This window comes from Mastigoproctus giganteus, chromosome 10, assembly GCF_048544385.1.
Source record: "Mastigoproctus giganteus isolate SK-2022 chromosome 10, ASM4854438v1, whole genome shotgun sequence".
In the NCBI taxonomy this organism is placed as follows: Eukaryota; Metazoa; Arthropoda; class Arachnida; order Uropygi; family Thelyphonidae; genus Mastigoproctus; species Mastigoproctus giganteus.
The window spans coordinates 177,952,016-178,190,834 of NC_143584.1; the positions used below are offsets into that span (position 1 = coordinate 177,952,016).

Here is a 238,819-nt window from a genome sequence, read left to right on the forward strand (position 1 = left end):
GGCGCCTTAGTTGATGATGCTCTTAAAACCCCAGAACAACAACATCCTCTGGAAAAAGTGAAGACAGCGTTTTCCAGCGTTTTCATGGTATTGTGAGGGCCCAAATGCAGAATGCGAGGAATTCCAACCAACACATTACGACGCAAGGTCAGCCTAGTTAATAAAGGAAACTGTGATTGCACTTATTTCTGAATATATTGTCACTTTCTTACACACCCACCCACGCATGCTGGTAACAGGTTAACAGCTACGATCTCCTAAGGGAAATTTTCAAGTAACCTAGTAACAACCACACCTATTTAGAGAGAGAGAGAGGGGTTGTGTAACCCTCTCTGTCTGAAGGCAGGCAGGGACCTTGTGCAAAATAAACAAAGGTGGTCAAAGTTGCAAGTACTTAAAGCAATACTACATGACGAAGGGTGTCCCCAGGTTATATCGGCAGTACTGATGCCCGTAAGAATTGCAAAAACAGTGGCGTGGCATCTGAGAGGTGCCAATTTTCTTTTTAATTTCTGGAAAATGTTTTCTTGAATTCTGCTTTAATATTATCAATGCCATTGATTCCACTGAAAATTAAAAAAAAAAAAAAAGATGGCCCAGGCAAGATTCCCCTTGAAAGTATCTAACACCGAGTACAATAAGCCAGTGGTAGATTTTTATCGTGGAAAGCTGTGTTCATACAAACTTTCCTGATACCCCTCATCCAAGCAAATTCAAAACCGTACTGCCAAACAAAATCGCAAATGATTATCCAGTCCATTTTAAGCTGTAAGACAGAATTCAGGGCCGATTTAAACTTGTTCTGGCCCTAAGCTATAACATGTATGAAGCCCTTCTATCTTACTGTTCACCTGTGACAATATTAAAAAAGGATTTTTTTTAAATGGAGCGAGGCCCCTTGTAATGTGAGGCCCTAAGCCGTAGCTTGTTGGCTGATATGTAAATCCGGCCCCGACAGAATTGGACAATTATCTGTATGCATTCAACGCAAAGATATAAAAAATCGTCTGAATGCTTGCAAGTCTCTAATTTTTTTTAAAAAATTATTTAAAAGTTATTGCTAAACAGGAAAATCTTACAGCTTAAAGATTGTCAATATCTTGGGAAAAAATAATAAATATGAACTGAAATAAATATTTTTTTATTGGTTGCAAGTACACGACTACTTTTGCTCATCACGACTACTGAGCAGAAGCATTATAATATAGACAAGAATTACTGATTAACAGATATTAATAATTTTTCCCCAAGTAAGTATGCATATATTTAACAAATTCATAATTGAATTTTTTGTTTGTTGTTGTTGTTGTCGTCAGTGAAAGACGTCCTGTAATTTCATGTATCTTCTTTCTAGGTTCATTTTGGTTTACCGAATATTTTACTTTTATATTTTTCGATTACGTACAAATTTTATTCTCATAAATTTCAGCACTCAGAAGGAATGATCGGAAGTGTGTGAAAATCAGCAGGCGGACGTGTTGCACCGAGATACAGTGAGCGGAAAAAATAATGGAAACACCTGTGATAAGAGTTGCAGGTATGCACTAATATATTGGGCCACCTGCTTTTTACCTGCTTGTATTCTACGTGGAACAGATTCAAATAAATCTTGAACTGTCTTAAGAAGAATTCTTCATGGAGGAACTTTTCAAGTTGAAGCCCCTTGAGTAATGGAGGTGAAGATACTCTGCTTCTCACTCTCCTCCACAAATATGCCCACAGTGGCTCAATAACTTTCAAGTCTGGTGATTGTGCGGGCCGTGGAAGATGCTTAACCTCAGTTATATGCTCCTCAAACCAAAGTTGGACATAGTAAGGCTCTGTCTACTGGCGCATTATCATCTTGAAACATGGCATCGTTTGTAGAAAAAATTGTTTGCACCATGGGATGAACCTGGTCTGTCAGAACATCAAGGTAATAATTCGTCCATTTCAAGTTGATGATAGGACCTAAAGAGTACTAAGATATTTCGACTTGGAGCGTTATGGCCTTAGATGACAATGCGCCATAAACGAAAAAAAAAAAAAATCGGTCAACTACTGAATGCCGAGCACTCAGGATGAAGGCTTCGTAGTCACGAATGGTCGTTAGTGTAGTATTTCAAATAAAGAGCTTTATGGTAACTGAAAAAAAGTTTCTGGTAACCCGACTTGGCCTAAAACAAAGGAACTAACGAAAACGTTGTCTATTTGAGTCTTTCCAGTTGTTGTGAATGACAAGGGTGGGAGAAGCGACTCCGACTTCTTCCTGGAGAGGCGATTAAAGTTTTGGGGAGGAAGCGACTGGCAGGTGAGGACCGTGCAAGACTCCGCGCAAGTGCCTCCCCACCGCCGCCGCCTCAACACTGGCTCTCTGGTCTCCTGGGACAACTCCAGCTTTGAAAATTGTTAAAAAATACTTCTCGTCGCAAAATTTATGAATGACCTTTATAGAATTATTAACTAAGTATTTAGCAACCTTTTTGTCACCAAAAGGAGAGTTACTTAGTACAAAGAAGCGCGCTATCTAAGTGCAATAAAAAATTGTTTTTTTAATTTTAACACAAAAAGATTAGTTCAATTGGAATAGTTTTCCTATCGAATAACGCATAGCTAATGTGATTTTTAAATTTTTAGCTCCATTAGCGATGAAAATAGAGGGAAATCCTGTCTGGCGCCGCCATTTTTAATTTTAAAAATATTTTAAAATTATATTTTAAACATACTCGTTGAGCTCTTTCCAAAGGTGTATAATAAGCTATAGGTTGTCGACAACATCCCCAATTTAACCCCCCCATTTCTCAGACAAATTTTTGTCAACAACGATCAATATGGCGTTATGTTGGCCCACATGATGTACAAAACCATGCAAAATTTCAAGTCAATAGGTTGAGTGGTTCCAGAGATACGATGCTGTAACAGACGGACAACCGAGTGAAATTATAAGAGTCATTCGTTAGACTACTGACCCTAAAAACCAAGATATTGCTGGCGAAACCATCTTTGATCCTCCACCATGTTTGACACAAGGCAGTTAGGATGATGCACTTCCTTTGGTATTCGCCAAATGTAAAGTCTTCCTGATGTGAAAAGTGTGAACGATGATTCGTCTGAAAATATGACGTTTCCAATCATGAAGCGTCTAGTTTTTGTGCTCTTTACGCCACTGCATCCTGTTTTTAATTTTAGGGCCTGCCTCCCTAAAATCCACTCATGCACACCTTCTCGATGGTAAGCCCTGTTACGTCACTTAGGTGGCAACGAACGTGTAGAGTGGTTCTCTTCAAGACGCCTGGTCAGCGTGAAGAGGAAAAGACCAAACCCTCCAGCAATGAGAGCACAACAATACAAATGGCCCTCAGTCCCCAGCAGCTTTCACTCTCCCTCTTACGGCAGCGAGAGGATCAGAGTGGAAGCAGAGGGTGCTAAGAATCTCTGGGTACGACCAGGCTGCCATGCACGGAAATTGAACTTGGCCTGTTATAACGTACGATCACTCATCGGTGAAGACAGGATATTAGAGCTGGAAAAGGAATTAGAAAATGTGAATTGGAATATCATCGGTTTGGCTGAAACAAGAAGAAGAAATGAATCACTTATAAGTTTATCAAGTGGAAATCTGCTGCACACCAATGAAAACAGTGAAAGGAGTGAAGGTGGAGTTGGGTTTCTGGTCCATAAAGATTTTAAAAACAACATTTTGGAATTCAAACGTACATCACCAAGGGTGTCAAGACTAATACTCAAGATTTCTAAGAGGTACAAGCTAAAGATTATAATGATTTATGCACCAACATCGAGCCATGATGATGAAGAGGTTGAAGAAATGTACACTGAAATTGAGAGTCTTCTAGATGAGCAAAAAACCCACTACACTATTATTATGGGGGACTTCAATGCTAAGGTTGGAAAAAGGCAAAACAGCGCAGAAAGAGGAACTATAGGAAATTTTGGAATTGGTGAAAGAAATAAAAGAGGTGAAAGACTTGTGGAATTTGCAGAATCTCAAGGAATGTCAGTAATGAACACTTTTTTCAAGAAAAGGGTGAACAGAAAGTGGACATGGAAGAGTCCAAATGGATTAACAACTAATGAAATCGACTTCATCCTCACTAACAGAAGATATATTGTGACTGATGTTACCGTCCTGAATAAGGTAAATGTTGGAAGTGATCACACAATGGTAAGATGTACACTTGATATAGATGTAGGAAAGGAAAGGAAAAAACTGACTCGAGTAAATAATACAAAGGTCTTTGAGATAACAGAAGAGGAGAAAAAGCAGTATGTACTGGAACTTAAGAACAAGTATGAGCTTCTGCAGACTGCTGAGGACCAAGATATCGATGAGGAATATTGCAACTTTTTGAAAGTGATAAAGCCCAAGAAACCTATAGGGAAACAGAAATCCAAAGAAGAAAAAATTAGTCAAGAAACACTTGTCATGATGAACCAAAGACGACAAATGAAAAGCAAGAAAAACACTGACAGGGAGAAAATTGAGTATACTGAGTTATGCAAAGCCATTAGAAAGAGACTCAGAGAGGACATAAGAAGATTTAACACAAGAAAAGTAGAACAAGCATTAAGGGAAAACAAAGGATTTAAATCAGCAGCCATGAGCAGTAATACAGAAAGACAAATGATACTGAAACTGAAGAATAGCGATGGTGTACTTATAAACAGCAGAGAAGGCATAATTCAAATAGCAGAAGACTACTATAGAGAATTATACAAGGAGCAGGGGAATGATGCCAGCAGTGGGGAAGATGGATTGCAAAGTAGCAACACATACGACATACCCGATATTCTTCCTGATGAGGTAGAACATGCATTGAAGAAAATGAAGAATCGGAAAGCCCCGGGGGAAGATGAAGTTACTGTAGAGTTGTTAAAATTGGGAGGAAGAGACATAACACAAAAACTGGCAAGGCTCTTCACAAAGTGCATTAGAAAAGGTGCGATGCCTAAGCAGTGGAATAATGCAATCATACTTTTGCTGCATAAGAAAGGAGATAAATCAGAAATTGGAAATTATAGACCAATTAGCTTGTTATCCCACATCTACAAGTTGTTCACAAGGGTCATTACTAACAGATTAGAAAGAATACTTGATGAGAATCAACCGAAAGAGTAAGCTGTCTTTAGGACAGGATTCTCAACTATGGATCACCTTCACGTAATATCACAGCTAATGGAGAAAGCAAATGAATATAAAACACCATTATGCCTGGCATTTGTGGATTATGAAAAGGCATTTGACTCCATACAGTATAAGGCAATGTTTCGGGCACTGGAAAGACAAGGCATAGATACTCCATATATTATGATTTTGAAGAAAATATATGAGAGTGCTACATCCTTTATTAGACTAGACAAAGACAGTAGCAAATTTAAAATCGAGAAAGGAGTTCGACAAGGAGACACAATATCTCCGAAGCTGTTTACTGCTGCCCTTGAGGAAGCTTTCAGAAGATTAGACTGGTCGCAGAAAGGAGTCAATGTGAACGGAGAGTACCTAAACCATTTACGATTTGCAGATGACATTGTGGTCATAAGCCACGATCCCAAAGAATTAGAGGAAAATCTTAATCAGTTATGCACAGTTAGTAAGGATTTTGGACTAAAGATGAATATGGCTAAAACAAACGTAATGATGAACAAGTATGCCACAGAAAGGGAAATAATGATTGAAGGAGCAGTAATTGAAAAGGTGGAGTCATATACTTAACTGGGACAAGTTATTAGCTGTAATAATGATAAATGGCTGGAAGTCAAGAGAAGAATAAATTTTGGATGGATAGCATTCAGGAAGTATAGTCACATACTGAAGAGCAATATCCCAGTTTGTCTGAAACGTAAAATAATGAACCAATGTATACTCCCCACCATGACTTATGGAAGTGAAACTTGGGCACTCACCAAAAGAATGGAAGAGAACCTGAGAACTACACAGCGAAGAATGGAATGAATTATATTGGGAATCAGACTGTTAGATAAGAAGAGAAACACATGGATTAGGCAGCAAACTCAAGTAAAGGACATTCTTATGAAAACTAAAGAACTAAAATGGTCTTGGGCAGGACACATAGCTCGAAGACATGATGACAGATGGACTAAGAAAATAACAGAATGGTACCCAAGAGGAGCTAGAAGAAAACCTGGAAGACAAAGGCGGAGATGGATAGATGAAATTCATGAGTTTTTGAGTAGTAAATGGATGGCCAGTGCTCAAAACAGAAGGAACTGGAAAGTTGCTGGAGAGGCCTTCATCCTGCAGTGGATTGAAAATGGCTGATGATGATGATCCTGTTTTTAATATCACCATCAGTAAATACTGGCTTGCCAATAGCGGCTCTACCATAAATTTAAGCTTTATGAAGTTCTCACCAAATTTTTTTGCTAGAAAATGGATTGATGAGACTCACATTAAGTTCTGCAGTTATTTTGGAAGAAGCAGTTTTGTTTTCTGGTTACAATCCTTTTCAGTGTCCGGCAGTCAGCTTCAATTTTCTGACACAATTTTTATCACACTTAGTTTTTCCATAGTTAATGAATGCAAGCATCACTTTCGATACAGTTACCTCCATGTTGCTTACTGCGGGCACTCTTATGCCGTTAAACACAATCAAACCTCAGAGATCCTCAATAATAGAACCTAAAGAAACACCGATATCCGTGGAGAGATGTTGAGTGATGTTGTGAACATCAGCTTATCGCATCCAAAGAAGCCTTCCAAGCCTTGACCTCCTACGCTAAAGCTATTTTCAAACGCCGCACCGTCAATTGAAAAGCCTATATCAACCGTGAATGCAACTATTTTGATCACATAACGCCCACTCCACTTGTATTGCTGGAGCCCTTCCTGTGTGGGCGTTCCGTAATCTCCCTGCAACCACTATGGCTTTCTCTGCCTGTCATCTTTTTACTTTTCTGGGAAGCCTATCCCGCCATTCTTTAGGACTCCCACTTACTTTAGGTTCAATCTCCGCACGGGGGATGCTTTCTCTATTCTCAGTCTCCTCCCCTACCTTATCTGTTCTTCTCTACCCTATGTTTTATTCCTCTCATTAGACCCGGCCAGAGCAGAGCCAGCCTCATAACTGTCCCTCTACCGCGCTGGCCCAGCTCCTCTTGTTATTGGACGGATGCTGATATGTGCCCTCCATGGTGATCTCACCTCCAAGTAATTAAGAGGCCAGATGAACAGATCAACACATAACTGTACCCAACACTATCTGGCTTTGAAGTCTTGCAAAGCCTGATGAGTGTGAATTGTCCAATATTTCGATACAGTTTCTCTGGATACATTTAACAAATCAGCAGTTTTAGTAACCGATGTCCCTGCTAAACGAGTACCAACAATTTGACCTCTTTAGAATTCAGACAGGTCGGTTATTTTCTTCGTGTAACTTTTTATATCACCTCCTAATAAACATTAGCTTTTATCGTCTTTTCTCCACAATACAACCTGTAAAAAACAAAAAGTCATCAGCGCATGTTCATAAATATGTCACAAAGCTATTACAAATATTATTATTTTCATATCAAGTGTTTCCATTATTTTTTCCAACCCCTCTATATAAATGACTATTTAAAATATGGGACCAATCGAGTGGAATCTTCGGGTGATGGAAAAATGAACGTAGAGATCGTGGAGTTCAAAACAACGCGTGTGTGACGCAGTTATCAGTCTTCTGTCTCGTCGCAGTAACCGACTTCAGAGTGCGAGGAGATTTTAGAGGATTCAGACAAGGTACGTTCGATACCGATATCAGCAACTCAGTGACTTCGACAGAGGGAGGATCATCGGCTTTCGGGAGGCTAAATGGTCATTTCGTCGTATAGTGGGACGAGCGACTCATGACAATTCCACAGTGTGCAGATGTTGGCAACAGTGACTGCGGGAAAGCACGACTGCTCGTTGAATAGGCAGAAGAGCACGATGGAGGACTACAGAACGTAGAATTGTCTCAGCCGTCGACAGGTTTACACAGTGCATAGTGTTAGGGTCGGGCGCCACCTGTGATTTCCCACATCTGCGCCATATGTACACTGTGAAGAAATACAGAACACTGTAAATGCCAGAAAAAGTGTAGTGTGTTGAATGTGTAGTATTGTGTTGGGTGCTGTTGTGTGTCCTGGCATTTGGCCGCGGGATCCCTGATAGGACCCCACGTTGCCCGCACACACCACTAGGAGGTAGCCAGGCTGCCCATTATTCTCTGGCAAGTCTCCGTCAGGGTCGCCTGAGCTTCCTGAACGGAGACCAATTAAAAAAAATAATAAATAATAATTTAAGAAAAAAAAATTAAAATAGAAATAAATTAAATAATAAAATAAAAATAAAAATAAAAATATATTAAATAATAAAATAAAATCATAAAAAATGATAACAAAAAATAAAATAAAATAAAAAAATAATAATAAAAAAATAATAAATAATTAAATTAATAAAAATAAATAAAAAATAAGGTAGAGCGCGGCAGTACAGGGTGTACGGAAGAAGATGGGGGATGAAAGTAAGAGTAAGGGGATGTAGGTAAGGGCATTACCTAAAATGACAGTGGAGCGTATGCCCCACCAGGAGAAAAGGGGGGAGGGGATAACTACAGAAGGGTAGAAAAGCCACTCAGCGAGAGTGCTGAGTGTGACTTATATTTTGCGGTGGAGTGCTCAAGACCACTGGAGCCTACCCAACCATGTGGAAAGTTAGCAGGTAATCCTACCCTGGATGTTCCAGGGTTAGCAAGTCGATGCTGGTAAAACGGTCAAGTGCAGATTTTTTTATTTCAAGTTTGAGAAAGTCCCTTACAGGTTTGTATCCCTAGCTTAAGTTGGCTGTGGAGCCCTGCGTCTAGAAAAGAGGTTCTGTGCATACTCCTTTAATAATTTGTAGTACTGTTCATCAGAAATTAATAGGTGCTCCTGTCCTTGTGGTATGTGTTGGAGTCTGGTGTACAGTGTCCCTCGAAGATCATCATACATTGGACAGTTATAAAGAAGATGGTCCCAATCTTCAATTTCTCCACATGTACAGTAGGGGTTATTGATGATTCCCAAGGTAGTCAACTTATGATTTATAGGGCCGTGTCCAGTTATAACATATGTACAGTACAGGCCAGGAGAGAACCAAGGCGGCGACTTTGGATAAACTAGTTTGACATCCGGGATGAATTTCTTAGTTATTAGGCCCTTGTCCGTCTCCTCCCATACATAGTGTGCATAGTATGCATAGTGTTAGCATCAGGCGCCACCTGTGATTTCTCACATCTGCGCCATATGTACGCTGTGAAGAAATACAGAACTACTGTAAATGCCAGAAAAGTGTTGTCTGTTGTATATGACATATTGCGTTAGGTTCTGTTGGGTGTCCTGGCATTTGGCCGCGGGGCCCCTGGTGGGACCTCACGTTGCCCGCACACACCGCTAGGAGGTAGTCAGGCTGCTCTTTATTCTCTGGCTGGTCTCCGCCAGGGTCGTCTGAGCGTCCTGGACGAAGACCAAGTTAAAAAAAAAAAAAAAAAGAGAAGAGAAGGCCTGGGGAACAAGAGGAAGGGGGTCTGAATGTGAGGAACAAGCTAAAGTGGACAGATAGAGAAGGCAGTCCACCCGAGTAAGGAGAAATAGGGGATGGGTAGAGGGATCAAAAGTCACAGGGGCAGGTGCCACTGTGCGAGTGCCAAAGGCCAAGCACTCTCTGGGAGTCAGCTTTTCAAGTACATATTACACACACACATATTTTTTTATATGTGCGTGTGTATATATCTTTATATATACAAAATATATATATATTTTTTTTAGGTCCTAGCCGCTGAAATGTTAGGAAATTAGGCGGCAGGACCTGCCAGAGTAAAAATAGTCTACTAGGTTCCTGGTCTGCCTCCACGCGGCGTAAGTGGGGCCTCAGCAGGGGTCTAGCGGCTAAACGACCAGATGAACAACGGTACACGACATAACACAAATTCAATACCCACACACTTTTAAATCTCTGGCTTTCCCAGCAAAAATATGGCACACCCAAAATGTAAGCAACGCGGAGATGGGGGAAACCACTGGTGCCGCTAGACATCAACACACTTGTGACGTGTGAAGGCAATGATCCAACAGCCACTTTTGAATGCCATACCGCATGTCCTGCTGGTATTATGATGTGGAGAGCAATCAGTTTTGATAGTCGGTCCGTAAACGGCAAAGATATGGCCAAGATATATTATTTCCAAACATTTAGGTGGAATTAGGAAAGTGCATGAAACAACAAATTATGACTTTCCATTAATTTTAATGTATTAGGTACAACAAAATTTATTGAGGTAAATTGGATTATTGCTGAAATTGGAAAATGATCAGAGCTAAAACACGTTCTGTGGCATCAACTATGCAGTCCTTGGAGCCTGAGATAAGGTCAGGTCTACTCGTTTCTGATCGGGCTTTCATTGATAACATTTAGGCATGATGGGCAAACTTTTGTTAACAGATACTGTAAGACAGTAATCTAGTAATCAGATTTCTAGATAATTTTAAATCCTCACAGTATGTAGTAGAGGTGTGCATTCTGTTAATTATCTAGATCGAGAGACGTCGTTGATTATCGAGGCGTTATGTGCTGGTGAAATGTAGTCTCCTGGTTCTATTAAAGGGTGGATTATATTTAACTATAATAATGCTTCAATGGAACAAAGACTTACTGGAGCCAGTATGTACAAGAAGAAGATTGGCACTGATTGTTTATAAACAAGACTATTTCCCCCATACACTTGGAGGATAGCCCTGATCGAATGATAGTCCTTGATTTAACGGTATCCTCAAGTATAAAAGATTGCTTTTTAATTAAAGAACATCTAATATCCAACCGGCATGGCACAATTTTGAACTTGGTAGCAAGTCATGTTTGTAATATGTACAGTATATTACATTATATATTATAATTTTTAGATCTTAGTGTGCTTAAATTTATTTTTATTTTAATTTTTTCTTGAAAATATTAAAAACTTATTTTCCTAACTCTAACTTCAATTTGCAATTCTAGTATTAGTAAAAAGTCCTTGATCTAATAATACAACACCAGCTTGAGTCCATAATTAAAAAAAAAAAAAAATTACTAGAATGAATCCTTTTTACATCGTTTTTCCTTACTTCGTGGAGATGGCTCTTTTGTCTGACCTTCAAAGAGTACATTGTCCATCACTTTCTGTGTCGCCAATGATTATGAAAGTGTTCTGCCATTCATGAAAATTCCACAAATTTGTTCCGCAGGTTTTGGATTTAGTAGGCAACAAGGAACTAGTTGGCATTTACTGGGTCATGCCCATGAGCCCGTAGACTCATCAGTTGACCCATTTATGAGTGAAAGAACAGATGGTTTCTAAGAAGCATCTAGGTCTGAGAAGAATTTCATAATAAATGACCCCCTTCTTTCTTGTGCTGAGGGTCAAGATGACGTCACTCCAAGTCGTAAGAGGGATTACTTGAATTGTAAACGAAGTTTCGTAATTCTTATCATAACAGTAAAACCTGCATCACTAATGTTAAAATAAACGTTAAACGAAAATATATATTTTCTTTTAAATTAAAGACACCCTTCCTCCTCCTTCGAAATATAAAAGTATTCACGTTGACAATGCAGTATGATCCCGAGCAGGACGGGTGCAATTGTTAGATGCATAAATCAATCCGTTCTCAGCAATTACACGAAACTGGGTATAACTCAAACCCTGTTTGCAGTGGGTCTCAATAGATAACTAGCATTATCGAATGGATTTGAACTAGGAACCCAGTGATGAATTCGTTCTCAACATACTTTTAGGAAACAGGCTATATATAATCATGGTTTTTATGAGAAGCTAGTGATTTGTCAGTCTGGGCACGATTTCTTATTGAAGAAATCCGTGATTAACTCGGAAGTCGCCTAACAAAGAAAAACAGGGGGAAAAAAAGTTAATTGCAGGTCCTGTGTTCAGCTTGTACATCCATCTACGTGTCGCAGTACGTGACGCATCCTAATCGTACTCATTAACGGGACCTTGAGAGATGCATCTATCTGTGGTACCCTAATTACGCTTCTGAAGTGGTACTCATTGAAAATAAAGCCCTTAATTTTATTTAGACGACTCCGCGAATTCCCCAGAATTAGAAAAAAATGCATCCACAAAGCTTTGGTAGTTAATGAATTAATAACAGCACCCTTACCTTTATTAAGATACTCATTCCTTTTTTTCTCTTCCGCGAGTTCAATTTCCACCAACAAATCAGATAAGTCGTGTAATTTAATATTCTGCGTAACAGCGTAATTTCTCCTTTAATTCTTGCTCGAGCACGTTTTTCATCACAGCTTCGAACTTCCCTTTCCTTTGAAATTGCTCTGCTATGAACTCCGCTGTACGTTAACCTATTTTCTCTTTTTTGCGCAATGCCATCAGATTTGCCTGCCTCTAACTTTGATAACCTACTTATATAACGACATTTTGCTGCCCTGTGACGGAATAGTAAGAGAAAGACAAATATTGCCCAAGGGAGGAGATAAATAACAATACAGAAGTTAATACCTATTGTACATGTGTGTGGTAAGCAATTTGGGCTATCCAGCATTACTGACCAGACAAGTCTGTCAAAGGTGTGGTCATTTTCCTATTCATTGAGACTAACGAGCTATTGCAAAACAAAAAGTTTGTATAAAAAGAAAGTATTTTCCTTCCTTGTATAGCTTTTACTTTCTTAGTCATTTGATTCTACTCTAAATACGTATACTTGTGCGGATTATCTAAAACTTGTTAATTTTATTTATTTAAATAAATACACGAAATGAACAAAGTAAACATAAGAATTTTCTCTACGGTTCTAATTCTTGAGAAAAATTTAGCCATTTTTACAATTCTAATTTCTTATAGTTTTATTTTCTTTTATTACCAATTTTATTATAATGCTGAAAACATCTTTAACTGGAAAAAAATATAAAATAAAATGTCGACTTCTTTTATTATATATAGGTACACAACACTCCTTGGGAAATCCAGACCCAGGGAGAATACCTGAGAAGAATTCAATGGTTTTTAAATTCACCGGAAGAAGCCATAACACTGAGCAAACAAATATAGCTGGACTTAAAAATTAAGATGAATAAGTTATAAGAATTCTCAAGAATAAGGTCCAGCAATCTGGAAGTCTAACCGATGTGACTTAGCAAGCCCATTGCAAAAGAAATAGAAAACAGGGCCGTTATCAAGGTTCACAAAAACGATTAAACAAGAGTAAACACTCAAGAGAAGAAACTTAAATAAACACGAGTGCATAAAGCAATTCAGTGAAGAAATTAAAACACTCAACTTCAGGAAATCAAATTCGTAAGAAATTCATGGCACGCTGAGGAGTATTACCGATACTTATACTATGAACTAAGGGAAGTTAACAAACTCAGACGAATTTATAAGCGCGATCAACTTAAAAATTAATGACACTGTTTTGGTGGACAACCGATATAACTACAGGTTCCTAGTAGAAATAAAGACATTTCATTGCAAGACCCCCATAAACGCCTCAAGATGCATAGTAAATCTAGTTTAAGGAACTTTGACAAGAGATTACGCTGTCAATCAAGAAGCAACACAAGAGATATGTTGAATTTATATTTCGAAGTCTTGCTATGCAAAATTACATAAAACGATTCTGGAATCATGTGTTGTTGTTGTTGTTTTAAGAGGGGTTAGGAGCATCGGCACGCAACAAGGCCATATTGCTCCATGCGTACTGTCTGTAAATTGCGTGTGTTATGTGGTCGATTTTCTGTTTGCTGGACGAAAAACCCAAGGTTTCGGGAGAAAAAAACAGGCTGTCCTCGTCTGAGACCGACTAACTCAGCCACGTTGCAAAAAAGGTCTATAAAAATTCCTCACGTCATCGACGGGACTCGATGACGTGAGGAATTTTTATGGATCACACGATGACGTGAGGATTTACTCGAAGTGAGGTCTTTTCTAACCGGTGTTGGAAGGACAGTGACTCTACTAACTGTGCTACCTACGAGGGCGAATCATGTGAAACAAGCTGCACAAAATATACAGTACGCTATTATAATTCTTGATCCTTTGGCATAATTAAACTCGATTCTCGGGAAATGGCAGTTTGGCTTCTTTGAGTCTTTTGCTCTTAGCCATCTCACAGTGTAATTTGTAAACATCCAGGTGGCAAAAAACGATGTTATTAACCACGCGTGTATACAAGATTTTTCTTTAGGGCGCTGAACATCGGAGACGCTGCTTTTAACTAGAGAAACTTAACCGGATTTTTTTTCGTTTTGATCGAGACTTTTTGGGGACGGCTGCAGCCAGAATCTAACCCCTCCCCATGTGCGCCCCTGCTATTAACAATCCCATTATGAACACAGGTAACTTTAAATACACTCTTAACAAGCTGAAAAATAACTTTATTGGACCAAGTCTAAATATGTCAGAAAAAAGTACTTATCTCTCACGTGTTATTCTTCACATATTCGATCTCTCTATTCAAACTGTATGTACCCAGAGCATTTTAAGAAGGTAAATGCTATAAGAAAAACAAAGTGGAGGATTGCAGATCCAGGAATTTTTAATTTTTCTTGCAAAAAAGCGAGAAAAATTGAAAAGTGAAAAACATTTGACACCATAGTTTAAAAACAACGTCAGAAATTGTTGAAGATTATATTAAGTTTTTCTTCGAGCGAACAGGATCCATGAAGAGGTATGAAAAGGATGCATGTGAACAGATCATTAAAATAGGATTCACGAGTAAATAGGACCTAACAAAGTGTAATAGATCATATTCGCTTATGGCTTATGAATTACATCACAAGCCACAGGATGCATATAAACGTTACTATTTGCACGAGTAGATTCCTCAGATGGAGTCCCACAAGGATCTTAGTTCGATAATCACCTATTCATAATATATTTACAAATGACCTTGGCAAGGTTCGTATTGACCAGATGTGTAAGCCTGTATTTGCAGATGATATCAAAATATTGTCGGCTATCCAAACTTTTAATTGCATGATCTTGGAATCACCTTTAGATGCAATGGCAATCGAGAAACATGTTTAAAATCTTGTTAGACGGGTCTCAACCCCTGGCCTGGTGGACGTGAAGGGCAAAACTGCAATGTATCGAATTATATTACTATCATTATTATTACATTAAAGATTTCTAAATGTAATATTTATCAAAAAGAAGCCCTCATCAGTTTCACAACCCAAATTTCGGTGTTCTCTTTTTTTAAAACTATAATCCACACGACATATCTGAAAGGGGAGACAAAAAAAAGAAATAGCTTGGAATGGTTTGTTACAAATTATGTATCTCAAGGTTGTATATAACTGGCAGCAGTTAACTTATCGGTGTATCGTATCAGATCTCGTATCACACGCAGCCTCTACTAGATTTCATCTCTCCTTTAAAATGCAGAAATCGAGACAAGATCTAACCGAAAAAACTTATCAACAGGATATCAGCTAGTGTGAAGAGACTTGCATTTTATCTTTCTATGGATTAAACTTCCTGAGAGATCAAAACTTTATTAAATGGTCTGCACGTATCAGTATCGGATTCTAAGTGTAATTTATGATTTTCCACGCAAGCATTTCTCTCAATATTTTTTATTTTACTTTTTTTCAGACACAGTTGAGTTTTAAGTCAGTCATTGCACAACTTCATATACATCATCTATATATATCTGTAACAAATTGCTAACAAAAACCAAGTGAATTAGGAAATAAATTTATATACTTTTTTAATAGTAATATTAAAACTAATATATCTAAATACCCAATTTGTTATGAAGGACTGAAAAACCAACTACAGCCAGGTTTAATTAAGCATATTCACGAATAATTGAGCACATATCGAAAAGGTAAAAGATTTCACTGAACAAATGTCAGAAAAGATATCGCCTCAGTGAAAAACCCAACCTGCTACCTGAGTAGCAAGTTCAGTTTCCTAATATAAAAATTCTTTTTCACCAAGGCTTGCAAATTGTGATTTACATATTTTCTTACTCTACACTAAAACTGGAAAATGAGATATTGGGATAGACTCAATGGATAAAATAAAAATAACCTGTTTCGTCAACGTATAAAATATATTCAAACATTGCGCTGGTTTTCCAACTCGTGCTTAACGAAGATTAAAAATTAAAAGATTTAGATATAGGTTGGCGTAGACTAAATAAATTGTTAATGTGAAACTGTACCAAGAGGAGGACCAGGGATTTTTATAAAAGTATTGAGAGTGATATAAAAAACTGAATATCTTGGCTTATCAGGAAACCACAAAAGAGCAATGATTTATGGAAGCATAAAGTATTTTCAATGCACAGATAATTCAGTGAGCATGGCGAATAAAAGGAAGTTTTTTTACTTTCTAATTAACCTTAGCAATCCGCCCAATTTTATTAATTATATCCGACTCATTAGTAGCTATAAGGAAGTAGACGTTTTTTGGGTCTGCCAAAAAATAAAAATAAAAAATAAATATTCCAAACATTTAGCAGTGTAATTTAAATAACTCTGTTCGATATTAAAAACAAAAGCAATAAAATAACTACATAAGCAAAAATTTAAATCCAAAAATTTAGTAACTTACTCAAATCTATGCAAATGACAACAACGGATATCGAGTGAGATTTTTTTAGATAGGTGGCAGAAGGCAGTTTCATTGTGGTAGCTGTTATATTTGAAAAGAAGCCCAGCACTAATTGTTGCTGTGCGTAAATGGATTTTCCCTAGAAGAATGCACCTTTATTAGGAACATTACCCTGGATTCAGATTATTTTTGCAATGCCAAGAGGTATATTCAGTAATAAATATCTAAATAGGCCTTCTGCCGAGAAAGACAAAAGCAAAACATCAAGAACTGCAATCGCGCCATTTATAAATATATTATATATTACAGTCACACAAAAAAATACTGAAAAGGGATAATTCATGTATACAGGAGAAAAAAAAACTCTACTAACTTAAGCATATTGCTAAAATCTTTAATTAAATGCTATATTCCTTTTCAATAACATTTTGTTGTATTACGAACTGAGTTGCATTTTAATTTAATAACCCTTTCAATTAAAAAAAAGAAATATAAATATTTGTTTAATATTTCATTCTTCTATTGGAATCCAATTTTACACTGATCACGTATTCTACTAACTGGGAATTATTGAGATAACAATGCTGCACATCACTGAAAATGTTAAAAGCCATCACACTATGCTGAAAGAGATCTTTGAGTAAAAGGGAGTAATTCTTCTGTCATAATTCACTTCCCCAGTTTATTAAAATCACAGAAAAAACGTGCACAATTTCAAGTGAGAAATCCTGCCTAATCCGGTTTATTAAAATCACAGAAAAAACGTGCACAATTTCAAGTTTGTGTTCAATGCAAGTCAAACTACTGTTATAATGGTACAGTCTTCCGATGCTGTTGAAAAGCAATACATTATATCCTTGTCTACTTGGTTTTATTACAATCCATACTTCATACTATTTTTCCAAGAAAAAGGCTCCAGTTGATTCATTCCAAAGTTTTAATATCAATACAAAACAGAAACACACTGGCAGAAGCGGGGGAACTAGATTCTTACTCAAGAACATTTTTTCAATATATATATTTATGTAATTTTACTGTCCCGAGTTTTCGCTTGTAAAACGGTACCAGTGTTTCTGGATGCACCATTGGATACAAAAATTTCTTCTGAACAATCGGAGAAAATAAAAATGCAAATTATATTTTATTGCGCTGCATGACGATAGAGGGCACCAGCACCAACCGGTTTATCGAAGCAATAATATTGAAAGTTTATAGCTCAATTCAAGAAGCTTCCGTCTTCTGTGAGGTTATTCAGATGTATTCTACAATGGCACGTTGGTATTTTGCTAAAGTGAACAAAACAATCCAACTGTTCATATACAGTATATATGGACGGTCTATTTTCGATTTAAATTACAAACTAAGTTCTCTGTACATGCAATTACAATCAAAATCTCTCACACCTGGTGGGAAACAATGACAAAGATAACTTATTCGTCCTTATGTGTGGAGCAAGCAGGAATTCTGCGTCACTGATTAGCAGCATAATCGAAATGAGTCACATATTAATTCGAGTACTTTTGACACACGGTTTTACTAGAATTACGAATTGTGAAATGCAATTAAAAGAAATAATGTAGATATTGTTGAAGTGCTTGTCACGAAAGAAGTCACTAATCCCACTTTCTGTCTGGGTTAGGAACAAGCGGCTGTCAAACTGACTTCTTTCCAAAGAGTATCTTGAGGGAAAGTAAAGGCCGATTACCCTCATACAGGGCTACCCCATAATACTCCGTTGTACGTAACCTGGATCTACAGCTGCATGGCCTACTTCCAGAGTGGAATATAATATCAGTCCCACTTTACCTGCGAGGATAACGGAAGAAAAGTGCGAATAAAACAACTCGGTGGCGTTCGCATTTTCTCTCACAATCACGTGACTGAAAATCGTGAATCCGCGTTAATTATCCTAAAGGATTAACCGTCATCGATGACACACAGCATCAGCCAGCACAGCCACGAGGAGGGTGAGGTGCTCTACAGGTAGTTCCTAACCTCTACTCTCTAAGCTGTGACTGGCGCATTTCGCGCGTGACAGTGCGTGAGGTGTAACATCACGTTTCAAACGGAAGAGAAATCTGTTTTCACAAACAAGCGAGTGAACTTCTCAATAGGGTGTTCAAATACATTTTCAAGCCTAAAGAATACGGTGGGAAGAAATTCCCCCAAGTGAATCTCCCATAGCCATGACCGACCCCGAAGCTAAGACCTACCTGGGCGCTGTCGATTATGTATCCCTGGGGATCATGTTCTTCGTGTCGGCAGCTATTGGAGCATATTACGCGTGGAAAGGAAGGAAGTCGAATAGCATCAGCAATCTTTTAGTGGGAGGAAGGTCCCTGAATGTATTCGCGGTAGCTCTCTCCGTCATGGCCACCACACAGTCCGGTATCATCATGATGGGGGTGCCAACAGAGGTTTATCTGTACGACACCCAGTATTCGATGTTTTTCCTAGCTCTGTTCGCTGCCCTACCAGTGACCGCTTATCTGTATCTTCCGGTTTTCTATCGCCTTGGCATCACCAGCATCTACGAGGTAAGACCAATAAATGATTCACTTCATTGCGTGACATGCAGTAATATAATTTTCATTTAATGATCTGTAAATCGTGAAAAATAAAGAAGACTGCCAAACATGCATGCCTGTTCAGAATTAAGATCTATCGAAATATCTGAGATTTGCTTAACTGCCAAAGCTTATTTATTTTTATGTTTGTTTTTTTTTTTTTTTTGGTTATTTATTAACACTCGAAGTTGAGATAAGGCAGCTCACATGCTCAAAAGCACAGAGGGTGGTAAACTTGCCAGAATAAACTTTCTCGAGTGGTTGTGGATAAAAATTTCAAAGCAACGGTTAAGGTGAATGCGCTAAGATAATAATACAAAAGAAGTTAAAATGAAAGTTCTTTATATAAACTCGCTTTTAAAGGGAAGTTGTAATTATGGAGAAAATACTTCTGCAAGATTTTTTAAGTTTTTTTGGGGGGAACTACATTTTATTTAATAGGAAAATTAAAAATGTTGAAGGTTAAAGTTGAGTTTCATATTGACACAAAGAATAACAGACGGAAGTGTCTGTGCAACGTGTTTCTAAACTGTGTTCTAGGCAGATTTGCTTCTTGAAAAGAAATTAAAAAAAAACAGGAAAGTTCCATGTCTCTGCCTGAGACCGGCTAACTCAAACCAACCTTAAAAGCATCTCAGTCAGCCTCCCCACTTATCGACGGGATTCGATACTAGACGTTGCTTCTCAAACTTTTTGATCCCGCAACACCCTAAATCTGATTACAAAGTTTCAAGGCTCCCCGGACCCAATAACAGTAATTTCCGTTAGGGACCGATAGGGCAAATAATTATTTATTATACACTCAATTTTTATTAAATACTAATAAAACAAACAAATTTATTTTCTTTGATAAAAACGCAGTTACATAAAAAAAAAGAATAACTAAAATGAGCTTCAATTTTTTGCAGTCTTTCAGGATTAATAGTCACTGAAAGACACTCAGCTTTCAACGAATGCTATGTGCTTGTTTTTGATTATTCATCTCACCATACATACCAATTCCGGTGCACTTTAGTAAAGATATGTTGATGCAAAGGGAATTATGATATCTAAGGCAGCTTAACGACCGATGGGCATTCTTTTTGTCGCCATACACAAAAGTTTACAAGTTCTCATTCATTGAATTCACTTGGAGAAGAGATTTCCGTTTCAAGAAAAGCCTGATCTTTTTGATTCTCAACTTCTAGAGTTGACCTCTAGTCAGTGCCTCCTGCCTTAAAAACATTTTTCACCATAACGAAAGCTTATGTTGAAACACCCGAAGTTTCTAATTGAAGTTTAAATATTGATACCTTTCCTGAAGAGAAAGATTTACTTCATTTATTTTTTCGAAATTATCGACCGAATATGAAGAAAAACTGGACCTAATCATTAAATTAGGCAGATAGGTCCCGTCTTGCATTATGAAGAAATAGGAGAGGTTTATTAAGTTTTATCACTCTTTTCATAACCTTCTCACGAGAAACCCATCAATATTACAATAGAAGTTTCATAGATAGACACACTCTGCATAAAATACTAAAAGTGTCAAATCGTGAGCAGGATTTTTCTAATTTTGTAAATTGACTATAGAAAGAAAAAATTCTGTTTATACTCCGGGACGACCACATGGTCAGAGGATTTCACAAGACAGAGAGAATACAAGAAACAGCTCACGGGCTTGAAACAGATCACTCAAAGCACGTGTATTTACGCATCCTTTGACAGAACTATACTACATTCAACATTTCACTGAATTCCAACTAAAATTAAATTCAGATGGATTAAAAAACAATTTGAAAATCTAAATTTTTTTCTATATATGAACAGCTTACATGAAACCAGTAATGAAAATGGGGAAAGGCTAATAGACTTTGCAAGAGGGAAAGGCTTGAGCATTAGTAGCACAAATTTCCCACATAAGAATATCCACTAAGAAACTTGAATTTCACCTGACGGTTCACACGAAATCAGATAGATCACATCCTCATTGATACTAGTCATGCTACAGATGTAACGGATGTGAGGAGTTACAGGGGACAGATTGTGATTCAGACCATTTTATGGTAAGGTACCATCTGCGAAATAGGCTCTCAAAGATATATAGAGGGAAAGGAGGGATAACAAAGAAAAAATATCAACAAGATAAGCTTAAAGAAGATGAAGATACTAGAGAAAGATGTAGAATTAAAGTGGAGGAACAATTGCAGAAGCACCAACCACAGGAAGGTGAGCCCATCAATAAAAAAATTGGAAAATATTAAGGAAGCACTGAGTGTAGCAGCAGGAGAGGTACTTGGAATGGAACAAAAAAGAGTGAGAAATGACTGGTTCGACCAGGACTGTGAGAAGATCCTGGAAGAACGAAACCAAACTAGGAATAAAATGTTACAGAGAGGACTACAGAGTTAAAAGAGCTGAAACGAAGTCAGTATGTAGACAAAAGAAAAGAGAGTGGGAAAAGGGAAGAATAAAAAAAATACAAGGAGAATACGACAGAGGGCAGATTAGGAAATTCTATAAAGAAATAGGAAACATAAAAACAGGTTTCCAGCCGCGTCTTAACCTGTGCAGGAATATGAAAGGAGAAATAGTGGGGGGGGGGGGGGAAATAGCAAAGATCACAGAAGTTTGGAAAGAGCATTTTAATTCCTTACTGAATAAAGAACAGGCACGCCCAGAAGAAACTGAGAAACGAAAGAAGAAACAGATAATGTTGAAGGTATCCTCAGCCCAACAATAGAAGTACGGGATACAGTCCAAAGGGCTAAAAATAACAAAGCACCCGGAGAAGATAACATCCCAGCAGAACTCATAAAGGCAGGAGGCGAGAAACTGATCTAAAAATTACATCAGCTTATATCGGACATATGGGAAAGAGAAGAATTGCCAAATGACTGGAAGACAGCGGTAATCATCACAATCCACAAGAAGGGAGACAAACTAATTTGTAGGAATTACAGAGGAGTTTCCCTACTTAGTGCAACATATAAGATTTTATCCTCCGTTCTGACTAGAAGAATATCAAAACTAGCAGAAGGAATAGTTGGTGAATATGTGGGTTCCGTGCAGGGAGGCCAACTGTTGACCATATTTCCACCTTCACACAAATATAATATACATCTAAGAATATAATGTAGAATTGCACCATCTCTTTATTGATTTCAGCACGGCATATGATAGTGTGGAGCTATTGAACGATGGGAAGCCTGGGCATACCAAAAAAGCTTGTAAAGCTGACGAAGATCATGCTGGAAGGAAGCAAGTGCAAGGTTAATGTGCAAAGGAATCTCTCGAGTCCTTGGAAGTGAGGAGAGGGCTGAGACAAGGGGACCCTTTGTCGCCAGTCCTTTTTAACTTGTTATTGGAGAGGGTTATGAGGAAAGTATCGGCCATCACCACCTCCAATGGGATCATATATAACAGACTACCAGCACTTAGCCTATGCAGATGATGTAGTGATGACTGAAAGAAACCCACATATTCCCAGGACAGCTTTTGAAGAGTTGGAGAAAGAAGCAGAAAGGGTTGGGTTGCAGGTAAATGAAAATAAAACGAAGTTTATGATTACAGGTGGGAGGGAGAGACAAAGTACTGAACATATTTGGAAAACAGCAAAGCATAGTTTCAATAGATCAGAATCCTTCAAATATCTGGAAGTTATGATTCAACACGAAAGTAGTAATACCCCAGAAATTCAGGCTCGTCTTAATGCTGGTAAAAGATGCTATTGTTCCATGCAGAAACACTTTCGATCAAAACTGTTCTCTAGAACAACGAAATTAGTGTTATACAAAACAGCGGTACGACTTGTCATGACTTAGTGAAACATGGGTGCTTAAAGAGAATGACGAAAAATCATTAAATGTGTGAGAAAGGAAAATATTAAGGAATATCTTTGACTCCGTAAAAATCGAGGAAGAGTGGAAAATGAGGACAAACCAAGAGCTGCTATATGGAGAACCGGATATAGAAGGAGTGATAAAGAGCTCAAGACTTAAATAGGCAGGCCACGTGATAGGAAAGGAGGCAAACAGATGGCCAAGGAAAGCAATGCAAGGGCAACCGAGAGGAAGACCGAAAAGGAGGTGGATGACATAGAGCACGACCTACGGCAACTTAGGGTATTGGGTACGTTGAGGGTCTAACGGCTCCTGGGATTTCTCCCATCTCCGCGTACATTCTCTGTATCGAGTGACAGTGCCCTGTCAATGCCAGAGGTTTGATAGTGTGTGAGTCATGTAGAATGTAGTATGTTGTGCCCATTGTTCATCCGGCCTGTCAGTCGCCGGGCCCCCTAGTGGGGCCTGACGTTACCATACCCAGCGACGGGGCCGCCGGCCGGGTGTACCAATAAGACTAATTGTACTCTGGCAGGTCCTGCCACTTACTTTCCTGAGATTTCAGCGGCTAGGACCTAATAAAAAAATAAAATAAAATAAAAATTATTCGCCGTTTGCTTAATAATACAATTTGTTTAAACATAGAGTGGGGTTTTCGCTGAATGAGTTTCTCTAGAGGTCTAACGGTTCGGACAGTAATTTTGATGTATTAGATTTGGACCTGTGGGGTAATACGCTGTATAGGAAAAGTTTTGGGAGGGAAGGCAGAAGACTGGGGGGTAGAAGTAGAAGAAAGGAACTGATAGGGAAGGGAGAGTAGACAGCGAAAGCGCCGCCCCTCCTTCGCCTGGGAAAGGGGGAAAAAGCAGACTGTAACAGATGTCCAGCAACTTAGGATGAGACAATAGAGAACAATGGCCAGGGAAAGAGACAGCTGGAAGAAAATCATTGATGAGGTCAAGGTTCTACAAGAACCGTAGCGCCGTGGAATAAGTAAGTAATACAGTGAACATAATTTGCAGTTGGACATACGTTTCTCACTTCTGCCATGAATTTCGAAATCCCTCCCAGTCATGGCTGCAGCACCAGGTCAAAATGCACAGATGTATTTATGCATACATTTGTGCGTACACCTACGCATTTTGACCATTCCGAAAAGAACTCGCCAAAGTTTTAAAACATATCCATGCCTCAGAAAGAAGCTTATAGAAGAGTAAATCTTAATGAATTTGGAAGTCATACTGATATCTCACAAAAACCATCGGACATAGTTCGGATTGTCACTGGATTCTTCAAGCGCTGAATTCCGAAGTGTATTGCTCTATTTGGTGCGAGATATCATCTGACACTAGTTAATACTGTCCCCAATTAATGCGATCTACTCTCTTTTTAATCGTATCATTTGAAGCAGAGATCATCCTCAAAGACTAAATAATTTCATCCATCCCCTATGAATTTCATATATTTTTATTGCCGCTGGCACTGCAAGGTTGTCTTCTATTGTGTGAATTTTTTTAGTTTTCGGAATTGATAAAGCCACTTCGAAAGATGCTTTTAATAACTTATTAGCAAAGTGGGTGTGTTTTGTAAAAAAATGTGTTTGTCATTGTTGTTCCACTGCTTTCCATTCAAAGAACTGAAAGGGCTTAATCATTTTTTCCATCCCGAATCATTTTTCTCCGCCTCACAAAGTCGTTCATGAATTGGATCAAGCAAATTACCAATAAATGTATTTCTTGATTATTAAAAGATGAGGAAATAAAAGCATATTTTCGAGTTTTTTCATGTTGTATATTTGATACTGGTATGGCTTTTCTTTTCTTATCACCACTTAACAATGCTGATCCGAATAACGCTAGTGAAATTGAAACCAATATTATTAATCCGCCTGTCAATTCTTTTACATCTCGGCTATTCTCTTTTATTTTCGCACAACTACAACTACTATTTGTTCTTTGTTACAATCAATACACAGATGTTCATTTTTTGTGTTTTTGTTACATGCTTTTTTTAATTTTTTTTATTGGATTAATAATAAAAAAATTTCAAATATTCTTTCAACACAGGGATAACTATGGTGACAGAATAATTCACTGAGAACTCAATCATTAATCTTGGTTTGAAAGCAGTCGGCTTTAAAATTTTAGCATGGGCATTTTAAGAGCGTCCACTATTTCTCACTAAAAATGGGGTAAATAGGATAACAGGCATAGACACAAGTTGATAAATTTATGGCAGGCACACGCACCAACCCACACAAATCCTGAACTGCTGCTGTTCCTGGTTTGTCTACGCAAGCTCGTGAAAATAGCTTGTTGTTTGTTTGTTTGTTATTTGGTTTTTAGGAGCATTAGCAACTAAAGCCATATTGCTCCGGGGATATACGGTTGTCATTCCCTGACCTTTCGGCGCCCTCCGTATTTGGTGGTCACGGGCTCGAACCCTGGTCTAATGTGGAAATAGCAAAGCTTAATTGGCGCATTAAAATTTGCCATCATGAGCAGTTGCCTATGTGTAAATCCAGCCTGTCTGAAAGACATCGTTCATCTCAAAAATTATCAACGTTTATTCATATCAATTATAATGTATAGTATGTTATACCGCAGATGGCATACGCAAAATCCCACTCTAATAAATAAACTTACGTGGAAAGTTGTTCTAATATTTGGCGAGCTGGTTGGCGCCACCTTCTTGTGTGAACTTTAAGAATACAGTACAAGAAAACTCTTTATAAATTCGAAAAAACTTTTATTCTGCTGAGAAAAAATATATAATTAACTTTATACATTAAAAACGGAATGTGTATGTCTATTGCATTTACTGATAGAAGTTTCTGGTTTGAAGCCATCAATATCAGTGGCATATGAAGTGGTTTATAGAAAATGCTTGGTACGCCACTGAACTATACTCATCCGTGGACAATAGTGGACAGATGTTGCGCAATGGCTACTCCAAGGCATGCAAGTCATGTCGTTTAGTAAGCTGTAAGTTACCTTGGCCTACTAAGTGACCTTCCCACAAACCTACATGCTGACATAACCCTCGATACAGAGATCAACTTTGCAGCAAGCAAAGCTGTCATTGAGACTAAGGACTACACTAAGGGCACACTAGCCAGATGCTGACCGTATTATAACAGACTGCATACAAGCAGATAATTGTATGCACTCGCGTGTTTGAGTCTGAATGAAGTCAAAAATTTGCGGTCCGTTCTAACAAGTCCATGCTTGTAAGCTGTAAATAACTGCAGCTGCAACCTCCTCAATTCCTATATTGCCGAAAACTTGTATATAAGAAGTTATCGATGTCATTTATAGGCCCATGGGATCATATTCGATATCAATTTTTTTTCTCATAAAAATGTCCAAGTACATGTTGGAGAATCCTTTAAAAGAACTGTAATGCTCATCTTACAGTCATATTTTGTAAATACGTGAATAAAACTCATGGTTATAATTGCCTTCACATGAGGATCAATTTTACCACCAATAAAAGTCGATTATAATAGAAGATATAAAGAGAAAAAATTAATAATCAACAGAGATTTTTCTTATTCTTCAAAGAATTACGCAATTTTTTTCAATGTCAGCATAACTTCACACACATGTCACTATAAGATTTTACTGCTTCTCTCTCTCTTTATACTTGCATTCATGCAAGTGGAATAGAAGAGCATTACATTCATTTCATGATGACGGTTACTATCAGTCCCCATGGAATAATTAATATGGTGATATTAAATAAATAAATCTTTATTGTGAAGTAGAATTGCCACACTGTATTTATGTAAATATAATTTACACTAATTAATTTTACGTGTCCAAAAACATGTAAAACTTGGAATATTTAAAATTCCATTCACTACAGAGCAGCGTGTGTTTTGTGTGAGTACGTGGTATGTTTGAGTTGAACTGTGAATGGTAGAAAACTTTAAATGCGAACCATCGTAGTCAGCAGAGTTAATATAAATACCGCCTTGCCCACACTGGGCGGAAAATTTGAGTTCAAATTCCATCAATGACGCGAGGAATTTTATGGACCTTTTTTCACCACTTGGCTGAGTTAATCGGTCTCAAGAAAGAGTATCATGGTTTTTTCTCACGGAAATTGAGGTTTTTCGTTCAGAAAACAGGCAAATCGACCTCGGAACACACGCAATTTGCTGACATATTCCCCAGTAAGGCCCCAAGAAACCCCAACAACAACTTTAAATGCGGAGGACGTCAATCTGTATAAAAAGTTGCCCCATCTTGTAAATAAGCTTATTTTATTTTAATGCTGAAATATATTCTACAAGAAGAGTACAATTTTTTTTATATATATTATTGGGAACTTCCTGCATCACAGAGTCAAAATATGAATCCTATGAGAAGTACACTAGCAACATACGAGACGCCAATGTTTTGACCATGCAGTGGTAATTCAACTTTGGACATAAATTAACTGCATTTTTGGCTCGTGTTATGTGGGATTTTCCATTCATAGAATAAACAGAAGTGCTGTTCAAAGAATAAACAGCATTTATCGGACTCCATGCCATTAATTGGGCAATATCATGACGTGAGTGTCTCTTGTTATGTATTCTGCAAAGTTAATCACGATGTCGTTTTATGTATAATAGAACCAGTTACTTTGAACTCTTGAACCAATTCCTGAATGTCGCGTTTCGATGGATCATTAACACGAGAGCTCTGTTCATTAAATCATTTTTGAATATTTTTGAAAGTGCTGATTTTAAGTATGCCACAGAGCAAAAAAAATTCTTTGGTCAGTTATCAGTTGCAAATTGTTGTAAACAAGGAAGCATTAATAAATTACTAAATCCTCATTAATAATAGGAGATTCAATAATAATAACCTCTTAATTTAATAATTATATCATTGAAACTTATTCGTTATTCCATTCTGGAATAAATCAGAGAGGGTCTCGCTAAGGATCTCTGTACACGTATTCACAAATCCAAACAAAAATATTTTTTTTCTCGGGAGAATTTTCTTTTCCAGTCCAGACTCGCTTATGAAGCTTGCTGCAAAGGAAAGGTAATGTGGTACAAAGGAACAAAGCTGACTGGAATAAACGGAATAATATCAGAACTGGAATAATAACAAGAGCGATATGTGACAAAGGAGGTTGCGTTAGGTGTATGTCTGTGTGTGAGGAGACCATTGATTATATGCACTGTTTTTCCTTTCTCTGCATTGCCTGCATTCGGCAATGCAGAGAAGAGCAATATGGTAGTCAAAACCCCTGGCCTTCTGATTCTGAAGGGCTGGTTCAACAGTAGTTCTCATTTTTCTAGTTGTATAATAAACAGCATTTATTCTTACCGTGAAAAACTTCAGTCATGCAAATTACAGTCTGGAAACTACGAACCTTTTTTGAACAGAGTACAAGGCTGTCCTACATGGCCACAGTATCCTTGTCCACTACTGACTATGTGCTCTGCTGTCCCATTATGAAACTTGCCATTTTAACACAATCTGATTGCTGACTCAACAACATGCACCATCCGACGAAACTTCACACGACACTTCAGTTACGAACGTATATTTATTCAACGAAATGAACAGGGTGTAAACCCATTACTGCCCGTAACGAACGCTTGAAAGCATCGTGGAGAACTCTGTTCTAATTTCTGGTAGCAATTTCAACAATGTCCGGAATGGGTGATTACCCGTTGTATAAGGCAATGTTTAGGCCATACCTTGGGTGCTACATACAGGTCTGGAAGCCTCATTTTATGAAGGATGTGGAACTGTTAGAAAGGGTGCAGAGAAAGCAACGAGAATGCTGAAAGGAAGAAAAGGGAGATCTAAATGAAGTGTTTAAGGCTTTTAATGGATTGAGCAAACTAAATGCTAATGGCATTCTTTCTTTTACTCGGACTACACACAATGAGGAAACATAAATTCAAACTGAGGAAGGATGGTTGCAGGATATCTGTGTGGAAATTTGTCTTCAGCAACGTGTAGTTGACTGTTGGAATAAACTTCCATCAGATGTGGAAGTGGTTGTTTTAATAAATTCAAGGAAGAACTAGACAAACTATTATAGGGGATGGACAGGTGATAAGGGAAGTACCTTTTTTTCGCTCATGCTATATAAGGTGGTACCGTTGCATCGTTTGCCACTATTAATTTATATAGAATATCATAATTTCTTTTTTTATACTGCGAACAAAAGTTATTAATGAGAGAGTTTAGCATTAAAAAAATCTCCGCAAGCAGTTTCTAGTAGGTTTAATCTTACAACTAATTTATGTATCCAATCACTCAACTGAACTGAATAATTGCTAACGTAAAAATTTCCAAATTGATTCAGTCATAGTACCCCAGTTCACACAGCTTATTGTGCATTATGTATTACAAATGTGTGTTCACACGACATTTTGCATTTCGTGCAGGCTGGAATATTTTACAGGGAAATTCTTCGGGGAATTCCGTGACGGATCCGTTAACCACGCCCTTGATGACGAAGCTTTTAGGAATTCCTCCAACTGAACTAGAAACCTTAGACAGTATTTCGTAAGTGCATATTCCGTATAGGAACATGTGCCTACCAAATATGAAGAGAAGATAAATCAGGTGGTGTTCGGATTCAGTATACCGTTATTCTGTATTAATGGCATAAATTTTCTGTTTATACTCGGAACCATATAGGATCAGAGGAGTTTAGGTTGTCACAGACATTCTCTCAGATAGGCCAGACAGCTTGTCTGACTGTACTTGCTACCTGGGAGTCTAAAACGCTGATGGAACTGATATTCGGGTGACACTCAAGTCAAGTGGGCCCAATTTCGGCGAAGTCCGGACGGTCTGTAACAGCCAGATCCTCTGCTTGCACCTTCACGATGGTGGGACTGTTAGTAATCCTGGGTATAACCTCCATGCACAATCACACGGTGGGTGACCACCCAGGTGTGAACCAACGTAAGCAAGGGTCGAGGTGTGGCGCCCACACCACATGGAGGAATGCCCCCCCTCTGTGTTACCAGACAGTACTAGGTGGTAGATGACTCTCATCAACCGGTGAGGGTACAGCTCTAAAACGGTTTTCGCAGGCCGGCCGCTATTTAGTATACTGGACCGAACCTATTGGTAACTCTCTAGAAGGCTTTCGGATCAGCAAGTGTATAATCTTGCTACCTCTACTCTGCCAGATACAGACTGGGGGGAGTCCGAGTAGTGTGTATGCGCGAGGCATTGTCGAGGCCACGTTATGTCAAGGATCTGGGTATATTCTTACCATGTGTAAGCCATATCCAAAAATTTCATTACTTCATACAGCATGTCCCACCCACTTTTTCTTACTATTGAATACACCATGAATTGTCAAACTAATAGAGCAAGCTTATCTGCGAAAAGATCTAAACCTCCCAAGCACTTCCTAATTCATTTCACAAATATACGTGGTCTCAATTCTAATCTCAACGATGTCCATTTCCACTTGCAGTCTGCCAAACCCCATGTACTTTTTCTAACAGAATCTCAGTTATCGATTGATTCAACTACTGCTCATCTCAGTTGCCCAAATTATTCACTGTATGATTCCTTTCCCCTCAGAGGTGGTACTTGTGCATATGTCCATTCCGATATTCCCTGTCAGAGACTTGATAATTTGGAATCTCCTCTTTTCGATCTTCTCTGGCTTAAAATCTCTCTACATCATTGTGTCAAATTCATCTGTTGTCTCTATCGTTCTCCCAATTCCACTAATCACTTGGAGCTCTTTGACTTCCTCTCTTTTCAACTTGACTTTCTCCAGTCCAACTTTCCTAACAGTGAGGTAATTTTCCTTGGTGATTTTAATGTTCACAACTCCAGCTGGCTTCCGTTTTCTAGTCACACCAACCCAGCTGGTCCAGATGCTGAGGATTTTGCAATTACTAATGACTTTGCACAGATTGTTCATTTACCTACAAGAATACCGGACAATCCTAAACATACAGCCAACACACTTGATCTTTTTCTCACAAACAACCCTTCTAAGAACACAGTCGAAGTGATAGGTCCTTTAGGCACCTCAGATCACAACTTGGTGATTGCCTCTTCTCCAATGGAGCCTTTATCTCATGCCTTTTCCCAACCTTGTATTGTTTGGCATTACAAGAATGCAAAATGGGATGACCTGCGAGATTTCTTTTCTTCTTTTCCTTGGTCGGATTACTGTTTCAAAACTTCTGATGTCAACGTTTGTTCAGATCGTGTCAGTGAAATTATACTTGCAGGAATGGAATTCTTATTCCACACTCCACTTTAAAATTTCATTCTTTATCTAAACATTGGTTTTACAATAAATGTGCTAAGGCTGTGCAAGAGAAGAACGTTGCATATCGTAATTGGCTTGTTTCCAATTCTTCAGTTTCATTTTCTGTCTACACCAAAGCTCGCAACAATTGTAAAGCAGTTATTAATCAGTCCAAACTAGAGTATGAACAGGAGAAGAGTAGAAAACTTGCTTCTTGCCCTAATGGTAGCCGAGCATTCTGGTCTCTTGCCAAAGCTATTGGCCGCAACTTTTTCCCATCTCTGCTCCCACCTCCGTCAAAACCAGAAGGTTCTGTTGTCACTTCAGCCAAGGATAAAGCTGACCTGTTAGCATCCCATTTTTTCTTCCAACTCATGTATTAATGACCTTGGTAAAACTCCTCCCACCATTCCCAACATACTCCATTCAATGCGTCCTGTGGTCTTCCGTCAAAAGGATGTCAGAAGGGTTTTGACGAATCTTGATGCTTAGAAAGCTCCAGGTCCCGATGGTATTTCTCCACTTGTTGTCAAAACCTGTGCTCCTGAACTTACTTCTGTTCTTTGCCTCCTTTTTTCACTTTGTTATTCCAAAGGTGTTTTTCCTTCTGCTTGGAAATTTGCTCATATTCAGCCAATTCCAAAAAAGGGTGACAAATCCCTCCCATCCAATTATTGTCCCATTGCAATTCTTTTTACTCTTTCTAAAGTAATGGAGAAATCAATTAACCGCCAACTCTTGAACTACCTAGAAACCTTCCGTCTGATCAACGATCGCTAATATGGATTCCGTCAGTGTCGATCCACTGGTGATGTTCTGGCTTATGTTACCATTTATGGACTAATTCAGTGGAATCGTTCGGTGAAACACAAGCAGTTGCTCTTAACATATCAACGGCTTTCGATTGTGTTTGGTATAACGGTCTTCTAAACATGCTTCCATCTTATGGTTTACCAACTGTTTTTTGTAGTTGGTTATCCAGTTTTCTCTGATCGCTCACTGAGGGTGAGGGTAAATGGCTCTCTGTCTTCTAACTTCTCCACTAATGCCGGTGTCCCCCAAGGTTCAGTTCTTTTCCCCACTCTTTTCCTCTTGTATATTAATGACCTTCTTCCATTGACTGGAAATCCTATCCATAGTTTTGCTGATGATAGTACATTGCATTCCACTTTCCATTTTGAGAAACCTTGCCCTGCTCAATCAGCTTCAACTTCTCGAAAATCTGCTACCAATTCCTTAAATGCCGATCTCCAGGTAATTCTCCAGTGGGGCAAAGACAACTCAGTTGATTTCAATTCTTCTAAAACTCAGTCTTGTCTTATATCTCGCAAAAAAGGATTCTTCTGCTCATATGCTTACCTTTGGTGACACTCCGATTTCTAGGCAAAACGATATATCTCTTTTGGGATTACCCTGACTTCTAATCTCTCTTGGCACAAGCACATTACAAATATTGCTTCCTCTGCATCTAAAAAACTTGGTTTTATCTTTAGCTCCGGCGTTACTTTTCTTCCAAACAGCTGTTCACTCTGTACAAATCACATATCCGCCCTACCATGGAATTGATTAGACCGGGGTTCGAACCCGTCACCACCAAATACGGACGATGCGGAAAGGTCAGGGAATGACCGGAGCAATATGGCCTTAGGTGCTAATGCTCCTAAAAACGAAAATAACAAATAACAAAACTACCATGGAATATTGTTCCCACATGGTGCCCCAGATGTGGGAACCCAAATCTCTTGATTCCGTGGGAACCCAAATTTCTTGATTCCGTTCAGAAGAGGGCAAGTAGATTAATTAATGATTCATCTCTAAGAGAGTCTCTCCACTCGCAGTCTCATAGACGTACCGTTTCTGCTGCGTGCCTCTTCTACAGATACTTCCATGGGCACTGTTCTTCTGAATTGGCTTTTCTAATTCACGCTCTCTCTTTCAAAACAGTCCGAACACGTGCCGCCACCAGCCCACATCAATTTACTGTCCAACTTCAAACTCACAGAACCAACTTTTTATCTTCCTCGTTTATTCATTCAACTGCTGTTTTCTGGAACAACCTTCCTTCATACGTATTTCCTGAAAATTACAGTCTACAGAAGTTAAAGTCCAATGTCAACAAATATCTTCTTTCGTCTTCTCATCCTCCAACCCAAGCACGGTACTAAGTACTATAGGTTCTAACAGCTCTCGTGTTTGGGGTTTACGTAAAAAAAAAAAAAAAAAAAAAAAAAAAATACAAGATGGCGAATACAAGAACATCAGTGAATTTAGGAATCAAGAACGCAATTAACTCAAAGGCGTGTACTATTGTACTTTCACTTCAAGCTGTCAAAGATAGTTATTTTCTTTCATATTAGGAACATAATAGCTAACCATTCCTAGTCGTTTAACAATTCACTTTTAAGAATAATTATTCTATTTCTTATACAAAGATGCCGTATTTTATTTATTATATATATATTTTTTTTTCGTTTTCTTTCAGTATTTGGAGCTCAGGTTCAGTCGCCCGATTCGGACTCTTGGATGTACTCTGTTTCTATGTCACATGGTAAGTTATTATATTATACAAATATGCTTTTTCAAAATGTAACATCATAGTTATCACATGAAGCTATTTTAATTGAATAGTTATAGAACGCAAGTAAAAAGCAGCCATTGAGGACATTTAAAAAAATCATAATAGGCCTACTGTTCAAATTTCTTCTGCAATTTTAGTCCACTGTGTTTATTGATAATTTGCTGTGTACCAAAACGACATTCAGGTTTCCAAGCCTATTTTCCAAAAATGGAAAGAGGATATAGGTGCACCAAAATATGCGCGCGCTAGTGTGTGCTAGGGTGTGTGTAATTAATAACTTTCGCATTAACAGAGCGATTCAAATGAGAGTGTTTAAACTAAATGACTGGGATTCATATTACAAGCACCATATATTTAGTACTCAGGTGTTTACTGTTCGATCCAAAGCAAATTTACAATGCATATGAACTTTTGGGGAGAGTACGCAAAGGTATCCTGATGAGTGTATTTTTATTTCAATCCGATAGCTTAAAACCTTAACCTGCTTGAAATAGGTTCCATTATTCTCCATGTTTAAAGAACTGAAAAGCCAGGGAAAAATACAGGTTAATGTAATGGACCTTCCCCTGCACACCCTACTCGAAAGTTCTTGTTTGCGGCCTCAATTTACCAAATTTATGGAAAGAGACAATGAAATAAGAGAGCAGCTGATTAGCAGGCGCAGGCCCTTTTGTTGTAAACAAAATCAAGAACCTGGGTAGTTTCAATGACATGACAATACAAGAGCCGGTAGTGACTATGGCGTCGTACAAATATGACGCCATAGAATGGGCATCGTCGAGAGAAAACTCGATAATTCAAAGGAAAGGGTGACAGCTTGAATTTAAAAGGAGAGAAGAACTACAAAAGGCTGGGGCATTTCTTGGACTCAATTAATTGAAGGGAACTATTGTGCTGTGGAACACTTACGTACTATGAGATTTATCCTGGAAACCACAAAACCATTAATTCCAATGCAGAAGTACTGCAAAGGAAATATGACAAAACAGCTGGAGAGTTTGAGGTAAATAAAAAAGAATGGGTCAGCAATAAGCAATCGCAACGGGCTGTTTCGTATGGCAATCAGTAAGCATATGTGTGTAACAGAAACACTTTGGGGTTAGACAATCGAAATCCCTGGCAAAGAGAGCTAAGAATCGGAAACAAGGAGTTCTGCTTGTACGAGAATACAAAAAATAAATGGAGAATCAAATAGGAGATGGTAGAGAAGGAATCCTAAAAAATTCATACAATATGACAGAGGAGTTTAACAAGTGCTTCGCAACGATTTTTACAATTGAAAATGCGTTTTAACCAAGAGAAAACAGTGAAACGGAGTCATCATGTTCTGAATAAGTGATATAACGATCTCTGAGAAGAGTATGTCTGAAATATTACTGAGGCTGAGGGGAGTAAAATCGTCACGGATGAAGGTATACATCCAGCTATAGTAAAATAGGCGGCATACGAATGTATCAAACCGATAGTGACGTTAATGAGATCATGAATAGATCCCCCCCCCCCTAGAGTGGAAAAAGTGCTTATATTTCCCAAACCAAAAGGGAGGACCTAAAGAGGTTATGAGAGACTATAGACTAGTCAATTGTAATTATCTGTTGACTAAAATCATGGTGTCTATAGTTACCATACATTAAGGACACCATACAAGACCACTTCGATAAGAAGGGAATCATAAATGGATCATACCATGGGTTCGTTAAAGCAGGCCTTCTCTGACCAATCTGGTTAACTACTATGGCGAAATCACAAAAATAAACCGGATGCAAAAACATATTGGACCACTGAAGAGCAAAAATGAGTCTTATGAAGCGACCAGTCACGTTACGCAGCCTTGAGATCAGACAGTCGCGCTAGTGTAGAAAATTAGTAATGCACTTCATCTACAGCAGCATATTGCGCTCGCAATGAAGTTGGGAGGGGACGGAATCATGGTGAAAGGCTGCTTCTCGTGGTTCGCATTCGAACCGTTAGTTGTACCAAAAGCCATCAGTGCTGAACAGTACATCGACATCCTGAAGAATTCGATGGTGCGCACACATTCTGGCAACTCTATAGAAATGGATCCTCCAGATTTCAGCACAATACTGTTCCATCTAATATAGCGAGTACTGTAAACGAAGCCCAACAACTCAGCTGGTAGCATCAAACTCCAGCCCTGATTTTGATCGATCTTATTTGGGATAAACTGGTCGTTGAATCAGTACATTGCCAACATGCCCTTCTAGAGCCGGACTTACGACTGCAATGAAGCAGGAATAAATAGAAATTTATCCTACCGAAATTTCACGGAAATAGTTGAATATTCCAGGACTGATCCGTGCTGTCCTTCCTTGGGATTCTACTTTGACCTACACCCTGTTGATTAAAACTCTTGGAAGCTCTGACAGGAACTAGTGGGCCAGGAGGTACAAACCACACAAATTAGGGATTTTAGCCATCAGTTGCACTTTGTTGTTGTAGGGTTTTAGGCGCATCAGCGACTTAGACCATATTGCGTCGTATATATAATGTTTATAAATTGAGCGTGTGTTCTGTGGTCGATTTTCTGTTTTCTGGACGAAAAACCCGAATTTGCGGGAGAAACTTCAGTCCAGGAGTAAAAAATTGAGGTACCTTCGCCTGAGACCGACTAACTAAGCCAAGTAATGAAAAAGACCCATAAAAATTCCTCGTGCCATTGGCGGAATTCGAAATCACGTCTTTTCCATCCGTGTGATGACGACAGTGATTATACCAATTGTGCTGCCTACGAGGGCCCTTTGGCTGTCAGAGCAAAATACCTTTGAAGTTGCAATATTAGCAAGAAATCATGACTTCTGGCTTATGACGTTGATGAAACACATTTGAAGATCGTGGAGAGGAAGAATCTTCAAAAGCATATCGTGAATAGTCGAATAAGACTGCCTATATTTCTTATTTCGATTTTTAAGACCATATAATAATGGCTGAATTCGCAATGTTTTTAAACAACTTGTACTAAATAGGAATCAATAATATGGATATAACCATATGTGGCGCGTGTGTTTACAATATAAGTGAACACATTGCATGACATTTATATTTAAAAAGTATTTTACCATATCAAATGAAATGGTAATCAACTGAGATAAAATTAGTACCTGGTAGGTACTAATTTAACATGGACTTCAAAATTAAATGCAACTGTGTAAATATAAAAAGTACATTTCTATTTTGATTATAAAATTTACTTTTTACAATTAATTTTTAACATTTCATCTCGGTAAATTTTAGTAATTAATTTCAATGACTTTTATCTAACCTGGATCGTATTAATCTTCCCTGAGATACATTGTTCTCAGAGAGCCCACATAAAGTTACCGTAATCCAACAAGGGTATAGGATATCAGTCAGGAAATCTAGGTTAGATCTGATTTGTTTGTCACATCATCCTTGTGAGTATTATAGTGATAGTGGAATGAGGCCGGAATTAATCAACCAGCTGAGAAAGCTGAACTTCGCATTATCTATATCCGGGTAGTCTATTAGAATTAATGGCTCTATGAAGACAGTGGTTATCGTGGTACCATCTTTTTTGAGAGCCGATGTGATATTAAAAAAAAAAGGACACACTGTCGTGTAATCCATTTTTTTCTTAATATTACTTTCGTTTTTCTGCTATATCTGTTAATTCTATATGTTCACATACCTGTTTCGTTTACGAGATGAAAAATCCAAAATAAATACGTAATGAACTCTACACCCAGGTCTTCGATTGACAGAGCATTATAAGCGTTACTCTGGTCTGTAACAGGAATCATACTAGAATATACTACCCGTGTATACTTTGAAGTCCCGAACTATTCTTCCCTTTCTAGGAGGTTCCATACAAAAATAGTGCCAAGGTGGATAAAAATGATAGAACCAAATCTATGATAAATTTTAAGAACCGGAATTTTTATTGTTGTTGTTTGGTTTTTAGGAGCATTAGTAATTTATTTTATTTTATTTTTTTAATTTTTTTTTTTGCTTGGGTTCCAGTTTAGAATACTTACTGAACCCATTTTTTTTCTTTTTCTTTGCATTGTGTCATACCTCTTTCTTTGTCTCCCGGGACAGGTCTTTCGGGAGTAAATCCTTTCGTTTGCAACTTCATAACCTGCACCACGAGTGGTTTTCCTCCCTCTGGAATGGGCCCCCCAGAGGATCCTGGCCCACCTTCTGGCAACACCAGGTAGGTCAGGGTCTCGTGTGAGACGGCACATGTTTTACTGGGACTGGCCTACCTTCCTGTAGTGTTGTCAAGTACCCAGAATTATCTCTCCTGGTGACTGATGCTTCTGGGTAACCAAGTGGCCGGAACACAACAGAACATGCACACTTCTCACACAAACCTATACCAGTCACATTTTTGGCCTTTTAACAGTTCCTTCTGTTCTTCACAGTGACACGAGACGGGAATTGAACAGATGTTCCAGGTGTCGCCCTTTACATAAACACGTCCACACACTTATTAACCAGAATTACTTTGATCTTTCTTTGAATGTGTTTCACAGCGTTATCTGGAACTGATTATCTGGTTGATGGATTGCTTATATGTGATATTTCTTATGACTTTTTTTAAGATTTGGACTTTTTCATGATTCTGTCCCGATCGTAATTTCACGATTTGGACTGAAAATAATGAAAGTGATGATACCTGCTGATGATTTGTTGATTTATGAGGATGAGGAAGAATAGGTACAGGAGAAGGTGGATAGCTGGTTGGAGGGAAAAAAAAGAGATACAATTTAAAGTTTAGTGACGCTAAAAGTAACGCAATGAGAATGATAAAAAAAAGGAAATAGGCAGGATTCTGAGAACTATACAGGCCTAAGTGTGAATTGCACTCTAAGGTGCTTCACAGTTTAAATTACGAGAGGAGGTAAAAGATAAGATTAGCGAAGAACAAAGTAGATTTAGGTCAGGTCGCTCATGTGTAGACAATTTGTTTATTCTGCAGCAACTAGTGGAGAAAAGAAGAGCAAGGAATAAAGATACCTACTTTGCCTTCATCGATCTAGAAAAGGATTACGACTCTGTACGACTTGGAAAGTCTCTATCTAACCCAATCTATCCAACAAGGGGGCTGAGGCAAGGCTCTAGCTTATCGCCTTCATTGTTTAATGTTTTCTTAGAATGCGCCTTGCAAGAATGAAAAAATTGCTGTTGTGGACACTGGGAGTACCAATTAATGACAGATATTTGTGGAATCTCAATTTTGCCGATGATTAGGTCTTCACATCACAAGAAGCATATGATTTGGAATACATGTTAAGAAAATTACATCTTACTTATAACCAATAGGACCTCAATATCAGTTTCACAAAAAAAAAAAAAAAATTCTAAGCACAGCAGAGCATCTAGACGAATTGGGACTCACACAGTCTTATACATCTAAAACCTGTTGACTTCTTCAAGTATCTTGGCTGTATTAAAACTAAGGAAGAACTGGGGGAAAAGGAAGTTAGCACACGAATTCACCAAAGTAGGAAGATTCTTTGTGCCCTCAATGTTATCCGGTGGGACAACAAAAAAACATATCGGACAGTCGTTAGTGGAATCGGTACTTTGCTATGGATGTGAGGTATGTAAACTGAAATAGGGTGACAAAAATAAGCTTAGGACCTTAGAGATGGACTACCTTCGTCGAAGTGATAGAGTTTTCAAGCTTCAGAGGTTTAAGAACGAGGAAATTAGAAGGAGTTTGCACGGAGATGAAGACATTATAGAACGAATTAATAAAAAGGCTGAGATGGTTTGGACATCTTCTACGCATGAAGAGAGACGGCCTAAAATTGTAGGAGTGGATACCACAAGGGAAAAGAAGACGAGGGCGCCCTAAAAAATCATGGAAGGAAGGTGCAATATCAGCTATGAGAGAGAGAAAGTTAAAAGTTAAAGATGAAAGTTCAAGACCGGCGACTTTGGAAAATAAGAACGACAAGGCGACGATCTGTCCTATAAAGTCGAACATAGATAGAGAATGAGAAGGAAGAAGGAAGAGAGGGGATTAACATCTTTACTGAGGAAAAGAAGATAGAGGTGGATAGTTTCAGATATTTAGGGAACGTAACAGATAAAGAGGGAGAATTGATAAGGATATATGGAGAAGAGCAAACCGAGGAAGAATGCTTTATAACTTCAAAAGATCTAGTTTGAAGACTTTGAAGGAAGGAGGTACCTTAGAAGTGCAAGATAGTACTGTGTAGAGTTTATTATGTACCATTAATTATCAATGTATTGGAATCGTGGATAATGTGGGAGGATACTATCAGAATGCAAGCTATGGAAATAAAGTTTCGGAGAGGTGTGTGTGTGGAAAGACCAGGAGAGGTAGAGTAAGAAACACGGCCATTCAGGAGAAAGTGGGCGTAGAATGATTACAAGAAAAGATTGGGAGGAACAGGCTGAGATAGTTTTCATGTAAAGAGAATGGAGCATAACAGACTACCAAAGAGATGTTAGAAATGAAAATGGAGGGAGGGTAAATACTCTTCTTGCCATCTTTTCGGCCTTCCTCTTGGAAGGAAGCTGGAACGACAACGGATAAGTAAGCACATAATAAAAGTAAAAATAAACCCAGACAGAACATGCCAAGTCATCAACTATTTTCACAGTTGATGACTTGACATGTTTTAAAATTAAGAAATTACTAAGGAAACCAAACAACAGGAAGTGATAAACACACAAACATGGATGAAGAATAAGGGTCCCAGCTTTTCACTGACACACGCAACTTACGGACAAATTCCACGTAAGAAAATGAAGGCCAAATTAAACTGCCCTTCAACGATGCGACAAAAACGCCATTGCGTCAATGATAAAAAACTGACGCTACCATTTTTAAAAATCAGAGAAACTTTGACAGACAAATACACGTTTCGGCTTCTGCTTATCTTAGTAGTCGAATACTCACTAGGTGGCCGCTTCATTACGCATAGATACACCTACCTAATAGCGTACAGGTTTCCCCGTTTGGCCCTCAGAAAAAGTTATATTTCACTGGACAAAAATTCCAGAAAACATCAAACCAACTGATAAAATATCAGTTGCACCATAAGGCTAATACTAATACCGTACTACATAAAACAGACGTAAGATCGACAATGATTCAAAAAAGCTTTATTACTTATGTGTTCTTTTTTTCATCGAATCCGACTTTATTAATTCTTGGAGTATGAAAAAAACTAAATAGGTTAATGGCCAGAAAAATAAATCCGTTCATTCTTCGTTTTGCATCGGTGTAACGCCGTAAAAAATTTAAAAAAAGTGACCTGCTGTGAAAAGAGGCGCCCTACAGGAAGATTATCCCAAACTGTAATTTGGAGTACTCAGAGGAGAGCTATTATGAACCGTATAAGTTGAAAGATTGTTTATGAGAGAAGGATCAAGGAGGTTGATTGCCGTTGGGATGTGTGCCACATTACTGTTGGAACGCCATATCGAAATAAAACTGTTACTTCCACTGCAACCCTGGGGTTTTACTAATTTTCTCTAATGCAATGCTTCTTCTGAGTAAATATAAAAAGTTAAGGCTCCAGATGCGTTAAGCTATTTTTATAATTTTATTATGAGACCGAAACAAAATAATAATGATAATTTGAATAAGTATTTAACGCTTCTGTCGTAGCATATTACGTGAAAGTGAGATGTGCACACTTCGAAAATAACAGCAGTATAAACGAAATATAGTACAATGAAAGTCCACAACAAGAAGTGTAAAAAAAAATAATAAAAGTACTCTTGATAACGGGTTTTCATTATATATAAATTACATGTTAGATAAGTGCATTTCTTTATGCACTTCTATTTAAATTTTCAATAGACACCCTTTAACAAGAACATTGAATTTGGTGAGTTCTTTTCGCATTCATTCCAGAAATTGAATTAATTTTATTTTTCATTACAAAAGCATGACGTCATATAGCTTGATCCCTTTTGGTATCTGTTCTGTACCCTCGTTATTGAATCATATGGAATTCCTCGTGCGATGCTTATATGCATTTCCTTATCCGGGCCCTTCTGTAAACAGTGCATGGCACATACAAATACCTGCACGACCCGCTTCTCTTTCCACGAGATACCTAGGAGACTAGGAGTCCATATATTGTTCAGTGATTTCACATTACCTCCCACCTCTTCCTGCTTTACTTCTCGCTTCAGCGATTCTTGTGCATACACATCAATTTACTTTATCAAAAGGTTGAATATTTGGTAAATTATGGAACCCTTCTGCGAAATCTTGTAGGTGCTTTTTTTTTTTTTTTTACGTTTTGCAGTTTTTTGAGAGTACCACAAAAATGTATTGCTTTTTCCTCATAACACAAATTTCTATTATGAGGAAAATATTTCTAACATTTAATAGCATTTTTGTAAAACAAGATTTCAAAAATTGAGAAAGATAATTTTATCCTTCAATTATTAAAATACGACCGCAAAGATCAAAGTTCTTATTAAGCAGACGCAAAAATTAAATTAGCATGCATGTAGAAATTCCTTAAACTCAGTACGGGAAGTCTGAACTGTGGAACTTAGAAAATGATTAAGCCATAGAAGTAGAACTTCAAGATAATTTATACTGTGGATGAAGAATCAACAATAGCTAGGCAAACAACACCAGGAAAATGTCGTCATTCTATGAGAAGGTCAAACAGCGACCCAGTTTGTCTGAGCTGGTCCTCACCTTCAACTGATCAACACCTCTCTAGGTACGCAGAAGTAGGATGTTGTAACTAAAAACGTAACAACTCCATAAACATCCTAAGAGAACAAAAAATTCTTTGATGAGAACCAGTTTCTCAAAACCGCTTCTGGCTTAGTTTTTTTTTTTAATTATGACAGAAATAATGAAGTAATTACGAAAACTTTTTAAAAAAAATTCTAATAAAGGAATAATTGAATATTGTAATTTAAAAGCATGCACAGACTTTAATATTATATAAAAAAACTACATAGCAGTTTGCATTAACCACAATCGTAATAATGGTTTTGACCAAGATTTTCATGGTCCTTTGTTAAATTTTACACTTCAAATACATTGCTAGAATTGTGTAACCAAGCTCAAGAAAATGGGCCTTAGATATTATTAATACTTTGTTAAAAATTTACTTCACACGATTTTATTCAAAAAATGCAATTTCCACCGTACGATAAATAACTTATACATGGCTGCCAACTTTTGACTTTCAAAAAGATGGAGATCAGGTATTTTTAAGCTGGAGGAAAACAGGTTTTTGGACCAAAAACAAAAGGAAAATGGGACATTTTTTGGAATAAGCCGGAGATAAATTTTAAAGTCCACACTGCGCTAGAAATTAAGTGTTACTGACAAAGTTCACATTTTATATAAAAATACAGCCGTGGGCCTATTTACGTGGCATAGTACGCATTTAAACATTAGCTTACTTAACATTTTTCTGTCTGTGGATTTCTGTTTGATATTCTAATCGACATGAATTTGTTTGCTTCAGGAAAGATACGGCAGACTTTGCCCTCTCCAGAAATGTTGAGTCAAAGTTGCGTTCACAACAATGGCCCTGCTACCTAGACTTGGCTCTTATGAGCATTTCCACAACTTCACCAGAAAAAAGAACGGAACTTAGTTTCTGTTTTTCTAATCTGGATGAATATTCTCTCACAATCAGTACTGCTGTGAAGAACTGTTCAAATTCTACGTACGACTTTGGAGAATTTGTTATGCAGTATTTCAAGCTTCTTTGTGCACTGGTCAGTTTTCCAACCAAGGACCACTGTACATCAATTCTTTCTTCTTTAATAATTTCCAACTAGTAGGTTTTCACACTGTAACTGACAGAACTAATGATACAAAACATCTATTACATCAGCTATATTTTTATCTTTAAGACACAAAGAAGTATTAGAAACTTGTCAAAAATATTTTCGCATTTTCAAATTTTAAAATGCATTGCTAACTTCTCAAATCTGGGCTACCTCTGCATTTAAAAGAACATTTTTTCAATGGGAACTTATGCACTATGAAGCATTTCCTAACAGCATAAAACAACAGAATCACCTCTTGTTTCATACTCTCTCCTCGTACAACCTTGGCAGTAGAAATGCCCATGAAAAATGCCCATGTATTGAAGAGCTACGTTCAGATTTTCAAATGTTGGCATAACATTTAAAAGAAACAAGCAAACTTCTTTATTCAGGCCAGAAATAGAAAAGTGAACAGACTTCCTGCATTTCTCTTTTAGCATGCCTAGAATTATCGGCTTTCTTAGTCTGTTTAGGATTTATTTTACCAGAAGCAATTCAGAAGCTTATTTTCTTGATTTCATCAATTTTTCTTCTTTCAAAACTTTTGGATCAAGAACAAGATTTAAATATGAGTCAGTGCCACTCACTACCGATCGTCTCTAGTTTTCAATTTGGTAACTCTGAAAAGTGCTCAATGTTTTTCTCACCACTTCTAACCGCTTTTTTTAAAAGAGGTTAGAAGTTTAAAATCTTTCTTTATTTTTTTACTTCTGTGTCGTATATCACTTTGAAACTGTTTAAGCCTATCTTTCCTTTTTAGCACTTCTTTCTAGGTGGCAGTAAATTTCCACTCAGTATTCACCCACTTTCATAGGAAGGCATGCAAATCCCAACCTATTACGACCAAGTGCTCAATCTGCTCTTTTAATACCCTTGCTACTCCAAGTTTAGGCTTAACATAACAGGCACATTGGCAACACTAAACGCAAACAGTTCTTTTGAAGGAATCCAGATGTTTTCAGATTGGTCAGAAGAAGATGCCAATGTTGTACTCAGTAGAGTCACCATGAGGCTGCTTTCGATTTTGATTTTTTTTTATTACAAAAGGTCACGATAATGGGATACACTTTGATTATTGCCATCAGTAGCAATCGAATATAGCACATTTTTCAGACCCATCTACATCTTCTTTCTCTATCCGTGCAATTTCATTCACAATTCGCATGCATGATCAGCACAACTAGAGGAAGATTATGGTCTATGACAAAGATACAAATAAACGTTTAGCACATATCACATCATCACCATAAAATGAAACATCTATTTTTGTTTCTTTCTAATGCACACTGATGTTATACTTCTTTATTGCAAATATCTGATTGCATTGCATTTCCCGCCTCTCGAAATTTAAAAATCACATCTCCATATTGTACACAGTGCATGCTTGTCATTTTTATGATTTTACATAGATGGAAAATATTGCGTATATGTATTCAGAAAGTTTACATCGTATTTCTTTGGAACCTTACTGAAAATACATTGTTAATTATATTCAGACTACACAAGTATTTTTTTGCCATACTAGGGTAACTCAAAAACACCCCCATCCACCCACTCGTATTATGTCCATTCTCTGCTAGGTTTGCTTGTTTTCCTGAAAGAAAAATTCGAGTTTCCAAGAGAGAAAACCTTGATAGCTTCACCTGAGACCGATTAACTCAGCCACGGAGTGAAAACGTCCACAAAAATTCCTCGCGTCATTGACGGGATTGAAACCCGAGCCTTTACCACCTGATGTGGGTAGGACGGTGTTATAATCACTGTGCTATCAGCGAGGACACTACAAAAGTACTGTGAAATATTCGCATATAACAGAGAAAAATGTTATCCCGCGTTTCTATTTTCCAAAGGGACTACTACAGCACACAACCTGGGGGGGATAGAGCACAGTGGTATCGTTACCGTCCCCCCCCTTACCAGGTTTCGAACCAGGGCCCTTTGGTCCTGGTTCGAAACCCGACAATGACGTGAGGAACTTTTATGGCTTTTTTTTCACTCCGTGGCTGGGTTATTCAGTCTCAGGCGTAAATAGCAAGGTCCCCTGGAAACTCGAATTTTTCGTCCAGCAAAACATGCAAATTCTCCAGAGAACAGATGCAATTTACAGACACAATACACATGGGTAGATGAAATAATTTTAACGTAGTTTTATTATTTTTTGTGAAAAGAAAAAGAAGAATACTGAGTTTTTGCAAAAAATGACAGAGAAACTCTTTACTACAAATTATATTACGACGAGACGGGGAAGGGTTAAATGAGTAAAAAAGATGGATTCTCCTTCGTAAATTCGGAGAATTGGCAGCTATGCTTATGACACTACAAAAAATACAACTGATAAGAAGCATTTCTAATATTTTGTGCATGAGGCACAAAAATCTTTTAGACCAGTATTTGTTTATTGTATGAACTGACGTTGGCTTTCAGATGACCAATTCTCACCCCAAAGCATGCTTCGCTGTCGTCTATCACAAAAGATACTCTCTCAGAATGAAAGGTGAGAATCAGAATTTGGCGAATTCTATAAGCGAATCACCATTCATTCGGGTGCTCGAAAAGCCTTGCGTTTATCAAGTAGATGTTTAATGGTTGGGTCTTGCATCACTTTTATGAACCCAATCGCTCATTTGGCAGTTAGCCTACAGTGTGCGACGAGTGCTTTGCATTACACGCAGTGATGCAACGCTAACATTTTACATTTTCTTCCGGATGATTCTTCCAAGAAAGATTTGGGCGTATAAAAATGAAGTTTATAAGTCGTAAGAAGAGACTATAATCTGTGAAGAAATTACGGAACGAATTTCCTGGAAAAATGCAATAGCTAACAAAGGTCATTTTTGTTTTATAAGTAAATGCAACGTATACAGTATTGAGAATATATTAAAAGGAACTGAAATATTACTTACATAACAACAGTCTTTTTTTGAAAACTGGAATTTGTTTCATAATTCTGAAAGTTGGTATAAACAACGTTCCTTCAATATTTCTGAAACATTCCTTCAATACAATCAGCCATTAAAACTGGATAACATCATTCATTTCCCGAATAACACACAGAAGTAGGTCAATTATGCAGCACGCGGTCAATTTCTGTCTCATTCCACAAATGCTCTTTTAGGCTGTGATACTGACAGCGTTAGCTACAGAAGAAAGGATCCTAAACCCATTCCTGAACGATGCAAACCAGATGGCCGTGCATATTACATTGGTTAAAACAACTATTAACAGAGGAAAATGGAGTAAATTAAGATAGGATGCACATATCTATCGACGAGTTACTTATTTAAATCTGTCTCCCAATAACATATCCCACATAACAACGCTGCTCCATCGACCTGCTACGTTTCCTCTAAACATGATGGGTTCATAAAAGATGAGGAAATGGGATTTGTTAAACTAGAAGAAACTCTTCATTGCTCCAATGAACTGTTCCAGTTATCCTTGGCATACTGTAGACAATTGTATCACATGCACTCAGTTGTGGTGTGTGTGTGTAATAAAGTCTCTTGCTGCTCACCATCTGAACAATGCTGATACATTGTATATTGAGACAGCTTTTCAATGTTGTTTTAGTTTATGATTATACAGAGATGTTATTTTGGTGCATTTGACCTTCTCTTCTTTGGCCTTTTCTTTCCAATTCTGATAGTTCTCCAGTGCCTATGGGGTATCGACTGCCAGTTTCCAGCCATATATGTCGTATTGGCTGTTCTAAAATATAGGCAGTGACACTCATACCTTCACGGCCTACTTCCACTCGTGTTCAAAATCGAATTAACCTCTTTCAATTAAACATGCATCTTTTAAGATCGTATTATGAGAATCGATTTGTCCAGTTCGGAACATTGATTTTTCATTGGTAATGATCGAACGCAAATAACCAACTCTGGCCTAGAACTTACTGCAATTGGAGACTCGCCCTTCATTAATATCCTCATCAGCACAGTGGTTATAATCACCATTCTTCTACGCCGAATAGAAAAAGCCTGAGTTCGAATCCTCTTCAACGACGCAAGGAATTTCATGGGCTGTTTTCACAAAGTGGATGAGTTAGTCGGTCTCAGGCGAGGGCTGCATTGTTTTTTCTTCTGGAAACACGGGTTTTTCGTCCAGAATAACGGGCAATTTTCCCGTATCAGTCTAATATTCAATTTTAGAAAAAAAAAATGAGATCATAGCAAAGTAAAAGGAACAGAATAAGTTATATTTTCTATGCAATCTAAGATTCTGTAATATAAGAACTTATAAAGAAATTTGAGTTTGATAACAGTTCGCTGGTTTAATAAATAAAATAACACGTGTACGATTTAGAGCTAAAAAGCCTTAAATTCTGCACGCCCTAAATAAGAAAACGAAAATCTTTAAAGGTATATCTATTTCCCGTGAAAACATATTGCATCACGTATTGTTAGTAGTAATTTTATTGATTTTTGGATGATATTTTCCAGGTCTTGGACATATATTGTACTGTCTTGTGCCCCAGAATATGGACATCATATTCTAATACCATGGGCATATTATATTCTATCATCATGTATTGTTAGTAGTAATTTTATTGATTTTTGGATGATATTTTCCAGGTCTTGGACATATATTTGTACTGCCTTGGGCCCCAGAATATGGACATCATATTCTAATATAAACAAGACTGTCACAGTAAATAAATTGTCTAGAAAATACTGCACTATTTAAAAGTATGCAATATATGAGAAACAAAAGAGATTTTGGATGAAAACAACACGCGTGAAATACATTATTTATTTCAAAGAAGATCCCCATTACAACCGTGTATACGACCCCCTAAAAGAGCATTCAGGTACAAGAGCAAACTATTGTTCATTGATTCCCTAATAAAAAATTTGTCATTCAATAAAGAAAATCAACTGTACGTCAAGTGCAGCTGGTATCATGGCATTAAACACACTGTGTCATTTAAAGTAAGTGAATTAGCAGGCACAAACTTGTTTTTGGAACCTCTGTGTAGAAAATGTACTTTACAACTACGAGACATGAAAATATTTAAAGCACAATTTAAGCACTTCGTGCCAGCCATCCGTCTGTCGTCGTGACAGATCACTGACCGCATCATCGCACACTTGACCTTGGGATGAGCAGAAGGTCTTTGTTAAAACCAGTACATGTACTTCCAAACTGCTTTACATTTTACATAGCTGTACAAACAGACATGGCGTTGGGCAATTATATGGTTTCAATTCTACTATCATAGAATCTAAAACAGGGAAGGAAGTGAATTTCACTTGCTTGCAAATATTTGTTCAAAGCGCAATCCTGAAGATTCTGGAATTCCCTATATTTCTCAAGAGAAAGGTAAATTCTCAGTCACTAGAGAAAGTCTTTCACGTTACTTCTTCACCAATGAAATGTGACCTTAACCTCATAGTAATAAATAAAACTACAGAAGCAATTTACCAGATACAAGTTTACCACCACAAGGTTTATGGGAAACTCTTCATTGACGCCTCACTGTATTCTCAGTGACCAAAATTATGAGCGAAAAAGCAACAAACGCCCATGAAGCGTCAGTATATACGTATGACTGCATGTATTTTTCTGGAGAAAAAACCATGCAACTCTCGCCAGAGACCGACTAACTCAGCCATGTTATGAAAATGTCCACAAAAATTCCTCGCCTCATCGACGGGATTCGAACCCAGGACTTTTCCACCCAGTGTAGGAGGACACTATTATATCCACTGTGCTACATGCGAGAGGTGTGATTGAGAATTCATCTATTTTCACCTGCCTAATAACGTATTGTATTAATCACCAATCTGACACCATAATACTATATTTATAGCAGAATATTACAATCCTGCTATAAATACACGAGTATTTATACAGGTTATCCAATTAAAATGCAATGTCATTATACAGGTTATCCAATTAAAATGCAATCTAGTTTGCAATCTGTGGGGGTGGTTTTTCTTTATATTTTTCTTTTTATATATATTATCTGTCTCCTATTTAACTTTACAATATTTTAATTATAATTTTATCTATCCTTTTTGGTTAGTTCCCCTTTAAAATAAACTCCCCACTTGCGCACCTGACTAGTATCTACTCAGAAAATTTCAGGTTCGGGGAACTACTCTTGGTATATATATATACCTTTTATTCCCCTTCAGATAGGCTGGTATTCAGAACAACAAAAACTACACACATATTGGATAAAACAGTTTATTGTGCATATTTACAAAGATACATCAACACAAAAGAAATTTATTAAACACATAACCAAATAAATCTAATTTCACCTTCTTAGAACTGAATGTATATGAGCAAAGGTATATTTGCCTATTGGGTATAATCAAGTAGGGTTATCTCTTTTACATATATCATAATCAAATCTCCCCTCTTTTAAACTAACAAAATAATAATGTTTCTACTTCCTTACTCCTCAGTTCAATTTACTTTTAAAAGAATCTGTTAACATTCTCCTTTTATTACAAAACAATTCCTACTCCAAATTGATAAAGCTCCTATACTCTTAATTTCAGTATAAATCATTACTCTGATTTCTAACAGATTATAGCCTACAATCTTCTCTAATCTAGGTAATTACACCACTATCAAATTTCTACAATTAACTACTTGCACCTTTGAAGGTTACTAACATCCGTCTATCCTCTCTATTCCCTTCCAAAATTCATACTTAGTCATTCACTTATTTAACCAATTATTAACAGGTATCAAACACTTCAGAAATTTATATAATATATCTATTCCCTTCCAAAATTATTTATATATATATCTATTAACTTGCCCTGGCTAATGTCCTTCAGTTCATACCGTTCACAAACTTATTAATTACAACATAGTACTTCTTATACATATCTCACAGTGTTTAATCAAAAGTTCTGATAAATTGGTTATCGGGTGTCTATAGTCTTTGTGTGATGGTGAAAGTACTTAAGTAAACTAATCGCTTACTTAGATAACTTGGCAGACTTCACGGTACATCCTTCGTCCTTCACTAAGCGAGTAGTGGATCTTTTCAATCTGGGTCGCATCTCACAATCACTGGAGGAGTTCGACATAAGATATTGGATTCCTTCTTGGATCTCGGGTACTTTTATTTCTTAAGAATGAATTATTTTCATCAGGTCAGAGTAGCTGCTTCTTCCGGGCTCACCAAGGCTCCTACTTCAGCTCCACGAGGCTCCTTCTTTCGGGTTCACCAAGGCCCCTTATTTTCAGCTCTACAAGGCTGCTTCTTCCGACTCACCAAGGTTCCTTATTTCTCCCTCGCTATCTTACTTTACGTCCTTCCTCTAACTTCTCCATTTCGGCTCCCTTACTTTCTGCTAACTCCTAACAATAACTCATTTTAACTAACTCCTACAAAACTCAACTCTGTCTGTACTAACTCATTCTAACTAACTCAGACAAAAATCTCAACTTTGTGTCTATTAACTCATTTTCACTAACACCGACAAAATTCTCAACTTTGTGCCTACTAACTCATTTTTACTAACACCTACAAAAACTCAACTCTGCGTGTTGAGTTTTTGTAGGTGTTAGTAACATTTACTCACATTTACTAACATCGACAGAAATCTCAACTTTGTCTCTGACTAACTCATACATTGTATTTTACTACTAACAACAACAAAAATCTCAACTTTGTCCCTATTACTAACTCATTTACAAACACCGACAAATATCTCAACTTTGTGTTCCTGACTAACTCATATTCACAAACACCGACAAATATCTCAACTTTGTCTTACACTAAACCATTTTCACTAATACCAACAAAAAACTCAACTCTGTGTCTGACTAACTCATATTTTACTAACTCCGACAAAAATCTCAACTCTGTCCCTTTTACTAACTCATATTTACTAACACCTACAAAAACTCAACTCTGTGTGTCTCTCCAACCCCTTCACTCTCTTTTTGTTCCTACTCCTCCCACATCTTGCACATCTAATGGCTTGTGGACCTTGCCTTTATTTCTTACCCTTCACGAACCTATCTATTCGCCGAATAATAATATTTATAATTTATCTTACGCGATATAACTACTTTATTCAATTTGCGACAAGAATCTATTAGTTAAAATAAATTAATTTCCAAAGTTTTAATAAAGATTTTATTCTGTAAGATTTTGTATCTTACAAATCATCATCATATCATCATCAGCCATTTTCAATCCACTGCAGGGCGAAGGCCTCTCCAGCAACTTTCCAGTTCCTTCTGTTTTGAGCACTGGCCATCCATTTACTACCCACAAACTCATGAATTTCATCTATCCATCTCCGCCTTTGTCTTCCAGGTTTCCTTCTATCTCCTCTTGGAAACCATTCTGTTATTTTCTTAGTCCATCTGTCATCATGTCTTCGAGCTATGTGTCCTGCCCAAGACCATTTTAGTTCTTTAGTTTTGATAAGAATGTCCTTTACTTGAGTTTGCTGCCTAATCCATGTGTTCTCTTCTTATCTAACAGTCTGATTCCCAATATAATTCGTTCCATTCTTCGCTGTGTAGTTCTCAGCTTCTCTTCCATTCTTTTGGTGAGTGCCCAAGTTTCACTTCCATAAGTCATGGTGGGGAGTATACATTGGTTCATTATTTTACGTTTTCAAACAAACTAGGATATTGCTCCTCAGTATGTGACTATATTTCCTGAATGCTATCCATACAGAATTTATTCTTCTCTTGACTTCCAGCCATTTATCATTATTACAGATAATAACCTGTCCCAGATAAGCATATGACTCCACCTTTTCAATTACTGCTCCTTCAATCATTATTTCCCTTTCTGTGGCATACTTGTTCATCATTACGTTTGTTTTAGCCATATTCATCTTTAGTCCAAAATCCTTACTAACTGTGCATAACTGATTAAGATTTTCCTCTAATTCTTTGGGATCGTGGTTTATGACCACAGTGTCATCTGCAAATCGTAAATGGTTTAGGTACTCTCCGTTTACATTGACTCCTTTCTGCGACCAGTCTAATCTTCTGAAAGCTTCCTCAAGGGCAGCGGTAAACGGTTTCGGAGGTATTGTGTCTCCTTTCTCGATTTTAAATTTGCTACTGTCTTTGTCTAATCTAATAAAGGAGGTAGCACTCTCGTATATTTTCTTCAAAATCATAATATGTGGGGTTTCTATGCCTTGTCTTTCCAGTGCCCGATACATTGCCTTATGCTGTATGGAGTCAAATGCCTTTTCATAATCCACAAATGCCAGGCATAATGGTGTTTTATATTCATTTCCTTTCTCCATTAGCTGTGATATTACGTGAAGGTGATCCATAGTTGAGAATCCTGTCCTAAAGCCAGCTTGCTCTTTTGGTTGATTCTCATCACGTATTCTTTCTAATCTGTTAGTAATGACCCTTGTGAACAACTTGTAGATATGGAAGCTAATTGGTCTATAATTTCCAAATCTGATTTATCTCCTTTCTTATGCAGCAAAACTATGACTGCATTATTCCACTGCTTAGGCGTCACACCTTTTCTAATGCACTTTGTGAAGAGCCTTGCCAGTTTTTGTGTTATGTCTCTTCCTCCCAATTTTAAAAACTCTACAGTAACTTCATCTTCCCCCGGGGCTTTCTGATTCTTCATTTTCTTCAATGCATGTTCTGCTTCATCAGGAAGAATATCAGGTAAGTCGTATGTGTTGTTAATTTGCAATCCATCTTCCCCACTGCTGCCATCATTCCCTCGCTCCTTGTATAATTCTCTATAGTAGTCTTCTGCTATTTTAATTATGCCTTCTCTGCTATTTATAAGTACACCATCGCTATTCTTCAGTTTCACTATCATTTGTCTTTCTGTATTACTGCTCATGGCTGCTGATTTAAGTCCTTTGTTTTTCCTTAATTCTTGTTCTACTTTTCTTATGTTAAATCTTCTTATGTACTCTCTGAGTCTCTTTCTAATAGCTTTGCATAACTCAGTATACTCAATTTTCTCCTCGTCAGTGTTTATCTTGCTCTTCATTTTTCGCCTTCGGTTTCTTGACTAATTTTTTCTTCTTTGGATTTCTTTTTCCCTATAGGTTTCTTGGGCTTTATCACTTTCGGAAAGTTGTAATATTCCTCGTCGATATCTTTGTCCTGAGCAGTCTGCAGAAGCTCAAACTTGTTCTTAAGTTCCAGTACATACTGCTTTTTCTTCTCTTCTGTTATCTCAAAGACCTTTGTATTATTTACTCGAGTCAGTTTTTCCCTTCCTTTCCTGCATCTATATCAAGTGTACATCTTACCATTCTGTGATCATTTCCAACATTTATCTTATTCAGGACGGTAACATCATTCACAATATATTAGTATTAGTATTAGTATTAGTAACGGACGCATGGTGCAAGAAAGCCTATGGCTTATGCTGTACCAGCCAAAAAAAAAAATAATAATAATAAAAAAAATAATAAAAATAAAAAATCCGAACAAAACAATGATAAAAATAAATAAATAAATAAAATAAATAACTAAATAATAATAATTAATAAATAAAAAAAATAAAATAAAAAATAAATAAAAAGGAAATTAAACCTATCATCCTATGCGTTTCCCTTACCCGAAAGTACTATCCAGATGACCTTTGAATTTCCCCAAACTGTCGGCCTCTACCACCCATGAAGGCAATTTATTCCAGTAATTTATAACTCGCTGGCTAAAATAAAACTTCCTGCAGTCCAATCTAAACATTTCCCCCCGTAACTTGAATTTATGTCCCCTAGTTCTAGCATCATTTATAATCTTGAAAATTTTGTCCTCATTCATTTTATTGATGCCTCTCAGAGCCTTAAACACCTCAATCATATATCCTCTAAGGTGTCTAGTTTCCAAACTCCAACCCACATATTCGAAGTCTTTCTTCATAAGGACGCCCTTTTGCCGATCTCACCAGGCGAGTTCCCTTCTTTGCACCCTTTCAAGAAGCTCGATGTCTTTCTTTAGGTGCGGTCTCCATACTTGAACGCAGTATTCCAAGTGTGGTCTAACATAAGCCTTATATAAGGGGATTATCACGTCCCTATCTCTACTTGCAAAAGTTCGATAGATCATCGATAGGACACCATGGGCCTTCCTTGCAACCTGTTTACAATGCTCAGAGAATTTCAGGTCTGACCGTATCGTAACACCCAAGTCCCTTTCCTCCAGTACTGGGTTTAGTTGAACTCCACCAAGTGAATAAGTTTTTTTGGGATTACTGTTTGCCAGGTGTAATACCTTACACTTTGCTGGATTAAAGCACATCTGCCATTTTTCTGACCATTCCTGAAGCTATCTAGGTCTCTCTGAACAAGCTCAGCTTGACAGTGATCATTAACTACTCTACCAATTTTAACATCATCTGCAAATTTAGACATCACGCCCTCTATTCCTTCATCAATGTCGTTTATTAAAATTAAAAACAACAGTGGTCCTAATACTGATCCTTGGGGAATCCCACTTCTTGCATCAACCCAATATGAGGAATAGCCATTTATCACAACCCTCTGCCTCCTGCCCTGAAGCCATCCTTCTATCCATCTAAGGATTTTCCTAGTGATTCCAAACTGTTCCAGCTTATAAAGCAACCACTCATGTGGGACTGAGTCAAAAGCTTTGCTGAAATCTAAATAAACAATGTCGAAATTATTCCCTAAATCCAGCTCGTGAGTAACCCTTTCGAAATAGCGAACCAGATTTGTTAAACATGATTTTCCCTTTACAAAACCATGCTGAGTATCCTTGAGAATTTCAGTTCGATCCAAATGATCCTGAATTCCACCCTTGGTCATTGCCTCCATGATTTTCCCTACTACTGAAGTCAGACTGACAGGTCGATAATTTCCAACTTCACTTTTAGAGCCACCCTTATGTATGGGAGATACATTTGCACTTTTCCAATCTAAGGGAATCTCCCCAGAGTCTAGTGATGCTCGCATAATTAGCCTCAATGGTTCAATGCACTCGCTTGCCGCCTCTCTTAAGATTATAGGGTGTATTCCATCAACTCCAGGAGCCTTACTGGTCTGAAGGCTCGAAAGTTTTTTCATTAAATAATCTTGCGAAATTTCAATATCATTAATTACATATTTTTTAACTTCGCTCCCACAATTTCCCATTGCCACAAAAGGCTTTTCATTTGTAAATATCGATGCAAAATAACTGTTGAGTTCATCTGCAACGGCAGCTGTTGTATTTATTACTATCCCCTTTCCCTTACGTAAAGGTCCGATCTGGTTTGTCCTGCTCTTCTTGGCATTTATATATGTGAAGAATTCTTTATCCCCCCCTCTTTGCTCTGTTTGCTAGTGATTTCTCATAAACTGCCTTTGCCTGTCGAACCTTTTCTGTGGCTCTATTACACATCACCTTGTAGCTGTTATAGGCTTCAGTATTTTTTATTGCTCTGTAACCTTTCCATGCCACCTTTTTCTGCTCAAGTAATGCGGAAACTTCACTATTCATCCAACTTGGAACCCTTTTCGTGGAGTATTTTTTAATGGTATATACGCATTCAAGGCATCTGTGATTAATGTTTTAAAAGCGTACCACAGTTCAATGGTATTCATTCTCTGCGCGATATCTACCCAGTTAATAGAGGCCATGTAGTACCTTAAGGCATCGTAATTTCCTTTTCTGAAATTAAAACCCATTCCTTTGCCTTTTACTTCTGCTACCTCCCTCGTCATCATCCACCGTAGAACTCCGTGATCACTTCCTGCTACTGGTTCCTCTACTCTCAGCCCTGTTATGTCATCTGATTCATGTGTGATGATGAGGTCTAGGATATTCTTTTCTCTAGTAGTTTCCCTGACATGTTGATACAAATAACAGTCATCTAGTTGATTTAAAAATTTGTTCCCCATGTCGAGTTTCCTTCCCATTTACTCCAATCAATTAGAGGCAAATTGAAATCACCCATAATAAGGCATTGACGCTTACTTGCCCATTCCATTTGCATGTAGAGGCTTTTGTCATAATCTTCACAATCACCTGGTCTGTAGATTACTCCTACTCGCATTATACCTTTGTTTCCAACTATCTCACACCATACAGACTCTATACTAGCATGTGAAATGTCTGAATCCGGGAAAGCTATCGTCGCACTCAGGCTGCTTCTGATAAGAAGCATTACCCCACCACCCCTTCTATCTAACCTATCCTTCCTAAATACATTATACAAGCCGTACTGAAACTCATCATCTCCAATTTCCGGGTGGCACCACGTTCCTGTAAGCCCTATTATGTCCGCGTTACTTGTTTTAACCAGCAGTTCGAATTCGCTCATTTTATTGACGACACTTCTAACGTTACTGTATAAACAATTAAGATTTACTGTTCTTGTATATTTAACAACCCTAACACAACCCTTGAAGTTTTTTAGGCTCTCTTCCCTGATATTAGCTACCCGCTCACGTGAAACGTCTTTGACCCCAGAACATCTAGATAATACGTCAAGTTGGGGTAACAGATAAGAACTCTTAAGGTATGTGCAAGAGTTACATTGACCAATATTATCAGATAAACGCGTGTCAGTATTACCCACATCCCCCCCTAACTAGCAGTTTTACCTGAACCTTTAAGGTATCCTCAATAATACTGGCAAAAACTTTTGCACCACCTTTGTTTAAGTGTATCCCGTCTCTACAAAACGAATTCCTTCTACCTACAAGTGTGGGCCATGCTGATAGAAATTTGTCCCCACATGAATAATAATATTTTCTTTACCCCCTTTAAAATCTGACAATCTGTTGGTGACATCATCAATAGTTGCTCCCGGCAGACATACCCTGGTTCTGCTCCACCTATCTTTATTACAAAAAATATTCCCCGTTTCCCTGACAATGGAGTCTCCTAATAAAACAATGTCCTTTTTAACCAGAGTAGTTTGCACTTGGTTTTTCTGTTTTGAGGCTCGAATCGAGTGTGCATCACTTGGTAAATTGCTGGAGTTTTGAGTCCCTGACGAGCTCCCAGATGCATTATTTTCGAGGGCAAGCACTCGTTTTTTTCAGGGACTCAAATTGTTCCATCAGTGCACCAAATTGTAATTTAAGATCGGTACACTCCTTACATCGATCACAAAGAAAAGAATCCCCAGGTGAGATAGGATTAGTCACCAGGTCGACCTTGGAAAACATTCCACAGGTTCCACAACGGATTAAATCATGACTCACCCGTAAATCGCCATCTGCTATTTCCGTGTGAGTCACAATACCCTGTGACGTGTTTAAGGCAGATCTCGTAACTACCATTATAAAATTAAATAAATATCAATGAAAGTAACTTTAAAAAATTATATCTATAATATTATTAAAATCGAACAGTTACAGGAAAACCTATAACAAAATAATCCAACAATATCTAAATAAATCAAATATTTAAAAGCACTATCCAAAAGTAAACCACTTAACTGAGGAGCCCTGTCTAAGCGCGTCCGCTCACCTCGAATGCCCTTCTTTTGTTAGTGAGGGTGAAGTCGATTTCATTAGTTGTTCATCCATTTGGACTTCTCTTCATGGACTCTTCCATGTCCACTTTCTGTCCACCCTTTTCTTGAAAAAAATGTTCATTACTGACAATCCTTGAGATCTGCAAATTCCACAAGTCTTTCACCTCTTTCATTTCTTTCACCAATTCCAAAATTTCCTATAGTTCCCCTTTCTGCGCTGTTTTGTCTTTTTCCAACCTTAGCATTGAAGTCCCCCATAATAATAGTGTAGTGGGTTTTCTGCTCATCTAGAAGACTCTCAAATTCGGTGTACATTTCTTCAACCTCTTCATCATCATGGAGAGGTTGAAGAAATGTACACAAGCATGGTGGACATACAATACATACATACAGTTTGCAATACATTTCATTAAAAACTAATACAGAATTTAATTAGGGCTGTTCTCGAATGTGTTGAAAATATCCACCATGCTTGTGTACGCATGCAACTTGTCTGACCCTATGTAGTAGTCCAGGAGTATAAAAAGAAATTTTTTTTATTTATCTTCTTAGTGCGTTTGATGCAGCTCTACGATGCAATATAACGTTGTTCTCAAGAAAGCTACTACCCTCACAATGAAATTTCCTTCTGCCACCTGCCTGTAAATATCTCACTCCATATTCAATAAGTGTATTCTGCTTCCATAGTAACCCCGGTATATGTCGCTGAGATCGGTCCACTTCTTTATTCCACTTCTAATTCCCCATAAAACTTCCTCCGGTCATCATTTTCACGTCTTCAATTCTTATAGAAGAGTGTGGGAGGTGAAACCTTGGAGGTATGTCAGTTGCATTTTATCTGAGGCTAAGGAACTGTACCCGATGATCCAAATAGATAGGGCAAATTGCTAAAGATTAAACCAAAACACAAAAATAAAGGCGAGATCGTGACCTGCTTCTTAACTGGTTGTTTTTTTCTTGCAGATCATGTACATTCCGGTCGTCATCTATGCACCCGTTTTGGCCCTGGCAGAAGGTGAGTTGACAATAATCAAAAATACTTTTAATTCCAGTAATCACTTATTAAGTAATAACAAAGAAATAAATGAAAGGAAGACGGTATATGGTTTGTCATAATAATCAATAATAATTAAAGCAAGCTGAGTGATTATCATTTCACTGATAATCACTCAGCTGAAATAAGCTTGCTCATGCCATGATGTTAATTGAGTTAGATGCAAACCAAAAGATAGTCATGAAGTTTGTCGAGACGATAAGTTTCTTCCATGGAGTGATTTAAAGATTTGTAAATAGTGGAAATTACTTTGTCAATACAATGGCTTGCTACCCGTTTGAAAACGTGGGTTTCATTTTAATTGCTGACCAAAGCACTTCTAACGACTCTTTTACTTGGAGCTGAGTTAGCAACTCGCAGGCGAATGAGTAGATTTTTCTCCAAAATTTAATTCTGATTTTTATCCTGAAAGAAAGAAAATCCATGACGCAATTTAAAAACACCAGTACGTGTCTTTCTGGGAATGTGGCAGAGGAGTAGCCAGGGAATCAGTTGGTGGGGAACAGAAAATATCTGTATAGAACGGAATATCTAAACGAAATTGCAGAAATTCAAGCGTTTCGTCTTCTCAACATTCAATCCACACAGGTATTAAGTACTATAGGTTCTAATAGGTTCAGATCACCATAATTACAGCAATTACAATGTGTAATTACAGCAATTACGTAAGCATAAGCAAGCAAACATGTATGTTATTTAAAGTATACATGAAAGTGGTAATCCAAATTGTTCAATCTAGATCAAATTAAATTTGATCGATGAATCTTAAAGACCGCCCCCCTGCCTCTCACTTCCCAAATTTCGTCAAAATTGGCTCATTCAGAATGGCACTTTTTATGCACGTTCGAAGGACTAACAAAATGAAGCTGACAGGCACTGACACATTGTTAAATGTATCCAAATGGAAATTTTTGTTTTCCTCTCCCCATCCATTCTATAAAGAGCTGTCAATGATCAGTGAAATGGATTTAAGGTAGAATACCCTTCTAGGAAGAAAGGTAAAACTCTTTTGTAGAAGGAGGGGGAAGGGTTGATTAGATGATCTTTATAATGCAATAACATGGCAACTTTTTGAAGTCACATATAAATAGTCTTAAGAAGATCAGCAAGGAACTGAAGCGGTTGTTTCAATGGCCTTTAGCTTTTAAACATAAGACAAAAAATTCTGGTCAAGCCAATTTTAATTAAATGTCAATTTATAAAATAATTGACATGTTGGACAGACAACTTGTGTAATCGATACCCGCTAATATTCGTAAAATCGGACAAATGCTAACTTATTGTGATTTTCTCTTGTAAAGGATCTGTGTCCTCATTTTGAATTTAAATCAATGGTTTGAATTTAAACGAAATAAAAAAGGATATTAAGAAATATTATATTTTAAAAATTAGTCAGGAATTCTTTCTTACCTGAGATTTTTTCAGGAATAGCTGCATCCAGGTAAGATGTAATTAGAACAAATGGAAATACTATTGAAAGATCTGCCTAAAGATTGAGGAACGTTATAATGAGACAAATGAAAGAAAGTAAGCTTTGACCCTAAATCCATGCATGCCGAATAATTGAAAGTATAAAGGGAGATAAACACCCAAAGTTTGATAGGGGCTTTTCGCTTATACCATCTTCAAAGGGGTCCGATTTTACGAATATTAGCGGGTCTCGATTATACAAGTTGTTTGTCCAACATGTCTAGTATCAAGTTTCCAGACAATAGGATTCCCATAATGTTTTTTATGCAATGTCTTTATAAAATAATAATATGAAATTCCATAGTTACTCCTTACCCACGCTTTTTGTTCCTTATCCTTAAATTGATGGTAAATATAAATGAAATAAAGAAGTCTTTATAATAGTAAATTCAACGGTACGCAACAAAGAGTAAAAGAGAGAGAGAGAGAGAGAGAGAATGTGAGATGCTAAGTACAGTATATGCTTAACCAAGGCCAGCTGAAATCAAATAATTAGTTGTTACCTTTCAAAGAGAAAGGAGGTATCCAGAGCTGGCCAGCGTGCCGAGTATGAAGCACGTGAAGAAATAAATGTCATAAATTTTAATGTATTACACAATAATTGTGTTTTAATCAATCATTTACATCAATATATGCAGTGAATGGAAATCAGAATGAAAACGATACCGAAGAGCTATATGAATTGTCGCAACCAGATTTATTATTTGTAAATTTGAGCGTGTATTGTTATATTGATTCTGAAACATTGCTTCTCACAAGTAAGGGTTTACTAAATACGTTGCTTTCTTTATTTCAGTAACCGGGCTCAGCATTTATTTCTCGGTGCTGTCGGTGGGACTTATCTGTACCTTTTACACAAGTGTCGTAAGTATTACAACAGCCAGATTTATAATAAGTACACGAGGTACGATTCAAAAAGTTCCAATATATAGCATTTAAAAAAAAGAAAAAAAAAAGTTGCCACTTTCCAGGTATCGCATCCTCGAAGTAGTTAGTCCCTTTGAAATAGATATAATAAGCCTGATGATTCTACCACCTCTGGAAAGAATTTTGGGTGTGCCCGCCAGTTGAGAAAATTAAATAATGGAGGTCTTAAAAATACGAAAAGTAATCCCAGTTACGTTGCTCCTGGCCAGAGTTGCTCATTTAGGCTGGTATGAGCGGGTCCATTCGAATGTCTAAGTGGCTACTTAGCACTGGTTCAGGAAAGTCTGGGTTCGAATCCTGTCATAGGCTTCTTAAAGGCCTCTTAAGTTGTCGCTGAAAACAATCTAAAATGAAGGGAGTAGGTTTTTTTTTATTCAGTCCAGTTTTTTCAGCTAACACAAGCAAACAAGCAGCTAACAAGCAAATCAGCTAATGAATACACACAGCTTGTATAAATATAGTACACAGGCGCAATATATTCTAAGATTCTGATGCACAGTAAAAACAACAAAAAATATGAAGGACAAATTTATCGGGAGATTTTTTTTGGATTTTTTTTAACATCACTTATGCAATAAAAATTTGTTCCGTTGAGTCAAACAGCTAATCAGCATTTCTACAAAGTTCTACAATTAGTACTGGAAGATGCATTATGAAAAGATGAGCATAATCGACAGATAATAATCGATTCATTCGACTATGGTAAAATCGACAGATAATAATCGATTCATTCGACTATGGTAAAATCGATAAATAATAATCGATTCATTCGACTATGGTAAAATCGACAGATAATAATCGATTCATTCGACTATGGTAAAATCGACAGATAATAATCGATTCATTCGACTATGAGTTGCTTTTCCATAATCATTCAAATTATGAAAAGATGAGCATAATCGACAGATAATAATCGATTCATTCGACTATGGTAAAATCGACAGATAATAATCGATTCATTCGACTATGGTAAAATCGACAGATAATAATCGATTCATTCGACTATGGTAAAATCGACAGATAATAATCGATTCATTCGACTATGGTAAAATCGACAGATAATAATCGATTCATTCGACTATGGTAAAATCGACAGATAATAATCGATTCATTCGACTATGAGTTGCTTTTCCATAATCATTCAAATTATGGAAAAGCAACTCACTACTAATACCGTTCAGTTATACTCATATCATTTGAATGCTGAAACTTTATATTTGGATTTTTTAGGAAGGTTTGTCTATCCATCCCAAATTTCATTCAAATTAAACCAATACAGAAATTTGGAAAAAAAACTTTTCTGTAAAATGTCGAGTTGTCTAAAACAAAATCGAAGCACGTATCAAATGTTTGATTGTTACTCCACAGGAAATTTTCAGATTGATATCAGATTTCAGTACGTTTTGTTAGTGCCCGGAGAGGGATTTGGGATCAATTCCGATTCAACAGACCCCCCCCCCCCAACCGTACATAAACTTCTGTTAGCTTCTGATGTTCGAGTAATACCTGAGAGGAAAAAAGCGGATCGACATCGAATTTTCATTGTATGTTTCGTCGGTCTTTGGGAAGCTTTTAAAAACCAATTACGCTGTAAAGCAGATGCCACCTTAACACGTTGGACAATTTCCATGCTCCCTACGGTGTGGCAGATCTTCAGTACAGACTCATGTTTGTTTCAACACGATAACACTCTACCATATCGCTAGTGCCCTCGTGGGTAGCACAGTACGTAGAATCCAAGTATTTACGTCCGTTTACTGTTTAATGCTATTAAACAGTAAACGGAAGTAAACATGGGTTGCATTAGAAATAAAATTACGTTGTTGCCTCAACTAATCTCAAAGACGTTAAACGTTGAATTTATTTATGAGACAAATATTTTGTTATCGCCTTAATCGGCTCAGTTCTCTAAGGCTCTTAGAATAGAATGGGCAAAATGTCTGGCACAAAGACAAGTCCACATTTGGCCGACCTCCTAAATGTCCCAGATTATGTGCCGAGAAAGGTTGTACTTCAGGATTAACATTAGCAGCGTATCCTTGATATCATATCTTTCTAACTCCCTTATCAAAAGACCTTCCACGTGTAAATGATAAAAATAAAAATGAACTATTATGACCATGCTGCGAATAACTGCATCACTTTCGTAGATTGTGAGTTCGAGTCACGCTGTGATTTCCATTCTGCGTATTTCAAATAAAAGGTCATTCTGGGGGATGAGAGGTCATCAACAGAAGTCAAAAACATACTTGTTTACGAGTACTGTATAGTAATCCTGAATAATATTCTACTGATAAAGCTTACAAATGAAGATAAGGCCACTAATCTATCAACTGCAAGTTTTCTCCTTTATATACTAAATGATACCTGAAGGAATGAATCCAAAAACTAGTGAGTTCATCAACTGTCTCACATGCAAATCAATTCCAGGATTCTACAAACAATGGCGGCCAGTTTGTGGTATGCATGTCACTTTTCGCTTACCAAGACCAAGTAGTTTCTTATGACTTAACTACCATATTAATAGACAGTTACACCCCTTCCGCTCTAAGAGTGTAGTTGGGGTCAAATGTGGTATAATGTGTATGTTAGCAGAGAGAGAGATCAGTTCGAAAATGAGGCAGATTGTTAAACGTTTATCTCTTATAATCTTTAATCTATATTTACTATGCGCTTGATTGTTCTCATTTATACTCCGACACGACCACCAGGTCAGAGGAGTCTGAATCGTATTTAGCAGCCAGGGGGACTTGAACCACGGTCTACTCAAAGAGGGTGTACTACCGCACTTTCGCTCATGACCGCTCGGCTATGCCTAAATATAAGATTAGAATAGAATGGTATGCATTTGAGGGAGGGGAGGCAGAAATCCTGGAATGATTTAGATACGAGAAGCTAAAATTGGTTCAAGATGAAAGACTTCAGTATAATAATTCAAGCTGACACGAAATTTTCCATGGAGCGTGAACAGCCAGATAGGAAGGCACAAAAGTGTGCTGTCTATGATTTTTAGGCCACATGGTAGTAGGGAGAAAGAATTCATTATTCCTCTTTACAAAGCGATGGTTAGACCACAATTGGAATATTAAGGTCTGAAGACTGAGCCTAAAAAAGACACAGAACTTCTGGAGAGAATCAGAGAAGGGAGACCATATTGGTGACGACAACGGTTTAGGTGTGTACTGCAAAATTTCAAAACTAGACATCTAAGGGAAGGTCTAATTGACGTGTATAAGGCACTGAAAAGGTTGAATAAAATGAATGAGGAAGGTCTGTTCTTCCTCATTGACGAGAAACAAACCAGGGAACACAAATATAAAATCAAACAGAATAACAGAAGTTTGGATCTCGCGAAGTTTACCTATGGACAGCAGGTTATCAAACAATGTAATTAGTTTCCTCCCACCATGGCAGAGGCACTGCAAAGGTTTAAAGAAGAACTGAATGATAACCTTTTGAGAATGGTATGAAGAGTTCGTTTTATTTAAACTATTATTATTTTTTTTTTACTTATGTTTGGCTGATGCAGAAAATGTTCGCTTTATTGCATAATTTCGCCTTATTAATACTCAAACATGAATCGTTGAGGAGGCATCCATCCTGCAGTTGGTTGATAATGGCTGCAGTTTACCTTTTACCCATGCAGGCAACTTATTTCAGAAATCAACAACTTGCTGACTAAAAGAAAACACCCTACATTTGCCCAATTTGAATTTATGGCTTCTACTTGTAGTATTATTTATGACCTTGAAAATTTCACATTCGCCAATTTCACTGTCCCTTCTCAGAGCCTTATAGACTTCAGTCAAATCCAACCTGGGCCACTTAGTTTCCAAGCTCTAGGGTCTACCTAATCCAAGTCTTTCCTCATATGGATATCCCCCTTTGCCAATTCGCCAAATGCGTTGCCTGTCTTTGAGCCTTCTCAAGAAGCTGAATGATACTTTTTGGTTGTGGTCTCCATCTCACCATTGCGTTATACATGTATATATAGCTTCATTAATTCTCAATGACTCTCTAGGATATCCGTTCTAGATAGTCCTTACCAAAGACTATCCTAAGGATAGTCTTTGGCAAAAACTTTGCCAAACAACCGGTAACATTTAAGGGCACAAAAGGTGATACTGTTGTACACGTTGACACTAATGATATTAAGAGTAGGAAACTGGCAGAATTACTTAAGTACAGGTCACTGTTGAAAAAAAGCCGGGAATTAGGGTTGAATTTGAAAGTGTCTGCAATTCTGCCCAGACACGATAGGAGGGAGTATATGATAAGAACCTTGTCGATCAATTCGGCCCTGGAAAAACTGTGCAAGGCTCAAGGGGTAGAATTTTTTTCACCCTGGTCTGTACTTGTTAGCAGGAGAGACTGCTTCTACAGGGATCGGATACACTTAAATAGACGGGGCGCAAGAATATTTGCTGATGCAATCGAGGCAGTGTTAGGTGGGTCGGAAAACTGCTAGCTTGGGAGGATACAAGGATTAATAGATTAACAGTAGCCACTGGCAGAGGTGAAAGTGATTCTTGCACAGCTTCTATTGGAATGAGCAGCAGCCTGGAAAACAAGATGCAGGATATTTCAGAGACTGCTGGGAGTCATTGCGGTACAAGTAAACACATGGTTTGTGTTAGGGTAGCTAAGAATAGGAACAGATGCATGTATACTTGCATGTACACCAATGCTGGGAGTTTGGTAAATAAATTTGATGAATTTGAGGTATTGCTCAGAAAAACAAAGGCAGATATTGCTGGGATATCAGAAACGTGGTGTCACACAGATATAAGGAATGTAGAACTGGAATTTGGGGAGTACAATGTGTACAGAAAGGATAGACAGGATAGGGAAGGAGGAGAGGTTATGCTATTAATTAAGAAACACATAAAATCCAAGGAAGTGAAGCCAGTCGACATCGCTGGACAGTTCAGTGTCGAATCAGTTTGGTGTGACATTAGCATTGGGAGATCAAAATTGAGAGTAGGAATGTGTTATAGGCCTAATGACTCTGTGAGTATAATAGAGTGGGCCAGTAAATCACAGTCTTATAATAAGGGATTTTAATTTCCCAGATATTGACGGAAATTTATGGGTTGGTCACTCACACACTAACAAGGCTTTTGTGGGAGGCAACTAGAGGGAGTACTACTTGATCTGATTACTAATTGAGGGAGTACTACTTGATCTGATTATCAGCAGTGATTCTTCATGCATTAAGAATCTGCAGATAAATGAACCACTAGGTGGCAGTGATCACAGTGTGCTGAAGTGGGATTTACTCGAAGAGGTAACTACCATCAGGGGTAAAGCGAAGGTTTTTGCTTTCGTAAAGGTGACTACAGTGGTCTGATGCAGTATTTAAATTCTATACAGTGGGACCAACTGATGATGTTACCTACAGCAAATTCAAAATGGGAAGCATTCAAAGAATTTATCTTGGCAGCTACTAGGCTTTACATACTAACTAAGAAATATTGTTCAAGATTTAGGCCTAAATGGATGTCAGATGAACTGAGACATATGGCAGAGAAGAAAAATACATGGGATACATATAAATTAATGGGTGATATGGAAGCCTACGATAGATATAAGCTCGTCTGTAACGAAGTCACAAAGGAGATTAAGCAGGCAAAGGCAGATTATGAGAAATCCTTGGCAAAGGATGCAAAGAAAAACAACAAAGCGTTCTTTACCTATGTAATCTCTAGAAGGAAAGGGATGAATCAGATTGGTCCACTGGATATTGATGGTTCAACTGATGATGATCCTGCTCAGGTGGCTAACAAACTAAATGAGTATTTTGCATCTATATTCACCCATGAGGAGTTATTCAGGGAGGGGAATACCAGAGGTGAATTAAACTCTGGCAGTGAGCTAGATGATTTTTTAATAACTGAGAGGAAAGGGGTGGAGAAATTGTTGAAGATAAACATAAAAAAGGCACCCGGGGTGGATGGGATCTATCCAGTTATATTAAAGGAGGCAGAAAAGGAAGTAAGCAAACCCTTAGCCATAATTATGAGAGCTTCTTTGGACTCAGGGGAAGTACCCATAGACTGGAGATGTGCAAATGTGACTCCAATTCACAAAGAAGGATCAAAGGACGACACAAGTAATTATAGACCTCTTAGTTTAACTTCTGCTCCAGGGAAATTAATGGAGGCACTGGTTAAAGAAACACTGCTGGATCATCTAGACAAGATTTCAGTTATAGCTCGGACACAGCATGGTTTTGTTGAGGGGAAGTCTTGTCTGACCAAATTGATTGGTATTATGATGTGGTCACAAAAGAACTGGATGCAGGGAATAACTTTGATATCATATATTTGGATCTTAGAAAGGCTTTTGATACTGTTGCACATGGAAGACTGCTGCACAAATTGGAGCAGTGTGGCATTTGCGGCAAATTGCTGCTATGGATAAAGGGATGGTTGAGTGGGAGAAGACAGAGAGTGGTAATCAATGGCCTCTACTAATGCTAATATCTGCTGAAAGAGCAAATTATATATTGCTGTTGTAAGTTCTAATGTTTCTTATGTCAGTCGGTATGTGCTGTTGAATTTTGAACGCTGTAACAACAGCGTCTTCGTTCTTTCCTCGGGGAATTTGTCACTCTTTCCCATATCTTTGAAACCGTATTATCATAGGACTATTTGTACTGATTCAAATTCTTACGATTACTTGTATTGATAAAGAAAATATTTTCATAAACAAACGATAGAAACAGAATCTAGAAAAGTTGGGCAGAGGGCTGAGAAGTGGCAACTGAAGTTTAGCATTGACAAATGCAAAAGTACTACATATGGGTAGAAGAAACTCCCCAGAGAAACATACCAGCTGTGTGGTATTACACTCAGGGTGGTAAGACAATGAAAAAGACCTGGGGATAATTGTTCAGTCAGATATTAAGTTTTCTGAGCAGTGCAGAAAAGCTGTCAGAGCAGGTCATGGGGTCTTGTCAATGATATACAGGAATTTTTCCAGTAGGGATAAGGAGTTGATTATCCCTTTGTATAAGGCAATCGTCAGGCCACGCCTTGAGTACTGCATACAAGTCTGGAGGCCTTATTTTAGGCCTTATTTTAGGAAGGATGTAGAGTTGCTAGAACGAGTACAGAGAAGGGCAACAAGACTCGTGAGGGAAACAAAGGGTTGCTCTTACGAAGAAAGGCTTGTTTTGCAAATTACAGTGTCTGGAGACTAGGCACCTGCGAGGTGATCTGATTGAGGTGTATAAGGTCTTGAATGGTTTGAGCAGGCTTAATGCTGATGGGATTTTTCCTCTTTCTCAGATTACAAACCTGAGGGAACATAAATTTAAATTGCGGAAAGACAATTGCAGAATAGATGTGCGGAAATTTGTCTTTAGCCAGCGGGTATTTGATTGCTGGAACAAACTTCCATCTATCGTTGTGGAAGTTGATAGCTTAAATAAATTCAAGGAAGAACTGGACAAACTTTTAGAGCGAATGGATGTGTGAAATGGGATATATATATACAAATATATATATATATATATATATATATTTTTTTTTTTTTTTTTTTTTTTGGCTGATGCTGTATAAGCTTGCTTTCTTGCATCATATACTGAAGAACACCTCAAAATGAACAATCAAACGTTAATACAGTTGCTAATGCTTTGAAATAATTATAAAATTTGCCGTTCGCAATATACCCACAATAAAATCACTTCATTATTGGAACCATTTGTATTTGATTCGCCTGCATGCTAAGCAAGTTCTTCAACTACCGCAAAGCAATCTCGAACGTCGCCTGCCATGACATCAGTGTGACATCAACTTTACACCATCACAGAGTTAGCTAGGTCCCTATTGTCGCAAAATCCTTAGCACAGTGCTAAGTTTGATTATTTGCGCTTTTATGGAAATAATTTTATTAATCTAATTATAATTAATTTAATATTAATACAGTTAGGGAAGTGAATTTGTAACCATTTCTATTTTTCTGTTTCCCCAAAAGCTTTGTCTGATGATGGGTATCGGTAAGATACCCAAATCGTCATATTAATGTATTAATGTAAAGTAATAGAACAGCCTAATAAACTATAGTATTAATTTTCACGTAGTGTAAGTGTGGTTTAATATAATAATTTAATATTAGTTTTATTATTTAATTTTAATATATTTATTTTCTTATATATATACTATCTTATACAATTTGTATTGGACAAATCTGAATATTCGATACAGAAATAAATTATATTAATATACACTTAAGTTAGTTATAAACCAGTTATACAAATATATTAACAAAAAATCAGTAGCTCCGTAATACCACGTGAAAAAATCAAACCACCGTAATACCACGTGGTTCTGAAACTGCACTGCTGGAATACCTCAACTCCCTATCTAATTTCATCAAGTTTACCATAGAATCAGAGGTGAACGGTACGCTCCCGTTCCTGGACGTCGAAGTGCATCGCGTAGGCCCACATCTAGAGACCGCAGTATGCCGCAAACCCATGTGGTGCGGTCAATTCACTAACTACAGGTCTGGCCACGCACCAAGCCATCTCAATAGCACTGCCCGCACCCTATTCTCCAGGGCTTGGAGCCATTCCAGCACCGACACAATTAGGCGTAACGAGATCTCCCGTGTGAAGGCGGACCTAACCAAATTTGGTTATCCATCCCATGTACTAAGCAGATGCCTATTACAGGCAGAAGAACTCACATCCAACCCAAGACCACCGAACCAAGTCGGTATATCGTCCGCCTACATTCCCTATTATCCAGGCGTGTCAGGACGGATCTCGAAGGTCCTTAGAAGTTACAACATCAAATATGTGCAATTACCCTGCAGGAACCTACGTTCACTTGTCTCCAGCGTGAAGACCCCTGTCACACCTGTCTTACGCAGCAATGTGGTATATCGCATCACCTGTAGAGACTGTAACAGTTGCTACATAGGAGAAACATCAAGGCGTCTCCAGGATCGCCTCACGGAACACGACAGAGCAATCCGGCTTGCCGAAACTGACCAGTCCGCGGTCGCGGAACATTTCTGGGCCACCAACCACGATCTTGACCCCAAACGCGACTTTGAAATAGTAGACCACTCACGGCACTCTCGCCACCGCCTATGGCTAGAGTCACTCAACATAGTAAGCAATCCAAAGGCATTAAATCGCCAGAAAGGCATACGTCTACATCCCATCCTGGAGACAACCGTTTTATTGCTGGATGATCAGTGGCGTAGAAAGCAGCACACGTCCGCGCAACACAACAATGACGCATGATTAACGTGCCTCACTCAGCTCGTTGTATTGTATTTAAATTTGTATTTAATTTGTCAGTTGACAAAGAGACACGCGTCCCGAAAGCTGCTTATTTTTTGTTAATATATTTGTATAACTGGTTTATAACTAACTTAAGTGTATATTAAACTATGGACCCCAGTACTCCAGGCCCATTCGTTACTATAAATTATATTATTATTACCAACTCTTTGTACTTGATAAACTCCATAAAAGCTTTGAAAGCCCAGGAGGGTGTGAGAGAAATCCAAATAAATTATTTATATCAGCCTTTCTTTTTATAAATATCTACTTATTTCAATTTGTTACTTATTCAGTTGTGAAATCTATTTTGATGTCTTTTAATTTTAATTCTGTACAAATTATTCACGAAGAATTTTTGGATTATTTTAAATTACATTAGTTTTGTTTAATTAGACAGTTTACAATTTTAGCCGAGTAAATTCTCGGCTAAATTTGTAAACGAGACAGTGTCCCTCTGACATATATTCAGGATATCTTTTGATTTCTGTTAAGCGCATTAACAAACCACGAAATCCTTGTTCTCAGCCTGATGTCCTCAATTTAAGTTTCCCAATCTGAATATAATGCTCATGATCAGTTTTTTATATTATTTATCAGAGCAAATTTCCTTAATTTTACGGTCACTTACCACAGTAATGGTGTTTTATAGGAAACGCGATTCCAATTCTTTTCATGGTTTTAAGTTATACTGTGTAATCTGTGTAATTCAGTGTACTTGGACAGAGGTCAGCAACCTTTCAGGGTAATGCGCCAGCTTAAATCTGGTCTGGGGTCTCTGGTGCCAATGAAATCGGAGGAGGTGAGTAGGGAGGAAGCGAAATGCATTTAAGGGGATTTGAAATTAAATTGGAACACTCTCACACCTGTCTGTGTTTGTGAAAATGTCTTATAGGTATGATTAAATGAAAGCTCTACTTCCGCAGATTTCCGACTTCTATACCACACTATCCAGTTAATTTATTATGAACACCTGCCTAACATCTAGTGTGTCCTCATGAGCAGCAATTACAGCAGAAACACAAGGTACCTTGTTTTCCAGATGCTGTTGAATATATTTGGATCGAGTTTGATCCACTATGCCATGAATATGGCTTCAAGTTAAAGTAATGAGAGAAAGGATACGTGTATTCGACCTGCATGTTCTAAAATATCCCAAAGCTTTTTGGGATATTTCGCCTATTTCCCTCACCGTGTCGGTCCGCAGATAACTCCTTTATGAAATACTCGACCCCCAATTCATTGCTTTTTCAAGAAATTTTATGTGGATCTTTTAGAAAGGTAAGTCAAGCTCCTGCAGTTTTCATTAAAATCAGATTAATGGAAACTCAGCATTTTTTTCCATACAATTTCGAAATTTCGAGCACATTACTCGAGAGAGAAATGTCGGAACGACACAGAATTTTCAACTCGTGTTTTGTTAGACACTGGAGAAATTTTAGGCCCAGTTCTGACTCCATACCAACCGTAGTATCCCCCGCCTCCCAAAGGAATCTACATTACTGTTTATAAATAGCAAAAAGTTGATGTTCGAGCAATAGTGAAGAAGTCAAAAGTCGAATCGACACCAAATTTTCAGCATATGTTTTGCTGGTGGCTCGACAACTTCAGACTTCGTTCCTATTCCATAGCAGCCCAGCCCTCTCACCACTCCTCAGAAACATTGTGATAAAGTAGAAACAGCAGCTCCGATCCTTTTCAAAATTTGGAGACTTATTTAGAATATTCTTCTGAACTTTCATACCAAATTCATGTTGACAGTTGGTATTAGTAATGACTAATGGTATGCTGCGCTTTGTTTTACTCTGTATATAACGCTGTATGTAACTGCATATATAATGCATAAACCAATGGCTTTCTTACATCATTTGGCCATTCCTATGTCAATCACACAGACACAAAGATGCGATATGTGCATATATATATATATATATATATGTTTTTTTTTTTTTTGTTATGCATCCCCTGTTTTGGTTATCTGCGATTTCGTATGCGAAGTAAAGTCGGTATTTAAGAAAAATGGAAGTAAAAAAAAACGTAACAAAAGAAATCATTTTCAGGAGCACCACTGTTTATCATATGATGCCCAATCGCATTTAATCTGCAGATTTTGTCATTTTTAATTTTCAGACTTCAAAAGTTTAACCTTGTAACAAGTTTTTCCGATCTGTTTGAAAATAACGAGTAAATATCATTTGTAATATCTAGTATGCAGTGTTCACTTGAATTTACGGCATTTATCAACTTAAGCTCCTACTCGGCTATAAAAATATAAAATCTTTCTCACGTATTTCGGTAGAAATTAAGCTAAAACTTTTCTGTATAAACAGAGCGTTCTGTTATCCAAGAAAACCTCGTTACACTACACCATGGATAACTGAAACAATAATATTTTGAATATAATTCTGAAACAGTAGTTTGAACATATGATTATATTATATGAATGATTTGATTGATTGTTAACACTTGTGTAAGTTGATGCATTTTTATGGAATATTCCGATTTGGAAGGTCATTTGAAAGACTAACGCCAGTAGAAACAGGACACGCATGCCCTTTCCATATGTCTTTTCCTTTCAGAAACAAAAGAGCAACGCAAACAGCTCTCTCTCTCTCTCTCTCTCTCTCTCTCTCTTGGGTCAATTATAGAAAAATTCTGGGATGTTCTCTTTCCAAGAATGATCCCTCTAGCTTTACACCCTTCACTGAATTGGATACTTAAAGTGTGTCACCACTTCCTAGGTGGCTCATTAAGGTCCGACTGCCCGGCTCCGCTCACTAGCCAAGGGGGATGGGATGATGGAAGAATGGATCAATCTATCAGATAAAGTCTGCTTTTTATGGGTTAGTGGAATCGGTTAGCTCCAAGGCGTAGCGCGTTTGGGCTTGATGGATGGGTTAAAGACCAAGTGCACTTTGACATCGCCGCTATGCTGCCTCTCTCGCTGCTTCTTCTTCATCACTAAATTTGATATATATACATTTATTCATTTCAGAGTATTTCTCTACCACTTTACTTATCTACTTATATTTTATTAATAATATCTCTCCTCACTGCATATGATAAAATTTTCATCTTTCTCTTTCTCTCCTTATCTATACCACAGCATCAACAGGAGAAAGTTTTAGTTTTTTTTTTTTTTTTTTTTCCATCTCGTAGCCGGGGTACAGCAACCCTCGGCCTCGGGCAACGGTTCTTTGTTTCTCATCCAGAATTTCGAGTTCTTCATCCAACAAAACAAGCAAAAAACCATGGAATATAAGCTATTTACAGGCACAATATACTGATGCCATATTTCCTTTGCTGCCTTCGTTGCGCAGATAAAACAGAACCATATTCCAGGAGTAAACCCATATCCATCGTTACAATATGCGAAAGTTGTTAGCATATACAGTGCCACTACTTTTAACCAGTATTAAAGATAAAAATCCTGCGATCATGTATTTTCAATTATAAATATAAGTGCTGCGCCTGGGAAAATGACGAGCACTATTAGTTAGTGACCGAAAGTTAACGTATACAAGTATTAGACATTATACAAACACAACAACAACAACAAGTATTATACATACACGCATGCAGTCTACTAGATAGTTTGTTTTTTTTTTATTATTAAAACAGAACATAACCAGTAGTATTCTTTCTTGTAGCAGTTAGATTCAAATTCCATTAAGTTTTAAATGATATATTAAAACTTTACAATATGTTTTGCGTGAATTTTTAATCGCCATGTATTCGCCGAGTTAGAACAACTTAAAAGAATGACATTTGTTTATAGAATGTCCTAATACCTGGCAACTTAGCTTACTATTCACATCACAAATTAGCAAACTAGTATTAAATTATCTTTACTTTTTTTTTCCGAGTTTTGGACTTCGTGCCAAAAAAACAATAATATAAAAGCATTTCTTTTGGTTATCTGCGCAATACCCATCTAACCAGGATACGGTCTTCCCACTTACAACCTGTCGTGACTTATAAATGACATAAGTTAAGAGTAATTAGCAGGTAGTTATCTGAACCAGGAACCATGTAGTAAGACTGTTCCGTGAACATATGATTCTGATTTAACTCTTGAGCAACACCAAGTATTTCATGGTCTACCAGCAATAAATGCAGTCTCCACTCAATAAGCCGATTTTGCATAAACATTTCACATCATTCATTTATTTATATCAGTTTACATGTACATAGGCATCCCAGAATAGTAATATACAAGAAGAATCAACAGGACTGAATTTAGTTATAGATCATTCACAGTAAAAATCTCACGTTACAACTAGGTGTAACAGATCATATATTGTATTAAAAGACTAGAACAGACTAATTTTATTAAAAAGATATTATGATCACATACAGTAGATTTGTTGACAGAACAGGTTATGCCAGATGCATAACAGCAATATACTTGAATTAAGAAACCACGATGATCTCCTTTTAGCAAACTGCTTCGTTATTAAAATCAGTCACTTACTGAAAAATTAATAATTCCTAGTAATTTAAATACAAATTAACAACCGAACACTGTTAAGAAAGCTGCAAAGTAGAGAACCAAGTAAATAATTCGATAGCACTTTAGGTAGGCGTACCACCAGTTGAATACCATTCAGATAGGCTACAGTACTTGTGAGCCAAATATAAGGGGAAAGATAAAAAAAAACAAAAAAACTGATTAATCCCTCCCCTTATACACCAAATATATAAGGAAGGTCAATTCATGAAAAATATGCACACCCGATTAAAGCGCAAATTTAACAATTGTGGAAGAACCAAAATTACAACTTTTATTTATAAGTACAAATTTGTATTAGCCATATGGTGCAAGGAAGCGTAGGCTTTTGCTGCACCAGCGAAAAAAAAATAATAAATAAATAATATATATATATAAGTAAATAATAAAATTAAACAAAACGAACCTATTTAATTCCCACCTGACTCTAGCGTAGTTAAATATCCAGTTCACCTTTGAATCTCCCCAAGCAATCAGCCTCAACTACCCATTGAAGAAATTTATTCCAGTAATCAACAATTCGGTGGCTAAAAAAACTTCCTGCAACCCTGTCAAAACCTCTTTCTTCATAATTTGAATTTATGGCTCCTAATTCTGGAATCACTTATGACAGTGACAATTTTACCCCCATTTATATCACTTTCTCCCCTCAGTGCCTTGTACACTTCAATCAGGTCTCCTCCATGGTGCCTAGTTACCAAACTCTGCGGGCCACATATTCGAAGTCATTCCCCATATAGCCTTCCCTTTGCCGATCTCACAAAGCGCGCTGCCTCCTGGAACCCTCTATGTCTTTCTTTAGTTGCGGTCTCCATACTATGAACACAATATTCTAAGTGCAGTCTCACAGTTGCCTTATACAGTGGAATTATAACATTCCAATCTCTATAAGCAAATGTATCATAACTCATTGATAAGACATCGTGGGCCTTCTTCCAGTCTTCGTTGCTTGGAGAATGATAATAAATAAATAATAAATTTTCTGTTTATACTCCGGGACGACCAAACGGTCAGAGGAGTTCACAAGATATATAGAATACAAGAAATAGCACCGTATTCAGTAGTCACGGGCTTGAACTCCGGTCACTCAAGGCACGTGTACTTATGCACCAGCGCGCCTGACCACTAGGCTACGGCGGCCTAATGGTCCCTGTAATGACACTTGAGGGATCCCACTTCTTATGTTGGCTCAATCCAAAGATTAACCATTAATCACAACCCTCTGCCTCTTACCCTACAGCCGCCCAGCGATCCATCTAAGGATTTTTCCTGTAATTCCAACATATTCCACCTTAAAGAGTGTCCTCTCATCCGGTACTGAATCAAGCTCTGGCTTTGCTGAAATCCAAGTAAACAATGTCGAAATTACTTCCTACATCCAGCTCTTGAGTAGTTATTAAAACAGCTTATCAGGTTGGTTAAACATGATTTTCCATTTACAAAGCCATGCTGTGTTTCCTTCAGAATTCTATTTCTATCCAAATGGTTGCATACTGCACTCTACATCACTGATTCCATTATTTTCCCTATCACTGAAGTCATACTGACCAGTCCGTAATAACCCGCTTTACTCTCTGAACTGCCTTTATGCGTTGGCGATACACTGGCACTTCTCCAATACAAGGGAATTTTTTATGCGTCTAAAGATGCCTACATAATTAATCTTAATGGTTTAACGTTCTCTCTCTCTCTCTCTCTCTCTCTCTCTCTCTCTCTCTCTCTCTCTCTCTCTCTCTCTCTCTCTCTCTCTCTCTCTCTCTCTCTCTTGCAGCCTCCCTCAAAATAACTGGGTGTATGTCATCAAATCCAGGATCCTTATTCGCCATTAGTCTCCAAAATGTTTCTAATAAATCAAAAATTTCAATAGCGTTAATTCCATGCTTCCCAGCTTCACTCGCACAGTTTTCTCTCACTATGAAGCGCTTCTTCAATATCTATCGATGCAAAGTACCTGTTATATCGAAGTATATCTAAAGATTTAAATCTTTAGATATACTGTACTTCGATAATCGAAGATCTGCTTCGATTATCTAAAGATTTAAATCTTTAGATAATCGAATTAAATCTGCACAGAAGTATAATGTTCAAGAACCAATTTGCACGTTGTGCAGCTCAAAAACCTGGAATAGAACTCTACTCCTCTGCCTAAAATCGGCTGAGTCCTCACCGAAGAAGCCATTAAGAATTTCTCGTCTCTAACAGGATTCAAACACCCAGACAGACCGCTCTGAACGAGTGACGAAACCAATTGTACTGCCAGTGAGGACATATCACAACAAACGAAAACTAAGAACTGCTATATACTTTTTGCATATGGTGAATATACTTTTAAAGAAAAAGTATTTTTGCTATTTTCAACCTTGAGTAATGATTATAGTATGAAAAATACTGTAAAATATAATACGGTATACCATATTATTGGCTCTAAAAGAAACAGCATCGCTAATTTAAAATAGAAAAAATAAAAATAAAATAAATTCTGTTTATATTCCGGATGACTATTATTTATCCAATACTTTTAGAACTCAAAATGTAGGTTGGCTGGCCGTATTATTTCCAGAAATAATCATATGAAATGGGTAAAGAGTGACGGAATAGATACCTCTGGACAGCAAACAATAGAGAGAAAGACCAAAGAAAAAGATGGCGTGACGAAACAGTGTGGACTGCGGGAGTACAGTGGATGAGAGAAGCTATGTAGAGAAGGGGATGGAAGATTCTGGAGGAAACCGTCCAGCAGTGGGCTGAAATAGTTGATGGAGAAGAAGACTTCGGACGGCTACATATTGTCAGAATAATTTTGAAAATATACACTACAATAATACCATATTGCCGTATTTCGTGGCATGATGTGGATTCGAAAACGCAACGTGCGTAACTGTACGCGAACACTGTCCACTCCGCTATGGTTTTGTCATGTAAATCTACTCTTCTAGAAAACTTTATGCTTATGCCATTAATTGTATCAAAATGTTTGGTCGCATTGAGAAAAGCAAAAAAATTATTTACCAAACCAGTAAAATAAAGAGGAATGCTGCAAATATCAAACTGTGAAATGAACTGTTCCAAATGAGAAACTCTTCGAGCAATATCATTCATTTTACAATAGCAATTTATCAACCGTGTATTTCCTGTTGTTCTTCTACCTTTCGCCTTTACGCACATTGATCTGTATACTTCCTTATCCTTCCTTCTTCCCTCGTTCATTGGCTGTTGACAGTACAGCACTGTAATGTGACATCAGATTTCAGTATGTGAAACTTTCGAGGTCAGGGTTGGGCTACTGTGTATGGGGAAATTTCGCTTGTGGGCAATACCCACAAACATCCATTAATAATACTGACGTCTGACAAAAACAAAGGAATTGAATAATTGGTATTTGGATGTCATCACTGCTGGCAATGAATGGAGATCTCGTATATCGTAACCACACATTTCCTTTGCGTAACTTATTAATTTTTTTTTCCTTTTGCGCAACATTTCTCTATCTGCATAAAATATTAATATTCTTTTTTAAAAAATCTTCATTCTATCAAAAATCTATTCTATTCTATTTTGATAGAATAGTACACTATTCTATCAAAAATCACAGAACCTCTCTGATTGTAGAAAACTATGTATGAATACAAAATATGCAAATATTTAAATTTATAAATGACAATTGGTGGTTAAACCAGAATTCACGGATGATTAGCATATGGAGTTATTTTCCGGGAGGAATGATTGTTAAATGTCCTGTAGAGAAAAATATCTGTGTGATAGATACTACTACTCAGAAAGTTGATTATAGGCAATACGAAGAAACAAGTTCAGGGTTGGCATCGAATCCAAGAAAAGACCAGATAGACGTAAAATACGGACTACCTTGAGCCTGTCTGCAAAGGGCCACAGGCAAACCTGTAAGTATTTTTACGTAGAGAGCTGCATTCTATTAATTTTCACGGGAGGGCTTTCCTCGCAGCAGCACAGTTTATATAATCACCGTCCTCTTCACCCCCCTCCCCCCCAAAAAACCGGGTGGAAAAGACCTGGGTTTGGTTTGAATCCCGTCAATAACGCGAGGAATTTTCACAGGTTTTTTTTTTTTTTTTTTTTTTTTTTATAAAGTGACTGAATTATTCTGTCTTAGACGAAGGTGGAACGGTTTTTAATCCCAGAATGTTTTTTCATCCAGAACAAAGGCAAATTGACCACAGAACACGATATATACGGTGCAATATGGTCTCAGTCGCTAATGCGCCTAAAAAACCCTACTATAACAGCAATAAGTCTTTGATAAGAAACAAATACATGCAGTCGACTGGCACGGTACAGCAAGCAAGGCATCGAATCTGAACTGCTAATAAATACAAATCTAGGCGTGTGCAGCGATAAGTCACTCCACGCTCTTCCAGTCTGATGGACATATTTGGGTACGGAGAATGCCTCACGAACGCAAAAGTGCTCCAAGACGTAATTGCAAAAAGCGTTGTTGATGGGTTAAGTTCTTCAATATTAGCTATCTACGAGCATCTACTAGTACTGCCCGAGTGTAGCATCCCAACATCACACTTGGGAGGAAGAGGTGTCGTGATCAGTACACAGAACCACGGAACCATGAATGCTGCTTCCTACATTGATGTTCTGAGCAATTCCCAAAAATTAGTAGATCTTCCACACCACAAAACAGTCATTATCACTAAAGACGGGTCAATATGCTATTAACTTCTTTGAATAAATATTTTTTTTTATTCATAAACTACAAGTGTCCTTTGAATTTTGGTAAGATACCACAAACCCATTCCTTTCTAATTTGCTCTTCTTGGAGAAGCAATGTTATCAAATTATGCAAATTTCTTTTAATAAGAGATATCGCTGCTTATTTTATTCATGTGTTGACTTTTATTTAAGAAAGACAAGGTTTTAGTTCTTTAAGTCAATGATAATGAAATGAAGTTTATTTTCTTAATTTAAATTAAGATAATAACCTTTGGCTCATCTTTTTTTTTTTTTTTTTTTTCTAAAGTGGTGCTCCAAGACGTAATTGCAAAAAGCGTTGTTGATGGGTTAAGTTCTTCAATCTTCGCTATCTACGAGCATCTACTAATATTTGTGAACAGCATCTTGTAATATTACTTAAATGTAGTAAGGTGTTAGGCCCCCGCGGCTAGAATGTGGTTGTAATCGCTGTTCTGCTACACCACGTAAAATAAACTTCGACAGCAGAAACTTTTATGGACTTTTCCTGTACTGTGGCGAATTAATTAGGCTTGTGCGATTTTGTTCCTTACCTTCCGAAAACTCGAGTTTTACAATCCTCAAAACAGGAAAAGTGACCACAAAACAATTTACGATCATACAATGACAATTCGTGGCCAAAGCTGCCTTAAAGCAAATTCTGAGATAAAATATGCAAAGTTGGAAAATGCCGTATTGACTGAATAAGATTTTTCAGTGTTAAAATACGTGTATAAGAAGCTTTATCTAAAATCTGCCACAAAATAACCATCATTTATATGAATTTATATGCATTTCTTTTCTCCATGAAAATGTTGTGATGAATTATTTTTGCATATTTACCACAGATAAATATGCAAAAATAATTCATCACAAAATTTTAATTGTGGAATCAGAGCTTCCTGGCGGCGTGGGGAGGATGGTGATTATATCTACTTGCTATGCGGGGGTAACAAAGCAGAGCTAGTTCACGACAGAGGGAAGACTAATTGAAGGTGCATGGATCCAAATGAACGAAACCAAACAAAGTACGAGAAAACAAAAGCAGTTTTCACACTGGTTCAGTACCCGTAAAATTGCCCTTTCACTGAGTCTAGTTCTTCAAAGGAGTCCTATTTGAATCAAATTCTGTGGACAACAGATTGAGCAAGGACCTGATTACGATGGGGCCTTCCAAAAGTTAAAAACTGAAAGAAAAAGATGCATCCGCTCAGGTTTTGACTCCAAATAAAACTCACAACGTTTACATAAAAACAACAGCATTTAGTCGGTGATGCCCTATAAATTCCAATTTTCATAGAGATCAGTGCAGTAACAAGAACCTGTGGGTGAATTTGTATTTTGGTGGATCGATTTCAAGGGAGAAGCAGAAGGGCCACCTATCCCAATGCAGCAAAGTCGGAAGCATAACAATCTAGCCAAAAGTATAACTAGAGTCAACCTATCATTGGGGAAGGGACGCATATTTAATTTTTTTTTTCTTAGCGCAGAAAATCTATTTAGGGTGCTAATGGGAATCATCAGATATTTCATCTTGAAATTTTACAACTGAGAAAAAGACAAAACAAGCATTCCGATATACAGATATCACCTTTAATATCTCCCACTGTTTAAATTAATTGCTGTTTTTCAAAATAATTTCCAATAAATAACACCGTATATGGTTATAACCAACTTCATGATTCCAGGGTGGAATGAAAGCTGTAGTCTGGAGCGATGTGTTCCAGAGTATTGTGGTGTACGCCTCTCTTTTTGTTGTTGTCATCATGGGAACCAATGATGTAGGAGGTATCAGTGTTGTAGGTGAAAGGAGTACAGAAGGAAGACGCCTGAACTTTTTGAAGTAAGTGTACAGTTTCTTACTGTTTTCCTACTCTATTGAAATCTGTTTTCAAAGGGATTCAAGAATTACAGCTCGAGCAGTAGCAATTAAATTTATTTTTCAGCTTCGACCCTGATCCCACTGTGAGGCACACCTTCTGGACCTTAATGGTGGGAGGATTTATATTCTGGGTGGCTCAGTTTTCAGTTAACCAAGCCGTTGTGCAACGTTATGTTACTGTAGCATCGCTGAAGAAAGCAAGAAGGTAAGTGCAAAAAAATTTTAATACTTCAATCATTTAATCTTGACGCACTGAGCTTTTACCTAATAAAACTTATCACGTAAAAGTTTATACACATTTTTAAAGAATGAAATACCACTGTCTAATAATAACCAAACTTTGGATCAGTTATACGCATTCATAACACCAAATGAAAATAAAGCTCCTAACTGTTAAATGGCTATTTATTTTCATGGTAACGAGAAAGGTCTTTATAACCGACTATATTTTGAAAATGTTTTCTGATATATTTCGTACTGTTCTACCGAAGATACATATCAAAAATCAATACTTATTTCTTCAATTGGATCTGGAATTCATAACAGTTCTTTTAATCCAAGTTGCTTCGTACGAATTCACTAGAAAGTTTATTTAAATTTAAAAACTGTTAGTGCGAAATAAATTAAAAAAAAAAGGTTTCAGTGGTAACATTAGTGGCATATGATGCAAGAAAGCAAGCTTGTACAGCATCAGCCAAAAAAAAACACACACACTTCCCATTCAACCTAGTTTGTCGAGTTCTTGAATTTATTTAAGCTATCAACTTCCACAACGACAAGTGGAAGTTTGTTTCAGCAATCAACCACCCGCTGGCTAAAGGCAAATTTCCACCATCTATTCTGCAATTATCTTTCCCCAATTTCAATTTATGTCAATCAGATCACCTCGCAGGTGCCTAGTCTCCAGACGCTGCAATTTGCAGAACTTAAGCCTTTCTTGGTAAGAGCACTCCTTTATTCCCCTCACCAATCTCGTTGCCCTTCTCTGTACTCATTCTAGCAGCTCTACATCCTTCCTCATATGAAGCCTCCAAACCTGTATGCAGTACTCAAGGTGTGGCCTGACCATTACCTTATACAAAGAGATAACACCTCCTTATCGCTGGCACTTTTCTAGATAAATAATGTACAAAAACCATTGAAACAGTGGAAAATATATTAATGTTTGTCCCTACAAAAAGACACATGTATCGTGATTTTTATGACTTGCAATTTGAAGCAGAAATTATGCCACTAATTTTGTAGTAGAGGAATAAGCAGAACACATTTTAGTGACAGAAAATAACTGCCGTTTTCTTTGAGGAAAATGCAACAGAAAAATAATTCGAATTGTTTGTAGTTGCTGGCTAATTTACCAGAGGGTATCATCAAAAAGTTCGTACCCTGACCTGGATAAAACATCAGTAGGAAGATGCCGCTTTTAATATGTTATCTACATATTCAATAACTAACGTGTGAAATTTCATTCCCGTAGGTAATCGAACACCACAGGTGGAGCCCGGAATCTGAGGAAGGATGCTATGGTTGACAAAGTAGAATATCGAACAGTGATCAAGTTCCTGCATTTGCTGGGCAAGAAAGTTCAGGAAATTGATGAAGAAATGAAAGCTGTGTATGGGCAGAATTGTCCCTCCTATATGACACTGTAAAAAAGTGGAGTTCCAGTGTGGTCGTACAAGTGTCTTTGACGAGCAAAGAGAAGGAAGGCCATCAATATCCACAGACAGTGAAATGGTTGCAAAAGTTGAAAAGCTAGTGCTGAGTGACAGACGTGTGACAATTCATTTCATCGCAAATGCAGTGGGAATTAGTTATGGGTCTGCCCACACCCGGTATGGGGAGGACGATGATGATACCACTGAGCTACCGCGCAGACCATTTTACATGACCATCTGCACATGTCTAAGGTCTCCTCTGCACGATGGGTGCCAAGATTGCTGACGCCTTTGCAGAAGCAATGTCAAATGCAATGTTATCGCCAACTGTTGGATTTGTGTAATGCGGATGTTAAAAACTTTTTTGATCGGTTGGTAACACATGACGAATGCTGGATGTACCTGTATGATCCGGAGACTAAAGACATATCAAAGCAGTGGAAGCACACCTCCTCCCCACCTTCAAAAAGTCAAAGTCACTCACTCTGCGAAGAATGTGATGTTGTCCGTGTTTTGGGACACTAAAAAGGGATCCGCCGTAGCCTAGTGGTCAAGCGCGCGGGTGCATAAGTACACGTGCCTTGAGTGACCCGGGTTCAAGCCCGTGACTGCTGAATACGGTGCTGTTTCTTGTATTCTGTGTATCTTGTAAACTCTTCTGACCGTTTGGTCGTCCCGGAGTATAAACAGAAAATTTATTTATTTTATTATCGTGAGAGATTACCTACCTCGTGGTTCCACACTTACCGGAGAATACTACAGAAATCTTTTGAAAAAGATATGGGATGCTTTGAAGGTGAAAAGGCGTGGAATGTTAACTAAAGGAGTCAGTCTTCTGTCAGACAATGCATCAGCTCATACGGCCGTTGCTACCATCAACTTTGCTGCCAGTGCGGCTTCGAACTACTGTAGTACCCACCCTATTCTCCTGACCTAGCACGGTCAGAGTTCTTGTTTCGAGAAATGAAGAAACCATTGCGTGGACGCCGCTTTGATTCGTCTCAGGAAGTCATCAATGAAGTGGAATCGTGGTTTCAGGCAAAAAGTGAGGACTTCTGTGATCAAGGCATTAAACAACTGATCCATATACGAGAGGAATGTTTACTATACATGGAGGATACACAGAAAATGATTAAAGTTCCTGTGAAGTTTCATCTTTCTAGGGCTATTATTTCTAGGTAAGGATACGAACTTTTTAATACCACCTCGTGTATACAGGACCTACTGGATTGACTAACCTTGGTTAGAGTGCAGAAGATGGTTTTTAGCGAGGTCGGGCTTGTGTAGTATGTCGAAAGGTTGAAGGATTTAGCTACCCTAGAAATTCTATTTTTGAATGAACGGGATGGGATTATGGGAGTGTCTGCGTTTTGGGATTTTTCTGTTCTACTATAAATAGATTTTGGATGTCTATAATTTTTGGCAACAATAGATTTGGAATACCCGTTCCTCTTGGTTGTTTTGTTGAATGTACAATATTTTAGTTTTCTTAGAAAAAGGATCATTTACGAACTTTTAGGGATCTTGAGTACATAGGATTTAATTAGCCCAACTTTGATTCGTCTCAGGGTGAGTGACTTGAAATGCAGAATAATGGCTGTATTGGTAGGTTTTCTGTATGTAATTTCAGAGATGTTATGGTCTTTATTTGAAATTAAAATCTCTGATGGGAGTCTTCTGTTGGTTTCTTTCTCCATCTTGTTGTTATTATTGGGTTTTAGAATCATCGGAGAAAAAGCCATGTTGCTCCGTGTATATTGTCTGTACATTGCATGTGTTCTGGGGTCGATTTTCTATTTGCTGGACGAAAAACCAAAGTTTCAAGGAGAAAAAAACATCTTACCCTTGCCTGAGACCGACTAACTCAGCCAAGTTGTGAAAAAGACCATAAAAATTCCTCCTGTCACCGACGGGATTCGAACTCAGGTCTTTTCCACCCGGTGTGAGGAGGACGGCAATCTTACTAACTATGCAACTATGCTACCCAGGAGGGCCCTTCCATCTTGAAAGTTATCTGGAGTATTGCTTGTTGAGGTTATTGAAAAACAATTGCAAGAAGCTTTAGGTCGTTGTTCCAGAATGCTGAAACATTGTCCACGTATTTTTCCCAGAAATTTGGGATGGGAGTAATATTATCAAGGACCTGATCTTCCATGTTCTTCATAAAGATCTCTGGCAAAAGAGGATGCAAATGACCGACCACACTCAGGATATAGTTTTATGGATAAAGTCGTTCTGTAAGACGAAGTAGGCTTCTCCTACCAACAGATCAATCAGGTCAAAGCAGTCATTGATGTGGAGGTGGTCTGATGAAAATGAAAATCGAAATGAATCTGAATTTGTATCCGGAGATTGATAGCCGTAAACATTAATTTCATATCAATAGAAACAAGGTGATTTCCTGGTTGGAAAGCGATTTGGTCCAATTTTCAGAGAAGGTCATCTGTATTTTTGATAGTGTTTGTGTTGGGTAGCATTATGGCGGAAACCTGGCAGGCCAATTCGCTATTTTTACACTTGAATGAAGGCGTCTACTAATAATCTGCCAGGATGTATAATTATCTTTTGTGTATTTTGAAATTTGCGAAAATGTAAGGAGATTATGGATTGTTCGGATTGAGGAAGAATGGACAAATCCGAACTGGTTCTGCATGCCTTGCAATGTGTGGCAGCTTGGGAATTTAACAAAACATTAGCACTATCCACGGGTTCTAACACTAACAGGGTGATTAAAGAAATCAATGATCATTAACTGCCACAGAGACAGAGCCATTATCAAGAAAGACGATAACATCAGATAAGAGTGCCTCCACCATTTCAAGCACCAGTGTCAAACCTCGAACAGCACTTCGGCACTGGTAGCAATCCTTAAAATGCCCAAACGGAGAACATAACGATGATTCTTGCAGTTAAAAATGCTAGGTCTCATCTCAGCTCCAATAACTGGGACCATATGCCCCTCTCAGAACTGGCCCATCACTCTCTGCAGCAAGAACCAGGCTATAACAAGCAGACAGTTTGTTATATAAAATGCTAATCTCCTTTTTTTTACTGTATCTCCTCTGCAATACAGCGGATTACTGTGTCAGTCAGTGAAACTGTCGAATGTGTACATTAGGAGCACAACGCTAATGGGTTATATAACTGTTATACGCAATTGTGTTATTTGTAAGTATGTGTTTACTTGTTTCCTCTTACGTTTCTTCTCCTAAATTTAATGCTATGAGAAAAAAAATAGAAAACACTTATAGAAAACTTAAATAAATTTTTATTAATCTCCGATTTAATTATTCTCCACTATTTTATTATTATTATTATTAGCCATATGGTACAAGGAAGCCTGAGACTTTTGCTGCACCAGCCAAAAAAAAAATTCTGTGTTACCCTGAGAGAGAGAGAGAGAGAGAGAGAGAGAATCACCAAGAAAGAGAAGAATGATGATATCCAGCGCTCAGGACCCTGGATGTCCCAAGCTCACCAGAAGATGTGAGCCCCTGGGGATGCTTGCGAATACTCCCAAGCGGATGCATGCAGGTGTGAGATGTGACTCACATCCTTTCCTCCACAAAGTAGACTGTAATTCCTATTGTTAACCCCTGGCATCATTTCGTATGGGTATTACTGGTACAAAAAAGTGCAGCCATTATCAACCCACTGAAGGATGGAAGCCTCCTCAACAATTCATGCTGAGGGAAATGGACCATAATCTGCCACGCTGGTCCATTGCGAGTTGGCAGATCGACCGTATTCAGCAGTCAGGGGCTTGAACCCCGGTCTACTCAAAGAGCGTGTGCTACTGCATCGCGCCCCTGACCACTCGGCTACAGAGGCCTTCTGGATAAAGGTTTAATGATTATTCTATGGGCGGTCTGTTTTTCAGATTAAAAACCACAGTTTTCGGAAAGGAAAACCGTGACATTAATTATTTTTTTTTACAATATGTAAACAAGAAAATAAATGACTAAACTGCCATGATGAAAAAACACTTCGTTATTTTGCACGTTATGTCAAAAACCTATGTTTAACAAATCAAATTGGAATTTTTCGAAAAATTCAAGTAACAAAGAAATTAAGGTTTTTACTAAAATAATCAATAAAAACTGAATGGAAATCACTAAATGGAATTCTCTAAAAAGTCATTTCCCACGAATAACAGTAATATGTCGCATAAATTGATCTCTAGTCTTAATTGTCTCAGTCAATAAATTCCTCATAAGGCGACCACCATTTCTATAGATTACTGAACCACTCCAAATACTCGAAACAACTTTCTCTTCCAGCACTCTGTGGATCAACCTGCCAGCAATACTTCTACTCATTGCTGTCCTTCAAATGACTGGACTCATTGTGTTCTCCTACTACTACGGTTGTGATCCTCTTACCACCAATACCATCAAATCGCCTGAACAGGTAAGAGTTCTTACTAAGCGAAATACACCTGTCGTGCATAAAATAAAAAGAAATACTCATAATAATATGATCAGATAATACGTACTGCACCTACCATTTTGACCTCCATGGCTGTACTAAAAGTCACCTATATCAATTTAGAATGGCCTGAAATTGCCATTCCAAATGATGTCACAGTCTTAGTAATACTTATACCACGTTGAAAACAATAGCGTATAACAAAAAGTTGCTCTGTCTTCAATTATGCAACTCGCAAAATAGTACACACTTGCAACACATAACCTAAGGCAACGTTGCAACTACAATACATTTGAGAATATGTAACTGCGTCAACGTATTCTGAGACATACACTCTCCTTCATCTACCAGCAGTTTTCCAAAACTTGATCTAAAATTTGAAATAAAACATCGGCTAGCACAATAGTTACGACTACTGTCCTTCCACGCGAAGTGAAAAAGGCCTAGGTTTGAAGCTCAATAATACCGAAGGTACTTTATGAGCTTTTGATGTGAAACATCCTTGGGGTCACCTACAAAAATTTCAACAGAGTAAATGTGACTGGTCACGAAAAATATGTTGCGGAAGTGATTACGTCATCCGCGACTTCTACCAGAGGCGCTTCCCCTGCTCTCACCACTAGTCTGTGCCGAGCACTCACTAGTAGTGTGATTAGGACCCGTGACGCATTTTTCGTGACCGGTACGATATCTTGAGTTCTAGTGAATCGATTTACAAAATTCAAGCGTCATTCGTTTGAATGTCGTCGAACTGCAATAGAAATACACAATAAAACAAAAAAAAAAACGCGTATGTACCTTGTACGCACAAAATTTGTTTCATTTTATTTTATGTGAAAACATCCTTGGCTTGGAAGAGGTTAGCGAAATCCAAGCCAACAGCCTAATTACCCATTTTATTTTAGCCATTTGTTGAATAGTATGATTACAACAATACAAACAATACAAGTATTTGTCATATGACTGCAATAATACAAATATTTGTCAGCAGTTCATTTTTTCGTCTCGCATTTTCGTTACATTCCATTGCTAGGTGCCGCTATAGATGTTTTCACATCAATAATTTTCGAAAAGAAAACATTCGACGGCGCCGAAGTCAAGTGCAGAACGTTCTCGAGAGTATCAAGCAATAGTTAAAGCAGCAAAACCTAAGAAAATAAAAATAAAATAAAGGTCACAAGTATCAGGTACCTCAATCGACGCAGTTTTCCAGAGACATTTAGATACGTTGCAATCGCAAGTATGCGTCTTCTTAGTTATCATAAATCCATTGTAGATGCCCCTAAGGATGTTTCACATAAAACCATCAACCGCGCGTGCTCGGAACGTGCTCCTTCCTTCTTTTTTTAACACATTGTGGCCGGGTTACGCGGTGGCAATTGTTTTTTTTTTTTTTTTTTTTTTTTTTTTTCTCCTGGAAACGGGTTTTTCATTCCGCTAACAAACAAAGTAATCAGAGTATTGATGCTTCATGGGTTTAGCTACCCTAGCACAAATACTGAACAAACAGCAGCATAAAGAACTTGGTTGGGTTTTAGGTGCATCAGCAACTTAAGCCATGTTGCGTGGTGTATATTATGTCTGTAAATCGTGTGTGTTCTATAGTCGATTTGCCTCTTTACTGGACGAAAAAGCCTAATTTCCGGGCGAAAAAACCGTGCTGTCCTCGCCCGAGACCAACTCGGCCACGTTGTGAAAAAGACCTATAAAAATTCCTCATCATAGACAGGATTCCAACTCCGGTCTTTTCAGCACTGTATGAGTAAGACAGCGATTCTACCAACTCTGCTACCAACAAGGGCGCAAAGAACTTGTCAATCCTACTGTAATTAAAAATGAGTTTTAAAAGTCCTGAAATTCAATTACTTATTTTTCTATACATTTTACATTACCAAACTGTTATCAAAACTTTAATATAAAATTACCTATATAATTCAGTGGTTCTCAAAAGGAGAATCGCGATGTCCCAACCCAAAAGGCTTTGAAGAATATCCTGTGGAATAGGGGGCCAACGTACTGAAAAACATTGAAAATAAAGAAATATACTTGTGACCAGTCAGGAGATCGTAGAATGGTCGCAAATTCTGGTTCCTGTTCAATGGATCTCCCCCGAAATAAAAGATTGAGAAACAACGATATAATTAATAAATCTATTTGTAATTAATTTCCAATAAGTTTTAATATTGATTAAGAATTTAACGAAAATTAATTTTATCTCGCAAATTATATAAACGGACAAAAATAAAACTTGAGTAAACTCAAATAACTGTACAACTATCGATCTCATGAAAATTATCAATTACTACTCGAGTATAACCTAATGTGACTCCCTTTTCAAAATGGTTATTTGAAATATGTGAAAAGTAATTGCGTTTATTTTGCGCTTCTTTGTGATTAAAAAAACTTGGAAAACCTTTTAAAGCGTAAGATATTATTATATAAATGATCAATTTACAAACTGGCCATTTGTATTTCTAATTACTGAAAAAATATATTCAGCAAGTTATTATATGTGAAATTATGTTACGTTACATTTAATACTTTATAGATTATCAACTGTGCGTTATTTAATTAATACTCTTGCAGGTGTTTCCAAGGTTTGTATTGGAAACATTCAGATATCTTCCTGGTATGACAGGTCTCTTCATCGCTGGTATCTTCAGTGGATCTCTCAGGTAAGTGTTCAACATTAGAAACCTCTGAAAGATTATTACTTGATACTTTCAATTTTCTTGTTTTAACCTGATGATATAAAAAGTATCTAGATTAGACCTCATGAGACGAAAATTCCTATTCTCTACAGCCTATGCTAATGACAGGCAAGTTTATTTTAGGTCTGAAATTGGACTGCCTCGTGGGTTACTTATTCCGCTAACATGATTTCATTTCATTATAACGACACTTGGAAATCACTACCAATATTTGGGTTTGCAGCATCTTTCACCTCGTTATAACAACTTAAAAATTAATTTTCGAGTATTATTCAAAAGCTCTCTAATATCAGCGCTCCAAGTAAAACTTATTGAAAAAGAAGAAATTCTTTATTGTACTGTTTACTGCCGAACTAGAGTGTCATTTAGCAATTAGAAGGTACTGCGTATGTTATTTTACTTATTCTACGTTTACTTGATTTATTTATGGGTTTCGATTTAATAGCCTCTTTAAAATTAGTCCAAAATGCTCATAAAAGTAAACAGAATAAAAAGAAGTTAGGTTATCAAATGCGAATGGAGTCTGGAGGAAACTACGGTCTTGTCGAATCCAAAACTGCATTGGATTGTGAGAACCGAAGCAGGAGGTACAAAGAAACGTAGTGGAGATTGCAAAAGGGGCTCTTATATAACGTGGAAGAAGTTAATGTGGTTGGTTTACTCGAATAGTAAAGATTTTAAAAATGAAAACTCCTTGAACCTGAAAACAAGAACATAAGACAAGGCTGAAGAAATGCTAATGCTGTCTTCAAAAATTAATAACAACCAAGAACATATCAGAATCATTTGTACATTTAAAAGCTGCAATGGTCATTAACTCCTGCGTGACCCCGCCTTATCAGCTATGCTGATAAGGCGGGAGCATGCTAAAGAGTAGGAGTTAGAGGGACATAAAAATAGCAAACTAATTTACCAGACATCACAATGTGAACACAGAGGCGAAAATACCATACTGCCAGATCTGCCATAGCATGAAATCCCAAAAGATTTGGGCCTCGAATGGTTTTAACTAGTTGTTAAGGAGCACATGGGATCTGTCTGAGAATCTCGTGGGGGGGGGGGGGTTGTAGCTTCGCTATTTTTTTTTTTTTAAGACTTCAGCACCTTTGCCTACAACAGAAGAATCGTCACTGTCTGCAGTAGACTAAGATTAACAAAAACAAGAGAAATGTTCATTCTTTTTTATTCTGCAATTTTCCATTTCACCATGGTTGTAAACCTTATGAGGACAGGTCCACATTAAATAAACCAATCATCCGTAAACTTTTAATCTTCTCTTTTATTATTATTATTATGCTATTATATAGCCACATTATTGCCATTACATCATTTATGCAGAATTTGCTTCTTTTACTCTCATTATATTGCGCTCGCAAATGTTATGTTTAAAATTTACTAAATTTTTTTTCAAGAAACGCATCTATCATTATAACGCGAGAGTATATGGAAATTAACTATTCGCTTAACGACTTGTTTTCAAGGAAACTAACCATGTCGTTAAGCGAGTTATACATATACGCAAGTCGTTTATCTATTGTCCAAAAGATCGTATTGCCAAAGTCGCTCGACAGCAGGACTTCGATAGAGAAGCAATTGTGCGAAACTTTGCGCTTTTTACCTTCCAAAACCCACTGTAAAAATTATGATATACTTCGGTTAAGTTACGTGTGTGTTAAGCACCAAAGCAACTAAGGCTGAAAGGTGTCAGTATATATTGTGCGTAACTGCATGTATTCCTCGGTCGGTTTGCTGGACGAAAACCCCTCATTTTCGAGATAAAGAACAATTCAACCCACACCTGAGACTGGCTAACTGTGGTGTGGAAAAAAAAAGGACCACAAAAAATTCCTAGCGTCATTAATTGAATTCGAACCCATGGTTTTTCAGGGCGATGTGGGAGAATAGTGATTATAACCGTGCTACCGCGAGGACGATATATGTTGGAAGGGTAAATAATTTTATTTTTACTATATTGTATGTTCCATGTACTCTACGTTACTTTTCGCTAGAAAAAAAAAAGACTTCTACAGCACTTTTTCCCATAATTTTATGGCGGATTACTTGGTATGCCATGAAGGAATTTCCCAGGCAGCTTGATGAAATTTCTTTGAAGGGAAGAGGAAACGGACGGAGACAAAGTTAACTTGGAGATATGTGACTCAGGTATGCCGATCCTAGAGTTTAAGGGGGAGGGGAGGAGTCAGGTTCCGAAATAATTAATGTTGTAGAAAAATACAGCAAAGAACAGGTCTTGCCAGGACCGACCCCCCCCCCCCCCCGGTTGTGATTTGGAACCCTTTTCAGTCCGTTTCCAAATGCATTGCACCCTGCTGTCCCGCACCAAAGGACCAGACCTGGTTTTACTCCTAATAATTATTTTATCACTTTAAGTGTGAAATACGCTTTCACAAATATGTTGTTACATTATTTACAACCAAACCTCTCTGTGAGAGAATAATAATAAAAATTCTGTACCATGTACATAATGTGTTCTGCCGCTAGCATATTTAACGTGTTTTCCTTTTAAGAGTCATTGGCAGGCGTTTAAAACGTTTAATTTTCAGATATTAATAAAATTCATGGATAATAATATAACAATGTTTTTATTTTATTAATAATAATTACATATCGGTTACTGAAAGTATTGGTCTGTGATGACTAAAGTAGGATATATAATTTTTACATTGAAGAGTTCGCGACTAAATACACCATCTATAGTTGTTCCATTACGTGTAGTATTTATCGAAAGATCTGATGACATGTCCAAGTTGAAGAATGTTTTCATAAATGTGCAGAACTCTTTTCCAGCCTTAGAGTTTAATCGTAAAAAAAAAAAAAAAAAAAAACAAACTTGCATTCAATCTGAAAACACCAGTCGACTTGAAACCAGATGCGTTTTCGAATTAACGCATTGCCAGTTTCCGAAAGTTTTTTTGTATCTTAAAACCATAACATTTCTGTTTCTAAGTTCCTTAGCTTTCCAACGATATGCTACACGTCCACATTATCCCGTTTATTACGTGAGAAAATTTCTTTGATCGCATGTTCATATTTTCCATAATACTGCAATTTTCAGAGGTTTGAAAGTTTTTCCTCTAGTATAGAGCTAAGATGAAGCTCCGTGCAAAATTTCATTAAATTTGGTCCAGTAGAAAAGAAATTAAACTGGAATAAATTTTCGTAACGCATTTTGTATGACGGTTTTTCGTTACATAATTTTTGTAATAACGCCAGTAAAAACATTTTGAACGTCAAAATAATAATTTCAAATGGCTCTTTTTATTCCTCACTCCCGCATTTTTGGTTCCTTCTCAGGCCCCGGTGAGGTACAGGTAACTTCTTCGGCTGCCCTACCTTAGTTCCGCTACTGGATTACTCTACCTGCAACTTTTGTGAGACTATTATCACATATCATGTATGATTTGTATTATTGTCGCTAGATGGCGCTGAGGGGCTTCGCATGCATTGCCTTCTTGCAGTGCTGACGCTCTCCTTTTAATGAACCCGATGCGGTTGAGTCAATAGTTACAGCGAAGTTAAAAATGTAATTCTAAATATGAACAGCTTTCAAATTCGGGACTAAAGCTTCTGTGATATTCTCTACATATTCAGAGTGGGAATTATTAGGCAGAATCTAAAGAAGGTTGAGAAGTTCTTTCAACTAAAAAAAAGATTATTTTCTCTTGTTTTCTACAGCAGCAGTTTTCAACCGGAGTGTCGCTAAGGGTTGCTAATCAGGGAGCTTTTAAACACAGGTATAATCAGTGCACCGCATAAAAGGAGCCATCTTCACATTGCTGTATCTAAAGTAAAACAAAAGTGCTGCTCCACCGAGTCAGAACAGGATCGCTCAAGGTGGTGCAAGAGGCACACTGCATCCGATCCTGCGGTCTTAAACAAACAACAGCACAAGTTTTTAAACGTCAATATATACAAATGCCCTTATCCGTGAAGCATTTAAGCTTCGGAAATAACTGTAGCGTCTGAGTTTAAATTCTTATCTCCTTGTAAATATAAATTCTTATATTTTACGTTTTGAAAATCTAATGTTTAAGTTTATGGTTTTACCTGATGTTCTTATTCCTGTAATAACAATAAATATCGTTTTATTTTATTTATTTTATATAAAAATATTCTTTGAATAATAATCGCCAGCCCCGCACAAATTTGTGTGCATCTGACCTCGTGCAGTTATTTACACTCGGTTCTCGCGTAATCTGGAGTTAAAGCCTCCGACCATAATATGGCACAAAATTTTAGTACTATAATACAAAATTTGTACAGTATATTCCGGTTATACTCCCTCACGACCAGGGCTGGACCAAGGCGTTTCAGCGCTTCAGGCAGAAAGATTTTTCGGCGCCCCTTTACTAAGGATGTATATATATACAGTATTATTATTATTATTTTTTTTTTTCTTTTTTCATGATTTGTAAAATTTTGTGCCCCTTAAAGAATGGCACCCACGGCAAGGGCCCTGCTGGCGCGTGCCTTAATCCGGCACTGGTCACGACCACAAAAATCAGAGGAGTTTACTAGTCATTTGATAATTTGACAAGAATATCATTAATCGTGTTTTGTAATCACACGTATTCGAACAACCAACTTTAACCGGACCACTCGGCTATGTCAAGCCAAATAGATAATGCTTTAAAACATGCATTTGTTTTTTAAACAGATACTGAAATACCTCACAGGACATTTCAGTACCTGTAATACCTTCCGTGCCTTTCACAGCCTCCCGCGTTTAAAATATTGATCTTTTTTGTCCTACTGACATATAAAAATACCGTATTCTGAACGATCAGGTTGTGCCTTTTGTTGAACATTAGAGGGACACTCAGGAACGACGCTAGTTTGTGGCGCCTGAGGCAAAACCTTGTAAGCACCTAACTGATATCGTATCTTAACACCAGGTGTGTAAAGTGTCAAACGGCACCAGGGGTTTCCCCCATCTCCGCGTAGTATATACATTGTCACGTGAAACAGAACACTATTCAGGCCAGAGATTTAAAAGTGTATGGATTTTGTACATGTGTACTGTCGTGTACCGGTGTTCATCTGGTCATTTAGCCGCTGGACCCCTACTGAGGCCCAACGTTGCCCACACTCGGCCCCGTGGAGGCAGACCAGGTACACCAGTATTACAATTTACTCTGGCAGGCCCTGCCACCTAATTTCCTGAGATTTCAGTGGCTAGGGCCTATGTTAAAAAAAAAAAAAATGGGGTAGACGCTAGAGGTTTAGATAAGGCCGAGATAGGTTTTAAATGAAGGTTAGGTTAATTTTACACATTAAAGTTTAGCAGCTTGCAGTTGGGACATTCACGGTCGGTTGGTAAAGGTAGAGTGGGGAAAGGCTGAAGATTGGGGAGAACAGGTAGAAATATGGGAACGAAAGAGAAGGCGATCCCAGGAGTGTCAGTGGAGCAAGTCCCACCAGGGGAAGAAGGGGGAGGCAGGGGAGGGAATGAGACAGAGGCCCATCTCTTGAGATGGGGTTTTAAAAGTGAACTGGGAAAGGATGCCCAGTTCAGCACGCCAGGCGGCGTGCTGCAGCAGAGCTGCTGTGGTTGTGTCCAGTCGTTGCGTCGCACATGGGAGTCCCGTCCAGAGAGATCATTGTCTAGTAGGAGTCCGAATAGATGGTGACGGATCGTCTATCATTTGCGATGGATGTTCAATCGTGGGGACACCATGTATATGCAGGAGCGCATCTAGCATTTCGGTTTGCGGGTTTAACCAAGAGAAAATTACTAACAACTTAAGGCCTCGCAAATTTACCCGCGCCCTCACAGAAGAGCGTCTGCACTCTGCGGAAAAATTAAAAGAAAGCACTTAACAAAATAGTTTATTAATAATTCCTAAATTTAGACGTACAGTATTTTCAAAATTTTGAGTTGTACAACGGTTAGAGAGAAAGATTTGGGATAGAGAGAAAGTGGATATTTAATATTGAATGTTAAATGTAAAACATATTTTATTAACGGCGTGGTGCCTATTTTATACGGCACTTGTGGCAAGTGCCTCACTTGCACATCCCTGGAGACATCATTTCGAGGATTCGGTCTCGGGACTATTCCTACGGAACGTCGTCTTGGACAACTTCATCGTCTCGGACCTCGCAGAAGTGGACGCTCAGGCGTTTGCCGATGACCTCATTCTGTCTATGGCAAAACTGGAAGAATCTGCAAACCTGGCCTTGGAGATACTGCAGAACTGGGCAAAATAGAATCACCTGGGAATATCACCGGAAAAAAACCAACTCAGCCTTGCTGAGAGGGAACCTGGACCTACGACCACCTCCTCAAATTAAGATAAACCATTATCTTAAATAATGGTTCATCTTAAAACAGAATCATCTGGGAATATCACCGGAAAAAACCAACTCAGCCTTGCTGAAAGGGATCCTGGACCTACGACGACCTTCTCAAATTAAGATAAATCAGACGACGATCAAATTCTCCAAACAACTCAAGTATCTTGGGGTCATTCTAGACCACCTACAAATACATCCGAACTAAGATTAGGAAATATGCTGCCCTCGTTGCTAGGGTGGCTCGAAGGGACTGGGGCCTTGGCTAGCATATGCTACATATATTCTACAAAGCCGCATTCATACCCATAAACAATCATCACATATGCCTCTGCCATATGGTATCACAAGGCTACCACCACAACCGCCGTATCATTGACTCAAATCAAAGATCGATTATTCTACTATTTACTTCTCGCGCCTACAGCGAGAGAAGTAAATAGTAGAATAATCGATAACGGTGAGCACCAACGCTTTACAGGTCCTGACTGGGGTTCTCCCCCTTGACTGGAGATTGTGGGCAAAGGAATACTTTACCACTGGAAAAGGGCGCCTCAAGGACTTGTCTCGGACATACAACTGATCCAGCAAATAACCGTGTCGCTGAAAAGAAGTGGCTCTACGCTCACCTGCTGCAGGTGTGGCAAGACAGATGGACGAACTCCCACACAGAAGATTTGTTTGTTTGTTTGTTATTTGGTTTGTAGGAGCATTAGCAACTAAGGCCATATCGCTCCGGGAATATGCGGTGGTCATTCCCTTGATCTTTCCGCATCTTCTGTATTTGGTGGTGACGGGCTCGAACCCCGGTCTAATCAAAAAGCGTGTGCTACGCACTGCTGCTGCTCCTTCCCACCTGGCTACGGAGGCGCCCCACACAGGAGAGAAAACCAGAAAGTTTATACCTGACGTCGGCAGGGTCTACCTAAGTTCCCGACCTGGTTCTCACCTGGACGCCATGCGGGATACCTGCTCACCGGACATGGCGCACCGTGTTCTGCCCTGGCTTGGGGCTCCCCAAGTCAGGCTAGCAACCTCTCACCTACTCTCGTTTTTTTTTTTTTTTTTCCTAACAATTTATCCTGGACTAGGACTCCCCTGGGCCGGGAAAGTTCCCCTCCTCTTTCATCTTTCCCCTCTTCATCTTACTCTAGTTTTCTTTTCCTCCCTGGGAAACTCGTTCCCCAGGGAGGAGGGCGAGCAGATAGTAGGAGAAGCCTTGCCTTCCCGCGGCTAGGGACGAGTACCTGGAAGCGGAAGTCTAGGTGATCACTGCTTCCAGGTAGCCAAAAGGCCAATACACAACACACACACACACACACAAGCTCACAGACAAAATGTTTCTGTCCTATCATTTTCTCCCGTGCGGGATGAAAAACTTTCTCTCTGCTTCCTTTTCCCCTATCCCAGTTCAACAGGCACAGATGATTTTTTTTTTTTTTTATTATTATTATTACACGGCACACACTGGCCTTACCTTGACAGAGTCTGTATAAACTGAACAGAGCAATGAGGCATAGATGAACTTCTGTTCTAGGAGCCGCCCATACAAAAAAACACAAATACAAGGGACTAGACCGTAACTGGAACCAGCAAATTCCACCTGAACTGGCCATAGATCAGCAACCCTGACAATTACCGGCAACCCTCTGTGGCAAAGAATAAGAATAAGAAAACGAATGTGGCAAAGCACAAAGAATAAGGAAAAGACAGTTTTTTCTCTCTCTCCTCACTCCACTTGACATGGATCCCGAAATTGACACCTCTACTATCTGGACAGGACGTGACCAACAGTGAAAAACCACCGGACTTGACATTTATCAACACAAGACTTCACTGAACTGGATGTGACCTGGTCCCATAAGTGATATCCCAAATGGGAACACCAATACGACTGAACACCAACTGCAGCTTGCTGCTGGCCATCTTGGCTCTCAAACCATGCTCTCTTGCATGGTCCTATCTTTTCCCCTCCCCGCCGCTGTTCTCTTCGCCTGGTGGGGCATGGGCCTGCCCCACTGATTATCTGGGGTCGCCTTCTCTATCGTCCCCAGATTTCTGTCTTTTCCCCCAGCCTTCCGTCTCCTACCTAATACGCTAGCGTATACCCCTCATAAGTTGCAAAATTTAATAACAACTACATTTAATTGCGTTCACATTAACCTCGTTTGGCTTTTCTACTTAATTTTCTTAACCCCCACTGAGCGAAAATTTTTCTTTTCTTTTTTTTAAGGTCCTAGCCACTGAAATCTCAGGAGATCAGGTGGCAGGACCTGCCAGAGTAAATATCTAAATACTGGTGTACCTGGTCTGCCTCCATGAGGCATAGTGTGGGCAACATTGGGCCTCAGCAGGGGTCTAGCGGCTAAATGGCCAGAACAACAACAACTATACACAACGCTACACTTACAAAATCCATACATTTTTAAATCTCTGTGAACTCTTATAGTGAACTCTTACAGCCACAATGAAAACAACGCGGAGATGAGGGAAATCCCTGGTGCTGTTAGACACAAACATACTATACGCTCCAGGAGCACAACTTTCCGGTTCGCAGGGTCTCTACTGTTTTAAACTGGCACGAGGAACAAGAGGGAATGGAAGGGATTTAAATCTGCTGACTTGGCCGGCTAAGTCAACAGATTTAAATTATATAAAGTACATATGGAACTACCTTGAACAGAGAGTGAAAACACAGTAAGAGCAACCACGGGAACACGAATTAATTGTTTTCAGAACGGCCTAATACTGATAACAGCTGTTTTAAGGGATCTGGTCGAATAAGGGGGAAGAATACACATTATGCAAGTGAATAATTTTTTTTTTCGGGTGTCTGTATAAGTACTACGGTCCCAAAGTACTAAATCTAGCATTTAATTTTCCTGTTTAACTGCGATCAAAATGAGCATATCTCTGTTTACAGGTGATCAACTTGAACACGTACCATTCACATATAACAAGTTCATTCTGGAAGATGTTGTTTGAAAAGTTTATTTTGACTGCATTTTCTCCTATCTATCCCCCTAAGAATTGAGGCATTTGGGGCAAAAATAAATTAATTCAGTCATTCAAAGAGTAATATTAATTATCCTTAAAATTAATATTATTAATACAGTAGTATTAATTTCTGATATAATAACAATATTAATTTAATTAATACAGTACTATATAATATTTCGAAACGTATTTTGTTTTTTGATCAAAATTAATAATACTGTCAACAAAATTTTTTTTGGGGGTTCACATTTCCTTCATGTTCACTGCTTTCAATAAAGAATTTAAATATAGTGATGAAACACCCATACTTTAAAATAAAATATATATCACTTGGGAACATTTTCTTGGGGCAACGTGTGGCTATATATTTTAGATCACTAAAAATTATGAAGAAAGGATTTTGGATTTTTTTTTTTTTTTTTTTTTTTGGCTTCTGGAATTTCAAGAAATATCTAATGCTGAAAGATTATTAATAAGTAGTAATGTACCACTTTTAGGGCATTCAACTCGCATATTAACGGATGACACAAGGTCAAAGTGGAATTCAGTGCCTTTTGTTTGTTTTTCCTCTAGTACAATGTCGTCTGGGGTCAACTCTCTCGCGGCCGTTACCTTGGAAGATATCATCAAAACCTACATAAAAAAGGACATTAGTGAGAAGTGGGCTACCAGACTGATCACCATCATGGGTAATTAGACATTTTTGTTTATATTTAGGAAACATTTCGTTCTCTGCATGCGAATATTCAAGATAGTTTCTTAAGATAGTTTATTTCTTTAAAAAGGAATTTTTTTCCTAATAATTTGCTTGCATGCATAGATTCTTTAACAAGCACCTAAAAAAGTAGAGTATTTACAATTGTGTCTGTAGAAGAGAGCTACCCGAAATCAGCAAGCGTACTGATAGAATCCCATTTAATAATTTACGCAAGACAGATGGACAGACAGTAATTTGTACAGGCAGCTCAAAGTCATTCACGAGCTATCCTCTGATGAATTATGGATTCGAATCCTATCAAAGACAGAGGAATTTCTCAGTCTGGGTTTTTCAGTCCGCGAATGCAACTAGGCCCTTGAACACACACACAATGCTCAAAAACACAGTATAAAGTACAATATCTCCATAACGACTATAGTGGAGAGAAATTCAATAGGCAGTTAAAGGTCATTTGTAAGCTGCCCTCTTCTGTCTCTTATTCCGTGTACCTTTTACCCAGATAATTAGTGCTGCCAACTGCTTATTTCAGTGGGACGTTTCTTAGAAAGACTGGGTTTTTTTTAAGATAATGGGGTGGAATTGTAGCATAAATGCACCACGGACTAGCTCGTGAATGACTTTGAGCTGCCTATACAAATTTTCTCTTCCGCTATAGTCCGAGTAGTCGATATTCCAAAAAATTCCCAAGGACAAGTCCAAAATGAAAATTTACAGAGTACAGAAAGTACTCAAAGTGCAGTTTGCAGAGAAGTTTATATGTATAATAATACACGCCCAGTGGAGATTTATGTATAAGAATTTAGGGTGTCTCCGCAATTACAATCTAAGGCAATGTCAAGAGTGCTAGCTCTTAAAGTCTCAAAAGTACTCGATCCTCTACTGTGCACCCTTTTGACTAATCTATTATTTTTAAATAAATCCTTTCATAGCTCCCTTTAACAATACGAGAAGCGTTTGAAAAGTTCGTGGCCTGAGTATGAAGGAATCATTTAAGGAGTCTGGTAATATGTTACTTTTCAATATAGTCCCCTTTGGAGTCAATACACTTTTGCCACCAATGCTGCAATACATTGATTCCAACTGCGAAGTTCTCTTAGCTCTCCAGAAATGCATCCACTGTAGCAATAACGTCACTGCCGGTGAGAAAATGGATTACAGCCAGGTATTTTTTTTTCAAATTAGGAAATACGTAAACGTCCAATGGTTAGATCTGGTGAATATGGAAAATGGTTCAAGATTTCAAGGCTGCACTCATACAGTGCAGCCATGGAAAATGATGACCTATGAGCAGGCGCGTTGTCCTGTTGGAACAAGACCACTTTGCTAAGTTTTCCTCGGTGTTTGTCTTTGATGTTTTCATCCAAAAGCCTCATACGTTCTGCACATAATATGCCCCTATTACTCTCTAGCCTTTCCGAAGGTAATACGTACAGCCCAGGTTTATACATCACTTTCCTGATTACAGGCTATGGATCCATAAATCACAAACTTGCTTCTATGAACATCGTGGATGACCCTCGCCGTCTTTGTGATGAAAACGAAGACTGGGATCACCTATTCTATGTTTTCCCGCTCTATGAGGACCTGCGAACGTTGCTCATAACAATGATGCATGCCTTGCCGCGAGGAAACGAATATCCTCTGATCAATGAGGAAGACCAGTACCACGCTTTCTCTGCCTTCGCCCATGATCTTTTCACCAGAAGAAGATCACTGGTACAGCGTCCTGGAACCAATGCACACTGATCAACACTCTTTTCTATTATACTGAACATCTCCACCTCAAATTCGACTGTCTCAACCCGACTGTGAACATCTTCACCTAGATTACAGGCTATGGATCCATAGCCTGTAATCTAGGTGACCACTTCTACCTACTGGACTTGACACTCAGGTCGCTTGAATTGTTTCATCCGTGTCTATCTTGATACGTGACTGTCTTTCCACCCTCTCGAGGGCCCTCTTCTTCCACTTTTCGCTTAGGTGGGAGAAATCCCACCGAACCTGCGGAGGATGTTACATCCTTCGTCGTTCTACCTATACCTCCTTTCCTTCACTCTCTCCGATACATCCTGTACGCCATCTTTTTTTTTTTAAAGCTCAGATGACTTGGAGGAGACTAGCCAGAGAATTATGGGCAGCCTGGTGGTGTGTGCGGGCAACGTGGGGTCCCTCCAGGGGCCATGCGGCCAAAAGCCAACAGAACCCAACAATACTTCATTTACAACACAACAATTTCTGGCTTTCACGGTGATACTGTTTGTCTCCACAGAGTTCATATAGCGCAGATGTGGGAAACCACCGGAGGCGCCTTTCTCCTAACACTATGCACACTATCAACGCTCCAGCATCCGAAAAAACGGATCCCATCACCTTGCCGGCAAAAGGAATCGACTCGGCTTTCTTTGGTGGTGGAGAGAAGAGCTGTGTTTCCACTGTTTGGTCTGCTCCTTTGTCTCTAGCTGAAAATGATGGATCCACATCTCATTCATGGTCACAAATCTTGCAAGAAAATTTCCTGGCTCTACTTGAAAACGATGCAAATGTTCACTTGACAACGCTTGTGCATTTTTGATCTGCTGTCAACAACTTTGGGGCCCATCATGTTGACACCTTTTCATAGTGAGAATCTCTGTTATTATGTGACACACACGTTCGGATGAGGCTGGCAATGTACCAAAATGTCACTCGTCGATCACCCATACCAAATCATGCACACTATCAACTTCTGGAGCGATGGACATTCCAAGGATCATCCCCAGCGTGGGTCATCTTCCAGGCTCTCCCTCCCTCGTTGAAATTCTGCCGCCCACTTCTTAACCATGGAAGAGGGAGAGGCATCCTTCTCCAATGTTGAACCATATCCTTTGGCATTTGTTCTTTTTTTCCGGAATACTGGATTGCTGTACGGTGATTGATTCTGTCCATTAAATTTTTCTGTTTATACTCCGGCACGACAACTAAGTCAGTAGAGTTTACAATAAATCGTCAATACAAATATTTATATTTAGTAGTCACGGGCTTGAACGCCGGTCTACTCAAGGAACGGGTGCTATGCACTCTCGCTCCTGACCACTGGGCTACGTCAGTCCATCTTTTCTCACTCACACGATTTTCCGTTGACTTCAGGACTTCTAATTAAAAAAAAAAAAAAAAAAAACCACGTTATTGAAACTGCATAAAACGTGATGGGTTACTATTTTGAAGTGGTGTACATTAAGAAATTTTTTTAAGTTTAAATATCCCTCGTATCTTCAGAAAATCATTCTAGAACTCAAAAGACTGACAGGTTGCAACTCAAAGTGACGTTAGTACAACAAAAGCAAATTGAAGATGAGAAAAATGCTGTTATGAAGTTTTGATAAATTATGAAGCTGTGTTAGTAGAATCTAGTTATTCTTCACAAGAAATTATCGTGATAAATTTATCTGGACGCGCAGTTTGTTCTGAATAAAGGGTTGAGAAAGAATGCTGTCAATGAAAAATTTTACTTTAAACAGAACGAAAAACGGAGGGGAAGCAAAATGCTATTAAAGGATGCACTTTGCAGTTATTAACTTCTTTAATATTGTAAGTTTAACGAGATTTCACAAACAGCTAACGAACTGTAATGAGAAGCAGGGAGCATATTAAGGTACGTACTTTGGCTAAACTAGACAACACCGTATAAACTTTATTTTTGCGCACTACAGGTAATCGGGTCCAAAGTCAGGATCAAATCCAAAAAAATCAAATGCATGGGAGCAGTGTCAGCAGAAAATTATCTCCAAGTGTCTAGGATAAATAATTATGGCAACCAAAACTCATCTTCCACTTGCTGAAACTACACACGTGAGGGGACATAAATTCAAGTTGAGGAAGGATGGTTGCAGGAGCCAGCGGGCGGTTGATTGTTGGAACAGGCTTCCATCTGTTGTGAAAGCGAATAGGTTAATAAATTCAAGGGAGAACTAGACAAATTCTTGGAGGGGTACAGATGAGTGAACTGTATTTTTTTTATTTTTTTTTGGCTGATGCTATATAAGCTCGCTTTCTTTCATCATTTACCATTACTACTACTACTAATGACAACATTAAGAAAAACTGGAATTAACAAGCTTCGGCAACATTAAAATGAAAGGTCACATGACTATGGTGCAAAGTTTATTTAATAAAAATCACCATGATATTTAATACAATGATAATAGTCAGTGAGGTGACATTAAGAAACAGAAAACAATTTCTAGTATTAGTATTCAAATGATATTAGCATCTTTATGGGAGAAAATATCTGCTAAGTAAAAGGGCACCTTCTGAATAACTTAATCTGAAGGTACCTTTAAAATTTCTGTGTCCGATGCGATCTGAATCCAAACCGCTCCACACGAATGACAAAAGGTGAACCTACAATAGTTACGGTGGGTGATTTTTTTTTTTTTTTTTAATAAACCATTTATTGTATGTTAGATGTGCTACAGCATATCAATGTGACCCTCCACAGTTTACAAGGCTAGAGATCTTAAATACACATAGAAACTAATGATAACATGAAATATTCCTTACTTATCATGAATTGATATAAAGTACAATAGTGAATAAATAAATAAACATGGGCAAATACTTTTCTGGGCACTTATATATATATGTGTATTAATGAAAAAAAAAAATAGACGGTTTTGTAAGTTGTGTGGCAACATCCATATTTTGTAATTATTTTATAATTTGTGTGCTTATTTATCTCTTATTATACATATTTTTTGTCACATTCTATCCCCCCCTTTCGATCACTCTTCAGCTCCCTCATTTTTTTTTTTTTTTTTCACTTATTGTCCATGCTCTGCATAGGTTTAGCATTTGCTACCTTTCTTTGACTGCACTAGACTACTTCCTCTTTTTTCCATTTTTCTGCCTTCTTGTTTCCACTTTCATATTATTCTATTCAATATATATAATCATTTATTGCCATCAAATAAAGTAAGCCCCCCCCGTATAGCCAAACTAGACGGGTTTATATAATTTAAGTGATAATTATAAAATAGATGAATAGGAAAATACTTTAATTTTCTCATTTCGTATCAGTTAGATGCTTAGTTGGGATTTCTAGCTGCTGAATTCCTACTCAAGCCTAGTACTGTTTCAGCATTAGACATATACTCAGTAATCACTGAATTGTCACCACCCCATCCGTAAAGGACTATGCCGTATAGCTCGCAGAAAAATAACAATGGTTGCTTAACGTGGGGCATGTTCTGCTGCCAAGAACTAGGACTCCTGGTGCGTATGAACCAACATTTCAATGGTAAGTTCTATCGGCAGCTCTTGGAGGCCATGTGCACCCTGCCACGTTGCATTTTTTTCTCCAGACAGAAACGGGATCTTCCAAGACGATAATGCGCCCTACACACGTGATTCGAGGAACATAGTGAAGATATCACTCATCTTCATTGGCTTCAATCCAGTTGAATCCTGTCTGTGGGATATTTTGGAACGGAAAGTAAGGCACATGGATACGCAACCATCATCTATTCCGACACTGTGGAAATTCTCCAGGCAGCCTGACTGCAGGTCCCTAAGGACGTCTTCAGACACCTAGTGGAGTCGATGCTTAGGTGAATAGCGCCTGTTATCCGTGAGAAGAGTCCCAATACCGTATTAGCAAGGCGGTCGCAATTCAGTGATCATTGAGTGTAGTTCTAGTTATCACAATGAAACAAGTTCAGTAGGGCTATCAGAAATTGGAAATAACTGCCCTGGAATTTCAACAGGACAGATAAAATGCATATTTACTCACCAGAGCTGATATCACCGTTTCTAGAAGATTTTATACATTTATCATTAACTTGTACGCTCACCGTTAGAAGGAGGAATCTGTTAATCAAGGCTAACCATAAATTTCTATGCAAACGTAACAAATATGCCAGTGGGCGTATTCTAAGATATAAATCAGAATGTCCTTTCATCCTGACAATGAGAAAAATACCAAGTTAACTTTAGTGCTTTTAAATCTGTCAATAATACTATTTTCCTTTTTTTCTTATTAGATCATTTTGTCTTTCGCTTATGCACTCATCTTTGATGGCATAAAGATCTTTTGTAATCAGTACCTGTTTGAAAAATGACTAAGGCTTAATTCCCCTCACAGAAGGGAGAAAAATTCTCCGTAAAGGCGTTCACAATGCATACCTGATGGGTCTCAGACGGAAGTGCACGGTTTTTTCTTCTACGAAACTTGGGGTTTTTTTATTGCCACCATATACATAAAACCATTCTGGAATGCACACAATTTACAAGCACAATATACAGACGCAGCATAGTCTTAGATGCCTCGAGGCGTCCCATAAAAAAAAAAAAGGAAAAAATCTTTTCAATATAATCCTAATATTGCTGCTTTGTTTCCACTCATTTTTTTTCATCAATTTATTATCTTTAAAGCTAGCTCTTCTATTTATTTCTATTTTGAATTTCTTTATATTACAAGCACTTTTTTCACGTACTCTTCTTCCTCAAAACTTGAAATTAAATCCTCTGTTAATAGTCTTTTTGATATTAAAATTAAAACTTAAATCTAAGGATAGTTTTAGTGATCAGCTGTTGACAGCTGATGGTTTAAAAAAATCACCAGAAAATATTTCCTTCAATCTAAGGGAAACCTTCCACCACTAATTCCTACAGTTTAGTGGAATATAGCATTAGTGATTGGCAAACGTTAGTATAATTTAAAGGAAATACAAAGGGTACTAGGAAAGTTTTGCAATACAGCTTTGTTTATTTAATTTTTTCAAAGTAATTTCCTCTACATTCAATACACCTCTCCATCCTCCGAAACCAATCTTTAAACCAGTTCTGCCAAGTTTCACTAGGGAGTAAAGCACACTCGTTGTCCCAAGCCCGTAGAAGGTCCTCATCACTGGAAAACCGCCTCCCTTTTAGCTTCATTTTCACATGCGGGAACAGTGCAAAGTCGCAGGGAGCAAGGTCTGGACAGTAGGGAGGGTGCTCGAGATGTTTCAGTCCTGTCGTGGTCAAATATTCGGTGCAGGCTTTGGCGCGGTGAGCTTTAGCATTATCGTGATGGAGGTACCAGGTGTCCATTCTTGACTTTGGCCACAGGTTCTTCATAGATCCAATGACTTTAGGCAGGCATTGTTCAGTATACCACTTAGCTGTGACTGTCTTCTGCGTGTCCAAAACGACACGTTCCACAATTCCACTCGATTTGAAAAATACAGCTATCATTTTCTTCTTTACAGATCGGGATTTTCTGACAATTACGGGTGTGTCGTCATCATCAAAGACCCAAACTTTGTTTTGAGCCTTGGTCGGCAGATCGTAATAGTACAGCCAAGTCTCGTCACCTGTCACGATGTTGTTCACATACCGAGATTGTCCCTTATCAAACTTTTTTAACATCTCCCGGCACCAAGTCACACGTCGTGTCATCTGCTCTTCAGTCAGTTGATGCGGCACCCAGAGAGAACAAAGTTTCTTCACGTGCAAATGATCTGGCAGAATCGAACGAATTGCTGGTGCATTTAGGCCCAAAGTATCCTCTATCTGTTGGTAGGTCACTTGCCTGTTTTCGTCAAGCATTTTCCTCACAGCAGTAATGTTTTCCTCCGTAACTGACATTCGTGGCCTTCCCGGCCTCTCAGAATCCTCCAGAGTGAAATTTCCCCTTTGGAATTCTCTATACCACCTGAATATCATTGTACGATGTGGACAATCATCATCTAGTGCAAGAGTCATTTCTTCTAAGCACTGGTCTATGGTTAAACCACGCACGAAATTATACCGCAAAACTGTCCTTATCTCATTTCGTGACCACGATGCCATCGCAAGCACTTTACACTCTCACTACTAATGAATAACTGAGCCCATCGACTTGGCGCGGCGGCTACTATGCACATATGAACATGTCTCAACATGCAGCAACAAGCAGCTTCCTGTGATTCATTGTTGCGTCATATTGCAAAACTTTCCTAGTACCCTTTGTATTTTAATATTGGAAACTGGCCCATTTTTATAATAAGAAGTTTATTTTATGTTATTATAAAATCATTAATAGCTTTCCTTTTTTTAATATTTGTTTAGATTGTTATAGATATATAAAGTGAAACATAAGTTTATTTATTTTCCATTAATGAAAACTTCTTTTGACATGGAATGATTTAATCCAAAATTCTTCGCGCTTCAGATAAGACATCATATTTTCATTTCTGCTCCATCTGACAGTTCTTCCACTTGTTTCTACGAGTGGAAATTTTCAGATTATTTTTGGGGAAAAAAATACTTTTTTCAGCAATTTGTAATTTTGTTAACCGGTTTCTAATAAATGCTTTAAGAATTCCCCTTCTGTTATTTTATTTCTTTTCTTTCTCTATAGCTCTTGCATATGGAGTCATAACTGTAGCCCTTGTTTTCATTGCTAGAGAACTTGGAACCATTCTGCAAGTAAGTATTTCGTAGTGGTCTTCAAACAACTTAGGTCACCGATCCACAATAAGAAGTAACCGTGCCACTAATTATTAAAGTATACCGAGAACCACTGATAATTAATAAACTGATTTTTTTCGCTTAATTAATTTAATTTTAATCCTTTGAATTATAAGAGAAGCTAATACTGAAAATTAATTTGTGATAAAAACATAAATATGACAGAAAGGTGTTTTAAATAAACAATATAATCTTTATAATTACATATGATAGTGTAATTTATTTTTTGTCAGTTGAAGAAACAGTAAATGAGGATGTTAATCCCTCTTCATTTAAAACCTTCCCATTAAGGCATAATTAAAGGTTTATTTAGTAGATTGTTTAGAATTTATCTAAGGCTATGATGAGATACCAAAATATACAGCCTCTAAACTGCGTGTATTCTATGGTCAGCTCGACTATCTTGCTGGATGAAAATCCATGCAACCCTCTCTCGAAATATCAACTCGTACCGGCACGAAAAATAATACCCATTAAACTTCCTCTCGTCTCGTCGGGAATTATTTCATGGCTTCCTCGAGAAATGGAAATTGAATCCGGGTATGTTCTGCACAGTGGGAGAGCAAACAGCAATTCTGTCAACTGCGCTATGCCCGAGAACTATAGTTAAGTTAGCTACCTTATAGAAAAAATATTTTACGTACACATCACTAAACTTCTCATTGGGAAGCAATAGTTTTCTTTTTGATATTAATCCAGTTACTCAGAATAAAGCTCTTCTCTGTTGGTAATCTAATTTATTAGCAGTAATAAAAATTTCTGAGTGAATAATCTTTTGTGTTTGCTTACAGGTGGCTCAGAGTGTTCAGTCACTCCTCCTAGGTCCCCAGTTAGGTCTATTTTCATTAGGCCTCTTTTTTCCCTGGGCTACTAACGTGGTAAGTTCATATCTTGCAGTGTTCCACACAAAATTTAATGTCTTGATATTAAACAGGAATGGGGACTTTTTTTTTTTTTTTTTTTAGCTACAGCTATATCAGTGAAAAACGAACAAAGAGGCAAATTTTGGGAGCAGCAACGTATTATAAAGATTATTCAAAAAGAAGTAAACACAAGAAACACAACACAGCAGAAGATAATCGGTATCTTATTATTTTTTTTTTTTTTTTTAACAGATATTTATTTAAAGTATACCCAGTAAAATAAAATAAAATAAAATATTTCCAGAAGCTTTCGGAACTCGTGTCCCTTTCTCAACTGACAGAATTTTTAAATACATTACAAGCAAACTGTGGCACGTTACTCATTCGTCATTGTTGTAGCACGGACGTGTGCTGCCTTGCGCCAGTGATCATCCATCAATAAAACGGTTGTCTCCAGGATTGGATGTATACGCATGCCTTTCTGGCGATTTAATGCCTTAGGGTTGTTCATTATGTTTAGTGACTCTAGCCATAGGCGGTGGCGAAAGTGTCGCGCGTGGTCCACTATCTCAAAGTCGCGCTTGGGGTCAAGATCGTGGTTGGTAGCCCAAAAATGTTCTGCAAGCGCGGACTGGTCAGTTTCGGCAAGCCGGATTGCTCTGTCGTGTTCCGTGAGGCGATCCTGGAGACGTCTCGATGTCTCACCTACGTAGCAACTGTTACAGGCCCTACAGGTGATACGGTACACTACATTGCTGCGTAAGACAGGTGTGACAGGGGTCTTCACACTGGAGACAAGTGAACGTAGGTTCCTACCTGGTAATTGTACACATTTTATGTTGTAACTTCTCAGGATCTTCGAGATACGTCCTGACACTCCTGGATAGTACGGAATGTAGGCGGATGATATGCCGACTTGCTTCGGAGGTCTTGGGTTGGAAGTAAGCTCTTGTGCCTGTAACAAGCATCTGTTTAGTACATGGGATGGATAACCGCATCTGGTTAAGTCCGCCTTCACACGGGAGATCTCGTTACGTCTAATTGTGTCGGTGCTGGAATGGCTCCAGGCCCTGGAGAACAGGGTGCGGGCAGTGCTATTGAGATGGCTTGGAGCGTGGCCGGACCCGTAGTTGGTGAAATTTCGTTTGCCAGTTTTTTTTTTTTTTTTTACCAGGTAGGAACCTACGTTCACTTGTCTCCAGTGTGAAGACCCCTGTCACACCTGTCTTACGCAGCAATGTAGTGTACCGTATCACCTGTAGGGCCTGTAACAGTTGCTACGTAGGTGAGACATCGAGACGTCTCCAGGATCGCCTCACGGAACACGACAGAGCAATCCGGCTTGCCGAAACTGACCAGTCCGCGCTTGCAGAACATTTTTGGGCTACCAACCACGATCTTGACCCCAAGCGCGACTTTGAGATAGTGGACCACGCGCGACACTTTCGCCACCGCCTATGGCTAGAGTCACTAAACATAATGAACAACCCTAAGGCATTAAATCGCCAGAAAGGCATGCGTATACATCCAATCCTGGAGACAACCGTTTTATTGATGGATGATCACTGGCGCAAGGCAGCACACGTCCGTGCTACAACAATGACGAATGAGTAACGTGCCACAGTTTGCTTGTAATGTATTTAAAAATTCTGTCAGTTGAGAAAGGGACACGAGTTCCGAAAGCTTCTGGAAATATTTTATTTTATTTTATTTTACTGGGTATACTTTAAATAAATATCTGTTAAACTATGGACCCCAGTACTCCAGGCCCATTTGTCACTATTTTTTTTTTTTTTTTGTTTTTTTTTTGAGTTGCGGTTTTACATGCTCGAAGCTTCACGTTCTCGACCCTGAATTAGACTATAATAAAATTTCAGCACGATGAATTATGCCCAAATTTATTTCTTGGTCAGCACATTGTGTTCAATGTCAATTATGCTAAAAACAAACGAAATTTTCTTTAAGGCAGCCAAGAGATTTTCTATAAAACCATGCACAACATAAAATAACTCCATTTCTCCTATAGCAATATCAGCCATCATAGTTCAACTTGAGAACAATAATCCCGAGGTTTGGCCGAATATGTAGAGCTATGATAACACTGAAAAAAAAATAAGCTATATTCTCAATTCGCAGATAAATCCATATTAAAATACGTTTTAATGTGTATTTAAACTAAAACGAAAGATGGCGTCCTCCTAAAAGTTGCCTTAAGGAATCATAGATGAAAAACCGAAGTTTCAGGAAAAGGGGGGAGGGGAAGAACCAAGCAGTCCTCATCCGAGACTGACTAATTCTGTCAAAGTATGAGTAACTACGAATAAAAATACAAACGTAAAACGCCTTTTCTGTAGACAGGTGTCTTGTAGCCAGGAACAAGTAAATTCCAAAACTTTACATGAGATGTCCGGAGCTCTGTATTGGATTGGCGAGACGCAAGTCGTGTAATTCTCGCCGATTAAAGAAATATAGATATTTGTTTGAATGCTTCGTTGAAAATCAGCATCATGTTCAGATGAGTCTTCCGGCTGAAGTCTCTTTGACAAGTCCTCACCATGTGGAAGTGGAGCAACAGATACTCGGATACATACTATTTGTTTGATACACCGAAATTTTCGCCATCCAAAAGCAGCAGTCATCATGGTAGTTAACAGACTCTCCAAAATTTGAAGGTTGCAACAGGCATACACATACTTCCAATGTTGATCGGTAGTTAGGCAACAGAAGTGAAATGCTCATAAATGTCTGAGTGAAAACATCTGAATCCAAGAGGTAACAGATGTTTTGACAAGAACACCTCGCACATATATTTCAGAATATGCTTATGAGTAGGATAACATACTGCCATATAAATCTTATGCTCGGCTTAGTTTGGACTAATATAATACCCCCAGTCAGAACGCAACAATTTTAAAGAGAGCTTAAAAACCAGACTGACAGTCACAACAAAACCAAATTAACACATACTAAAATACACATTTGAAAATATGAGATATGTTTGAAAAAGTAAAGTAACGGATATTTTTTATGAACGATAATTAATCAGAGACCAATGAAGTGCACATAAATGAGAGCATATTAGTACACTACTTTTCAACAAGAATTGAAGTGAAAAGTGTTTGAATGTGATATTGGCTAACATAATTGCCCATATTACGTTCGAGCATCTATCCCACAATATCCCTGAATATTACTGGTAATATTCAGGGAAATTCCCATTCAACTAGGTCTCAATGCACACTTCAGCTTAATCGGCTCCCTGATAAATATTATTTCAAAGAACCAAAAAAAAAAAAAATTAAAGATAGAGTAGAATAGAATAGAATAGAATCTTTAATTGCAGCAATGATAGACATACAATTAGTCCCGTCACGGCATGGTGGTGCCAGGGGTTAACAAAACATATTTACAAAAGAGATACACATGAGAAAAAAAGATAAATCAGATTATTAACAAAGCACAGTTTTACATTTTCAGTTCGACGAGGATACCCTTCCTGTATTTTTTATTATTGACCGCTTCTTGGAGGTCCCCGTCGATGGCTTGCAGTGAGGGCAGCATTTGCTTTGGCAGGAATCTGTCGGTTAGTACTAGCCGGTTACGGTTTGCTAGCAGCTGTGCTGAAGACCGGAGATAAGGAGGAGGAATGCGCCAAGAGCAGTGATCCCAGAAGTTCGGCTCTGTAATTTTACCGGTGGCCATCTTGATGGTGAACAGCAGCCTTCTTTCTGCGATGTAGGACCGGAGCCTGCGTAGTTGAAGAGCTTCTGCTAACTGCGTTGATCTGAGAGCTGGGGGAAGGTGGAGTTTGCTGTTGGCCCATTTTAGAAGCCAGAATTCGGCAGAGAATATTCTTTTGATGTTGGATTCGGCGGCCGAGGCCCATATCTCTGAAGCATACAGTATTGTCGGGTAAAGGATTGATACGATGTATCTTTTTACCAGTTGTGGATCGGTGGTGTGGAGCAGCTGTTGTTTGGCGACCCAGCGTAGTGAGTTCAGCCTCGACTGTATGAGGTTTATGTGATCGTTGAAAGATAGTTTGGAGTCGAAGACGACCCCCAGATCTTTGTGTGTTTGAACACTTGGAACTGAGGAGCCGTTAAGCACAGGCTCCAACGTTATTGGGCTGCCCTTTAGAGAGTAAGTTATTTGTGCTGATTTTAGGGGGTTGATTTGGAGGTTGAAGGTATTGAGGTAGTCAGCCATGTCCTGCAGTTTGCTAGTGATTTGCTGAGTGATTTCGGCTGCCGAGTTGGATGGCGATATTTTAGTAAGGAGCTTGACATCGTCAGCATATGTGATCCAATTGCACTTATTGGTCACAAATGGCACCATGATTGCTGAGAAGAGAATGCCAGATAGTACCCCCCCCCCTTGAGGTACACCGGCAGTTATGTGGCGCGTGAAGGTCTTTGTTCCGATCTTTAGAACAAGGGTCCTCTTCGATAGGAGAGATTCTAGGAACCAGAGAACATCGCCGCGAAAATTGAAGTAGTTTTCTAAGAGACGTAGGAGATTAGGTATATAGATGGCATCAAAAGCGGAATGGATGTCAAGATATATAACTGACAATTCCTGTCTTTGTTCGAAGGCATCTAAGATGTGCAGAGTGGTTGTTACAAGGTTAGTTATAGTTGACCTTCCTGATATCCCATAGTGTATTTGCTGAGGACTGTCACGGAGAATTTGATGGGTGACAGACGGTAGCAATGCTTTCTCCAGAATTTTTAGCAATACAGAGGCGCAAGCAATGGGCCTATGTTGGCTTGGGAGCGTCGATTGTTGGTGCTTAGGAAGGGGCCAGACAGAGTACCTGTTCCACTGGGGTGGAAAGAAATGAACTTCGAGGCATCTGTTGTATAGGTTGAGGAGTGAGGCGATGATGAAGACACTTAAACATTTGATTATGAACTGGGGGATGCCATCGTCACCAGTGGTTGTTGTGAGAGGGAGAGTATTAATGGCCTGCATCAGTTGTTGCTTGGAAATTCGGATCGTAGCGAGACTATCAGTGAGATGAGAGCGGTTGAGGAGTGGCCGATTAGGTACAGCTGGAGGTTGATTAGAAAATCTGGCGACGTAGTTGAGCCAGTCAATTGGGTCGATGTTGCTGGAAGAACTAGCCTTTGTTTTGTAGAATGGTTTTCCCCTTTTTAGGGTTCTTTCGAGGTGCTTTTTAATTGAAGCTGATTTGTTTCTGTTGAATTCGGCCCTGGCTTTGGAGAATGAAATGCGGTCTTGGACATCGCCGGAAGCTTTCCACTTGGCGTGTAGTAATTGTTTGTAGTGGAAACTTTGGTTGAGCTGGGGAGTCCACTATGCTCTGGAGCGCGGAGTAATGGTGACTGTCTTGGTAGCGGTGTGAAGGGCTATGGTATTGATCCATTTGGTCATTAAATCGATTGCGAGGCTCAGTTCACATCCATCTAAGATGTTCCATGGGACTGTGGATGCGGCTTCAATGCAGAGTGCTGGATTCAGAAATTTTGGGGCGGTGACCTTTTTCACAGATTTGGTTTTGGGGGTATTGAAATATTTTTTGGGTAGAAGAGCTGTAAATATGATTGGTTGGTGGTCTGATTGAAACATGTCGGCTGTGGTTTCTTCGACTTGGCATGTTGCCGAGGAATAGACTATGTCCAGTAGGTTTCGGTCTCTCGTTGGCTGGTAGTTAACTTGGAATATTTGGATTGATTGGAGAGATTCTGTGAGACGACTTTTGAGGTGTTGGGTAGATGGCGGAAGATTGAAGTCCCCGCATACGATGTGAGTGGCTGCGGGGTGAAGATTATTTATTAACCAGTTAGTGGCTGCATCAATGGCCATCATAGTTGGCGTTGGAGGAAGGTACAGGGATGCGACGTCTATAGTGGTACCTTGATGTTCCAGAGTTATCATTAGAGGGACTGTGTGGAGGACAGAGAAGCACCTTTCATCCTTAACCTGAAAAAATTGTTCCACAGATCACTTCCTTCTAAAGTTACATTAGACTTCCATTTTTATACAAGTACTGTATATTACTGTATTTAAATTAACTATCAATATAAAAAAATTAAAACATTTAAATGTAATTAACTTAATCAAAAATAATCTGTAGCTTAATTTTAATATAGATTTTAAAATAAAAAACGTTCAGAATTTCCTGTATTTGTTTTTCTTTATATTTTACTACGGAACAGGGAGCTGGTGCAGGACTTTTACTGGGACTAGCCATCTCTCTGTGGGTAGGTATGGGGGCGTTTGTCCACAAGCCCTATATTCAACGTTCCCCTTTGAGTGTCGCCAACTGCCTCGATCTCTATTACAATATGACGCAGAACGGCATTCCGGAGATTACCCCAGTACAGCCCAATGTGTAAGAATCTTCTGAATAAATTTTATACTGACAAACCAAATGTACAAATTTATAGTATATATCTAAAGGTCCATGCAGAATGAATCTATAAAATCTTTCATTATTTATTTTTATTAATTATGATTTATTTTATATCATTTTAATATGCCGCCAGTCCGTTCCAAAGATTCAGTCTGGGTACAAATTTAGTTATATGCTATTGATTTATATACTGTGTATGTGCTTTTCAATGTTTATTTTATTGAGAGACATAAATGCTTAAATGACACACACACACACACACACACACACACACACACACACACACACACACACACACACACAATATGATATTAAATTATATTAATCTGATCATATTCTGGTATTTTATATGTAATTTTAATATCATATTGTGTGTGTGTGTGTGTGTGTGTGTGTGTGTGTGTGTGTGTGTGTGTGTGTGTGTGTGTGTGCGCGCGCGCACACATATACGCACTCAGTTGGCTTTGCATTAGTAACACTTACCTAATGCAGGCCTCCGTAGCCGAGTGGTCAGGGGCGGGAGTGCACTAGTACACGCTCTTTGAGTAGACCGGGGTTCAAGCCCCTGACTGCTAAATACTGTCGATCTGCCCCGCACTGGCCCAGCGTGGCAGATTATGGTCCATTTCCCTCAGCATTAATTGTTGAGGAGGCTTCCATCCTGCAGTGGGTTGATAATGGCTGCAGTTTACATTTTTTTTTTTTTTTTTTATCTAATGGCTCATGAGGTCAACTTTTGCCCTTAATACAGCCTGTACATATCTCGGTATGGAGTCCAAAAGGTTTTGCTGGGCCATGCATTGCACAATGTGTCCAGTAATGTTCGCACAGTCGGGTAGATGGTCCTGGCATCGAATGGCCCTTTGGTAGGTCCCAGACATGAAGAGTTGCATTGAGATCGGCAGAGTTGGGCGGCCATGGGAAGAGAGAATTCATTGTCATGTTCCTGAAGTCAGTTTAGCAACTTGCAAACCTTGTAGCATGGCGCATTGTCTTGTTGATAGACGCCAGATTTGTCTGGATACAATGCTTTTATGAAGGGGTGTGCTTGGTTTGCGATGATAAAAATTATAAATTCCCATCTGTGGATATGCATAACGGTATCAGAGAAAGCATAATGGTGATCGGAATCAACGGTGATTAGAGAACCGAAGCCTTGCCATCAAAACAGTCCTCAAACCATAACACCACCGCCTCCAGCCTGCTGAAACCCAACGGTGCATCAAGGTATCATGGCCTCACGTTGCTTTCTCCAAATGCGGATACACCCATCATGATGATAGCTTTGAAATTCATCTTGCCAGACAACAGATTTACATATGTCGGTGGTCGAGTGTTGGTGCTAACATGTCCACCGAAAGCACAGTTTCTTGTATCTCGCAGTGAGCATGGGTACCCAAACGGCCGTCGAAGGCCATAACCTATACAAACTAATGTCCAGCGCAAAGTCCATGTGGATATCGGTCTTACTATTCGCACGATGTACTGGGTGGTTAGCTGATCCACTCTGCTGCGTCGCTGCTCCTGTATTACGAGACGAGACACACAACGCTAAAACTAGACGTTGACTAGACGTGGCTCTCCCACGTGTGACCTTTGGCTGCTGTTGAGCCAGTCGCGGTAGACTCGTGATACTACTAAACGGGAGAACTTAACCATGTTGGCTGTCGTCCAGATACTGGAACCTGCACGTCTTACGCCCACAATCATTCAACGTTCGAAGTCAGAAAGATCTGGACGCTGACCCATTCTTCCTCACAGACACTCAAAAACTGTTCGCCACATATGCGAACTACAATGTTATATGAGTCGTTCCTAACTTTGGGTTTTCACTAGCTGGTAGTCCATTTCTACGTAAGAAGGTGTTTTAGATGTAAAGCCAATTCAATGTGTGTGTACACACACACACACACACGCGTATAAGAATAAATATAAGATAATGTAACAAAGAGCGGCTAGGTATTATACCCTCTATCAATATAAATGTGCCTTCATACTGTCCGAAAAAAAATTGCAATACTTACAGTATATGTATGTATACATTTTCACACACAAACACGTTATAATTTCATTTGAAATTCGTTCTAATGAAATCTGAATTCTAATGGAATATGAATTTCAAATAATTTCATTTAAAATTATTAAATTTCAAATTAAATGATCAAGTGCGTGCATGCGTGTGTGAAACCCATGAAAGAGCGGTAGCGACATTGAACTTACAGATAACGTTCTTTATTCTCTGGCGTTGCTTATTTTGTCACAAAAATATTAAATGATCACCATGTCGTCACAATACAGCTGAGTACGAAAAAAAGCATGGTCGAAACAGTGACTGCAGCCTGTTGGGTGGGAGTGATATTGGAAATGATGGAATGTTGCTTTTCGATTCTTCCAAAATATATGGATTATTGCTGTCCATTATTACCTTTGACGTGGCTTCACAAAAAGAAGCCTAATGGCAACAAAGCTGGCGAGCATGGCGGCCATATTCCTTCTGAAATTATAATCTCCAAAAAAAGAGGAACAGCTTGGTCACAGACGCAAGTGAAGTGTGATTTTTTTTTTTTTTTTTTTTTTTTGATGAAACAATGCTTTAACAATCTTCTCCGCAGTGGGGTGTCTCTGAAATTCATGGACTATGTCAATGTACGCCGAGACGTAATGGTTTCTGTGAAGAAGACTATCATTCCTGCTGCGGATCATTGCACACCACTCTCCAATCTTCACAGGGTACAGGAAGGTTTCATGTGCTGCATGGGGATTTTCTGTAGAAGAGATTACGCTAAGAGGTTACATACTCAGTCATATAAAACAAAGCTTCATCGGAGAAAAAAGTCTAATCTAACATCTGAGGGTCTTCATCCCCTTTATCTCAGTAACCATCAAAGGTAATGGCTTCGTTTACTGCAGTCTGGTGGCAAAGCTGCAGTATGACATCCTCTTTGCACGGAAACAGTTTTAATTTTCTCACTGACAACTGCATATGACATTCTGCTTTGTTGTCAAAAGCCTCCATAATGACTTACGTGGATTTGTTGCAAAGCTCTCCCTAACCTGTGGTAATTCAATCACAACAAATCACATTCCCAGTCTCACTGAACATTTTCACGAGCTTCAATATCGTATATTTGATGCTACCGTACGACATCAAAATTGAGTACAAAGAATCAGGTTGAATAATTCTAAACAACTATTTTGAGGTAATGAACACAAGCTGCTCTATGCTGAACGTCATGTACATATATGTACTGCTTGCACTGCGCATATACATTCGCAACACCATACATAGAATAAAGTTACTTGTAAATTTCTTATCTCTTGCACTATTTTACTCGAAGTTATTCACATTTTCCCGGGTTACCATTTAAATTGTCATCCTGTATAGCCTCGTATAATTAAGCTTAAAACTTTCGTTTGCATTTCTGTTGATTCATCGAACCATGTAATCACTGCAATCTTGGAACTGACTTTTCAAAATACGCTAGACGCATATTTCGAATTTATTTGCAACTTTGGAATTACGCCATTTCAACCCAAAACATCAATGCGGTCTCTTGAATGCATCAGAAAGTTTTAATTGCGAAAGATTTAATTTTAACTGTGAAAGAATTAAAAATAATAATTTTAATTCATTCATTCATTCATTAATTAAAATATTGAGAAATTTCTGTATAAAATTTAGTTTACATGACGCATCACCAATCCACAGGCGAACCTGACGTAGTTGATTGCGTTGTTGTTTCTCTATCGGAGAAGCGAACGCAATGTGCCCATTCATACGCCAGCCTGACGAAGCGGATGCAGACAGACAAATATCAATGAGAAGTCAGAAAAAAAAAAAAAAAAAACTTGCTACGTCTCTCACATGAATATCAGCTGTGCTATAATAAGTTCCAAGGCTATAAAACGGTAAAAAAAATACCTTGAAAATAACTAGAATACAAGGAAAAACACGCACAAAGAAGGGCTAGATTTCTTCAAGCAACTGTATGAAAAGTAGATTGCCTGATCAACTAAATTTATATACAAGGAGGCTGCCTAATGCCAACTATTACAATTTGGTTAAATCATAGAAGACAGCCACCAACTTTGGTTCAATATTCAGAATATACTGAATGGTGGAAATGCAGAAATAATCAAAGTCCAAGCAAACTACATTAAAGTTCAATGTAATATTTATCAAAGACAAGTTTGCTTTAAGAAAATTTATCGCTTAGCTAACCACTTTGTCCACATCTATAAGGTCAAATGATATGCCACAATAATCAGATAGTATCATATTTTCGTCTTCAAGCACTTAAAAAGAAGAGTAGAAAATACAAGGTCAAGGTAACGGCTTAGCCTTGAAAAACCACAACTTTGTTCTCAGCAACGGTAAGAGGGAGCCCAGGTGGAGGCTAAAAGGGTTGCTTATACAGGTTAGCTATACTGATCGATAAATCGATTTTTTTCTTCCGTACTCCCAACCACTACAGAATTCAGCACCAACTGACATCTTCGGCATGGTAGAATTAAACACCCGCCATATGGGGATGTGAGCAACGAAAATGATTACCAAAGTGGGAAATTACTATTTAACCATTCTTGAGATCAGATTTGTTCTTTGAGAACAAGTAATAAGATCTGAAGGCAATCGAGGTGTGCAGATTACCGTCATGGCTGAAAAACACTCAGGCCGGCAGCACGAAAACTTCAACGAAAGTGCCCACACTCAAACGTTACAGATTACTTGCACGTGCATGCTCTTGAGCCTGTCGCCGTTATATTGTTTCAGGGTTTATGACATTACGAAACTTGAATTTATTATTAGTTTGAGCATCTATGGCCGGCTTAACACAGCGGTTTCCAAACTTCTGTCACTCGAGTAGCACCTGGAGTTAAAAAGATGCTACATTTGTGGCACACCTGAAGAGTGATTACCATGAACTCAATGGAGTTTCTCTAATAGCGCAGCACGGCCAAATTCAGAGACAGTTTTAGAAACACTGGGCTAACGAATACAGACGTGTAGGCAAGGTGTAACTGCGATATCATAATTAATAATATTACAGCTAAAACTTCAGTTAATTTAAAACTAAGGCCCGATGCAGCTGAGTGGTCAGACGCGTAAGTACAGAAACACATGCACTTTGAGTGGGCCGTAATTCAAGACCACATGACTACTAAATAAGGTTAGTGATTGTATTCATTACCAATCTGTCAATTATTTTGACATAATTAATGTAAATTCCTCTGATTAGTGGTCATGGCGGAGTATAAACAAGAAAATATTATAGTTTAAAGAGTTTAATGCGTTTCTTATATATTATTGAACTCTGCAAGCTCTGTCTTCTCAATACAATTGAAAGCACAAAGCAGGTCGGAGGTAGAGCCGATTGTCAAAGCAGTACACGAGTTTGAGTTGACCCTGGTTCGAACCCACGCAATCGCTAAATATGGTGGCATGGAAATTGTTACCTTGTGAAACTGAAATTGAACTCTATGTGGTTGCTCTGAGTACAAAAGAGAATTTTATTTTTAAGTAAACCAGGACTACGGTCAAATGTGTGCGTAGACAAAAAAAAAAAAAAAGTTTCCTAATGCCCATTACAGTTTCCAGCAGGTCCTGTTGCATTAATAATTGATATTTGAAATTATACAGCTAATGGTGCAGGTGGTGCAGCTGCACCAGGGACTTGAATTTTGAGGGAAGGCCAGAAAGAAAAAAATATATACTTGAGGCCAAATTGCACCATGTTCCAAGCTTGTGATGATATTCCACTGTTTCGACCAGGATCATTATGGCTTTTAAAAAAATAAATAGTAGCAGATCAGTCTTTAAAGAATCGTTATTTGAAAATCTTCAGAGTGCGGATGTCATGTCTTCTATCCGTGCATGCATATTTTGTCTAAATGCTGAAAACATTTTATTGCATCCTTTCCAGTGACAAATTTCTCATTCTTTACTCCATTACGAAGCGACGTTTTCTGGTTTAGGCTTTCGTAATATTCTTCTATTGTACATTCAAGAGCACGAGTCAAGATTTTAAAAAAGTGGTGTGGTGTGGTGTGCCATATTAAATGAAATATGAAGTTGCGAGTACCAGCAAAGAATTTCAAAATCCAAAGTCTGTATAAAAATTGTATTTCCAATTTTCAGCTGACACACAATAACTAAAAATTTTTAAAATGCACTTTCAAAGCTTAAATTAAAACAGGCACAACTACTTGTCTTTGTTACGACTATCATCATAATAGTTTTCTTAATGGTAATTAAATAAATCGGTTTTTTTTTTATTATATCGGATAATTTATTGGACAATTAAATGCACTCATCTCGCGTGACACAGGTTGCCGACCCTCTTCTAGTTTGATAAAATGTGATTGATGACACAGCCTGTTAGTGAAAATCCTGGGGAGTGTTTCTGCTCAATTTAACGTTGATGTTCTCCGATTACCTCAAACCATCTCACTCACTCTGCTGGAACGACTGACTTCTATTAAAATCCGGCTTAATCTGCACAGCTTCAGGCTAAGTACACAGTAATATTATATCCGCCATAAGTTTAGGCACATAATCCTTTTTATTACCAGTCATTTTAAACGATGCAAATATTTGTTAAGTTTTATTGGTTCGAGTTCATTACGACCATTGTACAATATTCCACACAAATATCACCAACAATTCCATTAAGATTTTTTAAATTTCATTTCATTTATTGGGGAGAGGGGGATGACAGGATTCCTGAAAGTTTATATTTACAATTTATTAATTTTGATAGCACAATTTACTAATTTTTTCTTTATTTCCTGTATCAGTCTTCTTTTTTTCTGCTGAAAGCTAGAAGTTTTACTGATTCTCAATTTATTGAGCACAGTCAGAGCAAAGAGAAGCAAAGCAAATGTTTCGTTATTCACCTAGATTAACTCCGGGTGAATTCACTCACCCGGAGTTAATCTAGAATTCATTCATCTATGTGAATGAATTCACCTAGGTTAACTCTGAACGAAAAGATCTGTTGATCTGAGAATAGGTGGAGTGTGCCCCTTGGAATATTTGAATGTTACGAAAAGAACCCCGAATAATAGCACAGCCCAAGTGCGCCCCGAATAACATAGGACAGCTTTTAGTACAAGCTCAAGTGTGTCCCAGTTAATTCAGCGTTATAAAAAAAAGTTTGTTTATATTTTTTTCATTAAAAACATAAAAATAGTACCAGTTTGTTTGTTTTTTTTTCTGTCTGTGAGCTATAATCTTGTGAAATTAAATCTTGTAATTCCCCTGTTCTTCAATAAATTGAATTTTCTTGGTTATGCTTCACTTAGCCGAGTGCATAGCACGCGTTCCTTGAGTGGACTGGGGTTCAAGACCGTGACTACTAAATACGATAAATATTTTGTATTGACGATTTATTGTAAACTCTACTGACTTGGTTGTCGTGCCGGAGTATAAACAGAAAATTTATTTATTCTAGAATGCATTACGTTAACTTGATAATACTCTAGAAATCAAAATCGTAGCATAAGATCTCATATTTAATAGCTTCTCTTTCTCAAAAATGCATCACTTAGTACATATTCCTTTTTAGATTATTATTTAACTTAAAAAATGTGCAAGAGATATTACTCTTGACATAATCCGTTATTTGCATAGGTAACACACTCAGAGATTGCCTCGGAATTGTACTACTCCAATGAACTAGCCAAATTTTGTATTCAGAAAAACTTTCTGTGGTAACTCTCGTGACTCTTTCACGAGAGTTACCAATAAGCTGCTTAGTCTTGCTCTACTCAAAGCAGCACTTCACAATCTCAACAGAAAAGCGTATTTTGAAGCACGACAATGAACAAGGCAACTCATTTTAAAGATGAAGAGCATCCACTTTCAAGTAAACAGTTCAAAATATCAATAGAGAAAATATGTTCGGGTTAGTTAAGCTATAACTGTCAGGGGACGCAATCGGAGTATAGAATTATATAAAATCTCCATGTGAACTGAGCAGATGCTCTCACGTTATGAAGATCTATCTTTTTACCTCAGGACGCACTCGGGAGAATCCCGTTAATCCTGCAGTATGAGTGCTAGGTGATACTGAAATTACTATTAATTAGAAAATTACCAATATTTGTCAAAGAAGGATCGCTGGACCACGATCTGAGCACCAGTAAATCTTGATTTCACTTAAAATCAAATTATGGTTCGCATAGTTATTACAAGCCATTAGTACTATAATATTGTCAAACTAATTGCGATGATTAATTAGTGGGAACACAATAAATATACTGTAATTAGTTGAATACAGTAGATATCGTTACATGGCATTCCCATTTATCAACTTCTTAAGCTTAGTGAAAACACTGCAATCTATTTTGATGTTTATACTCACAATTGATTGCCTAGTATCAGCATTACGCATATTCTTATCAGATTTTGTTTAAATGTGCATTACTAAAGAGTCTGGCGAAAACGTGAAAGGCTTCTCTCAATCTGTTTTTTTTTTTTTTTTTTTTCACAGTAGCAAACGAAATATTTCATGAATACGTCACCTTCCACTTAAACAGCGATAAAGATTTGCTCTTTGGTCTGAAGACAGATTGTTTTCGTGACTGTTTAGCACTTTTCATCAACCTTCTAAAATATGAAATCATAAGCCTGGTGTTATCGCTTTTAATCGCAACCAAACAATCCGTTTCAAAAATTTTGAAACTCTGATTACAAAATAAAAAAAAATTGTTACTCCAATTTATTTACACAGGTTGATCATTTTAATTTGTGGAATAGCAAACACCATACAGCTCAGGTTTTGACGAATTGTCAATGGCTCATCTTGGTCGCCAAGTTATATCCTGGAATACGTATAATACGCCTCTATAACAAATGCTATTATATTTATTTTTCCCTTTTTTTTGCAACAAAGCTACCATAAACGAAGTAAAATATATCAGATTTATTTATGGAGCTTCTTGTTGCTGTCGTACATTGCAAAATTTAGACACACAAATAAACACGGATTTCTTGAATTATTCTTTGATCTAAAACGATACAAAGAATGGCGCTTCCTAATATTCTGTTGCCACTTACACAAGCATTATACAAGTTTTGTGGGCTGTACATTCTTAGCACTTCTGGAAGTAGTAATAGTAATGGAGGCATGTGATGGAAGAAAGCAAGCGTATGAGCTTATGTAGCATCAGCCAAAAAAAAAAAAAAAAAAAACACAATTCCACAAATCCATTCGCTCTAAAAGTTTGTTCAGTTCCTCCTTGAATTTATTTAAGCTATCAACTTCCACAATGACAGATGGAAGTTTGTTCCAGCAATCAACCACCCGCTGGCTAAAGGAAATTTCCGCACATCTATTCTACAACTGTCTTTCCTCAATTTGAATTTATGGCCCCTCAGGTTTGTAATCTGAGCAAGCGGAAGAATCCCATCAGAATTCAGCGTGCTCAACCCATTCAAAGCCTTATACACCTCAATCAGATCGTCTCGCAGGTGTCTAGTCTCCAGCCGCTGCAATTTCCAGAACTTGAGCATTTCTTGGTAAGAGGACCCCTTCGTTCCCCCTCACCAATCTTGTTGCCCTTCTCTGTGCACGCTCAAGCAAGTGTTTATGTTAGTGATCGTACTAAACAAATCGGTAACCAATGGTCGCCAACCTTGCAATAATAAAAAATCCAATATTTTTGTGCATTTTATTAAAAACAAAAAGAGTATTATGTTTTACGAAAAATCTGTATGTGATAGAAAAAATTGGATGTCATTTATTTTTGAACTCGATGTACACAAATTACAAAAGGAAACATGATTAACCAGATCCCAAAACTACCGTAAGCCTGTTCATTTGGTGAAGTTGAAAGCATTCTTTCTGTACAACTTCAGGTAATTTGCGTATTCGGTACAGTTGACCTCAGGAAATGCACAGATATTTCGGATGTCATCCACATGCAACGAGTACAGCAATGGCCTGAAGTTCAAAGTCACAGCGACTCCGGAAATGATGATTAAAAATTCGGGACAATATGATGAGACCAGTTAGGGATAACCGGAGAGGCGATAACGAAGCTTTTTCCATAACAGCCGGTCCAATATACGGATGAAGTGACTGCTACTGAAGTAAGAAATTTTGAAAATGGGCTAATTTCAGCTTAGGTTTTTTTAATGTTATTTTCGTTTGTTCGTTAACATTTACAAAATCATTTACTTAAGAATTTCAATTAAGGTTAATTCATAAATACTACTTTCAATGGTTGTCATACAAGTCTCAAACAAAAGGAGTCATTTGGCAGTGGTATGCGCGCTAATGGAAGAAGTATGACAGCCAGGTTTAAAATTAAAAATGGAATTTTTATTTTGTTTCACAGAAGAAGCCAATATATCTAACAATTAAAATAGAGATTTTGCTTTCAGAGAGGATACCTTCATACTTTATCGTGTATCGTACATGTGGTTTACTGGAATCGGTTTCATTTCTGCCTTTGTCTTAGGCATTTTCATCAGCCTTCTCACAAGTAAGTATAAACTTAACATAATTTTGCAGAATAAATTATAAATACTATCCGAAATTCGTGAAACTTTTACGATGATATTGTTGCTTTCGATTACAATCTTTATATCCGAAAATACTGGCAAGATTTCAACTCTTATCTTTTTAGAAAGAAGAAAGCACCATGAAATGAAATGCATACACAGATCCCATTCACGCTGTATTAGCATGCTTGCCTGAAAAATATGCTATTACTCTCAATGAATTACTGATAGTGATTTCCGACATTCTCAAAGGACAAAAACAGTTTATTTACCTTTTTATTTTGTATATCTACAATAAATTAACTTCAAATTTAGTACTATAAACATGAGCGCAGTTTTAGCGTCGGAGTCACGAAAAGTTTGAAATACTTGCTGTTTGTTGGTTTGAAATCTTAAAAGTGTCATTATAGCCATAATCTGCCTCCGTCAGGTTTTTATTTTCATGGGGCAAAAGCCTCACGCTCTATGAAACGTAAAACAGTCATTAGACAAGTCGGGCATAGCCTCTTGAGCAAACCAAGTTTGCTGAAAACCATATACAGAAATATGCTATGTCCAACAAGTTCAATGGCTGTTAAGCTACAGCTTATTGCACTCGCTTCATGAGAACGAGATTGAAAGAGTTACATCCACTTTATTTATTGAACGTCTACTTATCATAATACACCTTATTTATTAGTAGAGTTATAAGATCGCAAAAACTTGACACAGCTTGGGGCTTCATTCATCTCTAAATTTGGCCCTGATTATTTCAGCATACCAATTGAATTAGACACATTATTTGGGTGTCCAAATAATGTGTATTGTGAATCATCAAGATTGACAGCAAATGCATATTCGGGAACACTGTAGACGCTGTCAAAATCCTAATACATATCTTATTTGCAAAGACCGAAATATTTTACTGAACTGAGTAATCAGTTCAGTGATTACACAAGTCAGTATGTAATACTAGGCCCAATAAAGCCTGTCTCCTGATTACTCAGTTTTGGGTATTTCACAACTATGCTGATACATCAACTTCAATCAATCAGACTATCAGAGATATACATACAGTAAAGCTGGTTCCATTTATCAGCAGAAGTCAGCTTGTGTAATGGAGCGATAGAATTAAGGTTAACAAGTACGAGTGAAATCCACGATTAATGAATTATTATCATTGAAGATAACAGGTTTCTAGAAGTTATGGGTGAAATCATCTGACAAAAGATAAAAATAATAATCGAACTGAAAACATTTTGTCTGTTTGGGTGTTATCCCAAATAATAATACAATCACAATTTATTTTATTTATATTATACTATGGTCAGTAAAATTAACAACTGAAGAATTCTGGATTTTGAAAGAAGGAGGCTGGGTTACATTTCCTTCAATAAATTCTTGCCCAAAAGTCAGAAACATTTCAATACGAACAGTAAAAAGCAATGACTATTCGCATTACCTTGACATTCGGAACATACGACTAAGATATTCGCATTACCTTGACCTTCGGAACATACGACTAAGATAATCGATTCCATTAGGAAGGCCCAAGAAAGGAAGACTATTTTCCAAGAAAAGTTTTTTGTGATCTTCTAGGATAAAATAGAGAGAAACGTGACATTTCCACTACAAGTCTGCTGCGAATCAAGACTTACCTTACCTAGGCGAAGTCAGAATATAAACCTCCTCTGAAGGTTTATATTCACTTCCGGGCAATGTAGTGGTTTCCCAACTAAGGAACGACGGCTTTTTTATGAGCGAAAAAATCTCTTTCTAAATTTTGTTGTGAAAGTGAACCATTTTAAGAAATAAATTAAACAAAAAAAAAAAACGAATCGTAGCAAAACATTCGATTATTTTTTTTTTTTTAGTAATCCATGTGGCTGAATGATCCGTTTAAATCACAGCTAACATTTAGCAGCTTACAACGATAGCAAAGCGAGTACCTGCGAGATATATATATATAAGAAAATTCCATTATTATTTGTAAAAATAATTCAATACGAAAAGGAGAATTTAAAGCTTCGCTGAGTTGGTGGGGGAGCCAATCTAACCTTCACGGTTGGGAAGTGCCTCTGTCTAAACTAACCTCTGCTGTAATGTGATTTCCTCCCCCCTTAATGAGTTGTTTTTATTTTATGAAGATGACAAGGATCTTTGTGTAATTCGCATTCTTTCCAATAAAACAGGTTTTATGTATCCAAAGTAATTTTCGGAGAGGGATGATCATTCTACCGAAACGATTACGACGGTCCGAGTAAAGAGCAAGTCAAATTGTGAAAATAATACGGAAGAATACCCACTGCATTTACTAATTTATAAAAAATAATCTATGTTTTCTTAAACAAATATGATGCTCCTTTAAGAAATCACAAGGAAATAGATGGTCATTATTGTCATATTAAGAAAATCACCCACAGGAAAACAAGTTTCCTTTCCCACTGTGAAATTATGGAACATCTTTAGCACCATACCAAACAAACAATCGGGTACTTTGACTCTTACTTCCCCCTGGGGGGATGGCGGATCTTAAGATATGGCAGTTTCGCTAATGAACTCACCTCATTCTGGAATCCATCAGCAAGTGATTAAATTTCTCCAGTATTCTGCGAAATGTTCCCCCAAAAATTAACACTTATCTACATTTCGATATTTTGATAGAAATTACACTCAACAGAACCACGCTGAGTAATTTCATGATATAATTAATTTGAATTATTTTATTTCTAATCATCAAAACAAAAGGGTTGTTTTTTTTCTGTACTGAAGTGAATGAACAAAATGAAGTTTACATAGAACTGATGTTCTGCTAATTTCTTACCCATCCCAAAGTGTTCCGTCAGGCAAGAGAAGTGGAAAAATTATTGATAACGTAACCCGCAAGGCTTCTAGGATGTTTAGAATCTGTTAAAAGCCACTCAGGAACTTTAATACAGTACTAAAAATAGGCAACCAGTAAATAAGAAAAATTTTGGTACCTGGTCTGTTCCTCCTTGACAAGATTATCTCATGTTAAACTGGTCAGAAACGCTTCATTATAAAAGTTCACTTGCTTTCCCAACCACTTAAGTCACCACCACTCTGATTACCTACCCCTGACTAGCTGAAATTCGGATCGCGATCCGAATTTCAGCTAGTCAGGGGTAGGTAATCAGAGTGGCTTCTCTAACAGGCGCAACAGGAATTAGTTTCCTCTAACAACTCTCAATAAGTTTTTCATTATCGGCTTTTCTTTGGGAGTGGAGCTTCTATATGACGTAATATAAAAATGCTAACTTAGAATTTTAAATCATGCTCTAACCTAAGTATTCAGTGTGATTTAATTTACTAAGTCACTCTTTCTCTTCTGACTAAATTGTCTTCTACTGACCTGTGGTTGGCCGAGGTGCTTTAAAAGATTCCTGATTCAAGGCTATTTGTGGCCAACCTAAATAAGTTAACGACACCAATAATGGTCAAGACCATTGGAGGAGGGGAATACGATTGGCATCCTGCTGTTTGAAAGTAGCATGCAACTGTTGCAAACTGCTGCAGCTATCCTGCTTGTTGCTAAACAAACCTACTACTGCTCCAGGAGTATCCCCACTCACCTCTAGTTTCCTTAGCTAGATGTTCTTGATTTCCACACATTATTCATCTTTGAAATGAGAACTCAGGATGTTGCGGATATGATCCAGAAAATTCGCATCAAATACCCTATTAATGTATACAGAGCTGCATCATGTGATGTCCATTGCTTTACATTCAAAAAGTTAATAACGCTTTGTACATTGTGATAGCAGTTTACGTCATTATGTGTACATCCCATTAATTATTAAAATGGAAGACAAAAAAATAAATAAGCAAATTCTGCCTGATCAAAGATATGGGTGTTAAGTTCTAACAGTAGTTTAAAATGTGAAATATGCAAAAAGTAAGAATTTTGCCATTTCTCCAACTAGAAGTAGATAATTTCTTTCACTATTATACTTTGTCTTATAGAAACTTCTAATTTCAAAGAAGTGGATCCCAGGCTGTTAGCGCCAGGAATTGACAAGTTCTGGTCTGCCATATGTTGCAAGAATGGAAAAATAAACATCAACCAAACAGGGGTAGGTATAAGGTGTTCTTGTTTACATTATATTTTCACATGGTAAAAATGTTACTTCATTGGATGAAAAATCAGTAATTTGAATGTTAATTTTGCAGTACCTATGATAATTTACTTTTATCTCATTTTAATTGCATAACAAGATAATTTAAAAAGTATTATCTAGTGGTGGATGATTTTCTGTTAACTCATTTTTGGAGAATATTACTGGTCAAGAGCATATTTTAAGTAGAGTATTTGTACGATGTTTAAGATTTTTTCGAAGTCTAAAAGATGCCCGTAACATTTAAACAAAGGTAACGATTGCTTAAATGGAGCCGCACGATCTTTTTTTTTTTTTTTTTTAATTTTCTTTTAACTCGCGTCGTGGATCGAAGCATATTTATAAGATGTGCAGGGAAGTAATAATTTGATCCTTTTAAATCTGTAGAGGGATTCTGCACAATTTTTTATTTTGTTTCCTTACAGCTAGAAGCGTGCAATAGTATAAATTTATTTGGTTTCTGTTTTTCTTTTTAATCGTTTCGTCTATTTGAAAATATGTATTTTAAAAATAACAAATGTGACCAATCTATTGTTTGAGTACGTTTACATTACTTTTAATTAAAATATTCGTCCTAAACAGAGTTTAAACGTGAAATATTCCTTATTTTTCGTCCCACATCATATAATTACACTAACATCAAAAAATGTACTACAAAAAAAAAAAAAAGCTCTGAATTGATTGTACATTACCAGCACACGCTCTTTGAGTAGACCGGGGTTCAAGCCCTTGACTGCTGAATACGATCGATCTGCCAACCCGCACTGGACCAGTGTGGCAGATTATGGTCCATTTTCCTCAACATGAATTGTTGAGGAAGCTTCCATCCTGCAGTGGGTTGATAATGGCTGCACTTTACCTTTTTTTTTTAACCAAAAAACTGAACTATATGGTATCCCATCAGTGAAGTGTGGTAACTATTCTTTTTAACAAGAATACAGTCAAAACTCTTTATATCGACCATCTTTTTAACGTCCACACGTCAAAACGGCCTATGTGGTTGGTCCCGACTAATTTCTGATTATCCTACTGCTATTTTATGAACGCTCGATATAACGCCTTTCCGATATAACCACCGTTTTTCTCATTCCCTGGGGGGGGGGTCGTTGTATAGAGCTTCGATTGTACAATTATTAACAGTATATAGCGGTCACGCGGACTCGAACTATGGTCAACTCAAACGCGTGCACTACTGCATTCCCATGTAACTACTCAGCTACATAACGCCTATTAAAGAAAATTTATTTTTTATATTTTAATTAAAAAGCAGCTAATAATTCAATCCTAAACATTAAAATCCACTCTATTTAAATTTTCAATAATAATATTATCAACAGATTTGTGATAAAAGCGGCGGTAGTCAAAACATCATTCCTAACCCAAGGTTCGCATTATGCTTTTTTTTTTTTCTTTGCCATTTACAATTCATTACACTACACTATTTTTTGTTATTAGTACAATACAGTACAGTTTTCGCCACAAAAAGAATTGTGTTTAAATCCTAACAACGACAGGATGGGTTTCTTAAAGGCCTTTCACTACATTTTTGGCAATCTTAATTATTCAAGAGATAATTGCGAAAAACAATACATATTACATATTCATATGTTGAAATTAGCGGACCCCAGGGTCCCCCCCATTAGCCGCTCGTAAAATCTTGTGGTGAGGTCAAGGCACATGCCGGCCGTGATCAACTTACACCTTGCTACACTTACAGAGGCAAGATGCGAGATGCAAGATGCGAAAAACAATGGGAAAAATTACAGAACAATCTCTTTCGCATTGTCGTCCGTCTATAAATCAATCTTCCGCCACGTCACTTGTGAGTTTTTCGAAAGCCAAGTTACAAAGCATCCGTCCGAGCTGTATGGAGAATAGTTGAGCATTTCCAAAGGAATCGCTGGAGAGTTACTAAAGTCTGCTGTGTTGTCATGCATTAGTAACAAAGTGACAACCTCAATAGAGTTTCCCTGTCTCTTGTTCTTGAGAATCATCTTGAAGGATGTTTAAGTATCATGTAATGGTACAGCAATGGACTATACAAGTCAAAGAACAACATAGAATAATATCAATGCTTTCGAAATCCTTTAATATCTGTGGATGTAGTGATGAGATGTTTCTGCTGCATACCACATTACTTCCCCTGCAATTGGTAGCACTCCCGCCATGTTTCATCTAAGTGTGGATCGGAGGAAGAAGGAAAACTACCCCTTAAGATCATTCCTAAAGCATGGTCTTGCATGTTATGCTTTTTCGTTATCTGTAAACAAAATAATTTTTATACTGTTATTCCACCCGTCCAAAATGTTGGATCTCCCTTGTTTTCCTTCACACTTTCTCCCCAAAGAAACATAAAAACTGGATCCACTCTTGGTCTTATCAACATTCAAAGCTATGGCTCAAGAATGGCTTTTTTTTTCTTTTTTTTTTTTAATTTTATTACGTAGCGCCTTCGGTGTTCTCCTTCATCTGATGAACTAGTTAGTGCACTAGAACCAGTCCACTCAAACGCCTGCACTACTGAGCTACAGGAAATCTGAGCGAACAAGTTTTTTTTTTTTACATTAGGGGCCAGTTGCAGATTCAAATGGAGGCTCCAAGACGGTGTGCTGAGTGGAGCAGTTCCGTTGCACATTGACTGCAAGATAAATAAGCTTTTCCCACTGTGAACTTAATTCGTGGAAACGCTAAATTATATCTCTGCATTTTAAAACGTGTTTTATTATTTTTTTAACGATCGTATAAAGCTAAAGGTTTCTTTCTGTGGAAACCACAAAAAGAAACCTACTTCTAAAATTAAACGTTCATCACGAGCTGCCAAGGAACTGACAATGTATTAACCAATGGCAGAAAAAGTTGAAATTTTCGATACGTAACAAATAACATGGAATTCCGAAAAGTGAAGTACAGTCAAAAAGTCTTCAATGTCAGTGCTGTACTTAATTCCACTCTGAGGAAAAGATCGAACTTTTTTATTGATATAAAATTAATTATTTTTTGAACCAACTTATTCACATCATATACATTTTACCAATGTATATATTACCTTAGACGAGTTTGGTGATTTTCAAAAGGAAACATAGAATAAAAAATTATTTACGATGTATAATTTCAGCTAAATAAAATAAGAAATATAAAGCCAATACATTAAAAAAAACATGGACTTCACAATAAAATTCCACTGATACAGCATATTTTAATAGATGTATATATAATATAATATATAATATTTATAAATAAGTAAATAAAGAGAGAATTGCATAAAGTCTATTTACTGGAGCATGCCAACAAAAAAAAAAAAATGTTGGCCTGCTCCAATAGCCTTGTGCACGAAACGCATTAATATATATTTTTTCCCCTGGTTTTTGAGAAACTAAAGCCATCAGTCCTTGTATACGCCACTCACATTACTTTTAAGTTTGTTAAAGAGTGAAGGAAAAATGACGTTCTCCAGTCGCCCAAAAACGGGTGTTGTATTTTTACGATACGAGTCGCACAAACGTTCTATGAAAAAGGTCGATGTTTTTCTGACTTCCTCCGAAACGTCCACCGCAGGTACTACTATTCATTCGCTTTTGACCACGCGACTACAGCGGCCTACATTATTATACAAAAATATTTTAAAGTCATAGTTCATTAAAAAAAAAAAAAAAAAAATTAGACGTAATCCAGCAAATTTTGATCAGAGGTTCTCTTATATTAATGACATAAGGACCTTCCCCCCCCTTAGATTGAAAAACTGTTCGCGGACCCCCACGATTTATAATATTCTTTCTTTGCTTTTTTTTTTTTGCCAATATTTAAATACTGATAAGAAATTTCGGACATTACTCATGAATACGCTGAAGCATCTCTACCGATTCCTATGGGTTCCCAGACCACACAGATATGATAACAGAATAAAGAAAATTTTACAAAAATGTTCATATTCAAAACAAAACGGAATACAGAGTTCAAATATATTAGAATACAAAGCTATTTTTTAAACAGTAAACTTTAATGTCTTGTCCCGAACTTAACTATATCCTGAACGTTAATAACTATAAATTTAATGAGAATGTACATGTACTTCCATTTCGTTCTCCATTGCCTTAATGTTTTCATTTGCATTTATTGTCTTTTTAAACGTTATTTTATTTCTTGTACAAAGTGATTCTGCAATAATTTCGGAAATTGTATCATTAAATTCTCGTTTAGGAAAAAGATCCTCTGCATAAAAAACACACTATATGCTTAAAAAACAAGAAGGCAATCCCAATTGTGGAGGACCAGAATTAGTGAGATTTTTTTTTGTAAATATATATCCACTTTTGTACGACGACTGCTGTAAACACAGGAAGCAAAACGAACGCAGATTACTTCCTTTCTGTTCTGTTCCTGCACATGCGCTTTTTCTGCGACTTTCTTATACGGTAAATCGTCATATACAAAAAAGTATAGAGAAATGTCAACGAGGGAAGAAGCAACTCATACAATTTTTATGAGCATTTTTATGAGATCATGTATCGCGACTTCTATCTCACATAAGTTGTGATGCATTAAAAAAAAAAAAAAAACGTAGCTTTAGGTTCAGTCCCATTCATAATTGTTTGTGGTCTTCGTTGAAGTATTTGGGTATCCACTTCGTGGAAAGTTTAGTGCACCGCAACCTGTCATGAATGATGGTGAACTTCATCAGTAACGTATCACGATACATGGACAGAGGATGGCGCCATCTGCCATTATAACTCTGAACCAGTTGTACTCGTCCCCATACTTCTGCCCATGACGTCGCGTAATTAATCTTCAGGCACTAGAAATCTCATTTTAATTTGACTCGCACTCCATTGCAGTCAATATAGTTAAAAAAAAAAAAAATTGTGTGTGTGTAGAAGTGCATATGTTCACGGGCCGATTTGCATGTTGTGCGAACTGAAAACCCCGGAGTAACTTACCAGCGCGGGGGGGGGGAGAGATAGGACTTATAAATTCCTCCAGTAGTCGACGAAAATCGAATCCAGACCTTTCCAAACCAGTAGAATCATGTGGTTATAGAAGCAATGTGGCATTTTTTTCTAATAGAATTTTTTTTTATGTGAATGAGTTTTTTTTTTAATTTTATTTTATGAATTCTTGGATAATTACTCTTTCCATTTAGATTGCAATAAAATGTGTTTTATTGCAAAATGCGGAATGAATGAGTTTTTTATTTTATTTTATGAAAAAATGGATACCATTTTTATTTTAGACTGACTGCCATAAAAACATATTTTAAAATAACTAGAGTAGTTTATGAGTGAAGCTTTCTGTATTAAATTATTTATCAAAATATGCATAAGTGATCTATTTTATCCTTTTATAAGAGCATGGGTAAAAGATGATGCAATACTGCATCAACAGGAATATATTAATCACGGGAAAACTTCCCAGAAGTTTCCATTCTGGAGGAATGCCCCCACGTAACATTTCCACCCAGACGTCACTAACTAATGCTCTCCTTCATATCTTGTAGTGTAATTTCTCCACTATAAATGTATGTGGCAATGACCAAACTTACTAATCGCATTTATTTTGATCTAGGAACCTGCCAAGGACACCATTGATATCACCGCCAGCCGGAGCAGCTTATCGACGATAGACATGTCCACTTCCAAACATTCACTAAACTGACCGGCCATCTTGTCGCCAGATGCTGGACTATTTCAAATGTTGAGGACCAAAGAAATGGTGATCTACAAACTATAGTAAACATACCTGGCGGAGTTGAAAGGCAAATTCTGTCCCCTGAACAAAAGTACGAATTGCCACTTTTGAGACCTACGCGAGCAGAATAATAAGTGGCTGCCGATGTGTATAAGAACAGTAAACGATCCGGAAGGTTGTATCCATGGTTAATTTGTGAAATACAATCTGAAAGTGGGCGCATCCATGCTCGAAGGATCACCAATCTTCTAGTAACTAGTATTACATTAACAATTAAAATCCACTGCCAGCCATTCACGTTAAGTACAGAAAAAAATCCATCTCCTACATCAATTTTTACACTCCCAATTCGTGTACCTCTTTGTTTATTCAGTCAAAGGACATAGGCTTTCGACTGTTCTTAATGTGGTCCTGTTGATTCTGGAGTGTGACCAAACATTTCATAATCTGAACAGAAGTAAAGTTATAAAAACTTGAGACGAATAAAACAGCATATTCTCTTCTACTGCATAACTTCGATTCAATGGAAACCAATACATCCGTTGCTCCATAAAGAGGATGGGTGATCGAGGCTGGAAGTTGAACCAAATATATTTTTATATAAACAATTTATAAGAACCCAATAAAATGGATGTATGACGTTTTATATTCAATAAACTAAGTATTTTTTCTATTTTGAATTTAATTATAAATCCACTTTGAGTATTAATGCCGAAATTGTATTGATAATACTACTGAATGTCCATTAATCACTAAACTTTTTACATATCAAAGGTAAAAATAAAATCCGTTTATAGCTTCAATTTATGGAGGAAAACTTATATATCTTTGATTTTCTCAGTTTTGCACATATATGTACAAAAATGTTCACATTTATACGATAATTATAATTTTCCTACCATTACAAAAAAAAAAAAAAAAAAAAAACATCCCAACAGGGCTGTAAGCATCGCATTTCAAGTGATCATTGAGATGAGGCATACAGCTGAGCTAAATGAGGAAATTTCGAGCACTCGTTTCGAACACATTCTTCATAAGAACTATTTTCTTCATTACTGATTCTCCAACACTAAGTTTAGCAGGGTAGTTCTGAATCACCCTGTATAATTAGAAGTAAGTTTTATTTTGAAAAACCTTGAATTAGATCGATTTTATTAAGTTCGGATAAGCAATTTTAAGCATTTTGAATATTTTATTTGGGATCCAAAATGGCAGTACCTTGTAATAAGGTCTCTTTCCTAAATCTTTTACGCAGAACAAGATTTACTGTCGGAATATTTTATGTATTTCAACGAAAGGTGACGTTGGGATTATGCGTATACCTCAGCTGTGTTATCTTCAGTTTACGGGTTGCTAGGCGCTCTTCTAGAGATTCTTCCTAGAAATAGGAAATGATGTTAGCAAACGGTTAAATCAGGGAGAGTGTATTTCTCTTTAACAAAACGCTTCGAATATCGTAAATCACTGCTTCTAAAAATAATTCGTCGCAATTTAGTAACAAGAGGCTGCATCTGTTTCTCTTTCGCTGCGTTGTGAATGAACTTCGATTTTTCCACAAAGCCCTGTCAATCGCGTGACGAAACGCGAGGGAAAACTTTCTTCGCTGCCGTACTAAAACAACCGGGATTTCGTCGAAGTACATAAATAAAGTGCCGTATTAGTTGAAAGCTCGACACGAAATCTGCCTATAATAGGTTTTCCTGTTGTACGTGTGACTCTCCACCTTCGTGACGCCAGTGGAGAAGTGAGAGACTGGGAACACACGGCAAAACAGCTGTAAACGCTTTGGTCTCTGAGGGCACCGGTAAGCAAAACATAAACAGTTTGTAAACAGGCGGTAAATATTTCGTCACTAAGTAACCGTTGCGAGCAAACAAATGATATAAAGAAAAGGTGCATTAGAAATCTAACTAGTCTAATTAGAATTGCCGGGCGTTCTTATTTTTTGTAAAGATACTCCTTCCGGGCGTAACTCGTCCTGGGTCCGCCCATAAGCATCGGAAGGATATGTTTCGATAAAAAAAAAAAAAAAAAAAAAACGTCCAAGTTTTATTACATGAATATTTATTAATTTTATTCTATTCTAAGTAGTTATTCAAGCTTTTCAAAAAGCATGAATAACTACTAATTTAACTTATTAAAGCATTAAACGAGCCATGATAGAGATGAATGGCATCATATCGCCTAGCATTAAAAAGTTATAAAAAATATATATATATATATATATATATATTAGTATATAAAGTAGTAGTAGTACTACTACTACTACTAAAGTGGTAAAGATGCAATGGAATTATTGAAAGTCTTATTAAACAGGAATGAGAAATTAAAAAATATAAAAAAATATTTTTTAAAAAATATATGTAAAATATATATAAGACTGGGTTATGGATCCGGGGACTACAGTAAACGTAGAAAAACCCGACAACCATAATGAAAAATAGACAAAAAGGTAATTATTTGTGTATTTGGTAGAGGAGTTGAGCTATCAGGTATAATAACCATGAAAGAATTGAGAGAACCTGTATGCTAAAAAAATAAAATTACCTGAAATAAAATGCAGTTAATCATTGCATTTTATTTCGGGTAATTTGTTTTTTAGCATACAGGTTCTCTCAATTATTTCATGGTTATTACACCTGATAGCTCAACTCCTCTACCAAATACACAAATAATTACTTTTTTGTCTATATATATATATATATATAGAAAAATTTCTTAATAACTTAGCTTCCAGCCTAGGGGATATGTATGAGTCCTGCTTTTCTAACTTTTTTATGTTTCTTTGCTGAAATTTGTGATAAACCTAAAGTAATGTATGAGAAAATTGCCACCGAAATCTATGTTCAAGACATTCCTACTTGGCTATTCTTTAATAAAATGTTTCTTTTAGAACCAAGCCATGGTTCTAAAAGAAAAAAATGCAGGTAAAAAAGCCCTCCGTCCTAGTTACCAACTAGGACGGAGGGCTTTTTTACCTGCACTAACTGACCTGCTATACGAAGTGGGTAGTAACTAATTCTGTATAAAATTACAATACGGAAGTTGTAATTAAAATTACACTAATTAGTATGAGCAAATGATGCCAGGAAGCAATCCTATATAGCATGGGGAAAAAATTAGCAAAAAACTACCCACCGAGCTGCCTATTCCGTCTAAGCCCTCCTTAAAACTATTCACTTGTAGAAAAAAATACCCTTCCTTCACACTACCCGCTTCCACAACACTTAATGGAAGTTTATTCAAACAAAGAATTACTCTATGGCTGAAAGCAAACTTTCATAAATTTATCCTGCAGCCATCCTCAAGAATTTAAATCTCCACTACGAAGAGCATGGTGCAACCCAAGAGGTATGTTATTCTGGAATAACTTCTACTCAAATGCAATACTTTGTATTTATCAATGTTGAACCTCAATTATCACTTCTCAGCCGATCTGCCTAATTTTCTCTAGGTCCTAGTGCAGTAACACACTGAAACCTGTCAATAACCACTTTTGTACCATCAGAAAACTTAGATATTAAACTTGGTATGCCTTCAACAATATCGTTAATAAATACAGAAAACAATAAGGCGGTCCAGCTCTGAACCCTGAGGGACTCCATTACATTAGTCCCAGAAGAAGAATGCCCATTAATAACCGCTCTGTCTTCTGCCACAACCATCCCTTCTTTATTCACAACAGCAGCTTGTCTCTAATGTCACATTGCTCCAACTTGTAGAACAGTCTTTCATATGGAATAGTATCAAAAGCTTTATTGAAATCTAACTCTGCTGTCAAGACTCTTTTTTACATTCAGTTCACTTGTTACTCGGTCAGACAAGATCTTCCTTTAAAAAATACGTGCTGTGATTGCGGTACAACTGAATTCCTGTCAGACCCTGCATTACTTCTTTGGTTATTAATATTATTGGATAATAATATAATTGTATTATCATATTAATATTATTATATATTAATATAGTGTATTAATATTGTGATATAATGAATAATATTATCATATATTAAGTCCGAAGTGGCCGAGTGGTCGGGTGCAGAAGTACACGTGTTTTGAGTGGATCGTGATTCAAGACCGGATTACTGCTATATAAGGTTAATGGTTGTATTCATTGTCAAAACTGTAAATGTAAATTCCTCTGACCTAGTGGTCGTGTAGAAGTATAAACAAAACAAACAAAAGTATAACAATTATGATAATAATACAATTGGGTAGCCTTCGTCAGCCTCAGGGGGCTTATTTACTTTTAGCTCCCAGTTATAACTTGGTATACTTCTAATGTTTCCATTCCATAACACTCCACGTATGAATGTGGAGGCAAAATATCTATTCATTTGTCAGCACTCTGAACAGGATCATCAACAGTTATGCCATTGACAACTATTGGACCAATGTGGTTCATCTTTTTCCCTCTAGTGTTAACAAAAGCAAAGAATTATTACCTAATTTTCTTCGCATTCTTAGCCTGACCTCCCTAACTGCAGACTAGTTTGTACTTACTGTAGGTTTCTGTGATCCCTGATAATTTACAGTCATCCCATGCATTTTTTTCTCCGCCACTAGTCTCATTATTTCATCTGACATCCATTTAGGTCTAAACTTTAAACAATATCTTTTATCTAGTATAAATAGCATAGTAGCTTCTATTAATACATCCCTGAACACTTCCCATTTATAATTTGCATTTAAATAATAAATAAATTTTCTATTTATACTCCGGGACGACCAAACGGTCAGAGGATTTTCACAAGATAGACAGAATACAAGAAACAGCACCGTTGGCAACACCAGCAGATAGTTTCACGGAGAGGAATTGAAAAAAAAAATGATCTCGACTATCTGAGATCATTGCAGTCACCTTTATTTTAGGAAAGCAAAATTTCTTCCCTTTACTTTTAAGGTTGTTATATTTAAACAAATCTCACAGTAATACACTGTGATCACTGCTGCCTAATGGTTTCTTTATCTGGAATTTCTTAATGCTTACAGAATCACAGCTGATCATGAGAAAAAAATATTGCTTTCTGGCCTCTCAAACACGCTGGTGTAGAAAAACGGTCATCCAATTAAATTAAGAAAAAATTCTGCTACTCTCCAATTGACCAACAACAAATTCCACTCGATAACTGTAACGTCTGATTTCTATTCCTTTTGAGGCTGTGTGTGCTTGGTGGAGCTGATCTTCCCATGCAACACTGGATGATTCGCCAGTGACGTTACTGATTACAGTACAAACTGTTTATACTCTAGCTGGTTTTCTACATAAGGAATTTCTATAGAAATTCCCTATGCAGAAAAGCCATAGGAAAAGGAACTTTCCTATGGCTAGAGAATTTCCTTTTCTCCTGCAACCTGAAGAAATTTCCACAGAAGTGCTAAGAAACTTCTCAATTCACAAAGACTGACTGGAATCTGACCAACTAAAAAGTACCCTACAGAGGCTTGGTAGCAACGATTATTCAAAGAGTTAAAATATTCTGCAAGTTAAGTTTCTTGATCTTGGTGATGCAAAGCAGAGATACAGCAGCAAATGAGAACCATCACAATCAAGACCAGTCAGCTGGATCAAACGTGTTTTTCTTCTTTATTTCTTTTCTTCTACGCTCCATAAACAGGGGACGAACCACGAATGTTTTGTATTTTTAAAAATGATAACCAATTCTGCAAGTTACTGTGAATGCAGATTACCGTCCCCAACCTCATTTTTTATTCAGCGACAGATTTTTGATTAGACTTTATCAACGGTTTTGATTCTCATTCCTTACGCAGTCGTTATAAAGATGAAAGTTGGTTTCAAATCACTGCAGCTCTCGAGTTTCAATGTGTTTTTAATTAGGGGGGAGAACATTTCCAAAACTTATGTAATTTCTTAAGGATGTAAATCTTTTACTTTTTTTTTTTTTAATCCAAGGGCGTGAATGCTTAAAACTTTACATAAAAAGCTAATGATTACAAACTGCCATTTATCAAGTGGAAGCAGCAATGTCAGCAGAAAGAAGATCGCCTGTGTGTGAATGAAATGATAAATCAACTCCACAGATAAAAATCTCCGGAAGTTATTAAAGCTTGTCACCACTTACATGTTTATCCCGCCTTAGACGAAGCTTAGATTTCTCAAGGAACGCTGTACTTTTCGTTGAAGAGTGTCCCACTGGAACACGATCTAGAATATCAGATCTTCACATGATTAAATATAAAAAACAACTTAAAAGACACCCAGGGTTGGTTTTTTATTCCTGTCCTTTTTTTTTTTCTTTTTTCTTCTTTTCTACCACGGTTCATTCAGGAGCAGTCTCTTGACACGCTATCCAACTCCTAGCACGCGTTCGTGGCGTCGTTCCGATAATTGTGACGCGATCTGCTACTAGGAAACCCACTCGAAAGAGCGATATTATTTCGCTTTCGTGATAAACAGATATTGATGAGTTATTGCTAAAGTGAACCCCCCGCGATGTTTTTAAGCCCTGCCCATGTGTTCTACAGATTAAAAGTCATGGAGGAGATGGACAGAAAGGAATACCATTCCTGACAACTCCGAATTAAAAGGTGGCTGCCCGAACATTCCAGGTAAGACATTCTCATTTTGGTGCTTAAATGAATGACTTAGTATTTTAACCAAGCTGCTTAATGGAAAATAATAACATTGCCATTGAACTTCTTCCGGTGTGCTGCTTCATGCGATGGGAAAACTTGCAACCGTATTAGAGTGGTCAGGTTAAAAGTAGAAAGTAACGCGTGCCGTGTATTCGAAACCACGTGCCGCAAGAGACGGTAATATTCTTGTAGGAAAGATTTACAACTCGTATTTAGGGATGTCATGTTACATGACATCCCTCAATAAGAGTTTTAAACTTCTTCATCAATCCTAGAGTATAAACATAAAATTTATTTGGACTATAAAAAACGCGGACTTTCCTCGCTCCTGATGTAACGCGTTTCGATTCAATACTAAGAAATGCATTCAGACTTCCGATTTCTTAAATTTTTGTAGGAAAGATATTGCAGTAGCTTACGTTGAAAGTGTTTTACGCTGATATCCACTGATACTAATAGATCTCCACTTGCTTCTTGCAGTGTTCTGTATAATTCGTCTTGGCGTTTTGCCAACTCTACTAGGTTCAATGGTCGATTGATGGAGCTCGGACATTTCTAATATGGGAAGTGCATCGCATATAACCTGGATAAAATCACAAATAAAATGACAGGTATGATTATGTAACAGATGGAAATCAAAAAACGCGGAAATTCAATATGAAAATTTTAAATGTAATTATGCACGCTTGTAGTTTCATGGTATTCACTGTAGTCACCACTAGATAATTTGTCAATATAAATATTTATAGTCTCCTGTTTTAATCTTAATTCTTATAATCAAAACATTTATATATTTCTGAAAGTTATATCCCTCCTCTCCCCTAAAGTTCTAGATTTCATTCGTGGGGAAAGTATTCCCTGCTCACGGTTTTGAGCATACCGTATTAAGATTCGAACGATATCAGCGGAAAAGACGTTTCCTTTGGGATCACCGGTGTGATCCATGGGATATCTCCTTGAACAATCAAACTAAAGGCACCTGTTGCGCATCATTAGCACACCCGTATATGGGCCAAGTTTGATCCACGCCCAAAAAAAAAAAAGTTTATGTGAGGGAGGTACCCTGACCGAAATTGAAATCAGTTACCATGTTGGGCATCCTGTCGAAATCCGGGTGCGCCACTATTTCGAGGTCGCCTTCATTACCTGCAAATAGTAGGGATAGACACACTTACAGATGGTAAAACAGACCGTTTGTGATAAACTCCCCTTTCCCCAGCAGAAATACCACATTTCTAATATTCACATACAAATAAATGATCGTGCTGTACAAACAGCAACGTTCCTTGATCTCCAAGAAAATATTATTTTAATTAAAATTGTTTTTAATTCATTTTGAATTTTTTAGCCGATGCAACAAAAGCCTGTTTGCATTGTATTGTTAATACAATTACTAAAGCACTATCAAAGAGTAAAAGTGAAAAAATATAAATCGTCACTGACAGTGGCACATCCAAAAATTTTGTTTAAGGGGGAAGGGGAGTTACATACGTCTAGCACTGGGAGCTTTTACAATCGTCAACGCATGACAAATACAATTGCATAACATAACAAAATGTTCTTGAGGTGGGCTTTAGCCTCCTCACTCTCCATCCTCCCCACCATGGGTACGCCTATGGTTAATAATATTTCGTAGGATACAGTTTAAGCGTGTTTTTATACGACCATTGGGGTAGTTAATAACCATCTCAGAAAAAACTATATAAATTTTAAACACATACATATATATATATATATATATATATATATATATATATACGGATCAAGAACATGGTAGTAATGAATCAGGAAGATGGATTTGAAGACTTTCAAATACTATTACTGGCGACCTAAATCAAAATACTTTCAGCCATCTCGCAATTTAAATGAATTTAAATTCTCACAATTTAATGGGTCGATTTAAAGACGCCCACTCAAGCCTACAAATTAAGAATTAATCGATCAGAAATATACAACAGAAACATTTCATAATTATGTACTATTCAAACTCAAACTATTATATTAGGGCCACCCGTAATTTCTTACATATACCCATATATGTGTAAATTTCCAGTGTTTTCTAGTCGATTTGCCTGTTTTGCTCGACTTAAAAACCCACAGTTTCTGGGGGGGGACCTTGCTATCTACGCCTGAGACCGACTAACTCAGCCATGGAGTGAAAAAAACCCATTAAAATTCTCCTATTGTAATAAATATTGCTCCTGGGTGTGCGTAGGCTTCCCTGACGCGTATTTACGCACAGGGATATGTGCGCCCCCCACACACAAGGAAAATATTTTGGATAGGCTTCCGGTTAGTGGTATCGTCACTAGTTTAAATTAATTTTGCACTCAGCAGTAGCAGAAATGCTAACAGTACCCAGTAAACGAAAGCTACTTAAATAATAAGAAAATAATACACACTTCATACATAGTAGCAATATTTATTCACTACAAAATGCAAAAAGTGAAATTTTAATTCTTACCTTTTTTTTTTTTTTCAGAACTGCAAATCTTTAACGAAGGTTTCTAGGCGAATGAAATCACAAATATAAATAAAGTAAACATTCTTCCGTGTTAAATAAATAAATAAACTGGATTTCTTTTAAACGTAAAAATTAGAAGGAAAATAGGAATACCGTAGTACGATACTTGCTATATTTGCGAAAAGCAAACGATTATGGATGGCAACTTAAACCTAATGTTTACAGACGTCTAACTTGCACCCTGGTATAATATATTTATTCTACTTGAAAATATAATAATCAACGAATTTTAAAAAAATATTTCGAACTTCCGAATAATTATCATCATTTAATAAAAATTTTTCCTGTTATAATCAAATAATTATCACTATTTGGTTATTATAATTATTATTTTTAATCTGAGTGATTTGTTCTTCATTATGTAAGTTATGTTATTTTTCGATATGCTGCAACAAGTGCGGAAATTAAATTTTAATGTTAAATCACAAATTGATTAATAATACAACTGAAGTACAAACTATAGCATTGATTTTAATTTTAAACAAAATTTAATTTTACGCTTTTAAATTAATGGCAGAAATCATATTTATTTTAAATTAATTTACAAATAGTAATCATACACGTGATGTAAAATTTATCGGCGATTGGAAATTTCAAAATATTATAAACTATTTTTTCTGATATTACATGTGTAGTTTTGGCTACCCACTAACTTTTAAAAAATAACAATACAATATTCACCTTTGAAGGCATAACAGCTACAGTAGTTATAGTCCCATCTGTCTCTGAGACTCTACAAGTGTCAAAATATTTCTTTCCCCGACCATTTCCACCTCCTCCTCCAGTGCGACCGACCCCTATATTATTATCACCATGGTCAATAAACTTAATTCAATTTAACTTGATTTAATAAATTTAATTTATAACACACAAACACATTTTAATTAAATTTGTTACATACATTCATTATATCCCATTTTGAAATTAATTTGCTGTTTGATTTATTCTATTTTATTTTATTTTTGATAACCATCGCGATCCTTCAAGAAAGGAATCGCAACCCATTGTTTAAAAACTACCGACTACTTGTATATATATAAGCAAGAATTTTAAATTTAGCCCAGACTTGATCATATTCAAATAGCCTATAAATAAATAAAATTTCATTATGATTTATTTAGTCTCCCGGAGTACACATGTATGTATCAAAATCACTAAAACTATTCTATATGTTTCAGGACTCAATATCCCCATCCTTATGCCTGGTGGTAATAGGAAGCGATACAATTGCGAAGAAATCCGTAACCTTTCTCCACAATAAAATACTTTATTAAAATTGCGTGGTTTAGTTAATGTCAACCATATTTCACATTAATTCTCTATGAACAACTACGCAATTTCCTTTTCAATGTATCTACCCTTGCGGTAGCAAAGTAGTTATGATCACTGTCCATCCCTACCGTGTAAGTTAGAACCCCCTCTGGATGGGAGGAATTTCATGGGTTTTTCCACATTGTGGCCGAGTTAATCAGCCTCGGACTAGAATTGATTATATAGTCTCAATTTATCGAAGTTTGACTTTTTTAACCAATATAACAGGCAAACCGACCATGAAATTTACAGCTATAATATACTGACACCTCCAACTTTGGGGATAAAACAAAACAGCAATAGCTGGAACATCTGTTTTTTACTTCCCCACATTTTTACAAATGTCTTCCTATTTTTATATATGATGTCTTGTCGATGCTTTCTTCTTCCACCTCATCAGCAAGAGAACTGCTCTTTCGCTGGTCATAAATTTCATCCACGCTTTGATAATAATGCTATAATCTTCATCATGATTATCATCACCACTACTATCTTTCCGTAGGAGTTTTTTTTTTTTTTAAATGAGATCGCAAACACAAAAGGAGAGTACGCTATAACTGTGGGAGAGGAATTTTTATGGACCTTTTTCACAATGTGGCTAAGTTAGTCGGTCTCAGGCGAGGGTAGCGTGTTTTTTTTCTCCCGGAAACTTGGATTTTTCGTCCAGCAAACAGAAAATCGATCACAGAACACAAGCAATTTACAGACAGTATACACGGAGCAATCTGACCTTAGGTGTCGATGCCTCTAAAACCCTATTACAACAACAACAGCTATAACTGTGTTCCAATTTAAGGGCTGGGCCCAGAGAAAGAATTTGTTGCCACTGAACGAGAATTTCTGAAGGTTATCATTTTCAAATTTAATTATGGAGGCAACTCGCTCCAGAAAAACAAAAGCAAAGAAAATAAACGGAGAATACAGATCAGTTTGTCGGATTTGTTTGAAATTGAACTGTTAATAGATATTGACGGTTGACGTGCGTATTAAAACTGATTCAGAATAAAGATGTCGGATTACAGATGCCAGCACAGAATAACAGTATCCATGGAAATATTTTTAGGAAAGGCGTGCAGTCAGTGTTACTAAAGTTTCTTTTAAATAATTAAGGGAAAGTGGATTGGGTGACACCTTCCGAGATATGTTCTGTAGATGGAAAAATGTCAAATTTGTAGGGTTTAAATCTCCTCAAAAGCAAAAATAACTATGAAAGGCAACTTATGGATAACTGAATAGCAGAGATTTTGTTTCGCTGCTCACGAATCGCTTGAATATGGCAAATCTATATGCAGCAAGTAAAACACTCGAATAAGAAAATGCGAAAAAATAAAATAATAAATAACCAGCACAAACTGGAGTTAACTCGAGAGCAATCCTACTTAATCAATCCTTCTCCATAATTTGGAATGGCAACCGACACAGACAAATCTGATGTACAGAACTTTGATCTATTAATGATAGATTTCAAGGTCGATTAGGTGTTCGTAGAAAAATATGTAATTTGATAAATAAAGTGAAGTTGGCACTGGTCCAGAAGCAGAATGGTTTTTGTTCTTTGCTCCCATATTTGCATCAACCAATATAATGGAATCACCAAAAACAACGCAGATTAGTGTAGCATCATCATGACCACATTGTCTTTGATGATCAAGTTATTTGAATAATCAATGTTTCAGTAACTTTACAATAACGAGAAGCAGGAGCTTCTCAGAGATGCCCTGGTGGGTAGCACAGTTAGCAGAATCGCGGTCCACCCCACCCCGCGTGGAAAAGAAATGAGTTCGAGTCCCGTCGATGACGGGAGGAATTTTTACGGATCGTTTTCACAACGTGGCTGAGTTAATCAGTCCTAGGCGAAGGTAGCATGATTTTTTTCTCGGAAACTCAGGTTGTTTGTCCAGCAAAACAGAAAATCGACCTCAGAACAGACAGTATACACGGAGCAATATGGCCTTAGTTACCGATGCTCCTAAAACCTTACAACATTCTCGAAGATCCATATATGTTGACTCTTAGTGAGGTGAAATTAAAGATGTCTCGACTCACGGTGGTCTTCCACGCTTCAACTTCTTCACCTTTGACATCCTGATCCTCCAGTAATAACTTTGGAAATGCAAATTAACCATTTCACTTCGATTCTTGAACTGATCTAACCTGTCGTTTGATTCCTTGATACAGTAATTATATATTTGACTAAATTTTTTCAATTATTTCCATTATAGTTTTTATTTAAATTTAAAGCTTCCAGTTTCGGAAAGAATATTTTCTTATTTTCAACATCATGGCATCCAATATTACAGGTTTATGATTAACCACTGCTAATACTGCACATTGGATTAGATAAAGAATTTTTTTTTCCGCTTTCTGAATGATGTTCAAGATCTATAAGGTTCAAAAAAATAAATAAATAAAACTTATATTGATTTACACTTATTTCCTAAGCCCAGGAAATAAGTGTAAATAAACTTTATATGGTAATCTAAATACAGACAAAAAATAGCACTCACAGATGAAGGCGTAGCTGAGTGGTCATGTGAAAAGATGCATAAATACATGTGCCTTGAGTGACCAGCATTCAAGCTCGTGACTGCTAAATACAGTGCTGTTTCTTGTATTCACTCTCTCTCTCTATCATGTGAACTCCTGCAATCGCGTGGTCGTCCCGGAGTATAAACGGAAACTTTATTTTATTTTTAGTTAACACCCATATTTTTTTTTTTTTTTTGTATTTAACATTTTTGCTTGCAGAATTTGTGTTCTTGTCGTGTGCTACAAACTTTTCAGTTTATTAGCGGATTCTGATGTTTTTCTCGTGGTATTTTATAAAAAACGGTCACAATATCAAAGGAGTTTACAAAAGTGAACACCGTTTTGCAAGCACCAGGTTGAAAATGAGTGCAATTGCTTTGTCTAAGTAAAGGCCTGTGTTTGAATTACAACATGGTCTGGATTGTGGGACTATAACTCTCTCTTAAGGGCTGCAGTTTTTCTTTTTCTTTCCTAGAAACTCAAGTATTATATCAAGCAATATACAGATACAAATGCATTGACGACTTCAAGGTATGATGATATCCAGCTCAGGACCCTGGGTGTGCCAAGCCCATACTTACCAGATGTGAGTGAGCCCCTGGGGTTAAATTTAGTTAGCATTAGCATTAATTGAGGCATGCTATTCAAGAAATCAAGTTTATGCAGCATCAGCCAAAAAAAAAAAAAAAAAAAAAAAAACCTCCCATTTCACTCATCCATTCGTTCCAAATGCCTGTCCAGCTCAGCCTTAAATTTATTTAGGCTATCAACTTCCACAACGACAGATGGAAGTCTGTTCCACCAATCAACCACCCGCTGGCTAAAGACAAATTTCCGCACATCTATTCTACAACTGTCTTTCCTGGATTTGAATTTATGGTTCTTAATCCTAATATAAATAATTCTATATATTGTATGATCTAAAATGATACAAAGAATGGCGCTTCCTAATATTCTGTTGCCACTTATACAAGCATTATACAAGTTTAGTGCGCTGTGCATTCTTAGCACTTCTGTAAGTAGCAATAGTAATGGAGGCATGTGATGGAAGAAAGCAAGCGTATGAGCTTATGTAGCATCAGCCAAAAAAAAAAAAAAAACACAATTCCACATATCCATTCGCTCTAAAAGTTTATCCAGTTCCTCCTTGAATTTATTTAAGCTATCAAATTCCACAACGACAGATGGAAGTTTGTTCCAGCAATTAATCACCCGCTGGCTAAAGGCAATTTCCGCATATCTATTCTACAACTGTCTTTCCTCAATTTGAATTTATGTCCCCTCGGGTTTTTAATCTGAGCAAGAGGACGAATCCCATCAGAATTCAGCTTGCTTAACCCATTCAAAGCCTTATACACCTCAATCAGATCACATCGCAGGTGCCTGCTCTCCAGGCGCTGCAATTTGCAGAACTTAAACCTTTCTTGGTAAGAGCACCCAGTGATGCATTATCCAATAGGCAAAAAAAAAAAACATCTGCCTAGGGGCCCCATAATCATAGGGGCCTCAAAATCACTGTTTCAAAAACTCATTACTGTTTTTAGTCCTTTTTAAGTGATTTTTATCGGAAAATGAACTTTCTACTTGCCAAGGTCAATGAATTTTACTTGAAGATTAATTTGAAAATTACGTTTTTTTTTTCAAAAATGGTTTTACCGATTTTGATGAAATTTTATGTTTAGTTCTTGTTTTGTTGTCACAATAAAATGAAATTGAAAATGTTCTTCATTAGTTTTTTCTTTAGATGGGGGCCCCCAAATCCCATTTTGCCTTGGGCCCCATTAAGGTATAACGCGTCGCTGAGAGCACCCCTTTGTTCTCCTCACCAATCTTGTTGCCCTTCTTTGTACTCGTTCTAGCAACTCTATATCATTGTTTAATTATTTAACACTACATCATTAAATAATTACAGTATATTATTATAATAAATATCATATAACATATTTTTTATATATTAGAGATGTATATACAAAGAAAAATCAGGTCTAATAGGAGAAAATTGAATAGGGGTACCACAAAATAAAATAAATTAATTAAGGGTGCCATTATTAAAAAAAAGTCGAAAACTACTGGGTTAGTGGAACTTAATACAAGAAAACTACCGTTGGATCTAAACACGCGACGTAGATAATTTTGTACTTTTAAACTGACACTAATGCTATTATTAATTGACTGAAATAAAACATTAATGCTAATTTATAAAGTATGATTATTATTGTTTCAGGTTTCTGAGTAGAAGTTAGAGTTTATATTATTTACATATATTATATACATAGGTAATATATGTCATATATGTGATAATATATTTTATATTAATAACAAAACCAATTTTAGTGAACCAACTATAGTATAGTTATATATTTTTGGTTTTTTCTCCCTTCCTACTAAGCATTTCACATTTCTCTCCAGTATTTTAAGGAAATGATCAACATCCTTTGTTTTTTCGCTTCGTATCTTCTTTTTCATATTAAAAGCATTGGACAGACATGTAACTAGGACAAAAACCAGTCTCTCACTGTGACACCATAAGAGTTCAATATCCGTTTCTACTACTCACTGCTGCGCAGATAATATATTCATGCAGGTTGTCAAAATGATGAATGCTCTGTGCTTCAAGGTATTAATGATTTTGAGTTTACAATACGCGCATTATAATATTCAATGCAAATTAAGTATGGTATCAGGATAACTGGAAAATGTTCCTACTCCCGATTATCGATTTCGAATTTTTATGTGTTTATTTAATACAGCATACAATTGAAGTGCAGATATATTTTGAATAAATACTGTAATGCATTTTTAAATAACAGTAATCTGTAATTTCAAATGTAGAAATTTATTAAAAAATATATAAAATAAAAGAAAAACAAGCATGCTTTTCTATTCGAAGATGACGTGAGTCAAGGGACTTTAATTCTTGCAGATTTATAATTTATCTCCCCCACCTCAAAATCCGGTAAGACAATCGATCTTTAAATTATGCTTAACCGAAGGGTGAAATGAGCCTAGAGGCTACAAAAGTTTCCCTCAGGGGTAGCCAGTGTATATAAGCGCTGTCGTTTCACACCTGATTTCGAATCCTGTCAATGACGCAAGGAATGTTTACGGGCCTTATTCACCACATGGCTGAGTTAGTCGACCTCATGCGAGGGTTGTATAGATTTTCCCTCCAGAAACTCAGGTTTTTCTTCTAGTAAATCAGCAGAACACACATAATATACTGATGTTATATAATCTTAGTCGCTTTGGCACTTAACACACATCACATTTAAGCTACAAAAGTTAGTTTGTGAACGTTGTACCGAATAATTTTATAAAGAATTGTTATTTTAGGGAAATGCAAGCAATAAACGGGTAACTCAGTGGAAATTAAAGCTAGAAGTATCAGTTGTCATTAAAAACATAAACACCGCTGAATTTTGGTTCATTAATTACTCTGAATATTTCATTTCCATATAATACATAAAAATGGAATTTAATGAGCAATAATTTCTGATTCTTGATATGAGCGAAGTATGCGGTTATTTTAAAGATATAAATATGAATGACGTGTATATATATATGAAATGAGGTTAACGTGAAATCCGTAATGGTCCACGAGTGCTAACAGTTCAATACATATACTACATGCCCAGTACAAATAAAGCCCTGGTGTTTTAAAAGCCCAACGAATTTAGGACAAAGGCCTCATGCTACGAACAAGTTATAAAACATAATTGTGCAAATAAGGTAGCCTCAACCTGTACTGTAACATTGAGCAAACTAGATTTGCTACTAAGCTTATCGATCTCATATTTAATGAGACATTTCACCATGAGTTGCTTTAGTATTGCACTACGCATTTTAAATAATAATAATAAAAAAAAAAAAAAACTGTTCGAATGCAGAAGTATACTGCTGTTTATTTAAATATGTGTCATTTCCCCGGGTTAGGTTCTTTTTTAAGTCATATATACCTCACTTTTCCCTCCGTTCTTTTGAAGCAATATATCTCTCCATTGAAGCAGAGCTTTTTATTTAAGTGGATAGCGCAATACCAAGGCAACTCGTGTTACTTAAGTATAAGTTATTGCTAATGACTTATACTTAAGCAATTAGTTAAGGATAAGTTAAATATCCTTAAGAATATCATAATACTCAACTTATAATATTGATAAGTTCAATATTGTAAACCGCCCTCAACTGTTTGGCCATAGCTACCTGCAGAAGAATTGCTGTCACCTGTTGTTGGTTTTTTCCTTGTTTGGAGAGATTCGAATCCGAGTTTTACCAATGACAAGAGAAAGGTTAAATTGTTGTCTCGGTCTAAAGTAATTGATTGTTTTTACCGGAGTTTTTAAGTTCCTGAGTGTTTTTACACTAACGGAACTTAGAATGCACGCAATTCACAGACAGGAAACGCTGGCACCTGATGGGCTGAGTTTCTTGGAGGTAATCCAGAATTAATAGAACCAAATTTACAGCATTTTTTTTAAAATATCTGAATTTTAATTCTTCGCATACATCATACAATGATGTCGTATTAAATTTTCCTAATTTTTGGAGGTGTTCATAATGTTTTACTGGACAGTGTATATAACCTTTATTGAAGCCCTACGAGAATGTTTTCCCATTTCCCGAAATATGCGTTTATGCTTTTCTTATGTTTAATTAAAAAAGGCAGTGAATCTTGTCGAAAGTACTCACTAAATATTGAGTGTAATTTTTTCAACTGATTTCACGTAACATCTAGTAAATAACGTTTCAGAAATAAATTCATAAAATTTATTTTAGTATTTTACATACCAAAATTGCATACAATTTTAGTACGAAACATTACAATGTATTTAAATAAATCGTTTTAAACATTACGGGTCCAATTCTTAATCCAATTCTTATTCAGACTGATTGTGTTTCATAGATCTAATCACTACATGACAGATATTTGTATCGGTGTATTGTAAAATACACCGATTTTCCACATACTGCGGCCCATGAAAAAACTTATGAAATATTGTTAGTAAAATCAATATCACATTTCTCTTTAGTATGAATAAATTATTTTGAATTTTTTCCTCCATATTTTATTATCTTTACCTTTAAATTCATATTAAACGCAAATTAGCTGATTGCCGTGTAGAGGAAACGGAAAAGTAGCACCAACCTTATAAAGGGTGGACACCTCCGCTCTAATTATTCCAAAGGTTAAAGTTAATTCGACACAGGAATTTCGCTTGAACTGTTAACTTTCTTGTGCGAAGTACCATGTAGTGGGCAGTCATTAGAGAGGGCGTGTAAAAATAAGGCAGTGTGTTCTTGTGTGAATACGGTAATGGGAAGGTAATTAATGATCAGCTTGCATTTCCCAATTTACTCCACTACCATCAGCTTGTATCTTGGACAACCATCAGTAGTACATAAAGCTTTCTGCTTTCAATACTACTAAAAATGTTTATTTTTATATAAAATCGGAAATGAGAATATCAGATTTTATTTCAAACCTAAAATAAGGTTGCCGGATTTTTTGGTGGGTGACAACAAACCACTTACTCCTAAAAACTGGCACAACAAATATTTACTCGTATTTTCTATTGAATATGGCATCTTTAAATTATTTTCATTAATTTATTATTTAATCCAACGTTTCACAGTTTTAATCACAATTTACAACACGCAAGTTATAAAGTTTTATTTCATACACAGATTAAAATTCAATCATTAAAAATGCCTTAAGTGCAAGACAGACATTTTCAAAAAGTGATGTTCGAATTTGGTGAAAGTTTTTTTTCACCACTTGACTCTATATTGTACTGTAAACTCTGGGGGGGGGAAATGGCTAAGAGACACACACTTCACTGTTACTTTGCATATCAGTCGCGATAAACACATTTGAGCAGTCCAACGAGCAAGGAAAATAAATCTTTTCAAATACTTCTAGCATAAAACTATCTGTTCTACAAATAAGTCATCCCTGTTTTACAAGGAATTGTCTGGTTTTTGTACGTGCTGCTTTGAAAAAGTTAAACCATCCAAAATTTCCCATGTTTTTGGAAATACATGCAACTGCAGGTCCATACCGAAGGAATCCACGTTGCGAAAAAATTACTTAGATCAGTACTACGAAGAAATAATGGAAAGAATAAGAAGAAAATATTGTTTCGATTAAGAAAACGATTGACGCGGAAGATCGATTATGGCAAGTGTGGTGATTGAAACTCTTGAGTCACTCAATCTCGGCTGCATTTCTCCTAAGACTATAACGGAAGTTTTGGAGAAAGTCAATCACTCAGCGATCCGCAAATTTGCATTGGATTACTGGATACACAGATGGCTAAATGACTTGGATATCCGTTTACAATCTCGAAAACAACGACAATTCAGAGTAGCTTTAGCATCAACAACTTGGATATTCACATTAAAGAAGCCAATATCACCCTTCTGGATAAAGTAAACATCGAAAAAACTGACCAGTTGAGTCATACCTCATTATCAAAAATAGACAATGCCACATGACTCTTCTGTACTTGTTGCAGTCTCGCCTCACGGGACTGCAACAAATGAAGATTATTTCCCAATTCAGCGTCAGAGCTGATTAATCTCCTCAAACTTGACTACAGCAATATGCCGGTAGCTAGCTTTACAGAAAAGAAATCTCCAAAAAGTTTCAAAATATTAAACCCAACCAGTAAAATGGACAGCTATTCGAAAGCCACGAGTCAAGACCAGAAGCCAATGGATCGAACACAGATTTTGGACTATTCTCCTACTTTACATTTTCATTTATGCCTGGCTGCATTTATTATTGTAAGAATTTCAAGGATGTAAAAGCTTTTATTGTTTCAGTAGCTAAAAACTGGCAAAATTGCATAATTCTTCTCATTTTAAAATTAATTCTATATTTTTCTTATTTTTCCACTATTAGTTAATTTTAATTGTTAGGCCATTTTTGAAATAATTAAAGGATACACTTTTAAGGGTATTTTTAAAAAATTTAGGTCATCAATATCAAAGCCTTAATCACCCATAATTTTTATAAATTTTAAGAAATTAACTTAAAAATGTTCATTTTACATAATTAACAGTGATACATAACCCAAGCAGACAGAGAAAATGCAAAATACATCTCTGAATATATCTTAAGAATTTATGAAAATTCCAAATTAATTTGAAAAAAAATATATTTCAAAGTACAACGACCATCGAACAATTAGTCCAAATGATAAACACTTAACTATCGTGTCATTCACAAATTACGCAGAGCAAGAAGGGCTGGGGGGGTCAGATTACAAAAATCTGGGGGGATCAGATTATTACAAAAATATTACTTAACATAAAACAAATAATATGACTTGGTTTGGGATATTTCGTAAAATAATAAGGGAATTAAAGTATTACGTGTGTGTGTTGGGAGAGAATAAAAAATCGACTTACATAATTTTAGAATAAAAGATTAAATATATATTTTTTAATTTATAGAAAAGTTGATCTCTAGGAGAGCGATATAGCTCATTTTAACTTTTCAAATTCGTTTTTTAAAGACATTAATAGGATTTTTAAATACGTACTAACCTGTGAGGTTTCGTCTAAAAGGACATCCTTTGGTGACAGTAATCCTTCGGTGCCGACTGTCCAAATGACTGTCATTCAGCTCAGCCGTGCATAAATAGTGAAGTACTGACCAGTTACAACATGATACAACAAGTATGGACAAACGCAAGACTGTATTGGAGAGAGAGAGGAAAACAATTAATTCTTCTCAGGATAAGTACAGCATTCAATAATGGTGTCGTGATAGATTAAAAAATTAATTATATGTTAAAAATAAAAGCACAGTGATAAAAAAAATAATTGAAAAAAGGAAGAAAAATAAGGGACATCTACTTCACTGGGTGATTTAGTAAAATAAATTGCAATATCTGCTTTAAATTTCTTCTTAGGACTGTCATGTAAAGATCGATTCGTGTGCGCATGACACTTTTTTTTTTTAAAGCTTAAAGGTAATGGAATTGATTCTAGGGATGAGGGTAAACACCCAAGGAAATTTTCGCTCCTTATTTAAGGGAGTTTTTTTTTTTTTAAGCATAGCGCAGTAGTATACGCTTTTGAATTGACCGTAGTTCGAGCATACGTGACCATTAAATGCAGCTAATAAAACATTTATTGCCAAAATTATTAATTGCAAACTTTTCTGATTTGATGTAGTCTTGCTAGAGTATAAAGAGAGCTTTATTATTATTAATGTTATTGCTCTTATATTATTTCTTTCTAATTGGGGATTCCACTCCGTGACAAGAACTGCTACCAAGTACACAGGGTGGTTGTAATGTCTGGTGTTACTGTCGGTCGAGCAAATCTCTAACTGTCCTACAGGTGTTCATTATTGCGACGTTCTGGAGTTCCTTGTAGGTGTTCGCTGGGAGACCTATTGCTGATAGGCTGTTATGTAGGGTCTTTGGTACCATACCTGTGGTTGACACGATGATCGGATGGTCATTGCTTGTTGCATATACCACATCTCTTTGATCTCCTGTCTTAGGTTCGTGTACTTCCTGAACTTTTCCCCATGAGTTTTCTGCAGGTTGCCAATGTTGGGTACAGCTTAGATAGGTAGTCTTTTCCTTCTTGTTCACAAGGGTTATGTCCGGTCTGTTGTGCGGGATTATCCTATCCGTTATTATGGCACAGTCTCAGTACAGCTTGTGGGTTGGAGTCTCTAGTACTGCCTGGGGTTCGTACTTGTAGTACTGTACACTTTCTTCGATCAACTGGTATTTCCCTGCTAGCTTCTGATGTATTATCCTGCCTACCTGGTCGTGTCTACGAGTGTTGTCAGTCTGTATGATCACCTTGCACCCCGCGGTGATGTATTGGATCGTTTCTGAGGCCAGGTGGCATTGTCGACATGTGTCATCGGGCTCCTTGGCTATGTATTTTCTATAGCTTCTGGTGTTGATTACCTGGTCTTGGATGGCGAGCATGAATCCTTCAGTCTCGGGGAAGAGCGTCCCGCTCGTGAGCCATGCATTGGAAGTAATTTTATCTATTGATCTTGATGGAGATCATTGTAGTGTTTGCCATGAAGTGTCTTCTCTGCCCATCTGTCTAGCTTCGTTTGCACCTCCTGGTTGGGGAGGACTCCTCGCTTAGGTTGAGTGGGTATACCGCTTGTTTATCTTCCTTATGGCCTGGTGGAGTGCTGCTGCTGTGTGTTTCTGGAAGTAATCCTTCAGGTTAACTATCGCTGTCTTCTGTTGCTCAATAAGGACTGTCAGGTCTCATTTCTCCTTCTTTCCGAGCTATTATCAGTCTCTCCACGGCTGACTTCCGGTGGTGGCGGCAGCTGCTCTTGGTCATCATTGTCCTTGTCTTTCTCATGATATCCTCCAGCTTGTTGTTAGTCCAATCTATGATCCCGAAGAAGTACGTTATCATCGGGACTGCATAAGTGTTTATGACTTTAACTGTGTTCCCTCCGTTCAGCTTTGCTTTCAGCAGACTTCTGAGTCTGTGGTGGTATTTTTCGTTCAGGCAGGCCTTAATTTCCTTGTGCTGTAGCTGCTGAGCCTGCATCGTCCCCAAGTATTTGTAAGCCTGTCCCTCTGCCATGGCTTCGATGTCTTTACCAGTCTGCAGCTGGTAGTTTCGGTTGACTAATTTTCCCAGGTGCAATTCGTGGGTCTTGCATTTGTCTAGACCAAATTCCATCCTAATATCATTGCTGCATTCTTTGGTGATCTGGAACAGTTGCTGGAAGTGCTTCTCGGTTCCCGCGTAGAGTTTGGTGTCATCCATCAGGTGGGTGATGGTGTAGAGGCTCTTCCTTCCTTCTTTGAGGTTATATCCGTACTTGCTACTGTATCATGGTGGACAGCGGGTTAAGTGCTAGACAGAACCATAGTGGGCTAAAGCACCTCCCTGAAAGATTTCTTTTCTGATAGGGATCGGTCTGGTTGTGATATTCTCCACCTCGATGGTGGTACTCACTCCATTTCGCCATGGTTGTTTCTAGGAAGTTTGTCACTGTCCGATTGACTTTTCAGATCTTCGGCGTCTCTGTTAGCCAGCTATGAGGCACGGAGTCGAAGGCCTTGCGGTAATCGATGTGCACCGTGTACAGGTTGCGGCGCTTCTTGTAGGCTTGCTCTATAACTGTGGCATCAATTGTTAATTGCTCCTTGCATCCTTTGCTCATCTGCTTGCATCCTTTCTGCTGTTCGGCCATGATATTCTGGCTCTCCAAGTGGTCTGATATCTTTTTGGTTATGCAGCTGGTCAGGATCTTGTACATCGTTGGGAGGCAGGTGATCGGCCTGTATGTCGCTGGGTTTTGGTCTTTAGCCTTCAGATATGTGGTTCCTTGTGTAAGAAACTCTGGGATTGTCTCTGGAGCCTTATCGTTCGGGTGAACTGCTCTACTAGGTGCTTGTGTGTGCAAGTGAGCCTCTTATTCTTCATCATCATCATCACAGCTGTAATTTTCAACAGAATTCTGCTATACTACTCATTATTCTCCTAAATTATCAGTTATAAAAAAAACCAAAGAAAAACCGGAATCTATTATCTGCTCTTGGTCTCTTTGGTAGTGCTATAAAATCATATTATAATCTTCTTGAAAGAAACGTTTTCTTCTTGGATTAAGTCCATCTGGTACATCACTTTAAATAATATTGTACAGTGTCAAAAATATGCAATTTATTCTGTGAAAAGTTACAAGTTCTAACACAAGAATAAATATTCCGTTAGGGAATCTATGCCAACATCCTGATCATGGATGTGCGGAAATTTGCCTTTATTCAGCGGGTGGTTAATTGCTGGAACAAGCTTTCATCTGTCCTTGTGGAAGGTGATAGCTTAAATAAATTCAAGGAGGGACTGGACAAACTTTTAGGGGAATGGATGTGTGAAATTGGTTTTTTATTTATTTATTTATTTTTTTTTTGTTGATGCTATATAAGCCCGTACGCTTGCTTTCTTGCATCACTTGCCTCCATTACTGCTACTACACGCAATATCGTGCATATATAACTGTAACCGGATATTGGATAATCAATATAGGAGTATCAAAACACGTGTGCCATAACACATATAATGAAAAAGCTTAAGGGGAAACCTTGTAATTCTATAGCATTATGAATTATTATGTGTCTTTCTATAATGAAATTCTTTTCTAAAAAGGGGAAGGAATATTTTTCTTTTATAAAATAACAGAAAATGCTATAACAGATAACAGAAATTACTCGATAAACAAAATAATTGTTTGGAATAACTCCTAGAAAGAAAAAGAAAAAAAATAGTAAATAATTTCGTTCACGTTCTATACGTTTTATAAAGCAATTTTTTTATATAAATTATACAAAGTCTTCCAAACTTAATTTGTCTTTCGCAATAACAAGTCATCATTACAATCGATTAACTAATTCTCGCCCTTCCGATATTAACCCTAAATACAGAATAGCCAACTCGAAACTAGAATTAAGTGGGTGAAAGTTAAAAAAAAGAATTTAACAAAAAGTAAAGGAAGATGAATGCAGCAGTTAGAAATGTCCAGGAGCAGATGCTCATCATAGATTCATTAGCTGGTAACAGTTCTTAAGGATCTCCTTTCTGTAGAGCTTGTCTTCACAGAACTTATCTGTGTGGATGCCTAATTTATTAAAGATCTGAAAGCAATTTGCCGGAAACATTTCCCTCAGTAACTCAATATTTGTCAGCGTAATCCGCAGAGGGAGACAGTAGTCGGGATGCTTTCCCCTTGCCTTCTTTGGACGGGAGATTAATGGGGATTCCGATGAACAATCAATTCGCCCAGTTATTATGCGTGCAAGCGTGAGGGCATTTCTTGTCGTGATGAGATGTCTTCAGGGAGTGGGCCCAGATTGGCCCGGAAGGGGTGACCTACCACCCTAAAAAGGGGGGTGACCCACCGCCCTGTTCATCCATCTTAACAGCCAGTATTCTGAACTGAGGTACTTGTTTAGGTAGGAGGCAGGAGTAGGTGACCAAATTCCCGAGGAATAGAGAGGAACAGGGATAATACACCTCAGGATGTACCGAGTAAGCAACGTTGGCTGATGCATACCCACCTGCTCCTGACGTACCCAACCCAAAGAGTTGGGTACGCCTTCTGCCTCATCCTGGTAACGTGCGACTGTAAGATGAGCCCAACATCCCAGGTAAGGTCAAGGTCAGTGTGAAAGGTCATCCTTTGCACCCACTCCTCACCAATAAAGATTTAGATATCATTTTTAACTCTCTTTTTGGTTATCGGTAGCTGAGCTGATTTGGAGGGGTTCAGATGCAGCCCAATAGTGGCTAGAGAATCTTCTAAGCTGCCTAATCTGCCTAGAAGCATATCGGTTAATATCGTGACTGCGATGAGGATGATCTGAATTCACGTAGAACTTCAGATCGTCAGCATAAGAAACAAAGAATTCTGGGCGAGGAAAGGCTCCAAAACAGCTGAGAAGAGGATAGCTGAAATCATACTCTCCTGTGGGATGCCTCTTGTGACGTCGAAAGTTATCTGGAAGTTGCATGAGTAACAGACAGATGCCTAGGAATTAAAAGTGACTTCAAAATTTGAAGTAAGGTATCTGCCAAACCGAAGTAGTGTTTCAGTATAGTAAAAAGAGCTGAAAAGTATATTCTCTCATATGCATTTCATCTGACATCTCTTCTATAGAGTTACGTACTTCGTAACGACCTCTTGCTTAATCAGTATTAATTCAGAAAAAAATATTATTTATATAATTTAATTACGAAATAAACATATTATAAGTAATCAAAAATTAGTAATTAATATTATAAAAAAATTACAATTTAATTATTTTTGTTAAAACAAAGGGTGCATTTCTGATATTTGGCCATAGGTATCAAAATTCAGCTGATTATGAGAAACTGCTGGCTAAGAGAGAGCAAAGAGCGAGGGCAAAACGTTTGTCCATCCCTTACTGACGTTCTGATACGTTATTATTCTAGGCGACCCTCGGTTTGCGCGCTCTTAGCCCCAGCGAGCCTATATGATAATAGCGGCATTGCACAGCAGTGTAATGTAGCCAGCACAGTGGGCAATTATAGGTAATTTTACCCATAAACCCTGACGTGTTCGACACCCAGTTGGTTTAGGACCAAGCATCAACTACTAATAACTTATGGTGAGAAATATTGGGCTCTCCATCTGGACTGCTTACCTGCATTTCCACGAAGCAGACAGCAAAATTATATTAGATACAAGAATCCTTCAAGACCGAAGCCTTGGTTTCAACATTGGAATACTCTTGTTATTACGGGGAATGAATTATGGTTCTGGATTGATTTATTGTTGCTCAAATAGTCAAACAGTGCGAGTTGCTGCATGGCACGAAACTGGAACGTTGTAATTGCAATTCAAATATGATAGCGACAAAAGAAATCGAAGGAGGGTTTTGGGTACAAAGAACCATTAAAATCTCTCAGCAAAAGGTTAACGCAAGAAGGACGTTAAGGACTTCAGGTTTAGGACTCAAGATGTCCGTTAAGGATCTAATAAGATTGTAAAGGTCAATTACGCTCACTCACCAAAAAATTAGAAACCTTTTACAATTGGCGTTAAAAGATAGTTAAATGCACGGTATGCACATATAAGTTGTCACATGGTATACTCACAAGTCCTTTAGTATCAAATAAATACTGTACGCTTTGTTGAGTCTTCTTAGTCGATCCCGTTATGAGGAAGACAGATGATCTCTCCGTTCAAAAAGGTATCTGAAAGGTATATTAAAGGCGTAAAGGTTCATGTTTAGCAGGAGAAACAACTGAGAAAACAAAGCAAATCACTGGTGCGTATAAAGCGACAATCTTAAACACATACAATGAGTAGAAGGTGAAAGGAAGAAATACGGCAGAATTACAATACTCCAAGAACGAGACTGCGGGAATTTAAAGCGAATTGTGCGTCAGAATAGAAGGTTCAGTGTGCAGAAAATGAATGAAAAATTCAATTTGTACAAAGAAAGACTCATTTCCAACCGAAACTATGCGGCAGGAGATGAAGACTCTATCTTAGACGAGGGTGGCATGGTTTATCCTCTCGGAAGCTCGGGATTTTCGTCCATCAAACAGAAAATCGACCTCAGAACTCAGGCAATTTACAGACAATATACACGGAGCAATATGGTCTTAGTCGCTGATACTCCTAAAATCCTACTACATAACAATAAGTCTCATTTGCCAATGTGTTGGAAAGGGCAGTTTGGCTTCGCAGTTCTCTATCTACGGAAATACAGCAGGTGACAAAATCCTGGTCGAAGAATGGGCAAATCTGAAGCTAGGCTCCGTCAGCTTCAAACTTGAATTACTTGCTCTACAGTGTTCAGTTGTTTTGTGCAACCAAGCGTATGTCTGTAAACGTCGTGTATTCTGTAGTGAGTTTCTTTCTTTTTCGGAGCGAAAAACTCAAGTGGCTGGAAGAAAGGCATTCAATCGACTTCAGAAAGGCTAGAAATGGAGCTTTTACCTCCATCTGTTACCATTCGCAAGAATCACACCCATTCTCTACCCAATTAAATAGAGACCATTTCTTGAATCATTTACTACTAAACTTCAATTATTGCAGATCATCACAAGTTCGCATAATATAGAAACTATAGCTTCACATTCAGGGACCCGTTAAAGGAAGAGATATGGGTTTTACTTATATATTTGGCCAGGCCAATCCACGGCCCCAAGATTGTTCCCACGCCCCCGAGGATGCTCAAACGGCTCCTGTTAACAGATTATAAACTAGAAACATCTACGCCATCTTTCTCAAGAGACTTACTTCTCTCACCAGATCTTCTAGAACATCTAACAGATTCAGAACCGATACCTTACTATGTCAGGTCCAGCAATGACTCAAGATGCCTTCCAAACAGCCTACAGACTACCAGTGCATGCTTTAAACCACTCAAGACAATCTTTGAACAGTGTAGCAACTGTACCTAGCAAAAAAAAAAGTCTCCTGACAGACCAGGAGACTTTTTTTAACGCATAAAATGCATCCGTTAATTCACTGTTCAATGCTAATCTTAAATAATCCACGAATAGTTAATACTGTGTTGAAAGATTGGAACATGGAAGACATCGACAATATACGAATAATAGACAGTATATAAAAATATACACTTACATTATATACATGGTACTCCAATACCTTTTTCATTTCAAAGTGCCATAGAAACGTTTGGCCACCACAGAAGCAGCATGGAGGCACCAGCATCCAGCAAGCTCTCATTAGCTATTTCTTCAACACTGATGTAGCAATCCTCTATAAGCAAACAAAATATCGTCCTCAGAAAGGAACTGCAGTCATCCTGTAAAATCTGCTAGGTCTAAAAGGCAAGAAGGAAAAAAAAATTATCTCACTTATCTCTTTCTAATATGAACTCTTTAAATTTAGAAGAAAACAGTGAAGGTTTCCATACAAGGAAATTTCAGTCAGTTAAATAAACGAGGAAGACAGACAAGGAAAGATTCTAACAAGGAACAGTTAATTTCTATAAAAATAACTGAAACATAAAAGAAGTATTGAACAGCATATGAAATTTAGAAGGCGAGTGGGTTTATCAGGAAAATTCGATTTTATAATTTTTTAATTAAGAAGAAGAAACTGAAGACTATTGGAGAAACCATTTTTATTTTGAGATACGAAATTTCCGAGAATTATATTAGCAAACAAAGGCCATGGGATCACTTTATGCCCGCTCTCTTCTTACCTCCTGAGAATCATTCTTTAAGTATAATTTTCGCATGAAATCAGAGCTTTAATGCACTCCTTTTTTTGGAAGTAGTTGCGCCTATTGAATGCCACGCCATACGGAGAAAGTTACACATAGAGCCAACTATGGGGTGCCTCAGAGTAAATTCATTGAAGCTAACCATAACATTCAGGTATTTTAACAGTAAGACTACCAGTTTACTCTCCTGTATGCGTAGTTAGATGGTAAGTAGATTAACTGGTTCTGTCGATAACACTTCTCCACGGGGATGCACGCAGAAATTTTATTTGGGTAAGAGGGAGGTAACTGATAAAAAAATTAATTAATTGTTTTTTAAATTTAGGGGGTTATATCTTCCTTATTCCTCACCCTTCTGCGTGCACCTCTGATTCTCAACTTATGTTAGTACAGGATAATTCCGGGTTATTATTGAGCACATTTATGGAACTCTAAATAGAGAGAACTATACGTTTTCATAAACGTTATTCGAAAAATATCCATGATAATTAAAATTAGTATGCACAAAGTGTTTCAATTAAAAGGCATCGAGGTGTAATTTTGCTAATTTTTTAGGTTAAGGCTATTTATCTTCTGCACCTTTTTTTTTTTTTATAGTACTTGATTTTTTTTTTAATTTGATGTTAAAATTGGACTAGTTATTTTAAGAATACCAGTTAGATTTCTAAATTGAAATTTTTCCAGATCGATTGCTTTTTTTTTTCTCAATGGAAAAGTTGTTCCTCGTACTCGGGGAACAACTTTTTAGTCTAAAAATATTATCGATGTACTTCTTGTAACGAAAGTAAGCCGATTTTATTAGGAGTTGGAGGAATACAATGGTTGTAGCATGAGAAGATGTGACACATTTTTTTTTTTTTTTTTTTTTAACAATTCCCATTATCATAACGGCCACGGTAGCCTAACAATACAGCCAATCGAGGACATCACAATTAGGTCATTTTCTAGTGCACGTGCCAACACGTATGTGTTCCCTGCAGGGCACGAACAGAAAGGGTCTTGAGATCAGAAGAAAAAAAGGAAGAGGAAGGCCCAGAGAAGAAAGAAAGGAAGCTAAAGCAGAACTCCAGATTCCACGAAAGGAAATGGTGATTGATGAGATAGTGGGTAAAGAACCTTTGGATGATTTGTTTCAGACTGGTATTAGAGTGATACTAGCGAACCTTGGAATGATGGAAGTTCCTGGGCATCGAGCACTACGACCTTATCTCCAAGACTACATGCGAGGTCAGCTTCAGAAGTGGTATGGTGCGATTCCTTAAGGACTGTCCACACACGTGGATGCAGACGATTGGCAACGATGTTAGCGATAGCCTCGTGGCAGTAGCGCAGCTACCCTTTTTCGGGCCCGGAGGCAAAGAACATGTTAGGACCCCTACTTAATTAATGAAAATTGCAAAAAGAGGAGAGAGAGCCAAAGACGCCGGGCCCCTAAAGGCCCGGAGGCAATTGCCTTGCCTGCCTACATGGTAGCTACACCACTGCCTCGTGGCATTTGCTTCTGACACCGTGTGTGCGATGACAACGCTGGGAGACGTGGGCCACGGACTCATCGGCAAAACGACCAGCACGGCAGCTCCGACTGCTGGAGCGACCACAAGAAGTTCTCGACAAAGTTTGTAGCCCACTGATCAGCTGAATTAAATCAAGAAATTCATGGCCGGAAAGAAGGCGAGTAGCATCACTGATCCACCGGTGCCAAGATCGAACCTTTTTGGAACCGAAAAAGGCCTGACCGCCAACCAAACTATGTAGAAGATTTTACCAGTGACTCTTTAAGAGTGTAATAGAGGAAATGAATTGAGAATCATCCTAAAGAAGAAAAGTTGTTTGAACTAGTTCACGCTTGATAGCAGAAACATCAGCGAGAAGTTTGATTATGGACGAAAAGAACTTTTGAAGACGTAACAAACGGAGTCTCTTGATTAGTGGAACTGACTTAACTGCACTTGTACAGCTGAACACACACTGAATAGTAAACATCATATACAACAGTAGTTATTATTATTATTCGAATAAAATTGATTTAAACCGAGGAAATGAAGGCACAGATCTCGGTGCCTTTTAATCGAAATGTCCCTTGTGTTGTTGTTTGTTGTTATTTGGTTTTTAGGAGCATTAGGTCCCTTGTGTGTGTGTGTGTGTGTGTGTGTGTGTGTGTGTGTGTGTGTGTGTGTGTGTGTGTGTGTGTGTGTGTGTGTGTGTGTGTGTGTGTGTGTGTGTGTGTTCTACGGCCATGATGCATATTTGGTTTTTTTGTGCCCTCTCTCCTCTTCATCACGATCGTTTTGGGAATTAGTTCTATGCCGAGATAAACTTTGCATGAGAAAAGATGGAAATATATTATCGTTGGTTTTTTTTTTTTTTTTTTTTTTTCCTCGAGCTTTGAATAAAAGGGCTGTTCTAAATGAATTTGTCTTCATTTGTCTGAATCTCACCATGCTGGTAATTTTCCATAAGAATATTGAGAATGCCATAGATCAATCGCTTTCAATCCTTAAAAACTTTTACTATACACTTGTATTTACCTGTCTTTCCGTTTTCTGTGGCAATATAACGGTTTTACTACTGATCAGTCGTTTGGAGAGGTCAGGGATCAAATCCCATGGGACACTCATAGGATACTTAAAAGCCGCTTCAGTTGGGGGCTACAGTAGCCAATCTTAGGCGGAGGGAGTAGGGATCTTCCCAGTGAGTTATTCCGGTGAGTTTTTCAGCCTGCACAACATTAGAGTTGGCCCGTGCGCACGAGTACAGACAGAACACACACATATAAATATACTGCATGTGTGTATTATTACTGCATATATGTATTATCGCACTATATATACAATAACAAGGCCTCTGTAACCGTATGGTTAGGAGCGGGAGTGAGCACAGGCTCTTTGAATAGACCGGGTTCAAGCCCCTGACTGCTAAAATACGGTCGATCTGACAACCAGCACTGGACCAGCGTGACAGATTATGGTCCGTTTTTCTTAACATGAATCGTTGAGGAGGCTTCCATCCTGCAGTGGATTGATAATGGCTGCAGTTTATCTTTATATACAATAACAATTTTTTCCCTCTCGCAGAGATGCATCATACTCTAACATACCACTATCCCTTCACTTGAAAAAAAAAAAAAAAAAAAAAAAAAAAAAAAGTGTTTTTCCATGTTAAGACATTAATTGCTGATTGGTGATGATGAGAAGGAAGGTACTTATTAACCCCAGAGGAAATATGAACTAAGTTGTCTTGCTAGATTCAACACTGGTTAAATTAATTCTGTCGTTCTTTCTTGGAACTGGAAGATATTCCGAAGAAAGTTCAAGCATTTTCTAAAACTTGTTAGAAATACAAAAACCAAAAAATTTCCCATCTCACACACACACACTATTATATGCATTTAAATTTAAAAGCCAAGCAAAGTACCCATATTTCTGCTGCTCATGTTTAGCATTAGTAGAGGCATATGATGCAAGAAAGCAAGCTTATACAGCATCAGCCAAAAAAAAAAAAAAAAAAATAATAATCAACAGTTATATCCAAGTGATTGCCGAAAGGAAAAAAACTTTTCATAAGTTTACTACCAATAAATTGTACAAATTTACATAAATACTTGTATGCAAATTTGTAGAGTTTATTGCGAAGTATTTTAATTTTAATTTCATATTATAATAAAATATGTAATGTCTTTCTTCAAATATTTCAAGTTATTATATTGTCTACATACAGAATGTTACAATTAAAAGGCATCAAATCTATCTCACTTATTTTTAGATTTAGGCTACTATCCCCTTCGGACCATTTTTTTTTTTTTTTTTTAATTTGGGCTGAATTTTTTTGAATTTGGTGTTAAAATTGGAATAAATATTGCCGTTTAGATTTTATTTCTAAAGTTAAATTATGCCTAATCAGTTGCTTTTTCATCAAAATGAAAGTTGTTCCCCATCCTCGGGTTAGGCAAAAAACGCTATCGGTGTACTTCTGAAACGAAGGTAAATCGATTTTACTTGAAGGAAAAAAAAATAATAATAATAAATGAACAGAACAGTTGTATATCATGTTCACTCTTCAGTACGCGCGTTTAGCTGGATAGAACAAATAACTGTATGAGGATAGGACAGTTTGTGTCACCTATCCTGACACTAAAACAACATTTTTTTTCTTCAAATAAAACCAGTTTGTGTTACTTTCTGAAATATACCGATGATTACGTTTTAAGCCTGAGGATAGGTAACAACTTTCCCACTGAGAATAAAGCTGTTAATTAGACAGATATTAAATTTAGAAATCGTAAAATCTGAACGGTCATACGTAGTCCAATTTTAACAACTAATTAAATTTTTCAGCCTAAATATGAGAGTAAAGGATCTAGACGACAAACAGACTAACCTAAAAATGGTGACTTTTAAGTCAAACATCCTGTATATCAATAACAATATTTAAATTTTTATAAATTTTATTTGTTAAATGTCGCTATTTTAATAACAAACCATCTTTATTCAAATAAATAAACATCAAACACTCTCACATTCAAATATAATGATAATAAATTCTAAATAGGGGTTTTGACATATATGCCAGTTAATTTTTAGGTTGCTACAAATATGCCAACAATTCTTTAATCACCTCTACAGTACGATGTGATATAGCAGGATTTCCCCTTCTCCATTCACTATTGGAGTTCTATCTTATTATTACGAAAACTCAACAGTGAATTACTAACAGTTGCTTATGAAAGACATCCAAGTACAAATAAATAGAAAAAAAAAGCATATCACTTTGCCTTCAAGTGTTTTAGATAAGTCTGATTAATCTCAGTTTCTCAATTCAAAACAGTTTCAGCTTAATCATCCAACGTGTTACTCCACAAACGGTTAAAAAAAAAAAATGAGCATGTGATTACTTTCCTCAATATGAATGAAAGGTAAACTGAGGAGGGAAAGATTTATCAAATCTATGCCTATCTGAACCGAATTTTTGAATAAACTCAAATTGAGATATTAAAATAATCTCATCGTGCTGCTAATTCTTTACGCTTGAAAAACTTATCTATTAATAAACTTCAAATATTTTTAAAAATATACACAAGAAACTGAAAAATCTGACACTTTATAATCCGCAATTCTTTAATATCCGGCACATTTTGCATGTGGGGGGGGGGGGGGGGGAATCATCATTTTGCAATCTCCGAAAATATTAAGAAAACAATCAGGCACTCGTGTTAATGATTGCATTTGTCTTTAAGAATCTATACAAAAGAGGTGATAATTTTCTTTCTTTAGTGCTATCGTTTATTCAGTAAACTGAGTAATTTAGTAGGAACTGCTCTGAAAAACTACAGCAGGTGACCAGTTTGACGTCACTTTAGAACAGCTTAGAGCGAGGAGAGATAGAAAATTCCAGTATGGGTACAGCCTGGAAAAATGTACGCTTCGTTAAATCTATGGTTTATCTCATCCATAAGAAGAAATACTTTCGCACATAAGATAAAAAAAAAAAAAATGTTATTTGTTTGATCATCCAGTGCGAAAGTATTTCTCCTCTGAAGCAGACTGTATTAGGCATGCATTAAAAATTGACATTACAGGGCATAACAACATTTGCTGTGACGTAGTTCACTGTCATTTGATCCGTTCCAAGACTATCTCAAATTTTTAAAATCCAGTACTCCTGCATCCGAAGGTCCCGGGATTTATGAAGATTACCATATTAAGATATAGTAAAATATATGTAAAAATACAGCGCAGTAAATATGCGAATAAATTATTGAAAGAATTCATGTTTATTATTTTGCGCTTTTCCAATGAATTTGAATTTCTGAAGTGAAATTAATCTAGTTCATAAATTCGACTTTGTGGAGAAATTAATTCAAGAAATAGCATCTGGCTCTTCAGAAGAATAAAACCAATCATTTTCAAAATAATTTCTTCATATCTATCACAAACTTCAATCTATGGTAAATCTCTCGAACCACTAAAGAGATCGAAAAGTCGAACGTGTCTGTCGATGCCCCCTGGAAAATTATAATTTAGCATCTGAGACATGAATAATTATTAATTAACTTTATCGACCACACTAATTAAAATTTCTCCCAATATCACCAGAAACGTGCCTATGATTTTGACGTCCGAGTAATAGCTAGGTTCAATTTTTCATTTTCATTCAAATTTCTGAAATGACCCATCACACTTTGCAGAATTCATATTCTGACTCACGATTTAAAAAAAGTTGTCAACCAATTCCTTAAAAAGTAAGAGTTCTCAAATTGTGGATCGCGAACGACCGGGGGCTCACGACTCACTCAAATATGCTTTTTAAAAGTTAAATCGGATTTTTTTTCCAATGCAACACACTTTTATTTTAAACAATTTTAAGATTATATCACTGTTTTATTTGATTAAAATAAAACAATGATAGAATCTTAATATATGCTCGATTAAAATTTAATTACTAAAAGGAAGTGGTAGTTTTGTTTCTTGTGATACTGTAAACCAAATAAAAAATCACTAGTTTTATTTATGTGGCAGGAGGTAGCACAAATCCATCTGTCATTTTAGAGGGACGCGATATACCAAAGTTTGAGACCTGCTGCCTTATTGTAGTTTTATAATTAAGATTATCTAGTTTTGGAAATTAATAAAATAAATAAATAATAAAAATAAAATATTCCGTATATGCACACAGGACAAATATATAGACAAAATATGGATATGAATAAAAAAAAAACAAAAAAAAAAGACCTAAATCTGGTTATTTATTATTTGATAATAGATACAATCTTGTTTAATGGTTGCATTCGCTACACTAATTACAGCATTACAGCGTTAATGAAGGCAACTTCCTTTCTTTTCTCGTCCCATCTTTTTCGCATTATCTTAACTATTGATAAACCGAGGGGAAATCGGCAAGATTTTCTCAACTCAAATAGCAGTGGAAGTAACCGGAAATGCGATAACTTTTTCTCCAAAACGTTTAAATCTCACGGAAGTAAGAAAATTTAAGTAGCACATAGATAATTAAGGGGGGGAACTCAGCTCTGCCTATAAAAGCTTATTTGCAAAGTAATGTAGGTCTGTTTGACTAGCTACCGACATCGTATTGCCTACAAATCAAATAAGGTTCCTATTTGATTTTGTTCCATAGGAAGTTAGAAACATCAGTTCAACCAAGAAGGATCAGCATGAAGACAGTAATATTCTTCGTCTGCTTTTCTGCACTTTCTGCCTGTGGACGAGTCCTCCCCATTGAAGATGAAATGGAAAACAGTAAGTACGAGCAATCTTTTCTATTGCTTGTGTAGCATTCGATGAGCATGCAACGTATTATTATATCAAAAATTCCGGGCGGAATTTTCAACTGTTTCAATTATTTAATTTGAATCATTTAATTAAGACCTTGTGAAAATTTAAGGGACCTTAAGGCCTCATGAAAATTTGTTCCAGGGCCGAACTCAGACGTTTTTTATCCTGAGGCAAGATTGAGTATGCCTTTCATATATTTAAAAATTAATCATTAAACGTTCGGCATCTTTCGTAAGTTTCCCTCTGATGATTTTGCTAAAAGCCTCACATGTCAGTCCGGTCCTGGATTGTTAATAATATTTCTATGCACAAAGAACATTATATTAAAAAGATAACTTACATTCTGTCTACATAAGGTTCGAAAAAAGCAGACATTTTAATACTGATTACACAAGTTATTCCCTATTCCAAAATTAAAACTAGATCATTTCTAAATCATCCGTAGGCAGAATGATTTTTCTTTTTCATGTAGTGTATAGTGTTTACGTTATACTAATCAAAAATAGCCTATTAATCACAGAAAGACTGCCATATTATAGAAGAAATGGTTATTCTACAATAACATTTTGGATCCCGGACGATTGCGATATATAGAAAAGAGTAGGGTTACCATCCGTCCTCTTTTAACCGGATTTTTTGTCTAAAATTTTTGTCCGGGTGGATTTTTATAAATTTGTCTAAATGTCCGGATTTTTATATGATACGCCATTTTTTTATGCAAGCTCGACGAAAACTACCGAGTTACGTTATACAGAATCTTTTTCGGAATAGGAGACGATTCTTCAATTCGAATTTCCGTGTTGACAATTATGCGGAAGACCCTGATGACGCTCAGATTAGTGCATTGGGATTGTTACCAACCCACCCTGCTTCAGAATTTACGCACATATAAATTTTATATAGTCTAGCAATACAATATTTTGGTTTAGAGAGTAGATAACGCGTGAAGATCAGATGGTGTGCTAGAAAAAGATATATAAATTACAGGAATTCTAGCATGTCACATAAATATTGACAGTTAGAGGGACTATTTTCTCTATAAATTGATTGCAGCATATGAAAACGTGGATTCGAGCTGTGTGCACACCAAACTGATTGAAAGTTGCGTACTGTCCACTAAATTTGGTGTATACATATCAATGATCCAATCAAGAGGCAGACACTAGTTTATTTAATACCAAAGTTTACCTTTTTTTTTTTTAAATACTGTTCTTCACTTTAATTACAAAAATATTTATTATCCATCTTTATACATGTAGATACTTTTCTGCAATTAGGTTAGTTTAGTTGTGAATGTAAAACATAACCTAACCTTAATAAAATTTATGCTTCACTACTTACAATAAAAAATATTTATTATTATTTCAATTATAAAAATTAATATTATAAAGACTATACCTCCCCTAAAATGCCTAAAAGGAAGTGCATGCTTACAGAAGAGATGAAAAACAAATTTCCATGTTTTGTATCTGGCCGAGAGGAATGGGAAGCTGAATGTAAAGTTTGCAGAATGGGGACATATGTTTCAGTAGCCAATAAAGGGGTTGGTGATTTGAAGAATCAAATTGAAACTGAGAAGCACAAGAAAGTAGTTCAAGGTGAGGCCTCTTCGGGAAAGGTTACAGATTTTTTTGTCAAAGCTGTCGGTAAAATAGAATATGATCTGGCTGCTGCGGAAGGTACCTTTGCTTGTCACACTTTTAAACATCATAGTAGTTACAAATCAATGGATTGCGCAACTGTCATGTTAAAAAATGTATTTTTTGATTCTGAGATAGCAAAAAGATTTTCCTGCGCTAGAACCAAGACAGAAGCCATTGTAAACTTTGTACTTGCAAATCATTCTCTTAATGTTATTGCAAAAACTTTAAAAGAAAATAAAATTGCATACTGTGGGGTCTCAACTGATGGAAGTAATCATGGGTCTGAAAAAATCTTCCCATTAATTATTTAGTATTTCGATGTAAATGAAGGAGGGCTACAAACAAAATTAATTGAATTACAGAAGATACCTAACGAGACTGCAGATACCATTTATACGTATGTTAAAGAAACTCTTGAAAAAAATGGTTTGTGTGAAAAATGTATTGCATTCACTGGGGACAATTGCAATACAATGTTTGGAGGACTGAGACGAAATGAAGAAGGGAGTAACGTCTTTGCAAAATTAAAGAAATTGTTGCATAACAAGACTTTGATTGGAGTGGGCTGTCCTGCACATATTTTGAACAATTGTCTTCAGAATGCCGCAGAACTCTAGGAAGTTGATGTAGAGAACATTGTTTTTAAAATTTACCAGTATTTTCATAATTATACAGTCCGGACTGAAGAGCTTAAGGAATACTGTGAGTTTGTTGAGATTGAATATAGACAGCTCCTTTCTCACAGCAAGACGAGATGGCTTTCATTATTTCCAAACATCACAAGGCTCATAGACATGTTTTCAGCTTTACAGGCTTATTTTCTGTCCCAAGAAAAACCTCCCATTGTGATTAAAAGGTTCTTTGAAAATGGATTTAGTGAGATTCATCTTTGGTTCATGCAATCACTTATGGGTGTATTCCATACACACATACAACGAATTGAAAGAGAAAGTAACTCAGCTGCAGAAGTGATAGATGTCTTAGTTTCAGTGAAAGAAATTATCTCGAAACGGATGGATCACAACTTCATGCCATTAAGAGTAAAGGAAATGCTATACAAAAAACATGATGAAGGACTTGTACTTGAATGCGAAAAATTTTCTAGTGATAAAAAAAAATCTGTATAGAAATTGCATGGAATATTTAGATAAGTGGCTTCACCATATGGAATCCATTTCCTGTTTTATATGGATGAAAATGGATGCAGTACCAAGCTGGAACAATGTAGAATGTTTTATTACCTACTTGATTAACAAACGGGTAACAATTGATGATGTTAAGTGTTTTGACCAATTTAACAATTTGAAGAAATTTTTTGAGGGTCAAATGAATAATAAAGACTTTAAAAACATGCTTATACATGAAAAGTTTTAGTAATTTTTTGAATTACTAAAATATTTTAGTAATTCAAAAAATAAATATTGAATTCCATTCAGAATTGTTGAAAATTGCCCAGTTTTTCTTTGCAATTCCTCCTCACAATGCAAATGTAGAGAGAGTATTCTCTCTAATGCAAAGTCAGTGGACGAAAGAAAGGAATAGGTTAAATGTCAATTCTGTAAAAGGTATTTTGTTTTTGCAGTACAATTTCAAACATATGTCATTCGTTGATTTTTACACATATTTGAGAGGCAATCCAGAGCTATTGAAATAAATAATTTCTCAAGACAAATATGAATGTACTAATCCTAAACATCAGTAAATGTGGTTTACATTGTCTTTATTTTATTATTTGCATAATATATTTGTCCTCTTTTTTAATCCAAGATGAACTTTTTGTCCTCTTTTATTCGCCCCAAAACATGTAAATGTCCTCTTTTTATGAGTGCAGAAGATGGTAACCCTAGAAAAGAGGAAATGAAGGAGAAAAGGCAGGCTCGGTAAGGAGTAAACAAAGTCATTCTCCAATCCATATAGATGAACTGGAGAATGGCTTTGTTTGAACCAGGTATAGACCCAGTTCAAAAAAAATTCTGGTCTTCCGTGACCAGAATTTTTTTTGAACTGGGTCTATACATGTGATGTATAATGGACACATCACACCGTATGAACTGGTGCACTATGACCCGCGTAGTCAATGCTCCATTAAACCTCAATACAAACCAAACCGTATAATGGGTTCGCCGTTTGCCATCATTTGGTGAGGTTTCGCTTCGAATCCAATCAAAAACTGGAGAAATTCAATTGAATGGAGACTGTAACTGGCTGATTTTATTGGCATGCCAGCAAAAATGGCTATAATACGTCAGAGGGAAAACTGTAGTTAATCGATCTAAAGCGAAGGCAAAACCTAAAATAATCAAGGGTTATTTTAAGTTTTGCAATACAAATTCTTATAGCAATACAATAACGATGACATCTAGTATCATATGAATTGTTGAAATATTACTAACTCAGTCGATACGCCAAGGTTTGTTTGGTTGGCAGTTTTAGATTTGAAGGAAGAAAAACCCAAGTTTTCAGGGAAAAAAACCACGCATTCCTTGCCTAACTAAACGCTAAGCAACATCTGACAATATCTGGTTATTTCTTTCCACACAGTATAATAGAGAACTACAATTGGGCAAAATGGTTTAATAAACACAAAGTGATAAAAATGTGCTGTATTTAAAAGGTGTAAAATTCTTTTCAGCATTACGTATCTGATGAAAATATCCTAAGGTCTATGTGTAAGAATAAAAAAAAAAATAATAAAAAAGAAACAGTCCTAGAAAAATAGAAGGACCAACGAATATCAGCTGATATTATTAATGAGATGAATAATTTTCTTAAACACTATTGTTTAAGAAAATTATTCTATACCTTTCTATTATTTAAGGATGAGCTCGTTGAAGATATGTTTAAACTCCAAAAGAGTGACGATTTGAAATTCAGGATCTTTCCAGAATTTGGAGTCTAAATATTGATTTTTTTTTTTTCCAAAGTGTAGTTGTGCGACCTCCATAAAACGTATAACAAAGATGTCACAATACGCCTGAGAAAGATGGATGTTATTTCAATTTGCATTTGGTCCTGGGATGCTGATTATTCAGCATTATTCAGCATCCCAGGACCAAGAAAAGAAAAGCTCATGACTACATGAGCTTTTCTTTTGCTTCGGTCAGGGTTTCCCATTAAAAAAAAAAAAAAAAAAAAAAACAGGACAGGGTTGAAGTCTAGCTGATAACAATTAATCATCAGACGATCATAATTAGTATATCTGATTATCACTTTATATACAAAAGTTCAATTCCGCTTTCATAGCAAGATATTTTTTGCTTTATTTTTTACTTTAAAAATCGTGTTATTGTTATTATTATTATTACTAGCCACATAATTCAAGGAAGCCTGAGGCTTATGCTGTACTAGCCAAAAAAAAAAAAAAAAATTCGAGTTACTCTGAGAGAGAGAGAGAGAGAGAGAAGTAGAAGAGAATCACCAAGAAAGAGAAGAATGATGATATCCAGCTCAGGACCCTGGGTGTGTGCCAAGCCCATACTCACCAGATGTGAGAACCGGTGGTATGAAGTTATACATGGCATTAACATCAGATTTCATTTTATCAACAAAAAAAATAAATAAATAAAATAAATAAAAAAAACCGTGAAACCCATAAGTGACGCAGTCTGTCTACTTTTACGCGAAATGTGGACATTGAAGGTGCGTGTATATATATATATATATATTTTTTTTTTTATTTATTTATTATTATTATTATTATTTTTTTTTTGCGGTGTATATCTCGTTAAGTACAACACTTGAAATTGGTGACCAATTTATTGCAATAGGACTTTTCACATTTTGATTATTTTTAATATCTGCTCTCGTCCTAAATGTACTTTGCGTGACTACAAATAAAACTGACATTACATGATATTTTATCAAAAACGGAAAAAAAAACAAAAACAAAAAAAAACAGTCATGTGAGAATGGAAATACCATCCTGGAAATGAGTAAAATAGCTTTTAATGTTTAAAGTATGCGTGTCCATCTAAATGATGGGTGTGTCTGTTTTGATATAATATTTAGTTCCGGAGTAGTTCTGTTACTTTTAAAAGTTTTTAACTTGCAGGGGTTTCGGGTTGGACTAATTTATATGATTTATAGACCAAGATTTCTTTATGATAAACTAGAGCACTTTATTTAAATAACAGTCATTTAAGCAAAATAGCAAAATTTATATTGATAACTGATACGTTTGTATTAGACGTACATCGATTTTGCGTCTTATTTAGAAACTTTCAAGTATCAATAAAGGTTATTTACTAAATTTTATTAATTTTTTCACTCGAAAATTGTTATATTTTTAAGGGTTATATCACTAAATCATAATTAATACAATTTATAATAATAATGCTATTGTTATCATCATGATTACAAATATTTGTAAAGATGAAATATTTAAATTTTAATATTCGAGTGGCTCAAAATGTCTTATGATTTCAAATATGACAAAATATTTTTAATTATGACAAAATACGTGTCGCAGTAAAAAAATTTTTACTGCGACACGTAAGACTACGAAGTGCGCATCTGAATCATCATGTCGGTTGGAAAATGTCCGGGTTCTAATAACGTCTATGATGCCAGGATTTTTATGGGATTTTTTCACAACGTGTCTGAGTTAGTCAGTCTCAAGCAAGGGCGGCATGGTTTTTTTCTCTCCCGGAAACTCTTGTTTTCCTTACAGCAAAACAGCCACAGAATGCATGCTATTTACGGACACAAAATACAGGTACCTCTTAGCCTTAGTTGTTTTGGCAGTTAAAATTCACGTGACTTATTTTTGAAGGGTACAATGTCTGTCAGATAAATCGATGCTTTAACTTACATTGCTGCTATGTGTTACAAATTCGTTTCTGTTGCGAACAAATGGCAATTCAGTAAACGTTATTACGATTGGTTTCTTTAAATAATTTTAAATTGAAACGTTATCCATAAAATACGTCTTGCTTATAAAACCGAATGTATACAACATTACCCGATATAGAAGATTATTAGTGTCTTAGTCCCAACGGTCATTTGTTTTGTAGTCAACTTGCCAATCATCTAATGAAACTAAAAAACAGTATCACTTACGAAATCTTCATGTACTGTAACATCAAAATGGCACTGTTGGGAAAAAAAACACAGACAATTTTGCATCCCGTTTCATTTTTGTCAACAGCTTACTCAAAAAATGGACGTCTGGTCATCTTAATCTAGATGATCCTCTCACACCCCCAAACTCTTTAGGTAAGAATCCCTGACATAAAGAAAGGGGGTTGCATTTTTTATTTATAATTTTGTTGTGAATGAAAATTTAGAATTAAAATTTAACAATGATGAATGTGGCCACCCCAGGGGCTCACATCCGGTGAGTATGGGCTTGGCACACCCAGGGTCCTGAGCTGGATATCATCATTCTTCCCTTTCTTGGTGATTCCTTTTTACTTCTCTCTCTCTCTCAGGGTAATAGGGATTTTTTTTTTTTTTTTTTTGGCCGGCGCAGCCTAAGCCTCAGGAGCAGACCGGGCTAGCCGAGTGGGTAAGTACTTGCCCTACAACCCAAAGGTCGCGGGTTCGATTCCCGCCTCGGGCTTGGATCAAAGTACTGCAAAAACCTTGGGAGGTGCAATATGGCCATAGAAGCCGATGTGCCAACAACTATCAAAAAAAAAAAAAAAAAGCCTCAGGCTTACTTCCACCATATGGCTAATAATAATAATAATATTATTATTATTATATGACTGTTCAACTGTGTAATTACATTTATACTGATGGCATACTTTGCCCTTCCTACAATGGAGAATGTAATTCATAATTTTATTTTGTGGAACCTAGCTATAGTGTATACCTAGATGTACAAATAATAATTACTGGTGACTTTAATATGGCTTTGCCCAGGACCAGAATATTCTTAAGGGAGCACTGCTTTGTCTCTACATTAGAAACTGTGAGAAAGATTTCTAGAGAATCTGAGAGTTTTTGAGGTGTATTTAGTAGTAGTAGTGGCATGTGATGCAAGAAAGCAGTGTATGAGCTTATGCAGCATCAGCCAAAAAAAAAAAAAAAAAAAATTCACACAACCATTCCCTCTAAATGTTTGTCCAGTTCCTCCTTAAATTTATTTAACCTATCAATTTCCACAACGACAGATGGAAGTTTGTTCCAGCAATTAACCACCCACTGGCTAAAGGCAAATTTCCTCACATCTATTCTACATCTGTCTTTCCTTAATTTGAATTTATGCCCCCTTAGTTTCGTAATCTGAACAAGTGGAAGAATCCTATCGGAATTCAGCGTGCTCAACCCATTCAAGGCCTTATACACCTCAATCAGATCACCGCACAGGTGCCTAGTCTCCAGTCATTGCAATTTGAAGAACTTAAGCCTCTCTTGGTAAGAGGATCCCTTTATTCCCCTCACCAATCTTGTTTCCCTTCTCTGTACACGCTCAAGCAAATCTACATCCTTCCTGAAATGAGGCCTCCAGACCTGTACACAGTACTCAAGGCATGGACTGACCATTGCCTTATACAGAGAGACAATCACCTCCTTTTCCCTGCTAGCAAAATTCCTATATATCATTTACAAAACCCCATGGCGTGCCTTGGCAGCCTGTCTGCATTGCTCAGAAAACTTCATATCTGACTGCACAATTACTCCCAGGTCTTTTTCATTTTCTACCACCTTAAGTGTGGTACCACACAGTTGGTACGTTTCTCTGGGATTACTTCTACCCATATGCAGTACTTTGCATTTGTCAAGGTTAAACTTCAGTTGCCACTTCCCAGCCCATCTGCCCAAATTTTCTAGATCCTGTTGCAGTAGCACACTGCCATTGCTGTCCTTAACAACCCTGCCAACCTTTGTATCATCTGCAAACTTCGATACTAAGCCTGATATACCTTCATCAATATCATTGATAAATATACAAAACAACAGTGGACCTAACACCGAACCCTGTGGGACTTCACTAATAACATTAGTCCACGAAGAGCAGCACCCATTGATTACCACCCTCTGTCTTCTCCCACTCAACCACCCTTTTATCCATTGTAGCAATTTACCCTTAACACCATTCTGCTCCAATTTGTACAGTAGTCTTCCATGCGCAACAGTTTCAAAAGCTTTCTTGAAATCCAAGTATATGATATCAAAATTATTTTTTGCATCCAGTTCCTTTGTAACCATATCATAATATTCAAATCAAATTTGTCAGGCAAGACTTCCCGTTAACAAAACCATGCTGTGTTTTGTTCCCATAAGCAGTTCATTCATTCGAAAATAAAAATATTTAGAATTAGTACTCTTATGTTCAGCTTCAGTTCAATTTGACATCACACTTAGATTGTACTAATATTGAATTTTGAATTGTGCAAAAAAAAAAATAATAAAAATAAAATATCTATCTGTCAGTGCAAATTTTAGTATTCCTTCAGTATCTTTTTAACTTTCAATACACAATATATCACTATACAATACAGCATTAGAATCGAAGAAGTCTGGATGTGAAAATATCTGCCTTCTTACTGCTGGGCAGAGCAAGTGTATGAAATTGTGGAATGGCTAGATATCCACTAGAGGGACAACAAATGTTCTGTACTATACGCATAGTTTTAAGTTTCAGTTTTGTTTTATCATTCTATCTGCTGGAAGTGAGGTAGTTGCTTGAAAATTTTAACATTAAAAAGAAAAATTAACATATTAATATGCACAAATTAACAATCTGTGTTGTATTTCTGAATGTGCGGTTTATTAAAATTTAAAGTATTTCATATAAGTAAAATATGCTCTTAAAATATTTACTTTTGATATTTTATTTATTTATTTAACATGCATATTAAAGTCAATAATTAAGTAAAATAAAGTAGAAATTAGTACTAATGTATGTTAGAAAAGTACACCAAAACTTAATTCAACAATCTAAAACCTCAACATTTTGAGGTGAATTTTAAAAAGTAAATTTATTGACCAGTATTACCAGTTCTGTTGTTTGTGAGTGGGGACCCAGCAAAAATATATGCCAGGACTGCCAAGTCTCTAAATATGGCATTGCATATGAGGCTTTTCAAGAGAGCTCATAGAGAGTCGTTTAGTGCTGTTAGATTAGGTTGATTATATTTCCAATTAAATGTTTTGAGGACTGCTCCTCAGTTTTGGATAGTGGCAGTTATAATTCAAGAAAACAGTGATACTTCTTTTCAAACTTAATATAACTGAGCTTTATAAAAATTCTTCCACATATGAACAGAGGAAACTTTTGAACACCATTTGGACATATTTTAAGATGTTTATTTTCATTGATATTTATAAAACTATTTGGATATCTTCTGGAGTGTGGTTTATGAGGACTTACATTATACCACTTAGTGAATGGCCATCTCAAGAAGGAATAATCCCATACATAAAGAGAAAGTTAAGGATTCTTGTAGACTCCTCTTACACTAAGTAAAATCTATTTAAAATGAATTGGTAGTTGCTTACAAATTATTTAAGTACTGTACTTATATATATGTATGAAATTATAATAAAGATCAATGATTAGATTTTTCATTTAAATAATAGAATTCATTTCATGTTATTATTTTTTTAAAAATATTTTAAAAAGATATTAAACTAGCTTTCTTTCAGTATTTAGCTGGATTTGAAATGAAATTTTAATTTTACTTATAGCCATTGATGAGGATCCTAAATTACAAGCAAAGATCATCTGTTATTACAATGCATCAGCTGTCTACCGCCGACATCCCATGACTTATGATATACAGGAAATCCCTGCCCACTTATGTACCCATGCAATTTATGTTTCAGCCGAACTAAGTGGAGAAAGTATGCAGCTAATGAGTCTTGATTCAGGTCGTGATATTGAAAGAGGTAAGTAACCACTTTTAATGAAGATTCCCACTTTTCATCATTTTGAAAAAGCTAAAATGGCATTAGCTGTTTATAAGTTTAAAATCTAATTAATAGATTTTATTTTAATTTATATTTTAAATTATTCTTTAAAATCTTATTCTCCTTAACAAATTGCTCTGCATTTTATATTACTTTATTGTTCATTCTTATTATAGGTGGGTTTAGAAGATTCACAGGTCTTAAATCAATATACCCACATCTCAAGACCCTATTGTCTGTTGGAAGCTGGAAACTGAGAGGGAAGTACTCTGACATGGTTTCATTTAATGAATATCGAAAAGAATTCATTGACAGTGCCCTTGACTGGATGACCAATTATGGATTTGATGGTCTTGATCTCTTCTGGCCTTATCCAGGGAATGGTCTTGTTGGTCGACCAACAGACAAAGAAAATTATATTCGCTTCTTGGAGGTTAGCACATCTTTCTCCTGAGTTATTTGTATAAGCATGAATGTAAGCAAGAAATTATAAGCCTATAATTTTTGTTGATAAATGTGAGGTATCCCATTAGGCTGTTGTGCTTTATGAGCACAACAGCCTAATGGGATACCTCACAATTATAAACCTTTTGTTTCTACCCCAGCAACAAAGACAACTTTGTCAGATTCATCGCATGTTTCACAAGTTACAACACTGCATGTGAGCAACAGGAAAGTGGCATTCCACATGTTCTTAATTTTTACTAACAGTACAAGGGGAATTATTAAGGTTTTAACTTTTATTCCTCTATGTATGGTGTCTCTCTCTTGGGCCATTGATCAAACTGTTCAATTTTTATTCTACAATAAAAATTAAGCTTTTTTTAAATTTCTTTATGTGACTAATTTTTATTCCTATAATGCAAGGTATTCCCTTTAGGTTGTTAATCAAAATTTCCCATGCAATTGGAAGCAAACTGGCTCTCCTTGATGATGGAGCTAATTGTTATTCAGATGGAGCTAATTATTATTTATTAATATTTAATAAATGTATTAATTATTATATCTGGTCATATGAACTTTATCTAGATTTATCTGTTCCTGTGGCAACCAGCAGTTGTGGGGGGGGGGGTGAGAATACTCAACATTTAGGAATTAGAGGAATAGAGCTAAGCCTTCTCTGCATTTTTTTTTTTTTTTTTTTAATTTATTGCTAACATTTCCTTATAAATGCTTGCTACAGTTTTAAAATATTTCAATGGATTAAAATTCCCACTGGATTGTGATCAGCAAAATTATATAATGAGGTTATTTGATGGTGGGTTTAACAGTGAAAGCTACTCGGTCCAACAAACATATAGCAGGAAATGAAGTTACTGAAGTGTGTTATAGCATCATTTATTGTGATTTTACCAAAAGAACTTTAAAAATAACTTAAGCTGCTATTTAATAAAGGACTGCTCCTACTATTACAGCAAATCATGTGGCAAGCTTTTAAGAGTTTAAGTATGCAGAAAAACCATCAGTATAGTGAATAAACTGACTATAATAATGGAGGTTTAGATGTTATTTAAGTAAACATACTTTATAGGTTTAAAATGTACAGGGTGATTTGTTTGGGTTTGGATAAAAGTAACTCTGAAATGGCAACTACTGCTTTTTACAACTCAATAGCATAGTCTATAGAGATGGGAACTTGTAATCAGCCTCATCTGTACCAAGCAGACATGGAACAATTCATAATGAGAAACCTAATTTTTTTACATATTGTTCAACATCTCCATTGTGATTTCTAGAAAGGCTGTGGAAATCCTTACCTGCAAGATCATACACAAAGTTTTTCACAAGTCCTCATTCAAAGAAATTGGGTGGCATGGCATCTCATATCTGCAGGCAAAGCAATGGGACCACCACAACCACACCAGTTGAGTGCTTCCTCCAGTTAACTGTGGACTTCTAGCAACTGCTCACAGTACTCCATGGTGCTAGAAAATGTGTTTGTTTTTTTGTTCATTGTGGTAAGAAGCTGTCAAAGCATGTCTGGGTATTATGGCAGAATGTTCAACAAGTGGTGTAGTCACAACAGACTCATTGCTTTGACTCACACCAAATTCATCATGCATGATACTGCCAATTTTTTTGTGTGTTTAGATGAATGTTGGCTGGGGAGTATCATATAGAATATTGCACATTCTGAATGATTCAGAGAACACTGATTACTGAAGGTAACAATTACTAGAGCTTTCCAACAAATTAACACTGGAAATACTGAAAGAGAGATATGAAATTAGGCCACATATTATGAATTACATAATGGAGGAGGGGTTCTAGGCAGAGTAAACTCAAATGAGCCTAATTAAAATCTCCCATCTGTATAGGCAATATGTCAAAAAAAATAACAGCTGCTATTTTAAAATATTTTACATTTATCTGCACCCTACGGGATCACTCTAGTATAAAATGAGGTTGTAGGCTTACATCTTTCATGTGGTTGAAAATTTTATAAAAATAAGCAAGTCAATAGGTATTTCTGATGACCTTTCAGAATTCACTATAGCTAAGCTCATCTCAGTAGCGAATGCTTGCTTTATACAGGCTACTGATTCTTTCTTGATCATGGGTGTCTCACTTTTAAAATAAGCATTTAAATCTCTGCATTATGAGATTATTTCAATTTATTTACATGCACAGCAGGGTTAGTGCCATAGCAAAGAATGAAAATACTGTCTCCAAACTGTTGATACATGTCAGGACCCAATCAAAGCTTGTCAAAACTGAAGTGTAAGCAAGATGTGTTTATTTGGCTTTGACCTAGTATTAGTAACGGCCGCATGGTGCAAGAAAGCCTATGGCTTATGCTGCACCAGCCAAAAAAAAAAAACCCCGAATAAAACAATGATAAAAAAAACCAAACTAATAATTAATAAAAGAAAAAGAAATTAAACCTATCATCCTATGCGTTTCCCTCACCCAAAGGTACTATCCAGATGACTTTTCAATTTCCCCAAACTGTCAACCTCTACCACCCATGTAGGCAAATTATTCCAGTAATTTATAACTCGCTGGCTAAAATAAAACTTCCTGCAGTCCAATCTAATCATTCCCCCCCCCGTAACTTGAATTTATGTCCCCTAGTTCTAGCATCATTTATAAACTTGAAAATTTCGTCCTCATTCATTTTACTGATGCCTCTCAGAGCCTTAAACACCTCAATCAAATCTCCTCTAAGGTGTCTAGTTTCCAAACTCCAACCCACATATTCGAAGTCTTTCTTCATAAGGACGCCCTTTTGCCAATCTCACCAGGTGAGTTACCCATCTTTGCATCCTTTGAAGAAGCTCAATGTCTTTCTTTAGGTGCGGTCTCCATACTTGAACATAGTATTCCAAGTGTGGTCTAACAAAAGCCTTATATAATGGGATTATCACATTCCTATCTCTACTTGCATAGAGATTTCGATAGCTCATTGATATGACACCATGGGCCTTCCTTGCAACCTGTTTACAATGCTCAGAGAATTTTCATGTCTGACCATATCATAACACCCAAGTCCCTTTCCTCGAGTACTGGGTTTAGTTGAACTCCACCAAGTGAATAAGTTATTTTCGGATTTCAGGGGCTCACATCTGGTGAGTATGGGCTTGGCACACCCAGGGTCCTGAGCTGGATATCATCATTCTTCTCTTTCTTAGTGATTCCTTTCTACTTTCTCTCTCTCAGGGTAATAGGGAAATTTTTTTTTTTTTTTTTTGCCTGGTGCAGCATAAGCCTCAGGCTTCCTTGCACCATATGGCTAATAATAATAATAATACCTGTAACAGAGTGAGTCACCCTCATTCTATTACAGTATGGAGAAAAATAGAAATCATTGTACAATTAGCTTTTAACTTCTCCTTAATCTCTTATCAGGTTATTCTACAAAGGATACAATCATGTTGAAATAACAAAACAAGAAGGAGAAAAAATATATATATATTTTTTATATACTGAAATGTAACCATATAATGACTTTTGGGTTGATGATTTCTGTATATTTCGTTAAACTGTTTTCCTAATTGAAAGGTGGTCTACCGAACTGTAAAATATAACTGTTTTTAAATTAAATTAGTTTCTTTCTAAGAAATCTACTTTTCGATAACTTTACTTTCCATCAGTTCTTTACAATTAAGACCTGCTATATTATTTATTAAGAGTAAATCTTTCCTTGAATAGAGTAAATTAAATTACATTTTATTTTCTAAAGGAACTGAAATTGGCTTTTGAACCATATGACCTCTTAGTGACAGTTATGGTACCACACAGTACAACAACTCTCAGAATTGGTTATGATATAAAGGAATTGTCAAGGTAAGCACCTCAAATTAAAAACAAATAAAATATCATAAGTCAACAAAATGTAAAAATAAATTTTAAATTAGCAATTATTTATCAGGTACAGTAAACCCTCGCTATTCGCAGGGGTTACGTTTCTGAAAAATGCCGTGAATACCGAAAACGCAAATACTGAGTTATGGCTCCCATAGTAATAAAGGGGTTCCGTTCCAAAGTATGAAATATATAAGAAAAACTAGTCTAAAATTTTGTCTATGTATGTATTATATGTATCTTCGTAATATGACTATGTACATAGTGAAATGCAAGCATGTGGCATCGAAATGAAAATAAGAAACAATTTAATATTAAATCTAATATTTATTAGAAATTTCAAACAAATCTTTCAAACCTTTGCTAGCAAAAAAACTTATCCCGCCAGTGCTATCACCAGTTTCGCTAAAGTGTTGATAAAGGAGTTTTGCCTTTTCACGAATGATGAGTGAACTTAACGGAATTTTATTTTGAGTTCGGTCTTCTATCCACAGATTTAAAGCCTTTTCCATTTTTTCTAATTTAACATCACGAGTTACAGAGCAAATTTTTGAAGCAATTAGCACGTTTTCACGGACACTACGGCGGATTTTTTCTTTTTGACTGATCGTACCGTTGACTCATTGATTTTATAATGTTTTGCCACTGAAGAGACACTTTCACCATTAGAAATTTTGTCTAATAACTCAATTTTATTCGCTAATGTCATCCCCTTCTTTGATATTTTCACATTTCCCTTGTTATTCGTAGCCATATTTTTGTACGGGTAAAAAAGAACTTGTCCACAATAAAGTCACTTTCTTCCGTTAACACACTCGAAAAAGTCTGCAAAACGGTAGCTTTATCACTTTTGTAAGCATATCAATTTATAAATTGATAAATTTATTCAATTTATAAGCATATAAATTAAAAGCAAACGGCCAAACCTTCCATGACAAGCGCATAACACATACTGAATAAGGATTGGCGAGAAACATCCACGCTCACGATTTTTTCACCCCTCTCCCCCCACCCACTGAACGCTGTTTTGACCGGGAAAGATAATTTTAGCCAAGCCCATGTTTTTTTATGGCGGAAAATATTCACGGCGCTTTAAAATTCACATTTTTTTAGGTTTTAGTTTATATTAAATCAGCGATTGCGAATACAGATACCTAGAATAGCAGGGGTTTACTGTATATCACAACAATAATTTTAAAAAATTCAGCCATTTATGCTTCACAAATTGGACTAACAGACATGATCTTCAAGGCAAAACACTTTGTAAATAACAACTTGCTTTCATTTTGAAACTTCTTTCTGTAATGGAAATGAAAGAAACTGTTGAGTAAAAGCTATTTCTCAAAAAAATAAAAAATCCTGAAAGACTTCACATCCAGTAGTGAGGAATCTAAAACACTGATGGAACTGATATTTAGAGCCCATTTGTGAGTTACATGATTGGATTTAAGTAAAGTCCAGTCATTTTGTGACAACCAAATCCTCTGCTTGCATCTTTCTGATGGATTATTAGTAACCCTGGGTCCCCAAAGTGCAAGATCTGAAACACCTAGCTTAGTGTAGGTGACCAGCAAGTTGTGAACCATTGTAAGTAGGGATCGAGGTGCAGTGACATTTACATTACACAGAGGAATGTGCCTCTCCATATCACCAGGCATATGTAAAGGATTACAATTACAATATCACAGTGGTGATATTGTAATTGTAATCCTTTGCTATACCACCACTTTGCTTATTGGAGGCTTGAAGTGATGAAACCCATCTTTAGTCCAAAGAGCAAAATTCTGGTAACTTATATCTGTTCTGTCATGTGCTGTGAGTGATGTCTTTTGAGGTTATGATGGACACCATAATAAGATCAAATAATCCTTATAATTTGAGGGTACACTCAATTTATAAGAATTAGTAACCTAGCTTTAAAAATGGTTTTCATAGGTTGGCTGCTCGATAGTTCACTAGCTGAGCCTAACTCTCTAGGAGGCATCCTGACCAATTAGTGCATAATCTACCATCCTCTGTTGGGATATCAGAGATGTGGTGTCACACAGATATAAGTAATGCAGAACTGGAATTTGGGGAGCAACATCTACAGAAAGGATAGACAGGATAGGAAGGGAGCAGGGGTTATGCTATTAGTTAAGAAACACATAAAATCCAAAGAAGTGAAGCCAGTCGACATCGCTGGACAGTGCAGTGTCGAGTCAGTTTGGTGTGACATAAGAATTGGGAGATCAAAATTGAGAGTAGGAGTGTGCTATAGGCCTAATGACTCTGATGAGTATAATAAGAAACTGTACAGGGAAATAGAGTGGGCCAGTACATCAGAGAGTCTTATAATGAGGGATTTTAATTTCCCAGATAATGACTGGAATTTGTGGGTTGGTCACTCACACACTAGCAAGGCTTTTGTGGATTTATTGGATGATTGTTTTCTAAATCAGCATGTTCGGGAGGCAACTAGAGGGAGCAATACTCTTGATTTGATTATCAGTAGTGATTCTTCATGCATTACGAATTTGCAGATACAGGAACCACTAGGTGGCAGTGATCACAGTGTGCTGAAGTGGGATTTACTCAAGGAGGTAACTACCATCAGGGGTATAGGGAAAGGTTATTGCTTTCATAAAGGCGACTACGATGGTCTGAGACAGTATTTAAATTCTGTACAGTGGGACCAACTGATGATGTTACCAACAGCAAACTCAAAATAGGAAGCATTCAAAGAACTTATCTTGGAAGCTACTAGGCTTTACATACCAACTAAGAAATATTGTTCAAGGTTCAGGCCTAAATGGATGTCAGATGAACTAATGAGACATATGGCAGAGAAGAAAAATGAATGGGATACATATAAATTAACATGTGACACAGAAGCCTATGATAGATATAAGTTGATCTATAACCAAGTTACAAAGGAGGTTAGGCAGGTGAAGGCAGATTATGAGAAATCTTTGGCAAGGGATGCAAAGAAAAACAGCAAGGAGTTCTTTACTTATGTAAACTCTAGAAGGAAGGGGATGAATCAGATTGGTCCGCTTGATATCGATGGTTCAACTGTTGATGATCCTGCTCAGGTAGCTAACAAACTAAATGAATATTTTGCATCTACATTCACACATGAGGAGTTATTCAGGAAGGGGAATGCCATAGATGAAGTAAACACTGGCAGTGAGCTAGATGATCTTGTAATAATTGAGAGTAAAGTGGAGGAGAAATTGTTGAAGATAAATACAAGAAAGGCACCTGGGGTGGATGGGATCTATCCAGTTATATTAAAGGAGGCAGCAAAGGAAGTAAGCAATCCGTTAGCCATAATTATGAGAGCTTCCTTGGACTCAGGGGAGGTACCAACAGACTGGAGATGTGCAAATGTAACCCCAATTCACAAAGGAGTATTAAAGGCTGACACAAGTAATTATAGACCTGTGAGTTTAACTTCTGTTCCAGGATAATTAATGTAAGCATGGTTAAAGAAGCACTGCAGGATCATCTTGTCAAGAATTCAGTTATAGCTCAGACATAGCATGGTTTTGTTAAGGGAAGGTCTTGCCTGACCAATTTGATTGGATACTATGATATAGTCACAAAAGAATTGGATGCAAGGAATAACTCTGATATTATATATTTGGATCTTAGAAAGGCTTTTGATACTGTTGCACATGGAAGACTGCTGCACAAATTGGAGCAGTGTGGCATTGGTGGAAAATTGTTGCTATGGATAAAGGGATGGTTGAGTGGCAGAAGATAGAGAGTGGTAATTAATGGACACTGCTCATCGTGGACTAATGTTATTAGTGGAGTCCCTCAGGGTTCAGTGTTGGGTCCATTGTTGTTTTCTGTACAGTCAGTCCTCATATAGCACGATAGTTGTGTTCCTAGAAAACCTCGTGCAATGCAAAATCGTGCAATATAAACAACAGGCCCTATGGGAAAAATAGGGTTAGGTGCCGACCACCCAAGATTGAACACACATTTGTAACCAAAACATTACCAAACGCAATAAATAATTGTAATAAAATACTTACATATTTTATTACGACTATTGCGTAATAAAATATTGCTAATGCTTTTGCTTCTATTGTAAGCAAACTTGTTTTTTGTTTAATTTTCTATCCAAACAGATGACAGTCGTTCCATCTCTTCCAATTCTTTGTGTCTAAATCTAATGGATTTTAATTACACTTTGAGTTATTCCTGCTATGAAAGTTGTTTTTATTTTCTCTGCATTCTTTGTAATTCTCAGCGTTGCCTCATTTAATCCCATGGTCTTTCATTTCGCTCAAAGCGTTTCACAATTTCATATTTTTTCTCTATCGACAGAGGTGGACTGGCCATAAGTCTTACCGGGGAAACCCCGGTGGGCCTGAGGCTGGTGTGATTTTGGTCATAAACTCTAGTATGAGGCCACTATAAATTTTTGATCCAGTCCGCCTCTGTTTATCTATATTGCTTTTCTTTTTCTCTCTGAATCTGCAGTGTGTTCACCAGGACACTTCCTTTTCACACCTTTTCAGTATTTTACTCATTTTTAGGGAATAAAGTACAATTACAAAATGAGGAGGCACGCTTCATACACAAACAAAGCTGCACGCATGTAGCAACTGAATAAACAACACCGTAAAGGCAGAGATACACTATTAACACCTCACATTTTACTAAAGCACATTTCTAGTTGTTACTACCATAAAACAATAAAAACAATTTCCAGTTGTGTTTCTGCTAGTGGAATCTGTTATAAACTGGTAGTAAAATCTATCTAATTGCATTTGCAATTATACTGATAGCTGGAATTGTGTTGGTGTTTAAGTTATTATGGTGAACTGTTTCCCCTTCGCTGATATAAAAAACATAAATACATTTTCAGAATCTTCTCTTCATTCCTATCGTGTTGCTTTCGGTTGGGGTGATTCTGCGTTTGACTGCCATTTCTTGTAAACACAAAGGCGAATCGTGATAAGCGAATTCGGTTCGTGTTATATAAGATATTGTTCCCCTATTTATAAATTGTGTATGATCGAATTTGTGTAGTGTAAACACGTGTTAAACGAGGACTGACTGTATTTATAAATAATATTGATGATGGTATATCATCAATATACCATCATCATGGTATATTGATGATATATGGCCAAGTTTGCAGATGATACAAAGGTTGGCAGAGTTGTTAAGGACACTACTGACGCTATGTTGCTTGCTGCAACAGGATCTGGAAAGGTCGAGCAGATGGGCTGAGAGGTGGCAAATGAAGTTTAACATTGACAAATGTAAAGTACTACATATGGGAAACAGCAACCCCAGAGCAACGTATCAACTCTGTGGTACTACACTGACAGTGGTAGAGAATGAAAAGGACCTGGGGGTAATTGTGCAGGCAGATATGAAGTTCTCTGAGCAGTGTAGACGGGTTGCAAGAGTAGCTCATGGTGTCTTATCAATGATATACAGGAATTTTTCTAGCAGGGATTATTCCCTTGTATAAGGCAATGGTCAGGTCACACCTTGAGTACTGTATACAGGTCTGGAGGCCTCATTTCAAGAAGGATGTAGTGCTGCTGGAACGAGTACAGAGAAGGGCAACAAGGTTAGTGAACGGAACGAAGGGTTGCTCTTACGAAGAAAGGCTTAAGTTTTGCAAAGTACAGTGTCTGGAGACTAGGCACTTGCGAGGTGATCTGATAGAGGTGTACAAAGCCTTGAATGGTTTGAGCATGGTCAATGCTGATGGAATACTGACTCTTGCTCAGAATAATCACCTGAGAGGGCATAAATTCAAATCGAGGAAAGACAGATGTAGGATAGATGTGTGGAAATTTGCCTTTAGCCAGCAGGTAGTTGGTTGGTGGAACAGACTTCCATCCCTTGTTGTGGAAGTTGATAGCCTAAATAAATTTAAGGCTCAGCTGGACAGGTATTTCTAACGAACGGAGGGGTGAAGTGGAAGGGTTTTTTTTTTTTTTTTTGGCTGATGCTGCATAAGCTTGCTTTCTTGCATCATATGCCTCTACTAATGCTAATGCTAAAAATACAGATCAAAAATTTGGTAAATTCGTATAGTTAAAAAAATTAGCTTCCATATCGATTCAGTATTGGAAAACTGACAAGTGTTGCTTGTCATTGAACTGCAAAATGATTTGGAACATTAGGGTACACCAATTCAGTTTTTTTAATAAATTATGAAATTGATGAGATGATGTAGCCTAGGGAACAAGATAAAATTTCCTGTTAAAATAATAGTCCATAACACAATAAAAACCAATGATTTCTATGGGATGCCTGCAGTGAAGAACTATAGGATTGGGATAGCTGAAATTTCAGATATATTAAAAATACAGCCCCCCTGTTCCTTTGTTTGTACTACTTATGCTTGTATTCCTATGCACTTTAATCATTTTCTTTTAACATTAAAATGTAGCAAGTTTCTTTCACTTTTTTTTTTTTTTTTTTTTTTTTGAAAATGTCCTAACCTGTGATTACCCCATTACGCATGTGATAATTACACAACAGGTGAGACTAGTTGTTCTGTAATTCAAAATTATCATCATTTTTGAATGAATTTTATGAATGAATGAATGAAATACCTGCTATATACCAGAAATTTTAACAGATTCACTGAGAGCTAAAGAACACAATTGAAATTTAGATGTCTGTTCTTTTAATTGCAATGAAATGTTACATCTGATATCTTCAATTTTATGAGAATATTAAACTCATCCAACTAATGTTTTAACAAATCAACTTTCTCAGGACATATTTCTTCAACTATTTGGATTATATGAAGTTTTATTAATTCTCCATCAGTAAAGGGTTTGCTTACTTTAGCCAATAATTCTTGCCACTCAAAAGCCTTTGGTGCAGTGTCATTGTCTTTTTTTTTTTTTTTTTTGTTGTTGTTGTTTTTCTGAAAATATGTTTTTAAGTTGGCAAATTTCCTTTCATAGATTTAACCTTATCAATATGAAGTTATCCAAATACTGGGCATTTTTTTATTTTTATATTTAAAAATGACTGTGTAAAACCATATTGTTGACAGATAATTTAAATAAAAAAAAAAGAAGGGACCTTGCATGGATAGTAAATTGTAAAGACTGAACAGGAAGATGCCTCCTGTACACTCTCAGCTGATCCCCCCTCCTTTATGGGCACATTACATCTTCAGTTCACCAGCACTTAACTTTTAGGTGTATTCGTGCATATATATGCATATGCATTTATTGTCTTTACTGTGTCTCCATCTGTCCACATGGAACAACTCAACTCCCAGTGGACAGAATTTCAGAAAATTTTCTACAAGCCATTCCAAATTTTATTAAAATTGGACAAACAGAAAGCTGGCAATTATTATTACTTTTTTCCATATAATTTTTATGTAAAAAAGAAATTCGTAGATTAAATGTTGTTTTAATGCAGTATTGTTAGCTTTATACAGTCTGTGCATGCTTCATGTGTATTGTAATGCAAGACTCGTGAATGTGGTGTCACTTGTGTAGAGATAAATATATATAGAGAGAAAAGAGACAAAAAAAAAAAAAAAGAGTATATGGGAGGGAGAAGAATAATAAATATTATGCAGTTATAATTAAACTGGATGGCTATTTTTAGAGAACATAAAACTATAGCGTTTTATTAAGTGTCCTATACAATTATAATCTTAATAATTAATTAACACTGATAATTGATAAAAAGATAAGTATTATTTACTTTTCACTTCTATTAATCACAGAAAAAGAAAAAAAAATCAATTAATTTAATAAAACAAATCGAATGTGCCTGAAACGTAATGCACAGTGTACGTTAACTAAATTCTTATATACCATGGTAGGCATTAGACCAACAATTAGATTAAACAAGTTTTTATTAGTTCTTTATCAATAAAGGGTTTACTTGCTTTAGCCAATAATTTTTCCACTTAAAAGTTGACCTTTGCTGTAATATCACTATCTTTTTTCCTTTCTTGAAAATACATTGTGGAGTTTAAAAAAAAAATTTCTTTTCGTAGACAACATAGACATTTTTAGCATGCACAGTAAACTGTAAAAACTGACAGGAAAATGTCTGGGAAGATGCTTTCTGTACACTCTGTTTACTCCCTTCTCCCTTACATACAACTACATCACCAGTTCACCAGAACTTAAACAATCACATAACTAATGAATATCAGGTGCAGTTGCAGGCACTTCATTTGTTTCTTTTTTTTTTTTTTTTAATTTTTGAACACATTGATAGTAAGCCTTGATATTCAGTAAGGGGAAAAATCTGGATAAGGAATGTTAATGACTTATTGCAGGCTCATGAGTCATAATAAATGAGGTCTGTGGTCCATCACAGTTTGGACAGCCTTAGTTTGAACTATACAAATGTCTTGTGAGGATGTTAGGTGTAGCACAGAATGCAAAGCAAAGTATGGAAAACTAAGGAATTTGCTGAAATCAGTGCAGTAGCCATAATATTTATTCTTAATTTAATCACCAAGGACTGTTATTCATTGTCTACTATGTAGCACCACAATAGATGCTGCAGCAAGCAATAAAAACCCAAGTGGCTAAGCATGTCAACTGTTAGGAATTCATTCCCATACATAAGGCAAAGGCTACAATGCATACATTTCATTGCATGGTGCTGAAAAGTTTCTTTCTATAGCTGGATCTTTCTTTATGTAATTATCACAACTTTTGTCATTTGAAAAAGTCTCTGAAAGGTAAGCATTTTCATACAGAAAATGATGTGGAAACTTCAGTTTAGAGAGCAGTCACCTAAATTCTGTGTCAGAGAAGTGGGTTTTCTTGTGCAACACTGAAACAAATGCCTAAATTGCTTATACAGCATTTTGCACTGAAAATTAAAAAATATTTTTATTAGGTTTCATTTAAAAAACTATTTTATACATAGAGTAGAACCTTACTAATTTGGACTGTTTTTTTTTTTTTTTTTTTTTTTTTATGCATGAATTTTTCATAAGGAAAATTTAATAATAGAAATCAAAACTTTTTCAGAATGGTTTCACAGTTACTTTGTAAAAGGATTAAAATTATTCAAAAGGAAAAAAATTAAATAAAAATGAAAACATTGAGGCATTTTCACTGTTACATAATGCACCTACTTAACCTTCTGCTGAAATTTTATCGTGGCAATATCAGGTATGATGGCATCTATATAAGTTTGTTTGTTTTTTTTTAATATCTCCCAATACCACATCTCACATGCAAGCTATGGATCAGGGAGTAATACACAGCTGTAAACATTTGTTTTTAAAGAAAAAAGAATTGAAGAGTATTATTTTAACAACTGAATATCAGGATATGATATGAGAAAAGACAGTAGCCATATTAAAAATTATAAGATAAAAATTTTCAACTGGGCTATAAGTTGAAATGAAGTAGATCAGAGTACAGTATTAAGTACATATAAAATCTATCAAGCAGTAATGATATTCATTTTTTAGCATTAGCATTAGTAGAGGCATATGAAGCAAGAAAGCAAGTTTATGCAGCATCAGCCAAAAAAAAACAAAAAAAACCGCTCCCATTTCACCCCTCTGTTCGTTCCAAATACCTGTCCAGCTCAGCCTTAAATTTATTTAGGCTATCAACTTCCACAACAAAGGATGGAAGTCTGTTCCACCAACCAACCACCCGTTGGCCAAAGGCGAACTTCCGCACATCTATCCTACATCTGTATTTCCTCAATTTGAATTTATGCCCTCTCAGGTGATTATTCTGAGCAAGAGGCAGTATTCCATCAGCATTGAGCATGCTCAAACCATTCAAGGCTTTATACACCTCAGTCAGATCACCTCGCAGGTGCCTAGTCTCCAGACACTGTAATTTTCAAAACTTAAGCCTTTCTTCTTAAGAGCAACCCTTTGTTCCATTCACTAATCTTGTTGCCCTTCTCTGTACTTGTTCCAACAGCTCTACATCCTTCTTAAAATGAGGTCCCCAGACTTGTATACAGTACTCAAGGTGTGGCCTGACCATTGCCTTATACAAGGCGATAATCACCTCTTTATCCATGCTAGAAAAATTCCTGTATACATTGACAAGACACCATGAGCTACTCTTGTAGACCATCTGCACTGCTCAGAAAACTTCATACCTGCCTGCACAATTACCCCCAGGTCCTTTTCGTTCTAGATTCTCATTGGTCTAGATGAAATCAAAGATTAAGAACATCAAAATATGTTAAACAACAGTGGCCAATGAAGGATATTAATTTGGTTGGATGATGTCAAACTTTTGCTAGAAGTAATATCATATGGTAATAACAGAAGAAGAAATAGCAAGCATTTCAAGGCGAAAAAATAATCTGTAAGTGAAGAAAAGATTAAATGATACACAGGTAGGAGTTGCGTCGATGGCTCTTATTCAGTTAGTTAATTTTGATGGGATAATAACTTTATGCTCTAAAAGAATGAATAATGAATTATGACTGCAATACAAATGCATCTTTACTGAACAGAAAATATCAGTTTCTTCAAAAAAAGGCATTACAAATTGAAAGGGACCATTTACATCCAATTAAATTTTATAGCTATTAATGTGTAACACATTAAATGAAGTTTATTTTATAAAAAAACCATATTATTCTCTTTTATTTGATTTGAAATTTTTGTATTCAAATTTTGTTTTGAATATAAACATTTTCATAAAGTTTTCATTTTCGTTTTATCATATTTGTGCCCTGATACCATCTAAATTAACTATCTATGCTGGATTGTGAATAAATCTGTTTGTTTTTATTAGGTATATCTTGAAAATATTTACATATAATTATGTTCTATAATACAGACTTCGCACTAATTCAGACTACCCTTTTACCATATTAGTCCAAATTAGTGAGTTTTTACTGTACTGTAAACAAGTTAAAAATACTTTAACATTGATTAATGAAGATTGCAGTCTTCTGGAGTACCTGAACAGCATACAGTACATAAGCATTTTAGAATGCACTATAATTGATGTCAATGTTAAAGTCAGTTGCCTTTCACAAAGCTTTATTGGCACTAGTTATATTGTCAAAATTTCACCTTATCAGCCAGAAGCATAAGGCATGGCTGATGCTATATATATATAGCCTGTTTAATTCTTTTAACCATTCAAGGCCGATAAACTATTATAATCTGAATATTTGCAATTTAACCAGTATGGACAATTTTATTCCACTAATAGTCATATGATATTTTCAGAATACATACCTCTTCATATAAATGTGCATGTAAGTGAAGTTCTGTTTTTTTTTTTTTTTTTTTGTTTTTTTTTCACAGCATATGTCTGTCACTTCAAATAATTTTCATGATTTTTACATTTAAATGATTTATATGCTTTAGGGCAGTCTTTTTAAATTCTACTACAAAATAGAGTCATATATTTACTGTTTTTTCTTGATTTTATTTTGCAGAATCGTAGACCATGTGCATTTTCTTACCTATAACTTCAGAACGGGAGGCCAGTATATAGCAGATGTTCACAGTGCCCTTTACCCAAGATTTGAATCACGAAACGATGATTATGAAAATGATAATGTGGTAAATAGATAACATCTACATAACTTTCTTTTCTGTTTTAACAATTTAAGATACTAATTAATGCAAAATAAATGTTTAACTTGATGTGAATTGGCAAAAATGCTAGTATTTAATATTAGCGCAAATGTATCAGCCTGTCCATTACTACCAAGAAATCAAACTAAGTTGGTTAAAATTGTATCAATTTCATTAAGTGACAGTAAACACCAAAACAGCTATTTGGCATACATTATGAATAAATAATCTTATTTTTTCATAAATAATATTATGAATAAATAATCAATATTCTTCCTCTTTGGAAGCAGTGGTGTTTATTTGAATCACTAAGAATCAATTGCATATCATTAAGTGAATCACTACAATTTGTTTTAAGACTAAGGCAATTTGCAGTGATTTGCTTCATGATATGCAGTTGATTCATTTTGTAGCAAACTTAGTTTGCTTTCCTGGTAACATATAGACAGATGCATATGCACTAATAATATAACCAAATAATATAAATTCCATTACCCGAGGGTTTTCTACATGATACAGCCAATGGGGATACGTTTGTGTGTGTTTAGTGCAAAGAGTGAGGAAATTAGGTGCAAACTCAGCTTGAACAATGGGGTGGATACCCTTGAAGGAATTAAAATAGGGGCCCATCCAGCTCTCAGCGATCCAACTCAATTCCAGAGATTACACTATTGCATTAGGCAATATAGCTGCAATTCCTAAGGCAGAATACACTGGTAACCGCAGTGCATTCTACTTTGGGGATTGCAAGAGGTAGTTATTGTCAATGACTATATTGTCAGGGAAATATATTATGCAAAAAAGGATAAGTGGAATGGGACCAGGGTATGTCAACCAGGTGCAAGTGTAGATGATGTTGTAGAGCAGATATTATCTCTTAAGGACTCAAAAGGTGATATTGTTGTACATGTTGATACTAATGATATTGAGAGTAGGAGATCTGGGGACTTATTTAACAAGTACATGGCAATGTTGGGGAAAAGTTGAGAGGTAGGATTAAATTTGAATGTGCCTGTAATTCTGTACAGAAACTATAGGAGGGAATACATGTTGAAAGCCTTGCCCAGTCAACTGACCCTGGAGAGATTGTGCAAGGCTTATGGGGTAGAATTTTTCTCTGCATGGTTGGTGCTAGTTAACAAGAGAGACTGTTTTTACAGGGATGGGATACGTTTAAATATAAAGGGTGGAAAGATATTTGCTGATGCTATCAAGACAGTGTTAGGTAGGTCAGAAAACTGATAGCTTGGGTGATACACAGACTACTAAATTAACTAGAGAGCTAGAGCCATAGGCAGAGGTGAAAGTGATTCTTGCATTGCTTCTATTGGAACATGTAGCAGCCTGTAAAGCAAGGTGTTGGAGATTTCAAGTGCTGCTGCTGCTGTGAGTTATCATGGAACAAGTAAATAAATTTGCTGTGTTAGGGTAACTAAGAGTAAGAACAGGTGCATGTATATTTGCGTGTACACTAATGTTAGGGGCATAGTAAATAAATTTGATGAATCTGAAGTACTGATTAAGTCATCAAATGTGCAGATTGTAGTGTCACTCAGACATAAGTGATGTAGAATTTGAATATAAGGAGCACAATGTGTTTAGAAAGTTCAGAAAGGACAGGAGGGATTATGCTCTTAGTTAAGCATATTAAATCTAATGCAGTGCATCTAGTTGATATGGGTGGCCAGTGCACAGGGCGGCCATAATTTGAAAATTGGTAAGTGGGACAACTTGAAACGAAATGTGTAGTATAGCATATTTTCCTTCAAAAAGTAAAAGAAAAATATAAAATTACAATTAAAATAAATTTTTTTATCAATCAATCAATCATAGTATTTATTTGTTATATGATTGTTTTTAATATGTATTTGTCCTATATAAACTATAGTATTATTTATAACAGATATTTTAAAAATAGTGAGGAAGACTACTTTTACTTTATATATTTTTCTTTAGATTTCACTAGTTTTAAAATTTCTTCTTCCAAAGATTTTAAAAAGTTTTTAAATTCTGAACAGGACATGTTCACCCCAGGGGCTCACATTTGGTGAGTATGGGCTTGGCACACCCATGGTCTTGAGCTGGATATCATCATTCTTCTCTTTCTTGGTGATTCTTTTCCACTTTTGACACACACACACACACACACACACACACACACACACACACACACACACACACACACACACTCTCTCTCTCTCTCTCTCTCTCTCTCTCTCTCTCTCTCTCTCTCTCTCTCTCTCTCTCTCTCTCTCTCTTTCTCAGGGTAACTCGGGAATTTTTTTGTTTTGTCTGGTGCAGCATAAGCCTCAGGCTTCCTTGCACCATATGGCTAATAATAATAATAATGTTATAGTTTTCTTTCACCATAAGTTCAGCTTCTAAATTTTCTAATAAAAGATGGTTTTCTCTTTCCGCCAAGCAGTTTTCATTAAGCTGAAAACCCTTTCTGATGAAGCATTTGAATGTGGAATGCTTAATATGGAGCTTAAAATTTGAGACATATTCTTTTCCTCTGGAAATTTTGAGAAAAATTGCACCCACTTTATTTTTTATCAACATGCATTTTCTTTTCTTCATTACTCAGTGACGAACAAAATGCCTTTAGACTTAAAATTTCTTCAAAAAGCAAATCTAAGTTAACATTTTTGATGTTGAATATTTCTACTAATTCTTGAAATGCATTAAATGTTGGTGCAAAAAAGATTTCTAAATTCTCATTTTTCTCTTGTTATGTTATTAGAATTAATTTTTAACACATCCATTAGATTTCAATAAGAATTAATTAAAAATGTGTAAAATCAATAAATTAACAGTTTTTTCCTCTCTTATCGGGACAAATGATGGTATTATTGGGAAGTGGGACTTGAAGTTCTAAATCGGGAAAATCCTGGCCATATTGGGATGGTTGGCCGCCCTGCCAGTGCAATATTGAGTCAGTTTGGTACGACATACGCACTGGAAAAATGAAAATGAGAGTAGGAGTGTGTTATAGGCCTAATGACTGTGATGAGTATAACAAACAACTGCACAGAGAAATAGTGCAAGCCCAGTAAATCAGAATGTCTTATATGGGATTTTTTCAGATATTGACTGAAACTTGTTGGTCACTCATATACTAGCAAGACTTTTGCAGATTAATTGGATGATTGTTTTCTATAGCAGCATGTTAGAGAGGCAACAAGAGGAAGGAATATTCTTGATCTGATTATCAGCAGTGATTCTTCATGCATTACGAGCCTGCAAGGAAAAGACTCATTAGGTGGCAGTGATCACAGCATGCTGATGTGGGACTTATTTAATGACATAACTACTGTCAAGAGTAAAGGGAAGGGCTTTTGCTTTCATAAGGCTGACTACAGTGGTTTCAAACAGTTTTTGAATTGTATGCAGTGGGACCAACTGATGATGATACCAACAGTAAATTCTAAATGGGAAGCATTCAGGGAAGTAATTGTAGCAGCTAGGCTTTTCATACCAAGTGAGAAATACTGTTCAAGGTTTAGACCTAAACGGATGTCAGATGAACTGATAAGACTTGGAGCAGTGAAGAAAAATGAAATGCATGAGATTCATATAAATTATCAGATGATACAGAAGCCTATGGTATATACATAAGCAGTCTGTAATCAAGTCACAAAGGAAGTTAGGCAGGCTAAGGCAGATTATGAGAAAGCTTTGGCAAATTATGCAAAGTAAAGCAGCAAAAACTTCCTTGTTGATTTGATGTTGTTGGTTTAACTGTTGATGATCCTGCTCAGGTTGCTGACAAACTGAATAGATGTTTTGCATCTAAATTTACACATGGGTAATTCTTTTGGGAAGGGGATGTCAGATGTTTAACAAACTAACAGGAAGCTAAATGATTTTGGGATAAATGAGAGGAAAGTGGAAGAGAAACTGTGAAAGCTAAACATAAAAAGGCATATGGGGGAAATGGGATATATCCACTTATATTATGGGAGACAACAAAGGAGGTAAGCAAAGCCTTAGCCATAATTATGAGAGCATTCTAGGATTCAGGGGTAATCCCTACGGACTGGAGATGTGCAAATGTATCCCAAATTCACAAAGGGGATCAAAGGGTGACATGAGTAATTACAGACCTGTTATCTTAACTTCCAGGGAAAATCATGGAGTTTGATTAAAGAAGTAATGCAGGACTATCTAGACAGGAGTGCAGTTATACGTCAGTCACAGCATGGGTTTATCAAATGGCAATTTTGTCTGACCAATTTGATTGGATATTATGATGCAGTAACAAAAGAACTGGATGCAAAAAATAATTTTGATATCACACACTTGGAATTCAGGAAAGACTTTGATACTGTTGCACATAAAAGACTGCTGTACAAATTGGAGCAATGTGGGATTAAAGGCAAGTTGCTGCTGTGGATAAAGGGATGGTTGAGTGGGAGAAGGCAGAGAGTGGTAATCAATGGACACTGCTCTTTGTGGACTAATGATATTGGTGGAGTTCTCCAGGGTTTGGTGCTGTGGTCCCATCATTGTTTTCTATATTTATTAATGATACTGATGAAGGCATAGCAGGCTTAATGTCTACATTTACAGATGATACAAAAGTTGGCAGGGTGCTTTAATGACAGTAATCAAGGTAAGATACTGCAACAAGATCTAGAAAAATTAGGCAGATTGGCTGAGAAATGGCAGTTGAAGCTTAACATTGACAAATGAAAAGTACTGCATACGAGTACCAGAAATCAAAGATTAGCATATCAACTGTGTGGTACTACACTGAGGTTAGTAGAAAATGAAAAAGACAAGGAGATAATCATGCAGTCAGATATCAAGTTCTCTGAGCAGTGCAGATAGGCTGCCAAGACAGCTTATGGAGTTTTGTCAATGATGTACTTGAACTTTGCTAGCAGGGATAAGGAGGTCATTATCCCATTGTACAAGGCAATGGTTATGCTGCATACAGTTATGGCGGCCTCATTTTAATAAGTATGTAGATCTGCTGGAAAGGGTACAGAGAAGGGCAATGAGTTGATGATGTAAATGAAAGGGTGGTTTTACCAAGACAGGCTTCAGTTCTGCAAATTGCAACATCTGGAAACTAGGCACCTGCAAGGTGATCTGATTGAGGTATTTAAGGCTTTGAATGGACTGAGCAAGTTTAATGCTGATGGCATTCTTCCTCTTTCTCAGATTACACGAGGGGACATATATTCAAATTGAGGAAGGATAGTTGCAGGACAGATGTACGGAAGCTTACTTTCAGCCAACAGGTGGTTGATTGCTAGAACAAACTTCTGTTTGTTGTTGTGGAGGTGATTAGTTTGAATAAATTCAAGGAAGAACTAGACAAATTATTTGATTGGATGGACAGGTAATGTGGGATTTTTTTTTTGCTGATGCTTCGTAAGCTTGTTTTCTTGCATCATTTGCCAATACTAATACAAAATGATTTTGCAAAAAGGTTAGTTAATATAGATTGTTTCCCAATATGCAACACATTCAGCGGACTAAGGAAGTTCGTTCACTTAAATGCCAACATTTTTGAACCCCTTTTGGGATTGTTTTCAAAGAATATGGGATTTTTTCTCTCCTTATAAGGGTATTTCAGAATGAATCTTCAAAGTTTTGAGGATTCATTCTGAATAAAGAACCTTTATTCTGATATTCAGAAATATGATTGAAAACAGACTTCTGAGTTGAATATTAGACTATAATTATGTATAAGGCATAAAAATATATGCATACTATTTTGCGCAAATAAGTAATCCACTAGATTTAACGTTCTTTCACAGCATTGCCTTATTTCCTATCTGAGACTTCTGTTTTGGATAATTTAGTGATTTACAGTAAAGCTATTGAACCTCCTCCAAAACAAAATTTCTGTGTGAACCACAATTGGCAGCTTTGTGTCAAATGATGAATAATATATAACAACAAATTGCTTCATTGGTCCAGTGTAGCAAATTAATAAAGGAATGGAGTGTTTCTTTACTAATTACACTAGCTGAGAATGCAGTGTAGTGTTTAATACATATGAAGTTTATATAAATATAAATTTTATAAATACTTAAGTTATTATATTAAGATTTTATAAATTAAAGCATGCCATATGATGTAATGGAAAGATTATGTATGTTGTTATGAAATGCATTAAACTATATTTTAAAGTTATTTGCTTCACTTATGAGTTCTAAAAGTATTTCCATGCCTAAGTTTTGTTCAATTATATAGCATTAGCTATTTAAATTTTTGCAGTCCATGACCTATTTTCATTAGAAAAGGGGAAAAAAAAAAAAAAAACTTGGAATGTTACCAAACTGCTCTGTGGATCAGCCTTAGTAATTAATTTATTCTAGATCTATAACACATTGCCAAATAGGTGTTTTATTCTCTCGTATCAGTGAGAATATAACACCTCTTTCACTTTACTCATATCCTTGAAGGTCTTATAAACCTCTGTTGGGTCCTTCCCTAAGATGTCTGGTTGCTAAGCTTTATAGTCTGCACCTTCTAAGCTGTTCTTCCTAGGGAAAACAATTATTATATCTTTCCACTCTGGTCGTCCTTCCCTTAATCCTCTCTATAAGTTGCATATCTTTTTTTAGGTATAGTTTTCAGTCCTGAATACAATATTCCAAGTGCAGTCTCACCATCACCTTATAGTGAGGGATAATAATATCTTTTTCCCTACTTGCAAAGGTCCAGTACTAATTATTGATAGACATCATGTACTTTCCTGAACCACCTGTTTACATTGCTTGTATTTATAATCCCTTAAGCCCTTTTTCCCTAAACCACTTTAGCCCCCCTCCTAAATAGTTTCTCCTGAATTTCTGTGATTCAAGTGCAGACCTGAGGAACAGAAATCTAGGTCTGTATCTTAACTAAATCCAACATAAATAATGTACACATATTTGAGATTATATTATACAAAAAATGAAGTAAAAATATATTCCTTACTTTTATATTGTCGAAATCAGCATTTCCACTTTTGGAATTTTTTTTTTTTTTTTTGGGTGTGTTTGTGATATTTTACATTGCAAACATGTTTTCCATACTTCGTTATCATTGGAAATATAATTTTCTTGCTAAGTGCTATATTAATGTCACATTGGCATTAACTACAAAATGAAAACCAGCTTCCTTTTTCTAATTTTAACCCAGTATTTTAAAAATTAAAAAAAAACCTTTGAAAACAGAGTTTCTTGTTTTTATACCCAGCATACACACTTTCTTTGTGTCTGTTATGTTTATGCATCCAAAATATTGATAGGTTTATACAGGGTGTCTCAAAAATATTGGTACAAACGTTTAGGGGAGGTAGGTAACATCTAAAGGAATGTGAATCGCATAGGAACCCATAACCGGAAACATCACGGGAAAGTAATAGCAGAGGCACAAGAAGGAGAAATGACACAAGACAGTAATTATTGGCAAACATTTATTTGACATAATATTCACAATGGAGTATGAGATGGATGCATTTCATGATGTTACAACAGATGCTCAAAGGTTCCACCATGAGACACGATGCATGCGTGACACCGCCGCAGCATGGATTGGCAGACACGGTTGAACACACCTGGAGTTTCTTTGACAGTAGTAGCAGCGCAGATGAGTCTCGCCACAAGATCCATTTCTGTCTCCACAGGCAATTCATACACGATAGATTTCAGGGTCCCCCACAGAAAGAAATCAAGGCTCGATAAATCAGGTGAGCGTGGGGGCCAGGCAACGAGTCCACCACAGCCAGTCCATCGATGCCCAAAACGCCTGTTCAAATGGTCACGAACACACCTTCCATAATGGGCAGGCCCCGTCATGTTGAAACCAAATGTTGCGTCTCACATTTGCTGGAACATCGTCAAGTAACCCTGATAGAACTTGTTCAAGAAAGATCCGATATTTAGCGGAGTTCATGTGGGATGGTAACAGGTATGGGCCGACTAAGCAGTCACCGACCATACCTGCCCACACATTTATTAAAGCGATGTTGTGCCGCATGGGGGCGCACACCGTGTGGGCCCTCTGCTAATCCATACACTAGGTGCATGTCTGCCAGCTTACAGTTCGTATATCGATGCATGCTCTTCATGCGGTGACTATTGCTTGAATGAGTAAACCAGAAATTTTCCCTCTTGCGAACTGATGAACAGCGCCATGTACCGACTTACGGTGACGTTTCCAGTTATGGGTTTCTATGCGATTCACATTCCTTTAGATGTTATCTACCTCCCCTAAACGTTTGTACCAATATTTTTGAGACACCCTGTATATAGATCAAAATTTCTCACATAAAACTTTGACTAAATTAGGAAGTTTGAATTAACAATTAATGCACAACAGTTATTTTAAAGAGGGACCTGTCAGATTCCTCATGAGTACTGCAGGGTTAAGGAGGCATAAATTCAGAGCTAATGTAGGTTCAAAATGGTACATAATTGTCTGCACTCTTTATCAAACATTTTTTTCTCTGATGGAGTTATAAATCATGTCAACCACTGACATGAATGTGTATAAGTATGTACTGATTACGCTGAAAAATAATGTATTCCATTATCTGGAATAAACTGTTTTGAAACAATACTGAATTTCATCTTATTTACTTACTCACCCTCTTAAATATTTTTTGTTTACTAAAATAAAATTTGGGAAAGTAGTAAAGGTGGCAAAGTTATATTTCAGCACACTTATTAAAATAATTTTAAAATAGTATGCAATTCTAACATTTGGAAAAAAGCAATTCCATACACTCTGGAAAAAAAAAACTGTATGTAGACTGATTATTGTAAATTATCTTTTTTTTTTGCCCATCTCCTCCAAGCAGCTGGTGTACATAATTAACATAAATTTAATTTAATTTTAACCTGTTATTTTTTAATCAAGTTATAATATTAATGACCTTTCATGCACTATCCATAATATGAGCTGTATAGTTAGACAATTTATTGGAATAATTTTTTCAGTAGAAAAAGAAGTTTCTGTATTAAAATATTATAGACCCCTATGAATGAAAGATTTTCAGTTGAGAAAACTGTTAAAAAGAAACATTTCCATGAAATTTATTTAAACTGATAATTTTAGATTCCTTTAGGAAAAACCTGTTGCTTCCTATTTGCTAAACAAGTTTTCTTTTTCAATATTTAGAGGGATCAGTTACGCTACCTAGAGAGTCTTGGTCTTCCTCGGTCTAAAATAATAGTGGGAGTTCCATTTTATGGCTACACACACAACTTGAAAGATGCCAATCGAAGTACCATTCTGTCACCTGTTATTGGTGGTGGCCCTATGGGACCATATACAGCCATTAGACGGAACATGGCATATTACGAGGTAAAATAATTTTCTTAAGCAAAACTGTGCTTGAGTATTCAAAGATATAAAGATTCTTCCTTAAAAGAATGTTATGTGTTACTTACAATATATGTTTAATTATTTTTTATTTTTAAATAGTTAGATATGTAAATGGTTTGTAAATAGATATGGAGTTTAAATATTTAGATAGTTTCTAAATTAAACATGCACATACATAGCTGTCATCAATAAAATACAAATACCTAATTAACACCACAAATACAAATACCTATTTAATGCTGAGTTAGGTGTGTGGGGTCGATTCAACCCCCTGACAATATTTCAGCAATACATCTTAATCTATTCCATCTACACAGCTGAAATTCCTAATTACTGTTTTTGAAAGAGTTTTCTTTGAATTCTCTTCTGAAAATTACAGAAATGTCTGCTAATTATTGCACATTGACATTCTAAGTTATTCTAGGTAACTGACATTTCAAATTTAGAATAACTTACAAATAGAATAACCATGTGACTTGGCTGATTCTTCTTGCCCTTCTAAGTGGTAGTCAAAAATAAACTTTGTACGAAATTTCCATTATTTAAAAGAAACAAAACCCTTACATGGCCCTATTGGGTAGAACAATCTTATTTTCAAACGTAGACAACAGAATTCTGTGAATCATTATGCCCTTTAATTACCGCATTAGAAATTCTTATGGATGGCATACTGCCTAACTTATTAACTTTTTTTTTTTATTAATTTATAAACAAAATTGAATCTCAAACATACTTTTGCTGCCAACATTCCCTAACTCATTATGCAGTATTTTCTGTTCTCATTTCAATATGCTGTGAACTGCAAGAAATTAAGTTTTTTTGTTTGGTATTTAACAGGTGTGGATGGTGTTTGCGAGACATTGGCAAGAGCTGTTTAATCTTGCTGTACAGCTTTGGTTTTGCTGGCTAAACACAAACTGCTAACAAAAATACACATGTTCCATTGTGTTTGCCAGACACCACATGAGTTTGTGTGTTTGAATTTGGAAGATGAGTAAAAATATGATAAAATATGATATCTGAAACTATGATATCTCATTTATTGGTGTTTGGTATTTTGTAATCGAGTTTATCAATTCATATTTCATAGAACACCATTTTTCAATTCAGTAAAAAAAAAGATAAAAATTATTTTATAATTAAAACAAAAATTTGTCTCACAAATGCTACATGATCATATTTGTTCCACTTAGGAATGCCAGTAACAGAAGGTTACAGGATTGACTAGGCAAATTTAGATATCATATATGCATTAAGAACTGCTTGGTGTACTCACAATAAAGACAAAAAAAAAATTATTATTATTATTACAACTCTGAAAACTCTGATTTTGTATACTGCATGGCAGCTCATGTCAAACAACTTCTTTCCAACTGTTTTGTGTATACATTGCCACTACAGACCACCTGTTATCTGATGAGGTTAGTTAATCCTGAAACAGGCTATCACAGCAGCCTCATCTTTTAAACAAATGGGCGATTAAACTTTTGGCAGGGCCACCTGTTTGAAAGTAGTGCAATACAAGGACAACTCATTGCAAAGGCAGTTTTGCTCTAATTTGAAATTCAGACCTCTGTATTGTTTATCAATGTAATTTAACTCCTGCGGGCTGCAAAAACAGATTAAATGGAAAAGATCTTATAAAGAAAGAAATGTCACCTGCAAACATCTTATAAAGAGAGAAATATCACCATTTTTGTATGTATTCTTAAATACAAATGCAATCATTAAGTGCTGGATTGCTTTCTTAATATTTCTGGACTGAAAGTGATTTTTTTTTGTAAAATATTCTGGATTTTAAGGAATTTTAGATTGTAAAGTACCAGATTTTATTGCACTTTATTTATTTCAAATTTTGTATACCAATGTATTCTTGCACGACTTTTTTGACACATCCACTGGCTGGTTAAGCATATTTGCCAGCTGTAATTCTTTCTAAGATCAAAGAATATAACTTCATCCAATGGACAAAGATCCATAAATCCGTAAAGGTTCCTTAAGCTGCACTGAAAAAGTAACATCATACATATCTGTACCTTACTGCTATGTTTTTAGTTAGCATTAGCATTAGTAAAGGTTCATGATGCAAGAAAGCAAACTTATATAGCATCAGCCAAAAAAAAAAAAAACTTCTCATTTCACCCATCTACTTGCTCCAAATGATTTTTTAATTCTGCCTTGAATCTATTTAAGCTATCAACTTCTACGACAGATGGAAGTTTGTTCCAGCAATCAACCACCCGCTGGCTAAAGGCAAACTTCCGCCCATCTATTCTACAACTGACTTTCCTCAATTTGAATTTATGTCTCCTCAGGTGATTAATCTGGGCAAGAGGAAGAATCCCATCAGCATTGAGCATGTTCAAACCATTCAAAGCCTTATACACTTCACAATCAGATCACCTCGAAGGTGTCTAGTCTCCAGACACTAATTTGCAAAACTTAAGCCTTTCTTCGTAAGAGCAACCCCTTGTTCTATTCACTAATCTGGTTGCCCTTCTCTGTACTCATTCCAGCAGCTCTACATGTTTCCTAAGATGAGGCCTCCAGACCTGTATACAGTACTCAAGGTGTGGCCTGATCATTGCCTTGTACAAGGGGATAATCACCTCTTTTTCGCTGTTAGAAAAATTCCTGTATATCATTTACAAGACATCATGAGCTACTCTTGAAGACCATCTGCACTGCCCAGAAAACTTCATATCTGACTGCACAATTACCCCCAGGTCCTTTTCATTCTCTACAGCTGTCAGTGTAATACCACACAGTTGATACGTTACTCTGGGGTTACTGTTCACATATCCAGTACTTTATATTTGTCAATGTTAAACTTCAGTCCACCTCTCAGCCCATCTGCTCAACTTTTCTAGATCCTGTTTCAGCAGCGTACTGTCATTAACAACTCTGCCAACCTTCGTATCGTCTTCAAACTTGGACATTAAGCGTGATATACCATCATCAATATCATTAATAAATACAGAAAACAACAATGGACCCAACACTCAACCCTGGAGGACTCCACTAATAATATTAGTCCATGAAGAGCAGTGTCCATCGATTACCACTCTCTGTCTGTTTGTTTGTTTATTATTTGGTTTTTAGGAGCATTAGCAACTAAGGCCATATTGCTCCGGGAATATGTGGTGTTCATTCCCTGACCTTTCCACATCCTCCATATTTGGTGGTCACGGGCTCGAACCCCAGTTTAATCAAGAAGTATGTGCTACGCATTACTGCTCCTGCTCACCTGGCTATGGATGCGCCCACTCTCTGTCTTCTCCCACTCAACCATCCCTTTATCCATAGCAGCAAATGCTTCTAATACCACACTGCTCCAATTTGTGCAGCAGTCTTCCATGGCACCTCTGTAGCCAGGTGTGATTAGACCGGGGTTCGAGCCCGTCACCACCAAATACGGAAGATACGGAAAGGTCAGGGAATGACCACCGCATATCCCGGAGCAATATGGCCTTAGTTGCTAATGCTCCTAAAAACCAAATAACAAACAAACAGTCTTCCATGTGCAACAGTATCAAAAGCCTTTCAAAGATCCAACTTTATGATATCAAAATTAATCTTTGCATCCAGTTCCTTTGTGACCACATCATAGTATCCAATCAAATTGGTCAGACAAGACTTCCCCTTAACAAACCCATGCTGTGTCCAAGCTATAACTGAAGTCTTGTGTAAGTGATTCTGCAGTGCTTCTTTAACCAGTGCCTCAATTATTATGTTTCTGTTCAATCTGCATTATTGTTTTGTTATTGAAGAAGGCTAAAAAAATAAAAACCAAATGTTTTCTTAAGCCTATTCTTGCTTATAATATCAAATGTTGAAAAACTAGAATTTAAAATTAGACTACATTCTGTCAGATCCAATTATTGATGTGCACTAGCTTCCAATTGATACTAGCATCACTGATTTTGCTGATTCCCTTCTACTTCTGTCTCTGTGTCTCTCTCTCTCTCTCTCTCTCAGGTTAACTCAAAAAATTTTTTTATTAACAACATTCACTTGCTTCAGGTGTTGTTTATGAGACTCGAAAGCATCCTGTCATTGAAAAACGTGTTTTTTTTAATTTTGTTTCAAGTTTGGCTTGCTAACAGTGATGATAACGCCCAAATACGGGCATTTTTTACCATGTTAAAAAACGTGTAAAATGCATGTCTGAAGGGATTTTATTTAAAAAATAATTTAAAGTATGTTTTTAATATAAAAAATGGATTATTTAGAATTGTGTTCATAACAGATTTTAGTTAAAAGGGTGGCATTAAAAAAGTGAAAAATTTTAAATATAGTTCTTGATGGTTTTAAGGTTATAAAATGGCATGGCATACTTTATCCAAAGTTGCACCAATCAGTTAGAAGGAAATCTGCACAACCATCAAAGGGTTAATTACAATTAAGTTCAGTAACGATATTATAATGCAATCAATACAACAGTTATATCATACTGAAATTTACTAATGGCAATAACTTCCTGAATCTTTGCTCTCCTTTAACAAGTAAGTTTTAGCTGTATTAGAATCAAAAGATAAGGATGGTGGGATGATAATATTGGATAAGGAGAAGTGATTCAAAGTTGACATTTAAGTAAGCTAAGTGATGGTTGGCTTTATTGTTTGATTACTGCATTTCTAGTAAGGAATGCAGTAATCAAATTTCTCTGACCATTTTTTGATTAAATAGAATTGGCTGGTCAAGATACCCTTAAGATTATAGTCAAAGGCCTCTTATTACTATGCCTATACTAATTTAAACAGCAAAGCTTCTTTGATGTAAGTAACTCACCTCATATTAATGAAGCTTTCTGTAGAAATTAACTCGTTAAAATTATTACACTTTTATTAACACCTTATATTTCCTTTTTAGATGTATGCACATTTGTCTCATGCATATGTATTCACGCTAATGTATTTCTTTCTTCCTAGATATGTCCTGCAGTTCAAACTGGTAACTGGACAAGAAGGTTTGATGAGGGCACTAAAAATCCATATGCTTCATTTGCTAATAAATGGGTTGGATATGAAGATAACATAAGCCTACAACATAAGGTGAGTTAGAAAAGTAATAAAACTTAATTGCATTTTAACATATGGCATTTCGGTGATGAAACATTTTACCATTAATTAGTGAGTATTATTATAATGGTGCAGTAAGTAAAAAGCACCATTATAATGACACCTGGTAATGAATGGTACTTTGGTCCTTGAGGCTGTCACAGACATTCTCTCAGGTATGATAAGCTCGGCTTGCTACCTGAGAGTCTAAAACGCTGACGGAACTAATATTCACATGCCACTCAAATCAAGTGGATCTAATTTTGGCGAAGTCCAGTCAGTCTGTGACAGCCAAATCCTCTGCTTGCACCCTTACAATGGTGGGACTGTTAGTAACCCTGAGTATAAACCCCATGTGCAAGTCCTGAAATACGGCACCTAGCATACAGGAGGTGACCACCCAGGTGCGAACCAACATAACCAACATGCTCACACCATATGGAGGAATTCCTCCCCTACACATTACCAGACAATATTAGGTGATAGATGACACTCATCAACTGATGAAATACTACCACTTTGCTTATTGGAAGCTTAAAGTGATGGAACCCATATTTAGTTTCTAGAGCAAAGCTCCGGCAACCCCCCCATCTCCTCTATCATGCAGTATGATTGATGTCTTTTAAGGTTATGATGGACATCATAACCTTCAAAGATATCAACCGACATCATGGTAAGATCCACTCTTCCTTACTTTTTGAGGTGTACAGCTCTAAAACTGTGTTTGCAGGCTGGCCACCAGATAGTCCACTGGAAAGAACCTGTTGGTAACTCTCTAGGCTTCCAGATCAGCTAGTGTTTATAATCTTGCTGTCTCTACTCTGCCAGATAGTGACTGGAGGGAGTCCAAGTAGTGTGTATGGGGGGGGGGCATTATCAAGGCCACGTTATGTCAAGGAGCTGGGTATATTCTTGCTGTGTGTATGCCATATCCCAAAATATTGTTACTTCATACAGCATGTCCACCCCATATTTTCTTACTACTGAATACATCAGAATTGTCAAACTAATAGAACAAACTTATCTGTGAAAAGATCTAAACCTCCTGAACACTTGCTTGTTCATTTCACAAATACATTATCCCAGTTCCAATCTCAATGATGTCCATTTCCACTTACAATCTGCTAAACCCCATGTACTTTTTCTGACAGAATCTCAATTATCGGTTGATTCAACCACTGCCCATCTCAGTTATCCTAATTATTCACTGTATGATTCCTTTCACTTCAGAGGTGGTTATTATTATTGTAATTATTTGGTTTTTAGGAGCATTAGCAACTAAGGCCATATTGCTCCTGGGATATGCGGTGGTCATTCTCTGACCTTTCTGCATCCTCCATATTTGGTGGTCACTGGCTCGAACCCCCGGTCTAATCAAGAAGCGTGTGCTCCGCACTGCTGCTCCTGCCCACCTGGCTACAGAGGTGCCAGTTCAAAGGTAGTACTTATGTCTATGTCTGCTCTGATATTCTCTGTCGGAGACTCAGTAATTTTGAATCTCCTCTTTTTGATCTTCTCTGGCTTAAAATCTCTCTACCTTATTCTGTCAAATTCATCTGTTGCTTCTATCTATTCTCCCAACTCCATTAATCACTTCAAACTGTTAGACTTCCTTTCTTTGAAACTTGACTTTCTCCAGTCCAACTTTCCTGACAGTGAGGTAATTTATTTTTCTTGATGGTTTTAATATTCACAACTCCAGCTGGCTTCTGTTTTCTAGTCACACGGCAAGTCCCAGCTGGTCAAGATGCCGAGTATTTTGCAATTACTAATGACCTCGCACAGATTATTCATTTGCCCACTAGAACATCAGACAGTCTTAACCACACAGCCAACACGCTTGATCTTATTCTCACAAATGATGCTTTCTAAGAACATGGTCGAGGTGAGTGGTCTTCTAGGCACCTCAGATCAAACTTAGTGATGGTCTCTTCTCCAATGGAGCCTTTCTCTCATGACTATTCTCAATCTTGTGTTGTTTGGCATTACAAGAATGCACAATGGGATGATCTGCAAGCTTTCTTTTCTTCTTTTCCTTGGTTGGATTACTGTTTCAAATGATGTCAATGTTTGCTCAGATTGTGTCAGTGAAATTATTCTTGTAGCAATGAAATCCTTTATTCCACACTCCTTAAAATCTCATCCTTTATCTAAACCTTGGTGTTCCAATAATTGTTTTAAGGCTGTTTAAGATAAGAAAGTTGCTTATCGCAATTGACTTGTCCAAATCTTCAGGTTCATTTTCTGCTTACACCAAAGCTTGCAATAACTCTAAAGCAGTCGTTAATCAGTCCAAACTAGATTTTGAACATGCTAAGAGTAGAAAAATTGTTTCTCATCCAAACAGTAGTCAACTATGCTGGTCTCTTGCCAAAGCCACAACTCTTGCCCATCTTTACTCCCACCTCTATCAAAACCAGATGGTTCTATTGCTGTTTCAGCCAAAGATAAAGCTGACCTGGTAGCTACCTATTTTTCTTCTAACTTGTGTATTGATGATCTTGGTAAACCACCTTCTACCATTCCCAGTACACTCCATTCAGAGCCTCCTGTGGTCTTCCATCAAACAGATGTCAGAAGGATTTTGAACAATCTTGATGCTAAGAAAGCTCCAGGTCCTGGTGGTATTTCTCCACTTGTTTTCAAAACCTGTGCTCCTGAATTTATCCCTATTCTGTGTCACATTTTTTTCACTTTCTTATTCCAAAGCTGTTTTCCTTCTACTAGGAAATTTGCTCATATCCAGCCAGTTCCAAAAAAGGTTGACAAATCCCTCCCATCCAGTTATTGTCCCATTGCACTTACTTTTACTCTTTCTAAAGTAATGGAGAAATTAATTATCTGCTAACTCTTCTAGAAACCTTCCATCTGATCAACGTTTGCCAGTATGGATTCCGTCAGTGTCGATCCACTGGTGATATTCAGGCTTATGTTACCCATCTATGGACAAATTCAATGGAAAACTTTGATGAAAAGCAAGCAGTTGCTCTTGAAATTTCAAAGGCTTTTGATTGCATCTGACATAAAGGTCTTCTAAATAATCTTATAGTTTGCCAACTTTTTTTTATAATTGGGTATCCAGTTTTCTGTCTGACCACTTCACTATGGTGGTTGGTAGATGGTTCTCTGTCTTCTAACTTCATCACTAATGCTGGTGTTCCCCAAGATTCAGTTCTTTCTCCTACTCTTTTTCTCTTGTATATTAATGATCTTCTACATTTACTGGAAACCCTATACACAGTTTTGCTGATGATAACAGATTGCATTCTATCTTCCAGTTTGAGAAACCTCTGTGCATAAACAGCTTCAACTTCTCAAATATCCACTACCAAGTCCTTAAAAGCTAATCTCCAGTGGGGCAAAGATAACTTGTTTAATTTCAATCCTTCTAAAACTCGGTCCTCTCTGATATCTTGCAAAAAGGATTCTTCTGCCCATATGCTTATCTTTGACAGCACTTCTCCATTTCTGTTACAGTGAAGCAAATTGAATGCCTAAGCCATCTTGAAGGAATAATAAAATTTGGATTAATATCACTTTAATAGATATTTTAATTTAAAATTTTTTAAATAATTTTTAAACATACCTTATACACAGTAGGTTATAAAAATTATATAAATAATTTTTTATAACATACCTTATATTTAGGTTTCTTTAATCCTCTGCAGCGTTAAAGAAACCCAAAGTTATAACCTACCACTATAAAGTTAATAGGTTCTGTATAAAATTTAAGCTATATAGTTAAGAAAAACAATTGTAATTAATGAAATGGTATTTTTTTGTATTCTTAGATGGATTTCATTAAGAACAATGGTTATGGAGGTGTCTTTATTTGGACCATTGATATGGATGACTTTCAGGGAATCTGTGGCAGTCCTAACACACTCTTGAAGACAATTAATGAAGAACTTGACAGACATGTTTCATTTACTCTAGATGATGATGATAATAATAATAATAATAATAATACAAAGGATACAATTATCCCTTATCCGGTTCCCTTCCAAATTGACTGTACTGAGCCAAACACCGAAGGGGAATATTTTCCACATGAAACAGACTGCCAGAAATATTATGCATGCTATGATGGATGGTTAGTATTAGAAATGTGTTCCCCAATGAGTATTTTTGATATCAAAAAAAGCAAATGTAGATCAAAGTACAGCGTTCGTCGTGCAGAGTGTCGAAGGGTGCGTTCATAACAGTGTAAGTTTTTGGACCTAACATAAAAGTCTCACCAACCTAAGTGGTGTGGCAAAGCCAAAAAGCAATTGTGCCATAACTAATGGTTATGCCAAATATGAAAGAGATGGTCAAGATGTAGTGTATTTACCATCGACTGAGAGAAGAGGGTTATGCTAAAGTGAATTTATTCTTTACTACCTCTTTCTGTGTGAAAAACTGTATCATTCATTTGTTAAGACAAAACTACAGAATCTCTGTCATTCCTAACATTCCTCATAATTTATAAGTAAGTTGAAGGGAAAAAAATGAAACTGACAAGACTCCTCTGTACTGAATAATCATTATCAACTTTGTTTATACTACTGTAAATGAAATGGGAAAAAAAGTGTTCTGATATGCCAATAATCCAAATCATGTATATTTATCAATCCAGACATTACATAAATAAATAAATGATAAAAGATGCTGTTTTTTTAATATATTTACTTTATAATCTTTTGTAATTTTGTAATCCTTATTAAATTAACTACCAACTTCAAAATTACAAACTACTTGTTAACAAGAACATTTTCCTAATGAGAACATTTTTACTTTTTATTTTGTAATTAAAAAAAATCTAAAATCAAATACATATTTAAACAAAAAAGTAAATAAAACATCAGTGATTACTAGGGATTAAGTGATGTACCAAACCTAATCAACTGTATTTCAGTACTCCTTAACATATGAAGCTTAATGTTTTTCAACTGGATCAGACAGTGATGGATTTAAATCAATCAATTATATTAAAGGTATACAAATGTTATAAAACGAATATTCAAATCATGTCTGTAAATTCATTGAGTTGCCACCTCAGCGGACTCTCCCTTCACAATATGAGATGTGAAAAATGATGCCATTTCACCTACTTTGGTGGTTTACTACGAATTAAAATTATGCAAGCACTAACTTGTTCAATTACAATGTTTATTGTTTAATAGTAAAAATAAAGAATTTTTATATTTAAAAAAATGTATAAAGTGGGAAAACATAATTATAATAATACAATGTGTAGATAACTCTCATCAACCGGTGCAATACCACCACTTTGCTTATTGGAGGCTTGAAGTGGTGAAACCCATGTTTAGTCTCTAGAGCAAAGTTTCCGGCATTCCCCCCCCATACTTCTCCTTCAACCCATGCATGGTACTAAGTACTATAGGTTTTGATACCTTTCGTGTTTGGGGATTTCATGAAAAAAAAAAAAATTCTTTATCACAAACTTTTTACCAAGGAAAATAATACATTACAATATATAGAGGTGAAACTGGGACTTAAGAAACCAAATCTAGTACTGTACAGAGGAAACTTCTTATGTCGGAATTTCTTATCCAGGTTCTACTGTATTTATACACCCATTGATATAGAATCCTAGATCCTTAAATGCACCTGGAAATGAACAATTTTCTACTATCCTGTCCAAGATTGTGGTGTTCTAATCCCCCCTCATTTCACAAACAGAAGAATTGGACTGTGATAACATCTGAGTTTCACAAGCATATATCTGAAATTCACCATTAAATGATGTTTGTGTTCCAACTGATTGTAGACAGTTTATAATAGATTAGAATATGAAAACAACTTTGAAAATCAGAGGGAGAGATTGCAACTGATGATCTCAGTTGTCCAATTTAGACTTTAAAGACCAAAATTGAAGAATTTCTGTGGAATTCAGATCCAGAATTTGATAAAACCTAATCAAATAATACATAAACAGATGTAAAAAATATTGTTGCATGGAAAAGTAAAATTTTTAATTTTTTAAAATTTTGATTTGATTTTTGACAATAAGTTTACTCTAGTGCTGTCAAAATAAGATCATATTACTATTTTAGAGCATTCATATATAAAGTTTATAATTTTACAAAAATTTAAAAATTCCATAAAAAAATTTGACTCTATAGAGCCCACCACCACAAAAATTCAGTGAAGGATACACCCACAGAAAACTTAACATTGAAAAGGTTACATAGCTTCTGTTCAACACCAATTTAAATCCCTGCAACATTTGGCTATTCTAGAAAGACCCAGAACCAAACCCAGCTTTCAAATTCAGAAACATTTCACTGAGACTATGCATACTTTTCCAAAAAAGAAATTTTGTATTCCCTTGAAGTAATAAATAAATATCTTTTCATAAAATTTAAATTCTTAATGGGAGGCTATTTTATGTTCACCCAGTTTTTCACAGAAAACTTAACATTGAAAAGGTTACATGGCTTCAGTTCAACTCCAATTTAAATCCCTGCAACATTTGGCTATTCTACACATTTAGTCATATGCATTCTAGCCAGGAGGCAAAGACAAATATATATATATATATATATGTTTTAAAGAAAGCAACAGTGTAATGTTAATAATAAAAATAATAATAATGGTTTATGGACCTGGGACACTGCCATAATTCCTACATAAGTTAGTAGTTGTGAAAGGCAATGTGCTAATGTTAGCATAAGCATTAGTAGAGGCATATGATGCAAGAAAGCAAGCTTATGCAGAATCAGCCAAAAAAAAAAAAAAAACTTCCACTTCACTCGTTCGAAATACCTGTCCAGCTGAGCCTTAAATTTATTTAGGCTATCAACTTCCACGACAAGGGATGGAAGTCTGTTCCACCAACCAACTACCCGCTGGCTAAAGGCAAATTTCCGCACATCTATCCTACATCTGTCTTTCCTCAATTTGAATTTATGCCCTCTCAGGTGATTATTCTGAGCAAGAGGAAGAATCCCATCAGCATTGAGCATGCTCAAACCATTCAAGGCTTTATACACCTCTATCAGATCACCTCGCCGGTGCCTAGTCTCCAGACACTGTAATTTGCAAAACTTAAGCCTTTCTTTGTAAGAGCAACCCTTTGTTCCATTCACTAATCTTGTTGCCTTCTCTGTACTCGTTCCAGCAGCTCTACATATTTCTTGAAATGAGGCCTCCAGACCTGTATACAGTACTCAAGGTGTGGCCTGACCATTGCCTTATACAAAGGGTACTAGGAAAGTTTTGCAATATGACGCAACAATGAATCACAGGAAGCTGCTTGTTGCTGCATGTTGAGACATGTTCATACTTGCATAGTAGGCGCCGCGCCAAGTCGATGGGCTCAGTTATTCATTAGTAGTGAGAGTGTAAAGTGCTTGCGATGGCATCGTGGTCACGAAATGAGATAAGGACAGTTTTGCGGTATAATTTCGTGCGTGGTTTAACCATAGACCAGTGCTTAGAAGAAATGACTCTTGCACTAGATGATGATTGTCCACATCGTACAACGATATTCAGGTGGTATAGAGAATTCCAAAGGGGAAATTTCACTCTGGAGGATTCTGAGAGGCCGGGAAGGCCACGAACGTCAGTTACGGAGGAAAACGTTACTGCTGTGAGGAAAATGCTTGACGAAAACAGGCGAGTGACCTACCAACAGATAGAGGATACTTTGGGCCTAAATGCACCAGCAATTCGTTCGATTCTGCAAGATCATTTGCACGTGAAGAAACTTTGTTCTCTCTGGGTGCCGCATCAACTGACTGAAGAGCAGATGACACGACGTGTGACTTGGTGCCGGGAGATGTTAAAAACGTTTGATAAGGGACAATCTCGGTATGTGAACAACATCGTGACAGGTGACGAGACTTGGCTGTACTATTACGATCTGCCGACCAAGGCTCAAAACAAAGTTTGGGTCTTTGATGATGACGACACACCCGTAATTGTCAGAAAATCCCGATCTGTAAAGAAGAAAATGATAGCTGTATTTTCAAATCGAGTGGAGTTGTGGAACGTGTCGTTTTGGACACGCAGAAGACAGTCACAGCTAAGTGGTATACTGAACAATGCCTGCCTAAAGTCATTGGATCTATGAAGAACCTGCGGCCAAAGTCAAGAATCGACACCTGGTACCTAAATCACGATAATGCTAGAGCTCACCGTGCCAAAGCCTGCACCGAATATTTGACCACGACAGGACTGAAACTTCTCGAGCACCCTCCCTACTGTCCAGACCTTGCTCCCTGCGACTTTGCACTGTTCCCGCATGTGAAAATGAAGCTAAAAGGGAGGCGGTTTTCCAGTGATGAGGACCTTCTACGGGCTTGGGACAACGAGTGTGCTTTACTCCCTAGTGAAACTTGGCAGAACTGGTTTAAAGATTGGTTTCGGAGGATGGAGAGGTGTATCGAATGTAGAGGAAATTACTTTGAAAAAATTAAATAAACAAAGCTGTATTGCAAAACTTTCCTAGTACCCTTTGTACAAGGGAATAATCACCTCCTTATCCCTGCTAGAAAAATTTCTGTATATCATTGACAAGACACCATGAGCTACTCTTGCAGCCCGTCTGCACTGCTCAGAGAACTTCATATCTGCCTGCACAATTACCCCCAGGTCCTTTTCATTCTCTACTACTGTCAGTGTAGTACCAGAGAGTTGATATGTTGCTCTGGGGTTGCTGTTTCCCATATGTGGTACTTTACATTTGTCAATGTTAAACTTCATATGCCACCTCTCAGCCCATCTGCTCAACCTTTCCAGATCCTGTTGCAGCAGCATAGCATCAGTAGTGTCCTTAACAACCCTGCCAACCTTTGTATCGTCTGCAAACTTGGACATTAAGCTTGATATACCATCATCAATATTATTTATAAATACAGAAAACAATAATGGATCCAACACTGAACCCTGAGGAACTCCACTAATAACATTAGTCCATGATGAGCAGTGTCCATTGATTACCACTCTCTGTTTTCTCCCCCTCAACCACCCCTTTATCCATAGCAGCAATTTTCCTCCAATGCCACACTGCTCCAATTTGTGCAGCAGTCTTCCATGTGCAACAGTATCAAAAGCCTTTCTAAGATCCAAGTATATAATATCAAAGTTATTCCCTGCATCCAGCTCGTTTGTGACTGCATCATAGTATCCAATGAAATTGGTCAGGCAAGATTTCCCCTTAACAAAACCATGCTGTGTCCGAGCTATAACTGAAGTCTTGTCTAGATGATCCTGCAGTGCTTCTTTAACCAGTGCCTCTATTAATTTTCCTGGAACAGAAGTTAAACTCACAGGTCTATAATTACTTGTGTCAGCCTTTGATCCTCCTTTGTGAATTGGGGTCACATTTGCACATCTCCAGTCTATGGGTACCTCCCCTGAGTCCAAGGAAGCTCTCATAATTATGGCTAAGGGTTGGCTTACTTCCTTTGCTGCCTCCTTTAATATAACTGGATGGATCCCATCCACTCCAGGTGCCTTTCTTGTGTTTATCTTCAACAATTCCTCCTCCACTTTACTCTCAGTTATGACAAGATTATCTAGCTTACTGCCAGAGTTGAATACACCTCTGGCATTCCCCTCGCTGAATAACTCCTCATGTGTGAATGTCGATGCAAAATATTCATTTAGTTTGTTAGCTACCTGAGCAGGATCATCAACAGTTGAACCATCGATATCAAGTGGACCAATCTGATTCATCCCCTTTCTTCTAGAGTTTACATAAGTAAAGAACTCTTTGCTGTTTTTCTTTGCATTCTTTTCCAAAGATTTCTCATAATCTGCCTTTGCCTGCCTAACCTTCTTTGTGACTTGGTTACAGACCAGCTTATATCTATAATAGGCTTCTGTGTCACATGTTAATTTATATGTATCCCATGCATTTTTCTTCTCTGCCACATGTCTCATTAGTTCATCTGACATCGATTTAGGCCTAAACTTTGAACAATATTTCTTAGTTGGTATGTAAAGCCTAGTAGCTTCCAAGATAAGTTCTTTGAATGCTTCCCATTTTAAATTTCCTGTTGGTAACATCATCAGTTGGTCCCACTGTATAGAATTTAAATACTGTCTCAGACCATCGTAGTCGCCTTTACGAAAGCAATAACCCTTCCCTTTACCCCTGATGGTAGTTACCTCTTTGAGTAAATCCCACTTCAGCACACTGTGATCATTGCCACCTAGTGGTTCCTTTATCTGCAGATTCTTAATGCATGAAGAATCACTACTGATAATCAAATAAAGTATATAACTACCTCTAGTTGTCTCCCGAACATGCTGATGTAGAAAACAATCATCCAATAAATCCACAAAAGCCTTGCTAATGTGTGAGTGACCAACCCACAAATTCCAGTCAATATCTGGGAAATTAAAATCTTCCATTATAAGACTCTCTGATTTACTGGCCAACTCTTTCCCTGTACAGTTTCTTATTATACTGATCAGAGTCATTAGGCCTATAGCACATTCCTACTGTCAATTTTGATCTTCCAATGCTTATGTCACACCAAACTGACTCGACACTGCACTGACGAGCGATGTCGACTGGCTTCACTTCCTTGAATTTTATGTGTTTCTTAACTAATAGCATAACTACTCCTCCCTTCCTATCCTTTCTGTATATGTTGTACTCCCCAAATTTCAGTTCTGCATTCCTTATATCTGTATGACACCACATCTCTGATGTCCCAACAATATCCACCTTTGATGCTTTGAGCAATACCTCAAATTCATCAAATTTATTTACCAAACTCCTAGCATTGGTGTACATGCAAGTATACATGCACCTGTTCCTATTCTTAGTTACCCTAACACAACCCATGTGTTTACTTGTACCGCAATGAAGTAAGCAAAGAGGAAGTAAGCAAACCCTTAGCCATAATTATCAGAGCTTCCTTGGACTTCCATATTTGCACTGGAGATGTGCAAATGTGATTCCAATTCACAAAGGAGGATCAAACGCTGACATAAGTAATTATAGACCTGTGAGTTTAACTTCTGTTCCAGGAAAATTAATGGAGGCACTAGTTAAAGAAACACTGCAGGATCATTTAGACAAGACTTCAGTTATAGCTCGGACACAGCATGGTTTTGTTAAGGGGAAGTCTTGCCTGACCAATTTGATTGGATACTTTTTTTTTTTTTTTTTTTTTTGATTTGGTAGTTGTTGGTGCATCGGCTTCTGTGGCCATATTGCACCTCCCAAGGTTTTTGCAGTACTTTGATCCAAGCCCGAGGCGGGAATCGAACCCGCGACCTTTGGGTTGCCGGGCAGGTACTTTACCCACTCGGCTAGCCCGGTCGGCGATTGGATACTATGATGCAGTCACAAAGGAACTGGATGCAGGGAATAACTTTGATATTATATACTTGGATCTTAGAAAGGCTTTTGATACTGTTGCACATGGAAGACTGCTGCACAAATTGGAGCAGTGTCACATTGGAGATAAATTGCTGCTGTGGATAAAGGGGTGGCTGAGGGGGAGAAGACAGAGAGTGGTAATCAATGGACACTGCTCGCCGTGGACTAATGTTATTAGTGGAGTCCCTCAGGGCTCAGTGTTGGGTCCATTATTGTTTTCTGTATTTATAAATGATATTGATGATGGTATATCAAGCTTAATGTCGAAGTTTGCAGACGATACAAAGGTAGGCAGGGTTGTCAAGGACACTACTGACACTATGCTGCTGCAACAGGATCTGGAAAGGTTGAGCAGATGGGCTGAGAGGTGGCAAATGAAGTTTAACATTCACAAATGTAAAGTACAACACATGGGAAACAGCAACCCCAGAGCAACGTATCAACTCTGTGGTACTACACTGACAGTGGTAGAGAATGAAAGGGACCTGGGGGTGGTTGTGCAGGCAGATATGAAGTTCTCTGAGCAGTGCAGACGGGCTGCAAGAGTAGCTCATGGTGTATTGTCAATGATATATAGGAATTTTTCTAGCAGGGATAAGGAGGTGATTATTTCCTTGTATAAGGCAATGGTCAGGCCACACCTAGAGTACTGTATACAGGTCTGGAGGCCTAATTTCAAGAAGGATGTAGAGCTGCTGGAACAAGTACAGAGAAGGGCAACAAGATTAGTGAATGGAACAAAGGGGTGCTCTTACGAAGAAAGGCTTAAGTTTTGCAAATTACAGTGTCTGGAGACTAGGCACCAGCGAGGTGATCTGATAGAGGTGTTTAAAGCCTTGAATAGTTTGAGCATGCTCAATGCTGATGGGATTCTTCCTCTCGCTCAGAATAATAACCTGAGAGGGCATAAATTCAAATTGAGGAAAGACAGATGTAGGATAGATGTGCGGAAATTTGCCTTTAGGCAGCAGGTGGTTGGTTGGTGGAACAGACTTCCATCCCTTGTCCTGGAAGTTGATAGCCTAAATAAGTTTAAGGCTCAGCTGGACAGGTATTTCGAACAAACAGAGGGGTGAAGTGGAAGTGTTTTTTTTTTTTTTTTTTTGGCTTATGCTGCATAAGCTTGCTTTTTTGCATCAAATGCCTCTACTAATGCTAATGCTAATGACTCCCAGCAGTCTCTGAAACATCCTGCATCTTGTTTTCCAGGCTTCTGCTCATTCCAATAGACGCAGTGCAAGAATCACTTTCACCTCTGCCAGTGGCTACTCTTAATCTATTAGTCCTTGTATCCCCAAAGCTAACAGTTTTCCGACTCACCTAACACTGCCTCGATAGCAACTGCAAATATTCTTGCACCCTTTCTATTTAAGTGTATCCCATCCCTGTAGAAGCAGTCTCTGCTGTTAACAAGTACAGACCAGGTAGAAAAAAATTCTACCCTTTGAGCCTTGCACAATCTTTCCAGGGCCGAATTGATCGACAAGGCTCTCATCATATACTCCCTCCTATCGTGTCTGGGCAGAATTGCAGACACTTTCAAATTCAACCCTGATTCACAACTTTTTTTCAACATTGACCTGTATTTGTTAAGTAATTCTGCTGGTTTCCTACTCTTAATATCATTAGCGCCAACGTGTACAACTATATCACCTTTTGTGCCCTTAAAAGATGATATCTGCTCTACATCATCAACCTTTGCCCTGGCAGACATACCCTGGTCCTGTTCCACTTATCCTTTTTACAAAGCATGTTCCCCGTTTCCCTGACAATAGATGTTACGGTACTAGTAATGCTAAGTATGGAGAACAAAGGGCGAACGGAACCGAAATCGCTATCACGGTGAACAAAGAAGAGTACTAAGTTAAAGGAGAAGTAATAAGAATTAATAAGTTATTTAGTGGCATTCGTCCCGTGACCTCAGCGCCTTTTTCGAGGGCCAGTCGCCGAAATCAAAGGAGGAAATGGTAAAAAGTGGATAAAGCCTCGCCTCTGTTTCTGACATGAAATACACACCGCATGTGGAGTGCATGAAAAGTAGGTAAGGTTAGTTAAAAAAAATTTTTAATTTTAATCATGTGGCGTGCGTATATCTCATGGCTGACCCATTAATAATAAAAATAATTATTTTTTCTCTAACATTACCTACTTTTGACGTGTGGCGTGTATTTCATATCAGAAACAGAGGCTTTACCCACTTATTGCCGTTTCCTCCTTTGATTTCGGAGGCTGGCCCCTGAAAAAGGAGCTGAGATCACAGGATGAACATACCAAGTTATTCTTATTAATTCTTATTACTTCTCCTTTAAATTAGTACCCTTCTTTGTTCACCGCAATAGCGATTTCGGTTCCGTTCGCCCTTTGTTCTCCATACTTAGTGTTACCAGTACCATTAGTAACACTAAGTATGGAGAACTGGTTAAAATGATACTCTTGCACTAACCTACATGTTAGTCATTCTACCTCGTAGCATGAGGCCTTTGCCCTTAAATATTTTATAGTCTATATCACTGCGCACCATCAGGCAGCTCTCATATTGTGAAGTTATACTTCATAACTGGGTTGTCACTATTGCAACACCAGGGTACCTGCCCACCCACTGAAGAGAAGCCAACAAGCTTTGAAATGGTGCCGTCTGGGTGGTGGTATCCGCTGAGAATAAATAATAGTAGTCTTCTCCACTGGTGAAGTGTTATTTATTCGAGGTAGTACAATACCATGGCAACTCGTGAAGGCATTCACAATATGAGATATAACCAAAACGATGTCAATTTAATTAATTAATTTAACTACTTTGGTAGACGGCTACGTTAAAATGATGCTTTTGCACTAACCTACATGTTACTAGTATCGTAACGTTAGCACATTGCCTTTCACAACTACTAACTTTTATATATATATATTATTCTTTTTAAAATTTTCGGTGGTCTGTATATATTTTCTATTACATCACAAGTTAAATAATATTAGAGAAATGGGCTTGGTGGTATAATATATACTTGCTATTGAATACACAGGGCATAATGGAGACTGTTTTTACAGGGATGGGAGACACTTAAATAGAAGTGCAAGAATAATGATGTATAAAGGCAGTGTTAGGTTGGTTGGAAAACTGCTAGTTTGGAGAATGAGGTTGTACAAGACTAACAGATTAACAGCAGCCAGAGCCAGGTGTAAATGATTCTTGCAATGCTTCTATTGGAACATGCAGCAGCTTGGAAATTAAGGTGTTGAGGATTATAAGGCTCACTGGGGAGACCTCATGGAACATGCAAATACATGGGCTATATTAAGGTAACTAAGAATAAGAACAGATGCATGTATACTTGTGCCTACACTAATGCTATGAGCATGGTAAATAAATTTGATGAATCTGAAGTACTAGTCAAGCCATCAAATGAAAACATTGGGGGGATATTAGAGCCATGGTGTCACTCAGATATAAGGGTTGCAGAATTTGAATATGAGGAGTACAATGTTTTTTTGTTTTTTTTTATGTGTACAGAAAGGACAAGAGAGGGGAAAAGGAGTTATGCTCTTAGTTAAGAAGCACTACTGATGAACTAGTAGGTTGGTCACCATGCAGTAGCAAGACTTGCAGATTTATTAGATGACTTTTTTCTACAAAATGTTAAAAATTGGAAGATTGGCAATGAGAGAAAGCAATAATCTTGATCATCATCAGCAGTGACTCTTCATGCAACAAGAATCTGATGATAAAAGACCCACAAAGTGATCACAATGTACTGATGTGGAATTTACTTAAAGATGTAACTACTGTCAAGGGTAAAGGGAAGGGCTTTTGCTTTCATAAGGATGACTACTGTGGTCTCAGACAGTTTTTTAAATTCTATATGGTGGGACCACATAATGAGTAACCAACAGCAAATTCTAAATGGGAAGCATTAAGGGATGTAATTGCAGAAGTTACTAGGCTTTTTACACTAACTAAGAGATACTGTTTAAGGCTTAGACCTAAATAAATTTCAGATGAACCTATAATACTTGTGGCAGAGAAAAAAATGAATGGAATGCACATAAATCAATGGACAATACAGACACCTACAGTATATATAAAGTAGTCTGCAAACAAATCACAAAGGAGCTTAGCTAAGCTAAGGCAGATGATGGAAAGTTTTTGGAAAAGAAAGGCAGCAAAGACGTCATTACCTATGTGAACACCATAAGGAAGGGGATGAATCAATGTAATCGGCTAGATATAAATGATTTAACTATTAATCATCCTGCTCAGGTTGCTGACAAACTGAATAGATGTTTTGCATCTACATTTACATATGAGGAATTCTTTAGGGAAGGGGATGCTAGATCAAACTCTAACAGGGTGCTAAATGATTTTGTGATAAATGAGAAAAAGTGGAAGAGAAACTGTTGAAGCTAAAAATAAAAGAGGCACCTGGAGTGGATGGGATTTATTCTGTTATATTATGGGGGATAACAAAATATAGAGGTATGCAAGCTTTTAGCCATAATTATGATAGCATCCTTGGATTCAAGGAAGGTCCCTATGGGATGGACATGTGCAAATGTCTCCCCAATTCACATAGGGGGATCAAAGAATGAAGTGAGTAATTAGGCCTGTTAGCTTGACTTGTTACAGGAAAAATAATATATAATATCGGTGTTTAGAATCACCATAGATAACTCTTAATAAACTACTAAGTAGTTGTTGTAGGCATCATTTGCTCTTTCTCATATTGTGCTCTGCCTTCACGACGAGTTGCCATGATATTGCACTACTTCGAATAAGTAACTCTTCACTAAAAGAGAAGACTATTGTTACTTATTCTCAGTTGAGTACCACCACCCAGACAGCACTGTTTCACGGCTATTGGCCGATCATCAGTGGGTGGGCAGGTACCCTGGTATTGCAGACATGACGACCCAGTTGTGAAGTTAATCACACAATATGAGAGATGCCAAGAGGTGTAGATGTCAATATTTAAAATAAATAAATGCACAAGGCATAATACTTTAAGAGTTTGGTATCTATATAATATCGGTGTTTAGAATCACCATAGATAACTCTTAATAAACTACTAAGTAGTTGTTGTAGGCATCATTTGCTCTTTCTCATATTGTGCTCTGCCTTCACGACGAGTTGCCATGATATTGCACTACTTCGAATAAGTAACTCTTCACTAAAAGAGAAGACTATTGTTACTTTGTTACTATTGTCACCCACTGATGATCGGCCAATAGCCGTGAAACAGTGCTGTCTGGGTGGTGGTACTCAACTGAGAATAAGTAACAATAGTCTTCTCTTTTAGTGAAGAGTTACTTATTCGAAGTAGTGCAATATCATGGCAACTCGTCGTGAAGGCAGAGCACAATATGAGAAAGAGCAAATGATGCCTACAACAACTACTTAGTAGTTTATTAAGAGTTATCTATGGTGATTCTAAACACCGATATTATATAGATACCAAACTCTTAAAGTATTATGCCTTGTGCATTTATTTATTTTAAAAAAAAAGGAAAAATAATGAAGTTATTGGAGCTATTAAGTAATGCAGGACCATCTAGACAGGAATGCAATTATACTACACTCACAGCATGGATTTGTTAAGGAGTGATCTTGTCTGACAAATCTGATTGGATACTATGACATGGTAACAAATAAACTGGCTGCAAAAGAATAATTTTGACATCATACACTTAGATTTTAGAAAAGCTTTTGGTACTGTTACACATAAAAAAAAAAGACTGCTATACAAATTGGAGCAGTGTAGCATTAAGGGCAAGTTAGTGCTATGGATAAAGGGATGGTTGAGTGGGAGAAGGCAGGGAATAGTTATCAATGGGCACTGCTCTTCTTGGACTGATGTTATTAGTGGAGTCGCCCCTGAGTTCACTGCTGGCCCCACTGCTTCTTTCTATATTTATTAATGATACTGATGAAGGCACATCAGGCTTAATGTCTAATTTTGCAGTACTTTGATCCAAGCCCGAGAGGGGAAAAGGAGTGATACTACTGATATGCTACTGATTTAGAAAAATTAGGCAGATGGACTGAGATATGGAATTTGAAGTTTAACATTGACAAGAGTAACATACCAACTGTACAGTACCAAAATCAGGGTAATCGAGAATGGAAAAAAAAAAAAAAAAACCGGGGTAATTATGCAGTCAAATATGAAGTTCTCTGAACAGTACAGACAAGCTGCCAGGACAACTTATGGGGTTTTGTCAATGATATAGAGAAATTCCACCAGCAAAGATGAGGTGATTATCCTGTTGTATAAGACAATAATCAGACCACTCCTTGAGTACTGAAAACAGGTCTGGAAGCCTCATTCACATTAAGATGGATGTGGATCCATTGGAATGGGTGCACAGAAGAGCAATGAGAGAAACAAAAGGGTGCTCTTACCAGGAGTTGGCTTCAGTTTTGCAAATTGCAGCATCTTGCCACACTACAGGAACAGCAGATGCTGCAAACTGCAACATCTGCTGTTCCTATAGTGTGGCAAGAACCATGCAGGACCACATTTACAATTACTATTTCTGCATAGCAAAAATATCCAAGATATCCAAAAAAAAAAGCAAGCACAGCATCAAATATCCTAACATATCATCTGTGATAAGGTCTGTTCCACATTTTGGGGAAACTTACTATACCATTTTTCCTAAAATCATGGGATAAAGGAAGCAGTGGTGAGTTTCAGACTTTGCTTTGCATCCACTTCAACAGATTTTGGCTACCAACCAAAAAATTATAACCCTCTGCACTTAATTAAGCAAGAGTTGAATGACTTGGTTTGTGATTTAAACTCATCTAATTAGAAAGAACCCTTGGTTCTAGGTAATAACAGTGGAAGTAACTAAAATTACAGTATATCGAAAACATTTTTTCAAAATACTTTGTTATGGAAAACAGTATGTTTCTGTAAAGATATTAATGGTCTTCTGAACAAACTGGACATTAAACAAAATTCTAATGAATGGAATGTATTTACTCAGAGTTAATTTTAAAAGCAGTTTTACTGCACAATGGAAATGCAGTCTTATCAGCCCCTGTACTTCATGCTGTTGATTGGAAAGAAACAAATGAAAGCATATCCAAGATCCTGAGCACATTAAAGTACCACGACTTTGCATGGAATTTGTGGTGGTTTTAAGGTAACTGAATTACTCACTGGTCTATAAGCAGGTTTCATAAAATACTGCTATTTTCTGTTTGTCGGGCAGTCATGTAACAGAACATTATATCGGGCAGCAGTTGGAAAAGAGGGAGGAACTATTACCATGGAGAAGTAATATAAAATAAGTTTCACCCAAAGAGGTTTGTTCTTCGTCTTTGCATACAAAGATTGAATGAATGAACTTTGTTAAGGCTCGGAATCAAAGATGATATATTTGAAACAAAGCTAGAGGACATTGAACTAGCAGCTTGGTGATCATTTAAAGCAGTTGTGAATGGATTTCTTGGAAGAAGAAAAGAAGATAATTAAGAATCCCTGTTGTCAACTTTACTGCAATGTTATAAAGATATGGGCTGCTGGATGTTTCTGAAAATTCATTTTCTTCATTCCCAGCTCAGTTTTTTTTCCACAAAATTCGGGAGATGTAAGTGATGAGCAAGGGAAAAGCTTTCATCAGGACATATATACAATGGAAAAGGAGTACCAGGATCACTGGAATGGGAGCTTACTGCTGATTCCTTAAGAGGTAAAGCAAAATGGACTATAAGAAAAACTCTCTGGGTGGCAAACATTTCTAAGGAAATAGATTTGTATGTAGTACATTATATGTTTGATTAAAGTGTTTTAAAATTAATAAGACTAGTAACGAATGGGCCTGGTGTACTGGGGTCCATGGTTGAAATAACAAATATACACGTATAATTATAACCCAGTTTAATGTAAAAATATATACTAACAGGCAGTAGCTTTCGAGACTGACGTGTCTCTTTATCAACTGAAATTCAAATACAAAATACAACGGATAAGTGTAATGAGCTGAGTGAGGCACGTTAATCATGTGCCATTGTTGTTGCACGGACGTGCGCTGCTTTTACTCCATTGATCATCTAGCATTAAAACGCTTGTCTCTAGGATGGGGTGTAGACATATGCCTTTGTTGCGGTTTATTACCTTTGGATTGTTTAATATGTTAAGTGACTCTAGCCATAGGCGGTGGCGAAAGTGTCGTGAGTGGTCTACTATTTCAAAGTCACGTTTGGGATCAAGATTATGGTTGGTGGCCCAAAAATGTTCCACGACTGCGCACTGGTCAGTTTCGGCAAGCCGGATTGCTCTGTCATGTTCCGTAAGGCGATCTTGGAGACGCCTTGATGTTTCTCCTATGTAACAACTGTCACAGTCTCTACAGGTAATGCGATATACTACATTGCTGCGTAAGACAGGTGTGATAGGGGTCTTCACACTGGAGACAAGTGAAGGTAGGTTCCTGCAGGGTAACTGCACGCATTTGATGTTGTAATTTCTAAGGACCTTCGAGATCTGTCCTGACACGCCTGGATAATAGGGAATGTAGGCAGACGATATACCGTCTTGGTTCAGTGGTCTTGGGTGGGATGTGAGTTCTTGTGCCTGTAATAGGCACCTGCTTAGCACATGGGATGGATAACCACATTTGGTTAGGTCTGCCTTCACACGGGAGATCTCGTTACGCCTAATTGTATCAGTGATGGAATGGCTCCAAGCCCTGGAGAATAGGGTGCGGGCAGTGCTATTCAGATGACTTGGTGCGTGACCGGATCTGTAGTTAGTGAATTGTCTGCACCACATAGGTTTGCAGTATACTGAAGTCTCTAGATGTGGGTCTACGCGATGCACTAGGACATCCAGGAACGGGAGCGCATCGTTGACCTCTAACTCTATAGTAAACTTGATGAAATTAGATAGGGAGTTGAGGTATTCCAGTAGTGCTGTTTCAGAGCCACGTGGTATTACAGTAAAAATATCGTCAACGTATCTATACCATGTTGTAATAGGTGTAGGTGGGTTCCGATGTATCTGCTCCTCCAGATCTTCCATGGCGATGTTGGCTACTACGGAACTAACAGGGGCACCCATAGCAGTGCCATGTACCTGCTGATAGACTGAATCCTCAAAAGTGAAGATGCTGCTTGATAAGCATATGTTGAGGGCGGTACAGATGTCATCAGTGGATAGTGATGTCCTGAATTGGAGGCTTAAGTCGTTCTCGAGGAGCCTTCTGGCGCAGTGCACGGCCTGTTGGACGGGAATTGAAGTGAATAAAGAAATCACATCAAATGATGCCATGATGGTGTTGTCAGGGATTGAAAGGTCCTTAATGAGGTGGATGAATTCACTGCTATTTTTAACGGTGTGTGAGGTATTTCCTACAAGAGGTGAGAGAAGGCGCGCGATATGCTTGGACAGTTCATACGTTGGGGCACTGAGCATGACATATTACCTACCTTCCCGAAGAAACTGCCAGCGAGATCCGTTTCAGGGCTGCCACAATCCTCCACAGCACTTGGCAAACTCACTCAAACCTTAACCATTGTCAACATGCCGCCCTATCTATCTATAAGAAAAGACAACTCCATCGTCGTACTTCCTGCTGATAAAGGGCGCCGGACCATTGTATTAGACCAATCAATCTACCCTGGACGAAGCAGTCATCACTGATCGGGCGCATAGATTTTGGGACCGCAAGTGGCTCGAGAGAGCCTACGAATTAGTTCTATTGGGAATAATATAAATAGAGACAGGGGTACACGCATTCATCCCCTCTTTGAGGCTGTAATCCTTGGAGGGGATGAACGTTTTCGCCTGGAACGCTCCCGAGCTGCTTCCGGTTCCAACGTGTACGGGAATACACGTTTAAGTGAGATGCACCGTGAACCTGCTGGTATATAATGAGGCACCGCAGAATAGAAGTGCACTGTTGAGAAAGAAAGCAGAAGCCTTTGAAAGCTTCAGTTATTTTAGCGCTTTTAATCTAGTATATTTTATTGCATTTTAATTCAGTATTTATTATCATTTTATTTGTACATTCACTGTAAACTACATTTGTTTTATTCTATCTTAATTCAGTATTTTATTTTATTATCAGTAACATTTTATTTGTATAATCACATTTATTTTGTTTGATCTACTGTAAATTTATTGTAAATTTAAATATAAAGCTTTTTAAGATTTAGGTTTTCGTTTTTACTTCAATGGTTGGTGAGAAATGCTAAAAAATCATAGTATGAATATACCCAACCCCTGAGGCCTATTTGAAGTACTGATAGAAAGCCCTGACCCTACTACTAGACCCAAATGTATATGAACCTCTATCTGATCCACCCATTAAGGTCTTGAAACGTCTAGAGACACGTGTCAATAAACTCATCCACACGTGGTTTAAAGATAAGATCTCGACTACAACTCAGTGTCTTCTACGTGCTACTGGCTGCCAACTACCGCAATTCTATGAATTACCAAAGATCCACAAACTGGATATTCCCCTCAGACCAATAGTTTCGTGATGCATTGCCCCAACGTATGAACTGTCCAAGCATATTGCGAGGAAATACCTCACACACCGTTAAAATAGCAGTGAATTCATACACCTCATTAAGGACCTTTCAATCCCTGACAACACCATCATGGCATCATTTGATGTGATTTCTTTATTCATGCGCCTCCGTAGCCAGGTGGGAAGGAGCAGCAGTGCGTAGCACATGCTTCTTGATTAGACCGGGGTTCGAGCCCGTCACCACCAAATACGGAGTATGCGGAAAGGTCAAGGAATGACCACCGCATATCCCGGAGCAATATGGCCTTAGTTGCTAATGCTCCTAAAAACCAAATAACGAACGAACGATCTTTATTCACTTCAATTCCCGTCCAACAGGCCGTGCACTGCGCCAGAAGGCTCCTCGAGAACAACGACTTAAGCCTCCAATTCAGGACATCACTATCCACTGATGACATCTGTACCGCCCTCAACATATGCTTATCAAGCAGCATCTTCACTTTTGAGGATTCAGTCTATCAGCAGGTGCATGGCACTGCTATGGGTGCCCCTGTTAGTTCCGTAGTAGCCAACATCGCCATGGAAGGTCTGGAGGAGCAGATACATCGGAACCCACCTACACCTATTACAACATGGTGTAGATACGTTGATGATATTTTGAATGTAATACCACGTGGCTCTGAAATAGCACTACTGGAATACCTCAACTCCCTATCTAATTTTATCAAGTTTACTATATAGAGTTAGAGGTCAACGATGCGCTCCCGTTCTTGGATGTCACAGTGCATCGCGTAGGCCCACATCTAGAGACTTCAGTATACTGCAAACCTATGTGGTGTGGACAATTCACTAACTACAGATCCGGCCACACACCAAGTCATCTCAATAGCACTGCACGCACCCTATTCTCCAGGGCTTGGAGCCATTCCATCACTGATACAATTATGCGTAACGAGATCTCCCGTGTGAAGGCGGACCTAACCAAATGTGGTTATCCATCCCATGTGCTAAGCAGGTGCCTATTACAGGCACAAGAACTCACATCCCACCCAAGACCACCGAACCAAGACAGCATATCGTCCGCCCACATTCCCTATTATCCAGGCATGTCAGGACGGATCTCGAAGGTCCTTAGAAATTACAACATCAAATGCATGCAGTTACCCTGCATGAACCTACCTTCACTTGTCTCCAGTGTGAAGACCCCTATCACACCTGTCTTACGCAGCAATGTAGTATATCGCATCACCTGTAGAGACTGACAGTTGCTACATAGGAGAAACATCAAGGTGTCTCCAAGATCGCCTTACGGACCATGACAGAGCAATCCGGCTTGCCGAAACTGACCAGTCCGCAATCAAGGAACATATTTGGGCCACCAACCACGATCTTGATCCCAAACGTGACTTTGAAATAGTAGACCACTCACGACACTTTCGCCACCGCCTATGGCTAGTCACTTAACATATTAAACAATCCAAAGGTAATAAACCGCCACAAAGGCATACGTCTACACCCCATCCTAGAGACAAGCGTTTTAATGCTAGATGATCAATGGAGTAAAAGCAGCGCACGTCCGTGCAACAACAATGGCACATGATTAACGTGCCTCACTCAGCTCATTACACTTATCCGTTGTATTTTGTATTTGAATTTCAGTTGATAAAGAGACACGCCAGTCTCGAAAGCTACTGCCTGTTAGTATATATTTTTACATTAAACTGGGTTATAATTATACGTGTATATTTGTTATTAATAAGACTCATTTTTAAGATAGCATGTCTTTTTTGTATGGTATTTTAAATTGGTAGTTCATTAAGTTACTAAAATTTCAGTATAACGTTCAATGGAAATGTGACAGAGACATAATTTTGGTATTTTTTGGAATCAGTGGATCAATTACCTTTAGAATCTGCAACTTTTTATCCAGAGGTACAAAAACTTTTTGTTGGCCAATATAATTAAATACAAAAAAAATCCAACACTATATTACAAGACACTAATAACGTTCTTATTATGTGGTTGTAAGAATAATGTTAAATACCAAGGAAGATACATAAAACACCATAAGAAAGAATACAGAGAAATCAAATAGTACTGTACTATAAATGGATATTTTCAAAAGTTAATGCAACATATTTTGTGACATGATGGGTTTAAGCTCAGGGAGGGGATGCATAACACTTATTGCTATCTATGTGGCTGTGGACTACAGAATAGGAAGGAATTAGCAAGCTGCAAGTTGGACAACCCAAGATAACCAAATTAGAGAATATATTTGTTACTATTACATGTTCTTTATTTATTCACTCTTATTCGAGTTTATTAAACTCGAATAAGAGTGAAACTCAAATAATGCTTAGAGGGCTGAACCTTTACTGTAATCAATAAAAAGATATTAAGATAACATTGGGGAGGGGGGGGGGGGGGCATTGAATATTTTTGGTGAAGGCCAAAACATAAAATGCAGAAGGTTGTGGGCAGTAAGCTGTAAGAACAGTTTCTTACCATTAATTATGCATTTTCCAAAATAGGATTTCGTTTTTGTTCATAAACATATATATTTACAATTTGATTTAACCAATTTATCCAAATTTTATGTATTATTTGTAATCAGGTTTCTTAGATATCTGCAGTTTATATTAGAACCAAAGTAGTAGTTATGTACTACTTTGGTGGTTAATTTCATGGGATAAGTATATACTTATAGCTTCAATAATTCTGCTCGTTTAGAATAAACGTTTTCAGTAATTTCAGAATATTATGTAAATATAAAAGTTACACTACTGTGCTCATGTACAGGAAGTCATATGATTTTATTATGTGAATTGGCACAATAAACACTGTACATATACTTTCTGTTTGGCTTGTTGTTTTTTGTTTTTGGAGTAGGCATATATATATATATATATATATATATATACACACTATAGTGAAAGTTTCAGCACTGCGCAGTTTGGCATCTAAGAGAAAACTATAGACTCAGTCAACAGTGATAAAATTAGCTTAACAATTAAAATCATTTAGGCTACAGTAAAGGGCGACAAGAAGTGGCAGCGGTAGCCTACATAAATACGCCTTCAAAAGCCACTATAGTGGGTTCTCACACCACGGTGGTCATATGCCAGTGCACCCACCAGCAGCCAAAAGTGCCTTGCAGCACACACCATTAATTATGCATTTTTATGCATGCACAGAGAGAGATCATTTTCAAATCACTTCTGGATAATGCCAGATGCTGTGTAAAAGTATAGCAGAGGTCTGACACCAGACTTCTCTGTAGTTTAGAGTAACTGGGGAAACTAAAGGCATAGTTCCAAACTCATTATTCATTTGCTGCTTAAGACTGATGTTTCCATCGTACTTTCTCTTCTTTAAGCGATGAGATGCCTCTAGCGTTTATCCCGAACCAACTACTTGGGCATCTAAGAGGTATGACACACCATCCTTTACACAGAGGAGATCCGGCTTTCTCAAACTCTCTGTAGTGGTATACTGAGGATCCAGAAGAGTCAACCAACCTTTTTGATACAACCGGTTGTTTACAAGACTTACAACTGCATCATGCCATGGGCCTGATGGC

The 238,819-nt window shown here is 37.0% G+C and overlaps 2 protein-coding genes across 3 annotated transcripts; both read left to right on the top strand.

The window, feature by feature from the left end:
* Positions 1-18,276: 18,276 nt before the first annotated feature.
* On the top strand, positions 18,277-137,269 carry LOC150079576 (sodium-coupled monocarboxylate transporter 2-like). The gene is made up of 15 exons (XM_090384096.1): positions 18,277-19,123; positions 33,704-33,769; positions 58,962-59,013; positions 61,319-61,386; positions 81,662-81,816; positions 81,920-82,060; positions 87,791-87,920; positions 90,525-90,613; positions 100,535-100,650; positions 109,042-109,109; positions 109,943-110,029; positions 116,197-116,372; positions 126,784-126,884; positions 130,867-130,976; positions 136,578-137,269. Exons 1-15 carry the CDS (start codon positions 18,773-18,775, stop codon positions 136,665-136,667), a joined length of 1,800 nt encoding a protein of 599 aa, XP_090240222.1. The 5' UTR covers positions 18,277-18,772; the 3' UTR covers positions 136,668-137,269.
* A 5,750-nt stretch (positions 137,270-143,019) lies between these two features.
* Positions 143,020-217,791, top strand: LOC150079577 (endochitinase-like). 2 transcript variants are annotated; one of them, XM_090382615.1, is made up of 9 exons: positions 143,020-143,266; positions 172,520-172,641; positions 182,958-183,158; positions 183,356-183,612; positions 187,363-187,466; positions 198,879-199,005; positions 208,147-208,332; positions 213,285-213,407; positions 217,205-217,791. In XM_090382615.1, the coding sequence occupies exons 2-9, from the start codon at positions 172,557-172,559 to the stop codon at positions 217,613-217,615; spliced, it is 1,494 nt and encodes a 497-aa protein (XP_090238741.1). In that variant the 5' UTR covers positions 143,020-143,266; positions 172,520-172,556; the 3' UTR covers positions 217,616-217,791. The 2 variants fall into 2 exon arrangements, with proteins under 2 accessions (XP_090238741.1, XP_090238742.1); XM_090382616.1 differs by lacking the exon at positions 143,020-143,266 and adding an exon at positions 143,788-143,904.
* Positions 217,792-238,819: the final 21,028 nt, after the last annotated feature.

Bases quoted from the DNA above. Each gene is read 5' to 3' on its own strand.
- LOC150079577 (XM_090382615.1), top strand. From the start codon at position 172,557: ATGAAGACAGTAATATTCTTCGTCTGCTTTTCTGCACTTTCTGCCTGT. The intron at 183,613-187,362 runs GTTAGCACATCT...TATTTTCTAAAG, and splicing joins ATTATATTCGCTTCTTGGAG to GAACTGAAATTGGCTTTTGA. The intron at 187,467-198,878 runs GTAAGCACCTCA...TTTATTTTGCAG, and splicing joins GATATAAAGGAATTGTCAAG to AATCGTAGACCATGTGCATT.
- LOC150079576 (XM_090384096.1), top strand. From the start codon at position 18,773: ATGACCGACCCCGAAGCTAAGACCTACCTGGGCGCTGTCGATTATGTA. The intron at 61,387-81,661 runs GTAAGTATTACA...TCATGATTCCAG, and splicing joins GTACCTTTTACACAAGTGTC to GGTGGAATGAAAGCTGTAGT. The intron at 109,110-109,942 runs GTAAGTATTTCG...GTTTGCTTACAG, and splicing joins AACTTGGAACCATTCTGCAA to GTGGCTCAGAGTGTTCAGTC.